The 261,977-nt window shown below is 40.4% G+C and overlaps 2 protein-coding genes and 2 pseudogenes across 5 annotated transcripts; 1 reads left to right on the forward strand and 3 right to left on the reverse strand.

Moving 5' to 3' along the window:
* Positions 1 to 4,305: 4,305 nt before the first annotated feature.
* On the forward strand, positions 4,306 to 10,123 carry RPL31 (ribosomal protein L31). Of its 2 annotated transcripts, none has more exons than XM_037057266.1 (5): positions 4,306 to 4,393; positions 4,815 to 4,921; positions 8,439 to 8,564; positions 9,853 to 9,965; positions 10,059 to 10,123. In XM_037057266.1, exons 2-5 carry the CDS (start codon positions 4,815 to 4,817, stop codon positions 10,088 to 10,090), a joined length of 378 nt encoding a protein of 125 aa, XP_036913161.1. In that variant the 5' UTR covers positions 4,306 to 4,393; the 3' UTR covers positions 10,091 to 10,123. The 2 variants fall into 2 exon arrangements, with proteins under 2 accessions (XP_036913161.1, XP_036913160.1); XM_037057265.1 differs by having other exon boundaries at positions 4,326 to 4,406.
* Positions 10,124 to 11,567: 1,444 nt separating this feature from the next.
* Positions 11,568 to 199,352, reverse strand: TBC1D8 (TBC1 domain family member 8). 3 transcript variants are annotated; one of them, XM_037057269.1, is made up of 19 exons: positions 199,077 to 199,352; positions 109,396 to 109,506; positions 78,127 to 78,245; positions 75,109 to 75,337; positions 72,019 to 72,259; positions 62,738 to 62,945; positions 61,517 to 61,711; positions 59,548 to 59,724; positions 58,519 to 58,669; positions 55,548 to 55,762; positions 54,172 to 54,575; positions 53,347 to 53,476; positions 53,105 to 53,203; positions 52,467 to 52,535; positions 46,710 to 46,950; positions 45,911 to 45,976; positions 15,120 to 15,209; positions 14,650 to 14,747; positions 11,568 to 12,554 (listed from the first exon to the last, which is right to left on the reverse strand). In XM_037057269.1, the coding sequence occupies exons 1-19, from the start codon at positions 199,201 to 199,203 to the stop codon at positions 12,048 to 12,050; spliced, it is 3,477 nt and encodes a 1,158-aa protein (XP_036913164.1). In that variant the 5' UTR covers positions 199,204 to 199,352; the 3' UTR covers positions 11,568 to 12,047. The 3 variants fall into 3 exon arrangements, with proteins under 3 accessions (XP_036913164.1, XP_036913166.1, XP_036913165.1); XM_037057271.1 differs by lacking the exon at positions 109,396 to 109,506; XM_037057270.1 differs by lacking the exon at positions 15,120 to 15,209.
* On the reverse strand, positions 68,597 to 70,715 carry LOC118994630 (vacuolar protein sorting-associated protein 26A-like; annotated as a pseudogene).
* A 35,375-nt stretch (positions 199,353 to 234,727) lies between the features above and the next one.
* Positions 234,728 to 235,298, reverse strand: LOC118994635 (60S ribosomal protein L12-like; annotated as a pseudogene).
* Between the last annotated feature and the right edge of the window lie 26,679 nt (positions 235,299 to 261,977).

Genomic DNA, 261,977 nt, shown 5'->3' on the forward strand with positions numbered 1-261,977 from the left:
AACCCAGAAACCTCTTAGTGTGTAATATTTCTGTGTACCCACATGATATTAGGGGAATCTTAATTCCTAAGCTTTTCTCTTTTTCTTCCCTACTTTCCTTTTAATCCCTAAGCTTTTTATTGTTTTAGTTTTTTTCATTAAAAGGTTGGTTTGCAACCCTGTCCTGTTTCCAGAAACTCATGAGAAGTGATTGAAATGAGAACTCTGGAATATACCACTTTTTTTTGATATCTTAAACTAACAAGTGAAATGTACTATCTTCTGTCAATAATTGCAACCAGAATTCACTTACTTGAAATTTTTGTTTATACAGAAAACATGGTGAGCTGGTCAACTATTAGATCATTTATGGCATGACATTTTACACTCTTTCCTAAATTGTCTGGTAAAATTTGAGTGTTTGGTTCAAAATTGCTTCAATTTCTCTTTACTTTATGTGAGGCCTGAAAGTTTTAGAATTAGCCTTGATAACCTAGAGAAATAACTGATTAGGTTCCTCCAGAACCTAATATAACTGTGTGGCTTATGGACAGACACAAACTATGCACTATACACATGTGCAATACAAACAGTAGCAGACTTCTGTACGCAGAACAGTCTGACTACAAAGCTGAAATACCTAGCCTTCTGGTATCTGTGAAAGAACTTTATTTTTCTGAAAGAAAAAATGCTCATTAGGAACAAAGAAAATCTCCTTTAGGATTTTTTCCTAACCAGCCAATGTCCAGCTATGGAGGAAACATGATAACCCTTTAGTACATTCAATAAATTAACACATGCCTTAAAATGGATATTCCAATGTTCAGTTACTGCTTGTAAGAATTGAATTGAAATCTCAAGTCATATAAAAGATCCCTTAAAAGTTTTAAATTATCTTAAAAGCAAAAAGGACTCACTTAATATAATTACAAAATTAAATATATTTATACCAAACTGGTCAAGTATGTGAATACCATGGATTGAATTTTTTGTATTTTAATCCATACTCATTCTTACACTTTTTCAGTGTTCCAATTTTTTATATACCATTATAGGATTTCAGTAACTCACCAAATAAAAATTTTACACCACCCTAGGATTAAGGATCTTACCATACCTGTAAAAAGAAAAAAAAAGATGGTCATTTCTGACCAGCAGAGCCTGAAAGTCCAGAGTCAGTAACTTGAGAGTTTGGCCTAGGGACCAGGGACTTGGTTATTCACTCTGTCAATTCAACCAGATCTGCTGGCATCAGATTCCTCCCTTTCTACTTCAATATCACACATCTTTCGTCAGGAGGCTTTCATTGTTCTTAAGCAGATTTTTATTTTTGAAGCTTTTTGAAGATTTCTTTACATTTTCTCAGGCTGGATGTATCTAACTTACTGTATGGCATATTGAGTCTGGTATGCTGGCCTATTTGGAAACTCATGTATGTCTTAATTACAGCATTTCACTATAATTAACACGGTTGTGGCATGTAGCCATCAGGGGGAAAAAAACTGCTGGACCCCTTTCTGCCTTCACAGTGCAGTGCTCACTTTTCCCGGGAGCATCTGGCTCCCTTGCAAGTGTCACCTCACTTCCCTCAGATAGAAGCTTATATATCTGTCTGTACTACATTAACAGATACAGTTTTACAAAGAAATGAAATACCTACACATACCAATACCTTCCTACTTATTAAAAATATTATGTATATCTATTATATTGGCTTACTCAACTACCTTTTTTAATATTTCATGGTTTACTGTAAGCACAAAATCATTGACTCGTGGCTTTTTTATAAACTCAGCTTTTCTAATTAACCTTTGTTGTTATTATTATTTTATTTCATGCTCAGACCAGTGCAACTTAGGTAACTCCCTTCATTGGTCTCTTTATCTTTTTAACACTACCTATCAGAAATCAGATTCTGGATTTCTTTCAGGAAACATGTAGATCAAGGTCCAGCCTTATTTTTTTTTTTTTCAGCTACAAAGCATGAAATCAATCCCAAGGAGACCTGATTCCTTTTACTTAAAAACAAAAAAGTATTAGAGATTAAAAATCTAGGTGACTAGAGTGAGAATGAGAGTTAGTGTTGGATAAAAATGCTGCTTCTCTTGCTACTATTGAGCCATTTTGTGGTGATAGAGGTAAACATATTTTTTAAGGTTGTGAAATCACATTGACCTCTTCAGTATATTTATATGGTATTTTACTATACCTTTCTAATGTGATTTCATCAACCACTAAGATTCTCACCAAAATTGATGTTTCATATAAAATCAGTTATAAGCTGTCAATTTTAATTTCAAAATACTTCATGTGCCAGTCCTCTCCTCTGTCCCCATTACTCACCCCCTAACCCAGGCCCTCATTTCAGCAGGATTACAGCCCCTTCATTGACACCCCTGCCATGCCTTGCAAGCTCCAGTTCATATGCACACTAAAAATAGAGTTCCGAAGCACACAAAGTTCATCCTTGGCTTTGGTCTCTGGAAGCCATCACTGACTGACCTGACTACTGAGATTTTGGAGGGAAGGACATGGTGGAAGAGCCTGTAGGCTAATGATTTTCAGTGCTTGAGACCAGTTTTTATTATGTCTGTTCAGCGTTTACTTATAGCAGCCGAGGTGACATCTGAGAGGGCCATATTGTATTTCCACTGGAGGGGTCTATTTGCTTTGACAAGAAGTAGGATCTATTCATTCTATCGGTTATCTGAAAACTTGAGGCAGCTGGCACCAATTTCTTAATAACTTGACACTTCAATGCCCTGATGGATGGTGTACTTGAGCACCTCTAGGTGTTTAGTTCTCCTCCAGATGCTGAGCGCTAGTTAGAAAGGGGAGGATCATATCTGCAGGTTGGGGTATAAGGAGTCAGGGTCATACAAGTGATCCCAAAGGGTCATTATGATATGAAAGGCCTCAGGCACACCCTGGCTGGTGTAGCTCAGTGGATTGGGTGCCAACCTGCAAACTGAAAGGCCGCTGGTTTGATTCCCAGTCAGGGCACATGCATGGGTTGCAGGCCAGGTCTCCTGCTGGGTGTGCATGAGAGGCAACTGATGGATGCATTTCTTGCACATTGATGTTTCCTCCTTTCTCCCTCCCTGCCCCTCTCTCTAAAAACAAATAAAATCTTTTTTTAAAAAAAGAAAGGCCTCAGGCAGGTTTCCGGTGCATTATCCTGAGGAAGAGAAAAATCGGCAAGATGAGGGGAGGAGAGGAGAGGAGAGCAATGGAGAATGCCTTCAAAGTGCTGGGGAGAAATTATTTTCAACCTGGAATTCCATAAAAGCCAAAACATTAATAAATTGGGGGGGGTTAAATAAATACCTTCAGATCTGTGAGGGCACAACACCTGTAGCTCCCATCTTTCCTATTTTAAGAAGCCACTAAATGGCATGCTTCTGCAAGATAAGAGAGTTCAGGCCCTGGCCACGTGGTTCAGTTACAATCGAGAAAGTATAAGGAAGGTTACATGAAAGCTATTGGTTAAGGAGACGGGAAAAAGCAAAGCGAGTTAAAGGTCTAGGGTTGGATTAAAAAGGAATTACGGAGAAACACGTACTTCTACATTGGTGAGTGCAGGACCGTTAACATCCGACATGGGAATGGAGATGGTATGTTGGCAACATGAAAGCAATGAGGGGGCTTTCCATGTTAACAGACTGTTTCCAGTGAATCTGCTTCCAAGTGATGTGGTAAAGAAAACTACTTTGACATTTCAAAAGTATGTTATCCTGAATGCATAAGAACGAGGGGCAGGGCGGGCTCAGGAAGCAATGACCTGACCAGGTGTGCTCTATAGTTACTTGACCTCCCTAGGCTTGCCAGACAAGCCACGGGGCCCCTGAGGCGGTCGGGTGTACACACTCATACATCGAGCTGGATACAATCTCCAACGAATCCACAGTCCAGACCAACAACGACGACCGTCACTCGTGAGTCCTTCATCTCACTGTCCGCACCTGCAGGGCAGAGCTGTCTGTCATCTCTAGGACTGCCAGCCGGCAACCTGCCGCACAGGTTCCATAAACGTGATCCCAATTAATGAGTGAACGAGAAAAACAAAACAGCGTCTTGTCTCCCAAGCCCTGTTCCCAGCCAACCTGAAGCCTAAGTTTTGATTTTGTTTTAAGACTCAGACGAGAAGCGAGAAAGCGTGGTTCCCTTCCTGGGCTCATTATCGAGGAGACAGAAACTCACCTACAGAAAGCTGGACTCGCAAGGCGCAACCAGCTACGCAACTATACTAGGTAGCGTCGGGCTAGATAGCTTTACCCCGGGCGCGCACCGCTGACGTCAGAGCTCCACCTCCTGTTCCACCCACCGCCAGGCGACCCGGAAGTTGTACTTGCATCCCAGCTTCCCTTGTCCCACAATTCCTCGCGCTCTTTCTTTTCAACCTGGGTCCATCATAGTGAGTACAGGCTGTGAGTGTCGGACTTAGGGATCTGGGTCCATCCTTGCCCGCGGTTGCGTCGACCCGGACAGTGGGATCGTGGACCCGGTTAACGGGATTTCTCCTGAGCTGGGCCGGGACTCCGCGTTCCAGAGAACGGGAATCCGCCTTGGGCTTAAGGGCTATTGTAGCCTGGGAGGGTGAACGGTTTAGGGGTACCGAGCCGCAGGGGTTTCCGGGACGGGGACACTGGAAGGGCGTGGATGCTTGTGCTGTGGAATGGCTGGCTTGACTCCCGAAAACTAAGGTTTCGGGCATCAGCCGGGCTTCTGCACACGGAAGCGTCGAGAGGGCGGCTGCGTGAGCCTGGGTCCGGGAGGGAGGAATTGGCTTGTACGGGTCCTACCCTATTCAGAGGCCCCTTGTCGCCTGAGTTTAGATGGCTCCCGCAAAGAAGGGTGGCGAGAAGAAGAAGGGCCGTTCTGCCATCAACGAGGTAGTAACCAGAGAGTACACCATCAACATCCACAAGCGCATCCATGGAGTGTGAGTACCCTACCCTCGCCCAGCCACGCTGGTCTGAGCCTTCCGAACTCAGCCCGTCTGGGTGTGTCTCTTGTGTCTGCCCAGAATTAAATGCTAGGTGATCTAGAAATTAGCATTTCTTTAAAAACTCGTATCCGTATTGTGGGGACCCTATTTTCGGTCAATAGGGTTTAAAGGTAGGGTTTTGATGACTACAACCTGAGATTGAATGATCAGGTTTTTGGGAGAGCCAATTGGGAAAACACGTGATAAAATCATTCCACTCAGTGCTTGTAATTGAATTAAATAGACCTGGGCAGGCGAAATGAACAATGTGTATGCTGGGGGAAGCAAACATTTTAATGTCTCTATTTAGACTCTAGGAAAGTAAACAGTCAACTTAGAAAAAAAAACCTATCCATTCCAGAGTGTGAGAACTTAAATGGGATTATTTTACTTCTCTGATACCTATAGATACGTACTCATTAATATTAATGGAGTTATGATCAGAGGAGAAACCGCTAGAGACAGGAAAAGAATTGTTCTATATTTTTTCCTGGGGTTTGGTTTTTCTTAAGATTAGTATTTTTCCCATTTTCTGCATATTGTGCTTACTGCTGATAATGGAGACCAAATCTTGAATACACAAATATTAAGGGGCAAAATTATCTATTCAGGCACCAATCTCTGGAGCAAAATCTCTCACACTTGAGTTGGCAGTCTCCAGGACAACTAATTTTTCAAGGGATTGAAATGTGCAGTGTTGTCCCCATTGAGCCTAACTGGCTGTTTCCAGCCAAGGGTTGGTCATGTGGAGGCATCAGTGTTCCTTTTGTCTTATTTGGGGTCTCTGAGGTGGCTGCTGGGTCCAAAAGCCAGTGCCATTTTGGTGCATTAGTTTTGCTTCTGAGTAACGACATTCTCTTCCCACCACCCATTTGAACCAAAAGTCCTACCTTCCTATTTGATTTATGGGAAGTTAGACAACTATTTAGATATAAAATGGTAAGTTGTGCCAAGTAAAAAGGGGTATTGTTTTAAAGATCACACTAACAAATAGGACACTTGAAAAGTGTGGGTGTGGGCTGTTGCAGGTGGGCGTTTTTCAGGCACTTAGTGCTTTGATACAGAAGCCCAAAGTGAATACCTGCCTAGTACTAAACCTTTTGGTCATTTCCCAGTCCTTTGATTGGCAGCAAGTAACAGTTTCTTGTTTCTTCTGTGGAAATGCTTTATTTATTTACTTTCAAAGATTTCAGTCTTATATTTTTTTCCTCCTCTCTACCTGCTCCTTATCCTTCTACTTTGTTGGTTTCTCTTATAACCCATCCTCTTAATGTTGAGTCCCAGGACTCGATTCCTCTTTTCTACTTATACTTGGATGTTTAAGTAGACACCTCAAACTTTACATGGCCCCAAACCAAATCCTAGTATCCATCTCCAACCCTAACCTTCCCATTCCTCTTCCCTAGTTCAATTACTGGCAAGTAAGCATGTCCTGTTGGCTCTGCCTTTCACCATTTGACCCATTGCACTGGTCCCTCCACCATTCTGTGTCACCTCAAAGGTTATAATTTGTAGCTCCCTGATCCTGGTTCTCCCTCGCTCCCCAAAAATCTAGTGTATCCTCAAACCCTCCATTGGCTCCCCATTTACTCAGATTGGAATCCAGAGTTCTTGCTGATTCTGTATGAATTGGCCACTTATTTTCTTAATTGTATCAGACATGTATCTGATTCAGGGAGGCTGTTTGGTTTTACTTTTACTCTCCCCCACCCCCTTTGCTCTTTCTCACACATGAGGATGCCATCATGCTTCAGCTCTTGACTCCAATATTTCTTTGGCCATCTTACTCAAACCTGTAATCCCCTTCCCTAGTACTCCCCACCTCTTTTCCCTGGTTTATTTTCCTCTGTCAGACCTAACACCATTTGATATACTCCAGAAGTATCATAATCTGAAGGGTTTAGGATTTTGCTATGATACTGATAGTATTCCTAGTGCCTTTTATTTCTAGGTGATTAAGTATTTAAATGAATGGCATGAGCTTGCTTACTTGCTAGAAATAACAAGGAGGCTGGTGAGAGTAGAGTAGGAGAGACCTGGTAAAGTGGATGTAGGGGTGGGTAGAGAGTCGGGTCTTTTGTGGGTCATGGGACATTATTGAAGGTTTCAGAACAGAATTAAGTCACTCTTCCATGCTCCATTTGTTATTTTTATTGGGTTCCATAAAGTTTGCTTAATCTAACAAGTATGCGGCACTATTACATGCCAGGAGCTGTTCCTTGGGTTAGAATTGAATCATTGGCAGGGCCCAAGTGAAGGCATGAAATCAAGTGGATTTGTGTCCTTGTTTAAACAGCACATTAATAGTACCTATCCTGGAGCTGGAACTGACAGGATCTGATGACAGTGCCTGGCACATGCCAAGAGCTTCATAGACTTAACTCTTGTCTTCATCATATTTTGTGAGAGGAATCTGTACATTTCAGGTCTCTGTTCTTTGAGCACAGACCAGGGAAATGAACATTTAAATTAGTATTGAATGGTCTCCAAAAACATGGTGTGTCTTAAGATATGAGAGCTGTAATTATGAGTGGGGACCCGCCCCCCCAAAAAAGAATTAGCTTTTGGAGAGCAGGGCCCTTGTAGTATAGGCTCTCCCTGCTAAGTATTCTAGGAACCCACCTGACTAAGTACACCAGTTGACATTGTGAGAGGCTGTTTGGCTTAAGTGTGGGTTTTTTTGATGATGGGGGGGGCACATTTGCCCATTACATGATGGGGGATTTACAAGTGCTCCTCCCTGCACTGAGTATTCCAGCAGTTTTTGACCCAAAATGCCATGCCACCATGCCCTACCCAGTCCCCACCCAGGCAACTTTTTCTGTTGTTTCCTTGGATGAAAAAAAGTCATCAAAAGGAAAGATTTTGCTGATGTGCAAGAGGTGAAACAAAACAACAGAAGCACTAAAAGGTATCAAAATTGACAAGTTCAAAAATTGTTTTGAGCAGTGGGGGGGGGGGAATGTCTCGATAGTTGTATTGCATCAAATGGAGAGTACTTTGAAGGTGACTGAAGTATAAATAAGAAATAAACAAATTTTTATCAATTCCCAGGGTTTTTTGCTTCCCCCCTCATTTTGATCTGGGAATGCTTACCAATGCTTACCGTTCAGTGTTGTATGTTTTATGTTCAAGTATATTCTAAAGTCATCCTTTGATTACATTCTCCTTGGTAAGTGGTATTATTAGAGTTTGGGGTTGATTTTCATCGGGAAAGGGTTGCCCAATATGTATATTAACAATACTTAAGGGCCGTATGTAGAGCCCTTATTCTAGTACTAAAAGTGGGTTGTACCATCTTTTGTGTTCTAAATATGTTAGTTGCTGGGCATTAATTTAACACTGCCTGGAAAAAGGATTGTCCTGTCTTGTTCAAGTTTGGTGTAGGTTTCTTTTATGAAAGTGGAACATATGTATTTCATTTAATACTGTACTCCTTTAATTCATTTATTTACTTATGTTTGGATCTAAGGGGCTTCAAGAAGCGTGCCCCTCGAGCACTTAAAGAGATCCGGAAATTTGCCATGAAGGAGATGGGGACTCCAGATGTGCGCATTGACACCAGGCTCAACAAAGCTGTCTGGGCCAAAGGAATAAGGTGCTGAAGTGTTATCTGTGTTATAAAATGAACCTTTAAAATCACACCAGCTCACTTTGCACATTCTATATAAGTTCAGTAATTAGCTAATGCTTATAAAAGTATAAAATAATATGCCAGTAAATCAAAGGGTCGGGTAGCACTTGCAGAGAAGCCCTTTAACATGGTATTTTTAATGAGACAAATAACAAAGGAGCCAGCAATGTGAAGGTCAGGTGGGAGTGGTGCACAGAGAGAACAAATCAGGTGAAGTCAAATAAGTGACTTGAAGATGACGTGAATGACTTGGAGATAAGTGATATGAACAAGGATGGAAAGTTAGGTGGGAGGGAGATCATAAGGGATCTTATAAGTCATGGCGAAGAGTCTATTTCTCTCTAGAAACGATTGGAGCAGTTTTTAACCATAAGCAATTTTACATATCCTCCCCCAGGCACAGTTTTGGTTGTCAGTATAGGCCACAGATTCTGATAAACATCCTAGAATTCATAACAGCCCTCCACACAAAGAATTATCTAGCCCAAATGTCAATAGGGCCAAGGTTGAGAACCCTTAACTTATTAAGGAGGGGGGTGGTTTTTGCTGTTAAGGACAGTGTAAGATGCCAGCGTGGAAATAAGGATAGTGGCACTACAGTGGCCTAGGTGATTTTATAAGACTAGGGCAGAGTGTAGCATCTGGGTAGTATTTCAGTGTTAGGATTGGATGGGATGACATTCAGCCCTGCAATGGACTAGCATTTAGAGTGCTGGTAGAAACGTGAGATAAAGGAGCTGTAATTTTAACATAAAATTCTATGTGGGTACTCAGCCATTGAAGTATACAGTTGTAGCATGGGGTTGAAGCCCCATGATACAGTGAAACCTCAATAAGTGAACCACAATATAGCGAGGGATGACTGTAGTCCCAACTATCGGGACACTTCATCACAGACCAGTAAAAGGCAGGCAGTACAATCCACTGTGATGCAGAGAGTAAACAACATTTAATACTTTGTGTTCAATGTAGCCTGCAAAGTTATTTTAGTGTTTATCCAAATTTAACTTTTAGACAAAGACCATAAACACAATTTCTATATGTTGAATGTCGGTGGTGGCTGCATACTAAGACAAGTATATACCCTGAAACAACAGTTTTCTGTAGTAGCTGGTTGGTCAGGTTAGAACAAAGGATGATGCAATTAGAAACATGTTACAGGAGTGGGGATAAGATGTGTGAATATACCTGGTGGCTTCTTTGTTGTGATGGGAGGAATTAGCTTTACCAGCACACCTGTATTTGTTATTAGGAATGTCCCATACCGTATCCGAGTGCGGTTGTCCAGAAAACGTAATGAGGATGAAGATTCACCAAACAAGCTCTATACGTTGGTTACCTATGTACCTGTCACCACTTTCAAAAGTAAGTTTTACTTTATTCCACAAAGCTGTTTAGATTAGAAAAATGATACAATGTATGGGTATGGAAGGTGACTAGCTGTCTTTTCTTTTGCAGATCTACAAACAGTTAATGTGGATGAGAACTAACTGCTGATTGTTGAATAAAGTTATGAAACTGCCTTTGTGGTTTGGTTTCCTGTTTCTGGTAGCAATGGAATGTATTTGTATATCTTATAGTAGTTCCCAATCAGAATTATTTGGAAAGCTTTTCCTTAGTACTGTACCTGTGTCCCTTCTTTCCAGCCCCTGACTTTCTCAATATTTGGACTGGTCCTAAGCAAGTTTTTAAAGGTAATTTTGAGGTGTAGGCTAGCTTTAGAATGATGGTTTAGGTAGTTGGGGCATTGGAGGTAATGTTAGGATTCCATATATGTAAAAGCACTAAGATAAACTTTTTCCAGAAACTGGCATGTAGAACTCAATTGCTGTTGGCCACTTCATTTTACCAAACTGAAATGATAATTGATAGTATCTTAGATTTATTTATCCTTGATAGTATGTAAGCTTCTGCCTTTATCTGTATTGAATGTAATTGTTAAGAAGTACTGAATTGTCTTCTGAAATAATTGCTATTTTGATGGGGTAACCAAATTAATGTTTAATTTGTATGCACAGTTAATATTTTAGCTCACCATAATGGCCTCGAGGTATTTTTAGTCTGGGTTTACATGGAGCTCAGGGGTAAAATTTACATAATCCACAATCTTCAGCCTGAAAACACAGTGTTGCAGGGGTTATATTTACACCCCTATAAAGAGGTCATCTCGGAAGCCTTGTTGGTGATGGTAGTGCACAGCCAAGTTAGGGTTATAAATCCAAGCAGGAGTGTCCAATCTTTTGGCATCTCCAGGCCACACTTGAAGAAGAGTTGTCTTGAGCCACACATTAAATATGTTGCAACATATAATCACAAAAGAAATCTCGTGGGGGGTTTTTCTTTGTTTTTTAAATATTTATTTTCAGAGAGAGGAGAAGGGAAGGAGAGAGGGAGAGAAATATCGATGTGTGGTTGCCTCTTGTGTGTCCCCCACTGGGAACTGGCCTGCAACCCAGGCATGTGCCCTGACTGGGAATCAAACTGCAATAATTTGTTTCACAGGCCTGTGCTCAATCCAATGAGCTACACCAGCCAGGGCAAAACCTCATGTTTTGAGTAAATCGATGATTTTGTGCTGGGCTGAAGGTTGGACACCCCTGTGCCTGTNTCAGAGAGAGGAGAAGGGAAGGAGAGAGGGAGAGAAATATCGATGTGTGGTTGCCTCTTGTGTGTCCCCCACTGGGAACTGGCCTGCAACCCAGGCACGTGCCCTGACTGGGAATCAAACTGCAATTCTTTGTTTCACAGGCCTGTGCTCAATCCAATGAGCTACACCAGCCAGGGCAAAACCTCATGTTTTGAGTAAATCGATGATTTTGTGCTGGGCTGAAGGTTGGACACCCCTGTGCCTGTTGCACCATTTACCAGGAACACAAGATTTGAGGGGGAGGGACATCTCCAGCTTATCTGTTCACTGGCACAACCCAGACTATAGACTCTAATAAGTATAAGGCATAAACAAGGACCAAAGTCAATACAAAAATTTATTTAAAAATCTGGAGGCCAGCATTGAAAATATATATACAACATTTTTTTGCAAGGACAGGTGAATACAACCAAATATATTGAAATGGTTACAATTACCAACATTGAAACAATTTGTGCAAAAAAGCCAAATGCAATTGCACAGATAGTGGCTCTTAGATTTGGAAGTGAACTTGATTCTGGACCTCCCATTATCCAAGTGAAAAATAGAAGCTTGGGCGTTTGTCTCTGGGTTAGTACGATACATTGGACTTTGGTTCTGAGAACAGGATCACAGCAGAAATGTCCATTTAAGCAAATCTCAAAACTGGTAATTCTCTTAAGAATAAATAGAAATACATGTTTGAAGGTTACATAAGTTATCCTGGCCACAGCTGGGGCTGTCAGGTTGATTACCTGGTTATACCCAGCTTGTGGGATATACCCTGAGCCTGAAACCTGGATTTACGGGCTGACCACCCACTAAACTTGCTTTGTGATCCTTGCTTTGTTATGGCAGACTTGTCTCAGCAAACTGCTGTCTTGCTTGATTTCACGATGTGATGGACTGCTCATTTCAAAAGTTTTGAGACTGTACTGATTGATCTTGGCATTTCCAAGTTTGGATTTAATGTCCAGTGGCTTTTCAAAAAAATTTACTAATGATTGTTCAGTCAAAAGTGAAGCTAAGATATGCTCAAGGGAGACTGTCCAGTCTCCTACCTCTTCAGGAAATGCCTGGGCATCCTGGGAAGCTGTCCCAGGGTCAGTGTCTGCAAATACAGAGTCCTGCTCCAGAGAAGGAACTGAAGCCTGTGGCTCCTCCCCACTGTCCTGAGAGCAGCTTCCAGAGTTGCTACCTCGGTGCCCCACCTCCCCTATCTGCAGCAGCAGAGTGGTTACTGTGGCAATGGCTTGATACAAATTGTTTTCTTCTGGATCTTCCCGGAACATACTGTACAAAGTTTTACAGAACTGGATAAATTCTCTCTGGGGGAAAAAAAGGTATATGGTATATAGCAGCATAACCAGGACAGAATTATGCTTTCAAAAAAAAAAAAAAAACTTTAGTACTTAGAGAAAAGTACATGGTACTTTTGGAAGCAGAATATGAGACAAGGTATCTGCCGTTAGACTACAGAGAATTTCAGCACACTTAGAAATATGCTATATTTCTAAGGAGTATGGATGCTTTGAATAGTATTTGTCTATACAAATAGCATACTTCTAAGTGTGCTATTGTATTGAGTTGCCCCAAAAGTCTGTTTAGTTTTTTCTGTAAGGACACATTTTTCATTTTCACCAATAACTACTGATATGGATATTTCAAGTATCTCAGCAATTGCCCGTGCGGTATAATGTTGATTGTTAATTTGATCACTGTCCACTTCAGTTGCTCTACCCAGCTGTGGAGCATTGTCCAACAAGAAATCTCCAGCACTAAACTTAAAACCATTTGACAAATTCAGTCACAGCACCTCCATACACTGAACAAATGTTGCATTTCAGTTACATTTTTACCTTTCTTGAATAAAGCTAACATGCTGAAAATGTGTAGTTTCTTCCATCTGTAACATTAAAATGGCTATACAAGAATTCACCAATTCTGATGTTTTTTTTCTAATGTATGCTGGTATGACAGCTGTCACAATGCAATCTACCAAAATTGTTTCAAATGAAATTAAAGACCACCAAGTTCTACTAAAGCCATCTTACGGAAAAAAACTTGCCCATCCCAATGTGAAAATGTGTATACATCCTTTAACCCAGCAAGTCAACTTCAGGCAAGCAGTGCATCCAAAAGCTATGCAGAACTTTTGTTTAAAGGTATGTTTAAACTAAGGGTTATTACAGGAAAAAGTTGAAAGCAACTTAAATATGACTAATGGCTTGTTCCTCTGGTGGGACTACCATGCAGCAACTAAAAGGTGGTAAAAATGAAGGACAGTGATGACTTACGCTTCTGAAATTACACACTCCTGCCCAAACTGAAACTGTGTAATGTGATGAGAGATGCTTCATGTGAGATTTAGCTACACAATTCTAGGAATAAGAAAATGGTTGAGAACTGCTAATTTAATAGGTATTTAATGCTTTGAAAGAAATATCCATGATTGTTTTTGAAGTAAATGATTTCAAGTATTGATGCAGCCCATTTTTGTTTGTAGTAAAAAGTTGATACACTATCGAAATGGTAATGCTATGGCTCTAGCTGATGAGATTTAACTATTTTTTTTTAAAATCAAGGTACGACTGACATGCAGTATTGAGATGTAACTAATTTTATGGAGAAAGAAAATGAAAGGAACACCCCAGAGTAGAGCAACACTCGTCAAATATGTCACAACCTAGGAACCCCAAAAGATACTTGAGGTCAAAACCAGACTTGAGAAACTGCATGCTAAATGTACCCTCTGGAAGGCTCATGGCACATTAGCACCAAAAAGACTTAGTACCTGTAATAAAGGACTGTGAAATAACCTACCACCATCACATGGTGCTTGAAAGTGGCACAGAAACCTGTTCTGAAGATTGCAGAAAGGCTTTAGGAGATAAGTACTGTCATGTAATCAATGCTTTTAAGCCAATTTTTTAAAACTTTTTAAAGATTTTATTTATCTTTAGATGGGAAGGAGAGAGGGAGAGAAATACCAATGTATGGTTGCCTCTCATGCGTCCCCTGCTTGGGGGCTGGCTTGCAACTCAGGCATGTGCCCTGACTGGGAATCGAACCGAGATCCTTTGGTTTGCAGGCCCACGCTCAATTCACTGAGCTACCACACCAGCTAGGGCTGATCACTGACCAATTTTAGGGGAAGAAAACTATGATATATCCACAGTACCACCAAATGCTATCACTCTATGGAATAAATGTTCATCACACTTTGGTTATTGAATTTGATAGGAAAATTCTTCAAAGACAGCCTGTTTTGAAGAGCTCTGAATAAATCATTTTTAAACATTTCCCCCCAAAAGTTTTAAGATCCTTTGATAATGGCTTTGTAGGTACCTGAATTACCAAACTAACTTCTAAACAAATCATTTGGCAAAATAGTTAATTGTTTACACAGAGTAAAGTCCATACCTGGCTCATTTGGGGCAATTCAGTCTCAGTTTCATTTTTTCCTTTGGCTAAATCCTTAATCATCTGCTTTAGCTGTTTCTGATAATCAGCTGCATTACCTGAGACAAAGGAAACAATGTGTTAGTGTAAATACAATAAAAGCACAAAAAAAAACATAAAAGGGGGTAAGTGCAGGGTGAAGGAATTCCAAACTGAGGAACATAGATGACGTAAGAGGAACAAGGTTTTACAACTAATCACAAATGGAGAATGGCAGCTGGGTGACATCTCTTGCTACAAGAGGAATAAACGTGGTAGGGGCAGTCAATAGTACACTACAACTCAAGGTTTCTGGCCTTTGAAAGCAGCAGGCTCAGTGTTCCTTCTCAGGAGGGAGGGCAGAGGTGAGTCTAAGAAGAGCTGCAAAGTCTTGCTCCTGGAAACAGCAGTGGTATGCCATATGGAAGGTATCAATGAAGAGAGGTACGTGCCATTTGATGTCCCAAAAACCAGAGGTCTTGACGTCGAGAACAGAGGATTCTTTAATGGTGACTGGCTGTCTCGATCATTTTCAGTGAGTGCTTAAAAAAATTAAGTTGAACAAATAATGTTATCTTGACTAAAACCAAAGCTTTTTAAGTAAGAAAACTAAAGGTTAAGTAAGCCAGCAGCCCCCAACCTGTGGGAACCACAGCAGCCTTTGCAGGATCTGTGAACCCAGGTATACAGAAAGCACTGTCTAGATACACAGAGTAAAGAAAATATCTCACATACCAGAGTAGTCCTCTTTTCTGGATGTATGTATATATACTGTTGTAATTAATGATATACCAATTCACAAGACCTGGCCTAGAAAAACGTGTGATATGTATGTGTATACTATACCCATAAATTTTACAAATAAACACCATATCTTTGGGTGGAATAATAGGTAATTTGTTCTAAGTTTTTCATGTTGTTTTTCTATAATAGGCACATTGTGCTATATTACATACTTTCTAACAAAAATTGGAAAGAGCTGTACTGATTTCAAAGCACTTTATTACAAGTTTTGAAATGCACAAAAATACAATTATATCACAACCCTAATACACTGCTGATGGAAATATAAAATGTTACAGCCATTTTGGAAAACAGCCTGGCAGTTCCTCAAAAAAGTTAAATTACTATTCAACCCAGAAACTCCACTAGGTGTATACTAAAAGAAAAGGAGAACATGGGATGAGGACAAGATGGCGACAGAGTAGCACAGAGAGAACCCAGCTCCCCTACACCTGGTAGAAAATCCAGGCGGATCTACTGAGGAACAGCATAATCAACCAACAATTCCCCAGCATTTCTGAAAATAAGAGACCAGAGAGTGTGACAGAGGGACCAGACAGCTGAAGGTCAGTGAGGACTGCGGGAAGTCAGTGACGACAAAAGCAACTGCGCCCTCGTCCTGGAAACGGAGGCCTTGGTCTGGGACCAGCGCTGGGGTGCCTGCTGCAGAGGGAACTCCAGAAGCCCGACACCCAGCGGGTCTACAACACACACTGGGGGAGCTGTGGGCCTGCTACAGGGTCCATGGGAGAGAACTGCCTCCCTCCCCGTCTAATCAAGGCTGGGCAATACCAGGCAGAGACCTGTCTGCTTAAGTTTACCCTGCATAAAGGGTAACAAGGGCAGAGGGCTGTGTTCAACTGCAGACTCTGTGGTCACTTGCCCACCAGCCCACCAGCCCGGGGGAATGGAGAAGGACACTGTCATTGCCAGTCTTTTGGGGACTGGGCTGGGCTGAGAGGCAGGCTTTGGGGAGAAGTCTTAATTGGAAAGTGAACTGAGGTGTTCAGCTACAGCAACTTGCCTCACCACCCAACCAGCCCAGCAGCCATCCATGGGAGGGGCAGGAGCACTTGGGTCCCGCCACAGGACTGGGAAGGACAGTGCCAGACCCCACCGGACCCAGGCAGACTGCTGGGGGCAGAGGCGCCCACATCCCAATCCCGAAGCCTGGCTGGCGCAGGTGCGATCATGCACGCCTGCATCTCAGCCAACAGAGAGGTCCTGCTGCAAACCAGAAAAACCGGTTTGGACAGTTGGAAACCTACAAAGATTTTCTTTTTAGCAACTTCTTTTCTAAGTAATCTTATATTTTTAAATTGTATTATTGCTATATATTTGATATCAGGGATCACGATACCTGATATCGAACTGTATTACAAGGCCACTGTAATCAAAACAGCCTGGTACTGGCATAAAAACAGGCACATAGACCAATGGAATAGAACAGAGAGCCCAGAAATAAACTCAAATCTCTACAGTCAATTAATATTCGACAAGGGGGCAATAACATAAAATGGAGTAAAGATAGCCTCTTCAACAAATGGTGTTGGGAGAACTGGACAGCTACATGCAAAAAAAAAAAATGAAACTCGAGCACCAACTTACACCATTCACCAAAATAAATTCAAGGTTCATAAAAGACTTAAATATAAGCCATGAAACCATTAAAGTCCTAGAGGACAGCATTGGCAGGAAAATCTCAGACATATCACGCAGCAATATTTTCACTGATACGTCCCTAGAGCAAGAGACATAAAGGAAAGAATAAACAAATGGGATCTCATCAAAATTAAAAGCTTCTGCATGGCTAAGGAAAGCAGTATCAAGATAAAAAGAGAAGCAACTGTTTGGGAAAACATATTTGCCAATGATACCTCAGACAAAGGTTTAATCTCCAAAATATACAAAGAACTCACTCGACTCCAGTCAAAGAAGACAAGCAACCCAATTAAAAAATGGGCAAAGGACTTGAACAGACACTTCTCCCAGGAGGACAAAGAGGATCCAGAGACACATGAAAAGATGTTCAATATCGATAGGTATCAAAGAGATGCAAATTAAAACCACAATGAGATACCACTTTACACCACTCAGAATAGCCATCATAAACAAAGCAACAAACAACGAATGCTGGAGAGGTTGTGGGGAAAAGGGGACCCTAGTTCACTGTTGGTGGGATTCCAGACTGGTACAACCACTATGGGAAACAGAATGCCTTTTGACCAGCAATTTCACTGCTGGGATTATATCCTAAGAACTCTGAAACACCAATCCAATAGAACCTATGCACCCCGATGTTCATAGCAGCACAATTTACGATAGCCAAGAGTTGGAAGCAACCTGGATGCCCATTGGTAAATGACTGGATCAAAAAACTATGGCACGTTTACACAATGGAATTCTATGCCGCAGAAAGAAAGAAGGAGCTCCTACCCTTTGCAACATCATGGATGAAACTAGAAAGCATTATGCTGAGTGAAATAAGCCAGGCAGTGAAAGACAAATACCATATGATCTCACGTTTAACAGGAACCTAAACAACAAAACAAACAAGCAAGCAAAATATGACCAAAGACACTGAAATACAGAACAGGCTGACAAGGACCAGAGGGGAGAGGGGAGAGAATCACAGGGCAAAAGGGGAAGGATTCACAGGAACAAGTATAAAGGACACATGGACAATAACTGAGGTGGGGGGAGGAAATGGGAGGGAGGTGGGGAGAACTGGGTGGGGCAGGGCTGGGAATATAAGACAGAAAACTGTACTTGAAGAAGAATTAAATAAATTTTTATTTATTTTTAAAATATATTTTATTGATTACACCATTACAGTTGTTCTATTCCCCCCTTCATTCCCCTCCACCCTGCACATGCCCTCCCCCACCACTCTCCCCCCTTTAGTTTATGGCCACGTGTCTCAAGTTCTTTAGATTCTATATCTCCCCTACTATTCTTGCCCTCCCCCCTATCCATTTTCTACCTACTGTCTCTGCTATTTTCTGTACCTTCTCCCCCTCTCTCCTCCTCCCACTCCCCTGTTGCTAACCCTCCATGTGATCTTCATTTCTATGGTTCCACTCCTGATCTAGCTGTCCTCTTGGTTTGCTTTTGTTTTAGGTGTGGTTGTTAATAACTGTGAGTTTGCTGTCCTTTCACTGTTCATATTTTTCATCTTCTTTTTCTTAGATAAGTCCCTTTAGCATTTCATATAATAAGGGCTTGGTGATGATGAACTCCTTGAACCTGCCTTATCTGATAAGCACTTTATCTGTCCTTCCATTCTAAATGAAAGCTTTGCTGGATAAAGCAATCTTGGCTGTAGGTGTTTGGATTTCATGACTTGGAATACTTCTTTCCAGCCCCTTCTTGCCTGTAAGGTCTCTTTTGAGAAATCTGCTGACAGTCTGATGGGAACTCCTTTGTAGGTGACTGTCCCCTTATCTATTGCTGCTTCTAGAATTCTCTCCTTCATTTTAATCTTGGCTAATGTAATTATGATGTGCCTTGGTGTGTTCCTTCTTGGGTCCAACTTCTTTGGGACTCTCTGAGCTTCCTGGATTTCCTGGAAGTCTATTTCCTTTGCCAGACTGGGGAAGTTCTCCTTTATTATTTGTTCAAATAAGTTTTCCACTCCTGGCTGTTTCTTTTCCCGTTCTGGTACCCCTATAATTCGAATGTTGTAACGTTTAAAGATGTCCTGGAGGTTCCTAAGCCTCTCCTCATTTTTCTGAATTCTTATTTCTTCATTCTTTGCTGGTTGGATGTTTCGTTGTTCCTTCTGGGCCACTCCATTCATTTGAGTCCCAGTTTCCTTTCCATCACTATTGGTTTCCTGTGCATTTCCCTTCATTTCAAGTAGTTTAGCCTTCATATGTTCCTCTAATTTGTGACTATAATCAACCAGTTCTGTGAGCATCCTGATCACCCGTGTTTTGAACTGCGCATCTGAGAGGTTCACTGTTTCTTGGTCACTTAGAGTTATTGGCTCTGGGGCTTTGAGTTCTTCTTGAGCCATATTTTGGACTGTTTGTGCCTGTTACGTATCAGGAGCAGAGCCCTAGGTGTTTACCAGGGTGGGGCAACTAAGTCGCTGGGTTGTGACACTGTATATGGGGGCAGGGTCAAAGGGAAGCAATGGCGGTCCCCTCTGCCGCCTCCCACCATGGGGGCCGTGGGGTCCGGCGGGAATGTGAGACCACGGTCAGCCCGCCACCTTGCGCACTCACTGGGTTCACCTGCTGTGGCCTTCACGGTCCGTCTCACTGCTCACTCCTCTGCTGGTTTATCTGTGCGAGAATGTGACCATGGTCAGCCTGCCCTGCACCCTCACTGGGTCCTCACTGCTACCCTGGCTGCCTGTGCACCTGGGTCGGGGGATCTTTCCTGCCCGACCTTGCTCCGCTGCTGGCTCTGCCCCTCTTACCGGTCCCTGTTGAACGGTTCGTTGTTGTTGGACTTCCGTATAGTTCAATTTTCTGTTCTTTGGCTGCATCTTTGTTTACTAAACCTTTGTTGCGTTCAAACTTGGTTGTGAGAGAAGGCACAGTGTTTCCACCTACGCCTCCATCTTGGCAGAAGTCAGAATTAAATAAATAAATAAAAAGAAAATGAGAACGTGTATAAAAACTTATACACAAATGCATGTAGCAGCATTGTTCCACGAGCCAAGAAGCTGGAAACAAACCCAACTGTTCATTAGTTGGTGAGCAGATAAATTATGGCATGCCCACCAATTGGTGTATCAGATTCAGCCATAAATAGGAATGCAACACTGATACATGCTACAGCATGGATGAACTGTGAAGGCAGCAAAAAACCAGCACATATATTGCATGATTCCCTTTATACAAAATATCCAGACAAGGTAAATCTATAGAACAGAAACCAGAGAGAAGTGGGTAGGAGGGCAGGGGGGCAATGCTAACAGGTTTGGGCTTTTTTAAGAGGGTAATGAAAAGGTTCTAAAATCATGATGGTTGCTTAGCTGAATATACTAGAAGCTCTGGATTATATACTTTAAGTGAATTAATTGTGTAGTATGTGAATTATAGATCAATAACACTTAGAAATATAGCCCTGATCAGTGGGTTGGGCACCATTGAAAAGTCACTGGTTTGATTCCAGGTCAGAGCACATATGTGGGGTGCAGGCCAGATCCCCAGTTGGGGACATGCGAGAGGCAACTGATCAATGTTTCTCTCCCACATTGATATTTCCCTCTCTTTTTCCCTCCCTTCCCCCTTTCTAAAAATAAATAAAGCTCACAAAAATAATTATAAAGGGGATTACAGACAAAGGATCCTCATTTTGAAAAGGCTGATGCTTACTAGTAAGCCATTCACGGAGAATAAGTCAAAGGCAAAATTAAGTTGTGATTGATTAAATACCCATAAGACGGCACCAAAGGGCCTTGGTAAGCTACCCTCTTTTCTTAGAAGATAGGTTTCAGTTATTTTCCAATCTTTTTTTTCTGCAATAAAGATACTGAGTCATTCTTTTCCCCAGCTTTGCAGAAAACAAATTCTACAAAGTGGCAAGTGTGAGAAGCCACTCAAGAAACTAAGTAAGTAGAAAATTACAAACACTGGATGGTACTTGGGGCGGTCATGATGGAAGTGGATTTTCTAGATAAGAGCCACTGAGATGTCAATAGGACACTGGATCCCTGTCCTCAGCAAGTTTGGTGCATCAAACAGAAAAAGCACACCCACAAGTCACTCTAATAGAACGAACATGCACACGTCATGGAAGCATAGAGTGGAACAATTAATTCAAGCAGTGGGTGAGTGTCCAGAAAGGAGGCACATAAAGTATCAACATTGAGAAGGAACTGGAAAGGCCAACCAACCACAAAGCAATGCTTTCCAGCCTCTTTCCAGTCCTGGCACACAGAAAACACCATGACAGGGCTGGACATCAGGGTTTACTGAATAAAACATCTATCTATGATCAGAAACAGGATACAATGCATTTGGGAAAATAGTAAAGACTGAGTTTACATACATTCTTCGAATGCACTTTTAGCCTTTGTAAATGGGTTATCTGAACTAAATGTAATCTTAGTTTTATGTTGTTATATATATAATATCATAATTCAAGACTATAAGTGAATTAAGAAACTATTAAAGCTTTCATTGTGTCCCATTTCAAGGACTGCACAAATTAAAATCTGATGAATAATTTATATTTGGTATCTGAAATTCCCTCATCTCTTAAACATACTGCTTTCAGCACAATTTAGCCTTCTCATTCAATTAAGATACTACAATCATCAAAATAATACCATCCTCCATCATATTTTCTTCTTTCATAAGCAATACCGTGTCCTTCTCCTACCCCTCCACAGTGGTTGGAAAAAGCAGTCAAATTATAGGACTTGCATTTGGATTAGGAATTACAATATAACTCAATCATTGATATGAAATCAACTAAAGTACCCAACTTGTGTGTTAGCTATCTACTGTAAAAAAAATCTCTTGAGATATAGTGAGTAGTGGATGCTGAGATCATAATCCAATTTCTTAGTGGCTTCCTGACAACTTGGATAACATTAGAGATCTTCAGCACCTCAGTTTTCTTTTAAAAAGTTCAATGCAATCCTTAAGTTCACAAAAGGTTTTTAAGGAGCTTTGTATTCTGCAGTTTCCACTTCAAGTGGCATTTTCAAGTCTTGGTCCCAACTCGAAGAACAGATCTCTTATCTAGCCTAAGCTGCTCATCACCAAATCAGTGTGCCTGGTATCACTTCTGACCTGGCTGGTATCAGTACAGCCTAAATTGTTAGACCAGAAAGGTAACTGTCATTTTTGTATCCTATGATTTGAACTTGGCAAGTTTCCTCAGTAGGTCATCTGTTTTCAAAATGGTTATTTCCTTCAGCTGAATATTCTTTCTGTTTCCATTTCTCTGAAGGAAGTTCTTATGGATGGAGTCATCATTTAGCTCACCTGTTTCTACCTCACTTGGTGCGCTTTCTTCATGTAATGTCTCTTAGGTCATTCTCAACAACTTGGTCCTTACAGCAATGTAATAATTTTTTAGTTTTATTGGCTGCCAGTGGATATTTTGACATATTGGCACATTCGCAAAAGCAGAAGATTATAATTATCTCCAGTATTGTTTCTCAGTATAACCATAACAGGCCAACCAAAGAGAACCAATATAGTGGGTATAACCTGAGTGCCAAACTACTCTTAGGCAAATATTAGTCATCACATGCTCCATATCTTTTGTCCTGTTGATGTTAATTCCAAACACATAATATCACATTCTGCAGTCCTGCTGAGGTTTTCATCCACAATGAACATTCCATGAAATCTATGATTTTGTGTGTGTGTGTGTGTGTCTGTTGGTACTCTTGACAAAGCAATGTCAAGGAAAGATCTTGTGTATTTCGAATTGTACTGCATAAGTTTAGAAAGTGGATCCATTCTAAGTAAATGAACTTAAACTTCCAAAGTACATTCTTTTATTTTGAGCAATGGAACAAACTAGACTTTGTCAAGTAACAAAATGGAATGAATGGTATTGAAATCTTAGCATACTCAGAATTTTTAATATTATTTTTCATACTAATAATATTGAAATAGCTACATACAATTCCTGATTAGGACTTTGAAATAATGACTTCTTCAAAACAGATGTCACTATCACAAGAAGGTGGAGGCAAATGGCATTTTTCTCTACTTGATGGAAACTGCTTTCTTGTCACCACCAAGAATTTGAATGGTTTAAATATTTTTTACTTCAAGTATGTGGTTGGTCATTCTACATATCAAACAGTTTCTTTCTTCCTGACAAATGGAATGTTGAAAATTTGTGGCTACTGTAACTATATTTTTAATCCAATCAATATTTTTTCATATCAAATATTTCAAAACAAAGCTTTTCTTTATTAAAATACAGATATTGCAGTATTAGCCTATAATTATGTTTCAGGATCCAAATAATAACACTGACCAACACTAATGAAGTACAACCTTGTTCTTTTCTGAGTTGACTTTTTGCTTTGAATCCATACTGTATCACTACATGTTAATGTTTTCATGCATTCTTTTAGTTTTCTCAATTAAGTTCATTCAGGTTTTCAATATTTTAAGTAGTTTTAAAGTAACTATCTTCAACCAAATTAAAAGTTGAAATTACTTGTAAGATTTTTCCTTTTAACTCAACTTCTTGACTAAACCCTTCCTCTGGACAGCAAATGGACTTTGATACTCAGGAAGAAATTTGTACTTCTTCACATGAATCTGAACATGAAGATGAGCCGCTCAAATTTTATTAGATTCAACATGTGAAGATCCATTTGACGTAGATCCAGACCAGCAGAGAAATATTTTGGAAAGCTAATCTGCCAGGAAGAACTTGTGATATCAGCTCTGCCCTTAGTACACCATCTTACGGAAAGCCTCCAACACCTCACTACTTTGTGTTTCTTTACTATTGCCAACATATCATTCTTAGTAGCTTGCTTTGATGCTTCTTGATGATGAAGCTAATGTTCTTCCAGGAAACTGTCTTCTGGAAGTCCAATTAGTGTAATTAAGCAAAATGATCAATACCTGTACATTTATCAATCTGCTATGAAAACTCCTGATTTAATAATCTTCAGAAATACTATTCATCCCTATGTCACCTGGTATGGTATCAAATCATCTGGAGTATTTCTCTTCTATTTCCTGTGCTAAATAGTGTTGCAGTCATCATGGAGCCAACAAAGTGAGCACTTCCAGAACTGTGAGGCCCAGCCCTAGGCCTAGCACTTCCTCACTTCCTGTGCTGCATCAGATAACTTAAGCAAGCCCACAAAAGTCCTTTGCATCCTTTAGAACCCTCTCCAAATTTCAACCAGTCCGCACAGAGGCCAGGTGCTGATGTGCCCTGTCTGGTACCCTGCCTCCCATTAGGCAAATAAAGCATTCCTCTTTGGGCACATGTTGGGAACAAGAAAAATAGTCTCAGCCCCAAAGAGCCTGCAGCCCTAGCAGACACCCTGTGAGTTGATTGCCATCTGTTTAGTCTCAAAATTTTCCTTTCAGTTGAGTCAGACCCCACCCTGTTCCCTCGCGTGGGCTCTGTAAGCCAATAGCTAATCGCCACATCTGCTTCTGTGCAACGCTGGCTTGCTTGCCTCTATATAAGGACTTAGCTGTAAGCGCTGGGCGCGACTCCCATTTGCAGCCCCTGCAGGCACCCTGTCTCCGGACACTTTGAGAGTTCGCCCCTGCGCAGGTTAAACTTGGCCAATAAAGTAACATCTTTGAAACCCTGAAACACTCCAACATTTGTTCTTGCGGTTGGTGGACGCAACATTTGGAGGCCTGAGCGAGATCTCCCTCGGCGGAGTTTTGATTTGGAGACCAGATGGGCAGCTCGAGCTGAGTAAGTATTTGGTGAGGATCCTCTTTAGTGTTTGTACTCCGGAGTAAGAAACCCTGTAGTAGTAGGTGGGACACTGCCTGTGACCTACCCAGGGACTGTCAGAGGCAGGACGCCACCCACTGAAATTTGGTATTGATGATTTAGATTGGGACCAGTCCCGTTAGGTTTCTATTCCTTTGTGCTGCGCCACGCTGCGAGTGTGCCTGGTATGTCTGCAAGTGTGTATGTCTAGAGACTCGGATAATTTGTGTGTTCGTTCCATCCTGTTGGTTGCCGGGTCTTTGTTTGTCTTGTTTGGTGTATTAGTTTGGACTCTGAGATCCCTAAGGTCTTTCAGATGGGTCACCAAGAATCTGTGCCAGATGGGTCACCGAGAATCTGTGCCCAGTTCTCCGCTTGATTGCCCGTTGAAAAATTTTTCTGATTTTTGGAGGCGAGCCCAAAGATATGGTGGCCCGCCACCGGACCCTGAATTCCTTCGAACCTTGAGTCAACTAGAATGGCCCACCTTCAATGTAGGACGACCCAGAGAGGGCACTTTTGACCTCCCAACCCTATTTGCTGCCTGGGCTAAACATTTATAGAGTTCCCCACCCTGACCAATACCTGTACATAGATATCTGGGTGGATATTGCTACTGAGCGGCCTGGATATGTTAGGAAATGTTTAAAGGGAATCAGCGAGGCAGATTCACACACCCGGGGGTGGGGGGCACTCTACGGGGAGGGGGTATTACCGTTGGTGGGAAACTCCACCATCTTGCCTCCGGCAGAAGGACCCGCTGCTTTGTCTTTGGCCAGAAGCTCCGCCATTTTGCCCCTCCGAGAGGCGCCACCCACATCAGATGCTCCACTGTGGGCACCTCCTCGCCTTATTTATGTGCCTTTTTCCACCAGTGATTTATATAATGGGAAACATCAGAATCCCCCGTTCTCTGAGAAATCCCAAGGGCTAATCTCCCTCCTCGAAACCATATTTAGAACCCATCAACCCACCTGGGATGATTGCCAGCAGATTCTGCAGACCCTTTTCACTTCGGAGGAGAGAGATAGGATTATTAGGGAGGCTGCAAAGGTAGTCCTAGGGGAGGAAGGGGATACCGTGGTGGGAAGGAGGGAAATAGAGGGTATCCTCCCGTCCCAGCCCCCATCTTGGGACCCCAACACTACGGGGGTAAGGGACACGCTCCTCCAGTATCACCGGGCTCTACTCAGAGGGCTGAAGGCAGCAGCTAGAAAACCGAATAATTTTAGTAAAGTCGGTGAAGTCATCCAGGGGCGAGAGGAATCCCCAGCAGCCTTCTTAGAAAGACTCATGGAGGCCTACAGGGTATATACCCCTCTAGATCCAGAGGCGGAGGAGAACAGAAGGCTAGTGAATATAGCTTTTGTGACTCAGGCAGCATCAGATATCAGAAAAAAGCTTCAGAAAATAGAAGGATTTGAGGGAGAGAATAGGAGCAAGCTACTAGAAATAGCACAGAAAGTGTATGTTAATAGGGATGATCCGGAGGTTGGCAGAGCAAAGGAAGTTGCCAAGATTTTGATTGCCACTCAGAAGCCTCCTCCCAAAGGAAAAGGGGGACAATGGAAGGGCCAGGGACAGCGAACAGACATAGACAAGGACCAATGTGCCTTTTGCAAGAAGGGACACTGGAAGCGAGACTGCCCAAAGCTGAAGGCTATGAAGGCAGACAGGGACAAAAACAAGGCCCTGAAGTCTTGCTCCAAACCTTAGACTGACGGGGCCAGGGCTCCATTCCCGTTGGCTCCCAGGAGCCCATGGTCACTTTAACAGTCGAAGGTAAGCCAACAGACTTCCTGGTTGACACGGGAGCCACTTTTTCAGTCCTGAAACAACCTCAGGGGCAAATTCAGAAGGCAACCACCAAAATAGTCAGGGTGACTGGCAAAGCAGAAGCCTATCCATGGACTACCGCTAGAAGTACTAACTTGGGCTGAGGCACCATCACCCACTCCTTCCCAGTTATCCCAGACTGCCCGTACCCACTGCTTGGGAGAGATTTGTTGCAGAAGCTTCAGGCCACCATTACCTTCAGACGTGAGGAGAGCCCTTCAAGGAACAAGGGCAAGGAGGCAGAGGTCAGCTTGGAGATAACTGTCCCACTGTCTGAAGAATACCTGCTTGCCATTACACAAGGAGGTAAGGAGGAAGGAGCATCAGGGGTAGGGCATCAGGGGTCCCTGTTGCCCTACTCACCAAGACACCTGGAGTATGGGCAGAGACCAATCCACCAGGGTTGGCCACCCACCAGACGCCTGCCCTGGTGCAGCTGCTGAGCACCACCAGCCCAGTTAGAATTAGGCAATACCCAGTCCCAGCCCGAGCCAAACAGGGTATTGCACGGCACTTGCAACGCCTGCTGGAGGCAGGCATACTCCGAGGGTGTCAATCAGCATGGAATACCCCGCTACTCCCTGTCCAGAAACCAGGGACTCAGGACTACTGCCCGGTGCAGGACTTGCAGGAGGTGAATGCACGGGTAGAGACTTCATCCTACAGTACCCAACCCGTACACCTTGCTGAGCTCATTGCCCCTGACCCATACCCATTATTCAGTTCTAGACTTGAAGGATGCCTTCTTTTGTATTCCCCTGGCACCCCAGAGCCAAGGGATCTTTGCCTTCGAATGGAACGACCCAGAAAATGGACTGGTGGGACAGTTCACTTGGACTAGGCTACGACAAGGGTTTAAGAACTCCCCCACCATTTTCAATGAGGCCCTCAGCAAAGATCTGCAGGATTTTCGCTCCTCCCACCTGTCGATCATACTGCTCCAGTATGTAGATGACATTCTCATAGCAGCCAAAGATGACATTCTCATAGCAGCCAAAGATAAAGGAGAATGTGAAGAGGCCACCATAGATCTGCTACAGTATCACAAGTGGATGGGGTATCGAGTCTCCGTCAAGAAGGCCCAGATTGTGACTCAGACTGTAAGTTATTTGGGGTATAACTTGCAGGGGGAACAAAGGACCCTGTCCAGCCAACAGATCCAAGCAGTTCTGCAGATTCCTGAGCCCTTCACCAAAAGGCAAGTACGAGAATTCTTGGTCACAGTAGGATACTGCCGGTTGTGGATACTAGGCTTTGCAGAACTAGACCCCTGCATGAACTAACCAGAGGAAAAGAAGAGCAGTTCACATGGAGAGATAAGGAGAGGCAAGCGTTCCAAGCATTTAAGGAGGCCCTAGTGACCGCCCCAGCCTTAGCCCTGCCAGACCTGGCTAAGCCCTTTCAGCTCTTCGAAGCAGAAAAGGGAGGGGTAGCCCTAGGGGTGCTGAGCCAGGAGCTCGGGCCGTGGAAGAGGCCCGTCGCCTATTTGTCTAAAAAGCTTGACCCTGTGGCTTCAGGATGGCCAACGTATCTGAGGGCACTTGCTGCCACCTCAACCCTGGTCAAGGAGGCCAGTAAGTTGACTCTGGGACAGGACATACAGGTGATTGGGGAGCATTACGTAGAGCAAGTGCTACGAGCGCCCCCAGATAGGTGGCTATCTAACACACGGCTAACACAGTATCAGGCCCAGCTATTAAGCCCTCCATCTGTTCAGTTCCTTAAAACAGCTGCCTGAACCCGGAGACCCTGCTGCCAGTACCGGATTCTACTTTAGTCCATCATTGCAAGCAAATCCTTGACACAGTGACTGGCTCCCGCCCAGACTTAAGAGATCAGGCATATGAAAAGGCAGAACTGACCCTTTACTGATGGGAGCAGTTTTATCAAGGATGGACAGCGGTACACGGGGGCAGCAGTGACCACAGGAGATAAGGTCCTGTGGCAAAGGGCACTGCCTGCGGGGACCTCTGCACAGAGGGCAGAGCTGATAGGGCTGACCGAGGCCTTACGGATAGCTGAAGGAAAAGTGGCCAACATCTACACTGACAGCCGTTATACATTTGCCACAGCCCACATCCACGGGGCCATATACAAGGAGAGAGGCCTCCTAACAGCAGGAGGAAAGGACATTAAGAACCGCAGTGAAATTCTTGCCCTCCTAGATGCCATTTGGTTACCCACCAAAGTTGCCACCATTCATTGCAAAGGACATCAAAAGGGGAATTCCCCTGTTATAAAAGGTAATTGCCTGGCAGACTCAGCTACGAAAGAAGCGGCTACTGGACAACAAGAAAACCTCCTCCCCCTACTGCCTCAGCCAATGCTACCTCCAGATTCTAAGTATTCCCCAGAAGAAGAGCAAGAAGGGATGCAACTAAAGGGGCAGAAAAATCAGCAGGGGTGCGTAGAACTTCCTGACTCCAGACTCTACCTGCCTCAAGGAGTAATAAGAGAGATAGTAAAGGATATTCATACTAGTACCCAGCTAGAGCAAAATAAGTTAGAACAGCTTGTCAAGAAATACTATTTAGGGCCCAACATTAGGGATATTATTCACTCCATTGTCTCTAGATGTAGCGTCTGTGCTAGGGTAAATGCGCAGAATAAGAAATTGCCTCCCCTTGTAAGGTATCAGGGAAAAGCTCCTGGAGAGTTATGGGAAATAGATTTCACAGAGATGACTCCTGGGAAATCAGGTTATAAGTATCTATTAGTATTAGTAGACACCTTCTCAGGATGGGTAGAAGCATTCCCCAAATGAGGAGAGACTGCCTCCACCGTTTGCAAAGTTTTATTGAGGGAAATCATACCCAGATATGACATTCCCATAGCCCTAGGATCAGACAATGGACCTGCATTTGTCTCAAAGATATCTCAAGAATTAGCTACAAAGTTAAATATCAACTGGAAATTGCATTACATCTATAGGCCCCAAAGTTCAGGACAAATAGAAAGGATGAACAGGACTTTAAAAGAAACTATAATGAAATTAAGGGAAGAGACCAGCGAAAACTGGGTTGAGATACTCCCTTCCGCCCTTTTTAGAACAAGGTGTACTCCTTACCTTAAGAAATGGGCCCCTTATGAAATCTTATTTGGGCAACCAATACCTCTTGTGCCTCGGTTAACTAGAGAAGAGCTAGAAGTTTCTAACCACAACTTCCTCAAGTCCTTACAGGCACTACAGCACACCCAGAGCGAGGTGCGAGGCCTTCAGAAGACAGCTCCATTGGACGCTGATCGTGGCACCCGAATACCTGAACCACCAGAACCTAGACAGTGGGTGTGGATCCTCAATCACAGGTGGGGTAACCTGGAACCGAGATGGAATGGACCATTCCAGGTACTCTTAAGCACGCCAATGGCTATTTAAGTGGCAGAGAAACCCTACTGGATCCATCTCTCCCACGTGAAACCAGCCAACCCCCCTGACGAGGATCCTCGGAGATGGCAAGTCAAAAGAAAACCGGGGGAACCCTTGAAGTTGACTTTTTCTGCCAACTAAGACTACTAATTCTTTGTTCCCTGTTTGGTCGAAATATGGGGTTAAAAGAAGGAGAATGGGTACTAATTCGAACAGCAGATGGAAGTGCTATTGCTAAAAATTTTACTTGGGATGCGGGCCCAATAACCCTACAAGCTGATTTTTCTAACTTTTTTGGAAACACTCTTAAAGATTCCTCAGTTTCAGATAGGTTAGGGACTTCAAACCTTTATGTATCCACTGGGATAGTTGGAGGAGGGGATCCCCCAAAACCCATACCAGTGGATGAAGAAGAATTTTTAAATAAACAATTAAATAGAACGGGAGTCTACGGGTGCCCACAACCGGAGAGAAAGAGAGCCCGTGGCTGTGGATGGGAAGGAGATTTTTACTGCAAAAGTTGGGGTTGCGAGACTTTAGTCAGCAAGGGAGGATGGGTCCCAGGAGGAGGAAAAGATCCCCATATTAACTTAGATAGGGAAAGTAAATGGGGGAAACCTCAAGACTGCGGGAAAAATAAGTGTAACCCAACAGTCATTACTATTAAGAACCCAGAAGACTCTGAATGGATTAAAGGGAGAACTTGGGGTTTAAGATTATATGTTACTGGACAGGATCCAGAAACCCTTTTCACTATAAAGAAGCTCCCTATCAAAACTGAGTCACTCCTCAAGGGGGCAGGAGGTGGTCTCCCACCAAAGCCACAACAGCCCACCACGAGGAGGCCACCGCGACCCACCACGAGTTCTCCCAGTCAGAGCGGGTCACCTGAAACCCCTGTTGAAAAGTCAGAAGAATTAGAAGACCAGAGCCATAAGCTACCATTCTACACTCCTAATCCGCCGTTTGAGAGACCACATCACCAAGAAATCTATGCCTTAGATTTATTAGATAAAGTTTTCCCATTCTTCAACAATACCCAGCCAGAAATTACAGAGTCCTGCTGGCTATGTTAAAGTCCCCAGCCGCCTTTTTATGTAGGATTAGGAGCCAACACCTCCAGAGGAGGAGAATTAGCTCCCAAGACAGTCACTCTTACAAATGACATAGAACGAGATCAAGACCAGATGGAGAACTGTGTTACTGAAGGGTCCCTCACCCCTGCGGAGTTCCATAGGAAAGGAACCTGTTACCTCCAAGCAAATTCCACTCTAGACAAAAATCCAAACTATAGTGACTACTGTCTTAACCAAGAGACCCTGCAAACAACCTCAGGGAACCCCTTCATAACCAAAGCTTCTGAGGGGTTATGGTTTGTCTGTACCCAAGGCATTTTTAAATGCATTGTTCCCACTCACCCCGAGCTCTGTGTTAGTGCTTATATTATATGGAGGAAATCCTGAGTTTCTAGTTGCCTCCCCTAAGCGCACCAAAGGAGCCCCGCTGCTTATCCCAACTATAGCCACTATAGGGATTGTAGGTTCCGCTGCTGTAGGGGCGGGGGCTTTCATACAAGGGGAGCTCAACCTCAGGCAATTATCCCAAACTTTCTCAAAGGACATATCCCTCCTACAAGATCAAGTAATATATCTAGAGCACCAAGTAGACTCCCTTGCTGAAGTAGCCTTACAGAATAGGAGAGGACTAGACCTGCTCCTCCTCCAGCAAGGTGGGTTATGTGCTGCATTAGGAGAAGAGTGTTGTCTTTATGCTAACCACTCTGGAGTAATTAGAGAAAATATCAAAACACTCACCAAAAGATTAAAAGATAGAAATAGAGAAGAAGAAAGTTCTAATTGGTATGAATCTATGTCCAAAACGTCCCCTTTGCTAACCACCCTTATATCTGCCATTGCTGGACCACTCCTAGTGCTCTTATTAGTGGTCACAATAGGACCTATTACCTTAAATAAAGTACTTGCTTTCATCAAGGAGAGAATAGAAGTGGTTAAGCTAATGGTACCCTCCCAACCCTACACCATCCTCCCGAGTGATGAAGAATCAAAGGTTTGACATACCCCCAAAAGAAAACAGGGGAATGTTGGGAACAAGAAAAATAGTCTCAGCCCCAAAGAGCCTGCAGCCCTAGCAGACACCCTGTAAGTTGATTGCCATCTGTTTAGTTTCAAAATTTTCCTTTCAGTTGAGTCAGACCCCACCCTGTTCCCTCGCGTGGGCTCTGTAAGCCAATAGCTAACCGCCACATCTGCTTCTGTGCAACGCTGGCTTGCTTGCCTCTATATAAGAACTTAGCTGTAAGCGCTGGGCGAGACTCCCATTTGCAGCCCCTGCAGGCACCCTGTCTCCGGACACTTTGAGAGTTCGCCCCTGCACAGGTTAAACTTGGCCAATAAAGTAACATCTTTGAAACCCTGAAAGACTCCGACATTTGTTCTCGCGGTTGGTGGATGCAACACACACAAGTTGAAACTTGTAATTCTCAGCATACTTCCTAATTAGTGAGTAAAAACTTTTTTTCAAACTAGCATGTCTATCCCACCTTTAATCAAAAAGTTGTTCGTTATTGGTACAAAGAACATATTTGTTAAAATTAAATGTATTTAATGAAAATACCTAAATATATTGTAGATCTTCACAGCCTTGGCAAATTGATGTGTTTAAATACAGGTTTTAAGGTCTATATTAATACTTTTTAGGAGATAGGTCAAGATGGTGACGGAGTAGGACAGAGCGAATTCCATCTCCTTGTACACATGGGAGAGGATCCTGGCCCATCAGCAGAGGGGCACCTAAGGCAGCGGCAGTTCCCCAGCATATATGAAAATAAGGGACCAGAAATCGTGAAGGTCACGGAGGATTCAGACGGTAGGGAGACCACAGCGGTACAGTGGAGTCTCAGGGTCCAGAGGAAAGACAGGAGCAGCAGGGACTTCATCAGTGTACAGCTCAGGGCCCAGTGCCCGGGGTCCAGCGCCTGGTGCGACTCAGTTGGCAGCGCCCAGTGATAGGGATCGGCGCCCAGTGATAGGGACCAGCGCCCAGCGCTCTGGTCCAGCTCCAGGTGCATCTCCCTCTGGGAGCCCTGGACCTGCCAGAGGGTCCTTGTGAGAGAGCTAGGTTATCAGCTCCCTCCCTCCCCGACCGAGCAAGGTTGGGCACTGGGAGAGACGTGTTTGCTGCAGTTTAAAGACAGGGTGCTGAGGACAAAGGGCTGAGATCAACCGAGGACTCTATGGTCGCCAGCCCCGGAGAACTGAGAGGCACAATGTGGGGCTGTGACTCCAACAGTCACAGCCAACCGGTCTGCTCCCCACCCAGCCTAGCAGCAAACCCAAGGTTGGGCGGAGGGCCTGGAGTTCCCCACAGAACTGAGAATGGTCGGTGCTAGAACCCGCCGGAACCAGACAGCCTGGACTGCGTGCACCCCCGAACCCCACAAACCAGCCAACGGTGGTAATCCCTGGGAAAAGAGTGCTGGGAGGGAAGTCCTAGATCCCCTTCATAGGGCTTTGGGGAGGCCAGTTTGGCTCTTGGAAGCTTGCTCTTAGAAAGACTCTTCAGCCTGCTGCAGCCAGAAAAACAGGTTTGGCAAGTTTGAAAGGAACAAGAGATGTGTGTGTGTTTTTTTTCAAGTAATCTTTTATTTTTTAATTTTATTATTGTTTTATCTTTCAACACTTTTTTCCTCTTTTCTATTTTATTCCTTCTTCTGTTCTTTCCAAACTTATCATTTTGTCCTCCCTTCTGCCTTTTTTCTTCTTTTTTCTCTTTTACCCACAAGCGACACAAACAACTTGAAACTGCAAAAAGACCAGAGCTGGACCCAAACAAGAGGCTTCCCAACAGTAGAGTCAGAGACAAATTTCACTTTGTTATAGCAGAGAAGCCACAAGTTGCTGCATATTTGTATAATTATCATTCTTTTTCATTATTCTCACTTGTTTTATATTTTAACAGTATATTTTATTCCTCCTCTTTCTGTATAGACTTCCTTGACTTGCTGGTTATATTGTATCATTTGACAGGTTTCCCCTGTTCTCTCTTACACAGTGTATTGCCAATTTTCTATAATTCATGTCACTTGTGTTCCTTTAGCACACTACTCAAAGTTCTATACCCCCTATTTAGACAGATTACTTAGAGTCTGTCATATGATTGTTGCTTTAATATTATTGTAAATAATACCTGTTCTATACAATTGTAAATACTTCACAACACATCTCCCAGATCTTAGTCCACTTCACAGTTTCCTGAATTCTATCACTGGAGTAATTAACTCTATTTGCTCACACGTTACAACTATTTACTCTCACCTTACCTCAGAATCTGACCACTCACAACCTCACTGCTTTCTAGATCCAACTCACTAGCCTTCCCTCTAGAAAAAGAGACTTAACTAGTGTCCATTCTCTCTTAAAAGTGGCAAGTTGGGTTGAAGATTAAGGTTAACACTATATAAACCCTAAAGATCTTCTATCTCTTCTCTACCAGCTATGACTGTAAATATCATAAAAAACTCTCTCGCTGTCATAAACCATTTTGCCTCCCCCTCCAACTGATCACAAAAAAAAAAAGGAGTAGGTGGAAGTCGAGAATGCCAGGACAACCGAAGGAGACTGCACCACTGAATTTCACAGGTATTCTACCACAGAAGTTCACACCATAAACCCAGGGAGTCAGAACAGGTCAATTTAAGAAGCTGAGGATAATAAGAAGAGTCTCACAAACAATGGGAAGACAAAGAAACAATCCCCAAATGAAAGGAAAGGAGGAAGCCTCACAAAGAATGTTAGATGAAATAGAGGCAAGTCAACTATCACATGTTGAATTCAAAGCACTGGATATCAGGAAGTTCAAAGAGCTTAAAACGAGCTACCACAAACTACAGGGGAGATACAATGATCTCATTGCAAACTATATCAACATGAAAAAGGAAAAAGAAACTTTCAGCAAAGACTAAGAGGAAATGAACAATACAATTTCTGAATTGAAGAACACAGTTGAGGGAATCAAAAACAGAATCTATGAGGCAGAAGACCAGATCAGTGAGTTGGAGGAAAAAGTAAAAAGAAACTCCCAGAAAGAAAGAACAAGAAAAGGAAAAGAGGCTCAGAAAGAATGAGGAGAGATTAAGAGAAATGCAAGACAATATGAAATGTAATAATATCCAAATAATAAGAATACCAGAAGGAGCAGAGGAAGAACAAGGGATAGAAAACCTATTTGAAAAAGTAATGAGGGAAAACTTCCCTAGTTTGATGACAGAAAAAGTCACACGAATCCAGGAATCACAGAGTTCCAAACAAGAGGAACCCAAAGAGGCCCACTTCAAGATATATCAACATTAAAATGGCAAAATTCCAAGATAAAGAGAGAATCTTCAAGGCAGCAAGGGAGAAAAATGAAGTAACATATAAGGGAACCCCAATAAGGTTAGCTACTGACTTCTCATTGAAAATGCTCCAAGCAAGAAGAGAATGGCAAGAAATATACCAAGTAAAGAGAACCAGAGGCCTCCAACCAAGGCCACTTTACCCAAACAGGCTCTCAATCAAGATAGAAGGCCAAATAAAGAGCTTCCAAGACAAAAGAAGTCTAAAAGAATACATCTCCAACAAACCAGCTCTGCAAAAGATGCTAATAGGACAGCTTTACGGAAAGGAAAAGAGAGAGAAACAGAGGAAAACAGGTACATAAATGGCAATGAATAAGTACCTAGCAATAATAACATTAATCATAAAGGGATTAAGTGTTCCAATCAAAAGATATAGAATAGCTGAATGGATAAGAAAGCATGACCCACATTTATGCTGCCTACAAGAGACCCACCTCAGGACAAAAGACCTACACAGACTGAACGTGAAGGGCTGAAAACAAAGTTTGCAAGCAAATAGACAAGGAAAAAAAAAGCCAGGGTAGCAATACTCCTATCAGACAAAATAGACTTCAAAAAAAGGCCATAAAGAGAGACCCGGAAGATCACTTCATAACACTCAAGGGAAGAATCCAACAAGAAGACATTAACATCATAAATATATATGGACACAACACAGGAGCACCCAAATATATAAAGAAAATCTTAGAGGACTTCAAGAGAGACATGGACAGCAACACAATTAAGGTAGGGGATATTAATACCCCACTGTCAGAAATGGACAGATCTTCCAACAAAGTATCAACAAAGATATCATGGCATTAAACAATGCCCTAGATAAAATTAATTTAACAGATATAGACAGAGCCCTTCATCCCAAAGAAGCTAAATACACATTCTTTTCTAATGCACATACAACATTTTCAAAGATAGATCATATGATAGGACACAAAATGAGCCTCAACAAATTCAAGAAAATTGAAATCATACCAAGCATTTTCTCCAACCACAAGCAACTGAAACTGGAAACCAACCCCAAAAGAAAAAACCCAAAACACTGAAAATCATGGAGACTGAATGTCATGCTATTAAATGGCATGCTATTGAATGGGTCAACAATGAAATTAGGGAAGAAATCAAAAAGTTTCTGAAAACACATGAAAATGAACTCAAAACAACTCAAAAATTATGGAACACAGCGAAGACACGCCGGAGAGGTAGGTTCACAGCAATATAGGCTTAAAAAAGACAAGCATTTCAAAAAAACAACCTAACCCTATGCCTGCAAAAACTTGAGGAAGAACAACAAACACAGTATAGAGCAAGTAGAAGGAAGGAAATAACCAAGATCCGAACAGAATTAAATGACATAGAGACTAAAAGCACAATTCTAAGGATCAGTGAATCCAGAAGCTGGTTTTTTGAAAAGATAAACAAAATAGACAAGCCTTTAAGTAGGCTCATTAAGAAAAGAAGACAAACAGCCCTGGCTGGCGTAGCTCAGTGGATTGAGCGCAGGCCTGCGAACCACGGGGTCGTGGTTCGATTCCCAGTCAGGCCACATGCCTGGGTTGCGGGCCAGTTCCCACCAGGGGATTCACGAGAGGCAACTGTACATTGATATTTCTCTCCTTCTCTCCTTCCCTTCCTCTCTAAATATAAATAAATAAAATCTTTAAAAAATAAAATAAATAAATAAATAAATAAATAAAAAGAAAAGAAGACAGAGGACACAAATAAACACAATCAGAAATGAAAGAGGAGAGATTACAACTGATACTACAGAAATAGAAAGGATTTTATGAAATTACTATGAAGAATTGTATGCCAAGAAATTTGAAAACCTAGGTGAAATAGACAAATTTTTAGAAAAATCTAATCTTCCAAAACTCAATAAAAAGGAAGCAGAAAACCTTAACAGACCAAAAACAGCAGATGAAATTGAAGTAGTAATCAAAAAACTCCCGTCACACAAAAGCCCCAGACCAAATGGTTTCACAGGAGAATTCTACAAAGCTTTTAAGGAAGAGCTAACCCCTATTCTTCACAGACTATTCCAAAAAATCCAAAATGATGGGAAACTCCCAAACTCTTTTTATGAAGCCAGCATCATCCTAATTCAAAAACCAGATGGACACACAACAAAGAAAGAAAACTTCAGGCCAATATCACTGATGAATATAGATGCTAAAATCCTCAACAAAATACTGGCAAATCGCATCCAGCAATACATTAAAAACATCATACACCACGACCAAGTGGGATTCATCCCGGGGATGCAAGGATGGTTCAATATTTGCAAATCAGTAAATGTAATACATCACATTAAACAAAAGCAAAGACAAAAACCACATGATCATATCGATAGATGCAGAAAAAGCTTTTGATAAGGTACAACACCCATTTATGATAAAGGCACTCAGAAAAGTGGGAATAGAGGGAGCATTCCTCAATACAATAAAGGTCATATATGAGAGACCTTAACCCAACATCATACTCAATGGGCAAAAACTAAAATGTTTTCCACTAAGATCAGGAACAAGACAAGGTTGTCCACTTTCACCACTTCTATTCAACATAGTATTGGAAGTTTTAGCCACAGCGATCAGGCAAGAAAAGGAAATAAAAGGCATTCAAATTGGAAAGGAGGAAACAAAACTGTCATTGTTTGCAGATGACATGATAGTGTACATGGAAACTCCTATAGATTTTACCCAAAAACTGCTCGAACTAATACATGAAATTGGCAAAACAGAGGGTTACAAAGTCAATATCCAGAAATCAAAGGCATTTTTGTATACCAACAATGAAGCAGCAGAAACAGCAATCAAGGAAAAAATCCCATTCAACATAGCAAAAACAAAAATAAAATATCTGGGAATAAACCTAACCAAGGAAGTAAAAGACCTATATGCAGAAAACTACACAACACTGAAGAAAGAAATCTAGGAAGTCACAAATAGAAACATATACCATGTTCATGGATCAGAAGAATTAACATCATCAAAACGTCCATACTACCCAAAGGAATTTACAGATTCAATGCAATACCTATTAAAGTACCAATGGTATATTTCACATACATGGAACAAACACTTCAAAAATTTATATGGAACCAAAAATGACCCCGAATAACAGCTGCAATTTTGACAAAGAAGAACAAAGTAGGAGGGATCCAATACCTGATATCAAACTGTATTACAAGGCCACTGTAATCAAAACAGCCTGGTACTGGCATAAAAACAGGCACATAGACCAATGGAATAGAACAGAGAGCCCAGAAATAAACCCAACTCTCTACAGTCAATTAATATTCGACAAAGGGGGCAATAACATAAAATGGAGTAAAGACAGCCTCTTCAACAAATGGTGTTGGGAGAACTAGACAGCTACATGCAAAAAAAAAGAAACTCGAGCACCAGCTTACACTATTCACCAAAATAAATTCAAGGTTCATAAAAGACTTAAATATAAGCCGGGAAACCATTACAGTCCTAGAGGACAGCATTGGCAGGAAAATCTCAGACATATCATGCAGCAATATTTTCACTGATACGTCCCTAGAGCAAGAGACATAAAGGAAAGAATAAACAAATGGGATCTCATCAAAATTAAAAGTTTCTGTGTGGCTAAAGAAAACAGTATTAAGATAAAAAGACAACCAACTGTATGGGAAAAGATATTTGCCAATGATACCTCAGACAAAGGTTTAATCCCCAAAATATACAAAGAACTCCTAGGACTTTACTCTAAGAAGACAACTAACCAAATTAAAAAATGGGCAAAAGACTTGAAATGACACTTCTCCAAGGACATACAGAGGATCCAGAGACACATGGAAAGATGCTCAATATCGCTAGCTATCAGAGAGATGCACATTAAAACCAAAATCGGATATCACTTTACACCGGTGAGAATGGCTATCATAAACAAAGCAACAAATAACAAATGTTGGAGAGGTTGTGGGGAAAAGGGGACCCTAGTTCACTGTTGGTGGGATTGCAGACTGGTACAATCATTATGGAAAACAGAATAGAATTTTCTCAGAAAACTAAAAATGGACCTGCCTTTTTTAAAAAGATTTTATCTATTTATCTTTAGAGGGGAAGGGAAGGAGAGAAATATCAATGTATGTTTGCCTCTTGTGAGTCCCCTGCTAGGAACTGGCCTGCAACCGAAGCATGTGCCCTGAGTAGGAATCGAACCAGGATCGTGTGGTTCGCAAAGTGTAGCTCTGAGGCCCACACTCAATCCTCAGAGCTACACCAGCCAGGCTGGACCTGCCTTTTGAACCAGGAATTCCACTGCTGGAATTATATCCTAAGAACCCTAAAACACCAATCCAAATGAACCTATGCACCCCAATGTTCATAGCAACACAATTTACAATACCTAAGAGCTGGAAGCAACCTAGGTGCCCATCAGTAAATGAATGGATCAAAAAATTATGGTACATATACACAATGCAATTCTATGCAGCAGAAAGAAAGAAGGAGCTCCTACCCTTTGCAACAGCATGGATGGAACTGGAAAGCATTATGCTGAGTGAAATAAGCCAGGTGTTGAAAGACAAATACTACATGAGCTCACCTTTAACAGGAAGCTAAACAACAAAACAAACAAGCAAGCAAAATAGAAACAAGGACACTGAAATAGAGAACAGGGGGAAAGTGACCAGAGGGGAGAGGGGAGGGAATTTCAGGGGAAAGGGGGGAAGCATTTACAGGAACTAGTATAAAGGACACATGGACAACAGCTAAGGGGGGTGGAAATGGGAAGGAGGTGGGGAGCAAGGGGGGTGGGCTGGGATGGGAGTAAAAGACAGAAAAACTGTATTTGAAAAATAATTAAATAATAAATAAATAAATAAGAAACTTATAGCCAAAATCATACTCAATGGGCAAAAACTAAAAGTTTTTCCACTACGATTAGGAAAATGTCTGCTTTCACCACTTCTTTTTAATATAGTATTGTAAGTTCTAGCCACAGTGATCAGACAAGAAATAAAAGGCATCCAACTTGGAAAGGAGGAAGCAAAATTGTCTTTGTTTGCAGATGACATGATAGTGTACACAGAAAACCCTATAGACTCACCAAAAAACTACTCAAGCTAATAGGTGAATATGGAAAAAGAGCAGGATACAAAGTCAATATTTAGAAATTGAAGGCATTTTTGTACACCAAAAATAAAATGTCAGAAACAGAAATTAGGGGTAAATTCCATTTGCTATAGCAACAAGAAAAATAGAATATCTAGGAATAAACCTAGCCAAGGAGAGAAAAGACCTGTACTGAGACAACTACACAACACTGAAGAAAGAAATTAAGAAAGACATAGATAAATGGAAGAATATACCATGTTCATGGATTGGAAGAATTATCATCATCAAAATGTCCATAATACCCAAAGCAATTTGTAGATTCAATGCAACCCCTATTAAAATACCAATGATGTATTTCACAGATATAAACAAACATTTCAAAAATTTATAAGGGATGATAAATGACTGAATGGCCTCAGCAGTTTTGAGAAAGAAAACCAAAGTAGGAAGGATCACAATATACCATATAACCACACAAAAATAAACTCAAGATGGATAGAAGACTTAAATGTAAGTCACGACACCACAAAAGTCCTAGAGGAGAATATCAGTAGGAAAATTTCAGATATTCCACACAGCAATATTTTTACCAATATGTCCCCTAAAAAGGGATGTCAAGGAAAGTATAAACAAATGGGATTTCATCAAATTAAAAAGCTTCTGCATGGATAAAGAAAATATCATCAAAATGAAAACGGAACCAAGTATATGAGAAAATATATTTGCCAATCATACCTTGGACAAGGGTTTGATCTCCAAAATATATAAAGAACTCAGATGACTCCACACCAGGAAGACAAACAATCCAATAAAAAATGGGCAAAAAACTTGAACAGACACTTCTCCAAGGAGGACATACAGAGGGTCCATCGACACATGAAAGGATGCTCAGCATCACTGGCCATCAGAGAGATGCAAATCAAAACCACAGTGAGATACCACTTCACATGGGTAGAATGGCCATCATAAACAAATCAATAAACAAGTACTGGGGAGGTTGTGGAGAAAAGGAAACCCTAGTATACTGCTGATGGGAATGCATACTGGTGCAGCCATGATGGAAAACAGTATGGAATTTCCTCAAAAAACTAAAAATGGAATTGCCTCTTGAAATTCCTCTGCTGGGATTATACCCTAAGAATCCTGAAACACCAATTGAAAAGAACCTATGCACCCTAATCAATGTTCACAGAAGTGTTATTTACAATAGTCAAGTGCTGGAAACAGCCTAAGTATCCTAAGTATTATGAGTGGATCAAAAAACTGTGGTCCATTTACACAATGGAATACTATGCAGCAAAAAGAAAGAAGGAACTCCTACCCTTCATGACAGTATGCATGGAACTGGAAAGTACTATGCTAAGTGAAATAAGCCAGGTGGTAAAAGACAGATACCATACGATCTCACCTATAAGTGGAACCTAATCAACAAAACAAACCAGTGAGCAAAACAGAACCAAAGCCATGGAAATAAAGAACAAACTGACAGTGACCAGAGGGGAAGGGAGGGGGGGATAACAGGAGAAAGAGAAGAGAAAGGGTCAAGTCAAGGGACATGTATAAAGAACCATGGACAAAGAAAACATTGGGGAGCACTGGATGTGAGAGGTGGGTAGATAGATAGGTCAGGGGAGAGTAATGGGGAAAAATGGGGGCAACTGTAATTGAACAACAATAAAAGATTGTTTTAAAAATGTAAAAAAAAGACTTAAAAAACGCATAAAAATTCAAATGTTAAATATATGTAAACAAAATAATATATCAAGTTTTAACTTCCACTTAACAATTTAAATTCAGTCATACACTATAAATATTACAATCATATATGTTCATAAAGTTCTTGAAAAATTGATTTCTGAAGCCATAAAAGTGTATGAATGCCTTTAATGAATTAATATAATTAAAATATTTTTAAGAAATAAACTTGTAATTTAGAACCAAATAATTCAATATGAAATTATATTAATCAAATACCAATTTCAAATGATAATATAAAAAAACAGTAATAAATTTAAAGATATATCAAGAATGACAACTATTTATACAATCTTTGTAACTTGACTATGAATCTAAAATTATCCCCAAATAAAGTTACTTAAAACTCAAGATAAAATAATTGAAAAAAATAAAATCGATCATGTTCTATTTAGCAATATGCTAGAAATAATAGGTAATGATTATGAAAAGGTGATAATGACAATAAAGGAATAATTATGCATGTCTTCTATGTTAGTAGGAAAAATAAGGGCAAATTACAATATATTGGCATAAAAGGCAAAGAACTTCACTGATGCTAAACAATTTGCACTACAGTAATAATGAGTCCTTGGAACAGTAGAGGGGCAGCTGTGTGTGACTGCTACACAATGCTCCCTGGAGATAACGTTCATTCATTACACCAACTCAGTAATGAATCATTCAGAAACTGTACCCAGAAAGCCCACCAATAACAGTCATTTTCATTTTCAACTTTTTGTACAGGTTTTCATTGTAAAAGCCACCAGGCTCTCATGGTCCTGGAAACCAGGCCCAACAGCTTCCCCAGGCACCCTCAGTGGGAACTTCTATCAGAAGCTGCCCTATTCAGCACCAGAACCACAGCACTGAGGTCCAGAGACCCTCTGGAATTCCTAGTCCACCTCTATCAATTTCAAAGATACACTCAATAAAGTAAAGTATTCCCATAGGTTTCAAAATTGCTTCCTTTGTTCTCAGTTACCACTGATTCAATTTGAAGGAGCGAGGTCTTACATGTTGGAAAAATGACATGGTCCTTCAAAACCAGTAGAGTAAAACAGTCATCTGTTAAGGCCACCAGGTCTGGTTTCCCATGCATTCTACAGGTCAATGGTTCATAAGGTGTGGTCCTCAGATCTAGTGAGTTGAGAAACTAGGGCGGGCCCAGTAACCTGTGTTAACAAGTTCTCCAGATGATTATACTTCACCCTCAAGTTTGGCAACCACTGCCATAGGCCATGCAATAAAGTGCTTAAAATGTCATCAGAAACCCTAAACCAGAAATATCTGGTTTTAAGTCTGAAATTTGAAAGGAACTTCAGGACTTCCAGCAAAGATGGGGACACAGGTGGATACACTGTGCCTCCTTGCACACCAAAAGAAGGACAACAACAAATTTAAAAACAAAAAACAATCAGAACTGACAGAAAATCAAACTCTAAGGAAGTCTCACAACCAAGCAGTTAAAGAAGAAACATTCATCCAGAACAGTAGGAGAGGCAGAAAGCTGGCAGCAGCTGGCCAACTGGGCAAGACAATAGCTGGCAGAGTGGGTGGTCCCATATTTGCGCGCAGATAAACCAGGAGGGACAACTGGGGAGCAAGACAGACCATGCTAGCCTGAATTCCAGTGCAGGGAAATAGAGCCTTAAACAAAGACCATGACTGAAAAAACCTGTGGTGGTTGAAGAGGCAGGAGAACCACCTAGCCTCACAGGAGAGTTCACTGGAGATACCCATAAGGTCCTAGAACATACAGAAAACCACTCACCAGGGAGTCATCACCAAGAGGGTCCAATTTGATTGTGGGTAGCAGTGGAAGTGACTGAGAGCTGGCAGAGAGCTGAACAAGAGGCATTGTTCCCTCTCAGCCCCTTCTCTCACATGCAGCATCGCAATGCAGCACTGTGGGTTGCCCTACCCTGGCGAATACCTAAGGCTCTACCCCTTACTACATAACAAGTGAGCTGAGACAAAAAAATGGCCCACAGAAAGAACAGATCAAAGCTCTAGAAAAAATACAACTAAGCAATGAAGAGATAGCCAACCTATCAAATGCAGAGTTCAAAACATGGTAATGAGGATGCTCAGAGAATTGGTTGAGTATGGTCGCAAAATAGAGAAAAGGGTGAATGCTATGAAAAGTGAAATAAATCGAACCAATGGAGAAGGGAAGGAAACCAGAACTCAAATCAACAGTTTGGAGAAGGAAGAAATAAACATTCAACCAGAACAAAATGAAAAAACAAGAATCGAAAAAAACAAGGACAGGCTCAGGAACCTCCAGGAAAACTTTAAATTTTCCAACATCCTGATCATAGGGGTGCCAGAGGAAGAGGAAGAGTAAGAAATTGAAATCTTATTAGAGAAGGACAACCTTCCTAATCTGGCAAAGGAAATAGGCTTCCAGGAAGTCCAGGAAGCTCAGAGTCCCAAAGAAGTTGGACCCAAGGAAGCACACACCAAGGCACATCATAATTAAGTCACCCAAGATTAAAGATCAGGAGAGAACCTTAAAAGCAGCAAGAGGAAAGGAGACAGTTAACCTACAAAGGACTTCCCAAAAGACTCTCAGCTGATTTCTCAAAAGAAACCTTACAGGCAAGAAGGGGCTGGAAAGAAGTTTTCAAAGTTGTGAAAAACAAGGACCTACATCCAAGATAACTCTATTCAGAAAAGCTATCATTTAGAATGGAAGGGCAGATAAAGTGCTTCTCAGATGAGGTAAAGCTAAAGGAGTTCATCATCACCAAGTCCTTATTGTATGAAATGTTAAAGGGACTTATCTAAGAAAAAGAAGAAGATCAAAAACATGAACAGTAAAATGACAACAAACTCACAACTATCAACAACAGAATCTAAAAAAACAAAAAATAAAAAACAATTAAGCAAACAACTAGAACAGGAACAGAATCACAGAAATGGAGATCACATGGAGGGTTATTAGCAGGGAAGGGGAGGAGGAATGGGGGAAAAGGTAAAGGGAATAAGTAGCATAAATGGTAGGTAGAAAATAGACAGGAGGAGGTTAAGAATAGTGTAGGAAATGGAGAAGCCAAGGAACTTATATGTACGACCCACGGACATGAACTAAGGGCGGGGTGCGGGTGGGAGGGGATATGCAGGGCAGAGGGGAATAAAGGGGAAAATGAGACAACTGTAATAGTATAATCAATAAAATACATTTAAAAAGTTTGTATGCTATGAAAGAAAGAAAAAAAAGACAAGCTTATGGATACTGAGAGCATTTTCATGGTCACCAAATGCAAGGGGTGTGTAGTGGAATGGGTGAGGTGGTGAGGGGATTAAGAAGTACAGATAGGTAGTTACAGAATAGCCATGGGTATATAAGTACAGTATAGGAAATGGGGAATCCAAAGAACTTATATGCATGACCCATGGACATGAACAATGGTGTGGAGATGCCGGAGGGAGTGAGGGAGGGAGTGGGGCACAGGAGAGAAAATTCAGACACTATAATTTGGTAATCAATAAAATATAATAAAAAAGAAAAAAAACAAAGTAAAAAATAAAATAAATAAATAAAAAGAACTTCAGTATTGTACACAAAGCAGTCAAGGCAGAATACAGCCTAATTTTATACTCATTATTTCTTACCTGGAGGAATATGAAGTCTATATAACAGTTTGATTTTCTCATTCATTTCTCCATTATACATAGTATCTGCAAAAAGAAGTGAGATTGAATAGATGCAAATAGTTAAAGTACATGTGTCATGACACAAACTCACTGAGGAGAGAAAAAGGTCAACACTTGTGGACACAGCACTTCCTCTTCCCTTACCCCAGACACACACACTATGTTTGCAATGAAAATGTGAAAAAAGCTGGTGATTGGTGACTGCTGAGCTACAAGATAACCTCATAAATTTTTTCTGGCCTCATATCTTTGGACAGATTTTAATTCTATGCGTAAGCTTTAGGAATGTGGCTTCTAACACCATCACACCCTGGGAAGCAAAGAGAAAAAGGTCAATGAGCTTGTGTATTAAGAGCCTGAGTCCCTTTCTCCTTAAGAAATTATAAAACCAGTCATGAGAGGAGCCTGCAGAATGATTTTTTAAAAAAATTCTCACCAGAGGATATGTTCATTGATTTTAGAAAGAGGTAGAGAAGGGAAGAGTAAGGGAGAGAGAGAGAGAAACATCCATTAGTTGCTTCCTGTACATGCCCTGACCGGGATGGAACCCACAACCTTTTGGTGTATGGAACAATGCTCCAACTAACAGAGCCACCTGGCCAGGGCTGCAGACTGATTTTTAAAATCACAAACTCATATGAAACTAATCACAAAAACATTTCATTGTTTGTATCTGCCTGCTACACAATCCACCTTGTATTATGTTCACAGATTCACATCCCAAATCAACTTGCTGCAGTTAAGTACAGAGTCATACCAAGACAGCTCACAAATGCTCTGAATTCAATAAGATGGTCCATGTTGTCATCCAGAAGCCTGAAAGTCCTTTCAGCAAGGATCTCCGTGTGGGTCCCACATGTCCATGGTGAGACAAGCTGAAACAGCTGGGCAAACTGCCGGGTGTCTATGCGGTACTGCTCCACATAGGGCCTGCTGGGGTCATGGCGAGAGGCCATGGGCCTGGACTGCTCCCAGTAACAGCTCATCATATATTCTCTCTTAAAACAAGAGGAAAAGAGGGACCTGTGAGAGATGGAAGCACACTTGAAAGCCAAGGCTAACATGACCTCTCATGGCTTACTTTGCCTTCTAAAATTATCTATTGTATTGCATAAGCAACACTGTAACACACACACAAAATAAATTACTATTTCACCACTCTAACCAGACATGTAATTGTTCATTGTTACCATATGAATATGCATTTTTGATGTTTTTTATTAAAATTTTTCATTGTAGCAAATACATAACAAAATTTACCATTCTAATCATTTTTAAATATGCAATTCAGCTGCCATAGTTTTAAAAATAGACAACATACAATTTTTAATCTACTTTCTCATAAAGTCATATTTGAAAATCAAAAAGTACTAGCTGAAGCTATAGGATACAAAAGAAACTAGGAACGCTGGTTACCTGTCAGTAGAAAAAATGGGGGTAGGGACTCAAATGTGGAAGCAAGTTTTTTTACTGCATATTTCTTTATATGTTCTGAACCTTGAACCATGTGAATACATTAACAATTTGAAAAATTAAAAGTAAAAAACAAAGGCAATTTGAAAAGTCTTGGGAATAGACTAAAAACTAAAGCAAACAAAACTGGCCCTGTCACTGAGGATCAGCTGAACCTCTTTAGAATACATCCTGTACACCTGTACTAAGTAACCTCTTGGGATATCTCAGCTCACGGAAATGAATCCCAATGACTACAGATTCTTCACAATTCCCATGCCCTCCTCCAATACCCTAATACGCAAGGGCACATATCATTCTGGATAGAAACCAAAATGCCATTTATGATTTTACTGTCATATTCATTACAGTCATGTCCTTTAAATAGCATTTTAAGAATTGTGAAAAGTACCACAAAGATCTAATAAATTTCTGTTCCTGAAAACCTAAGACACATTATGAATTTCCATGTATATTTCTGCATCCTGTGATACTAAAGGCCCACAGAATCCTGCCCAGAAGAGAACAGTTATATAGGCCAAGGACTAACCCAACCAGTTTGCATAGAATCCTACAAAAAATAATAAAATAAAATAAAGCAAGGGATGAGAATAGGTGACAGAAAAAAGCATACAATTAGCCACTAAAATTCTCATATGGTACTCAACCTCACTCATGAGTAAACAAATTTAATTTTAATATAATTTTCTAATGAGTAGAAAAAATTTTAAAGATCCATACTAAATGTTAAAATCTAATATTGACATTTTATTAAATGTTAATAAATCTTTAATATTAACTTTAATATCTTAAAATATTAACATTTAATATTAAATGTTATAAATATTGGATCTTTAATATTAAATATTAAATATTAAATATTAAGTGTTAAATATGAAATGTTAAAGATCCGATATTAAATGCTGGGTGGGTGTGGAGTGTAGGAAATGAGCACTCTTAGATACCATCAATGAAACTGAAATTTGAAAATCAAAAACACTTGAACAGTACTGACTAAAACCAGACTTGTGCACCCCTAAGAAACCCCTCCTACAAAAACAGCAGGATGGACATCTTGATGAGGCACAAGGACATTCACTCAGCACAGCACTGTTTATATAGCAGCAAAACACTGGGAACAACATCAATGCCCATTGATAGGTAATTATCACGGTTTAAACATTTAAACCATAAATTATGGTTCTGCCCAATAATAAAATTGTGCAGCCATTAAAAAAGAATGAGGGAAGAGCTGTAGCTATTGGTCTAGAAAAAACTACAGGCCATTATGTATAGCACGATCTTGCTTTTGTGTGGAAAAAGTATGTGTGAGTGTGAGTGTGAGTGTGTGTGTGTGTGTGTGTGTGTGTGGCTACAGAGAAAAAATCAGAAAAGAGATGTGTCATTTGTGAACAGTAATTACCTGTACAAGATAGGATTGTAGATGCCATAGGATAAGACCCTTTCATTTTTGCTTAAAAATTTTATTTTTTAATGGTAAAGTATAATTTCATTTCCTTTGTTTTCCATTTTTAATTAAATTTTGAAAATTAAAAGTCTTAATTAGAATATGACGGTAAGCAAAATGATATTAAAAAGAACAAATACTCTCTAGGGCCTAATAATCCAGCAGCAGTGAATGAATGTAACCGAAGAAGACCAGGTTGTTGGAATCCATAGAGCTCAGTTCAGGTCCCAGTGTTTCTAGGAATAGCCTATGGTTCCGACCATGTGTCAGACTGTTCACATCTTACTTGGAGAGATAAGATTAATGAAGCTGTTCTCAATTTGAGAGAATGGGAAATAGATGTCACAAATCTGAATGTATGTAATTTAAACAATTGTTTTACAACATGGATGGACCTAGAGGGTATTATGCTAAGTGAAATTAGATAGAGAAAGATAATAATCTCACTTATATTTGGAATCTAAAAAACAAAACAAACCACAAATTCACAGAAAAAGAGGTCACATTTGTGGGTACCAGAGCAGGGTCAGTGGGAGAACTGGGTAAAGGTGATGAAACAGTACAAACTTTCAATTATGAGATAAGTGAATACTGGGGATGTGGTATACAACACGATGACTTTCTCAACACTGCTGCATGGTATATTTAAAAGTAGGTAAGAGAAGAGGTCCAAAAGTTCTCATCACAAGGAAAGCAACATTTTTTGTCTTTTTTCTTTCTGCATCTGTATGAGAAGATGGATGTTAACTAAACTTAACCTTAGTGATCATTTCACAATAAAATGTAAGTCAAGTCATTATGCTGTACACCTTAAACTTATACAGTGTTATATATCAATGAATTATATCTTGATAAAACGAAATAAAAGAAAGGCATTAAAGCATTAAAAACAACTGCTTTAAATTAACAATAAAAATAGATTAAGTACCAACCACATTATTCATCTTTAATAGAAAAGAGTATGTAAAGATAATGATCTGTAAAGATAACTGACTACTTCTTGTTAACAGGGTAAAGGGTCACATCTGTACACTCCAGGCTTAGGGAAGGATCCAATAAAAGGAATGGACTCCTTATTAAGAACCTATCATATATTTATAAAACAAAGTATGTCTTCATGGCCCTTTCCCTTGACAAAATGATATTTTGATTCAAAAGACAAGAGGTGCATGTAAAATCCAACTAGAGGACATTATACCCAATAGTACTTAAGTATTAAAATATGAGAAATCCAACAATGAAAGCCAAGGAAATTCAGAGAAGGTCAGGAGAATGGGGAGAAAGGAAAGTCTGAGAGAGCCTGTCATGGAGGACATGATGATGACATGAGCCTGGAAGGAAGATGCTGGAGAAGGTTCATAAAGGAGGCACTTAGGTTGTACACCAGAATAAGACACCGCAATGATGACACTATTTTACTGGAATTTCCTTTGGAGGTAAATTTTGAAAGTTATCCTGTATTTATAGTTTTTAAGCTTATATTTGTATTTAGGCCCACAAAAATGAAAGACTTATGAGGTTAACTACAAATATGAAAATACATTTCATTAAGTAACAACCACATCACCCTCAAGAACAAAAGAAATAGGAAACAAGAAACAGCCCTATCTTATCTTAAAACCTCTTTGTATTATTTCCTGGCTGGTGTGGCTCAGTGGATTGAACACCAGCCTTGAACCTAAAGGTCAGTGATTCAATTCCCAGTCAGAGCAAATATCTGGGTTGCAGGCCAGGTACCCCACTGGGGGCATTCCTTTTCTCCCATATTGATGTTTCTCCCCTCCTTTCACCCTCCCTTTACCTCTCTCTAAAAATAAATAAATAATTTTTTAAAAAATCTCTTTATCTTAAAGATGACATAGTTAGTACCTAATGAAATTTATTTTATATTATAAATTTAAAGCAATCTTTTAAATGACATAAATTCAAATTTGTGATGAGTCTTATTCTCTCAAATTGAGAACAGTTAACCCCAAATAAATGAAAGACTTTATATGTTAAACAACACATTTATTTACCTGTTTTTATGTTTCTAGTATTCTGTATTTTTCCTTCTAGAAAGTCAGAAGCGTTGGGACACCAAGTAACCTTTCACTTTGTATTTTTTCTTCACACAATGGAGGAAACCATAAAACTTGAAAACAGGTGACATCCACAGGAGAAGGGATGTGGGGAGTTTTCACAACACATCATGCATATTATGAATGAGAAGTGCCAGGAATCTAAACACCAACAACCCATTTCAGCGACTGCAGAGAATGTGCACAACCAGTGCACCAGAGTTCAGACAACCCCAAGACTCTGCTTAAAAGTCCCTGAAGTGCTGCTTATCACTATATCAATTATTTTGGCAATTTAGATTCAGATGTGACAGAGGTTCAGAGTTCCCACCAGGAAGAGCTCTGGGGCCAAACTCCAAAGCTGGACTTGTTTTCTACCATGGCCACCTCCCTCCACTGCTGGGCTGTCAGCAGAAAATCAACGTGTCTGTTTCTCTTCCCCATTCTTATTTGCTGTTTCCAGCATGAAAATTTCTTGTATGGCACTTGAAAATACACTTTGTAGCATGAGTTAAGTGGCAAGATGTGGGAATCTACATAAATACCTAAATAATAAGCCAGTTGTTGAAACACAAATACCATATGACCTCACTTAATAAGAGGAATCTAATGAACAAAAGAAATTAATGAGCAAGAGAGAACCAGAATCATGGAACAGACTGACAGCTGTAAGTGGGGAGGAAGGAGGTGAAGACTATATGAACGGAAGAAAATAATTAGTCAAAGAACATAAATGCCTGACCCATGGATATGGACAACAATGTGGAGATAGACTATGGAGGTTGGGGACAGGCCAGACAAAGGGCAACGGAAGAAAATTGGGACAGCTGAAATAGCATAAATAACAAAATATTTTTAAATCCAAATATTAGAAATATGGTTTAGTATATTATTACCAGTAAGACAGAATATAAAGTTATTTAAAATAAAACTATGTGGCAATAGAGAAAAATGTTAAAAATAGCATCAAGGGAAAATACAATATGAAATAGCATGCATATCAGCCATATAAATATAAAAATATGTGTATGTGTTGCCCTGGGTGGTGTGGCTCAGTGGATTGAGTGCTGGCCTGAGAACTAAAGGATTGTTGGTTCAACTCCCAGTCAGGGCACATGCCTGGACTGCAGGCCAGATCCACAGTAGAGGGCACTTGAGGGGCAACTATACATTGATGTTTCTCTCCCTCTCTTTCTCCCTCCCTTCCTCTCTTTCTAAAAATAAATAAATAAAAAATTTAAAAAATATACATGTATGTGTATTGTGGGTTGAATTATAAGTAATTAAAAATATATGAAATGATAGTTTCAATAGGGTCACTGTTCCATCTAACATAGACTGGGAACTTAGTGCAGAATGGCAGTAGCACTGGTATGTGGGCTTGGAGCAGTCAAGGCTGGCAGATGGGGAGCTCCATCCTCTGCAGCCTCAGAGAAGCACACAGCAAAACCCTCTGGCCTCCACACATCACCAGGGGCAGGCAAAAAACAATGGCTTGGGCCTGACACTCCCTCATCTTCCCCAACTTTCATACCTTGAATAAGTCATAGAGTTCCTCAAGGTCTTCCAGGAGAAATGAAACTTCTGGGTTGACAACACGGAGCTTGAGGAAAGAACAAACAACAATGGAGTGAGATCTTGTCTGCATCTGGAGAGTCAGAGACAGGAGGGGCTCTTCCTACAAGTATGGGACACAAAGTACTAACACCAACTTCCATCTCTGAAGGATCAGTGTCTGCTTCTTTCTGACACAAAGATCACCTTATGGGAACTTTCACAGGAGTTTATCCTTACCTTTCTGATTCACACACTGGGGCCTCCAGAAACACTTGTAAGTTCTAATGGAAGTTCAACACTAGCAAAGACAGTTTGAGCAAGAACTTCTTCCTGAAAAACAACTAACACTGTAGGCCATGTGTGCTGGGCATTTTCTATATCCTACCTCCTTTAATCCCACACTGTGGGTATTATTATCGTCATTTTACAACTGGGGAACCTGAGGCTCACAGTGTGTCTGACTCTGAAACTCATGCTCTTGCTATACCATGTCACCTCTATTAAGTTTTTAATTCAACATACCAAAACCCCTGGCATTCTTATATTAGAGACCAACAGGGACACCACAGGTCAGCACCTGTCATGAGCCACCATGTTAAGGAGGCCTCTACTCACCACGTTCTGCTTTGTGGTGTCTTCATGGCCTTGGAGAACCCTAATCCTGTGCCTATAACGCATGCGCTCAATCTGTTCCACAGACTGGTCTCCAAATTTCTGCAGGGAAACAAGGAAGCATGCATTCACAGAATCCCTTCTGTATACCCAGCACACAAGAAGCAGCCTTGGAAACCTCCCTCAAGCCCATCTCCCCAGCAAGCTTCCACTAGGTGGGTGGAGATGGGACAGGGACCAGTTACCTCATAGGAGTCCCGAATCAGGTCAGCAATGTTAGTCACGAGATAGGGTTCCTGGTCGTCAGAGAAAAATGTGTGGTGGCTGCCAACTGGGAATCCAGGGCTGTCCTCATTCTTAATGTGATCCAAAAACCTGAACATACCACTCAGCATTAAAGCACAGGCTTACCCTTATCTGGTCACAGGGGCTATGACACATGTCACACATAGCTCATTTGTCATTGCACTTTCAAATATAGCTCATTTGTCTCCAAACAATGGGAAGACATTCATAAAGCCAGACTTATCAATCTGGGCTCCACCAGTGCTTTCCAGGGATCTGTGACTCTCCAGTGAAGTAAATCACAATATTCTAAAAGTGAACCTTTGTCAGGTAAGTTACCCTCAGCTGTAAGAGGCCTGGGTTCCAGTCCTCAGCCTAGTGAGACACAACAGGCCCAACACACAAAATGCCTAAAACCTTCAGTTGGCTTTCTGAGGCCAACAATTTCCAGTGCCTGCCTCCCCCCATTCAAGACTGCTACAAGTTCATCTACACTCAAGACATTTCAGAGAAAACCATTGATAGCACTCTCTCTTCCTGGACTCCCTTACTTGGTAGAGGGGATGAGGGAAAATGGCATTCTTCAAGCACACACAGTTGACAGTGCCACCTGAGGGACAGGCTTTGGAAAGACCACAGGGTGACAAACAGCAGGGTGGAAGGAAACCTTCCAGTTACAGCCCTCTTGGGCACCTGCTGCTGCCCTCTCCTGTAGTCCACCTCACAGAGTTGCAGCTGGTGTCCACTCCATTCCCCAGTCAGCCAAAGACAACACCAGAGCCCACCTGCTGAGGACCATCAAGGCTTGACCATCATCCCTGCTGCTGCAGAGGTCTTTGGCACAGGCATCTAACACAGCTAGCCCCAGCTGGAAGATGGCTTTGATCCCATCATAGAAGAAGCAATCTACAATGTTCACTGCACTCTCCAGAGGCATAATGCTGAGGAACAAAGTCAAGAACCACGAGAGTGAGATAGATGCCAGGGCTGAGGGGTCGTTCAGGTGCTCCACCAGCTCAGGCAGGTGCTCTTTAACAAGCTCCTCAAACACAGACTGGTCCACTTGTGCCCCAATGACTCGGTGATTGAAGTAGTCAGGAAGCATCCGCTCACACACAGCAACCAGCAACCAGAAGGCTTCCTCCTCCTTGGCATACAGCAGCAAGACAGAGGTCAGGATGTTCATGGACTGCTCAGGGTTCACAGAGGAGGAACAGTTACTGACTAGACCACACAGGAGCACAGAGATGTTAAAACACAAAGAAGTCCAAATGACCTACAAAAGTCAAGATGAGGGTACCTCAACCACACTGACCTTCATGCAGTGGAATTTACCATGTGTCCTATCAACCTGGTCCTTACAAGACACAGATACCAGGCTGAGCAGTCAACCACCACTCCATCACTGCCCCCACCTAGCAATGCTGGATTGAGATGTGATGCAGATCTCAGGCTCAAATTAAATCCATCCATTTTCTGTGTTCATGTTCCAACAGATACACACATACTCACATGTCATTCATCCACTGATTTTGCTTATTCAAAGTATAAAATCTTATATATTTAAATGTCAGAATCTTCTCTAATCCAGTCTTAGGCTGGGGGATTTTTGTTGTTTGTTGCTGATGTTTATTTTGTGCTTGGTTACCACATCACTGAGTAAACTAAATAAACTTCCTGAGTCCTCAGGAACTGGTCAGAGGACATCTTACCTCCACCCCTCATGTTTCCTGAAGGAAGTGACCTGCCCCAAACACCTTTTTCCTCCCCAAATAGCACTGCCATTTTAAAAACAATCCCTATTAAGTCCTAGAGGTCTGGAAAGACAGAGTTCCATGGCAGCTTTATCCTTGCCACCCACCAGTGGAGGCCTGCGGGTACATGAAGACAGCACCTCCTCCACTGTGGACTGAGCACATGTGATGCTCTTCTTAGGCCTGGGAAAGCTTTCTAATCTCAAATGATCAGGCTGTCTGACACTATGAAGGTAACTTCCTTTGGCCTCATTCGATGCATTATTTAGGGAAAGGGACCAAGCCCATACGTAAGCCTTCAGACAACTGTCCTTGGTACCAGATGGCCAGAAACCACAGAGCCTGAGGCCTAGGTGATCAACACAGGATGCGGACTAAAGGATTCTTCTCCTCAGCACACACCTCACCTGGCAGTACCCAATTTTGGGGTTCCGGTGGGCATAAGCCGTCAGAACTCTCCTCAAAGCAGCAATTCCAGTTTCGTTTTGGAAGGCAGGGTGCTCTGGTAAGGAACGATGCAGGTCCCGTTCTATCTCCTCTGTCACCAGGCAACATTTTCCCATGGACTCCTCTACCAGATTACCATAGTAACCAGGATGTGAGGTAAGATCAGTTACAGCATCTAATGATTTAAAAGTAATTTTTCAAGAGAGTTGATTACCAGGATAGTGCAAACATGGGAAGGGTGCCTGCCCTGTCGGAGAACCTCAGTAGGATCTCATTTCTTGAAGAACATGAAATATTTTGAGACTACATACAACAAAAAGGACTTCATTTCTGTCAAAAAAAAACAAAAAAGAACATGGCTTTTCTAAGAATAACCCTATATGAAGAGGGAGAAAAACACCTACTAGAAATACTTTTATTATTATGGTCTTCATAAGTTGTATTCCCTAGCAACAGGAAGTGCCTGATGTGTTTATGTGTATACATATATACTTACAAGTATATACAAATACACAATTTCCATGCATTAACTCAACAAGAAATTACTGAGCACCGATGTGTAAAGCTCATAAAAAGATGCCATTATGATTAAGTAATGCTAACAATTATTAAGGAGCCAACAGCTGCCAGCAGGAAACCGCAGGCAGTGTTCATGACGTGCAAGATGAACAAGCACAGCTCACCAAGCTACTGCCCAGGCCTCTGACAACAGGGACATCAGGGGATAAGTGAACCAACACCTTCTGAGGGTTTTCATCACTCATTGGCCAGTATCAGGGCATCTGTGGTTTTCGTCAGTGTTCCCTCAGTGGGACTGGTGGTAGGTGGCTCCCAGTACTGCTGCCAGCCCATCGCAGACAAGTTCCCAGAGGGCAGGGGAAGCAGAAAGGGTCCAATTATGCCTTTAGCCACTAGTTAATGTTTTTAATTCTTATTGGATTTAGGATCATACCCTTCTCCAATTGTCCCTTACATTAACAGTTGTCACTTACTTAGCACAGCTTAAACACTACAGCAACCCTTCTGCCACCAAAGAAAACATTCTATCATTGGAATGAAAAGATAGCCGTATATGAACTGACTCCACACTTATTTTCTTAATAAAAAGCATATGTGTAAATAGTCATTCCCCAGTATTCATGGTTCCAGGACTCCCATGGATACCAAAATCCGTGGATGTTCAAGTCCCTTCAAAGAAATGGTATAGTATTTGCATAGAACCTGTATCTGCATATAGGCTACAGCACTGTGTTCCTACACATCAGTTCTTTCACATGGATTTAGCATAGTGTTTGGCATGTGGCAAGTTCAAGTGCTGCTTTTTCAAACTTTCTGGGTTTTTTTTGCCTGAATATTTTTGATGTGTTAGTTGAATCCACAGATGTGAAATCTATCAGTATGGAGAGCTAACAATATACATATATAAAATATGTTCATTAAAGACACCTAGAAGACCATAAACCATTCTAGGTGGCTAGATTATTGAGTAATGTTAATTTCTTTGCTTGCTCCTCCATATTTTCTTTTCAAATATGAACACAGAATTGTTTTTATTACAGATGAAAATACAGAAGACACTTTTAATTTTTTTTAAAAAAATTGTCTCGATGGTGTGTCTTAGGTAGGCAGCTGCAGAAACAAGCCTGAGGGGGAGACTCAGCCTGTGATTGGGTGAACAGTGGCTGGAGAGGTATCTGTGACACTGACTATGGAAATGCACCCAGTGTACCTGAAAGCCCAAAGTCTGCATGTGGGCACCTCTGACTAGAGAGAGAAGAGGCTGGGATACTTTGGGGGAGAAACCAGGAAGGAGGAGCAAGATGATTGGGGGTGAGAAGCTACCATGATGGAGGAACAGGATAACTGAGCAGTGAGAAGATAGGCACCCACACATGCCCAGCCTTGCTGCTGATGTGTACAGAGCACAAGTTACCTGGAGAAAGTGAGCCTCCGCACCATGCCTCCCTCAGCACTCTGTGGGGAGTGGCAGTCACACCATAGAACAAGGACCTACCCTTCCTGCTCGCAGCCCAGTTCCTCTGCCAAGTGGGACAAAATGGTTCATGATCAATGTGGAGACAGGCGAATGCCTGCTCCGGAGTCTCTGCAGAAGTTTGGTTCTAGTCTTGGCCCACCCATCAGCACTAAACAACAGCAGAGGGAGGGAGCAGGCCTGGAGCCTGACACCAAAAAGCCAGCATTGAATAGGTCAAGTAATTCAGGAGGAGAAAACATAGAGGAGAAATCTCTGCAATTCTGTCTCTTGGGGACATATGTGTCTTCAGGAAAGAGGGGCCAATAGAAAGTGTGCTCTGAGAAATTTATTTCAACACCATGGCAATTGAACACCTTATAGAGACTGTTTGGTTTAGTATATTTCAGAGTGCATGCTTTTAAAAGACACTTCCCTTCCAGAGGGTTGGTGTTTAACAGAATTCTCAGGATTACATATAGACTCAAACTCATTTTTTTAAACTTGATTCTAAAGTGAGGGGAAGAGAGAAAGAAAGCGAGGGAAAGAACCACAGACATGAGAGAGAAACACTGATTGGTTGCCTCTCATACATGCCCCAACTGGAACTGAACCCATAACCCAGGCATGTACCCTCATGGGGAATTGAACCCATGACCTTTTGGCCTACAGGATGATGCCCAACCAGCTGAACCACACCAGCCAAGGCTCAAAGTCCTTTTTAAAGGAGCAGAGATCACATCAGCCAGACTTTGCACTGATGAGGAGGACGCTGATGCCCAGAGGACCCAGGTACCCTGACCAAGGCCCCACAGCTGTCACAGTAAGGTTCTGAAGTCTGGGCTGGGAACATCACAGGAAGGATCTAAGATACATACACACACTGCTCAGACCTCAATCTGTGTTTCTGAGTCTGCTGCAGAAATCATGTTTGGCCTAGAGGCACCAGAACCACTTACCTGAAAAAAGCAGCCAGAGTCTACCACGTAAAGACTCAGGGATCCCCATGGCCACAAGCTTCCGGATCTTCTCTGTGCGAAACATACATACAGTTCTGCCATATTCCATAAAGTGCTCATTCCACAGGTTTAATTTTATCTGTTCTTTGGACTGAAAATAGAAACATCCTTAATATACAAGGAAGACCACCTGCACCTTCCATTGCAGCCCATCTACAATCCAAAATACAGGAACATCACTTATGTTAACAGTGACAGGCAACTCCTTCAGCAAATAGTACTTCTGAACCTCTACTGGGCACTGAGGATATAAAGGGGAACAATACAGAGCACCAAACCTTCAGAAGTTGAGAGCTCAATGGGAACACTTAGGCAATAAAATGCCATTTCCTTGACAAAGGAGATAGGAAGAAAATATTTGTCCTAAGACAAATGTAACCCAAAGCAGATGGGAGGGTGAGGTTGGAATGGGAGGCATGAGAGGAAGGAAGCTCATCAGGATGCTGACACGAAACACAGGTCAGCTCAGAGGACAAATGGGAATAAGGGGGAATCAAAACTTGCCATGAACTTCCTGACAGCCAGAAGAAAAACTGAAACCTGAAAAAATCACTTTGCTCTCACCATCAGAAACAAGATACTACTCTTCTAGGCAATTAAAAATCCTTTAAAATAATTGCTAGATGGCAGAAAATTTTAGTTTCTTTTAATAAGATGTTTATTTAATTATCTTTACAAAAAGGAAATACTGTAAAAAGAGGCATACTGGGATCCTACGGGATATAAAGAGAGACTTGCTGGGAACACAGACTACACTGTGTGACTACATCCCCAACACATGCATGGGTGACCAGTCAGTGAGCATCAGCGGACTCCTTCCACTTTGGGCCAAGGAGGCAAAGAGGGGGAAGTTTGCTGTTCCAGCCACACCTGCCCTCCTAGATGCTGAGTTCCACAGTGAGTCTGATGGCTGGGAAGCCATATCCATTCAAACTCTGTGAGGTCTGGACAGGTAGAGTATGCACCCACCATTTGCACATCAGGGCTCTGGCTGCCCGACTGCTCCAAAACAACTTTCAGGGCCTGGGGGTGCTGCTGCAGGCTCTGTTCTTCTTCACCTTCTTCACTATTTTGAGAAGACATCATTTCAAGATCCCTAAACTTGTGGCCACTGCACATGCTTGTTGAATGAAACACATGTGACAGCTGCATGGAGGGGGAACGAGAGAGAGAAGAAAGTCATCGCTTTATTTTTTTATTCACCTGTTTGTTTTTACTTTTTAATAAGGCTGTTGGAAAAATTTAAATTGCATATGTGGCTCACTTTATATTTATATTTATATTGAACAGAGCTGTTTTTTTAAATTTATTTAATTCTTGTTCAAGTACAGTTTTCTGTCTTATATTCCCAGCCCTGCCCCCACCCCAGTCCTCCCCACCTCCCTCCCATTTCCACCCCCCACCTTATTTACTGTCCATGTGTCCTTTATACTTGTTCCTGTGAATCCTTCCCCTTTTCCCCTGTGATTCTCTTCACTCTCCCCTCTGGTCCCTGTTAGCCTGTTCTATATTTCAGTGTCTTTGGTCATATTTTGCTTGCTTGTTTGTTTTGTTGTTTAGGTTCCTGTTAAAGGTGAGATCATATGGCATTTGTCTTTCACCACCTGGCTTATTTCACTCAGCATAATGCTTTCCAGTTCCATCCATGCTGTTACAAAGAGTAGGAGCTCCTTCTTTCTTTCTGCAGCATAGAATTCCATTGTGTAAATGTACCATAGTTTTTTGATCCAGTTATTTACCGATGGGCATCTAGGTTGCTTCCAACTCTTGGCTATTGTAAATTGTGCTGCTATGAACATCGGGATGCATAGGTTCTTTTGGTGTTTCAGGGTTCTTAGGATATACTACTAACAGTGGAATTGCTGGGTCAAAAGGCATGTTCATTTTTAGTTTTCTTAGAAAATTCCATACTGTTTCCCATAGTGGTTGTACCAGTCTGCAATCCCACCAACAGTGAACTAGGGTCCCCTTTTCCCCACAACCTCTCCAGCACTTGTTGTTTGTTGCTTTGTTTATGATGGTCATTCTGACTGGTGTAAAGTGGTATCTCATTGTGGTTTTAATTTGCATCTCTCTGATAGCTAGCAATATTGAGCATCTTTCCATGTGTCTCTGGATCCTCTGTATGTCTTCCTTAGAGAAGTGTCTGTTCAAGTCCTAAGAAAGTCATTGCTTTAATTATAGGACAATCTTCATCTTGCCTTTGAAGGAATGAGCATAACAAACTCAAGCATGTCTATTTATGAATCAAAGGAAAAAGAGACTAACATGAAACCCAGTGGATTTGATCCTCAGGAAGGAGTACAGTCCACACTACAGTGTGCCCATGAGATTGCTCATGGCACCCTGGGCATATGTCTAATGGGGACTAGGAAATCACCTTTCCTCATGTGCAGTATCATCTTCCCTTAGCTTCCAGACTGAAAATGGACCATCTTTAGAAAACAACTCTAGGGTACTGAAAATTATCTCTGATCCTCCTTGTCCAGGATGGGTGTATAAGTACGGGAGACTAGGTTCTAGCAAACCGGATCCATTTTTGTAGCTGTCCACCCTCAAGCACAATGAAGCTTCTCTTTCAGCAAACTACTCCTGCCCCCAAATAACATTACCCCTTCCAACCTGGGGTGGTGGAACATCCTTGTAACCTGTGAGTAGAGTGCCCCTTTGGCCCCTCTAACCTGTGAGGTGCACACCTATCAACCCCTTTAATCTGCTTGGAGCCCCCTCTAACCTGTGGAACACCTACTTATGACACCCAATGCATCAGAAACAGTGCCAGACTGATACAAAGGCTGCATCATGTCTGACATATGTTTCTTGTACCTATATGCATTATGGTTATGTGCACTCCCCTTTGCAGGCCACTACCATAGAACTGGTAAAAAAAAAGAAAGGGTTTCAGAGTGTGGAATCCTACTCTTTTGAAAGATCGTACCATGTCATCATCCTGTGAGGTGCTGTAATGCACAGGGTGGTCAGCATGCACCTGCTTCAGCCGGATGAGCAGACTTTCCACTAGGTCATCTCTGTCCTTGAGTTCAATGAACTGGAAGGCCCTCTTGCTGCGGATGCTAATGATGATGGGGTTGGGCAGCAGATTTGTGTCCTCCATCTTCTCAATGCTTACAACCTGTGACAAGAAATTACACACAAAAAGGTACAGCAAATAATGTATGATTACACTTACATGAGGTACCCAGAAAAGTCGAATTCATAGAAACAGAAAGTAGAATGGTGGTTGCCAAGGACTGGAGGTGGAGGGGAGGGGGATGCGGAGTTGTTGTTTAATGGGTACAGGGCTTCAGTTGGGGAAGGTAAAAATGTTCTGGAGATGGCTGCACAACAAAATGAATTACTTAATGCATTGATTAACATTTAAATATGCTAAAATGGTAAATGCTGTTATGTATATATTATCATAATTTTAAAAAATAAATACATAAGACAAGTGGATTTCTTGCTCCACTTTTACGTGAGAATATTTGTGAAATGAAGACATCTGCTGCCAAAATAGGACATGGAGGTATGAAATCACAAGAATGAAGAAATTTTGAGTTTTTCTGAAGAAGAGTGCTTGTCAGGATGTCACAACAGCAAGACAAGGGTTCTGATTATAATGGAGTTGTGGGTACAGCCAGAGCAGGGATGCCCTGAGACCACAAGATGAGCTGTCAGAACCAGAAGTAGACTCAGGGTGCCCTCAATTTCAAGAAAATTGTGGATTTGTATGGTAGGAAGGGGACTGATCCATGTGAATGGAAACACTGTTAAATTTTCAACTAAGATTTCAGGAGTGTATAAAGCCAAGCAATTTGACCTTTATTTTCAGAAGGGATGCTTTTTGTAGATCACCTTTTTTTCTCTTCCTTTTTTGTGGGTGAAAGGGGAGTACGCACACCTAAAAGCTGTCATAAAGCTTTAATTGCTAGGCAGTACTTTTAAATAACAGCTTTATTGATAATGTGGAGGTTAATATGTCCTGTTCTTCCCAATCACTTTTATAAAAAATTTCAGGTTGCTATAGCAGTAACAGAAAAATCAACAGCTAAGGAGGCAATGGTCAAAGGCCATGCTTCCCTCTAGCTGTCCACCCTTAGCCAGCAGTGAGCATCTCCACCTGCTGCTATCTCCCAGGGAGGTGGGGTCCCCTCCTTACCTCTCTGAGTGGAAGGATGACGTTGCAGCAGCCATCTTCTTTGCTGGCAAAGCAGATGTAACTGTCTGAGGTGAACATCCGTCCAACAGTATGACAGCGACTGAAGGGTGTCCACAGAGCACAGTCCATGACCGTGTGCAGCTTCTCTGGCCTCGGCAACCTGAAGAATGCCCGGAAGAATTCATTCTGTGCTCTAGCTTCCAGATGCCTGGTGAAGGAGGGAGACAGAATACAGAGGCAGAAACAGTGAACACACTCCATTACAAAAGAAATCACTTTTAAACCCACTGGCACAATCTATTACTTAAATGAATACAAAAAGGTGCTGTACCATACAGCCCCTGCATGAGTCAGCAGCACATGCTCCACTTCACTGCTGACTTTTGGAACAAGGACACAAAGCTGAATGGGCTGTCTCTGCACAGAAGTAATATGAAAAACCCAGAGACCAAAATATATAATCTTTTCAAGTTTAAGTAACACTGGGAATTACCATAAATGTACAATTGTATTTTTATACAACTGTATAAAAATCCAGTATCAAAAAGTCAGATAATAACAAGTGTTGGTGAGGATGTGGAGAAACTGGAACTTGCATATACTGCTGGTAGAAATGTAAAATGGTGTGGCCACTTTGAAAAACAGCCTGGCTATTCTTCAAAAGGTTAAGTGTGGAATCATCAAATGCCCTAGCAATTCCACTTGTAGATATATACCCAAGAGAAGTGAATACATATGTCCACTCAAAAATGTATGCATCTTCATAGCAGCATTTTTCATTACAGCTTCAAACTGGAAACAACTGAAATGTCCATCAATTGATGAATGGATAAGCAAAATATGATATACCCATACAATGGAATATTACTCAGCCATGAAAAGGAATGAAATTCTGATACATGCTACAACATGAATGAACCTTGAAAACATTAATATAAATTAAAGGACCCAGATATAAAAGACTACCTATTGCCTGATTCCATTTATATGAAATTTCCAGAATAAGCAAATCTATAAAGACAAAACAAATTTGTGACTGCTTAGGGCTGGGGAAGGGGGAGGAATAAGGAGTGACTGCTCCAGAGTATGAGGTTTCTTCTTGGGTTGATGACAACTCTCTAACATTGATCACAGTGATGACTGTCCAATGCAGTGAACATACTAAAATCCAGTGAAGAATGGTATACTTCAAAAGGGTGAATTGTATGGTACATGAATTATCTCTCAAAATACCTGAGCTCAGGCCTGAAATCCATAGCAGATATTCACCTCTCAGGATGAAAACCTGCCCAACAACCCAACAATATTCACTATTAGCTACTGTTCACACTTCTGGCATGCAAAGGCCACAGCCACAGCTAGAGAATAAGAGAAAGGTGCCACAAGTCATCCTATCTTTTCTTTTATCCTCACCCAAGGACATGTTTCCACTGATTTTTATATGGCAGAGGGAAGGCAGGAAGAGGGAGAGAGAGAGAAAAATTGATGTGAGACAGAAACATCAATTGGTTGCTTCCCATACGTGCCCCAATCAGGGATCAAATCTGCAACCCAGGCATGTGTCCTGACCAAGAATCAAACAGGCACCCTCTTGGTACATGGAACAATAATCCAACTGAGCCACATGGCCAGGGTCAAGTCATCTCAACTGTTGACATTTTATGAACCGTAACCAGGCTGAGAACAAATGTGGGATGATCAGAACCTGGAGCAATAACTACCAAGTTTGTTATTGGGCTGAACTTAATATGTACAATCACACATGTCAACTCTACAGAAAATTCTAGACCTGAGACCCAAGAAACCAAGGGGTAAGTACTTCTCTTTTTTCTCCACAAACCCAGAATTAGAGTTCTCCCTCTTAGATTAGGTAAATATATATCAAAAACAAATCCCCCCGCCTCTTACCCCATAACCTTTTAGAATGCTTTTGGGAAGAACTGTGTCAGGTCTCATGCACTGGCTCTCACTCCCTCATGTTCTTCATTACACATACCTCCTAGGGGTCAGAGGCTTAAAACTGATTTAGGGCCAAATGCTTCCCCATACATGGGCTGTGTGACAAGCTGGGGCAGGGGGCCTTTCCATTAGCTCAGAATGTGAGAACTTCCCATCTGTGCTGAACAGAAAGCCTGAAGGCACCACTCCTGCCCTTCTGGAATAACCCAGTGTTCTACAGCCAGTTTGCCACACAAAGAAACGCACAAAGATTTCTACAGGCTCTTGTGAGGTGCCCACCCACAGACCCAGGTTGGATGCATTTAAAAGTTTGGTAAATATCAAGAATTAGCAAGCTAGAAACAAGGCAGAAAGGTGAGCTATGCTTTTTCTGAAAACCCGAGTCTGCACAGAAAACACTGCATTTCTCAAATGTGTGTTTGCTCTGCAATATCCCAAGAGCTCTGTGGAAATGGAAGGACAAAGTGGGATGTGGTACCTTACACAAAGCACACCACAGCTGAGGACTACTGAGACAGTGGGAGTGTGAAGTAACCCACCTTCCCACAGCAGACAACCCAACAGAACCTCAACAACACTGGGCATCAGAAAGCTTTTTCACTCTCCAGAAAAGGCTCCTGCCTTCCTCCTTTGCTCTCCATCCTGTCCTAGAGAATATCTGATGACTACAGAGCACCTAGGATGCTGCAGGTGGGAGACAGGGCCTTTCCTGCTACAGGGACTATTCAGCACTGCATGATCTCCATCAATGTCTCCAGGGGTCCACGAGGACTCTACTAGGATCAGAAGGGCAGAGTCAAACAGATATGTCATGCAGCTTGGGCACTGCTGGTGGGGGTAGGGGGAGAATAGCAGGAAAGGGATAAACTGGGCAGCAAGGCTCAGGAAGGTCTGATAAGCTGCCAGGAGTTAAGCACAAGCCAGCTAACTGAAAGTGAGGAATTACTACTGGGGGCATGGATTATTACCGAGGACATCAGCCTCTTGGGAGACACTGTCTACCTACTCGAAGGAAGAGCTTACTTACATCATGAGAATCATTTCTATTGACTATACTGCATTAATTGTGCTTTTGTCCAGCATTTTCAGCCCATCCAAAGAGACTTTAATGAAGATATTAATTTCCATTTTGTGAAGCCCATCACTTCTCCAATATGCACCCCCCCAAAAAATTAGCTGGTTATACTTTTCTCACCCCACCATTCAAAACTTTAGGATTGATATTTCCTGTATAAAAATTTGAGGACTAATCATTTATTCCCTCTCTCCTTCCATTCTCTCTCTGGAGGCCCCTGCCCAACCCTAGACACCCTGCCCCCCTGGATTCTCAGTGACTGCATACTGGAAAGCTCTGGGCCAGGAGCTCTGCTGTGAAGCCTGCAGGCTGGGCCAGTGACCTCATGTTCTGCCAGGTCTGAATTGTCTGACAAGTTAAATCCTGTCTGATTCTGGGGTAACAATGTGCCATCTCATCCTCGCTGCTCCCACCAATATGAGCCTTCCTCTGCTGTGTCATAAGATCCTCAGCAGTGAGCACAGCAGCATTCATGACCAACCCATAGTCACCAGGCTCATGACACCAAAGGCACCTTTCTAAAGCCATTATCTGGGAAGGGAAGTGAATATATTTAAACAAAACAGAGCCTGACAACAATTCCAACATTTCTGACCATGTCCTTAGTATGAAGAGACTGTTTTTCCTAAACTTTAACCCTGGGTTCTCTTGGCAAGATGCCAAGTTAACTGAGTCATTACCTATTTATATCCATGTGTCCACAAAAAGATAGAAATGGGCACTGGTAAAGACTTGGTGGGCAGCAACACGCCTTTCACTTTTGGAGGGAGTCAGAATGCAATTACCAAAAAAGCACGCCTCAACCAGAACACTGCTGTTCCTTCTCCTCTCTCATCCTTCTTTCTCTCCTCCATTTTCTTTTTTACTGCTTCAAATTTTTTAAAAATTTTTCCTCACCTGATGATATATTTATAGATCTTTAGAGAGAGAGGAAGGATGGGAGACAGGGAGGGAAGGAGAAGAGAGAGGAAGAGAGAGAGAGACATCAACTAGCTGCCTCCTATAGGCACCCCAACTGGGGATCAAACCCATAAACTATGCACGTGCCTTGACAGGGAATCAAACCTCCAACCTTTTGGTATGTGGGATGATGCTCCAGTCAACTCAACCACTTGGCTAGGACTTTCAAATTCATTATTATACATCATGGTCACACAATTTGAGGCTAGTTAAATACAAGAGTTTTTCACATTTTCTTCAAATATTCTAGATTACTACATGCAAGTGACTATAAAAATATTTGGAATGTATAAACTTTGAAACTGTGAACAGGCACTTACATGAAAAAACATTAGCATTCACAGATATCTACATTTAAAATAAATTTTCCAGCACTTGGTACATGGGGTCTTTTACCAGTAAACAAGTTGGTTACTGACCCTTTTATCAAAGTGCCATACTAATAAAAAAAGTTTAAAGAATAAAATTTGGATTACTTATTTTACTCATAAAGTAAGGTTAACTGGTAAGACTTGCACTGAAGTGTATGAAAAATACTGGTACCAATGAACCATAAATGAAAACAGTTTCACACAACAGGCTTTGTCATTTGCGTCTCTATACTCCACATTAAGTATATTCAATATCAGACCTTATGCATTTGAACAGAGGACTGCAGCCTTCTGTTATAGACTTTGAACAAATGACTTAAATTTAGTGTTAGAAAAAAATTAAACAGAGTGGGTGAAATTTAAAATTGAGTTTGAACAAGCCAAAGTTCCAATTTAACAAACATGAAATTGTTCAAATCTGGAAAACTACATGCTCATTAACAGGTCCACTTGAATTCTCCATCCTCAAATATTCCCCTGAAAAGGGAAGAGAATATTTGTGAAGTCAAGAAAATTATATTTGTGTGTATATGATAAAAAGATTCCTTAAATTTAACAAGAATCAAAGTATTAATGAAAAAATTACATAGTTTTATCAAATTCTAAATTGCCAACATAGAGTCAATTCCACATTGCAGAAAACATACAGTGTACCTGCTGGATAGGAGTAGCAAAATGGTTACTTACCATGACAAAAAAAATAAAAAAGGCGGCAATGACATGCAACATAATACCTTGGGGAAAAAAAGAAATATTCTTACCAGAGACTTTAAAAAGAAATATTCTTACCTGAGAAGACTTTCTGAGAATAAAATTCAGAAAGCCACTGAATGGTAGACTCAGAGGCGGGGAGCAGGGGGCGGGGGGCGGGCAGGGTTTGGAATATAAGACAGAAAGCTGTACTTGAACAAGAATTAAATTTAAAAAATTATAAAAAAAAGAAAGACCTACAGTGAAATATTCCATATGCATTTCTCAAATATGCATGTGCAAACAAAATGCATCCCTGGCCAGGTGGCTCAACTGGTTGGGGCATCATCCCATACACCAAAAGGTTGTGGGTTTGATCCTTGATTGGGTGTGTACTAGGGGCAACCAATTCTCTCTCTCTCTCTCCCTCCCTCACTCTCCTGCCCTCTAAAATCAATAAACATATTCTCAGGTGAGGATAAAAGAAGCCATAAATGTATTACTCAAAAATACTGAGATTCCATGTTTTCAATCTCTGCAGGACATAAGGACTACTCCAGTTTTCTAATTTTATTTAAACATAAAATAATTAATTTTGCAAGTAGATAATAAGAGGCAATCATTAGCATTAAAAAAGGATGGATTATAATCAACACTGTACAGAAAGCAAAATTACAAATGCCAGCCTACTCATATAAAAATCTTTAATGTTTATACTGATGCATATGAATGCTTACCATCAAATCAAAGTGTTCATTACAAAAAACAGGCAGCTTAAGAAAAGTTTCAATGTTTCAAAAATTGCTTTTTTTAATGTATGTACATGAAGAATATTTTGTTACATAATATCACTTATTTAAGTACATCACTGTAAATAAAAGGAAGACTATTATAAATGGACTGTGGCCTTTTTCCCCCTACACGTTGCAACCATCTTTAACGTGCTTAACTTCATCTCAACGGTTATGAGGTTTTTGTTTCTCTTTCTTTCTCCTATTCAGTTCACATTTCAGGCTATTCAGCAGTTGCCTGTGATTCTGGTGATTCAAATCACTGGTGAAAGCTTGTTTGTTCTGTTTCCTCAGTTTTTCAGGAGGTTTTCTCCATAAAATGATCTCCTGCTGTTTAAAATACTTTCTGTCTTTTATCATCAAAAAGGACTAGATTCAAAAAGTACCTTACTGAAAATTTTTTTACATCTCTAAGTGTTGCAGTTGGCTCATATTCAGATAAAAATAATGTTATGGGCCCTGGCTGGCACAGCTCAGTGGATTGAGCACGGGCCTGCAAACCAAAGGATCATGGTTCGATACCCAGTAGGGCACATGCCTGGGTTGCAGGCCAGTTCCTAGCAGGGGATGCATGAGAAGCAACTATACATTGATATTTCTCTCACTCTCTCCTTCCCTTCCCCTCTAAGATAAATAAACAAAATCTTTAAAAAAATAATGTTATGGGAATTGATTCACCTTTTACTGGTGCACCATCCATTATTTCATACTTAGCAAATATTTCTGTTTCTGTTGTGGCTCTAGATTCAATTCGTGTGATCTCTTTTTTAATCAGTTGTTAGCTTCCTATGTTGGATTTTCATTTTTACTAATAAGAGGTAAATTTTTCCAGTCATCACATCATTTACATAATACTTTGATTTATTATATTCAAATTATATGTGCAGGCAATTTTTAATGCCTACACATATGCTAAAGAGTTGTGAACATCAAGGGTAGGTAGCAAGCCAGTGAATAATAAAGTCATTCTTTTACCACGTCTGTCAGCCTTCTTGCTATTGTCACTTTAAGAAAATACTTCAAGCAGATATTAAAACCAATGGCTTTTTAACTTGCATAAATTCAAAATCATAACTTTCTTCTGGGTCAGTTCTCCAGGCAAGGTTAGTTCTTTCACTCATCTATAATTCATGAGTATTATTCTTGTCACTGAAGAGTTCAATTTGACCTACAAATTCAATGTTAATTCCTTGGTGCTCTAGCCTTTTGCCAGGTTCTTATAAGCTAGGCTTACCTTTCCTGAAAAAGACTTCCAACACAGAAAAGACAGTGTGAATTCTGCCACCTTCAGTTTTCACTCCTGCCATCTTTCTGATTTGCCCATCATGAAGGACAACATCCATCTCACAAATGAGACCAAAAAGCCACCAAGAAAAATCAGCACCATGCCACGTGCCCCTCAACTTCACTCCTCTTCCCTCAGGAGCTCTCACCCACTTTTCAATAGTTCCCAGGGTAGAAGGGAGGGTAGCCTTGTAGAATTCCCCTGATTCTGCCAACTGCCAACATTAATGAATTTTCTCCAAAATGGATGATTTTACCAAAATAGTCTCAAGAGCCACAGGCCTTTGATTTTCCTCCTCTTTCCTCATGAAAATTCTAAACATACTACTGTTCTGAGATCACTAATTAGAAAAACATTTCCCCCCAAATGTCCAGAGAAGACAATACATGTGTTTAAGGAATAATAGAAATGTCAAAATTAATGATAAAAAATTTTAATGACTAGTGGTTCCTAAAAAATTAAACACAGAATCACATTCAATCCACTTCTGGCTATACATCAAAAGAATTGAAGCAGGGTCTTTTTTTTTTAATCCTCACCTGAGGACATGTTTATTGAGTTTAGAGAGAGGGGAAGGGAAGGAGAGAAACACTGATATAAGAAACATGGATCAGCTGCTTCTTGCACAGGATCCAACTGGGACCAAATATGCAATCTAGGCATGTGCCCTGAGACTGGAAATCAAACCTGTGACCTTTAGGTGAGGTGTATGAAGCGATACTCCAACCAACTGAGCCACACTGACCAAGGTCAAAAAGCAGGGTCTTAAAGACATAGATGCACAGTTATATTCACAGCAGGCATTATTCACAATAGCCAGAAGGTGGAAGCAACTTACAACAGCCATGGATGGATGAACGGGTAAGCAAAATATAATATATACACGCAAAAATAAAAGGAATTCTGACACACACTACAAGGATGAACCTTTGAGGACATCATGCTAAGTGAAATAAGCCAGAAATAAACAAAAGACAAACACTGCATGATTCCACTTATATGAGGGATCCAGAATCATCAAATTCATAGGAATAGAAAGTAGAATGAGTGCTTTCCAGGAAAGAGGGAAGGAGAGAATGGGGAGTTGTTTAAAAGGCACAGAGTTTCAGTTTTGCAAGATGAAAAGAGTACTGGAGATAGATGATCATGGTGGTCATACAACAACAGGAATGTACTTAATACCACGGAACTGTACATTTAAAAATGGTTAACATGGTAATTTTATATGTATTTTACCACAATAAAATAAAATTTTTAATGACTACTAACATTCAAATAGCAGTGGTGACTTTGTAACTACATCAAAAATATCCAGCCAGGACCTGGCCAGATGGCTCAGTTGGTTAGAGCATTGTCCCATATACCAAAAGGTTGCAGATACAGTCCCTGGTCAGGGCACGTGCCTAGGATGTGGGTTCAATTCTAGATCAGGGCATACCTAAGTTGTGGGTTCGATCCCTGGTCACAGAACATATGGGATTGATGTTTCTCTCTCACCTTGGTGTTTCCCTCTCCCCCAGCCTCTCTCTCCATCCCTTTCTGTAAGGTCAAAAATACCTCTGTAATAGTCCACCTTTGTAGCAGCTCTGTAGTTACCCAATATGAATCACAAAGCCAGAAATCACAGTCAACCACAGTTTGAATTTTAGATAATAAAGGTGAACTTCTTTAATGTGATAAATAATTCAAGCAACTACCTCACAAGTCCCCAGGACTAGTATCAGTTTGGGGCAAACAAATAATAAAGAATGTTAACTGATTTCTAATGATAAATTGGTACCAAAATAAATGCAGCTGTTCTGAAAACATTTTCTACATTGTAGTTTAATATGAAAACATAAATTTTCTTAATGTTCACTAATAAAACCAAATGCTGAATAGAATTCTATCATGAGGCTACCATATTACATTTTCTAGAAGTATTTTTATGAAAATCATTCTAAAAAAAAGGAATAGGATCCAAAAATCAAAGTGTATGGCATAAAGGAAACAAAAAGTAATCATTGCTAATTATTTTATCTGCCATGATTAACTACAGAGGAAAATCTGGATTCTGCCACAAGGGAAATTTAAATCTAGTATAACACATGCTAACAAAGCACAGGTAAATGAAGGTGGTATGAGGTATACCTGGCACCAGAAGCTCTTACCTCTTAGTAATCTGGCTTGGCTCCTGTAGATCTGGGTCCAGGTCAAAGCCCTCATTATCCAGCAGCCTTCGAAGCGTCACGTCTGCCAGTTGCTCCATGATCTTAAACACTTCTTCAAGGTTCAGGAACATGGAGAAGTCCCTCTCCTTACTATGTGTGGTAATTCGAATAGTAGCCGTCAGAAAGATGTTGGATGTTTTTTCTAATTTCTGGATATCAACCCAAGGGACTACAAGTTTAACTAGTAGGAAAAAAAGCAAAACATTTTATCCTAAAATTTGCCCCAAACTTGTGTACATCAACAACAATCCAAGGCTTTCCTTACACTAAGATGCAAATATCTTTGAAACCAGAGCAGGAAAGATCAGGCAAAGAATTGCTTGACAGCTGTATGTTAGAAACCAATTTATGTCCTAATGATTGTTTCAAAGGTATAAGTAGAACTTTTCAAATTGTTGGCTACTGCACATATACAAGAGACATCATTCTAAAATACCATGAAAATTTTCTCAAGAATATTTAAGCCGCCCTGGCCGGTGTAGCTCAGTGGATTGAGCACAGGCCTGAGAACCAGAGGATCGCGGTTCGATTCCCAGTCAGGGCACATGCCTGGGTTGCAGGCTGGTTCCCTGCAGGCCAACTCCCAGCAGGGGAAGCACAAAAGGCAACCATACATTGATGTTTCTCTCCCTCTCTCCTTCCCATCTAAAGATAAATAAAATAAATGAAATCTTAAAAAAAAGAATTCCATTAAAAAAAAGAATATTTAAGCTTTGGCCAGTACGGTTCAGTTACCTGGTGCTGACCTGCAATCCAAAAGGTTGTGGGTTCAATTCCCCATCAGGGCACATGCCTAGATTTGGTCCCCAGTCTAACCATGTACAAGAGGCAACTGATCCATGCTTCTCACTCATATTGATGTCTCTCTCTCTCCCCTCCTCCCTTCCCCTCTCTCTAACATCAATGAGCATGTCAAAAAAAGAAAGAATATTTAAACTTAAATATATGCAATCCACATAAATGCCAATTTCAAAAGCAGCATCCATTGTGTAAACTATAAAATAAAATGCAAAAGAAGATTATTCACGATCTCATTTAAAGAAATGGGCTTAACAGTCAGACTGTGTCAAATGACAGTTGTAGTCTTAGAAGACAGGGTACAAGTAGCTTTTATGGAATTATTTTTAAAGTAATGCAGTACAAACAGTTCATTTTATAAACAAGTGTTCTAGTCTCAGAAAAGTCTCCAGCACACTGGTAGGTAGGCTAGGGTGCTAATACAGAAAAAATGGGGAAGACACACATACCACAACTTAAAATAATAAAAATTACCAACTATTGAGAATCATTTAGTTTTTTCAAATTTAATACCCTAACAAAATTAGGGTTGGTGACAATGATTGGTTAAGTGTTAGAAAATAACTCATTTCACTTTTCAAATAAAGAAGGGGATGACTGTATTTTTCTTTCTACCATTTCTTTTCATTTATTTTGCAATAAGGTCTTAAGGAGTTAATAATTTTAAAAGGCCAACTTTTACATTAGGCTATAGCAGCAAATTTCAACCTTTTTCATCTCGTAGTATACAAATTATTTACTAAAATTCTGCAGCACACCAAAGAAATATATTTTTGACTGATCTAACAAAAACAGGTATAATTTTGACTCATTCACACAAGACAGCTATTGTTGTATTGGCTGTTGTCATTTTTTATTTGAAAATCTAAGAGAAAAGAGCTCAGTGCCCCTGACTAAGTAGTCAGGCATTGTATGCTTTAAAAATTCTTGCACATACTGGTTGAAAATCACTGGGCTAAAGAATAAGCTTCTTCAGCTATTTCTAGTTGCTTTCACATAAAGTCCTTTATACACACACATACACTATCAACTTTCATTCATTAAGCATGCAGTTTGTGAAGAACCCTGCCCTTAAGTAGTTTGTTTAAATAGGGAAAAGAGACATGTAAATAAATAAGCAACCAGTGACTTGACAGGACCCAAAATGGTATCAATTTTGACATGGACAAACATGGTACCAATCATGAGTGGGCCAGGGAAGGTCCAAGGGGGTAATAAAATCTGTATTGAATTTTGAAGGATGAAAGGAGTTTCCAAATAGACATTGAATGGGAAAGTAGAGGAGCAAGAAAGGCCAAGGTTAGGTCAGAACACATTCCAGGTGGGGTGGGGAGGGGCTGTGCAAACAAGGTGTAAGGACTAGAGCATCAGGACTGAGGCTGGTGGCCTGGGAAAAGAAGGGAAAAGCATGTGCAGGAAGGTGGTTAGAGCAGAATTCAAAAGGAGACCCCCTTGCCTTGGGCTGAAGTTGAAACATAAATTGAAATGCAGAAAGAAAAAGAAGTATGTGTGTGTGTAAGTATGTATAAACACAACATCCATACCACCCTGAGTGGGCATTTGAAACAATATTTGTTTCCAAAAGAAGTTTCAATGAGAATAACTTTTTAAAAATTTCATTATACAGTTGACACTTGCAACTTTGCTCTTTCAAACCTTGGAATTCCATTGCCTACTATGGTGACTGTGAGTAGATAAATGTGTGAAAAGTAAATCATTCCCTGAATCTCAAAAGGACCCAGGTAAAGAATATGCCTTCCAGAAACAAGTGCCCAACCAGCTTCTCTTCCAGAAGCAGTCATGACGTTCAGGGCTGGAAATGTTTTAAATGATCCCTGTGTTAAGAAGCAGCAATATGTTCTACTCCTTTAGAACTACTGGGCCATCAGTCCTAACACTGGGTTTTCAAAGCAATGTAGAGTAGTAAAAACCCTTCAAGGCTATATGAACAGAGCTGCACAGAAACGATTCTTAAGGCAGTAGGAAAAATGAAGTCTCACCAAATCAAATACCCTTAGTGGTAGTAGGATATATAATTAAATATAGTTTTCTGCATAAGTTATTTGGAAATTAATCAAGCAACACCTGTTATTATCTCAACTTCCTTAACTTTTTTGTGGTCTGACTCTTCTTGCTAAGAACTTATGTCGGGACCAGTGCTAAGCACCCCAAGGGCCAAGATCATCAGTGAAGAGCTAAACCCACCCCAAAGCCAGTGCCAGCCTCACTTACGTTCTTTGCCCAGGAAGAAGGAGTAGAAGCAGAGGTGGTTGATGCTGAGGTACAGCCAGCCCTGGCGGGGAACCCTGCCCTTCCAGCAGCAGCATGAGTAATAGGTAATCAGCTTCTCTGCCTCCGGGAAGTTGAACCTGGCCTCGAACTTGACCAAAGCCTCGCGGAACTTCTCAGGCTCCTCTTCCTGCTCGGCCAGCCGACTACTTGTCTCTTCTGCAATCAGAGCCTGACACACAGAAAGATAACAGTCCCTCATTCAGGGAGAAGAACAAGGTGGGGGAGGAGAAACAAAAGCGGGAAGGAGTCTTCACTGCTCAATAAGACACACAGGATAAATAAGAACAGCTCACCAAGCCATGGCTGGTGTCGTTCAGTGGATTGAACACAGGCCTACAAACCATAGGGTCGCTGGTTCAATTTCCAGTCAAGATACATGCCTGGGTTGTGGGCCAGTAGGGGGTATGCGAGAACAATTCACCAGTCTGTCTGTCCACCACCCAGGAACACAACCATATACAGCGGGGGGGGGGGGGGGGGGGGGGGAAAGCTGGGGGAGGAAACCTAAGGACAGATCTCTTGTTGGCCACTTACCAGCTATAAGGCTTGGGGCAAATCACTGACTGCTATGCCCAAGTTCTCAAACAAATTACTACTTTATCATACCTGTCTACTCTTCCATGCAGGGATATGAGGATCAAATGGTTAACATATGAACTCAAAGCATCAATCCTGAAGAACTACCCAAGTTGGAGTTAAAAGTTAGTCTTTATTTTTGAAAAAAACACCCTACTAAATCATCTTCCTGCCCTGGCTGGTGTAGCTCAGTGGATTGAGCACAGACCTGCAAACCACACGATCACGGTTCGATTCCCAGTCAGGGCACATGCTTGGGTTGCAGGCCAGTTCCCAGCAGGGGACTCACAAGAGGCAACCATACATTGATGTTTCTCTCCTTCTCTCCTTCCCTTCCCCTCTAAAGATAAATAAATAAAATAAAATAAAATTCTTTAAAAAATCATCTTCCTAATGAGGTTAAAAAATTTTGGTATAAAGCCCTGGCTGGTGTAGCTCAGTGGATTGAGCACAGGCCTGCGAACCAGAGGATCATGGTTCAATTCTCAGTCAAGGCACATACCTGGGTTGCAGGCCAGTTCCCTGCAGGCCAACTCCCAGCAGGAGACGCACAAAAGGCAACCATACATTGGTGCTTCTCTCCCTCTCTCCTTCCCCTCTAAAGATAAATAAATAAATAAAATCTTTAAAAAAAATCTTGGTATAAAACTAACAACTGATAACTGCCAGACAGTGTGATATCTGATACATTTAACTTTCACTATATATATCTACAGTCTTCCAAAGTAGAAAAGGAGCATATTGGTTGAGGTTCCTGAGGTCCTAAATAACACCAAAGCTGTTGGAGACAACTCTGAACTCTTACCAGCCCAGAGACAGCATTCAGAGTAATCTACATAACAAACTAGACTAAAATAGCCCTTATTTTCTATTAGTTCCACCCCATATATTTACCTTCCCACAGCCTGCCACCCCTAGAAGCCTAAATTCCTTTTCCTGTTTTGTTACTTCTCTACAAATATATCATTCTTTGTCAAGATGCTATAAAAGCCCCAAGTTCTAACCACTCCTTTGAGCTACTCATCACTGAGTTTCTCCCATGTGTATGTGTGACACACATATTAATAAACAGTTTTCCTCTTGTTAATCTGACTTTTGTCAGTTTAATTTCCAGGGCCACAGCCACAACCTAGAAGGATAGCGAAAATTTTTTGCTCCTCTACAGAAGCTTTCTTAAAGCCCCAGTACCAAAAATTAATTTCCTTCCTCTGAATTAAGAAAAGAAACACTTAAATCAAAAAACCACCACATCCATGTTAGACCAAGAATTGGCATGCAGTAGGGGGTGGGAGTGTGAAAAATAACTATGAAACAGGCATTTCCATAGCTAAGCCCCATTGTGATCTGACCCAGGGAACCAAGGCACAGGCATTCAAATCAGGTTGAGGTATAACCCAGAAGCTGAACACATCCCCATCACAGTCACTCACTTGCTAACCCAATGGGCCAGAGGTGATACCAAGAGGATACCAGTCAACACAGCCACATCCTGGCTGGCTTCAGGAGACCTCTGTTATCTACTTGGTCCCATAAGTATTCTCAGCCCCCAAAGGAAAACACTGCTTCTATATTGTCCATTTAAAAATGAGAATTCATTTCGACACCCTTTACTAAAAACCTCAATCACTTGGACTGGAATTTTACCCTAAAGGAGGAAAACTGTATTACAGAGGTTGCTGTGTGAAAGTGTTTAATGAGAGGGTTAAATTTAGAATAAAAAACAGTATTTCCCTGCCTGATAGGGTTTTTTAAACAATAGCTACCAAACTACTTGTTTTACAGTGAGACCAGTTATATAAGATGTAATTCATAGGAGATATCAACAGAGAGTCCCCAAAATAGTCTTCTCTGACATCTCAAAACTTAATTGACTATAATTACACTCAAGTAATAACATATTTTAAGAATAAATATCCACTTTTAGGAGGAGGAAAGTGCTAGTTCCACTAAAATAAAGAGTTACAAGATGTTGCAACTGCAAAAAGTTGGGAAAAACTAATTTTAAAAGTCAAATAACATTATTATTCTGCAAAAACATAAATGTTAATATTATATTTTTCCTGAGACAAAAAAGGACTTTAATAAACATAGAGAATAACAAAAATTTAGGCCTGAGAATGAGGTCTTTTTGAATTTTAGGTGTATTTTGCTGAACTGACACTGCAAAGTTGAAAGGGTAACAAGTGGAACTCATCTGACTTTGTGTTCAGTTACAGTGAAGAAAGAATAGCATTAAAAGTGCTTCAATAGCCCTGACTGGTGTAGCTCAGTGGATTGAGTGCGGGCCTGCGAACCAAAAATGCTTCAATGTTCAAAATGTTATAAGGAAGTTATTTTAAAAATGAGAAAATGAGGAGAAATGTTACAATAAAAAATACCTACCTTTACCTTCCCTTTGACGAAACTAGCAATATCTTCTTTGTTATCAAAGACAGACAAGGTATGGAGGAGGTTCTGTTCCAGCCAATCCCAGTGCTGGGTTATCTCCTCTAACGTTGCACCTGGGTTATAACAGAAAAAGATACAGAAATTAAAAGACAAAACAGTTCCCAGAACATGAATTTGTTTTCCAAATGGCATGAGTCCTGTGTTTACAGTATTAAAATATCCTAGTTTCTCTTAACCTGTACCACAGTTTGCCAGCTGCCAATAAAGGCACCCTCCACTGAAGGCACAGTAGTTCTCCACCACTGCACTTGGATTTGTAAACATCTGTCCCAAAACCACATAGATGGACCAGCCAACCAATCAGTTACCCTTGGGACTGGTCTGTAGATGTCCTGCCTCCTTAACACATGGAATTCCTACAAACTCCAAATGACAAAAATATTCATAATTATACAATAAGGGATACAAGCTCCAAGCAGTACAGTGATTCTCAACTGTCTCACTCAACCATTTCACATGAGAGGCCCCAAGAGGAACTTCAGCCCAGATTCACAGAGGAAGACCCTCTTGAGAAAGTTCTGTTGGTTGCCTGAGGGCATTGTTACTTGTAATAGGCCTCGTTGAACACAGTTTCCAGGTTTACAATTTTATTTGCACTCCATATTTCTTACAACATTATCCCTTAAAAACTTATGTAAAAAGAGGTTTCATAGTACATGTTAAAACAAAAACACTGAAGTGCATACAAGTAAGTTAATTTCTTTCAAAGGCATCAACAACAAAAAATCATCCTATTTTTGAAGCATTGAGCAACACTGTTACCAAAAAGCTTAGTTGTGTTACTTGTCTAGGTTCTTTCTCAAAGGGCCTCCTTGTCCTCTCCCTGGACAATGAGCACCTGGGATTGGAACTGTGCCAGCTCCTTTTGAGGACCTGGCACATAGCAGGTGCTCAGTAAAGTCCATAGACTTGAAGCAAGCATAGCACCGAACAAGAAAATGTGCATGTGCATCAAATGTGTCTAATATAAAAAGAGATACACAATTAGAACCAGATTTCCAAAATGGGAAGCAAGAGATATACTCAGAGAAATGATGGGCTAGCATATAAACCACAGTGCAGAAGCATTTCACCAATGTGAGAGGCATGACAGCCAACAGAGCCACATTCCACTAACACAAAAAGGTTCTTAACACTGAACTTTCCCTGGGTTAATGGCAACCTTCCTCTACCTAGAATAAAAATGTATGTGTAAATCTTATAAATACCCTAGCATAAAAAGGCCACAGAACTCACTCTGGACTTGTAGATTTGGGATCAGGGAGTAGCAAGAATACCTGTATTAGAACTGTCCTGAATGGACAATTTGGGAAAGAATAAACAGAAGAATCTAAGAACATAAGGAAAAATGAGAGTTTAAAACAATGGTATTTATTTTCTTGTATTCTCACAAGTTTTAGGGATGGTATTGCCAAAGCAATGTCCTTCAGTCATCACTAAAGCATGTCTTCTCATCCATCCTGGACAGCCAGCTCCATGACTCTCTCCTACAATATCTCTGTTTACAGGTTTAAGAATCCCAGCCCTGTATCAGAAGCACCTCATCAGTATCCTAGTCAGCTTGGGCTGCTAAAACAAAATACCACAGACTTAGTGTCTTAAACAACAGATATTCACAGTTCTGAAGGCTAGGAGTCCAAGATATTAGTAGATTAGGTTCCTGGTAAGGACCCCTTGCTAGCTTGTATACAGCTGCTTTCTCACTGTGTCCACTCATGGAAGAGAGAAAGAAAGATCTGTGGTCTCTCTTCCTAGTCTTTTTGGACACCAAACCCATCATGGGGCTGCACCGTCATGACCTCATCTAATACCTCCCAAAATTCCCACCTCCAAACACCATCAAATCAGGGATTAGGGTTTCTATGTATAAATTTTATGAGAGTCACGATCCAGTCCTAACAATCAGTGACCCTACTCAACTATCCATCAATCCAACCTCCCTTGTCTTGCTCTTTAAGAATCAATAACTGCAGGAAGCAGCCCACTTAGGGTTTGGGAGAGCTAGCTCAAATGTGATTGGTTATGATCCTCTTACTCTCTACCTCCATCTCACCTAAGGAGGACCTCAGTGGTACCCAGAAACCACTGGCCCTTCAGACTCCCCATTCCTCTTATGAAAGGGAGAGATCATTTTAAAACAAAATGAAAACAAAGAATTCCAACCTCCATTGCATAATTCTCTTGAAGTTTCCCTACACTGTCTACCTGAACTTGGGACCCACATTGCCTGCTTGGTTCCTCATATTCGGTCCATCTGGTTTACTTGCCTCTTGCTTAAATCTCCTTGCTTGTGCAGTGTGCTTGGATGACAACTATTATAGGTGTCAATTTAAAAACAAAAACTAAATGTAGTGGGTCAGCAATGCTGTCTTTGCAGCACACAATGCACATTATACAATCACAAGAGAATGTGTATAGGTCCTCACTGAAGCCAATAACCCACAGGTACCTTGAGTTTGCCTGGGTCTCTGCTCCCCTCTGGCACTTTCAGGTTCCCTTTCTACATCTTTATCCTTTATTATCCATCATAATAAAACCAATTGGTCAGGAAAATGTTTTAAGAGCAAGGAATAAATGGAAAAAGGAATATCTTGATTGGCCTTCAGTCTTTTGCTGCATGTTTTCATGTACTTCCTATTTATAAAAAGAAAAGACTTGAAGAAAAAAAGAAGAACAAGAGAGTGGTGAGAACTCAACTCTGTGACCTATCTTTTCTGGGCACTGTCTCATTGGCCTGTAATGGAGAGTGAATGAGGAAATGGAAGCTCCAATACTTCTCCAGGGTGACATGTATCATATAGAAGGCACACCAAGCTAACTCATTCTCTACAACCTTGAAGTATCTTGTAGTATTCCCACAACAAGCTGTATTTCAATTTTTAAATAACATTTACATAATCCTTAGGTCCAGTATACTTCCTATGGCTTGACACATAAAAAAAAGCTACTTTGTGCTTGCAGGTAGAGTGGGTTCTTTTCCCTAGTAACCCCATTTTCCTAGATGACATGAAGCAGGTTTTCATTCATCCTGCTATTAAGCTCCTAGGGCGAACGCAGTCAACTGTTAACAGATACACAGGTGTGTCTTCCTCAAGCGATAACCACAGAATTACACCATGAATAAATTCTAATCAAGTCCCAAAACAGTGTATCCTATGAATTAAGACTTGAGATTATCATCAAAAAATTAAACTATTACTATTTTTAAAATTCTTCCACCTACCAAGGAGGAGCTTGCAATTGGGAAAAATAATACTAAAACATAAACTAAGCCCAAACCTTGACAGAGATAATCAATACACATGATATCCATGTCCCTGAGCCACAGTTACATTACAATCTGTCACATTACCTTGTATATAAGACATACTTTTATGACCCTCTCAGCAAAGACAATCAGTATGATGAAACTTTTCCACCCTACCATCTTCTATTTCCTACAAGAGCTGCCAAATGACAAGGACTTTCTCCAAACCATAACTTCCTCTGCCGGGAAGTCTTATGATGGGCTTCAAAAATATGGTAAATCAACGCAGGCCAACTGCATCTCTGTAACCTCCAAGGACCAAAAAGGAAAGTCTTCCCACATACATGACACATCAAAGCTCTGTAGTAATGTTTCTCAAATTACATTAAGTAGCCTGTCAGAAAATAGCTTTTAAAAAAATGAAACAGAATAGAAAATAGAATGCATACCACTTTATAAGGGCAACTACTGAATTGTGATCACAGTTACACACACACACACAAATATATTTCTGTCTGTGATACTGGTCAAAATAAAGTTACAGACATATCAGTGGCAGGAAATATAAAAAAGAGAAGCTAAAATGTGAATTTTCATCCATTAAAGGGACAAAATGATAAAAAGGCTACAAATTAACTCAACACCACAGCAGTATCCCCACTGCTTCTGCTATGGGCCTTTCAAGAAAAAGGACAGCAATTGTTATGGCCTGAATCTGTTCACCCAAATTCATATGATGAAGTCCTAACATCCAACGTGTCCATATTTGAAAATAGGACCTTTAAGGAGGTAATTAAGATTTATTAAGGTCTAATGAGTGTAGCCCTGATCCAATAGGCCTGGTGTACTTATCAATAAGAAGTGAAATACACATCAGGATGTGCCAAGAAAGGGCACAGCTCCCTAAAACCAAAATCCATAGGAGTACTGTGGATCATAATAACATAAGTCCAAATAGCAGAATTATATCTTATTTTATTAAGGCCCTAATTTTGAAGAAATAGCCTTCCCTATCTTCTTAGAAAATTAAAGTTCACTGGATCTTAAATACCACCCACACAAGAAGTCAAAAATCAGATTTATAAATTCATATGCAAAACTGAAACACAGTATGAGAAGACTCATTTAAGACCAGAAAACTAACAATGCTGATAATTTATAAATCAATGACTTATAAAACTTTGTGTTGTAAGAAAGAACATCCAGACATGGCAGACGCGAGACATTTTCTGAAGACCAGCACGAGCCAGGCATGTTGTTGGATATGTCATGCAGGTATATTGCTTATCTTTATAAGAACAGCACAAGATAGGTACTGTTATTTCCATTTTCTAGATGAAAAAACTAAAGTGCAGAAAAGAGCCAACCTGGAGGTTTTCCTGGTTCTACTTGTAATACACTCTGAGACAAGAGCTGGCACTGGGGGAGCTGAGTCACTTAGAAACTCATATACAATATTTATTTCCTTATGTGTTCCCCAAAGGTATTTTAAAGAAAGAAAACAAGCACCTTATTGACTATACCTACAGAAACACAGCAATAAATAATGTGATCCAAGCTTCAGTTTTAAAAAGCAACTGTCTATGCATAGTAAATATCCAATTTTGAATTAAATATCTTTTCTAGCCACTCTGATCAATTTACAATAAAATGGGCATTGTAAAAGTGTACCTCAGGTCTGTTCCTCTGCAATAGTAAAATATTTCTCTACTGCCCCACACTAAACAGTCCACTGTGTAAATGCCTGGACGGAAAACCACACAGACACAAAGGGGTGAATTAAAAGTATAACTCTCAAGACAGTGTCACGTCTAAATTCCACTTAACATTCATCACACAAAGAACTTCTCAGAGGCAAAATTACACATGATGGGGGAAAGGGTTGGACTGAAGCCTTTAGTTTCCAGAAACCTTACATTCTTTTAAAGTAATGAAGGAGCATCTTTACATTAACATGTTAAGGTTCAATATCAGTATCACATCTTCATAATTTACAAAATTTTTACCTGTATTTCTCACTGTGTGGATTAGGAAAATGTTTTAAACCTTTCTTTTAACATAATTTCCTCACATTTTTGCCTTCAAATTAAAATGAATACAAAGTGTATGTACAATTAGTGAAAAACATAAATACAACCTCCTAAATACAGAAAATAGAACATATTTTTAACTTATAACTGAAATAGTAACTTTTTAAAAGATTTTATTTATTTATCTTTAGAAGGGAAGGGAAGGAGAGAAGGAGAGAAACATCAATGTATGGTTGCCTCTTGTGAGTCCCCTGCTGGGAACTGGCCTGCAACCCAAGCATGTGCCCTGATTGGGAATCGAACCGTGATCGTGTGGTTTGCAGGTCTGTGCTCAATCCACTGAGCTACACCAGCCAGGGGCTGAAATAGTAACTTAAATGTCCTTGTATTAGTGCCATTAGCAACACTTCTCAGAAGCAGGGACAGTGGCAAAGATGCAGGAAAATTTTACCTATAACCAAAAGAAAAACCAATCAATACAAATAGCAACAGAAATAACACAGATAAAAGAACCACTAGACACTCACATAAAACAGCTATTACAAATATACTCCATATGTTCAAAAAGCAGAGGTCAGCATGAGGATGGTAAGAAGCTACATAGAAAATATACAGAAGGATACAAATCAAACTTTTAGGGGCAAAAAACACAGTGTCTGAAATCAGAAATATACTGGATGGCATTAAAAGTAAATTGGACATTGCAAGAAAAAAAGAGTAGAGAATTTGAAGAAATAGTGATACAAATTACCTAAACTGAAAAACAGAGGAAAGAAGATTAACAAGGGAAAAGAACTGGGATTCAATGAGCTGTCAAACAGCCTAAAAGTGTGTAGTTGGAGTCCCAGGAAAAACAAGGGAGAAGAAGGATCAGAAAACAGAAAAAAATCATATATATCATATATATATATATATATGTATATATATATATAAAAATCATATATATCATATATATATATAGTGTTTAAAGAATAAGAGCTGAAATTTTTTTCAAGTTTGATAAACACTAGAAACATACATATCCAAGAATCTCAAATCCCAAGCACAGAAAGCATAAAGAAAATCAGACAAATGCACATCATAAACTGATAAAAAACAGTAATAAAGAAGAAAAAGAGACAAAATTTATGGACAAAGAATGATACATAGCAGATTTCTTATCAGAAGCAATACAAGCTGGAAGACATAGAACAAGAGCTCTAAAAAGTACTAAAAGAAAAATGAATTTACCAATATTTGAAATAAACATACGTGAACTCCTATATAATTGGTAAGGAGAAAATCTTCCTAACCATGAATCAAAATCAGAAAGTATAAAATATGAATTTTACATCCTACTATATCTACTCTTAAAAAGAAAACAGAAACAAAAAACTTGCCCTGGCCAGGTGGCTCAGTTGATTGGAGCACCATCCTATACACCAGAAGATCGCAGGTTCAATTCCTAGCCAGGGCACATACCCAGGTTGTGGGTTCAGTCCCCAGTTGGGGAGCATATGGAAGGCAACCAATTGGTGCTTCTCTCTTATATCAATGTTTCTCTGTCTCTCTCTCCCTTCTTCTCTCTCTAAAATCAATAAGTATATCCTTAGGTAAGGATTTAAGGATTTAAATAAATACATAAATTAATCATCGATTGACTAGATTGATTTTAAAAAAAAACTTTGCATGGTAAAATACACCAAAAGCAAAGCCACTAAAAGATGTGACAAATTGGGATAACATTTTTTAAATTCCGTACCTCAGATAAAAATAATATTCCTAGTACATACCCAATATCTAAAAATTGAGGAAGGAAAAATTACAACCACCCAATAAAACACTAGGCAGAGGATAAGAACAAGGAGGTTCTGAACACAGCCCTTAAGCATAATAAAAGAAGTAAAAATTAAAACTATGCAGAAACACCTATGAGGTTGCCAAAAATCCAGAAGTTTGACAATTGATCTGATGACAAGTCAGGGAAAGCAGGCACTTTCATCCACTGCTGATAAAAAAAGTTTTTTACCAAAGGGTCGCAGGTTCGATTCCCAGTCAGGGCACATGCCTGGGTTGCCGGCCAGGTCCTCAGTATGTGCCACATGAGAAACAACCACACATTGATGTTTCTCTCTCTCTCTTTCTCCCTCCCTTCCTCTCTCTAAAAATAAATAAATAAAATATTTTTTAAAAAGTTTTTTAAATGGTTCAAGTCCAGTGGAGGGAGGGGCATTTACTGATATTTAACAAAGTTTCATAGTCATTTACTCTTTAATTCAGCAATCCCACTTCTAATACTCTATCCCAATGATTCAACAGCAAAAGTACAAAATTATTTATCAATGAGATTATTCACTGGGGCATAATTTGTGCTGGCAAAGGTGGAAGACAATACAACTGACCACAGATCACCGTAACAAATGAGTGGGGGACCCTCTCCAGAAAACAATTATGTTCTGGAGGACCCTTGCAGTACACTTTCCTCCACTAGGTGAGTGTCCTAGGAACCCATCTGTATCAGTGTACGAGCTGGCATTGTTGTGAGAGGCTGTGTTTGGCTTCAGTGAATTTTTTTGCAGACTCTTTCAATGCATTTGCCCCCTTCATGTTAGCTGATTTACAAATGCACCTGCCCACACTGAACAGAGTGTTCAGCAGTTTTTGGCCAAAAAACCCACATGACCCTCATGCCCCATCTTCGCCCAATCTTGCTCTGAGCAACTTTTGTTTTTCCCGGATGAAAAGAGTCCTCACAGGGAAACATTCTGTTGACATAGAAAACATGAAACAAAAAATGGCAGAAGCACTTTTTAGCATCATAATCGACGAGTTCAAAAACTGTTCTGAACATAAAAAAGTCTCAACAAGTGTATCACATCAAATAGAGAGTACTTTGAAGATGACTGAAGTTTAAACATATAAGAATAAACACACAATTTTTATAAATAAATTCCATATTTTTCAGTCCCATCCTATATAACAACAATGAAAAGGTTTGAAATATTGCAAGATTTACCAAAATATAACACAGAGACACAAAATTAAGCAAATGCTGTTGGAAAAATGGTGCTGAAAGACTTGCTCAATGTGGGATTGCCACAAACCTTCAATTAAAAAAAGAAGCAAAATAAAACAAACACAGTGTCTACGAACTACAATAAAGCAATACACAATGAAACAAAATATGCCTGTAATTACACAGAGAAAATACTATTTTAAACAGTATTTTGACTGTATATCCATAGCTAAATATATTCTAAGGCCAAATAAAGCTGCAAAAACTTAAATTTCATCCAGTACTGTCTTATTGTTAATAGTAATGTTGGTATTATCTAGAACCAATATGTTTGGGGGTGTGGATGTGTGTATGAGAAATAATAATTATGTAAATCTTGTTAGAAACCAAGATTTTCAATGAATAAAAAAGGAAAACAGACTTCCGCCAAGATGGAGGCATAGGTGGAAACACTGTGCCTTCTCCCACAACCAAGTTTGAATACAACAAAGGGTTAGTAAACAAAGACACAGCCAAAGAACAGAAAATTGAACTCTATGGAAGTCCCACTACAACGAACCGTTCAACTGGTAATAGGGGCGGAGCCAGCAGTGGAGCAGGGTCGGGCAGGAAAGATCCCCCGACCCAGGCACACAGGCAGCCAGGACCCAGTCAGGGTGCAGGGCAGACTGACAATGGTCGCACCTTCGCACACAGAGAGATGGAACGCACAGGCCCCAGCGGGTGAACCCAGTGGTGGAGGGCTGACCACAGTTGCACATTCGTGCGCAGTGGGACGGAACGCATGGGCCCCGGTGATGGTGGCAGCTGTGGTAGCAGCAGCGGGAGGTGACAGAGGGGACCACCATTGCTCCTCTTTGACCCCGCCCACACGTACAGCGTCACAACCCAGCAACTGAATTTCCCTGCTCTGGTGAACACCTAGGGCTCCGATCCTGCTATGTAACAGGCATGAACAGTCCAAAATGTGGCTCGAGAAGAACTCAAAGCCCCAGAGCTGATAACTCTAAGCAACCAAGAAATAGCCAGCCTCTCAGATGCACAGTTCAAAATACTGGTAATCAGGATGCTCACAGAACTGGTTGATTATAGTCACAAATTAGAGGAACATATGAAGGCTAAACTAATTGAAATGAAGGGAGATGCACAGGAAACCAATAGTGATAGAAAGGAAACTGGGACTCAAATCAATGGAATGGACCAGAAGGAAGAACAAAACATCCAACCAGAAAGGAATGAAGAAATGAGAATTCAAAAAAATGAGGAGAGGCTTAGGAACCTCCAAGACATCTTTAAACGTTCCACCATCCGGATTATAGGGGTACAGAAGGGGGAAAGAAACAGCCACAAGTGGAAAACTTATTTGAACAAATTATAAAGGAGAACTTTCCCAGTCTGGCAAAGAAAATAGACTTCCAGGAAATCCAGGAAGCTCAGAGAGTCCCAAAGAAGTTGGACCCAAGAAGGAACACACCAAGGCCCATCATAATTACATTAGCCAAGACTAAAATGAAGCAGAGAATTCTAGAAGCAGCAATAGATAAGGGGACAGTCACCTACAAAGGAGTTCCCATCAGACTGTCAGCAGATTTCTCAAAAGAGACCTTCCAGGCAAGAAGGGGCTGGAAAGAAGTATTCCAAGTCATGAAATCCAGAGACCTCCATCCAAGATTGCTTTATCCAGCAAAGCTTTCATTTAGAATGGAAGGACAGATAAAGTGCTTCTCAGGTAAGGTCAAGTTCAAGGAGTTCATCATCACCAAGCCCTTATTATATGAAATGCTAAAGGGACTTATATAAGAAAAAGAAGATGAAAAATATGAACAGTGAAAGGACAGCAAACTCACAGTTATTAACAACCACATCTAAAACAAAAGCAAACCAAGAGGACAGCTAGATCAGGAGTGGAGCCATAGAAATGAGAATACATGGAGGGTTAGCAACAGGGGAGTGGAAGGAGGAGGAGGGGAGAAGGTACAGAAAATAGCATAGACAGTAGGTAGAAAATAGATAGTGGGGAGGGCAAGAATAATAGAATCTAAAGAACTTGAGACACATGGTTATAAACTAAGGGGGGAATTGTGGGGGAGGTGGTGTGCCGGGTGGAGGGAAATGAAGGGGGGGAATAGAAGAACTGTAATGGTATAATCAATAAAATATAAAAAAAGAAAAAAACAAATATAAAATCAAAGTTAACTTATAACTATGTACCTTTACAGCAGAAGTGAAAAGTATGAATTCATGACTTACCATTCTTTTTCATAACAAATACTTCTTAGCTCATACTTAACAGAGAAGCTTTGGAAGCAATGACAGCCATCCTTATAATAATGAGCAACCAAGCCTACACCCTAGACTGTGGACCCTAAATATCATTCCCCAGTAATAGGAACCAGGAATACTTGGATAAATGGCCAATTCCAGACAAGAGGCAGGAGATGCACAGGACATGCATTTAACATAGTTCTGGCCAGAGAGCACAGAAACACTCAAAGATGAATGGGAGTGAGATAATTAATGATGAATGGGAGTGAGATAAAGTCGCGGAAGCCACAGGAAAGGACTCCAGTGGGCAAACGATGGTACAATCCAAATATCAAAATGAATTGTAATTAACAAAAACCACTGAATATATGGCTTACAGTGTTCACTGTACAATCCTTTCAACTTTTTTTGCATGTTTGGAACCTTCATAAATAAGATGTTGGGAATGGGAACACTGACTTTAAAATGATAGGAAAAAGGGAGCGTGAAGAAGGAAGGAAAGAGGAAAAGAAAGAAAGCTAAAACAAATAAGAATTCACGTGTTACCACTGGACATAAGCAGGGCACCAACCAATTCCTTACACTAAAAGCAGGCACTGAAAAGGCAAAAGTGAGAGCTCTTTTTCTACCTGTTCTGAAGCTACCGTGCCTCAGGGTGACCAAAGAGCCCTAGTGTAATAAGCTGACAGTTATAAAAAGGACTGATAATATTTAAAAACCACCATTTTGTACCCTGGCTAGGTGGCTCTGTTGGTTGGAGCACTGTCCCATACATCAAAAGGTTATAGGTTCAGTTCCAGTCAGGGCACATACCTAGGCTGCAGATTTGATTACTGGCCTCACTTCTCATATTCATTCATTCATTCATTCTCTCTCTCTCTCTCTCTCTCTCCCCCCAACCCCTCTGAAATCAATAACTATATACTCAAGTAAAGATTTTTTTAAATAACCATTTTGTGATACATAAAAAGAAATTAATTCAAGTAATGATCATAATGGGTAGAATCACTAGATGAAAGGTTAATAAAAACTGCAATGGAGACCATCACCTGAATTCATTAACTATCCTAAGCATCACTAAGAGTAAGACCCCACATGACAGGTAACTCCTGAGAGGATGCAGTATAAAAGATGTGAAACCTCATATTATGTATTTATGTTTTTAAAAAGTTGAGCCTGAATTTAACTAAATCGTTTTAAACACCTTCTGGTTTTCAGGAAATATGAAAGACTGAGAAGTGAGTTCAGTGATACCTTGAGAAAGGAAAGAAAGGAGCATAACATTTCAACATTCTACATAAAAACTGACCCAAATTTCTTCACCATGTCAATGATTTGGGGAAATTGAGGTGGGAAGAAAGTAGGAAGAGGGTTGACTAAAAGAGACATAATAACCAAATGAGTGTGTGGTTCTTGTTAAATACAGATTAGAACAATTCAAAGTCATGAAAGGAAAGACATACATCCAAGATTACTCCATCCAGCAAAGCTTTCTTTCATTTAGAATGGAAGGGGAGATAAAGTGACTTCCAAGATGAAGTAAAGTTAAAGGAGTTCATCATCAAACCCTTATTACATGAAATGTTAAAGGGACTTATCTAAGAAAAAGATCACCAAAAATATAAACAATGAAAGAACAACAAACTCAACTATCAACAACTGAACCTACAAAAACGAAAACAAAAACAAAACAAATGAAGCAAACAAGTAGAACAGAAATAGAATCACAGAAATGGAGATCACATGGAGCGTCATCATTGGGGAAGGGAAGGGGAAAGAATGAGGGGGAAAAGTACCGGGAATAAGAAGCATAGATGGTAGGCACAAAATAGACAGGGGGAGGTTAAGAAGAGTATAGGAAATGGGAAAGCCAAAGAACTTGTATGTATAGCTCATGGACATGAACTAAGGGGGACAGACAGAATGCTAGTAGGAGGGAGGGTGTAAGGCAGAGGGAAATAAAGAGGAAAAATGGGACAACTGTAACAGCATAATCAATAAAATACATTTTAAAAAAAGAATTTAAAACCCCTCCTTAAAAAAAGAAAGGCATCAACTTGAATCCTGATTTCCACCTAGATGGAATACTCTGTAAAATATGAAGTGAAAACAGAGCAAGAAAAAAGGCCAAGAATTTCACACTCCCTGAATTTCCTTATTTTTTAAATCAGGATGACTCCCAGCCCCAGGCAATGTGGACATATAAGGTTCTAGGCTCATGTGAGAGAAGCCAGAGAAACAGCAAGCTTGAAGAAAGCCCTCTCAAATGTCTGGAAGATAGCTGGCGCACTCAGACCAGCGAAACCTGCAGGAAAGGCACACTCCAGACAAAACAGCGTGTCAGAATGCTTCTCTCATACTCAACTTTCTTTTTTGATCATTATTAAGGAATCATCTAATAAAAAGTCATTTATGAAAGTCATCTTATTTTGACACCCATATGCCTTAGTCTATTACTTCTCATCTAATAAAATAAAAGGAATCAAACTGTTTGCTCAGATTCCCTCCAGATGGTTTCTTTGTCAAATACGCCATGTCCATGCAGAAGTTAGAGAAGTTTGATTCCAGCTAAATATACTAGATGTACTAGAGAAGTTTGATTCCAGCTAAAAAAGCTTTTAAAAGATTTTGTATAGGTCGTAGTTATTCTGAAGTATGTCAAATAAAAGAAAAACAAATCCTGTTTTAAGTAAGGAGAGATTTATACAAAAGAATTATTGCCAGAAAGAAAAAAATGGACTATTCCAATAGAGAGAGGGGGACTTTTGCAACAGGAAAAACTCCCACAGGCTACAGGGTGTGCAAATATCTCCCTGGTTTTAAAGCAGTTTTTTAAAATATAATTTTTGGCCTCCAAATTTACTAAAATTATACTCAAAATTCATCTGCTTTTAAAATAACTGTAAGTAATCCCCAATGGAAGAACATCTTCAAATAGGTTTAATTATTTGAGCATAAACAAAATTATGTAATTAAAAAGTAAGAGCCTGGTAACAGAACTCCCAGACAGAAAAGATACATTAGCCATGGCACACCTCAGCCATTTCCAAGTGCATATCCCACATAGAAAATGCCAGCCAGTGTTGTTCTAAGGAAATCTCAAGTAACCAAAAACAAATATGATGCCTCATAGTGAGTGACCTCAGAATGTGCACTCACTTTCCTTGAAATGCACAGTGAGTTATATTCTTGAAAAAGATCTGGCTGTCACTTCCTTTGTTGCCCTGGCCAAAGTTTACCAAGACATTAATCTGTTCCACACTGGAACATTTCTTCCCATAATAAAACTTACTCTCCAAAAACAAAGCAAACAGTGATGTGGAATACAAGAAACTAAAGCTCCCGCCATAGTCAAGGGAAGAGATAAGAGATGACAGCACATCAGAAAGAACACTCTGAGAGAATGTTCTGTAAGAATTTTCACCTAGGCCACCAGGGAGGTAGGTACCCCCGACACAGGATATGACCCTAGCAAGTTACTAAAGCAAGTCCTGCACATTCCTTCTTCCCTCTCCAAAGTATACCTCCAAATTATACCTGCTAACACGTTGTTGAGAGGATCAAATGAAGAGGATATATAAAAGTATTTATTTTTTTAAATATTTCACTTATTTTTATTTATCTTTAGAGGGGAAGGGAAGGAGAGAGGGAGAGAAATATCAATGTATGGTTGCCTCTCGTGCATTCCCTGCAGGGAACCGGGAACAGGCTTGCAACTCAGGTATGTGCCCTAGCTGGGAATCGAACCGCGATCATGTGGTTCGCAGGCCCGCGCTCAATCCACTGAGCTACACCAGCCAGGGCTTATTTTTTTATTATTGTTCAAGTACAGTTATCTGCCTTTCCCCCCAACCCCTTCCCACCACCCTAGCTTTCCCCGTGACCCCAAACCTCCCCACCTCCTTCCCCTTTTCCTCATCCCCTTGTTATTATCCATGTCCTTTATAATTGTTTCTGTAAACTCTTCACCCTTTCCCCCTCATTATCCTCTCCCCACTCCCCTCTGGTCACTGTCAGCCTGATCTCAATTTCAATGTCTCTGGTTATATTTTGCTTGCTTGTATATTTCATTGATTAGGTTCCAGTTAAAGGTGAGATCATATGGCATTTGTTCCTCACCACCTGGCTTATTTTACTCATAATAAGCATAATGCTTTCCAGTTCCATCCATGCTGTTGCAAAGAATAGGAGCTTCTTCTTTCTTTCTGCTGCATAGAACTCCATTGTGTAGATATACCATAGTTTTTTTTTGATCCATTCATTTACTGATGGACACTTAGGTTGCTTCCAGCACTTGGCTATTGTAAATTGTGGTGCTTTGAACATTGAGGTGCATGGATTGTTTCAGATTGGTGTTTCAGGGTCCTTCGAATATAATAATCCTAGCGGTGGAATTGCTGGGTCAAAAGGCAGTTCCATTTTTAGTTTTCTGAGGAAATTCCATACTGTTTTCCACAGTGGCTATACCAGTCTGCATTCCCACCAACAGTGCACTAGGGTTCTATTTTCTCCTCAACTTCTCCAACACTTGTTTGTTGCTTTGTTTATGATGGCCATTTTCAACAGTGTGAAGTGGTATCTCATTGTGGTTTTAATTTGAATCTCTCTGATGGCTAGTGATCTTTTCATATGTCTCTGGATCCTCTGTATGTCCTCCTTGGAGAAGCGTCTGTTCAAGTCCTTTGCCCATTTTTTAATTGGGTTGCTTGTCTTTCTGCAGTGGTGTCATGTGAGTTCTTTATATATTTTGGAGATTAAACCTTTGTCTAAGGTATCATTTGCAAATATGTTTTCCCACATGATGGGTTCTCTTTCATTTTAATACTGTTTTCTTTAGAGGTGCAGAATCTTTTTATTTTGATGAGATCCTACTTGTTTATTGTTTATGTCCTTTGCTCCAGGGGACAGAAATGTCAATGAAATACTGCTGCATGGAATACCTGAGATTTTCCTGCCAATGTTCTCCTTTAAGACGCTTATGGTATCACAACTTATATTTAAGTCTTTTATCCACCTTAAATTTATTTTTGTGTATGTTGTAAGTTGGTGCTCAAGTTTCATTTTTTTGCATGTAGCTGTCCAGATCTCCCAACACCATTTGTTGAAGAGGCTATTTTTCCTCCATTTAATGCTGCTGCCTCCTTTGTCAGATATTAGTTGACCGTAGAGATTTGGGTTTATTTCTGGGCTCTCTGTTCTGTTCCACTGGTCTATGTGCCTATTTTTATGCCAGTAGCAGGCTGTTCTAATTACAGTGGCCTTGTAATACAGTTTGATATCAGGTATTGTGATCCCTCCTACTTTGTTCTTCTTTCTCAAAATTTCAGCTCCTATTCAGGGTCATTTATGGTTCCATATAAATTTCTGAAATGTTTGTTCTGTATCTGTGATATATGCCATTGATACTTTAAAAGGTATTGCATTGAATCTGCAAATTGCTTTGGGTAGTATGGACATTTTGGTGATGTTAATTCTTCCAATCCATGAACATGGTATATGTTTCCAGTTGTTTGTGTCTTTCTTGATTTCTTTCTTCAATGTTGTGTAGTTTTCTGCAAACAGGTCTTTTACCCTTGGTTAGGTTTATTCCTAGGTGCTTTATTTTTCTTCTTGCTACATCAAATGTTTTTTTTTCCTGATTTCTGCTTCTTCTATTTCATTGTTGGTATACAAAAATGCCTTTGATTTCTCAATATTGACTTTGTGTCCTAATGTTCTGCCAAATTCATTTATTAGGTCAAGTAGTTTTTTGGTGGAGTCTATAGGATTTTGTATGTACACTATCATGTCATCTGCAAACAATGATGGTTTTGTTTCTTCCTTTCCAATTCGGATGCCTTTTATTTCCTTTTCTTCTCTGAGTGCTATGGCTAAGACTTCCAACACTATGTTGAATAGAAGTGGTAAAAGTGGACAACCTTGTCTTGTTCCTGATCTTAGTGGGAAAGTTTTTAGTTTTTAAACTAGAAAGCACAACTAGTGACTCTCAATTTCTTAAAACATGTGCCACATTTGGATTAGCAATAATATCAGAGCTTCTTTTAAAAATCCTTGAAATTTCAAAATTATGTTTTTCCATTTTCTAAATCTGAAATATTAACTAAGTTTTGCCCTAACTGGTGTGGCTCAGTTGGTTAGAGTGTTGTCTTGGAGTGGGTTTGATTCCTGATCAGGACACCTACCTGGGTTGCAGGTTTGGTCCTCAGTTGAAGCCCATGTGAAAAGCAACTGATCCATGTGTCTTTCTCTTTCTGTGTCTCTCTCCTCCCTCCCTCCCCTTCCTTACCTCCTTCTGCCCCTCTCTTTAAATCAATAGGCATGTCCTCAGATGAAGATAAACAAATAAAAATAAAATACTACATTTTTTTTTCAAATTACATACATATCCTCGCCAAGATACAGATCTGCCTCTGGTCATGTGGGTCTCTCCCCCTGGTATGCTTGAAACTCTCTGCCCCTGCTGATGGAATCTCAGTGGTGTCACTCAACCTGCTACCATGTGGCTGCGTCTTTTTCTGTTTTCCCTCTCTCCCTCATTTCACTCAAGACCATAGATCAGGCCTTGCTAGAAACAGGACTACTTTGACTTATGCTGCCATAAAGAGAATCACAAAACTACTCAGTGCTCTGGAATCCAAACTCATACCTCTAAAGACATGAGTGCTATTCAAAGGTAATCTGCACAAGGGTTTGATGAGTTTTTCATAAAGCCTCTGTAATTTTGGCCCTGTTCTTGTTAGGATACCATTTTGGTTGCCTCTAAGCATGGCAATCAAGTCCTCTTTTAGTAAACAAAAAAGATAAGTCACCCCACATATCAACATTAAAGGGACAAATTATTACATAATCAATTTAATTCCTGCAATGACCTAGGCAGATAATCCAGAGTCCTGCCTGGGCTTTTCTCCTTTCTAAAAATCAGGCGAAGACAATAACTAACTAATGTTCAGGACCATGGTAAAGAATAAAATGTGTGTGTCAATAACAAAACAATAACACTGAGAATTATCTACCAATAAGAACAGGGCATAATAAATATCTCACAGCCTGGACTTCTGAACAGCAGGACAAAGCACAGACTGAGACCATGTGACCCAGAGACAAGACAACAAAGTCTCCTTGTTCTTTGAGGGACCCAAGGAATTCTTCACAGCTTAGGCATCAATTCAGTCCAAAGCCGAAAGCCAACCCGTCCACAAGCTGAAGCCCTGGCCTTTTAACGTCTGCCTCGTTCCTCCCTCCTCTCCTGGCCCATGCTGAAACTGGCTCCTGGGACTCACCATCCTAGTTCCATACACCATGTCCTTGCTTTCTCAATCAATATAAATCTGTTTCAAAAACAAAGCCAACATGCAATGGAATATTATTCAGCCTTAAAAAGGAAAGAAATTCTGACACAGGCTATACAACTTTAGGATACTATGTTAAGTGAAATAAGCAAGTCACAAAAAGATAAATACTACAGGGTTCCACTTACATGAGTTCCTAAAGTAGTCAAATTCATAAATAGGGGAAGTAGAATGGTGATTTCCAGGAACTAGAGGGAGGGAGGAATGGAGAGTTAGCATTTGACGAGCACAGAGTTTCAGCCTGGGAAGATAAAAATGTTCTGTGGATGGAAGGTGGTGATGGTTGCACCACAATGTGAATGTGTTTGACGCCACTGAGCTGTAAACTTAAAAATGGTTAAAATGTTAAGTTTTATGTTATGCATATTTTACCACAATAAAAATATTTGAAAAGAAAAAAAGAAAGCAACATCCTGTTTTGTGAATTTTTCTACTGCTCAATGGTCCTGATGGCTCATTACAAAGCACCAGACCAAGGCCCTCACCCAGCTCTGGAATGTCCCTGCCCTGACTTTTCAGAAAGGACCCAACAAGACTTCATTGTGATTCCACATGCCACCTCCTCTCATTATATTCAGGAAGGAGACCTGGTGGCCCTGGCTGGGTAGCTCAGTTGGTTAGAGCATTGTCCCCACACACCAAGGTTTCAGGTTCAATCCCCAGTCAGGGCACATACAAAAATCAACCAACAAATCTCTCTCTTTCTCTTTCTCCTTCTCTCTCCTCCTCTCTCTCTCTCCCCCCTCCCTTCCCCTTCTCTAAAATCAATAAATTTTTAAAGGAATTTTGACCACCAAGCCTCTTAACTTTTTTTTCTATACCTCACTACTCACCCATTCTTCTACTCTTTACAAAATGCCATGCTCTGTCCTCAGCACTAAAGCATCAGTGACAAACATGACTGACAAAATTTTTATTTTCAGTAGGGAAACAAGCAAAAAAAAGGAAATGATAGTAGTGATACATACTGGAGAGACTTGAGTGCTAGAACAGAGGAAGCAGTTGGCAGGGTGTCAGGGAAATCTCTCTGAGGGGGACATCTAGGCTCTGACCAGAATGACAGGGCATGCTATTCTGTCCACATCCTTCCCAGTAACTCACAGCCACTCTCACAATATGTGTAAGCACTCAAGCTAGCAATGCTTATAAAGCCGGGAGTCTTTAGTCCACATGAGTTAAAACATAATCGTAACAGTAACTTATCTCTTATCTACTTCTAACCACAGTCATCCGCAGATCTCTGTTGCCAAATAGTAATATTGTTCACCCATAAAATTATCTACCTACCTCCTCTACTTCTTCTTAAAAAGAAACAGAAAAGAAAAAAACAAAGTTCTCCTCAAGGCTCTCCTGTGTCTCCCCCAATAGCCATGCACATAGCCAACATCTAATGAAAACATAAATCATTCTCACAGGCCAGTCTTCCTGTTGCCACCCACATCCTGAGCCACCCAGGCCCTTCCTACCATTCTCATTTTGCTTTATCTGAGACTTGAAACCCTGGGCTGGGATCCTTTCTCAGTGCTAAAGTTAAAGACAATAAGATATTAAGTATAGTGAGTCAATAACACAATGCCAGAAGCCCGAGTAACTCCCAAAACAGACCCAAGTCCCTAAATCAATACCACATACCCTGGACACAAATACCCTCACCAATCTCTCTTCCTTACCCCAGAAAAAGCTGCACTGACAAGAATAATCGCTTACTCAGGAGATCTTACATGGGACAGATGACAGAAGAAAGTACAGCTTCTTTCTACAGACCTGCAATGGGGAGTAGTATAAATTGCTGCAACCTTTAGGGCAGGTAATTTGGAGATATATATATTTCTAAATATATTCCATATGATGAAGCAAATTCTTTATTATGTGCTTTTTAAGGTTCCTGCCATGGCTTGTTTTCCTAATCCTTATTCCATCTGTACATGCCAATTTCCAGGCTGCTATCTGTATTCCCCACAACCCTAGAAAGCCAGAGGGAAGGAGAATCCACCTCACATTAACCAAAGTTAATTAATCCACCTCACATTAATCCACCTCACATAATCCTGACACCAAACACATGTGTGCTACGGGGCAGGCATCAAACATTTCAAGTATACAGACATTGGGGACTACAAGTGTCCTGGAATATTTAAGTGTTTGGATGCTCATTTAAGGTTTTGAAATACTTTAAATATAAGAAATGTTGTGGACCACTCTGCCTGGTTCTATGAAATGTATCTCTACCCCTTGTGGCTAAGGGTAAGGGACAACGACCTTTGGGATGCAACCTGCAGGAGACAAAGCCTGTCTCTGGTAGCAAATGCTGCCTCAGTTTCCTCTCCCTGCCCCCAAAGCTTGGTTGGAAGTCAATGACGGGTAAGACCCCTCACAGTGGGGGACAACCTAAGCCAGACTCGATCACTCGGGAGGCCTTCATGGAAGGACTCAGTGGGGGGGTGGAGCTGCAACAAAGGGCAATGGATGCTTGCCCTCCCTGCTGGCTTTGACAAAGCCTGAGTCCCCATGTTCTCCTGGAGAAGCACTTCCTGGCTCTAATCCTCTTAAACCTGAATACCTGATGGGGAGGGGTGCAGCTCCTTGCCTTGCTAGAGGGTGTCCTGGGGAAAAATCTGGCATCACAAAGACTTCTTGATAAACCTGTGAAATCTGCTCTGCTAAGAGTGCTTTCATTCATATGTTAAGGGTTGGAGCAGGAAACCCTAAAACCCCCTTCCTGACAGACTCTGACTCAGACTAAGCCCTCAGATTTCTTTGAAATGTTATCTACTCTTTGATCCTTGCTGCCCTGTATTCCTGTGTATTACAACCCAATAAAAAACCCTGGAGCAGGGGGCTCAACGCCTTTTTCCCCTGAGAAACTGGCCACTGCTCACAGCCTTTTTCCTCTAGGAAAATGGCCACCTCTCCTCCCCAAGCAGATCACATCATGTCTCTGTCATGTTTACTCTCATCCATGGCAGCTGGGGAGACTTGCAAGGAAAGTTGCCCCCACAAATAAACAATTAAGTAGCTAATAAAGGACTCGTTGAGTAAATTAGGCTATAGATATAAGGGTGGATACTATGTAGTCATTGATAACTACATTGTATCACTGTGGTTTTAAGGTGCTCCAGGAGCCCAGAGTGGGTACTGTCCATGTCCTAGGCTACAACAACTCAGGAACTAAGAAGAGTCTCCACATTGCAGACTCACCAGAAGCCAAACAAGTGAGGAGACAAAAATCCAAGTATCCCCAATAAAAGCCTCAAGTTCAGAGCAAGACCAACTCTTTTGCCTGGGCAGAGTGAGAGGGGAGAAATGGGGAGAAATGGGAAAAAGAAACAGGGTCTTGCCCCATCAATATCCCATGTCCAGCCCAACAATACACCAGTCCTCTTTTATGTCCCCCCCAAAAAGTTAAAAAGTCACACTCACTATGTTAGTGCAAATAACATAGGGTTGGTTCTGGGGTAACAATATTCAAACATGACCAGCATGAGGAGAAACACACAGTGCTCCAAGGAAAACACTGAACAGCAACAGAAGAACAAGTGAGAACAAGGTATTCAAGAGATTCTGTCCTAGAAGAAAAAGGAACACTCAAGCAAGCACAAGAAATTCTCACAAATGCTTCATGTCCTCAAACAATATAAGAACATGAATAAAATGAGCTAAGAGGTGAGATGGTGAAATAACAGAGATGAGAAGGGAGATTAAAGACCTAAGGAAATGAATCAATGATCGAGACAACATGACAACAAAATTAATAATAAGTTTAAAGCAGCAAAGTGTGGAACACACATCTAAAAACTGAATTATTGAGTCAGGGGAAAGAGTTATGAACAGCATGGAGAGTGCAACTGAAAAAGACAGATAAAGAAAATCAGCAAGAAATGAAAAGCATCCCAAATCTATCCAACATAAAGTATTTTTAAAGATTTTAGAGAGAGGAAAATGGCGGTGTAGTAGGACAGAGCGACTCCAGTTCTCGTAGCCCTGGGAGAAAATCCTGGCAGATTTACTGAAGAACAGGGCAATCAATTCCCCAACCAACAATTCCCCAGCATTTATGAAAATAAGAGACCAGAGATAGTGACGAACCAGAAAGCTACAGGTCGTTGGGGTCTCAGGGACGCGAGTAAGGACGGAGGTGGCCAGGCCGGCGGCAGCCATTGGCCAGGTGCGCAAAGACCTCGGAGCCGGGGCTGCCGCAGCAGTCGGGGCCCAGAGGCTTCCGCCTGCACCCAGTGACAGGGGCGTCTGCCACAGAGGACTCATCGGGGCTCTGGCACCTGTGAATAAAGACAAAAGCAGCAGCGGCAGGGCCGGCTGCCCTCGGGAGCCAGGCACCCCAGAGTAAAGTCAAAAGCAGCAGCGGCAAGACCAGCAGCCATTGGCCGGCATGTAAAGACCTCGAAGTTGCTGCTGCTGCAGCTTCCAGGGCCCAGAGGCTTCTGTCTACAGCCAGCATCAGGGTGTCTGTCACAGGGGACTCATCTGGAGCCCAGCACCTGTGAGTAAAGACAAAAGTGGCAGTGGCAGGACTGGCTGCCCTTGGCCAGCCCAAAACACCTCGGAGCCGCTGCTGCCGCTGCGTTAGGGGTGTAGAGGCTTCTGTCTGTGGCCAGTGCCACGGAGGACTCATAGGGAGCCCAGCACCCAGTGGAGCATTGGGCCAGCTGCGGGGTCCTTGGAAGAGCTGGCTCCCTCCCTCACCATCTAGACGGGGCTGGGTGGCAGAGACCTGTCTGCCTAGGTGTGCAGGGAGGGTGGCAAGGACAGGGGGCCATGTTCAGTTGTGATCTCTGTGGTCACCAGCCCACCAGCCTGCCAGCCCAAGAAATTTGAGAGGAACATTGTCCTAACCAGTCAGTTTAGGGATTGGGCTGGGCTGAGAGGCACGCTTTCTGGAGAAGTTTTTACTGGAAAGTGGACTGAGGTGTTCTCCTGTGAAGGCAGCTTGACTTGCTTCTCACCCAGCCACAGGACTGGGAAGGATCAATACCAGATCTGTGTGGGACCCAGGCAACCTGTCAGGTGGGCGGATGCCCACACCCCAGTCTGGTAGCCTGGCTTTTGAGCGGCTGTGTGCCTGGGCCTACAACCCAGCCCAAAGAGGGGTCCTGCTGAAACCGGAAAAATCGGATTGGACAGTTTGAAACCAACAAGGAAGGAGGATTTTTTTTTGTTTTTGTTGTTGTTGTTGTTTTAACTTTTTTTAAAAAACTTTTTTCAGTAATCGTATTTTTTTAATTTTATTGTTGTTGTATCTTACAGTACTCTGTTCCTCTTCTTTCTTTTTTCCTGTTTTAGTCCTTCTTCCTTTCATCCCAAACTTATTGCTTTTTCCTCACTTCTCTTGCCCATTTTTTGTGTGTTTGTTTGTTGCTTTCTATACCACTGTAAATACTTCACAACACATCTCTCGGGTCTTAGCCCACTTTACAGGTTCCTGAATTCTATTACTGTAGTGATCAACTCTACTTGCTCACATGCTACGTCTATTTACTATTCCTTACCCTCACCTTACCTCAAAATCTGACCACCCGCAACCTCATTGCTTTCCATATACAACTCACAAGCCTTCCCTCCGCAACAAGAGACTTATCTTTGGTCTATCGTTTCTTAAAAGTGGCAAATTGGGTTGAAGATTACAGCTAACACTATATATGCCCTAAAGATCTTCTATCTCTTCTATACTGGCTGTGACTGCAAATATTATAAAGTACTCTCCTGCTGCCATAAACCATTGTGCATCCACCTCCAACTGATCACACACACACAAAGAAAGGAGTAGGTGGAAGCAGAGAACATCAAGATACCTGCAGGAGACTGCACCACTGAATTTCACTGTTATTCTACCACAGAAGTTCACACCATAAACCTAGGGAGTCAGAACAGATCAATTTAAGAAGCTGAAGCTAACAAAAAGACTCTCATAAGTAATGGAAAGACAAAGAAACAATGCCCAAATGAAAGAAAAGGTGGAAGTCTCAGAAATAATGTCAGATGAAAGAGAGGCAAGTCCGCTATCAGATATTGGATTCAAACCACTAGTTATCAGGAAATTCAAAGAGCTCACAATGAGCTACCAGAAACTAGAGGGGAGCTACAAGAAACTAGAGGGGAGCTACAATGAGCTCTCCGCAAACTTTATCAACATGAAACAGGAAATAGAAACTATCAGCAAAGGCCAAGAGGAAATGCAGAATACAATTTCGGAACTGAAGAACTCAGTAGAAGAAATGAAAAGCAGGATCGATGAGGCAAATGGGATCAGCGAGTTGGAGACCACAGTAGAAAGAATCTCCCACAAAGAGCAAGGAAGGGAAAAGAGGCTCAAAAAGAATGAAGAGGGACTAAGAGAAATGCAAGACATTATGGAACGTAATAATACCCGAATAATAAGAATACCAGAAGGAGAAGAAGAAGAACAAGGGATAGAAAACCTATTAGAAAGAGTAATGATGGAAAATTTTCCTAATTTGATGAGAGAAAAAGTTACACGAATCCGGGAATCACAGAGAGCCCCATTCAAGAGGAACCCAAAGAGGACGACTTCAAGACACATCGTCATTAAAATGGAAAAATTACAAGACAAAGGGAGAATCGTAAAGGCAGCAAGGGAGAAAAAGGAAGTAACATACAAGGAAGCCCCAATAAGGTTAGCTACTGACTTCTCAATGGAAACACTCCAAGCAAGAAGAGAATGGCAAGAAATATATCAAGTAATGAGAACCAGAGGCCTGCAACCAAGGGTACTTTACCCAGCAAGGCTCTCAATCAACATAGAAGGCCAAATAAAGAGCTTCCAAGACAAAAGAAGTCTAAAAGAATATGGCTCCAACAAACCAGCTCCATAAGAAATACTAAAAGGACTGCTTTAAGGAAAGGAAGGAAAAGAGAGAGACAGAGAGGAACTCTGGTACAAAAATGGCAATGAATAAGTACCTATCAATAATAACCTTAAATGTAAATGGATTAAATGCTCCAATCAAAAGACATAGAATAGCTGAATGGATAAGAAAGCATGACCCACATTTATGCTGCCTACAGGAGATCCACCTCAGGACAAAAGACCATCACAGAACAAAAGTGAAAGGCGGGAAACAAAATTTCCAAGCAAACGAAAAAGAAAAAAAAGCCGGGGTAGCAATTCTAATATCATAAAAAAATAGACTTCAAAAAAAGGGCCATAAAGAGAGACCCAGAAGGTCACATCATAAAACTCAAGGGAAGAATCCACCAAGAAGACATTAACATCGTAAATATATATGCACCCAACATAGGAGCACCCAAATATATAAGAAAAATCCTAGAAGACTTCAAGAAAGATATTGAAAGCAACACAATTATGGTAGGGGATTTTAACACCCCACTGTCAAAAATGGACAGATCTTCCAAACAAACTATCAACAAAGATATAGCTGCACTAAACAACACGCTAGATGAAATGGACTTGACTGATATATATAGAGCCCTTCATCCCAAAGAAGCTAAATACACATTCTTTTCAAATGCACATGGAACATTTTCAAAGATAGATCACATAATAGAGCACAAAACGAGCCTCAACAAATTCAAGAAAATTGAAATCATGCCAAGCATTTTGTCTGACCACAGGGACAGAAATTAGAAATCAACCCCAGAGGAAAAAAACCTAAAACACCCAAAATCATGGAGACTGAATGGTATGCTATTAAACAACAAATGGGTCAAGAAAGAAATTAGGGAAGAAATCAAAAAGTTTCTGGAAACAAATGAAAAGGAACTCACAACAACCGAAAACTTAAGGGACGTGGCCAAGGCAGTCCTGAGAGGGACGTTCATAGCAATACAGGCTTACCTTAAAAAGACAGAAACATTTCAAACAAACAACCTAACCCGACGCTTGCAAGAACTCGAAGAACAACAACAAAGACAGCCCAGAGCAAGTACAAGGAAGGAAATAACCAAGATCAGAGCAGAATTAAATGGCATAGAGACTAAAAGCACAATTCTAAGGATCAATGAATTCGAGAGTTGGATTTTTGAAAAGATAAACAAAATAGACAAGCCTTTAAGTAGGCTCATTAAGAAAAGAAGAGAGAGGACCCAAATAAACACAATCAGAAATGAAAGAGAAGAGATTACAACTGATATCACAGAAATAGAAGGGATTGTAAGGAATTACTATGAAGAACTGTATGCAAATAAATTCGAAAACCTAGGTGAAATGGACAAATTTTGAGAAAAATATAATCTTCCAAAACTCAATGAAGAAGATGTAGAAAGCCTGAACAGACCAATAATAGCAAATGAAATTGAAGCAGCAATCAAAAAACTCCCATCACACAAAAGCCCCAGACCAGATGGTTTCACAGGAGAATTCTACAAAGCTTTTAAGGAAGAGCTAACCCCTATTCTTCACAGACTATTCCAAAAAATCCAAAATGATGGAAAACTCCCAAACTCTTTTTATGAAGCCAGCATCATCCTAATTCCAAAACCAGATAGAGACACAACAAAGAAAGAAAACTTCGGGCCAATATCGCTGATGAACATAGATGCTAAAATCCTCAACAAAATATTGGCAAATCGCATCCAACAATACATCAAAAAGATCATACACCACAACCAAGTGGGATTCATCCCAGGGATGCAAGGATGGTTCAATATGTGCAAATCAGTAAAGGTAATACACCACATAAACAAAAGCAAAGACAAAAACCACATAGTCATATCAATATCAATAGATGTGGAAAAAGCTTTTGATAAGGTACAACACCCATTTATGATAAAGGTACTCAGCAAAGTGGGAATAGAGGGAGCATTCCTCAATATAATAAAGGCCATATATGAAAGACCTACAGCCAACATCATACTCAATGGGCAAAAACTAAAAGCTTTTCCACTAAGATCAGGAACAAGACAAGGTTGTCCACTTTCACCACTTCTATTTAATATAGCATTGGAAGTTTTAGCCTCAGCGATTAGGCAAGAAAAGGAAATAAAAGGCATCCAAATTGGAAAGGAGGAAACAAAATTGTCATTGTTTGCAGATGACATGACAGTGTACGTGGAAAATCCTATAGACTCTACCAAAAAACTGCTGGAACTAATAAATGAATTTGGCAAAACAGCGGGATACAAAGTCAATATCCAGAAATCAAAGGCATTTTTGTATACCAACAATGAAGCAGCAGAAGCAGAAATCAAGAAAAAAATCCCATTTGATATAGCAAAAAAATAAAATAAAATATCTGGGAATAAATCTAACCAAGGAGGTAAAAGACCTGTATGCAGAAAACTACACAACATTGAAGAAAGAAATCAAGGAAGACACAAACAAATGGAAACATATACTGTGTTCATGGATTGGAAGAATTAACATCATCAAAATGTCCATACTACCCAAAGCAATTTACAGATTTAATGCAATACCTATTAAATTGCCAATGGCATATTTCACAGACATAGAACAAACACTTCAAAAATTTATATGGATCCATAAAGGACCCTGAATAGGAGCTGAAATTTTGAGAAAGAAGAACAAAGTAGGAGGGATCACAATACCTGATATCAAACTGTATTACAAGGCCGCTGTTATCAAAACAGCATGGTACTGGCATAAAAACAGGCACATAGACCAATGGAATAGAATAGAGAACCCAGAAAGAAACCCAGCTCTCTACAGTCAAGTAATATTTGACAAAGGGGGTAGTAACATAAAATGGGGTAATGATAGCCTCTTCAACAAATGGTGTTGGGAGAGAACTGGACAGCTACATGGAAAACAATGAAACTTGAGCACCAACTTACACCATACACCAAAATAAACTCAAGGTGGATAAAAGAATTAAATATAAGACGTGACACCATTAAAGTCCTAGAGGAGAACATAGGCAGGAAAATCTCAGATATTTCACGCAGCAACATTTTTACTGATATGTTCCCTAGAGCAAGGAATATAAAGGAAAGAATAAACAAATGGGATCTCCTCAAAATAAAAAGCTTCTTCGCAGCTAAAGAAAACAGCATTAAAATAAAAAGACAACCAACTGTATGGGAAAACATATTTGCCAATGATACCTCAGACAAAGGTTTAATCTCCAAAATATATAAAGAACTCACAAGACTTCACTCTAAGAAAACAACTAACCTAATTAAAAATTGCGGAAAGGACTTGAACAGACACTTCTTCAAGGAGGACATTAGAGGATCCAGAGACACAGGAAGAGATGCTCAACATCGCTAGCTATCAGAGAGATGCAAATTAAAACCACAATGAGATACCACTTTACACCCGTGGGAATGGCTATAATAAACAAAGCAATAAACAACAAATGTTGAAGAGGGTATGGGGAAAAGGGGACTTTGTTCCACTGTTGGTGGGATTGCAGACTGGTACAACCATTATGGAAAACAGTATGGAATTTTCTCAGAAAACTAAAATTGGACTTGTCTTTTGACCCAGCAATTCCACTGCTAGGATTGTATCCTAAGAACCCTAAAACACCAATCCCAAAGAACCTATGCACCCCAATGTTCATAGCAGCACAATTTACAATAGCCAAGAGTTGGAGTCAACCTAGGTGCCTGTCAGTAAATGAATGGATCAAAAAACTATGGTACATATACACAATGGAATTGTATTCTGCAGAAAGAAAGAAGGAGCTCCTACCTTTTGCAACATCATGGATGGAACTGGAAAGCATTATGCTGAGTGAAATAAGCCAGGTGTTGAAGGACAAATACCATATGATCGCACCTTTAAGAGGAAGCTAAACAACAAAACAAACAAGCAAGCAAAATATAACCAAAGACACGGAAATAGAGAACAGGCTGACAGTAACCAGAGGGGAGACGGGAGGGAATTTCAGGGGAAATAGGGGAGGGATTTAGAGGAACATATATAAAGGATACATGGACAACAACTGAGAAGGGTGGAAATGGGAGGGAGGTCTGAAGCACGGGGGTGGGATGGGATGAGAGTAATAGATAGAAACTGTACTTGAAAAATAATTAAATTAAAAAATTGGGGAAAAAAGATTTTATTTATTTAACTTTTTTATTGTTGTTCATGTATAGTTGTCTCCATTTTCCCCCTACCACTCCCCCCGACCCCAGCCATCTCCCTGCCCATCCCTGATCCTACCCCCCGCTTTGGTTTTGTTCATGTGTCCTTTATACATGTTCCTGAAAACTCTTCCCCCTTTTCTTCCCATTATCCCCTCTCAAATCCCCTTTGGTTACTGTCAGTTTGTTCTTAATTTCAGTGTCTCTGGTTATATTTTGCTTCCTTGTTTGTTTTGTTGATTAGGTTCTACTCATAGGTGAGATCACAGCATACAGTACTCTTGATGTGGAGAATCCAATAAACAGAATATGCACTTAAAATATAATACATATACAGAATCATATAAGAAAAATTCCTGAAATAAATAAATAAATATGCACATTGAAGAAGCACATCGAGTTCCAGAAAAATTTAACACAATGTGCTCAAGGAAGTAACAAATTGTAATCATGTTACTAAACTTCAATAATAAGCACATAACCCAAAAGGGGGGAATAAAATCAGATCAACCTGAGGTTTTTCTACTGCCATATTAAACACTGAAAGACAGCAGAGCCACAGCCAACAAGCTCTTATACATGGCCAGAGACCATCACAGCTAGCCAAGGTGTCATCCAAGTTCAAAATCAAAGGACAAATATTTGCAAATATGAATTATTATTATTGGAGGAAGACAACATGAATCTAGCCAATGAAGAGATGAGCCTATATAAAACATACCTGAGTGAAAGCATTAATCTAATTTAAATAGAAAACTGAGTCAAACAATGATGGAAAGTCTGGTTCAGAACAGAATGAAATTACAACACAAAATTAACAATGGAACTTTTCAAAATAAGAAATCAGAGAAGCAGGGGGAAGAAGAAGCCTGGCTTTCTTGTCCTTTGGAATAGGGAGTCAGCGAACGCTGCCAACACTAAACATTCTTCTAAAAAGCCACAATTCTAACCTTGTAATGCTTTCAAAAACCTCCCCTTAAATGAACTGTTTAGAAAATAAATTATCTCGTGTTAAACCTTTATCTGAAGTTAATATTTCTTTAGCTTCACCTGCTTTTATTGAAATCAAGTAAAACCTTAATACTTTTATGAGAAAATAGCACTCTCAGACAAGCTGCATTTTTATAAAGGCACTTCTATCCTTCTCCATAGCTATCCTTGTACTGTCTAAATGCATTATAAAACTGTCGGAAAGGATGTGAGCCCAGTGTGACCGGAGGTCACCTGGAATAGCTAGGAACCAGGGATCATTTCTGCTTTGTGCCTTTCAATGTTAATTGTTGTCTTTATAGTGAACATGCACCATTTTTATCATTTTATGCAAATATAAACTGGTTTGTCTTGATTTAAAAAACAAAACAAAAAGAACTCAAAAAGAAACATGCTGAGATGTTAACAGCAGTTAGTACTAGATGGTGTATGTAGATGATAATATTCCTCTTTTCACTTTTCTATGTTTCTCCCTGAAAAAAGAATCCAACATTATAAAAGAATGTGAGGTGATAATGCAAGTCTACAGTAGCTAGCAGTACGTTAAAAGAAAAAGCAAAACCAAAGAAACTGTTTATATGCAGAGATATATACAGAAGAGTGATTCGCAATGGATAAAGGGTTATAGATGATTTGTTTTTCCTTTTATCTGACCTATTTTTTAATTTCTGGAAAGTGAACACTTACTATTTGTGTAATTAAAAGGATATTTCTTTATTTTGGTTTTTAATAAAAGGGGCTTCTCTGATGAGGATTCCTGGCTTCTGAGGCATTTGAGTGGTGAGGGGGAGAACTGGTGGATGCCTACAGGAGTGAGTGACGCCAGATGGATAGGATGAGAAGGTGATACCTAAATTACCATAGTGCCCAGCAGCCAATAATTCAGTACACATGTGGAACAAGGGAGTGTAGGCTGCCCATGTCAGACACAGATATTTCCCCCATCACAATAGATGTATGCACCTAGGATCACATTTATGTTACACACAAGATTAAGAAGCAAATGGCTCAATTCATAGTCAACAATATACAGCAGCCTGGAACAACATATCACTCAAAAGCCTGGCATGCCCCAGGTAAATTGTCCAAGCTTTATGCATTTATGTACTTTTGATGGTTTTTCTTTAAAAAAAGAGTTCAAAAGAGCAGATGAGGCTCTAGAAGGAGTTACCTTCAAGCTCCACTAGCATGCATGCTCAGATCTTAAGGTTTGAAGATTCCAACTGGAACAAAACTCACCCATGGCTATGGCCTAGTACACATCTGATCCACTCAGGAACTCACCACATGCTATAGGAGAATAAACCTGGGACCCAGGAACTTGAAGCAGAATTCGAAATGGAGCCACCCGTGCACTGGAATCCAGCACTGCGTCCAGAGCACCTATCAGGCGACCTTCAAAAGAAAGAAAAGAAAGGGCACCTCTAAGTACAGGGACTAACTCTGCCAAGCAGCTAACCTGCTCAGATTTCATATTAAAGTAGTAGCCCCTTTATCCAGCAGATGGCTTTTAAAACCCCTCAATCATCTATAATTCAGAAGCAAACCAGTAAAAAGGCAAAAACTAAGCAGCCTAAGGTATAATTGTTACACAAACCCATGCACCCTTTCCTCCTTTTAAAGTCATTAAAAGGGACAGATCAAGATTTTTGTAGGGCATGAGGTGTATGGGCAGTTGGAGCCTAAATAACATAAGGAAGGCACCCGCCAGCGAGGGAACAGTGGTAGCAACAGAAGGATTAATCAGATAAGTGAATATGTTAAGAATAACAGCAGTCAGGTTTCTTGTTGAAAAAAGAAGTGAGTTGCAAATATGGAAAGAAACTAGAAGGAACATCGTGGCATTAAGATAGCAGTTGGACATACTGGACCCAACTGGAGGTTAACTCATTTTTATACAGTAGATTTGTATAAAAAGAAAAACAGACAACATGTCAATGAATATGTCTGTGTATAAATATGTAAGCACATGTATGCATACATATATACATAATAGACATAGAGTCCCTAGCTCTGTCACTGAGAGATTCTCCAAGCAAGCATCCTTTTAGCAGTGAGCACAACTTGCTCCCAGATTTTGGCTTTTAAATACCATTCCTCATGTCCTGACTGGTGTGGCTCAGTGGTTTGGGCTTCATGCTGGAAACCGAAAGGTTACAGGTTCGATTCCAGTCAGGGCACATGCCTAGGTTATGGCCCAGATTACCTATTAGAAGAGTGCAAGAAGCAACCGATCAATTTTTCTCTCACACATCGATATGTTTCTCCCTCTCTTCCTCCTTCTCTTCCCCCTCTCTAAAAATAAATAAATAAAATTTAAAAATAAATAAGTACCATGCCTTACTAGAGGAACCAGTGCTCCTCAGAAAAATGGTCAAGGTCTGGAGCAGGAAAAGTACAAGATGAACTTGGATTACTTTATTGTACCAGAAAATATAAAGAATAAAGGAGGCATGTCCAAAGGACACAGAAGGCAACTTGAAGGAGCTTCCACTGGCCAAATATGAGACAATTTGAGCATCGAGTATGTTCTCATGGAGTTAAGCTGGAAATCAATAGCAGAAAGGTCACTGGAAAATCCCCAAATATATAGAGATTGATCACACTTCCAAATAACACCTGGGTCAAAGAAGTCTCAAGAAGAGCTTTCAAATATCTGAATTTAATAAAAATGAAAATGCAACTTAGAAAAATATATGTGACTGAACAAAAGCAGTGCTTAGAGGGAAATTCTATAGCAACAGATGAATAAAGAAGGAACTAAAAATCAGTAATATAAGTTTCTTCTATAGGAAATTATACAAAAAAGGGTAATTTAATCCTAAAGAAAGAAAGAAAGAAAATCATACAAATTGAAAAGAATCAACAAAATTGAAAACAAAAGTATAAAGAAAAATTAATAAAAATATAATGAAAAATTAATCAAAAGTTGTTTCTTTGAAAAGATCAATTAAATTGATAAACCTCTAATTACACTAATGTAAAAAATTGGAGAGGAGCACCAAATGCTAATATCAGAAATTAAGGAAGGGGGTCATCACTACTGATAGTAAGACAATAATAAAGAAATACTATGAATGGCCCAGGCTGAGTAGCTCAGTTGGTTTAAGCATTGTCCCCATAAAGCCGAGGCTGTGTAGGTTTGATCCCCAGTCAAAGCACATAAAAGAACCAATGAATACATAAACAAGTGGAACAATAAATTGATGTTTCTTTTCCTCCAAAATCAGCAAGTTAGAAAAAAGAGAAATACTATCAACAACTCTATGCCACAAATTTAATAACTTACATGAAATGGACCAAATCCTTGAAAGACACAAATTACCAAAACTCATACAAGGAGAAATAAACCTTTTGAATAAGCCTATACCTATTTTAAAAATTGAACCAATTAATTACTTGCCAAAAAATAAAAAAGAGAAAACACCAGGTATAGAGGGTTTCAATAGTGAGTTCTACCAAATGTTAAGGAACACTTGAAAATAATCTCCACAATCTCTTCCAAAAATCAAACAAAGAAAAGCAGACAGAACACTTCCTACCTCATTTTATAAGACCAGCATTATCCTAATACCAAACCAGATAAAGATATTATAATCAAGGAAAACTACAAACTAATATCTCCTGTGTAAAAATCCTCAACAGCTCTGGCTGGGTGGCTTAGCTGGTTGAAGCATCATCCTGTACATCAAAACGGTGCAGGTTCAGTTATTGGTCAAGGGTACATACAAAAGTTGCAGGTTCAACCCCTGGTTGGGACGTGTACAGGAGGCAACTAATCGATGTTTCCCTCTTACATCACTGTCTCTCTCTCTCTCTCCACCCCCTCCCCCTTACCTCACCCCCCTCACTCCCTCCCTCTTTCTCCTCCTCTCTCAAAGATTGATGAACATGGCATCAGGTGAAAATTCCAAAAAAAAAATCCTCAATAAAATATTAGCAAATTTAATCCAATAATATACAAAGAGAATTATATACCATGAACCAATGGGACTAACTCTAGGTATGCAAGGCTGGTTCAACATTTCAAAATCAATCAAGGTGTATTACATATACCACATCAATAAGCTAAAGAAGAAAAGCACATAATCATATCAATTCATGCAGAAAAAGCATTTGATAAAATCTAACACCCATACATAATTTTAAAAAACTTTACCCGGACTAGGAATGAAGAACTTCTTTAGCTTCAAAAGGCATATCTACAAAAACTCTACAGATAAGATGATATTTAATGATGACAAACTGGACACTTTCATGCTAAGATGAGGAACAGAGATAAGTATTCAACATCATATGGAAGTGGTAGCTAATGCAATAAGGCAAGAGGAGGAGCCCTACCCTGTGTGGCTCAGTTGGTTGGGCATCATCCTACAAAGTGAAAGGTCACCAGTTTAATTCTAAGTCATGACTCACACCTAGATTTTGGGTTCAGTCCCAGGGCCCATTTCAGATGCAACCAATTGACGTTTCTCTCTCCCACTCTTTCTCCTTTCCTTTCCTTTCCTTTCCTTCCCCTCTCTCTAAAAATAAATTTAAAAATTATTTAAAAAGAGGAGGAAATAAAAGGTACACCAAAGGAAAGAAAGAAAAAAAACTGGGTTGGTTCACAGATGACATGCTTGTTTTCGTGGAAAAATCCAAAAGACTCACCACCAACAAGAAAAATTTACAGAACTAATAATAAGTATAAAAAGGTTGGAGTACACAAGATTAACCCAACAATTACTTTCATACATACCAGCAATGAGTAATTGGGACTTGAAAAAAAATTGACACCACTGATAATAAGAAATAAGATTTTAATAGGTGGAATTCAAAAAACAAGATGTGTAGGATCTAGACACAAAAAACTTCTATCAATTTCTTGATAAAGGAAATCAAAGATCCCTCCTTGCCAGAAGGGATGCTGCCTGATTCTTTCAAGGGATGCAAGCCTAATGAATTGCTTCATAAGCCAATTACATCTTCAAATTTACTCACCTGAACTTTTTTTGACAGTTGTTATTGTGATCATTAAGCATGAGTAGGTGGGAGATGTGAACACCAGTATACCGCTGGTAGAACAAACCCACCAACAAAGGAACCACCAACAGATAATAATGAAAGAAGGTGAAGGAGGGAGTGGAAGCCACACTAACAGCAACCCAGCACTGACCTGCAAATACAATTAAATGGTGGAGAAATTACCCAGATAAAACAACTGAATAAGAGCAAGACACAAGACTCAAAACCTCGTACACACAGAAGAATCAGCTTCAACACAACATGTCCACACCTGCACAAAAGCATACAAGACATGGTGGATGTAATGACCCTCAGTTAACTCCCCTAACAAGGTGGAGGGAAGGACCCACCAAAGACAGACCCAACAACAATCAAATCCCAAAGACATACAGAGAGCCAACATAAACAACAGCCCAAGACCAGCTCAGGAGATAAAGGAGACTGCACCACTGAATCTCACAAGTCATCTACCACAGAAGTTCACACTAGAAACAAAGGGAATCTGAACAGATCAATTTAAGAAACACAAGCTAACAAGAAGAGTCTCACAAATAATGTGAAGGCAAAGAAACAATCCCCAAATGAAAGGAAAGTAGGAAGCCTCAGAAAGAATTCTAAATGAAATAGAGGCAACTCAACTATCAGATATCGAATTCAAAGCACTGGTTATCAGGAAGTTCAAAGAGCTCACAATGAGCTACCAGAAACTAAAGGGGAACTACAATGAACTCAATGCAAACTATATCAACATGAAAAAGAAAATAGAAACTATCAACAAGAACCAAGAGGAAATGAAGAATACAATTTCTGAACTGAAGAACACAGTGAAAAGAATCAAAAGCAGGATCGATGAGGCAGAAGATTGGATCAGTGAGTTGAAGGACAAGGTAGAGAAAAACACCCTGATAGAGCAAGAAAAGAAAAAGAGGCTCAGAAAATACAACGAGGGGTTAAGGGACATGCAGGACAACATGAAAGGTAATAATATACGTATAACAGGGATATGAGCAGGAAAAGAACAGCAAGGGATAGAAAACCTACTTGAAAAAGTAATGATGGAAAACTCCCCTAAACTGATGAGCGAAAAAGTCACACAAATCCAGGAAACCAGAGTGTCCAAATCAAGAGGAATCCAAACAGGCCCATTTCAAGACACATCATCATTAAAATGGCAGAAGTCCAAGACAGAGAGAGAATCTTAAAGGAAGCAAGGCAGAAACAGGAAGTAACGTACAAGGGAGCCCTGAAAAGTTTAGCAGCTGACTTCTCAATGGAAAGAAATATTACAAGTAAGGAGAAGCAGAGGCCGGCAACCAAGAATACTTTACCCAGTAAGGCTCTCAATTAAGACAGAAGGCCAAATAAGGAGTTTCCCAGACAAAAGAAGTCTAAAAGAATACACCTCCGCCGAACCAGCTCTGCAAGAGATGCTAAAGGGAATGCTTTAAGGAAAAGAAGGAAAAGAGAGAGGAACACAGACACAAAAATGTCAATGAATAAGTACCTATCAATAATGACCTTAAATGCAAATGGATCAAATGCTCCAATCAAAAGATATAGAATAGCTGCATGGATAAGAAAGCATGACCCACATTTATGCTGCCTACAAGAGACCCACCTCAGGACAAAAGGCCTACATAGACTGAAAGTGAAGGGCTGAAAACAAATTTTCCAAGCAAATGGACAAGAAAAAAAAGCCAGGGTAGCAATACTCATATCAGACAAAATAGACTTCAAAAAAAGGCCATAAAGAGAGACCCAGAACATCACTTCACAATATTCAAGGGAAGAATCCACCAAGAAGACATTAACATTGTAAATATATATGCAGCCAACATAGGAGCACCCAAATATATAAAGAAAATCTTAGAGGACTTCAAGAAAGATATTGACAGCAACACAATGATAGTAGGGGATTTTAGTAACCCACTGTCAAAAATGAACAGATCTTTCAAACAAAATATCAACAAAGGTATTGTGGCATTGAACAATGCCCTAGATGAAATGCACTTAATGGATATATATAGAGCCCTTCATCCCAAAGAAGCTAAATACACATTCTTTTCAAATGCCATGGAACATTTTCAAAAATAGACTAAATGATAGGACACAAAATGAGCCTCAACCAATTCAAGAAAGTTGAAATCATACCAAGCATTTTCTCTGACCACAAGGGACTGAAACTGGAAACCAACCCCAAAGGAAAAACCCCAAACACTCAAAATCCTGCATATTGAATAGCATGCTATTAAACAATGAATGGGTCAACAATGAGATTAGGGAAGACACCAAAAGTTTCTGGAAACAAATGAAAGTGAACTCACAACAATACAAAACTTATGGGACACAGCAAAGGCAGTCCTGAGACAGAAGTTTATAGCGATACAAGCCTACCTAAAAAAGACAGAAACATTTCAAATAAACAACCTGACCCTATGCCTCTAAGAACTGAAGGAACAACAAAGACAGGCCAGGGCAAGTAGAAGGAAGGAAATAACCAAGATCAGAGCAGAATTAAATGACATAGAGATAAAAGCACAATTCTAAGGATCAATAAACCCGGAGATGATTCTTTGAAAGATAAACAAAATCAACATGCCTTGAAGCAGACTCATCAAGAAAAAAGAGAGAGAAGACCCAATTAAACAGTCAGAAGTGAAAGAAGAAAGATTACAACTGAGTTCACAGAAATACAAAGGATTGTAAGAAATTACTACAAAGAACTATAAGCCAAGAAATTTGAAAACCTAGGTGAAATAGACAAATCTAGAAAAATCTAATCTTCCAAAACTCAATGAAGAAGTAGAAGGCCTGAACAGACCAATACACCTGATGAAATTGAAGCAAGAATAAAAAAACTCCCGACATAGAAACCCTGGATCAGATGGTTTAATAGGAGAATTCTACAAAGCATTTAAGGAAGAGCTAACCACAATCCTTCACAGACTATTCCTAAAAACCCAAGAAGTTGGAAGACTTTCAAACTCTTTTTATGAAGCCAGCATTATCCTAATCACAAAACCAGATAAATATGCAAGAAAGAAAAAAAAACTTCAGGCCAACATTGCTGATGAACATAGACACTAAAATCCTCAACAAAATACTGGCAAACTGCATCCAGCAATATGTTAAAAAGATCATGCACCATGACCAGTGGGATTCATCCCAGGGATGCAAGGATGGAAAAATATTTGCAAATCAATAAACATCATACATCACATAAAGAAAACAAAATATCCTACTTGCAGCCAAGGTGGAGGTACAGGTAGACACAACTTTGCCTCCTCGCACAACCAAAAGGACAACAACAATATAAAAGCAAAAAACAACCAGAACTGAGAGAATACTGAACTCTATGGAAGTCTGACAACCAAGGAGTTAAAGTAAGACATATTCATCCAGACCGGTAGGAGGGGCGGAGACAGGTGCACAGGGAGGGTTGTAGCAAAGTGAGAAGGGGCTGGAAAGTATTCGAAATCATGAAAGACAAGGACCTACATCCAAGATTGCTCTATCCAGCAAACTTTTCACATAGAATGGAAGGGCAGATAAAGTCCTTAGATGAGGTCAAGTTAAAGGAGTGCATCATCACCAAGCCCTTATTATATGAAATGTTAAAGGGATTTATCTAAGAAAAAGATAAAAAACATGTACAGTAAAATGACAGCAAATTCACAATTATTAACAACCACACCTAAAGCAAAAATGAAAGAAAACTAAGCAAGCAACTAGAATGGGAACAGAACCACAGAAATGGAGATCACATGGAGGGTTACCAACAGGGGAGTGGAAGGGAGAAGGAGAGGGAAAAGATACAGGGAATAAGTAGCACAGGCGGTAGGTAGAAAATAGACAGGGGGGGTAAGAACAGTATACGAAATGTAGAAGCCAAAGAACTTATATGTACGACTCATGGACATGAACTAAAGGCAGGGAATGTGGCTGGGAAGGGGTGTGCAGGATGGAGGGTAGTGAACCGGGGAAAATGGGATAACTGTAGTAGCATAATCAGTAAAATATATTTAAAAATGTTTTAAAGACAAAAATCACGTGATCATATAATAATGCGGCAAAAGCATTTGATAAGATACAGCACCCACTTATGATAAAACACTCAACAAAGTAGGAATAGAAGAGCATTCCTCAACAAAATAAAGGCCATAAACGAGAGACCTACAGCCAACACCATACTCAATGGGCAAAATCTTTTCCGACTAAGATCAGGAACAAGACAAGGTTGTCCACTTTCACCACTTCTATTCAACATAGTACTGGAAGTCCTAGGCACAGCAATCAGACAAGTAAAAGAAATAAAAGGCATCCAAATTGGAAAAGAGGAAGCAAAACTGTAACTCATTGTTTGCAGATCACATGATAGTGTACACAGAAAATCCTATACACTCTGCAAAAAAAACTGCTCGAACTAATAAATGAATTTGGCAAAACAGTGGATACAAATTCAATATTCAGAAATCAAAGGCACTTTTCTATACCAACAACAAAATATCAGAAACAGAAATCAGGGGGAAAATCCCATTTGATATAGCAACAAGAAAAATAAAATACCTGGGAATAAACCTAACTAAGGAGGTAAAAGACCTGTACTCAGAAAACTATACAGCACTGAAGAAAGAAATCAAGGAAGACACAAACAACTGGAAACATATATCGTGTTCATCGATTGGAAGCATTAACATCATCAAAATGTCATACTACCCAGAGCAATTTACAGACTCAAGGCAATACCTTTTAAAGTATCAATGGCATATATCACAGATTCAGAACAAACATTTCAGAAATTTATATGGAACCATAAATGACCCTGAATAGCTGCTGCAATTTTGAGAAAGAAGAACAAAATAGGAGAGATCACAATACCTGACACCAAACTGCATTACAAGGCTACTGTAATAAAAACAGCCTGGTACTGGCATAAAAACAGGCACATGGACCAACGGAACAGAACAGAGAACCCAGATATAAACCCAAGTCTCTATGGTCAATTAATATCTGACAAAGGGGGCAGCAGCATAAAATGGAGAAAAAATAGCCTCTTCAACAAATGGTGTTGGGAGATCTGGACAGCTACATGCAAAAAAAAAAAAAAAATGAAACTAGATCACCAACTTACGCCACACACAAAAATAAATTCAAGGTGCACAAAAGACTTAAATATAAGTCATGACACCATAAGTGTCCTAAAGGAAAACATTAGCAGGAAAATCTCACACATTCTATACAGCAACATCCTCACTGTTTTGTTTCCTAAAGCAAGGGACATAAAAGAAAGAGTAAACAAATGGGACCTCATCAAATTAAAAAGCTTCTGCATGGCTGAAGAAAACAGCATTAAAATGAAAAGAGAATCAACTATATGGGAAAACATATATGCCAGTGATACCTCAGACAAAGGTGTGGTCTCCAAAATATATAAAGAGCTCACATGACTCTACTCCAGGAAGACAAAAAACCCAATTAAAAAATGGGCAAAGGACTTGAACAGACACTTCTCCCAAGAGGACATACAGAGGCCTCAGAGACATGTGACAAGATGCTCAGCATCACTACCCATCAAAGACATGCAAATTAAAACCACAATGAGATACCACATCATACTGGTCAGAATGGTCATCAGAACCAAATCAACAAACAAGTGTTGTAGAGGATTTGGAGAAAAGGGAACCCTAGTGTACTGTTGGTGGGTTCCCACAGTGGCTACACCAGTCTGCCCACACAGTGGCTATACCAGTGGGCAGACTGATGTAGCCACTGTGGAAAACAGTATGGAATTTCCTCAGAAAACTAAAAATGGAACTACCTTTTGACCCAGCAATTCCAGTGCTGGGATTATATTCTAAGAGCCCTGAAACACCAATCCAAAAGTGAACCCCAATGTTCATAGCAACACAATTTACAATAGCCTAGTGCTAGAAACAACCTAAGTACCCATCAGTAAATGAATGGATCAAAAACTATGGTACGTTTATACAATGGAATACCATGCAGCATAATGAAAGAAGGAGCTCCTACCCTTTGCCACAGCATGGATGGAACTGGAGAGCATTTTGCTATGTGAAATAAGCCAGGTGGTGAGGGACAAATACCACATGATCTCACCTCTATCTGAAACATAATCACAAAAGAAAAAAGCAAGTAAAATATAACCAGAGACATTGAGTTTAAGAACTATCTAACAATAGCCAGTGGGGAGGAGAGTGGGAACAATGGGGGTAAGGGTTTTCAGGAACTACTATAAAGGACACATGGACAAAACTAAGGGTGAGGGTAAAAGCAAGAGAGGGAGGTGGTTTTGGCTGGAGTGAGGGGGGGTGGTGGGGAGAAAATGCAGACAACTGTAATTGAACAACAATAAAATAGCTTTTTAAAAAAATCCAAAATGTAACTAAAGAGATATTCCATATTTATGAATTGGAAGATTCAAGAATGGAAAATGACAATTTATCCCATCTTGATTAATTTGCAGATTCAATGCAATTCCAATAAAAAACCAAGTAAGCTATTTTATAGATATTGACAAATTAATTCTAAGGTTTATATAAAAAGGTAATTACCTAGAATACCCAAAACAATACTGAAGAACAAAGTCGGGAACTCATACATTTTAAAGACTTACTAGAGAGCTACAGGAATCAAGACGGTATAGTATTAGGAGGAGAGCAAAGGAAAAGACAACATTGACATCTGCAACAGTGTCAATGATAAAAATAAAGAGAAAGAATTCCTGCCAAGATGTAGGTATAGGTAGACATGCTTTGCCTCCTTATATAACCATAAGAAGGATCACAACTAATGCAAAATAAATACAACCAAAACTGCCAGAAAACAAACTGTATGGAAGCCCAACAGCTTTGTTGAAGGAGTTAAAGAAATATTCATCCCAATGGTAAAAGGGGTGGAGACAGGGAGCCCAGGCAGAGAGGACATGATGTGGCAGCAGCAGGGGCCAGTGGAATGGGTAGTCCCACATTCACCTGCAGTAAACAAAAACTGGGAAAGACATCTAAGGAGCGAGCTATCCCATTTTCAGACCAAACCACACAGCCCAGGGTTCCCGCACTGGGAAAATAAAGCCTTATAAACACTAGTGTGGGTTGGGACAGCATCAGAATCAGCCAGTCTCCCAGGAGAGTCCATTTAAAGAACTCACAGAGCCCTAGAACATATGCAAACCCACCCACTCTGGGATTCAGCACTACAGCAGTAGCTGGAAGGGCACTAATTACATATGGAAATGGGGGAAGTGACTGGAAATTGGGTGAGAGCCAAGCAAGAGGTATTGTACCCTCTCCAATCCCTCCCCCACATACAGTACCACAAAAAGGCAAAACAAGTTGCCCCACCCGGACTAATACCTAAGTCTCCACCCCTTACAATGTAACAAGTGCAGCAAGACAGAGTCAAAGCAGCTCTACCCAATACACAAAAACAAACAAAAGGAGGCTGCCAAATTAAGGAGACAAACAAATATGTTCCTAAATGAAAGAACAAATCAAAACCCTATAAAAAGAACTAACCAAAACGGAGATAGTGAACCTATCAGATGCAGAGTTCAAAACACTGGCGATAAGGAAGCTCAGAGATTTCATTGAGTACAGCAAATGCATAGGGGAAGAAATGAAGGCTACACTAAGTGAAATAAAGAAAAATCCACAGGGAACCAACAGTGAAATGAAGGAAGCCAGAGTTAAAACCAACCATTTGGAACATAAGGAACAGAATGAAGAATTCCAAAAAATGAGAGAATATGAAGACTGGGATATCTCCAAACAAGTCAACATCCAAATCACAGGGATGCCAGAAGAAGAGAAAGAGCAAGAAAATGAAACCTTATTTGAAAAAATAATGAAATAAAACTTCCCCAATTTGGTGAAGGAAATAGGCATATAAGTCCAAGAAACACAGAGAGTCTCAAACAAGTTGGACCCATAGAAGGCCACACCAAGACACATCATAACTAAAACGCCAAAAGGTTAAAGATAAAGAGAGAAATTGCTTCTCAAAAATGTTTCTGGAATGAATAAAGTTCGAGAACCGAGGTTCCACTATACATTCAACTGATCTTTGACAATCAAAGATAATTCGGTGGAGAAAGACAAGACTTTTCAATAAATGGTTGTATAATAATTTGGCATCAATATACAAAAAAAGTAAAGAAAACTAAGACACAGATCATAATGGACCACAGACCTAATCGTATAGTACAAAACCATAAAATTATGGAAGAAAATGTATCATGGAAGAAAATATAAGAGATAATCTAGATGACTCTGGGTTTGGTGATGAATTTTTTTTTAATTACCAAAGCATGACCCATGAAGAAATATTGGTAAGTTATATTTAATTAAAATGAAAACCATTTGATCTGCAAAAGATACTTGATAGAATCAAAACACAAGCCACTGGCTAGGAAAAACTCTTTGCAAACACATATCTAGCCACACCTTGCTGGTGTGGCTCAGTTAGCTGGAGCATTTCTCTCTCACACTGATGCTTCTCTCTCTCTATCTCCCTCCCTCCCCTCTCTATAAAAATTTTTTAAAATGTCCATTGGTTAGGATTAAAAAATAAATATCTGATAAAAAGTGGTACCCAAAATATACAAAGAATTCCTAAAAATCTGTAATAAGAAAAACAATCCCATTAAAATAGGCAAAAGATATGAACAGACATCTGGAAAGAAAATACACAGATAACAAGCACATAAAAAGCTGCTTAACATCATTTTTCATTAGGAAATTGAAAACTGAAACAAGATACTATTGGATACCCATTAGAATGGGAAAAAACACATACCTGACAACACCAGTTGCTAGGGAGAATATGAGCAACAGAAACTCATTCATTGCTGTTGGGAATGCAGAGTGGTATGACCACATTGTTAGGCAGTTTGTTAAGTTTCTTGCTAAGCTAAAAGTCTTTTCATACCATCTGGGTATTCACCAAACACATATGAAAACTTCTGTCCACATAAAAACCTACACACAAATGTTTACAGAAGCTTTATTTGTAATTGCCTCAAATTGGAACCAAGTAAGATGTCCTTTAATAGGTGAATGGAGTAGGATTCAGTGATAAAAAGAAGTAATCTCTCAAGCCATGAAAAGACACCGAGGAACCTTAAGTGCAATTGCTAAGTAAAAGAAGCCCTCCTGAAAAAGGCTACATTCTGTATGATGCCAATTAATCTGAAAAAGGCTACATTCTGTACGATGCCAATTAATCTGAAAAGGGGAAAGGTAGAGTTACAGCAAGGAAAGAAAAATTGGTGGCTGCTGGGAGAAAGGGGTAATTATTTAAACATGAGTAAATTTTGCATGGTGAAACTATTCTGTATGATACTGTAATTGTAGATAGACAATATAACACTATGTATTTGTCAAAATCCAAAGAAGTTTTCAGCACAAAGGAGGAATCTTAATATTTGCAAATTTTTAAAAAATCATTTATCGCCCTGGCTGGGGTAGCTCAGTGGATTGAGCGCGGGCCTGCGAACCACACGATCTCGGTTTGATTCCCAGTCAGGGCACATGCCTGGGTTGCAGGCCAGTTCCCAACAGGGGCTCACGAGGGGCAACCATACATTGATATTTCTCTCCTTCTCTCCTTCCCTTCCTCTCTAAAAATAAATAAGTAAAATATTTTTTTAAAAAATCATTTATCAGGTATCCTTTGACCTGATAAAAATCAGGTCGAAAGATAACCAACTGAATGTAGAATGTTACCAAGAAAATCTAAGTGTATTACAAATGTATGGAACAGAGAAGTGAAGATGTTAGAGGGGAAAAAGTGTTGACCTAGGTAATTTTGGAAAGGAGTGGAGTCTATAGGAAGAAAGGCCAAATAAGTGTACATGAGTACTGTACTCCACCAGGTATGGCTTAACAACTCTGACTATGCTACACATGTATACAGAAGTGAATAACTAAGAGAAAGGATGGTAGAGGGTGAGAGCCAAGTTTATAGCTGGAGTGAGAATTTACAAATAAGAGAAAGAAGCAAAAATGGTTTATACATTAATGAATTAGAATCAAAGATAAGGGTATGAACTCATGTTCAGTTTACTATAGACACAAATGGATACATGTGGAAATACTTGTAGATATTTGTATATACAAGGATTAGCATACATGCATGTACTTCCTTGCTCTGTCAGCTGAGAGAGCCGAGAAGCAATGAGTACAGCCAGCACCCAGATCCCAGCTTCTACCTTTCTCCAATAAAAGGATCCAGGGCTTTTTGGAAAAATGGCTGATTCTAGAACTGGATCAGGAAATATGCAAGATGAGGCAGGCGGAAGATAGCAACGAGTAGGACAGAGCGATTCCAGTTCCCGTACCCCCTGGGAGAAAATCCTGGCAGATCTACCGAGGAACCGAGCAATCAACCAACAGTTCCCCAGCATTTATGAAAATAAGAGACCAGAGATTGTGACAGAGGGACCAGACAGCTACAGCCCAGCAGCCATCCAGAGGAGGGGTGGAAGCACTTGAGTCCCACCACAGGACTGGGAAGGACTATGCCAGATCCTGCAGGACCCAGGCAGCCTGCTAGGTGTTAGGGCGCCCGCATCCCAGTCTGGTAGCCTGGCTGGAGCTTGTGCACGCATGTGCACACCTCAGAGAGGTCCTGCTGCAAACAGAAAAATTGGTTTGGACAGTTTGAAACCAACAAGAAAAGGTTTTTCTTTTCTTTTTTTAGCAACTTTTTAAAGTAATCATATGTTTTTTAAGTTTTATTATTGCTTTATCTTTCAATACTTTGTTCCTCTCCTTTCTTTTTTCCCGTTTTAGTCCTTCTTCCTTTCTTTCCAGACTTATCACTTATTCCTCCATTCTCCTGCCTTTTTTATGTGTTTGTTTGTTTGTTGCTTTGTTATCTTTTACCCACAAGAGTCACAAACAACTGGGAACTGCGAAAGGACCAGAGTGGGAACCAAAGATGGGGCATCTCAACAATAGAGACAGAGAAACAAATTTCACTTTGCTATAGCAGAGAAGTGTCAAGTTGCAGCATAGCTGTATTATTTTTTCATCATTCTCACTTCTTTTATATTATAATAGTATCTTTGTATTCCTCCTCTTTCTATATAGGCTTCTTAGCCTTGGCTGATTATATTGTACTATTTGACAGGTTTTCCCTATTCTTTCCTCCACAGTGTATTGCTAATTTTCTATGCTTCACACCACTTGCTTTCCAGTAGCACACTACCCAAAGTTCTATACCCCCTATTCATGTTATCCAGATCACATACAGTCTGTCATATGATTGTTCCTGCAATATTATTGTAAATAATAGCTGTTCTATAAAACTGTAAATACTTCACAACACATCTCTCGGGTCTTAGCCCATTTTACAGGTTCCTGAATTCTATTACTATACTGATTAACTCTATTTGCTCACACGCTACAACTAGTTACTATTCTTTACTCTCACCTTACCTCAAAATTTGACCGCCTGCAACCTCACTGCTTTCTAGATAAAACTCACAAGTCTTCCCTTCCCAACAAGAGACTTATCTCTTGCCCATCCTTTCTTAAAAGTGGCAAATTTCATTGAAGATTATGGTCAACACTATACATAGCCTAAAGATTTTCTATCTCTTCTCTACTGGCTATGACTGTAAATATCAAAAAGTACTCTCCAACTGTCATAAACCATTTTGCCTCCCCATCCAATTGATCACACACACACACACAAAGAAAGGAGTAGGTGGAAGCAGAGAACGTCAAGATACCTGCAGGAGACTGCACCACTGAATTTCACAGGTATTCTATGACAGAAGCTCACACCATAAACCCAGTGAGTCAGAACAGATCAATTTAAGAAGCTGAGGCTAACAAGAAGAGTCTCACAAACAATGGGAAGACAAAGAAACAATGCCCAAATGAAAGAAAAGGTGGAACTCTTAGAAAGAATGTTAGATGAAATAGAGGCAAGTCAAACATCAGATATTCAATTCAAAGCACTGGTTATAAGGAAATTCAAAGAGCTCACAGTGAGCTACCAGAAACTACAAGGGAGCTACAATGAACTCACTGCAAACTATATCAACAAGAAAAAAGAAATAGAAACTATCAGCAAAGGACAAGACGAAATGAAGAATACAATTTTGGAACTGAAGAACACAGTACAAGGAATGAAAAGCAGGATCGCTGAGGCAGAAGATTGAATTAGTGAGTTGGAGGACAATGTAGAAAGAAACTCCCAGAAAGAGCAAGAAAATGAAAAGAGGCTCAGAAAGAATGAAGAGGGATTAAGAGAAATGCAAGACAATATGGAACGTAATAATATCCAAAAAAATTGGAATACCAGAAGGAGACAAAGAAAAATAGGGGATAAAAAACCTATTTAAAAGAGTAATGACGGAAAATTTCCCTAATTTGATGAGAGAGAAAGTCACACGAATCCAGGAATCACAGAGAGTCCCTATCAGAAAAACCCAAAGAGGCCCACTTCAAGACACATCATCATTAAAATGGCAAAATTACAAAACAAAGTGAGAATCTTAAAGGCAGCAAGGGAGACAAAGGAAGTAACATAAAAGGAAGCCCAAATAAGGTTAGCTACTGATTTCTCAATGGAAACACTCCAAGCAAGAAGAGAATGGCGAGAAATATAGGAAGTAATAAGAACCAGAGGCCTACAAACAAGGCTGCTTTACCCAGCAAGGCTCTCAATCAACATAGAAGGCCAAATAAAGAGCTTCCAAGACAAAAGAAGTCTAAAAGAATATGCCTCCAACAAACCAGCTCTACAGGAAATGCTAAAAGGACTGCTTTAAGGAAAGGAAGGAAAAGAGAGAGACAGAGAGGAACTCTGGTACAAAAATGGCAATGAATAAGTACCTATCAATAATAACCTTAAATGTAAATGGATTAAACGCTCCAATCAAAAGACATAGAATAGCTGAATGGATAAGAAACATGACCCACACATATGCTGCCTACAAGAAACCCACCTCAGGACAAAACACCATCAAAGATTAAAAGTGAAAGGCTGTAAACAAAATTTCCAAGCAAACGTAAAAGAAAAAAAGCTGGGATAGAAATTCTCATATCAGACAAAATAGACTTCAAAAGAAGGGCCATAAAGAGAGACCCAGAAGGTCACATCATAAAACCCAAGGGAAGAATCCACCAAGAAGACATTAACATCGTAAATATATATGCACCCAACATAGGAGCACCAAAATATATAAAGAAAATCTTAGAAGACCTCAAGAAAGATATTGACAGCAACACAATTATGGTATGGGATTTTAACACCCCACTGTCAAAAATGAACTGCTCTTCCAAACAAAATATCAACAAAGATATTGCAGCATTAAACAACACCCTAGATGAAATGGACTTAACTGATATATATAGAGCCCTTCATCCCAAAGAAGCTAAATACACATTCTTTTCAAATGCACATGGAATATTTTCAAAGATAGATCACATAATAGGGCACAAAACGAGCCTCAAGAAATTCAAGAAAATTGAAATCATACCAAGCATTTTGTCTGACCACAAGGGACTGAAATTGGAAACCAACCCCATAGGAAAAAAACCAAAACACCCAAAATCATGGAGACTGAATAGTATGCTATTAAACAACAAATGGGTCAAGAAAGAAATTAGGGAAGAAATCAAAAAGTTTCTGGAAACAAATGAAAAGGAACTCACAACAACCCAAAACTTATGGGGCACGGCCAAAGCAGTCCAGAGAGGGACGTTCATAGCAATACAGGCTTACCTAAAAAAGACAGAAAAATTTCAAACAAACAACCTAACCCTACACCTGCAAGAACTCAAGGAAAAACAACAAAGACAGCCCAGAGTAAGTACAAGGAAGGAAATAACCAAGATCAGAGCAGAATTAAATGGCATAGAGACTAAAAGCACAATTCTAAGGATCAATGAATCCAGGAGTTGGGTTTTTTTGAAAGAGAAAATAGACAAACCTTTAAGTAGGCTCATCAAGAAAGGAAGACAGAGGACACAAATAAACACAATCAGAAATGAAACAGAAGAGATTACAACTGATACCACAGAAATAGAAGGGATTGTAAGAAACTACTATGAAGAACTGTATGCCAAGAAATTTGAAAACCTAGGTGAAACGGACACATTTCTAGAAAAATAAAATCTTCCAAAACTGAATGAAGAAGCAGAAAACATGAACAAATCAATAACAGCAGATGAAATTGAAGCAGTAATCAAAAAACTCCAATCACACAAAAGCCCAGGACCAGATGGTTTCACAGAAGACTTCTACAAAGCATTTAAGGAAGAACTAACCCCTATTCTTCACAGACTATTCCAAAAAATCCAAAATGATGGAAAACTCCCAAACTCTTTTTATGAAGCCAGCATCATCCTAATTCCTAAACCAGATAAAGATACAACAAAGAAAGAAAACTTCAGGCCAATATCACTGATGAACATAGATGCTAAAATCCTCAACAAAATATTGGCAAATCGCATCCAACAATACATCAAAAAGATCATACACCATGACCAAGTGGCATTCATCCCAGGGATGCAACAATGGTTCAATATTCACAAATCAGTAAATGTAATACACCACATAAACAAAAGCAAAGACAAAAATCACATGATCATATAAGTATATCTGGAAAAGGCTTTTCATAAGGTACAACACCCATTTATGATAAAAACACTCAGCAAAGTGGGAATAGAGGGAGCATTCCTCAATATAATAAAGGCCATATATGAGAGACCTACAGCCAACATCATACTCAATGGGCAAAAACTAAAATATTTTCCACTAAGATAGGAAAAAGACAAGGTTGTCCACTTTCACCACCTCTATTCAGTATAGTATTTGAAGTTTTAGCCACAGCGATCAGGCAAGAAAAGGAAATAAAAGGCATCCAAATTAGAAAGGAGGAACCAAAACTATCATTGTTTGCAGATGAAATGAAAGTGTACATGGAAAATCCTATAGATTCTACCCCAAAACGGCTCGAACTAATACATGAATTTGGCAAAACAGCGGGTTACAAAGTCAATATCCAGAAATCAAAGGCATTTTTGTATACTAACAATTAATCAGCAGAAGCCACAATCAAGAAAAAAATCCCATTCGATATAGCAAAAACAAAAATAAAATATCGGGGAATAAACCTAACCAAGGAGGTAAAAGACCTGTGTGCAGAAAACTACACAACATTGAAGAAAGAAATCAAGGAAGACACAAATGGAAACATATACCGTGTTCATGGATGAGAAGAATTAACATCATCAAAATGTCCATACTACCCAAAGCAATTTGCAGATTCAATGCAATACCTATTAAAGTACCAATGGCATATTTCACAGACATGGAACAAAGACTTCAGAAATTTATATGGAACCATAAATGACCCCGAATAGCAGAAACAATTTTGACAAAGTAGGAGGGATCACAGTACCTGATATCAAACTATATTACAAGGCTACTGTAATCAAAACAGCCTCGTACTGGCACAAAAACAGGCACATAGACCAATGGAATAGAACAGAGAGCCCAGAAATAAGCCCAAATCTCTACAGTCAATTAATATTTGACAAATCGGGCAGTAACATAAAATGGGGTAAAGATAGCCTCTTCAACAAACGGTGTTGGGAGAACTGGACAGCTATATGCAAAAAAATCAAACTCAAGCACCAACTTACACCATACACCAAAATAAATTCAAGGTGGATAAAAGACTTAAATATAAGCTGGGAAACCATTAAAGCCCTAGAGGAGAGCACTGGCAGGAAAATCTCAGATATTCCACACAGCAAGATTTTCACTGATACATCCCCTAGAGCAAGGGACATAAAGGAAAGAATAAACAAATGGGATCTCAGCAAACTTAAAAGCTTCTGCATGGCTAAGGAAAACAGTATCAAAATAAAAAGACAACCAACTGTATGGGAAAACATATTTCCAATGATACCTCAGACAAAGGTTTAATCTCCAAAACATACAAAGAACTTACAGGACTCCACTCTAAGAAGACAAGCAACCCAATTAAAAAATGGGCAAAGGACTTGAACAGACACTTCTCCAAGGAGGACATACAGAGGATCCAGAGACACATAAAAAGATGCTCAATATTGCTAGCTATCAGAGAGATGCAAATTAAAACCACAATGAGATACCACTCTACACTGGTCAGAATGGCCATCATAAAAAAAGCAACAAACAACAAATGTTGGAGAGGTTGTGAGGAAAAGGGGACCCTAGTTCACTGTTGGTGGGGTTACAGACTGGTACAACCACTATGGAAAACAGTATGGAATTTTCTAAGAAAACTGAAAATGAACATGCCTTTTGACCCAGCAATCCACTGTTAGTAGTATATCCTAAGAACCCTGAAATACCAGTCCAAAAGAACCTATGCACCCCAATGTTCATTGCAGCACAATTTACAATCGCCAAAAGTTGGAATCAACCTAGATGCCCATCAGTAAATGACTGGATCAAAAAACTATGGTACATTTACACAATGGAATTCTATGCAGCAGAAAGAAAGGAGCTCCTACCCTTTGCAACATCATGGATGGAACTGTAAAGCATTATGCTGAGCAAAATAAGCCAGGTGGTGGAAGACAAATACCATATGATCTCACCTTTAACAGGAACCTAAACAACACAACAAACAAGCAAGCAAAATATGACCAAAGACACCGAAATAGAGAACAGGCTGACAAGAACCAGAGGGGAGAGGGGAGAGGGGAGAGAATCACAGGGCAAAAGGGGAAGGATTCACAGGAACAAGTATAAAAGACACTTGGACAATAATTAAGGTGGGGGGTGAAAATGGGAGGGAGGTGGGGAGCACTGTGGGGGGTGGGCAGGGCTAGGAATATAAGACAGAAAACTGTACTTGAACAATAATTAAATAAAAAAGTCATAAAAAAGAAAAATTTGCTCCACTTACCCCTTATAGTCATGAAGGTAAAACAAATAATAAAGAGAAACTGAGGAGAATAAAAAAAAAACGAAATATATAAGATGAGCATGGAGCAGCAGAAAGTAAAGAGAGCTGGAAGAAACCAACAAATACCATAGTATGGCAGAGGGAGGTGGGGGTTAGTTAACTTTACAGTAAATAAAACTGACAAACCAGGTGATGAAGATCAATATCAAAATTCAAAAAATCACATTAATAGGATGTACTCTTCATATGATGCTGTAAGAATAGCATTTTACCTCTGTTCTTCCTCTCAAAAACAATAATCCCAGAGTAATCATGAGAGAAACATCAGACCAATTCCAACTAAGGAACATTCAACAAAATACCTGACCAACTCTCCTCAAAACTCTCAACGTCATTAACAACAAGCAGTCAGAAACTGTTACAGTAAAGATGAAAACAAAATGTAGCAGGAAAAAGACACAGAAATCTGAACAAAATAGGAGTTTAGTTAATAATCATTTTATTTCTAACTGCTTCTGTATTAAAGTTACTTTAAAAATAGCAGCTTAAAACAAATGTATGTTACAGTTCTGTGGCAGTTTGATACACATCTTGCTGAGTTAAAAATCAAGATAGACAACAGGTAGGTACATCCCTTTCCAGAAACTCCAGGCAGGAATGCGTTTGCTCATCTTCTCCAGCTGTGAGAGGATAGCCACCTCACTGGGCTCAAGGCCCCTTCCTCCTTCTTCAAAGCCAGCAGCACCAGAACAAGTTCATCCATACAGCCATCTCTGTTTCTCTGCAGATTCCCTATTCCACTTTACAAATGCCTGTGATTGCACTGAACCCACCTGAATAATTCAGAATAATCTCCCTATTGAAGGTCAGCTGATTACAATTTTATCTCCACCTGCACCCTAAATTCCTCTTCACCACATAATCTATATTCACCAGTTCGAGTCCTTTTCTACCTACCATAATAATGTACCAATCATTTAATTAATTGTAGAAATATATCATACTAATATGTTTTTTATTTTATTTTTATTTATATATATAATTTCATTGATTATACCATTACAGTTGTTCTATTCCCCCCTTCATTCCCCTCCACCCGGCACACCCCCTCCCCCACCATTCCCCCCTTAGTTTATGACCACGTGTCTCAAGTTCTTTAGATTCTATATTTCCCCCACTATTCTTGCCCTCCCCACTACCTATTTTCTACCTACTCTCTATGCTATTGTCTGTACCTTCTCCCCCTTTCTCCCCCTCCCACTCCCCTGTTCCTAACCCTCCATGTGTTCTTCATTTCTATGGTTCCACTCCTGATCTAGCTGTCCTCTTGGTTTGCTTTTGTTTTAGGTGTGGTTGTTAATAACTGTGAGTTTGCTGTGCTTTCACTGTTCATATTTTTTCATCTTCTTTTTCTTAGATAAGTCCCTTTAACATTTCATATAATAAGGGCTTGGTGATGATGAACTCCTTGAACTTGACCTTACCTGAGAAGCACTTTATCTGTCCTTCCATTCTAAATGAAAGCTTTGCTGGATAAAGCAATCTTGGATGGAGGTCTCTGGATTTCATGACTTGGAATACTTCTTTCCAGCCCCTTCTTGCCTGCAAGGTCTCTTTTGAGAAATCTGCTGACAGTCTGATGGGTACTCCTTTGTAGGTGACTGTCCCCTTATCTCTTGCTGCTTCTAGGATTCTCTCCTTCATTTTAGTCTTGGCTAATGTAATTATGATGTGCCTTGGTGTGTTCCTTCTTGGGTCCAACTTCTTTGGGACTCTCTGAGCTTCCTGGATTTCCTGGAAGTCTATTTCCTTTGCCAGACTGGGGAAGTTCTCCTTTATTATTTGTTCAAATAAGTTTTCCACTTGTGGCTGTTTCTTTCCCCCTTCTGGTACCCCTATAATCCGGATGGTGGAACGTTTAAAGATGTCTTGGAGGTTCCTAAGCCTCTCCTCATTTTTTTGAATTCTCATTTCTTCATTCCTTTCTGGTTGGATGTTTTGTTCTTCCTTCTGGTCCATTCCATTGATTTGAGTCCCAGTTTCCTTTCTATCACTATTGGTTTCCTGTGCATCTCCCTTCATTTCAATTAGTTTAGCCTTCATATGTTCCTCTAATTTGTGACTATAATCAACCAGTTCTGTGAGCATCCTGATTACCAGTATTTTGAACTGTGCATCTGAGAGGCTGGCTATTTCTTGGTTGCTTAGAGTTATCAGCTCTGGGGCTTTGAGTTCTTCTCGAGCCACATTTTGGACTGTTCATGCCTGTTACATAGCAGGATCGGAGCCCTAGGTGTTCACTAGAGCAGGGAAATTCAGTTGCTGGGTTGTGACGCTGTACGTGTGGGCGGGGTCAAAGAGGAGCAATGGTGGTCCCCTCTGTCACCTCCCGCTGCTGCTACCACAGCTGCCACCATCACCGGGGCCCATGCGTTCCGTCCCACTGCGCACGAATGTGCAACTGTGGTCAGCCCTCCACCACTGGGTTCACCCGCTGGGGCCTGTGCGTTCCATCTCTCTGTGTGCGAAGGTGCGACCATTGTCAGTCTGCCCCGCACCCTGACTGGGTCCTGGCTGCCTGTGTGCCTGGGTCGGGGGATCTTTCCTGCCCGACCCTGCTCCACTGCTGGCTCCGCCCCTATTACCAGTTGAACGGTTCGTTGTAGTGGGACTTCCATAGAGTTCAATTTTCTGTTCTTTGGCTGTGTCTTTGTTTACTAACCCTTTGACTTGGTTGTGGGAGAAGGCACAGTGTTTCCACCTATGCCTCCATCTTGGCGGAAGTCTATCATACTAATATGTTAATAATAGGAGAACCAGACTGTGAGGGGATATGTAAGAACACTCTATACTACTGTCATAATTTTTCTGTAAATCTAAAATTGTTCAAAAAAATCAAGTTTCAGTGTGTGTGTGTGTGTGTGAGAGAGAGAGAGAGAGAGAGAGGGAGAGAGAGAGTGTGTGTCAGCCCAGTCAGTGTCTACCTGCAGACAAGGGTGGTGGGTGACCCATGGTGGTGGGTGACCTCCATGTCCATGCGAATGCAAACTGCCCCCACAGGAACCCAAGGAGTGGTAGGGCACTTAATCATGGGCTAACTGGGAGCACTCAGGCTAGAACAAACCAGAGCACAAAGACTTCTGAAACAGAAGATGAGAGGAGCCAAACTGCACAGAAGATTCCAAACCAGGAGGCAGAGCAGACAAAGTTTTCAGCAGGAAAACCCAAAATGAGAAATGAAAATTCAGGAAGAAAAATGTGTTCTTTAATTTCTGTTGAATGGGCGAATGAATGAAAAAGGCTACCATGGCAAAGCAATCCTTCAAAGTTATTAGGAAATAGGCTAAGTTGGCTGCAAATTTCCAATGGGCCAAAGACAAAAATATATACATACAAGTATACACATAAATAAAGCAAATATGGGGCAAAATGTTAATTCATGGCTTCTATCAACAGGGTCCATAACCCAACTTACTTTGTTCTTTCATAAGGAAGCTGAAAATAAGTGTTTTTAGACAATATTTACTAGCCAGGCTCAGAGTCATGAAAAAATAAATACTGAAGTTATACACATTGTGCCTGTTTTCTTATTAATTTCACAACTACCTCTAGAGGGAGGGAGGAAGCAGCTAAGGTTTTGAGAAGGCAAGCTGACACTGGAGGGAGGAAGCAGCTAAGGTTTTGAGAAGGCAAGCTGACACTGGACACCCAGCTCTGGCTCCAAGCCCATATCTTCATCTGCTCAGGGACTATTTAAAAATAGTCCCTGAAAAGAACTGTGGTCCTAAAAAGAACAGGGCCACATTCTTTTCAGAAACATGCCAGCACCCACCAACTTACACCTCTGTCTGCATTCAGACTGACTCTTCCCTAACAAGGCTAAACTGGCACCATCTTCACCAGGATGCAGGGCAGCCCGTGTGCAGTGCTCTAGTTTTCCCACAGCAGCCCCTGTTGCCGTTTTTTAAAATGGATTTTACCTGACCACGCAGTTCAGTTGGTTAGAGCATCATCCCAATACACCAAGGTTATGGGTTTGATCCCCGATCAGGGTACATAAAAGAAGCAACTCATGAATGCACAAATAAGTGGAACAACAAATCCATGTTTCCCTTTCTCTGTCTCTCTCCCCTCTTCCTCTCTCTCTCTCTCTCCCAAAATCAATTTAAAAAAAATTTTTAAAAACCAACATCCATCCTCCTTGAAAAAGATTTTAATGAAAGTCAGAAAACCTAGTCTTTCTTCTACTACATTAAAAAAAAACAGGTCCTCCTAATGGCTTTAGGCTTAAATAATATACCTAAGCATTACAGGATGGGGCAAAAATAGGTTTACAGTTGTTTGAAGAAAATAATACAATTGTTAATAAATAATAATCCAGGAATAAACTTTTTTCATGCACTTGCAACTGTAAATCTACTTTTGTCCTATGCTCCATATACAATAACAAAAAATTCTATTACACCAGTAAAGAGCTTCTCATCCATATACAGTATCTACAACTCAGTGCCATAACTGATTCTTGGGAAGCCAATTTGGTCTAGAGCTCTGTTGTCATGTGAGGGCTGTTGGGATTGGCTGTTATCACTGTTTTGGAGGCTTGGAGGAAAAAGCAAATAAAGAATCAGAATAAAAGGAAAAACTTTTCTTCCCCAAAATTAACAACCAAAAAGAGATCACACTAAGTCTTTTCCATTATCAAAAAAGGAAGGTAAATGTTGGAAACTCAAAGTAAAATTTGTAATCCGAACTACTAAACTTTGATTTTCTTTTTTTTAGAAAGCATTTTCTACAATTCAATATAGCTTTTGGTGTTACTTGCTTACAATTCCCACAGATCTCCACTAAACCAAGAAACATTGGTGCTGTTTTCAGAGAGTATCAGCAGATCAGTGGGCAAAGCAGCCGGAAACCAAATCACTTGGCGCTCAGGTCTGAAACTGCGTGGGAAACACAGACACCCATGTGCCCATCACAGCAACAGTACGAACCTGCCAAATCCACAATACCAGACCATGAGCAAGTGAAGGTGCAGAAAGGAGAGCTTCAAGGGCATCATTGCGTGGGAGGAATTCCAGCCCTGGTTCTCAAGAACAGGAGAGGCAGCCACCAGGTCCTCATGGGCACACCACATCCCAGATACATGGGAACAAGGACAAGTACACAGTGATGCTCTGCATTCTCAGGAAACCAGGATAGAAAAGCAGTGCAGCTGCCAGGTTTGATCATCCAGGAGGAGTTACCATGCCAGACTGACTGTCCTGTTCACACTGAAATTAAAGGAGAGATTTCTTTTTTGTCTGTATTCAGAAACTAAAAATTCTTTTTATAATTATTTTTTATTTTAATTGCTGTTCAAGTGCAGTTTTCTAAAAATTCTTCATTAGGTACAGTTTGTTTTCCAAGATGAAAAGAGTTCTAGGGATGGATAATGGTGATGGTTGCAAAAAAGGTGAATGTATTAAATAGCACTCAACTAACTCCACACTTAAGAGCAGTTAAGATAGTAACATCCATGTAATGTGTATTTTACCACACATTTTTTAGCTGTGAAAATTCTAAAAGTCAGAAATTTCTGCAGTTGGTTTCCAAGTAACCCCCCATTCTCCAAGTGACAAATCATAAATGCACCTGAATATAAATGTGCCTTGAGTCCAGACCCTGATACATTCTTCTAGTCATTCCATAAATAACCCTTGGATGGGGACCAAGCTATCTGCTTTGGCTCAGACCAAAAACACTGATCCTGTCATATTTAACACAAAACAGGGTGAGGGTGATGTGATACTTAAACACAAGACAGCAAGAATTGTGCACTAAAACATCATCATGATAGCTAGTCCCAAAACTGTAAGGGACTGCCCACTTTACAGAAACGTGTTGCCGTGGATATCACTGAATGGGACCCAAGTTTTGCAACACTAGAGCTGCCTTTGGGGATACTGACTGTAAGATGGCTATTAAGAAACAAAAGGCTCGTCCTGGCTGGCGTAGCTCAGTGGATTGAGCGCGGGCCTGGGAACCAGACGATCGCAGTTCGATTCCCAGTCAGGGCACATGCCTGGGTTGCAGGCTGGTTCCTTGCAGGCTAACTACCAGCAGGGGATGCACAAAAGGCAACCATACATTGATGTTTCTCTCCCTCTCTCCTTCCCCTCTAAAGATAAATATAAATAAATTTAAAAAAAAAAAGAAACAAAAGGCTCAGAAAGAATGTTTGACCCTCCTCCTTTCCTAAGAGGTACAGACAGAAAAACTTGCTCCAGGAAGGAATTCTTTTTTTTTTAATATTTTTTTATTTAATTCTTGTTCAAGTACAGCTTTCTGTCTTATATTCCCAACCCTGCACACCCCCACCCCATGCTCCCCGCCTCCCTCCCATTTCTGCCCCCCACCCTTAGTTATTGTCCATGTGTCCTTTATACTTGTTCATGTGAGTCCATCCCCTTTTCCCCTATGATTCTCTCCCCTCTCCCCTCTGGACCCTGTCAGCCTGTTCTGTAATTGAGTGTCATTGGTCATATTTTGCTTGCTTGTTTATTTTGTTTAGATTCCTGTTAACGGTGAGATCATATGGTATTTGTCCTTCACCGCCTGGCTTATTTCGCTCAGTATAATGCTTTCCAGTTCCATCTATGATGTTGCAAAGGGTAGTAGTTCCTTCTTCCTTTCTGCATATACCGTGTTCATGGATTGGAAGAATTAACATCACCAAAATGTCCATACTACCTAAAGCAATTTACAGATTCAGTGCAATACCTATTAAAGTACCAATGGCATATTTCACAGACATAGAACAAACACTTCAGAAATTTATATGGAACCATAAAAGACCCCAAATAGCAGCTGCAATTTTGAGAAAGAAGAACAAAGGAGGAGGGATCACAATACCTGATATCAAACTGTATTACAAGGCTACTGTAATCAAAACAGCCTCGTACTGGCACAAAAACAGGCACATAGACCAATGGAATAGAACAGAGAGCCCAGAAAGAAACCCAACTCTCTACAGTCAATTAATATTCGACAAAGGGGGCAATAACATAAAATGGAGTAAAGACAGCCTTTTCAACAAATGGTGTTGGGAGAACTGGACAGCTACATGCAAAAAAATCAAACTCAAGCACCAACTTACACCATACACCAAAATAAATTCAAGGTGGATAAAAGACTTAAATATAATCCAGGAAGGAAATCTTAACACATTCACCTTAGCTCAATTTAAATTAAGTATGGTAGATAGGAAGGCACCAAGCAGGATTGGTACCTTTGGATCACCCTGTGTTCCACTGAAGCAAAAATATGCCTTCCCTGTGTGTTCTGCTCTTCCCATTTCCCACTTTTCCCATTTCCACTTTTGAAATCTAGGATCCCCTATCCCCCAACTTCTTCTCCTTTGTCCAAAATGACATTAATACTCAATTTTGCCTCGCTATATTTGGAATTTTCATGTTTACGTGAATTCCCCATGAGCACATAATAAAATTTAATTGTCTCACATTAATCTGTCTCTATTAATTTGATTATTAGCCCAGCTAGAACTTAATGTATGAAACTTGATGAGTTTGAAAGTAAGTATACACCCATGAAATCGTCACCATAATATATGCTATAAATACATCCACAGCATTATTTATAACATACATGCCACATATTTCTAACATATGACAACATATACGACACATATGTGCCATGTGTATCACAACATGTGTGTGTGCTGTGACAAGAACATTAACATGAGATCTATCTTCTCAGCAAATGTTTCAGTATACAATACAATGCTGTTATCTACAGGCACTGGGCTGTATTGTAGATCTCCAGGAAGAATTTATCTTCTACAACTGAAACTTTGTGCCCTTTGACTAATAATGCCTTCCTGTTTTCCCCTCCCCCCAGCCCCTGACAACCACCATTCCACTCTCTGCTTCTGTGAGTTTGACTATTTTAAGTTCATTATATAAGTGGTGTTGCATAGTACTTGTCCTTCTGTGGCTGGCTTATTTCACTTAACATAGCATCCTTAAGGTTTATCCATGTTGTCACAAATGGCAGGATCTCCTTTTTTAAGGTTGTAAAAAAAGATGGAAACTGTCATCCATTTTAACTCAAACCCTCCTCCCTTAGGTTCCAGCAACACCTAATCCACAAAAAAAACAAAAAAACAGAACAATCCCTAATTCATGAACCCTAAAAAAAATCATAAAATTATATCATACTGACCTTGTTGCAATCAGTTTGTTTTCTTTTTAAGAGAAATATCAGTGTATGGTTGCCTCTTGTGCGTTCCCTGCTGGGAAATGGCCAGCAACCCAGGCATGTGCACCAACTAGGAATCGAACCGCGCTCCCTTGGTTCGCAGGCCCACACTCAGTCCACTGAGCTACACCAACCAGGGCTGCAATCAGTTTTAATAGCAGAGGCTGAATCCCCTTGCCAGTTTCTGCCACTTCAAAAGAACCAAGATTCTTTGGCAAACATTTCTGATTTCTCAATTCTGTTGGGAAGAACTATCTGTCTTGAGTCAAGTATTCTCATAGCCCAGTGCACTCTGGTGCCTGTGGACAGTAACTGTAGACTTCCCATTGAAGATGGAATAATTTATCATCTTTGACAGCCCATTTTTAACAAGCCCAACAGGTATTACCATACTCCAGAATCACATTAAGAAAACCAGTTACAAAAAATATCTTTTCCAAAAAAAAAATTTCCTAAGAAAATAAGGTCTAGTCTCAAATCGTCCTTCTAAATTAATCCAAAGTTTTTCTTGATCACAAAATGAACACATTTTTGTTGTAGAAACTTGGGGAAACACATAAAAACACAAGAAATCAAACTTACCACTTAATAATAATTTATGGCCTCTTTTCTAACTAGTTATAGATTTATACTACTGCATTCCCACATTGAGGATACTGAGCATTGCAAGCAAAAACAAGGCTGAACATGAAATTCAATGACTTCTCCTCTCATGCAGAAAAGCTGTTAAACTTGTTCAACAACTCACACATATTGGGCAAACCAGTTTAATGGCCAAATGTAAACACAAATGCAGCCTTCTGCCTGATAGCATCTTAGGCTGTTACAGCCACAGTTCTCCTTTCACCTTGCAAACCACACTTTTGTTTAATGGCCCTGTACATAATTGGAAGCATTCAAGGGTCACAGAAAAATAAATAAATAATATAAAGCAACAGTGTCTCCTTTGCAGAATGAAAATCAATAGGAGAGTCTAAAGGATCAGTGAAGCAAGACTTTTCCATAGGCTCGAGTCCAAAGTGAAAAACAGTCCTCTAGTGGGTTCTAGCTCCTTACTCGAATTAGAAACAGTTCCCCAAGATCCTGTAAGATTGCAAATAGCAAGTCTTAAGATGGGATGAATCTGCCTGTTTCATCAGGCTTACCAGGCTAAATGCATTCAATACAATGGCTCATATGCAATTTTTAAAAAATACTTTTCCTGAACACCTACTACATGCCAGGCACAATTTAGTGAGATGAATACTTCCCCAAAGGAAAGATTATCATCCTTTATAAACTGCAGCCAGTGAGGCCAAGTGGATTTCACTCATCTTGAGAGGTGCAGGTACTCCAAAAGAGGTCAAACGTATTAGCACATCAGGGTCTGGCACAGCTGTTTACAATACCCTTCACTACCTTTACAATAAACCCCTTCTGACTTTCATTTCAACACTTCTGCCCTTGATACCAACAGTCTTTTCTGGCATCAAATTTTATCTACTTTGTTACAACTAAATGTTAGCAGCTAAATGTTTATAGGCTATAAGAGCTTTCTTGATGTAAGTGCACAGATAAGGGAATAAAATATTAAGGACAGGAAAGCTTTATCAGTTCCCTACACCTGGTATGCCCTTAATAAATACTTGTTTAATGAATCTTCTGCATAAAATAAAATCAAAGAACTTGGTTCTTTAAGCTCCCTCGAAGGACACTTTCTTCATATGCTATAAGTAACTAGAGTTTTAGTCACAGAAGACTCTGATCTTGAAATCTGATTACCCAAAGTGTGCCAACTTTTCACTCCTTTTCACTCCGTTCACTCCTTTTCAGGGAGCTACCACACACCAACATGAGCCTGGCTCTGTCACAAAACTCTACTTATCTCATCTCAGACTGGCCAGAAAGCAAGTGTTTCAGTATCTAAACTTACCTCAGGAACTAATTAGATTTTCTTGGGGTTTTTTGTTTGTTTGTTTGATTAGTTGGTTGTGGAGTTTTTTTTTTGTTTGTTTGTTTGTTTTAAGCATACAGCCCAGAAGTCTTGACCTGTACTTAATGTATATTCTGAGAACCTGAGCCTTTTCTTCTGGGCAGTAATACTGATGGAAATTTAACTAGAAAAAAATAAGGGAGAGCAGGGTAAGCTGGAGGGTGAGGAGAAGCCCAGAAGAGGTGCCCCACCCCATGGAAATAGGAAGTGAGTTTACTCCCTTTGCCCATGGTCTGCATTCCCAGTCAGGGAACATTACTGTAGTCCTGGTCTGTAACAAGTTGCCGGTCCACATGTTTCAACAGAACCTGTTGTCATCATCTAGTCCCAAGAAAGTCTTGGACCAGGGCTTGGCTGTGTGCAAGTCACAACAGGGGCCAAGGCAGAAACCAGGGAAGAAAAGGAGAGGATAAAATGACAGCTTGCCCCTGTCTCTAAGGCCATCACCCAACATGGGGAGAGTGGTCACCCAACCCTTTGTTAGAAAATCTTCCCTTCTGAGCCTGAGATGCATATCTACCAACATCCATGGGCAGAGAACTTGTAGGAAAAAGCAAGCTAGGAACTGGTAATTAGGAAAGAAAACATCAAATCAAGTGAAAATTTAATATGATGGAATGGAGGAGCCTACCAGCAGCAATTTCATCTGCAGACTCATAGATATCTCTTTATTACACAGCATTTTCTACTCAGAATTCGGATCTTGCAATCTGATTGCTCAAAGACTTCCATTTAGGAAAAGTTGTTATAGTCTTCAAGACTCTGGATCCCCAAGACAAGCCTGTGCACAACACTTGTCAGCAAAATGCTAATGTTTATTCTACAGACATGTACCCAGTGGTAATAAAGGAACCGGACAATTTTCTGACCTGGCTCTTCCATTCAGACCCTTTGGTGCTTCATGGGCCAGTCAGAAGTAGAAACCGCATAAGTACTCATCACATGACGCAGACAATAAAAGGATCCCAAGAAACAAGCAACTTTCAGCAGGGTATTGGTTAACCAAACTCTAAAAAGCTTCTGTTTATACCATTTAAGAGAATTTTAAGTTGTGAGAGCAATAAGAATGGAAATAAAAATAAATATTAAATGCCCACTCGATCCCACCACCTCACCAAATCAAACTAACTTCATATTTCCATGTTTTCTACTGATAAAAGGATGGTATTTATTTCATCAAGAAAGGTAAAGATGACAGGAATGTAGTCTCTTAATACTTGACGGATTTCCTAGATCTGGGAAATGGCCCAACTACACTGAGAAGGCCCAAAAGATTTATGGACCCCATTCTACAGGAAGCCCCAAAGACCCCTCAGTAGGTCTATATGAGGAGAGTTAGTCATATATTGTTGTAGGGTCACAAAGTTCTGGGTTCAAATCCTAATTCTGTCCTTAATAATTAGTTATGTAACTTACATAAGCACCCTCACCTACACCAATCTCACCCGCCTCATCTGTCCAACGATGTCTGCATGGATGTTAAACAGAAACATGCAAACCATCTGGCCCACATACCTGTTACAGGTTGAATTTCATCCCATCCCCCAAAAATGATGTTGAAGTCCTGAGCCTAGGTACTTCAGAATGTGACCTTACTTGGAAATAGAATCCTTAAAGCTATAACTAGTTAAGATAAGGTCATACAATAGTAAGATAGGCCCCTTTATCTAATGTAACTGGTGTGCTCATGAGAAGACAGCTACATAAGAAAGAGTGCCACACGACAATAAATTCAGAGGCTGGAGCTACACAGCTGCAAGGAAACGCAAAGGTTTCCAGCCAACATCCAAAGCAAGGAAGAGGCAAGGGAGGACTCCAGTACAGGTTTCAGAGGGAGCGCAAGCTGCTGACTTCTTGATTTTGGATTTCTAGATCCCAGAACTATTATTCTACTGCTTTTTTTTGTTTTAACAACCCTAGAAAACTGATATGCTACCCAACTCAGGAGACTTCTTGGTGATCCCTGCACACACACACAGCAAGTGAGAGCTCCACCATCCATGGAGAGGGCTCTGCACAACCTTCCACAATACAATGACTGTCCCACCCAACAACCCTTTTGGCCCAAAGTGGATTTCATAACCACTCTCTGTTTACTGGTTGTTAACAACATTTGTTTTACCTATTGCCTCAGCTTGTTGATAATTTAAATACAGGAAAAGATGGATTTGGGAGAAAGCATCTATACATTTCAAGTCTGTGTCACTAATTTAAAGGAAAAACATTTATTAGCCTTTAAAAGAGTGGATTCCTTAGAATTTTCAGTATGGAAAGGGGTGGGGGCCATCTCCCATATGGAAATTGAACAGTCTGCTCTTAATAGCTTCTTCATGATCAGTGTGAACACACTTCTTATTTACCAAATTTTCTGAAACAGCCAAAGTTACTTTCATAGTGGTCATCATCAGTCACAGTCACACAGCAGTGAGAACTGGTGACTGACCAGTTCTCACTGGACCTCAACGTGGGGTTCTCAACACTTCTGAAACGTGGTCCCAGGCCCCAGACCCCACCCAGACACGTGGTGCTACTGGGCCAGGCCTGAGCCTCCCTTCAGCTCTCAAAAATCCTAATCCAGAGATGCAAGTGGTCTGTGGTATGGCCTGGAATAGAGGCTACTGAAATTGAACCAGTGGTTTGAGATTTAGGACCTCAAGCCACTGGTTCTAGCCTAATATTTCCACAACTAAGCAGGTGTCTTTGCTATCTGATAGAGCTGCCCATAAAAATATGTCTAAGAGAACATAAAATGTACATAAAAATAAACCAACCCACAATTGCGAAGATATGGAAACAACCTAAGAATACATCAACAGATGAATGGATAAAGATGTGGTATGTATAAACAATGGAGTATTACTCAGCCATGAGCAAGAAAGATATCCTACCACTGGCAACAACATAGATGGAACTTGAAGACATTATGCTAATAGAGGTAAGTCAGACAAAGAGAGGTGAATACTCTATGATCTCACATATCTGGAATCTAAAATAAGCTGAACTTATAAAAACAGACCCTAGTATAATGATGCTTACCATACACTGTTTAAGGATATAAATTTGCAACTAAAAGATAAATAAGTTCTGGCAATCTAATGCACTGCACACTGGTTAGTCAACAATACTATAGTATAAACTTCAAAGTTGTTAAGAGACTAGATCTTTATTGTTCTCACCACAAAAAAATGATAGTTATGTGACATATAGAGGTAGCAGCTAACATTACAGAAGTAATCAGACTGCAATATATACTGATAAATATATCAAATCAATACATTATACACCTTAAACTTGCACAATGTTATATGTCAATTATATCTGAATAAAAATAATAAACCAACACACATTAAGAAGGAAACTATCTATCAGTCTCCTTAACAAAATAACTAAATGCAAAACATAAAAGGCCCATGCAAGAACACCAATCTCAGGTTCAACCTGGCAACAGAAATGTTGGAAGAAAAAGCCCCAGGAAAGGTCCAGACATACCCAAGGACATAATAGGCAGCTGATTCATGGGTGACCCTATCAAGAGTTTGCTCACAGCGACCTGCCAGGGAACTGGCTAAGGGCATACAGTCTTTGGAAAGAAGTCATTCATTCAGAGGGCATGTGCACACACACACACACACACACCTCTAAGAACTTCTGAACAGAGCAGATACACCTAAAGCTTAGAAGTTGATCCTTATTATAGTTAAATATAGCAATCTACTGAGGTTTTTAAGAATTTTTCTAACTTCTTATCCCCTTTGAAATTCAGCAGCCCCAAAACACTGAACTCACAAGCTACACAGCTACATTGAATAGCCTAACCTAAGAGACCCTATGATACAGCAAACCTCCATTTGTCCTGACAATATAGCAGAGCATCTCAAATCTACATTGAATAGCCTAACCTAAGAGCTAAGAGATCCTATGATACAGCAAACCTCCATTTGTCCTGACAATATAGCAGAGCATCTCAAATCACTGAGTTCTTTTGAAAGTACAGAAAAAAAAAGAGAGAAAAACAATTCCAAAGAGCCTTCTTGAAGAAATATACTATAATGCCATATTCTATCCCTCAAAACAATGTTATCAGCCATGCCCATGTGAACACAAGCCGTTGCAGTCCCTGCTGCCATGCTATGGACACTGGTACTACTGTCATCAGCTATACACATCACATGCAAAGCATGTGTCAAGGACTGCAACAAGCTCTTCCCACTCACTACCTCTGTCTAAGCCTCACTACTCTAGAGGTGGGCACAGTTTTGTCCCCAAGGCTCAGGGGTTACAGAGCTGGTGCAAGGCTGTTGTGGACCACTCTGCCTGGTTTCAGGAATTATAATTCTCTACTCTCTGTGGCTAAGGATGAGTGAGCGATGACCTCTGGAATGTGAGCTGCTGGAAACAAAGCTTGTCTCTGGTAGCAAATGCTGCCTCAGTTTCCTCCCTGTCCCCAAAGCATGGTCAGACGGGTAAGACCCCTCAGAGGAGGGGCAACCTAAGCCAGACATGATCACTTGGGAGGCCATCATGGGAGGACTCGGGGCTGCAACAAAGAGCAATGGACTCTCACCCCCCAGCTTTGACAAAGCCCAAGTCCCCATGTCCCCTGGGAGAAGTGCTTTCTGGCTCTAATCCCCATAAGCCTGAATACCTGTTGGGGAAGGGTGTAGCTCCTTGCCTTGCTAGAGAGTGTCCTGGGGAAAAATCTGGCATCACAAAGACTTCCTGATAAGCCTGTGAAATCTGCTCTTCTAAGAGTGCTTTCATTCATGTTAAGGGTTCAAGCAGGAAACCCTAAAACTCTGTTCTTGACAGACTCTGACTCAAACTATCTACTGTTTGATCCTTGCCGCCCTGTATGCCTGTGTATTACAACCCAATAAAAGCCCCTGGAGGAGGAAGCTCAACGCCTTTTTCCCCTGAGAAACTGGCCATTGCTCACAGCCTTTTTCTTCTGGGAAAATGGCCACCTCTCCTCCCCAAGCAGATCACATCATGTCTCTGTCATGTTTACTTTCATCCTTGGCACACCGGAGGACTTTCGAGGAAAGTCGCCCCCACATAAGGTGAAGAAGGAACTGAGATTCACATCCAGGGAAGCTGTCCCCAAATTAGCCACTGTGCTTAGACTGGCAGCCTATGCTTCTAAGTGGACCAACTCGTGTTCCCAGCAGAGACCAGAGCAGCAACACGGGGCCCTCACCTGAGCAGGCTACTTGCTGAATGAGGCATCCTTGACAGGAGTCCTTGCAGGAGTGGGGTTGGCCCCACAGAGTCTGCCCTGGCACAGTGCTGGATATTGGCTTCACACAGTGGGAAAGAAAAAAAACATCTCAGAGATTTCCCCAATCAATGGGAGAGCACCTAGGAAGACATCCCCTACGCTCCCCAGTCTTCAGGAGCAAAAGAATCTGAGAAAAGCCCACCCTTGGCACCTACCACCAACAGGTCCACTGTGCTGCTCTGATTCTAACCACTACTCCTAAGAGAGAACATTTTCCCCTTCATCTGTGGTATTAAATTGTCTCTGCTGCAGATCCACTTTGCAAAAGAGAGCAGGATTCACTCATTTAATGGACAGCTGATTGTTTAGATTCAGCAAGGTGCTCATGGAGTAAGAACTGAGTCCTCAGCCTTCCACAGGCCAGAGAAACCCTTCCTCCCACAGCCTCTGGTGACTCTCCATCTAGTGCCTCATAAACATGGTCAGAGGCTGCCAGAAAGAGCAGGAGAGAAGAGGTAGAGAATTTACTCTAATCTTTAACAACATAAGAATAATTCAAACTTTTTTCCTTCCTTTACAGTTTACACATTAAGGAAGTATTTTCATCATTTAAATATAGAAAATTTAAGTGCAGTGTGTCTAACAAAAGTCCATGTGAGATTTCAAGGCTCTGAGAAATGCTTTCAAATTTCATAAAAATTGTTGAGTTTATAAGACTGTTTGCCATCTAACCATGGTAACAGCAACTGTATTTCTATTCTCCAAATCCAAAAATACACTAAAAAGCTACTCTCCAAATTTAAGGGAAGGCTTCGTTAATTCGACATGCAGTTGACCCTTGAACAACATTGGTTTGAACTGCATGAGTCCACACGCGTGCATATTTTTTTCAATGAATACATTGGAAAATTTTTTGGAGATTTGCGACAATTTGAAAAATCCCATGGACAAACCTTATGATTTTCTTAATAATATTTTCTTTTCTCTAGCTTACTTTATTGTAAGAATACAGTACATAGTGCATACAATATACAAAATGTGTTAATTGACTATGTTATCGGTAAGGCTTCCAGTCAACAATTGGTGATTAATGGTTAAGTTTTGGGAGAGTCAAAAATCGTGTGGGAATTTTCAACTACCCAGGGTGTCAGTACCCTTAACCCCCATGTTGTTCAAGGGTCAAATATACATTAAGTTAGCCAAAGTGAGTGAACGGACTTGGCAAGGGTTTATATAAATAATCAGTTAAAAGACGATGCATTGGGGTTATTTCCCAAGAGCAGAGAACATCATCACCATAGTGTAACAGGGTGCAGCCAAGAGGGGGGCCCCCAAAAGAATTTGGAATGGGGTTCAGAGCTCAGGGTGTCCAGAAAATATTAAGATGTCCTCACCCCCCTCCAGGTGTCAGTTGGGGGAAGGGACAAATGGACCAGGGCCATTGAGAATTGTTTTGCACACCAACAGTTTCACAGCTAACCTCTGGAATGGTCATTCAACGTATTCATAACCTTTAACTGGCTTCAAAGATATGTTAAATAGCTGTGGCCATGCTTTGAGCCAGGGAGAAGGGAGTGGCTTCTACCCAGGATGTAACTGGGGGCTGGTCCCCGGAGTTACAGCGCCTGCGTGAGAGCTTGGAGAAGATTGGCTCTAGGACATGGGCCATACCTGCCAAGACTAATGATGGCAGCCCAGTAAACTTGTAATAATACAGAAATACTGGCAGGTGTAACTGACCATGGGAGGAGTTGGAAATAGGGGTACAGAGGAAGATTGGCACAGGGATTTAAACCCAGACAAGGCAGCCATTGGAGGGAGAGCCATGTGGTTTGGGGCAGAGTTAGGACCCCCACTTTCCCAGGTGAAAGGAAAAACCATGCAGCTTTGTCAGAATGGAGATCCCTGCAGCCAGGTGAAGAAGAAAGACACGCGCTTTTGGTGGAGTGCAGACCCCTACAGCTTTGGTAGAAGAGGCCCACACGGCCTTGGGGTGCTCCCTTTGGCTGCATGGCCTGGGAAGCAGGAGAGACTTTGCCTGGAAAAATGGGTACAAAGAACTCTTGCCAGTGGACTGTGAGAAGGTGCCACATGACTTTGGATTAACTGGAGATCCTGCCTGGATGGTGACACAGCTGACAGTGCCAGGGACCTGAAACACAGACGTGTGCTTCTTTTCCTGAGATACAGTACCCCGAATTAGGGCAGGGGGAGAAGGAAGCGCTGTGGGTGTCTGTGGTTATCCAAGTACTTTGATATTTTTATGGGGACATTGGCTCACTACTTTAAGTCTGTACGGCTTTAAATAAAACTTTCCTTTCCTTTTCACAAATCTCTGGCATTGAGAGATGTCTTTCCAGTTGGCGGTGGACAGACAAGCCCAGTAGGTATTAGTATACCGTCCTTGGGAGGGGACCCTGTTGTTCTGTAGCAGTTTTTGGCATTCCTAGGTGGGCCAAATATTGCCCCGCCTTGGACCCCTGTGTTCGGTAACAATAGCACCACCAAAGGCAAGACTGAATTTGAAGGCCAAACCTAATATAACCTGTTTTTCCAACCTTCTCTAAGATGTGGTCCTATTTTTGGTACTCAGCTCAGATTTACCAGCTTCCAGGTATACTCACTGATTATTACTTAGAAAGTTGTGGGAAAAAATTCCTATGACCAAAGTGTCATGAAGGGCCAAGCAGACAACAAACCTCTTTGAAGCCTTGAGAAATGGCAAGGCTTCCCCACACAGCAGGACAGGATAGGTATCTCCCAAACAGGCTTGTTGACAGAGACTCATTTTCTCCAGTGCCTTACGGCCAAGCTCTTCAATATGCAAACTATCTCACAGATAAACAATACTGATTACTAGAATGAAATCTTACCATTTGCAACAATGTGTATGGACCTAAAGGTTATTATGCTAACTGAAATAAGTCAGATGAGAAAAACAAATACCACACGCTTTCACTTATATGTGGAATCTAAAAACAAAATAAGTGAAACAAAAATAAACTCATAGATACACAGAACAAACAGAGTTGCCAGACAGGAGGTGGACTGGGTGAAAAAGGGGAAGGAATTAAGAACTACAAACTGGTAGATAAAGAACAGGGAAATAGTCAATAATATTGTAATAACTATGTATGGAGCCAGGTGGGTACCAGACCTATCAGGAGACAGGGGAACACTTCAAAAGCTATATAAATGTCTAACCACTAGGCTGCACATCCAAAATGAATATAATATTCAATGTCAACTGTAATTAAAAATTTTTAATTAACAATACAGATTACCAAAGAATAGGTTCATGACATTTGTGTGTGAATTAATTTCCTCTGAGCAAATGATAGTTTTATGCCTTTTTAAAAAACAAGCAGCCTCCCATGACAGATGCATTCATCATCTAAACAATCAATCAGCCTTCCATCCACTCCCCTGCCCAAAACCTGTCCCAGCTCAATCCTCGATATAGTACCTCGGAAGCCCACAGGGCACCCAGGGTCAGAATTCAGTTTCTGCAGAGTCCCACATTCCTGAACCCGCTACTCACAACCACTCCCTTCTAGAAGTAAACAAGATGGACTATTAAAGGAAAATTACAGAAAAAATCCCATTTGTACATCTTGTTCATCCTAAATACCACCATGAAGTCACGAACTTGAGGAAATATACATAGACATGGAAGAAAAAAATCTTTCCTTCCAGAAGTTTGATTTCCACAAAGCATGGTCGATCTAATCTATTGGAATCTCATTTACTTTTAAAATCCTTATTTCTGATTCAAAGAGAGTACTGCCTTTACTTTCAGTGATCCTATGCAAAAGGCAAGCAAAACCATAAATCCTCAAAATCAAAATCAAGATCATGTTAGGCAGTGTTTCCAGTCTTTACACACCTAACAATAGTGTAAAACAGCTCACAGAAATAAGGTATAGCAGCTTTTATGGTGCAAGTATGATATAGAGCCCAGAGTCTTAGGGGCATCTAAATACATTATTTGTCACCTTTCCCTAAGTCCGCAGTCAGGCAGGGTAATTGCACTCAAGTGTAATACCTGCACCTAAATTCAGAGACATCCCCAAATCACATTTGAATTCACAAATTCACAGCTCTTCCATCATCCATTAAACATTTTAATTACTAATATTAATTACATTAATTAATTAACTACAGGTAACAACCTTGAACTCCATTGTCTTCCCCTTAAGACCCTATGGTATTATAATGCCTTGAGGGAATGCAGTACAGGGAATTCTCTACCACAAGCATCTCTGCTATGCACTTACGGACTTTCCATAAATACTGTTAGAACAGACTAAGTGCCAAGGTTCTGCTACCAACAGCTGGGCAAGACAGATAACCACACTAACCTCAGTTTGCAAAACAGAGATACCAAGTAGCCCACACAAATACTTATGTGCAGATTAAATAAGGTGACATGGATGAAATCAGTATAAAGGGCATAATAGAATATGCCAAAATACTGTATTATTACTGCAGAGCTAATAAGCAATTAATGTTTTGCGGGTTTGTTTCTTCCTTTGTTGATCTTAGAGAGAGAGAGAAACTGAGAGAGCGAGCCAAAGAAAAAACATCAACTTAATGTTCCACTTATTATGCATTTATTGGTTGATTCCTATAGGTTCCCTAACCAGGGATCAAACCTGTAACCTTGGCTTATCAGAGACCACACTCTAACCAACTAAGCTACCTAACCAGGGCTTTGTGGGGGTTTTTTTTTGGGGGGGGGATGTTTGGTTTTTTGTTTTTTAACAGGAAGATTGGAAGGAAAAGGCATTACAAGCTGAAAATTCTTTCTTAGAGAAAATGAAGACTGATAACTGCAAGTAATAAAGACATACAAAGTGAGTTACAGGTAATGGCCAAGTCTTGAGGTGGGCAGAGTCAGAGAGCTTCCCTACCCAGTTCATTAAAGACAGTTTTGTGGGGTAGGAAGATGGCAGCAATACAGATGGGAGCTGAGTCCACTTGCTTGTGCACAACACTGGGACACCTAACCAATCTTCTGAAGAACAGAGTGAACGGCCAACAGAATCCCAGCTGATATAAAATTTGGAAGGCAAAGTGTTCAGAGAATACTTCAAAATGGGTGGTAAGGAGACTTAGGATGACAGGAAGATCCCCAGGCCTTGCACCAGAGACCAGGGATGCCAGAGACCAAGTAGCATTGGAGGAGAGCTAGGTCAGTAATAGCAGTCTATCGGCTCCCTCCCCTCCCAGAGCAGGGAAGTCCCAGACACATGCCAGGAACAAAATGGATGCACAGTCAGTGGGGAAATAAAAAGGCAGTAAGTGACATACAACCGGCAGTGTACCCTGGATGGGGTGGTGGTCGATGGCTGGAACACTACCAGAGAAATCGGGAGCCGGGTGACACCTGGAGCTGGGAGAAGAGATGGACCGCAACTGACCATGACTCAGATAAACTCTGGACTGGTCAGAGAATTGGACGGTGTGGAAAGCCAGGTACAGGTTAGGAAAGGCTGCACCCAAGGGGACTTTTTTCGAAAGGGAAACTGAGCTGCTATGCAGGGACCTCAGGAGTACAGCAGCCAGACCAACAAAGAGAGAGCCGGGTGGGCGGGATTTGCTCCCACTCAGTGTACTTCACAGACTGATCCAAGGGTGGCAAAACAAGGTGGACTATCGGCACTGGCCTAGCACAGGTGTGCAGGGTGGACACTGCAGGCTGTACAGTGCTTTGAGGGCATGGGCTAGAAACTGGGCACATGGGACTAATGTAGCCCAGACTGAGGCCTCATCCTTGTGGAACCACAGGAAAGGAAAAAAGAGCCCAGCCCTCCTCTGCCCACAGGGCCCTGGAAGACCTCCAATCAGCTAGGAAGGTTTAAAATCAGAAGTATTTATTTATCTACTTATTTATTTATTTACTCATAAGATGTAAGACAATAAGACTTGGAGCTCTGAGAAAACCAGAGATGGCTCCAGAAAAAAGTCAGAAGGCAAACACGAACACCTGAGACAAATTTCACTTTGCTTTCCTTCGAATTTGCATGTTTAATTTATCTTCTTTCCATTTATATAGTTTTTTGTTTTGTTTTTATTATTTGATTTGCCTTTTTATTATTGATTTCTTATTACATTCTAATTTTTTTTCTTTTTACTTCACTTGTATTCCAATAACATGCTACTCTTGGTCTTTCACATTTTATTCTTTTTATTCAGATTATACATTTCTTTTATTTTTTAATATATTTTATTGATTATGCCATTACAGTTGTCTCATTCCCCCCTCACTCCCCTCCATCCTGTACACCCTTCCTCCACCATTCCCTACCTTTCATTCATGTTCATGTGTCACAAGTTCTTTAGATTCTGTATTTCCCATAGTATTCCTGCCTTCCCCTCTGTCTATTTTCTACCTACCGTCTATGCTACTTATTTTTGTACCTTCTCCCCCCTTCTCCTCTTCCCACTCCCCTGTTGCTAACCCTCCATGTGATCTCCATTTCTATGGTTCTGCTCCTGATCTAGCTGTCCTCTTAGTTTGCTTTTGTTTTAGGTGTGGTTAATAACGGTGAGTTTGCTGTGCTTTCACTGTTCATATTTTTTCATCTTCTTTTTCTTAGATAAGTCCCTTTAGCATTTCATATAATAAGGGCTTGGTGATGATGAACTCCTTGAACTTGACCTTATCTAAGAAGCACTTTATCTCTCCTTCCATTCTAAATGAAAGCTTTGCTGGATAAAGCAATCTTGGATGGAGGTCTCTGGATTTCATGACTTGGAATACTTCTTTCCAGCCCCTTCTTGCCTGTAAAGTCTCTTTTGAGAAATCTGCTGACAGTCTGATGGGAACTCCTTTGTAGGTGACTGTCCCCTTATCTATTGCTGCTTCTAGAATTCTCTCCTTCATTTTAATCTTGGCTAATGTAATTATGATGTGTTAATTATAACACATCTTGGTGTGTTCCTTCTCGGGTCCAACTTCTTTGGGACTCTCTGAGCTTCCTGGATTTCCTGGAAGTCTATTTCCTTTGCCAGACTGGGGAAGTTCTCCTTTATTATTTGTTCAAATAAGTTTTCCACTCGTGGCTGTTCCTCTTCCCCTTCTGGCACCCCTATAATTCGGATGTTGGAACATTTAAAGATGTCCTGGAGGTGCCTAAGCCTCTCCTCACTTTTTTGAATTCTTGTTTCTTCATTCTTTGCTGGTTGGTTCTTTCTTCCTTCTGGGCCACTCCATTGATTTGAGTCCCAGTTTCCTTTCCATCACTATTGGTTTCCTGTGCTTTTCCCTTTGTTTCAGTCAGTTTAGCACTCATATGTTCCTCTAATTTGTGGCTAAAATCAACCAATTCTGTGAGCACCCTGATCACCAGTATTTTGAACTGTGCATCTGAAAGGTTGGCTATTTCTTGGTCACTTAGAATTATAGGCTCTGGGGCTTTGAGCTGTCGAGTCATAATGTTTGGTCTGTTCCCACCTGTTATGTATGAGGGGCAGAGCCTTAGGTGTTCACCGGGGCAGAGCGACCCAGTCGCTGGGTTGTGATGCTGTATGTGGGGGCGGGGTCAGAGAGGGAAAAAATGGCACTTTGTTCCGCTCCGCTCTCTCTCAGATTTCTGTCCTCTCTGCGGCTTCCCAGAAGCAAATTGGGCCCCTCTGGTGCTGGTTCCCGGGTGTGTGGGCCCATGTACTCTCCAGGACCCTTTGGGTTTCTCCAACAAACTCTCTGTGGGCCTGGGAACCTCTCCTGGCCCCTTGACCCTGAGAAAGTCTTTCCAGTTGGTGCTTTCAGGCTCTAATTCACGTGGCTGGGGCCCTAGCCTGAGCGGTCTGTCTCACTGTTCCCTCCTTCGCTTGGTTTATCTGCACGCAAATGTGTGACCACAGTCAGCCAGCTGCCCTGCGCCCTCACTGGGTCTGCCCATCGCCACCCCACACCTGGGATCCACCAACTGCCTCTGCCTCCACTCATGAGTAGGTCCGAAGTGTCTTTCCAGCCCGACCCTACTCCACCGCTGACTCCACCCCTCTTACAGGTCTGACTGAGTGGTTTGTTGTTGTCAGACTTCTGTATAGTTCAATTTTCACTGTTTTGGCTGCGTTTTTGTTTCTAAAACTTAGCTGTCTGTAAATTTAGTTGTGGGAGGGGGCACAGTGTTTCCATCTACGCCTCCATCCTGGCCAGAAGTCTAGATTATACATTTCTTATCATACTGTTATTATCCCAAATTCAACATAGCACTCTTCCCTGGTCTTAATCCATTTCACAATCTTCCTGAGCTTTATTACTGTTGTGGTTTACTTTATTTTCTCTCACACTATGCCAAGTTTCTATGCCTTATTCTCATCTCACTATTTCACCTCCATCTAACCTCACATAAGCGCTCTTCTTTCTTAAGTCAGCTCACATTCTTTTTCCCCTCAAATATAAGTCTTACGTCTTTTTCACTCTTCATAAACAGTGGCTAGTTGGGAGAAATACCACAATTATTGCTGTACTTCTCTAAAGGATCTCCTATTCATTCCCTACTTGTTTGTATTTTAAATCCCATAGAATACTCTCCTGCTGTCTTACTCCATGTTGCCTTCGCCCTACAGCTGATCAGTTGAATGAAGAATTTTATTTCATTGTGTACCCTCTCCATTTTTTTCTTTTTCCCCCCTCTCTCAACGTGGTCTTTACTTCTCTTATTAGTTTGCTTCCCCTATCCACTCAAAATCATTTTTCTTTACTTGTAGACATCTCATATTCACTTTTTTCTTTTGTACAATATTCTTACTCCCGTTTCACCTTTATTAAACTTAGCTGTCCTTGATATCAACCCTGCTGTGGTTTTTCTGCAATTTTGCTCCCTTTGGTCCAGTATCTTTCCAATTTTACTTCCAACCGAATTACATACTCTTACCTCTTCTTATGCCATTGTTTCCATCACCCTTTCCTGTTCTACTTGTGTTGAAAATTTTGTTCTCCCCCATTTTTTGCCTCAGTTCTATCCCAACTCTTATAGATTCCTCTCCTTCTTACCACACTACAATATTTTCCCCTCTTTTAGTCATCTCATATTCCCTTTGTCATATAATAATATCGGCAACTCTCTTCAACTTTATTAATCTTAGTTCAATCCCAGTTCAGACTGCTGATGTGGTAGGGGGGTTCTTTTAGCTGGTGTAGGTTTGGTTGTCTGGTAATACTGCTTTGTTAACCAACACCTATACAACAGCACACAAGACAAGATGGGAGTTGTGAATATGAGCAAACCTGCTGGAGGAGAGAACCCACCAACAAAGGAGCCACCAAGAGATACAGCCCAAGTACAACAAGAGAGCCCACACAAACAGAAGAAATGGCAACCCTGGAGCATCCAGACAAGGAGATCAAACAGACTGCATCACTAGTCCCACAGACTCCCTGCCACAGAAGTTCACCCTACAAAGATAGCTGGCAAAGCAAAACACCTGGAATCAAAGAAACAAACAAAGAGAGTCACCTAAAATGGGGAGACAAAGAACCTGCGATCAGGACCGAAGATGGTGGCGAGGTAGGAAGGAGCAGATTCTACTTCTCCCTACACACCAGAGAAAAACCTGGCCGATCTACAAAGGAACAGAGCAAACAACCAACAGTACCCCAGCATATATGAAGATAGAAGACCAAAAATTGTAGAGGATATTGAAAAACCAGAAGGTAAGGAGAGTGCTTCATGACAATAGGGTCCTTGGGAACAGCACAGAGATCAAGGCGGCTGCAGGCCCAGGCCTGGCGCCCACTGGATCTGCCACAGTGTTCTTGGGAAAAAGCCAGGTCAAGGGCTCCCTCCCCTTCCAAACAAAGTTTGAGCAGCATAGGGAGAGACCTGGTTGCTTGAAGTCGAAGAGAGGGGAATACGGGCTAAGTGGCAAACACACAGGGGCTGTGAGCACCCACGGAGTCTGTGGACACCAGCTGGGAAGAGTTGAGAATTGGACTGTGATGGGGCATAACCCAGATAGTCCCTGGTCTGGTTGGAGAATTGCACTGTGTGGAATTCTCCTGTGAAAAGCTCAAGAGGCAGTCTCCAGCAGGAGGAATTTCTCAAAAAGAAAAAGTAAAAAAATAGATACTCAGCAGCTGTTTGGAAAATTCTCCTGAAGCAGCCACACCAGCCTCCTCCCGACCCAGCCACGCTTCACTCCCAAAGTGGTGTGCAAGGCCCTGCACACACTCCCATAGCCCTGGGAAGAGTGTGCACCCTAACCTGAGGACCAGAGGCCACCACGCCAAGTGCACATGCCTGCAACCCTGGGGGAGCACAATCTGAGGAAGGCCTGGGGGCCACACTCAAAGCCCCAAGGAGAAGCACCCAAAGCTCAAACTTCTAGCCCTGGGGAGAGTGCGCGTCAGAACCTGTGGGAAGAGAGGCTACTGGAGAACTGGGCTGGAGTCTGACTAAGTGTGCCTCAGGAAGGAAGAAAAACAGCTCCTCAACCTGCTGCAGCCAGGAAAACCATCAAAACTAGTTTGGCCAGTTTGAAGCCAGCAAGAGGCTTTTTTTTAAGCACTTTTTATTTCACTTTTCTTTTTTTTTCTCTCAACTCCTTTTTCCTCTCTTTCATTCTTTCTTCTTTTATTCCATCTTCCTTTCTTTCTCATTTTATCTCTCCTTCCTTCCTTCCTCCCTCCCTTCCTTCCTTCCTTCCTTCCTTTCTCCTCCTTCTTTTTTTTTAATTCCAACAAGTGAGACAAAAAACCTGGAACTGTGAAAGACCACAGATAGACACAAAGAGGGGTCATCCCAACAGCTAAAACAGTGAGACAACTTTCACTTTGGAATTACAGAGAACCTGCAAGTTATAGCATATTGGTATTATTATTTTTCATTATTCTTAATTCTTTTATTTTATTAGTATTTTTGTATTCCTCCTTTCTGTTTAGTCTTCTTTGATTGGCTGGTTAAATTGTATTGTTTGACTGTTTCCCCTGTTCTCTCTTTCATAGTGTATTGCTAATTTACTGTCTTTCATTTCACCTGTGTTCCATCAGTACACTACTCAAGGTCCGATACTTCCTATTCTTGTTATTCAGATCACATAGATTCTGTCATATGACTATTGCTCCATTATTATGATAATTAATTGCTGTTCCATACAATTGTAAATACTACACAGCACCCCTGCCAGATGTTAGCCCACTTCACAGTTTCCTGAACTCTATTTAACTTTGTACACTCACACACTACACCTATTTTCTATCTTTTACTCTCACCTTACCTCAGAATCTGAACTCACACAAGCTCGCTGCTTTCTAGATCCAACTCACAATCCTTCCCTCCCCCCAAAAAGTCTTATCTTATTCCCACCCTTTCTAAAAAGTTGCTAGCTGAGTGGAATATCACGGTTAACACTATACATAGCCAAAGGATCTCTTATCTCTTGTCTACAGGCTGATACTGTAAATATCATAGAATACATTCTTGCTGTCTTAAGCCATTTTGCCTCCCCCCTCCAATGGATCACAAAAACATGTAGGTGGAAGCTGTGAACCCTAGAATACCTGCTGGAAGAGGAAACTCACCAACAAAGGAACCACCAACAGATAAAAACAAAAGAAGGTGAAGGAGGGAGTGGAAGCCACACTAACCTCAATCCAGGACCCATCTGGAAATGCAACTAAACAGTGAAGAAATTACCCACAACAAACAACTGAACAAGAGCAAGACAGAATCCTCAAAACCTTAATACAAATGGAAAAAACAGCCTCAATAAAACCTGTCCATACCAGCAAAAAAAATACAAGAGGAAGTGGACAGAGTGACCCTCAGTTAACCAGCTTGAGGGAAGGACCCACCAAAGACAGACCCAACAACAATCAAAACCCAAAGATAAACACAGAGCCGACATAAATGACAGCTCAAGACCAGTGAGCTTGGGAGATCAAGGAGACTACACCACTGAATCTCACAAGTCTTCTACCATAGAAGTTCACACCATAAAGCCAGGTGGTCAGAATAGATCAATTTAAGAAGTTGAGGCTAACAAGAAGAGTCTCACAAGCAAAAGGAAAAAAAAAAACAATCCCCAAATGAAAGGAAAGGAGGAAGCCTCAGGAAGATTGCTAGATGACTTAGAGGCAACTCAACTATCAGACATTGAGTTCAAAGCAATGGTAATCAGGAAGCTCAGTGAGCTCACAGAGAATTACTAGAAGTTACATGGAAACTACAATGAACTCACTGCAAAATATATCAACATGAAATAGAAATTATGAAAAAGGGCCAAGAGGAAATGAAGAATAAAATTTCTGAGCTGAAGAACACAGTAGAAGGTATGAAAACCAAGCTAGATGAAGCTTAAAATTGGATCAGTAAGCTGGATGACAAGGTAGAAAAAAACACCCAGAAAGACCAAGAAAAGACAAAGAGGCTCAAAAAGAATGAGGAGGGATTAAGAGAAATGCAAGATAATATGAAACATAATAATATCCATATAATAGGAATACCAGAAAGAGAAGAAGAATAACAAGGGATAGAAAACTTGTACAAAAAATAATGATGGAAAACTCCCCTAATGTGATGAGAGAAAAAGTCATACAAATCCAGGAAAGCAGAGTCCCAAATAAGAGAAACCACAAGGGGCCAACTTCAAGACACATCATAATTAAAATGGCAAAATTTCAAGACAAAGAGAGAATCTTGAAGGCAGCAAATGAGAAAAAGAAAGTAACATACAAGGGAGCTCCAATAAGACTAGCAGCTGCATTCTCAAAGGAAACGCTCCAAGCCAGAAGAGAATGGCAAGAAATGAGAACCAGAGGCCTACAACTGAGGCCACTTTACCCAGCAAGGCTCTCAATTAAGATAGAAGGCCAAATAAAGAGCTTCCCAAACAAAAGAAGCCTAAAAAAATACACGTCCACCAAACCAGCTCTGCAAGAGATGCTAAAGGGAATGCTTTAAGGAAAGGAAGGAAAAGAGAGAGAGAGGAACACAGGTATGAAAATTGCAATGAATAAGTACCTATCAATAATAACCTTAAACATAACTGGATTAAATGCTCCAATCAAGACATAGAATAGCTGAATGGATAAGAAAGCATGACCCACATATATGCTGCCTACAAAAGACCCACCTCAGAACAAAAGACCTACAGAGACTGAAAGTGAAGAGATAGAAACAAAATTTCCAAACAAAGAAGAAAAAAGCCGCAGTAGCAATACTCATTGCATACAAAACAGACTTCAAACAAGGGCCATAAAGAGAGACCCAGAAGGTCACTTCATCATACTCAAGGGAAGAATCCACCAAGAAGACATAAACATTGTAAAATATATATGCACCCAACATAGGAGCACCCAAATACATAAAGAAAAACTTGGAGGACTTCAGCAAAAATATTGATAGCAACAGTATTACAGTAGGGGATTTTAACACCCCACTGTCAAAAATTGACAGATCTTCCAAACAAAATAACAAAGATATTGTGGCATTGAAAAATGCCCTAGATGAAATGGACTTCATTGATATATAGAGAGAGCCTTTCATCTTAAAGAAGCTAAATACACCTTCTTTCAAATGCAAAAGGAACATTTTCCAAGATAGAGCACATGAGAGGACACAAAACAAGCCTCAACAAACTCAAGAAAATTGAAATCATACCAACCACTTTTTCCAACTACAAGGGACTAAAACTACAAACCAACCCCAAGGGGAAAAAAATCAAAACACTAAAAATCATGGAGATTGAATAGCATGCTATTAAACAATGAATGAGTCAAGAATGAAATTAAGGAAGACATAAAAAAGTTTCTCAAAAAAAGCCAAAAATGAACTTACAACAACCCGAAATTTATGACTAGTGAAGGCAGTCCTGAGACAGAAGTTCATAGTGATACAGGCCTACCTAAAAAATACAGAAACATTTCAAATTAACAAACTAATCCTACGCCTACAAGAACTCAAGGAACAACAACAAAGACAGCCCAGAGAAAGTAGAAGGAAGGAAATAACCAAGATCAGAGCAGAATTAAATAACATAGAGACAAATGCACAATTCTAAGGATCAATAAATCTGGAGATGATTCTTAGAAAGATAAACAAAATCAACATGCCTTGAAGCAGACTCATCAAGAAAAAAAAGAGAGAGGACCCAAATAAACACAGTCAGAAATGAAAGAGGAGAGATTACAACTGATTTCACAGAAATACAAAGGATTGTAAGAAGTTACTACAAAGAAGTATATGCCAAGAAATTTGAAAACCTAGGTAAAATGGACAAATTTCTAGGAAAATATAATCTTCCAAAACTGAATGAAGAAAAAACAGAAAGCCTGAACAGACGAGTAACAGTATACGTGTGGGGGCGACTTTTCTCCCGAGTCCCTCCGTGTGCCACGGATGAAAGTGAATAATGACCGAGACATGATGGATCTGCTTGAGGAGAAGGGAGCTGTGGCCAGTTTCTCAGGGGAGAAAAAGGCCAGCAGCGGCCAGTTTCTCCAAGGAGAAAAAGGCCCTGAGCCCCCTGCTCCATAGCCTTTTATTGGGTTGTAATACACAGGAATACAGGGCGGCAAGGATCAAACAGTAGATAACATTTCAAAGAAATCTGAGGGCTTCAGTGTCTGTCAGGAAGAGAGTTGCAGTAACTTTGGAAGACATACTTATTTCCTCTCAGACCCTTATCATGTGAATGGAAGCACTCTTTGCAGAGCAGATTTCACAGGTTTATCAACAAGTCTTTGTGATGCCAGATTTCTCCCCAGAACATGCTTTAGCAAGTCAAGGAGCTGCACTTCTCCCCAACAGGTATTCAGGCTTAAGGGGATCAGAGCCAGGAAGTGCTTCTCACAGAGAACATTGGAACTCGGGCTTTGACAAAGCTGGGGGGGGTGGTAAGAGTCCATTGCTCTTTGTTGCAGCCCCCCAAGTCCTTCTATAAAGGCCTCCCAAGTGGTCGAGTCTGGCTTAGGTTGCCCCCCACTGTGAGGGGTCTTACCCATCATTGACTTCTAACCAAGCTTTGGGGGCAGGGAGAGGAAACTGAAGCAGCATTTGCTACCAGAGATAAGCTTTTTCCCCTCCGGCATGCATTCCAAAGGTCGTCCCTAGCCCTTAGCCACAAGGGGTTGAGATACAATTTCTAAAACCAGGCAGAGCAGTCTACAACACAGATGATATTGAAGGACTAATAAAAAAATTCCTGACACACAAAAGCCCTGGACCAGATGGTTTCACAGGAGACTTCAACAAAGCATTTAAGAGCTAACCTCTATACTTCACACACAATTCCAAAAAATAGAAAATGATGGAAGATTCCCACACTCTTTTTATGAAGCCAGCATCATCCTAATCACAAAACCAGATAAAAACACAACAAAGAAAGAAAACTTTAGGCCAATATCAATGATGAACATAGAAGCTAAAATCCTCAAACAAATTACTGGCAGACCTCATCCAACAATACATTAAAAAGATCATACTCCATGACCAAGTGGGATTCATCCGAGGGATGCACGGATGGTACAATATTCGCAAATCAATGAATGTAATATATCACATAAGCAAAGGCAAAGACAAAAATCACATGATCATATCAGTAGATGAGAAAAAAGCATATGATAAGGTAGAGAACCCATTTATGGTGAAAACATTGAGCAAAGTGGTAATAGAGGAAGTATTCCTCAACATACTAAAGGCCACATACTAGAGTCCTACAGCCAACATCGTACTCAATAAATGAGAACTAAAAACCTTCCCACTAAGATCAGAAACAAGACAAGGTTGTCCACTTTCACCACTTCTATTCAACATAGTATTGGAAGTTTTAGCCACAGCAATCAGGCAAGAAAAGAAAATAAACGGCATCCAAATTGGAAAGGAGGGAACAAAACTGTCATCATTTGCAGATGACATGATAGTGTACATTGAAAATCCTATAGACTCCACCAAAAACTGCTCAACCTAATAAATAAATTTGTCAAAACAGTGGGATACAAAGTCAATATCCAGAAATCAAAGCCATTTTTGTATACTAACAATGAAACATCAGAAGCAGAAATCAGGGAAAAAATCCCATTTGATGTAGCAAAAAGAAAAATAAAATACCTAGGAAGAAACCTAACCAAGGAGGTAACAAGCCTATACTCAGAAAACTATAAAACACTGAAGAAAGAAATCAAGGAAGACAAAAACAAATGGAAACATATACCATGTTCATGGGCCAAAAGAATTAACATCATCAAAATGTCGATACTACCCAAAGCAATTTATACATTCAATGCAATCCCTATTAAAGTACCAATGGCATATTTCACAGACACAGAACAAACACTTCAAAAATTTATATGACACTGAACGACACTGAATAGCTGCTGCAATTTTGAGAAATAAGAGCAAAGTAGGAGGGATCACAATGCCTGATCAAACTGTAGTACAAGTCCACTGTAATCAAAACAGCCTGGTACTGGCATAAAAACAGACAAACCAATGGAACAGAACAGAGAACCCAGAAATAAACCCAAGTCTGTATGGTCATAATATTCAACAAAGAGGTCAGTAACAGAAAATAAAGTAAAAAAAGCCTCTTCAACAAATGGTGTTGGCTGATCTGGACAGCTACATGCAAAAAAATAAAACTCAAGCACCAATTTATAATATACACAAATATAAATTTGAGGTGGATAAAAGATTTAAATATAAGTCATGACAGTATTAAAGTCCTAGACGAGAACACAAGCAGGAAAATCCCAGATATTTCACGCAATATTTTCACTGATATGTTCCCTAGAGCAAGGAACATAAAGGAAAGAATAAACAAATGGGATCTCATTGAAATAAAAAGCTTCTGCATGGCTAAAGAAAACAGTATTAAAATAAAAAGAGAACCAACTGTATAGGAAAACATATTTGCCAATGATATCTCAGACAAGGGTTTAATCTCCAAAATATATAAAGAGCTCACATGACTCCATTCCAGAAGACAAAAACAAACAAACAAACAGTTAAAAATGGGCAAAGGACTTGAACAGACACTCCTCCAGGAAGGACATACAGAGGATCCAGAAACACATGAAAAGATGGTCAGTATCACTAGCTATCAGAGAGATGCAAGTTAAAACCAGGAGACAACACTTCACGCCGCTGAGAATGGCCATTATGAATAAAGCAACAAACAACAAACATTGGAGAGGCTATGGAGAAAAGGGGACCCTAGTTCACCATTGGTGGGATCGCAGAATGGTATGACCACTGTGAAACGAAGTATGGAATTTTATCAGAAAACTAAAAATGGATCTTTCTTTTGACCCAGCAATTCCACTGCTGAGATTATATCCTAAGAACCCTAAAACATCAATCCAAAAGAACCTATGCACACCAATGTTCATAGCAGCACAATTTACAATAGCCAAGAGTTGGAAGCAACCTAGGGGCCCATCAGTAAATGAATAGATCAAAAAATTATGGTACATTTACACAATGGAATTCTATGCAGCAGAAAGGAAGAAGGAGCTCCTACCCTTTGCCCCAGCCTGGACAGAACTGGAAAGCATTATGCTAAGTAGAATAAGCCAGGCAGTAAAAGACAAATACCATATAACCTCACCTTTAACAGAAACTTAATCAACAAAACAAACAAACAAACAAAATATATCCAAAGGCACTGAAACTTAGAACAGGCTGACAGTGACCAGAGGGGAGAAGGGAGGGAATTTCAGGAGAAGAGGGAAAGGGTTTGCAGGAACTAGTATAAAGGACACATGGACAATAACAAGGCCGGGGAGGAAAAGGAAGGGAGGAGCAAAGGGCTTGGCAGTTGGGCTGGGATGGGGGTAAAAGGCAGAAAACTGTACTTGAACAACAATTAAATTTTTTTTTAAAAACTGCAATCAGAAGGAATGGAAGATTCTCCAGTAAAACAGCTAAATGAGATGGAGGTAAGCAAACTATCAGATATACAACTCAAAACAATGGTGATACGGATACTCAAGGAACTCACAAACAAATACAAGGAACTGAGTAGGAACTACAACAGCATGAAAGAAGAAATAGTAATTACAAACAAGAACCAGGGAAACAAAAAGAATACAATTTCTGTACTAAAAAATACAGGAAGCACAGATGGTCCCAATCAAGATGAATCCAGAGAGGTTTACTCCACAACACATCATAATTAAAATGCCAAGACTTAAAGACAAAAAGAGAATCTTAAAAAAAGGAAAGGGAAAAACAAGAAGTAACATACAAAGGAGCTCCAGTAAGACTAGTAGCTGATTTCTCAAGAGACATGCTCAAATGCAGGACAGAATGGCAAGCAATGTTTCAAGTAATGAAAAGCAAAGGCCTGCAAACAAGACCACACCACATAGCGAGGCTCTCATTCAAAATGGAAGGTGAAATAAGGGGTTTCCAAGACAAAAGAAGGCTAAAGGAATACACTTGCACCAAACCAGCACTGCAAGATATGCTAAAGGGACTGCTTTAGAAGAAGAAAAAAAAAAGCAGTGAGAGAGAGAAAGAGAAAGAGAGAAACACAGGTACAGAGGGGGGAGGGGAATAAGTAGGTTTCAATAATAACCTTAAATATAAATAGATTAAATACTCCAATCAATAGAAACAAGGTAGCTGAGTGGATAAGAAAACATGACCCACACATACACTGCCTACAAGAGACCCACCTCAGAAAAAAAAAGACCTAGACAGACTGAAAGTAAAGGGATGGAAAAAATATTCCAAGAAAAAGGATGGGGGAAAAAACTGGAGTATCAATACATGTATCATAAAAATAAATTTCAAGCAAAGGCCATAAAAAGAGACACACAAGGATACTTTATAACACTCAAGGAAGAATCCATCAAGAAGACATAAACATTGTAAACATATATGCACCCAACATAGGAGCACCCAAATATGTAAGAAATATTGGAGGACATCAAAATATAGACAGCAACAACCCCACAGTAAACAATTGCTAGGTCTTCCAAACAAAAAATTAAAAAAGATTGTGCAGCATTAAACAATGCCCTAGATCAAAATGGAATTAACTAATATATATAGAAACTATCATCCCAAAGAAGCAAAATACACATTCTTTTCAAATGCTCATGGAACATTCTCAAAGATAGACCACATGATAGGCCACAAAACAAGCCTCAACAAATTCAAGAAAACTGAAAGTATATCAAGAATTTTGTCAGACCATAAAGGCCTAAAACTAGAAACCAACTTCAAAGAAAAAACTCTAAAACACTCATATTTGTGGAAATTAAACCGCACGCTATTAAACAATGAATGGGTTAAAATGAGATGAAAGAAGAAATAAAAAATTTTATAGAAACGAATGAAAATCAACACACAACAATCCAAAGCACATCAGACACAGCAAAGGCAGTCCTGAGAGGGAAGTGTATAGCAATACAAGTCTACCTAAAAAAGATAGAAACATTTCAAATAAACAACCTAACCCTAAGCCTACAAGAACTAGAGGAACAGCAACAAACAAAGCCTAGAGCCAGTAGAAGGAAGGAAATAACCAAGATCAGAGAAGAATTAAGCAACATAGAGACTAAAAGCACAATTCTAAGGATCCATAAATCCAGGAGCTAGTTCTTTAAAAAGATAAACAAAATAGATAAACCTTTAAGTAGGCTCATCAAGAAAAGAAGAGAGAGGACCCAAATAAATAAAATCAGAAATGAAAAGAGGAGAGATTACAACTGATACCACAGAAAAACAAAGGATTGTAAGAAATTATTACGAATACCTACATACCAAGAAAACCTGGGCGAAATGGACAAATTTCTAGAAAAATATAATCTTCCAAAACTCAATAAAGAAGCAGAAAGTCTGAATAGACTAATGACAGCTGCCAAAATTGAAACAGTAATCAAAACACTCCTGACACACAAAAACTCTGAACCAGATGGTTTCACAGGAGAATTCTACAAAGTATGTAAGGATGGGCTAACCCCTATTCTTCATAGACTATTACAAAAAATTCAAAAAGATGGAAGACTCCCAAACTCTTTTTATGAAGCCAGCATCATCCTAATCCCAAAACCAAATAAAGACACAACAAAGAAAGAAAACTACAGGCCAATATCAATGATGAACATAGACACTAAAATCCTCAACTAAATATTGGTAAACCACATCCAGCAATACATTAAAAAAATCATACACCATGACCAAGTGGGATTCATCCCAGGGATGCAAGGATGGTACAATATTCATGAATCAATAAACATAATTATCACATAAACAAAATGAACACAAAAATCACATGATCATATCAATAGATGCAGAAAAAGCATTTTCATAAGTGTTTCAGAAAAACACTTCTAAGCAAAACGTTTTCATCATACATGGGTGCTTCGTCTTATGACTAGGGGGAGCAAACCATGCTCCCTCTACTCCGTCAACACAATAAAGGCTATATAGAAGAAACCTACAGCCAACATTATACTCAATGGGCAAAACCGAAAAGCTTTCCCCCTAACACAACACACAAGACAAGGGTGTCCTCTTTCACCAGTTCTAATTCAACATAGTATTGGAAGTCCTAGCCAGAGCAATCAGAGGAAAAAAAGAAATAAAGGCATCCAAATTGGAAAGGAGGAAGTAAAACTGTCATTGTTTGCAGGTGACATGACAGTGTACAGAGAAAACCCTACAGACTCCACCAAAAAACTACTGAACCTAATAAGTGAATTTGGCAAAACTAAGTGAAACAAATTCAATATTCAGAAATTGAAAGCATTTTTGTACACCAACAACAAAATATCAGAAAAAAATTTGCTGTAGCAACAAGAAAAATAAGGTACTTGGGAATAAACCTAACCAAGGACGTAAAAAACCTGTACTCATAAAATTACACAGCGCTGAAGAAAGAAGTTAAGGAAGACACAAGTAAATGGAAGCATATACTGTGTTCATGGATTAGAAACATTAACATCATCAAAATGTTCATATTACCCAAAGCAATTTATATATTCAACACAATCCCTATTAAAGTACCAATGACATATTTCACAGACATAGAACAAATATTCCAAAAATTTATATGGAACCATAAATGACCCCAAACAGCTGCAGCAATTTTGAGAAAGAAGAGAATAGTAGGAGGGATCACAATACCTGATCAAACGGTATTACAAGGCTACTGTAATCAAAACAGCCTGATACTGGCATAAGAACAGACACATATACCAATGGAAATAAACCCAAACCCTTGTTCCAGGTTTCACTCTCAAATGAAACAGCCCAGAAATAAACCCAAGTCTCTATGGTCAATTAATATTTGAGAATGGGAGAAGAAGTATAAAAGGGAGTAAAAATAGCCTCTTCAATAAATGGTGTTGGGAGATCTGGACAGCTACATGCAAAATATGAAACTCAATCACCAACTTACATCATCCACAAAAATAAACTCAAGATGGATAAAAGACTTAAATAATTTAAGTTGCAACACCATAAAAGTCCTACAAAAGAACACAGGCAGTAAAATCTCAGATATTCCACACAGCAATATTTTCACTGATATGTCACCTGGAGTAAGGGACATAAAGGAAAGAATAAACAAATGGGATCTCATCAAAATTAAAAGCTTCTGCACAGCTAAAGAAAACATCAGCAAAATGAAATGGGAACTAACCATATGAGAAAATATATTTGCCAATGAAACCTGGAACAACAGTTTGATCTCAAAAATATATAAAGAGCTCACATGACTCCACCCCAGGAATACAAACGATCAAACTGAAACATGGGCAAAGAACTTGAACAGACACTTCTTCAAGAAGGATATACAGAGGGCCCAGAGATATATGAAAGTATCTTACCATCACCAGCCATCAGAGAGATGCAAATTAAAACCACAATGAGATACCACTTCTCAAAAGTCAGAATGGCTATTATAAACAAATCAACAGGAGGAGGGTTAAGATGGCGACAGAGTAGCACCTAGGGAACCCAGCTCTCGTGCATCTGGTGGAAAATCCGGGCAGATCTACCGAAGAATAGCATAATCAACCAACAGTTCCCCAACATTTATGAAAATAGGAGACCAGAGAGTGTAACGGAGGAAACAAACAGTGGCAGGTCAGCAAGGAATCCAGAAGGCCAGTGAAGACAAAAGCGGCTGAGCACCCGGGGAGGCCACAGGCTGCGCCCAGGCCAGGGCGCTCCCAGGGCAGGCGAACTCTGGTGGAGCGTGAGTACCAACGAGAATTGGCGCGCAAAGGGGGCTGGCACCATCAGGGGGAAACAGGAGCCCCGTCTGAATCCAGGGCGGGGCGTGGGTGACGGGGTGAACGCTGGAGGGCTGGCGTCCGGTGGACCGGCAGCACACTCCTCGGGAGAGAGCCGACTCTCCCCTCCCCGTCTAGGCAGGCGGATTATTGCCGGGCAGAGACCCGAGGGCTTGGGTTGGCCTAAAGGGAGGCAGCTGCGGACACTGCGGTCGCCGGCCAGCCAGCCTGCCTGAGGGATTTAAGAGGGACACTGTCATTGCTGGTCTTTTGGGATTGGGCTGGGCTGAGAGACAGGCTTTGTGGAGAAGTCTCTGTTGGGAAAGCCTGGGTCCCGAGGAGAAGGACCGTGCCGGATACTGCGGGACACAGGCAGCTTCTCAGGGCTGTGCGCGACCACAGACCAATCAGCAGCCTGCTAGCGCGCGCCTGCAAACCTGCCCTCAGAGACGAAGCAACCAGAAAAACCGGTTTGGACGGTTTGAAACCAACAAAGGAAGGGTGCTTCCTTTTTTTTTTTTTGCCTCCTTCTCTAGTGTGTGTGTGTGTGTGTGTGTGTGTGTGTGTGTGTGTTTTCCATTCCCCCCTTTTCTCTTTCTTTTTTTTTATTTTTATTTTTATTTTTTTTATTTTTTTTATTTTATTTTTTCTTTTTCTCTCGCAACCTCTTTGTAATTAATCTTATATATTGTAAACTGTATTGTTGCTCTATCTTTCAATACTCTGTCCCTCATTTCTTCTCCTTTTTCTCCGGTTTTAGTCCTTCTGTTCCTCCCAAATTTTCCGCTTATTCCCCTTTTCTCCTGACTTTTGCATGTGTGTGTGTGTCACATTGTTTGTTTGTGCATTGCGTAGTTGTCTTTTGAGGTGTATTATTATTATTTTTGTATTATTCTTACTCCTTTTTTCATTTCAAGAATATCTTTGTATCCCACCTCTATCTGTACAGGTTTTTTAATCCTGGCTGGGTATACTGTACTACCTGACAGGTTCACACTGCTCCTTCCTCCACAGTATTTTGCTGATTTTCTATACTTCACGTGCTTTCCTTTGCTATATTACCCAAGCTCTATAACTCCCATTTAGACAGATCACATAAAATTTATCACTTGAGTGTTCCTCTAATATTAGGGTAAATAAGGGCTGTTCTGTACAACAGTAATACTTCATAACACATCTCTCGGACCTTAGACCACCTTACAGGTGCCTCACTTCTATTACTCTATTTACTGACGTGCTACACTCAGTTACTAACCTGTACTGTCACCTTACCTCAAATCTGACCACCAGCAACCACACTGCTTTCTAGATACAACTCACAAGCCCCCTCTTCTTAACAAGAGACTTAACTTATGCCCGCCCATTCCTAAAAGCTGGGTTGAAGAGCACGGTTAACTCTATAAATAGCCAAGAAATTGTCTATTTCTTCCCTGCCCACTGTGTCTGTAAATAACATAAAATAACCCTCTGCTATCATAAACCATTTTGCCTCCCCCACAACTGATCACACACGCACAATAAAGAAAGGAGTTGGTGGAAGCAGAGAACAAAAAGATACCTGCAGAAGACTGCACCGGTGACTTTCACAGGTATCCTACCACAGAAGTTCACACCATAAACCCAGTGAACCAGAACAGATCAATTTAAGAAGTGGAGGACAACATGAAGAGTATCACAAACAATGGGAAGACAAAGAAATAATCCCCAAACAAAAGAAAAGGAGGAAATCTTAGAAGGAATATTAGATGAAATAGAGGCAAGTCAACTATCAGATGTGGAATTCAAAGCACTGGTTATCAGGAAATTCAAAGAGCTAACAAGGAGCTACCAGAAACTACAGGGGAGCTACAATGAACTCTCTGCAAACTATACCAACATGAAAAGGGAAATGGAAACCATCAATAAATGCCAAGAGAAAATGAAGAATACAATTTCTGAATTGAAGAACACAGTAGAAGGTATGAAGAATAGAACCGATATGGCGGAAGATCGCATAAGTGAGATTGAAGACAGGTTAGAAAAAATCTCCCAGATGGAACAAGTAAGGGAAAAGAGAATCAGAAAAAATGAAGAGAATTTAAGAGAAATGCAAGACAACATGAAACGTAATAATATCCGAATAATAGGAATTCCAGAAGGAGAGGAAGAGGAACAAGGGATAGAAAACCTACTTGAAAGAGTAATAACGGAAAATTTTCCTAAGTTGAGGAGAGATAAAGTCGCACGGATCCAGGAATCACAGAGAGTCCCCAGCAGGTGGAACCCAAAGAGGCCTACTGCAAGACACATCATCATTAAAATGGCAAANATGGGAGGGGGGTGGGGAGCACTGGGGGGTGCAGGGCTGGGAATACAAGAAAGAAAACTGTACTTGAACAAAAGTTAAATAAAAAAAAATAAAAATTAAAAAAAAAACAAATCAACAAACAACAAGTGTTGGTGAGGTTGTGGAGAAAAGAGAACCCTAGTACCATGTTGGTGGGAATGTAGATTGGTACAGCCACTGTGAAAAACAGTATGGAATTTCCTCAGAAAACTGAAAATTGAACTGCCTTTTGACCCGGCAATTCTTCTGCTGGGCTTATACCTTAAGAACCCTGAAACACTAATTCAAAAGAACCTGTGCACCCCAATGTTCATAGCAACACAATTTACAATAGCCAAGTGCTGGAAGCAACCTAAGTGCCCATTTGTAAATCAGTGGATAAAAAAACTGGTACATTTACACAATGGAATTCTATGCAGCAGAAGAAAGAGGGATCTCCTACCCCTCAGGACAGCATGGATGGAACTGAAGTCTACTATGCAAAGTGAAATAAGCCAAGGGGTGAAAGACAAGTATCATATGATCTTACCTATGGGGGCGAATTTCCTCACAAGTTCCCCCGTGTGCCACGGATGAAGAATAATCATGACCGAGATACGATAATCTGTTTAGGGAGGAGAAGTGAACAGTGCCCAGTTTCACAGGGGAAAAAGGCTAACAGCAGCCAGTTTCTCTGAGGAGAAAAAGGCCCCGAGTCCCCTCCTTCAGGGCTTTTATTGGGTTCTAATACACAGGAATACAAGGTGGTAAGGATCAAATAGTAGACAACATTTTAAAGATATCTGAGGGCTTACTATGAGTCAGAGTCTGTCAGGAACAGTTTTAGGGTTTCTTGCTCGAACCCTTAATATATGAAAGCACTCTTAGCAGAGCAGATTTCACAAGTTTATCAGCAAGTCTTTGTGATGCCAGATTTTTCCCCAGGACACACTCTAGCAAGTCAAGGAGCTGCACCTCTCCCCAACAGGTATTCAGGCATTAGGGGATTAGAGCCAGGAAGCACTTCTCCCAAAGAACATGGGGACTCCAGCTATGTCAAAGCTGGGGGTCGAGAGTCCATTGCTCTTTGTTGCAGCTTCCTTGAGTTCTTCCATGATGGCCTCCCAAGTGATTGAGTCTGGCTTAGGTTGCCCCCCGCTGTGAGGGGTCTTACCGTCATTGACTTCTGACCAACCTTTGGGGGCAGGGAGAGGAAACTGAGGCAGCATTTGCTACCAGAGACAAGCTTTGTTTCCTGTGGCTCTAGCTCGCATTCCAGAGGTCGTCCCTCATCCTTAGCCACAAGGGGTAGAGATACAATTCCTAAAACCAGGCAGAGTGGTCTGCAACACTCACCTATAAGAGGAACCTAATCAATAAAACAAATAAACAAGCAAAATATAACCAGAAACATTGAAATAGAGAACAAACTGACAGTAACCCGTGGGAAGGAGATAACAGAGGAAAGAAAGGGAAGTTTCATCAAGGAACATGTATAAAGGACCTATTATGAAAGCCGAAGGGTGGGTAGGATTGAGGGTGGGAGGTGGGGATGGGGGTGGTAGAAGAGAGTGGTTAGGGAAATGGGGACAACTATAGTTGAACAACAACAAAAATAATAAAGACAGCTTCACTCTATTTCTAAACAAGGAAAAATTATGTCCACAGCCCTTTCCACCTTCTCCTCCTCTCCTTTTCTCCTCTCTCAGGTTAGAAAGACTCTCTCCATTCCCTTGCTAGGTGTGGCCAGCTCCAGGGACACAGGGCCTTGAGGGTTTATTCCTCATAGGTATTTGGAACTCTTGGCTGGAGCCCGAGACTCAGCACCCAAGATAGTACCAGGAAATACTGACTTGAGCTGGCCCCAAAGAAGCAGATCCCGAAATGCCAGAAATTCTCCACTCAATTCACACACTACTGAGTAGATGTGTCTGTCACATGTAGAAAGTAAACTTGAACTTGTAGAAAAGAAACTCTATAGTCAGAAGACCACTAGCCAGGGAGTCAAGTGCCCAATGGGATCAAAAAGTACAAACTTCCAATTCGAAAATAAAAAAGTCCTCAGGAGTTAATATACATCATGGCTAATGGTTAATAATACTACATTGTATTGGAGTATTATTGGAAGTTGCTATGAAAATAATCTTGAAAGTTCTCATCACAAGAAAAAAAGCTGTAACTACGTACGGTGATCGTCATTAAGTAGATTTACTGTGGTGACAAAAAATGCTCCCTGTCACTCCAACCTAAATGAGTTTCCCAGGCATTCCCTTGCACACACCTCTGCTCTTACCACCGTTTACAATTCTGTATTTTCTGGTTTAATATCACACACCTCAACCACTAGCACTTCCACTGCTCCGGACTGTAAGGTTGCCTGGCACAACTAACTGAAATGTTACCTTGCCTTTTTCTTCTTCTTTAAATACAAATAATTAAATAAAATTTGTCAGTATAGTACATGGAAAACATTACGGCTTAAAGTATGAATTCTTCCATAGAGTAAAAATGTTTTTGTTATTATTATAGTTATTACTGCTTTTCAGGTTAAGAAACTGCGACCCTAGAAGGAATGGGTTACAGTCACAGTCTCACATCTCCAACTCTAGGAGAGAGACAAAAGTCTTAAACTTACAACTCTAAACTGATTGCCTCCCTAAAGAAAAAAATGTCCAGAATAGGTATCTTTAATTTCACATCAAAGTGCCTGACTAGATTAGATGCATTTCTGAAAGTAGACGGACTCTAGAAACTGACACAGCCCACATATGCTAGACATTTTGAAGGCTAAATAGATTACTGAAAGGACAAATATGTGAAAGGCAGCTGGTCCAGGAGGCAATAATGCAACATTGTTTCAATGCCTCTCCTGATTCCCTCACCCATACAGAGCTGGTAACCAGATAAAAACGCCAAGCACTCCCACATTTCAGATGCCATGTATTTCTTATCAAAGTTACATTTGCATATAAAGAAGCATATAAGACTCATGAGCCTTATATGGGCCCTACCAGGCTCATGAGAAACCCAACAGGCCCTTCACCCCTCCCTACTCCTACTTTCCAGCTCCCCAAGGGCAACCACATCCAATTCTTAATTAAGTGATTCTGTACTTCATATCTCCAAAGAACATGTTTGTATTATTACTTTTGAATTTTCAGTATAGGCATTAGCTATGAACTTCAGAACTAGAAGATTTATCTCTCTCTCATTCACCAAAAACACCACCTACCACTTACACCTCACTTAAGCAACAATTTTAGTTAGATCGCTAGTCAGTATTTACATTAGTATAAGTATGTAAATATTGAGAGTTGAACTTTGCAATACTATGAAACCTTTCCTAATGTACACCACTTTTTCTTTTCCCTGGAATTAACAACTGTCCTGGGATTTGGGGCTTATTAAACTTTCTGTATATCAATAACTTATCCACAAACTCCCCCCAGTATGCAGATTTTCTTTTCATCTGTGCAAGAACATTAGGTGTTTGATCAATTTCTCTTCTCCTAGGAGATGTCCAACGTGGTCTGAGGGTTCCCTCAGCTGCCAGGTGAAGATTTCCCTTCACCATCATCCTGGAGACTCCCTTCTATGATTTCTTCTTAAACAAGAAACAAAAAAGCACAAACTAGTCAGGAAAAAATTAGTACATTTGACTGCATGAAAATTGAGACTGTTAGTTCTTAAAAATAAAAAGCCAAGTCACAGAGAGAATTTTTAATATATATAATTGAAAAAGAACATATAGACACATGTGCATGCACACACAGCTCCTAAAACTAGAAAAAGACAACTCAAAGGGGAAAAATGGGTAAAAGACTACATTTCTCAAAAGGCAAAACAAATACTTCTGAAATACATAAAAAGATTCTCATCCCTATGAGACATAAAGGAAAATAATATCTCGGTGGTTCTGAGATACTAACAATACCAAGTATTGGTGAGGATGTACCACTGTGGGAATTTTTACACACTGCTGCCAGGCTGAAAATTGGCACAATTACTCTGAAAAGCAGTTTGGAATGATGTAGATAAGCTAAAAATACACATTCCTATGACCCAGTAGTGAGACTCCTCACAGATGTCCCAGTTCTCTTCTCCTTCCAGGCATATAGTAAAATGCCATGACCCAGGTCTTTGAGGTTCCACAGAGCCATGTGACTTCCTTTGGTTAATGTAACATGAATAGATAGAACAGGTTTCACTTCCAGGTGAAAGCTCCAAGAGCCAGCATGAGATTCACCAAGTTGCTTTCCCCTAGCCATGGTGATCATGGACACATTAGGAATGATGCCACCTGTGTTGGAATGCTGACAATGGGAAGAGACCCCTGCAGACCCATACTGGATATATAGCATGAGGGAGAAACAAACTGTGGGTCCACTAAAATGTTGGGGGTGATTGTTACTACAGCATAACCTAGCCCATCTTGGCTAATACACTCAACAAGCTCACTCATAGGAATATCCTGTAGAGAACCTTTTACTCATGTTAACATTAACAAGAATGTTCACAGCAGCATTATTTGTAACAGCAAAAGTAACTAGAAATTCAAATATCCACTAACAGGAGAATGGATATACAACATGTCCTCAGGTAACACTGTTACAGTCAATGTCATTTTATTATAACATTGATGAGAGGAAAAAAATCAATTCCCAGCTGAGGTCACAGGTGGCGTGAAATAAGTACCTTCTTCCCATGGTTGTATGGGTTTTCTCGAGAAACTCCAGGTTCTTTCCACATACTAAAGACGTGCACCATGAAGTGAACTTGACCTGTCTACATGGTCCCAGTCTGAGTGAGTGTGGCTGGGAGTAGCCCTGAGATGAAAGGGTGTTTTGCATAGGGTATGTCCTACCTAGAGTCCTAAGAATTGTCAGGAGAGGTTCAAGCCACTGAACTGAAATCAGTGGCTTGAAAAAGAATGATCCTTTTTGTTTTTATTAATCTTTCTTAAATGTATGTAGAGATCACATTGATTTCGTTTAATACTAGTATATAAGAGGATTCCAAGATGGCTCTAGAATAGGTGGAAGCTGCACCCAATTGCTCCTGGCTCCAAACCAGGAGACTGTAACAGCTGAATTACAGAGCCATCAACCTGAAAAAAACCAACTGAAGGATAGCTGAACTAAAATATTATAACCAAGGATTGCAGAATAAGCCACATAGAGACTGGTAAGAAGGAGAGAGACACTAAAAGCATACCTCCTCACCCATTCAGGTTCACCATGGTTGAGAAGCCAAGGGATATGGAGGCTGTGGAACTCCCTCTCCCTAGGAGGGTTGGCTTATAACCCCACACAGGGATCCCCAATCCAGAGCAAGAGAGATGGGAAGTGGGGACCGCATAGCATCTGACAGCAAAAATTAGTGAATATTCAGCCTGTCTGGGAGACTCAGACCAACCCTCCCTGAGTTGAGCACTCCCTGTGTTACAGCACCAACTGGGGGAGTTCAAGGTCTGCGCTCCAAACTGCTGGCTGGCAAAGTGTTGTCGAGCTCATCCTGAAAAGGGTTCTGCAGACTACACCTAGTTATGACATTAAAGGGCCCTCATTTTTCTGGAAAAGCTTTTGGCAGAGACCCAGAGAGTGACTAAACTGCATGGCTAGGGAACTGTATGAGTGGAGAAAGAAAGCCAGTCTTCCCCACATCGTGTGCACAGCCAGTGACCTCTCTTCACAACTGTCCAAATGCATGGCTTGCCCCACCTACTGGGTTCAGTGGCAGCAAGGGAGACACAAATGCTGGGACTTTCAACCCCATCCTGCTGAGTCCAGTCGTGTAGAGAGATCCGAGTGCCATGGGGAGTGCCAGAGGGACCAAGGGGCCATGCAGATCTGGGATTTACAGACTTTCTCCCAGGCAGGCTTCTCTCCAGGGGACAGATGACTGCTGGGCTGTGTGGCTACATTGCTGGGAGACAAATCTAATATCCCCTGCTTGTTTAGCCCTAGCTAACCCAGGGAAAGGAGAAATGCCAGCCCCTCTCCTACAGGCTTAGAAGCACCTCCCACATCGAGAGGTTGTATGAATCAGCAGAACTGTGGGGGGGAGGGATGCGGCTCAGATTGGGGACATTGAAAGTGTGAGACCTTGAAAGACTATTGTCTGGGACGGGGGGGGGGGGGGGGGGGGNGGGGGGGGGGGGGGAGTGCTTAACCACCTCCTGTGGGCTGGGCCAGCATCACCTCCTAATGGGAGACTCTTTTGACCAACCAGCTCCCCCATTCCACCCCTCACCCCTCACCACCCCCTCCTATGTCTGGGGCAAGCTATAGCTTGCCCCCACAGAGGGGACACTGGATCCACCCAAAATGAACCTGCAGCAAGCTCTGCTAAAAGGAACTAGAATGAGAAACTCTGGCAGAGAATTTCAAGTGCCCTTGAAGCCACGGATATTTTGCCCTTGAGCACAAGTCCCGGCAGACTGGCCCGCCCAAGCCCAGTTGTCCCACCCCACCAAGCTCTCAACCAGAGAAAGGGGCTGTGGATTGCAGATAGTTTGGGTTCATCCTACAGTTTTTCATTAGAAAGTTCTCAAGGAAGACCCTGCAACCTCAGAGGGATGCAGAATAGCCGACAGGTGGCAGTGGACCTCAGGTAGCCTCAGTCATATTACAGACCTACCCAGAGCTCTAAGTTGGAAGAAGTCAACCCTTTCACACAGACTGGACTCTCCCACACACTCCCAGGTCCAGCAGATTCACCCACAAACAGTGAACACCTTGGTAGCTCCAGACAGGTAGCCAAAGGCCCGATACACACAATGTCTGACAGCAACCTGTACCTGAACTCTGCCCAAGTGGACCCAGAACCAACAAAACCAGTGGTGAGCTTCATTCTGATGTGGAATTCAAGAGATGGAAAATTTTAGTTTAAGCTAGCAGTTAATAAGCCTAGTAGTTAATGTATGTAAAAAGCTATTGTTTCAAGAACAGAAGGTTCCACCCACCCTAACTCCAGGAGACCACAGTTATTGACCTTTGTGCTCCAGAAGAGACTATAAGCAATCAAGTGGGTATCCAAGACATTGTATTTTATCGAGAGTCAGTCTACCACTGAGGACACAGATAAAGAAAATCGTCAGTGGATAAAAGGATGTTAGGGAAATTGCCATACTGCAGCTCTTATCTGATTAACCTCTTTCCTGAATTCCAAACCCCTCACTTACACTTTTTTCCCTTGAATTCCAAATCTCTTACCTACACTTTTTCCCCCTAATAAAAACGTCTGGCTTGTAAGGAAATGTAATATGGTCTGTTGGGATACATACCCACCATCTTCTCAGATTGCCAGCCATCTGAATAAAGAGCCCATAAACATTCAATCCCTGTCTCTGCTTACTGGTTTTGGCAGTGACAGGCAGCATGTATGCCAACTGTTCTGGTTTCGACACCACAAAAAAACTCAATCCAACTAGCCACTCAAGTGCCACACACAAAGCGGGGTTCTGGCAGGAACCAGATTCTGCTAGAAACAACTGCGCCTCAGGGGGCAGCCCCAGGGCAGTGTCCTATACATAGTGATAGAAGTTTACTCTTGTAGTCACCTAGTTTGAAGAATTAACTGCACCTAAAAAAGGGACAATAGCATTCAAGACTCAACTACAACAGATGTACAAAACATTCCTGAAGCACAAATAAACATTCCTGAAACACAAAGCTCAGGAATCTGGTGATCTGGCAGATTGTACCACTGAGCCCATCAAGACACCTGCATCATAAAGCCATCATAACTACTTAGGTAGTTTAGACATAGGGACACCTACCTAAGACATGGGGACAAAATGGGGAAACAAAGAAAAGTGTTCCAAATGAAGTAACAAGGGAAACTCTAAAAATCAGTTAAGTGAAATGGAAGAAACTGAAGCAACCAGACTACCAGATGCAAAGTTTAAAACAATAGTTATAAGAATGCTCAAGGACCTTAGGGGAAGAATGGATGATCTCAGTAACAACTTAAAGAGACAGTAAATATTAAAAAGGACATAGAAACCACATTGTGTCACATTGCGAATGTGACTCGGTTGGTTGAAGCATCACCCCATAAACCAAAAGTTCACAGGCTGGTTTCCTGGCCAGACCACATGCCTAGGTTTTCTCTCTCACACTGATGTTTCTCTCCCTCTCTTCTCCTCCCTCTTAAAGTCAATAAGCAGGTCCTAGGGTGAGTATTAAAATAAGGGGACAAAGAAACAAAAAAAGTTAGAAATTAAAAAATGCAGTATCTAAAATGAGGACTATATAGCACTAGAAAGAATCAGCAGCAGGTTACATGAAGCAGAGGATTAAATCAGCATTTCAGAGGACAAGATAACAGCAAGCAGCCAAGCAGAGCATCTAAAAAAGAGAGAGAATTAAAAACAATGAGTACAGTCAAAAGGACCTCTGGGAAATGCAACAAATCCATATCATAGGAGTACCAGAAAGACAAAAGAGTGAGCAAAAGGATAGAGAACATGTTTGAAGAAATAATGGCTGAAATTTTCCTTGACCTAGTGAAAAAAAAAACACAAGTTCTTTTTGAGTTACAAGGGGCTGGCATTTCTCCTTTCCCTGGGTTAGCTAGGGCTAAACAAGCAGGAGATATTAGATTTGTCTCCCAGCATTGTAGCCACACAGCCCAGCAGTCATCTGTTCCCTGGAGAGAAGCCTGCCCAGGAGAAAGTCTGTAAATCCCAGCTCTGCATGGCCCCTTGGTCCCTCTGGCACTCCCCACAGAAAAATCCCAACCAAGATGAACTCAAAGAGACCCACATAAAGATACATCATAATTACAATGCCAAAGATTAAGACAAAGAGAGAATCTTAAAGGCAGCAAGGAAGAGACAAGAAGTTCCTACAAGACAGTTTCCACAAGGTTGTCAGCTGACTGACCATCAGAAAACACTTCAGGACAAAAGGGACTATTATGAGGTATTCAAAATCATGAAAAGCAAGGACCTGCAAGCAAGACTACTCTATCCAGCAAAGCTATCATTTAAAATTGAAAGCAAAACAAAAAGCTTCCCAGACAAAAAAAACAATAAAGGAGTTAATTACCACCAAACCAGTTTTGCAAAAAAATCAGAGACTGCTTTTCAGAGAAAGAGAGAAAGGAAGAGAGGTATTCAAAAATGACAATAAAAAAGTACCTAGCAATAATAACTATAAATGAAAATGGATTAAATGATCCAAACAAAACAAACAATTAGATAAGTAAACATTACCCATACTTATGCTAAAAACCCATCTCAGAGGGAATCATACACACAGGCTGAAAATGAAGGGATGGAAAAAATATTCATGCAAATGGAAACAAAAAAACTGGGTAGAAATACTTGTATCAGGCAAAATAGACTTCAAAACAAAGGCCATAACACAAGACAAATATGCTCACCACATAATGCCATAGGGATCACTCTAATAAGAGGATATAACTTATAAACATATCTGCACCCCTTATAGGAGCAATTAAATACATAAGGAAAATCTTAGAGGACTTTAAGGAAGAGATTGACAGCAATATAGACAGGTAGGGAATTCTGTCTTCCAGACAAAAAAAATCAACAAGGAAAGAGCGATTTGAAATGACATACCGAATCAGATAGATATAATTGATATGTACAAAATATTTCATCCCAAAGCAACAGAATATATAGTCTTCTTATGTGCACATTGAACATTATTAAAGATAGTCCACATATTAGGACACAAAATAAATCTTAACAATTCAAGATGCCTGAAATAATATCAAGCATCTTCTCAGATCACCTAGCAAAAATAGAAAGCAACTACAATTAAAAAACTCAAAAATGTCCAAACACATGGAGGCTAAATAACATATTATTAAACAATGAATAGGTTAACAATGAGATCAAGGAACAAATCACGATACCTTGAAACAAATAAAAATGAGAACACAACAATCTAAAATCTATGGGACACATTCAAAGCAATCCTGAGAGGGAAGTTCATAGCATTACAGGCCTACCTCAAGAGGCAAGAAGAATCTCAAACACACATTCCAACCCTACACCTAAAAGCATTCTAAAAAAGAAAAACAAAGAGTAAGTAGAAGGAAGGAAATAATAACGATCACATTGGATATAAATGAAATACAGACTAAAAAAGCAACACAAAGATCAAGGAACTCAAGAGCTGGCCTTTCAAGGGACAAACAAGATTGACAAACTTTGAACCATACTCATCAAAAAAAGAGGAAGAGAGAGAGAAAGGACCCAAATAAATAAATTCGGAAACAGAAAAGAAGTAACACAGAAATAAAAAGATATCACAGAAATAAAAAGAATTTTACAGAAATAAAAAGAATTGTAAGAAAATACTGTGAACATCTGCACCCCAACAACTGAACAACCTGGAAGAAATGAATACATTCTTAAAAACATACAATCTTCCCAAACTGAATCAGGAAGAATCATAAAACCTGAATAGATACATTATAACTAATGAAACTGAAGCAGTAATTCTAAAAAACTTTCAGGGGACATGTGGTCTTCTCGGTGGTCTGGCCAGGGGTTAAGACAATTTGGAAGCGGAGCTTTGCAGAAAGAGCTATGCTGGGAGAAACAGCAATGCTAAAGACAAAGCAAAGGTTGTCTGACCAAAGGGCAATTTTGGAAAGTGTGAAATTAAGCACTTTTGAACATACTTTCCAAACTGAATAAAGCTTCCACAGGACATCATGAGAGAATAGGAATAGCTTTGTGGCCAGCACATGAGAAATATCATGAGACAGAAAATGGCAGCGAAGCAGGTGGGAACTGAGGCCAGTTCTCCCTGTGCCCAGCTGGAACACCTAACTGATCTTTTGAGGAACAGAGTGAACAGCCAAAGGAATCCCAGCTTACATTAAGTTTGAACATCAAAAATTTGTAAGGAACTCTCCAGCAGCAGCTGGGGCGCCCCAAGGGTGACTTCATCTGCTGCCCAGAGACAGAGCAACCTAGTGTGGAACTGCACCCCTACCCCCCTACTGCCCTCCCCAACCCCGTATCTTGTCTCACACTGTGAGCAGCTAAGGAGCTGATTTGAGCCTGGCAGTTCACAGAGGTCCTGGGCCAGAGGCCAGGAAACTGTGAGTATTGTGGCCCAGACCTAGCCCCCAACCTCTCAAAACCATAGGAAGGGGGAAAAGCAAAGCCCAGCTCCCCTCTTCCTATGGCATCAGGAAGACCAGTAGAACTCACTGAACATGTTAAAAGTCAGCAGGAGGCTTATTATATAATTTTTTCTTTTTGGTTCCTCTCTTTTTTTTCCTTTTTTTTCTTCCCCGAAGTAAAACAATAAGATGTGGAGTTATGAAGGGTCCAGAGACATCAAAATGGGGAGCAAAGGCTAATTCCCAAAACCAAGAAACTGAGACAAATGTCACTTTGCTATCCCATAGAGCTCACATTTTATGGCTTATGTGTATTATCATTTTTTATTATTTTGCCACCTTTATTTTATTAGTATTTTTTAAATTTCTCTTCCTTATGTTTAGTTTTCCTTGTTTTATTTCTCTGTTTAATTGCATTGTTTGACTGGTTTTCCTTATTCTCTCCTTACTATATTTTAATTTTCCTTCTTTCACTTCACTGTGTTCCAATAACACACAAATCTTGATCGGGTACTTTATATTCTGGTTATCCAAATCATATACTTATTGTCATATTATTGTTGTCCCAGTACTATTACAAATAATTCTTGTTCCATACAATTGTACATACTACTCAGCAACCCTCCATGATCTTAGCTCACTTCACCTTAATCCTCACCATTATTATTATTGTGGTTAATTCTACTCTCACTCACACTATGCCTACTTTCTATCCTTTAATCTCACCACCTAAACTGGCACAAGCACTCTGTTTTCTAGATACAGCTCACAATCCTTCCCCTCTCTAACAAGAGTCTTACCTCTCTTTCACCTTTTATAAAAACAGGCTAGTTGCACAAAATACCAGAGTTAACGCTATACTTATTCAAAGAATCTCCTATCTCTTCTCTGCTTGCTGGTACTTTAAATCCCATAAAATACTCTCCTGCTGTCTCAATCCATCTTGCCTACCTCGTGCCACCGATCACATACAAGAATAGGTAGGAGCTGCAAACATCAGTACAACTGCTGGAGGAGAAAAACCACCAACAGAGAAACCACCAAAAGGGAAAAACCCAAGTAAAACAAGAGAGCCCACACAAACAGAAGGGCAAACCTAGAGGATCCAGATAATGAGATCAAAGAGACCAAATCATTGAACCTCACAGAATTCCTACCAAACAAGTTCATCCTACAAAGTCAGCTAACAAAGCGAAACATCAGGAAGGCCAGAAACAAACAAAAAGAGTCACCTAAAATGGGAAGAAAAAGAAGAACATGCCATCAAAAGGAAAGGAAGACTCCCCACTAAAAGAGCTAAATGAAATGGAGGTAACCAAACTATCAAATATAGAATTCATAATAATGGTTACAAAGATGCTTGAGGAACTCATATTCAACTACAAGGAACTGAGTGAAAACTACATCAGAATGAAAAAGGAAATAGAAACTATAAACAAAAACAAGAAGAAATGAACAATACAATCTTGGAAATGAAAAACGAATTAGAAGGAATTGCAAGCAGACTCGATGAAGCAGAGGATCAAATCAGCGCATTGCAGGACCAAGTAGAAAAAAACACCCAGATACAGCAAGAAAAGGAAAAGAGACACAATAAGAATGAACAGGCAGTAAGGAAGCTACAGGACAACATGAAACATAACAATACCCATGTAAGAGGGATACCAGAAGGAGGAGAAGAGCAAAGGGATAGAAAACCTGTTTGAAAAAGTAATGATGGAAAACTTCCCTATTTGATGAAAGAAAAAGTCACACACATCCAGGAAACCAGAGAATTCCAATCAAGAGGAACCCCAAGAGGCAAACTTTAAGACTCATCATAATTAAAATGGCAAAATTCCAAGACAAAAAGAGAATCTTAAAGGCAGCAAGAGAGAAATAGGAAGTAACACACTACAGAGCCCCAATAAGTCTAGTGTTGACTTCTCAATAAAAAAGTTCCAAGCCAAAAGAGGCCTTAATGAAAAGCCTGTAATGAAAACCAGAGGCCTTAAATGAAGACTACTCTACCCAGCAAGGATCTCAATTAAAATGGAAGGCCAGCTTTCGGCCAAGATGGAGGCATACTGTACTTCCTCCCACAACCAAATTTAATGACAAGAAAGATTTAGAAACAAAAACACAACCAAAACAGACAGAAAATTGAACTTTACCGAAGTCCAACAACAACAAACCATTCATCCAGACAAGGAAGAAGGGCGAAGTTGGAGGCTGGTGGACAGAGGTCCCAGGAAGAAGAGGCGGTGGCCGGCAGAACTGGGTCTGCGGACAAATCAGGCAAACCCAGTGAGGCGCACAAGGTAGCTGACTGACTGCAGAAACACAGTTGCCTGCAGATAAACCAGGCAAGTTTAAAAATGGTCAGTGAGACAGACTGTGCAACCCTGAGCCACAGCGACAGGAAATAAAGCCTAAAAGCACCAACTGGAAAAACTTTCAGGGGTTGAAGTGCCGGAAGAGGCACCCAGCCTCACAGGAGGGTTTCTGGGGAGACCCACAGGGTCCTAGAACGTACACAAGCACACATACCCAGGAACCAGCACCAGAAGGGCCCAATTTGCTTGTAGGAAGCAGAAGAGGGGATCGAAGTCCGAGAGAGAGCAGAATAAACGCCACAGCTACCTCTCTGACCCCACCCCCACATAGAGCTTCACAACCCAGTGACTGGGTTGACCTGCCCTGGTGAACACCTAAGCCTTTGCCCCTCATACATAACAGGAACAAACAGACCAAAACATTATGGCTCAAGCAGAAAACAACTCAAAGCCCCAGAGCCAATACTTCTAAGTGACAAAGAGATAGCCAACCTATCATATGCACAGTTCAAAACACTGGTGATCAAGATGCCCACAGAACTGGTTGATTTTAGTTGCAAATTAGATGAAAGAATGAAGGCTACACTAAGTGAAATGAAGCACAATGCAAAATAGTGATGGAAACCAATAGTGATGGAAAGACCACTGGGACTCAAATCAATGGAGTGGAGGAGAAGGAAGGAAGAAACAACCAAACAGAAAAGAATGAAGAAACAAGAATTTTAAAAAATGAGGAGAGGCTTAGGAACTTCCAGGATAGCTTTAAATATTTAAACATCTGAATTACAGGGGTACTAGAAGGGGAAGAGGAACAGCCATGAGTGGAAAACTTATTTGAACAAATAATAAAGGAGAACTTCCTCATTCTGGCAAAGGAAATAGACTTCCAGGAAGTCCAGGAAGCTCAGAGAGTCCCCAAAAAGGTGGATCCAAGGAGAAACACACCAAGACATATCATAATTACATTAGCCAAGATTAAAATGAAGGAGAGAATCCTAGAAGCAGCAAGAGATAAGGGCATAGTCACCTACAAAGGAGTGCCCATCAGACTGTCAGCTGATTTCTCAAAAGAGACCTTACAGGCAAGAAGGGGCTGGAAAGAAGTATTCCAACTCATGAAATCCAAAGACCTACATCCAAGATTGCTCTAGCCAGCAAAGCTTTCATTTAGAATGAAAGGACAGATAAAGTGCTTCTCAGATAAGGTCAAATTCAAGGAATTCAACATAACCGACCCCTTATTATATGAAATGTTAAAGGGACTTTTCCAAGAAAAAGATTTAAAAAATTAACAGTGAAAGGACAGCAAACTCACAGTTATTAATAACCACACCTAAAACAAAAGGAAACTAAGAGGACAGCTAGATCAGGAGCAGAACCACAGAAATGGAGATTACATGGAGGGTTAGCAACAGGGGGGTGGAAATGGGGAAAGGGGAAAAAGGTACAGAGAATAAGTAGCATAGACAGTAGGTAGAAAATAGACAGGGGGAGGGTAAGAATAGTATGGGAAATGTAGAAGCTAAAGAACTTGTGACACACAGACATGAACTAAAGGGGAGAATGTGGATGGGAGGGGTGTGCAGGGGAATGAAAGGGGGAAATGGGGCAACTGTAATGGCATAATCCATAAAACATATTTTAAATAAATAAATAAATAATAAAATGGAAGGCCAAATAAGGAGCTTCTGACACAAAAGAAGTCTGAAAGAATACACCTCCAACATACCAGCTCTGCAAGAGATGCTATAGAGACTACTTTAAGAAAAGGAAGGAAAACAGTGAGAGAGAGAGGAATATGGGTACAAAAAATGGCAATGAATAAGTGCCTATTAATAATAACTTTAAACATAAATGGATTAAATATGCCAATCAAAAGATATTAAATACCTGAATGGATAAGAAAGCATGACCCACAAATATGCTGCCTACAAGAGACCGACATCAGAACAAAAGACCTACATAGACTTAAAGTAAAAGGCTGGAAACAAATATTCCAAAAAAAGAAAATGGAAAAAAAGCTGAGGTAGAAATACTCATATATTACACAAAATAGACCTCAAAAAAAGGACCATAAAAAAAGACCCAGAAGGTCACTTCATAATACTCAAAACAACAAATCCACTAAGAAGACATAAGCATTATAAATATATATGCATCCAACATAGGGGCACCCAAATACATAAAGAAAATCTTGAAGGACTTCAAGAAAGATACTGACAGCGATACAATTATAGTAGGGGATTTCAACACCCCACTGTCAAAAATGAGTAGATCTTCCAAACAAGTATCAACAAAGATATTGTGGCATTGAACAATGTCCTAGATCAAATGAACTTAACTGATGTATATAGAGCCTTTCATCCAAAAGAAGCAAAATATACATTCTTTTCAAATACGGATCTAACATTTTCAAAGACAGACCACATGATAGGACACAAAAGAAGCCTCAACAAATGCAAAAACATTGAAATCATATCAATCATTTTCTCTGACCACAAGGAACTAAAACTGGAAAACAACCTCAAGGAAAAAACTCAAAAACACTCAAACTCATGGAAATTGAATAGCATGTCATTAAACAATGAATGGGTCAAGAAAGAGATCAAGGAAGAAATCAAAAAGTTTCTGGAAACAAATGAAAATGAACTCACAACAACCGAAAACTTATGGGATACAGAAAAGGCAGTCCTGAGAGGAAAGTTTATAGTGATACAGTCCTACCTAAAAAAGATAGAAACATTTCAAATAAACGACCTAACCCCAGACCTACAAGAACCTGAAGAACAACAAAGACAGCCCAGAGCAAGTACAAGGAGGGAAACAACCAAGATCAGAGCAGAATTAAATGACATAGAGACTAAAAGCACAATTTTAAGGATCAATGAATCCAGGAGCTGGTTTTTTGAAAAGATAAACAAAATCAACAAGCCTTTAAGTAGGCTCATCGAGAAAAGGAGAGAGGACCCAAATAAACACAATAAAAAATGAAAGAGGAGAGATTACAACTGACACCACAGAAATACACAGGATTGTAAGAAACTACTATGAACATCTATATGCCAAAATTTGAAAACCTGGGTGAAGTGAGCAGTATCTATAAAAATATAATCTTCCAAAACTCAATGAAGAAGAAGCAGAAAGCCTGAAGAGACCAATAACAGCTGACGAAATTGAAGCAGGAATAAAAAAATTCCCAGCACACAGAACCCTGGACCAGATGGTTTCACAGGAGACCTCTACAAAGCATTTAAGGAAGAGCTAACCACTCTCCTTCATAGCCTACTCCAAAAAAAATCCAAAAACATGGAAGACTCCCAATTTTTTTTATGACACCAGCATCATCATAATCACAAAACCAGATAAAGACACAAGAAAGAAAACTTCGGGCCAATATTGCTGATAACTTAGACACTAAAATCCTCAACAAAATACTGGCAAATCAAATCCAACAATACATTAAAAACATCATACACCATAATCAAGTGGCATTCAGCCCAGGGATTGTACCATTATAATGATTGTACCATTATAATGGTACAATGGTACCATTGTAAGAATGGTATCAATGGTATCATGCAAGAATGGTACAATATTCACAAATCAATATATGTAATACATCACACAAAATAAACAAAAGTCAAAACCCACATAATTTTATCAATAGATAGGGGAAAAGCATTTGATAATGCACAACACCCATAAAAACACTCAGGAAAGTAGGAGTAGAGGGAGCATACCTTAACATAATAAAGGCCATATACGAGAGACCTAGAGCCAACATCATACACAGTGAGCAAAAACTTAGAGCTTTCCCATTAAGATCAGGAACAAGAAGACAAGGTTGTTTACTTTCATCACTTCCATTCAACATAGTATTCAAAGTCCTAGCCACAGCAATCAGACAAGAAAAAGAAATAAAAGGCATCCAAATTGGAAAAGAGAAAACAAAACTGTCATTGTTTGCAGATGACATGATAGTATACATTGAAAATCCTATAGACTCCGCCAAAAAAACTGTTTGACCTAATAAATGAATTTGGCAAAACAGCGAGATACAAAGTAAAGATTCAGAAATCAAAGGTATTTTTGTACACCAACAGCGAAATATCTGATACAGAAATGAAGAAAAAATCCCACATGATTTACCAACAAGAAAAATAATATACCTAAGAATAAACCTAACCAAGGAGGTGAAGACCTGTACTCAGAAAACTACACAACACTGAAGAAAGAAATTAAAGAAGACACAAACAAATAAAAACATATACCATGTTCATGCATTGGAAGAATTAACATCATCAAAATGTCCCACTACCCAAAGCAATTTACAGATTCAATGCAATACCTATTAAAGTACCAATGACAAATTTCACAGACATAGAACAAACATTTCCAAACATTTATATAGAACCATAATTGACCCCAATTAGCTGCAGCAATTTGGAGAAAGAGGAACAAAGTAGGAGGGATCACGATACCTGATATCAAAATGTATTACAAGGCCACTGTAATCAAAATAGACTGGTACTGCATAAGAACAGACACATGGACCAGTGATACAGAAAGAGAACAGAGAAATAAATCCAAGTCTCTACGGTCAATTAGTATCTGACAAAGGAGACAGCAGCATGAAATGGTGGAAAAAAATAGCCTCTTCAACAAATGGTGTTGGGAGATCTGGACAGCTACATGCAAAAAATAATGATTGATCACCAAGTTACATCATACACAAAAATAAATTCAAAGTGGGTAAAAGATTTAAATATAAGTTGTGACACCATTAAAGTCCTAGAGGAGAACATAGGCAGGAAAATCTCAGCTATTCCACACAGTAATATTTTCACTGATATGTCCCCTAGAGCAAGGGACATAAAGGAAAGAATAAACAAATAGGATCTCATCAAAATAAAAAGCTTCTGCACCCCTAAAGAAAACAGCATTAAAATGAAAAGGGACCCAACCATATTGGAAAACATAGTTGCCAATGATACCTCAGACAAGGGATTGATTTTCAAAACATATAAGGAACTCACATAACTCCACTCTAAGAAGACAAGCAACCCAATTAAAAAATGGGCAAAGGACTACAACAGACACTTCTCCAAGGAGGACATACAGAGGGTCCAGAGACACATGAAAGGATGCTCAGCATCACTAGCTATCAGAGAGATGCAAATTAAAACCACAATGAGATACCACTTCACACTGTTGACAACGACCATCATAAACAAAGCAACAAACAAGTATTGGAGATGTTGTGGAGAAAAGGGAATCCTAGTGCACTGTTTGTAGGAATGCAGACTGTGGAAAACAGTATGGAATTTCCTCAGAAAACTAAAAATGGATCTCTCTTTTTACCTGGCAATTCCACTGCTAGGATTATATCCTAAGAACCATGAAACACCAATTCAAAAGAACCTATGCACCCCAATGTTCATAGCACCACGATTTACAATAGTCAAGTGCTGGAAGCAACCTAAGTGCCCATCAGTAAATTAATGGATAAAAAAACTACTATGGTACATTTACACAGCAGAATTCTACACAGCAGAAAGAAAGAAGGAACTTCTACCCTTTGCCACAGCATGGATGGAACTGAAGAGCATTACGCTAAGTAATAAGCCAGGTGGTGAAACAAATACTATGTGATCTCACCTTTAACTGGAACCTAATCAACAAAACCAACAAGCAAGCAAAATACAACCAAAGACACTAAAATAGAGAACAGGCTGACAGTGACCAGAGGGGAGAGGGGGAATTGCCAGGTGGGAGAGGGGGATAATGGGGGAAAAGGGTGAAGGGTTTACATAAAGATAGTAACAAGGGTGGTGGAAACAGGGGAAGGAGGTGGGGAGAGCTGGGATGGTAGGGAAGTGGGGGAGGCAGAAAACTATAATGAACAACAATAAAAAACTAAATAAAATAAATTTTAAAAACCTAAAAAAACACTATCAGGAAACAAAAGTCCTACACTAGATGGTTTCACCGGCAATTTTTACCAAACGGTCAATGAAGAACTAATACTGATCCTACGCAAACTATTCCAAACAATTCAAGAGAACGGAAGGTTTCCAAACTGTTTTCACAAGGCCAGTATTATCCTAATCCCAAAACCAGATGAAGACAGTATAAACAAAAAAATTATAAGCCAATGTCTCTGATGAACATAGACACTAAAATACTCAACAAAATATTAGCAAGCTGAATATAGCAATACATTAAAAATATCATATGTCAAAATCAAGTGCAATTTATTATGGGAATGCAAGGTTGGTACAACATTCACAAACCTGATTCATCATATAAACAAAATGACAGATAAAAATCACATGATCATATCAATAGATACAGATTAACCCTTTGATAAAATCCAGCAACCATTTATGAAAAAACCTCTCAGCAAAGTGGGAATAGAAGGATCATAACTCAACATAATAAAGGCCATATATGAAAAACCTACTGCCAACATTATACTCAACGGGCGAAAACTAAAAGCGCTTACCTTAAGATCAAGAACAAGACAGGGATGTCCACTTTCACCACTTTTATTCAAGACTGTATTGGAAGTCCTAGCCACAGCGAGCATACAGGAAGAAATAAAAGGCATCCAAACTGGAAAGGCGGAAGTAAAACTGCCATTATTTGCAGATGACATGATATTGTACATAAAAAACCCTAAAGAATTCACCAAAAAAACCCCTCCACACTACTAGATCTAATAAATGAATTTGGCAAAGTAGCAATACACAAAATTAATATTCAGAAATCAGAGGCATTCTTATACATCAATAATGAACTATCAGAAAAAGAAATTAAGAAAACAATCCTATTTATTATTGCACAAAAAACAGTAAGATATACCTGGGAATAAATTTAATCAAGTACATAAAAGACCTGTACTCAGAAACTATAGGACACTGAAGAAACTGAGGAAGGTACAAATAAGTGGAAGTATATGCCCTGTTCTTGGATTGGAAGAATTGACATCATTAAAATGTACATACTACCCATAGATTGCATAGGAAAATCAATCCACAGATTCAATGCAATCCCTATCAAAATACCAATGGCATATTTTGCAGATCTAAAACAAATATTTCAAAAATTTATTTGAAACCAAAAGGACCCCAAATACCCTCAACAATCTGGAGAAAAAAGAACTAATTGGGAGGTATCACAATACCAGATATCAAACTATACTACAAGGCCATTGCAATCAAAACAGCCTGGCATATAGATCAGTGGAACAGAACAGAGAGCCCAGAAATAAACCCATGTCTTTACAGTCAATTAACATTTGACAAAGGAGGCAAGAGAATACAATGGAGTAAAGACAGTCTCTTCAATAAATAGTGTTTGGAAAAATTGGACAGCTATATGGGAAATAATGAAACTAGACCACCAACCTACACCATACACAAGAATAAATGCAAAATGGATAAAAGGCTTAAATGTAAGTCATGAATCCAGAAAAATCCTACAAGAAAATATAGGCAATAAAATCTCAGACATCTCATATAGCCATATTTTTGCCAATATACCTCCTCAGGCAAGGGAAACAAAGGAGAAAGTAAACAAATGGGACTACATCAAACTAAAAAGCTTTTGCAGAGCAAAAGAAACAAAACATCCACAAAATGAAAAGGGAGTCTACCCTTTGGGAGAATATATTTTCCACTGAGACATATGATAACGGGTTTATTTCCCAAATATATAAAGAACTTATACTGTTCGACACCAGGAAGACAAAGAATCCAATTAAAAAATAGGCAAAGGACTCTAATAGACACTTCTTAGATCTGTATGATGGCCAATAGACATATGAAAAAATGGTCAACATCACTATCATCAGAGAGATGCAAATTAAAACCATGTCAAGATATCTCATACCTGATAAAATTATTATCATCAATGAATCCACAAACAACAAGTGCTAATGAAGATGTGGAGAAAAGGGAACCCTAGTGCACTGTTGATGGGAAAGAAGGCTGGTACAGCCATTGTGGAAAACAGTATGATGTTTCCTCAAAAAATTAAAAATGGAACTGCTTTTTGACACAGCAATCCCACTTCTGGGAATATATCCTAAGAATCTCGAAACACGAATTTGAAAAAATTTATAGCAGTGTTATTTACAATAGCCAGGATCTGGAAATAGCCCTAGTGACCATCAGTAGATGAGTGAATAAAAAAGGTATGGTACATAAAGGAACTTTTTATTGCTAGGCAGCAATAAAAAAGAAGGAACCCTTACCTTTTGTGACAACATGAATGGACCTAGAGATTATTATGCTAAGTGAAATAAGCCAGTTATATGATCTCACTTATATGTGGAATCTAATAAACAAAATAAACTGATAAAATAGACACTGTAGCATGGATATATGAAACAGACTAACAGCTGTCAGATGGGTTGGGGGTTTGGGGGACTGAAAGAAAGAAGGTGAAGGGATTAGAAAAGAACATATATGCATTAGAAATAGACATGGACAATAGTATGGTGATGGCCAGAAGAAAAGGGGTGGAGGGGAGCAGGGGCTTGGTGTAGAGGGGTAAAGCAGGGGGGCAGGGAGGGCAAATGGGGGCATTTGTAGTAGGGTCAACAATAAAAATAAAGTTAAAAAAGAGAAGTATATAGGAGAATGTGACTACGTTGTATGCAAATACTACATTAGTTTATATAAAGGACTTGAGCATCTGTGAATTTTGGTATTCACAGAAGATGAATACCCCATAGATACCAAAGCACAACTGTATATAAATACACATATATATATGTAAAATATAAAAGGGGTAGTGGAAAAATAAGCTTCAGAAAAATACAAAGTACAACTCATGTTGTATAAAGTTATAAAGGCATACAAAACTAAACAATGGAGGAGTTCCCACCAAGATGGAGATATAGGTAGAAATGCTTCACTTCCTTGCAAAAACAAAAGGATAACAACCAATTTAAAAACAATAAAACATCAGACTGCCAGAAAATCAAACTGCATGGAACTCTGACAACCAAGGAGTTAAAGAAACATTCATCCACACTGGTAGGAGGGGCCGAGACCAGCATCCAGGCAGAGAGGACCTGCAGCAAGGTGGCAAACCACAAGGGTGAGGGGGGGCTGGGCTGACTGGGAAATGAGGACTCAAAACCTCTAGCTATGGAATCCTGTGGGGATTTTGAAAGCGGGGGGGGGGGGGGGGGGGGGCGGNGGGTGGGGGGGCGGACGGACAACTCCCAGTCTCACAGGCGAGTTTGTTGCAAAGTGGGGCTGGAGCAGAGCAAGCCAGCAGCATTTTTCCCTCTCAGACCCCTCCCCCACAGACAGCACTACAACACAGCAAAGAGGGTTGTCCCATCCCAGTGAATACCTAAGGCTCTGCCCCTTACAACATAAGGTGCACAGAAACAAAGAAATATGGCCCAAATGAAAGAACAGATCAAAACTCCAGAAAGAGAGCTAAGCAATGAGGACAGCGACAATCTATATGCTGCAGAGTTCAAAACACTGGCAATCAAGATGACTACAGAATTGAGCTCAGTCACAAAATGAAGGAAAAAAATTAAAGCTACCCAAAGTGAAATAAAGCAAAATATATAGGGAACCAACAACAAAGGGAAGAAAATCAGGACTCGAATCAACAATTTGGAACAAAAGTTAGAAATAAACACCCGCCTGGAACAGAATGAAGAAAAAAAGAATTCAAAAAAATGAGGACAAGCTTAGGAACCCCTGGGACAACTTTAAGAGCTCCAATATCTGAATCATAGCGATGCCATAAGAGGAAAAGCAAGCCCTGGCTGGCGTAGCTCAGTGGATTGAGCACAGGCCTGTGAACCACACGATAGAGGTACGATTCCCAGTCAGGGCACATGCCTGGACTGCAGGCCAGTTCCCAGCAGGGGACACACGAGAGGCAACCATACATTGATATTTCTCTCCCTCTCTCCTTTCCTTCCCCTCTAAAGATAAATAAAATATTTTTTAAAAAGCAGCAAGAGAAAAGGAGACAGTTACCTACAAAGAACTTCCCATAAGACTATCAGCTGATTTCTCAAAAGAAACCTTACAGGCAAGAAAGGGCTGGAAAGAACTTTTCAAAGTCATGAAAGGCAAGGACCTATCCAGCAAAGCTATCATTTAGAATGGAAGGGCAGATAAAGTGATTCCCAGATAAGGGAAATATTAAAGGGACTTATCTAAGAAAAAGAAGATAAACACTATGAACAGTAAAATGGCAACAAACTCACAACTATCAACAACTGAACCTAAAAAACGAAAACTAAGCAAACAATTAGAAAAGGAACAGAATCACAGAAATGGAGATCACATGCAGGGTTATCAATGGCGGGGGGAGAAGGGGGGAAAAGGTACAGGGAATAAGAAGCATAATTGGTAGGCATAAAATAGGCAGAAGAAGGTTAAAAATAGTATAGGAAATATAAAAGCCAAAGAAATTATATGTACAACCAACGGACATGAACAAAGAGGGGGAGGGGAGGTGCTGGTGGGATGGGGTACAGGGTGGAAGGGGGATAAAGCAGAAAAAAAAATTGGGACAACTGTAATAGCACAATCAATAAAATATACTTTAAAAAAAGTAAACAATGTATTTTAGGGGTACATATGATAATTATGTTAAAACTACAAATAAAAGCAAGGGAATAATAATACCTGAATAATAATTCAGGATAGTAGTGCCCACAAGGGATGGAGGGGACTGTAATCAGGAAAACACAAACACACAAGAGTTGTCTCAGGCATTCGAAATATTCTAGTTTTTGTAACATGTGGTGGATATATGATGTTCATTTTATTACTTATTGTTCACATTTACGTGATATACCCCTTTGCACATAAAATATTTCACATTTAAAACTTTCAGGAAAACTATTATCCTATATATTATATTTCAATGTCCATTACCTATTAGTAACTATTCAGAATAAAACCAATCACCAAATACAGTACCTTTCCCTGAGATCTTTGTAGGGGCCATTTATTTTGTTTTTTATTTTTCTTTCCTTTTTTTTTTTTTTGTTTAGTAAAAAAAGGAAAGCAAACAATAATATTTGGTGGAAAAACAGACCCATCAAATGTTCAAGAATATTAATGACTCAGATTCACAGAGCTGTGTTAGCCTCCTGGTGATGTAGTAGGGAAATCCTTCAAGATTGTATAGGTCATTTACATAAAGGTTACCAAAGGGGTGGCTCTAACAGCTGGGCTTGTACAGCTGACAAACTACCATCAGTGCTTACAAGCACACAGGGCAGGCGTGAGAAACAGAAATGCTCTGTATTATTTGTTCCTGTTTTCTGCATAATTTCCATTTCCAAGACAATGCAAAATATTTCTCAACCTCAAAGGCTCGCATCTATCAATTCTACTTAGACATCCATGTAGAGTGCTCATGTAAATGAGCACTCATTTATCAAGAGTGCTCCAGTAACAGAAACTGTTCCAGCACTGGAGGCACAATGGTAAACACTGACCTGGGACCTTCCTTCTGGAGCTCATGTGCTGGTTTGCTCAAAAGCCACAAAGTGACAAAAAATGATGAGTGCTATAGAGAAAAAGTGGAGAGCAGCAGAGAGGCTTAGGGGTAGGTGAGGACACCCCAGGGAGAGGGGACAGCTGGTAAAGGTCCTAGGAGAGAAAAGCACCTGACACACTGGACAGTCTGTGCTAAAGAGCAGGGATAAAGGAGAAGCAACCTGAGAAATGGTGAGGGATAGCTCACACAACACACAAGAAGCTATTCAAATATGAGCAGGGATGATTTTCATATTGTTAATTCAAATTTTAAAAATAGATGGAAAATATTATCAAATTACCAAACTAAAAATATTATCAGACTTACCATTTACATTTTAAATGAATTCCTCCTTTATCCAATGCTGCCAGAATGTGGAGTGAAGATCATAAAATCCTATCCCTTCACAGATAGTAAATGAATTCTTTAAAAGCTTCAAGCTTCTCAGTCATTTGCAGCTCTTCCTAAAGAGTCCCCCAGTAAGGCTGAAATGGCTAGCCTTCACTACCCACATCTGGGGGGTGATAGTCTTTGAAGTTTATGCTGCTCATTTTGAGAGCTTCAGAGAACACTTGGGGAGAGGGCACTAATGTCATGCATCCCTCTTTGTTCTCCCAGACATGACTAAACTGTTATAAGAAATATTCCCATGGGTTGCAGACATATCCAAGTGAACTTCCAGAGCAGCAAAATCACTTCTGTCAAGGGAGTTTTGGAAACATCTGATAATACTGTATTCAGCCACACCATACTCTAACTGGAGGAAAAGGTGGCTGCCTCCCACCACTGCCTCTGAGCCCAAGATCTTCTTTCTTCAAACAGGTCCCAGAGGGTAGTAACAAGGGCTACCTGATAAATTGGTGCCATGATCCTTCCTGCACAAAGGAAGAAGCTACAGGAAAAGAGGAGGGGGTCTCTGTTTCCCATCCACTCCCTCCAGCTTCCCACACAGTCAGACTGCCAGGTAAACAGGAAACTGAGAAAAAGAGAGGGGATTTTCCTGTTCTATGTAGTTTGCTCAGCCTCACACAGAAAAGCTGGGCCTCCACTCCCACCCAACATTTTTTTTAAAAGTGAGATCTGTCATTCATGTATGTATTCATCTACCAAATGTCTACTGAGAATATACTATATGTTAGGCATTGTCATTGGTAAAATTAATTGGGAGAAACAATGAACAAAATAAATATACTGTACACAAAAAACGTGAGAAAGTTATAAAGAAAAAAACTAGAGATGTGTATAGGAAATGAGTGTGTGTGTTTAAGTACGAAGACCAATTATAATCCTCAATGAAACAAAACCTTCTATTTCTGAGGAAGGACAATTTTTAAACTTGTTAGAACACTTTAAATGCTAATGATCTCATATGTTTAAATTCCTTCTACCTAATTACAAATTCAGCATTGCAATAAAAGAAAGGTGATACTTCTTCATTACTGCTCCCTTACATTTTATTTCCAACCCCTCTTAATCATCTCTACTTGCTTCTCTCCAAAGAAAAACCTAGAACTGGTCGGAACACGCATCATGTTAGTGTCCAGTACTTTCATAGATAAACTCAGTCTAAGTTTTAAGCCTTTAAAATAAATTGCTGAAAATCTGCCAAATTAGAATTCTAAAATTTCTGAAAACCACCACCTACATGGAGCTGCTCCCTGTGCCACATCAGTTTTGATTTCACAACATTGGTAAGTGGCCCCATTAGGATCAGGGGATGTGGTAACTCAGAGGCACAATCTGCACAGCCATGTTACTTGCTTCCGGGCTAAATGCCCAGAGGTAGTACCCAGCTGCCCAGGAGCTGTCATCCTTTTACAGTTAACAGGAGGTTCTAATAAAGCAAAGTACCGGTGACAACATGAGACCTGATTGATTTTGGAATGTACTATGAGGGGGACCATCTCATTTTGAGTTCCTCACAGTTAGACTCTGCACAACAAAGCAAACTCTTCTGATGAAAAGCTGGCCTGAATCTCAATCAGGCATCTGATCTGAGGCTCTGCCCTTCCTGCCTGGATCTCTCTCCTGCTAGATGAATAATCTGAAGTCCTTTATTCCAAAGCAGCTGTGCGAGCATCCCACAGTCAGTGTATGGTGAACTAAGTGGATGAAAGTACTTAATGGACAAACATTCCTTCTGTCTTCCCATTTTACAAATCTTCAAGCCCTGTCCTCACCCTCTATGAAAGGACACCATTTATAGGCCAGGTACTGTGATTAATGCACCAAAAATTAAGATATACTATTGTGGGGTAGGGGGGACAAACCCCTCCTCTGGCCCCTTTGCCTCTGATGGGCCTCACAAGGTGTCACCAACTTCCATTTTCTAAGAGCTCAAGGCATTAAGTGCTAATGTGCTGTTCAGGGGCCCAACAAGGCCCCTATGGCCTCCTGCCTCTAACTGCCTCTCTCAGAGCCTAAAACAGCTCCCAGAACACACCCACCTGCTGCCCAAATTATCCATCCCCACTCCAGACCACAAGAACAGATCACCCTACTACAGCTTTCATCCAATTACCTCAACTACGCCACCACTCTCCCATCCAGAATTGGATCAACTCCCACCCACTGCTGGATATTCATGACATCTGCCCTGCTCAAGGAATCCTTCTGCCTGCTTTCCCTTCTCTGAGTCTGAAGTACAAAAGGGTAACTTGCACCTGGTCCTGCAGGTTCAGAGCCAAATGACTAATCTGATCGCATTTCCCTGAACTTTATTTGCCCTGAAAAAGAGGGCAAAAGAATCACCAACAATGAGCCCAAGGAACCACCCTTGGTCCCTTGAACTCAATCTCTAGCACTGGTGTCCTCCTCTGTATAAGAAAGGCTATGATGGCAAGAAAATCCTCCATTGGCTTCTTTCTTTCTTTCTTTCTTTCTTTCTTTCTTTCTTTCTTTCTTTCTTTCTTTCTTCGTTCACTTATTTTTAGAGAAAGAGGAAAGGGAGGAAGAGAAGCAGAGAAATATCAATGTGAAAGAGAAACATCAATCCATCAGTCTTACCCACCTGGACTTTGGGTTCAGCACTCCGGACTGAACCCAAAACCCAAGCATGGGCCTTGACTGGGAATGAACCCATTTGCAAGGCCCAACTAACTGAGCCACACGGTTCAGAACTCCACTGGGCCGTTTAAACAGGTGTTCAGCTAATGCACGCTGGCCTCAATTTCCCCAAATATATATGACACAGACAACAGTATGGTAATTACCAGAGGGAAAGAGCACAAGGCAGGCAGAAGAGAGCATAAGGGGAACAAATGGTGACTGAAAGAGACTTGTGATGAACACACAATATAATATACAGGTGATGTATTACAGAATTGTATGCTTGAAACCTATACAATTTTTTTAAACAATGTCACCCCAATAAATTAAATTTAAAAAGTTAAAAACATTTTCCCAAATGCTTGATTTTCAATGAGAGTGGTTAACCTTTAGGGGGGAAATACTTTGTTTTTCACAAATTTTACAGACTTGAGTTTTGTCCTATCACTCCTTGGAAGAAACTGAAGACATGTTCAATTATGCAAAGACCATGAGCTTGGGATTTGCACAGCCTCGGCTACCCCTGCTGCCCCACCCCTCGGGAGTGGAGACCGTCCCCACCCCACCTGTTCCGGTCCTACCCATAGTCCCGGAATGCCAGGGCCTTTCAAGCTGCGCCCATCCATGGGTTATAGGCATAACCCCAACAACGGCACCACCTGCAGCCTCGGGTGCGTCCAGGTGGCGGAGCCAGTGCAGGACAAGGGTGCATCCCACAGCTCCTCCCGGACCGCCCTCGCTGCCTCCGGTCACGTTCCAGCCAGCGTTTCTCTCCGGATTCCTGAGCCAAGTCTGACCTCCTAGAGGTCACTGGTCCAGGCACGGAGGGCTCGAACCTCGCCTGGAAAATGGCACGAATCCACAAGTCCTTTCGACACAACCTCAACGGGGGCTTGCACGAGAAATGCAAAAAAAAAAAAAAAAAGGAAAACAAGCCCGAGCAGGCCGCCCCGACCCAGGCTCTCCTGTGAAATCGCCACCTGCGATTCTGTCCCGCGAGGACCGAGGTCTAGGGCCCAGCCTCGGCGCCCGTCCCCTGCCCCCGAGCGCTGCTTACCGGTGAGGCGGCCGCCACCCGCGCCGTGCCCCCGGCGCCGCTGCAGGATAAAGTAGCAGCTGCTCTTCTGAGTCACCCACAGCTTCAGGGCGTTTTTCAGCAGCACCTCCTCGGGCTTGAGCCACATGGCAGCTCCTTGGGCCCCAGCTTACATTGCCTGGGCCGCTGGCCGCGCAAGGCCGAGCCTGCTCGGGAAGAGGTAGCGGCGATCGCTGCGTGCCTAGCGTCCGGGGAGCACCGCTGGAGGAGCTAGCCCTGCGCAGCTCTCCCTGCTAAGCCCGCCCCACACAGCCCCACCCAGACACCGCCCACAGGCCTTCTGGAGCCCCATCCTGGTCTGCCTTTGGCCGCTTCCACCCGGCATGGGCTCCCGTGGGCCTCCCTGGTGTCGGAGTCCTGGCCTCTTCGGAGCACAGTTCTGGATCAAGGGAGGGAATCCAATCCCTGCTGCCAGGTCCTCCTCCCCTCCCCACAGGCAGCAAAGGGCTCTGGGGCTCTGGTTCCTCCTCCGCCCTTGCTAGGAGGCCTCTTGGGATGGCACAACATCCTGAGCCCAGGAGGAGAGGGGAGAAAGACCACTGGTACTCCACAGCTGCAGGATGGCGGACCTGAGGCATTTATCTTTGGCAGGACAGAATGCACGCTAGAAAAACGAGGTATGTTTGTAATAACAGAACACTTAAAATAACAAGAAATTTTTTTACATAACCCAAAAGAAGCATTAAAAATTAAAAACAATTCTTGTCCAATTTTTTTAATGTTTAGCACACGTTGATGATCTGTTAAGGGATCCGAGGGAGCTGCTGAAGAGGCAGTGCCGTTTGTAGGACCCTGAGGCAACTATCAGACTGAACTCAACAATGAGCTCCCCTTGAGGGCACAAAAATATGGATGGGTATGAGGTGACTGCTGCAGGTCCCTTACCAGGAATGAAACTAATCGGGTTTGTTCTGAGAATTGAAAACCTGGGGAACATGGTAGGTGATGGTATGGAAAATCTGTAAGAAATGTGGAGGTAGAGTTTTAAAAGTGAGTGTTTCCTCAGAGCTGGTATAGAAATAGACACAGGGTAGCTGTCCTTGAACAGGCTGGAGGGCCTCCAAGCCATCTCTTCAGGAAGGCAGTTAACTACAACACCCAAGCAAAAGAGTGAGGAAGGCTAGTAAGCCCATACAGGTGTCCTAGAGAAACTGAGACAGGTAGTTAAACAGTTAAATGGCCAAGCAGTTTATAGCCATCTAGTGAATCCCAAAATTCTATCTTCCCTAGTGGAAGATACTTAAGAGTAAATGGTTTACATCTCTCCAAGGGTTAATAGCTTAAATTGCCCTACTCAGAAAGGTAGATAAAAATCCAACTAGTGCCATTTGTGCCAGCCACACCCAAGGACAGATGAAGTGGGGTGGGGGGAGAATAAAATTTGTTTTAGCACATCGGCATAGAATTATTGAGATCCTCCCCCTAAGACCTATCCTAAACTCCCAGCCTTTCAAACCCTGAAGACAGAGGACTCAGCGAACTCTCCCTCTGAGAAGTGATGCCCTATGCCTTTCCCTTCTCCCTATTCTTATCCCCAAATAGCATTCCCTTTCCCTTTCCTTCTCCTAGCTCCATAGCCCTTCTATGGCTTCTATAACTTATTTCCTGAATCTATGGAGCCCCTCTAGCTCACTTCTACTACCTATGTATCTCTGTAAATAAACCTCTTACAATTTGTGTTCTTGTCTCTCAATTCTTTCTTTGCCAAACCCAAGAATGGAGGTCCAATTTTCACCAACATTGCCAGTAACAAGAGGAAAAAAAAACACCAAAATGTCCTTCTGGTTTTAACAAAGGGATCCCTGACACATTGCGACTGTTAATTAGGACAAAACTGAAAAGTAGAAGTCAAGTAAATTCCCCACGGGGTGCCTGGGAATTGAGTGAAACCTCTTCACCGTGAGCCAAGGAGGATCAGAGGGATTGATACAGAGGGGTCTGATCAGATCTTTGGAGAGGAGTAGGGAGGAGCCACAGGAGAAGGTTGCCTAAGTCTAGGACAGAATTGGCTGAAAAGCTGAATTCCTCCAGAGCTCATGGTATTATAGGCCAGAAGGATACCTGGAAGAGGTATCCTTGATACCTCTTTGGGTGTTGCAGCTGCCTATATCACCCAATAAATGGTATTTTGGATGGGAAGGAACTCCCTAACACAGCCTAGGATAGGGCTGGCCTGGTAGAAGGTAGTCCAGTTATTCTTCTTTGGGTGTTTTAGAGGGAACAAGCTCTGAGGCAGAAGCTTGCCATTCCAAAGTTGCATAGCTTTTGTATGTTTTGTTGTTTTAGTTTGTAAACTAACCCTGTAGAAATAAGATCATTAAAAACTAACAGGAGAATGATAGGAGAACTCAGGTGTGAAAGAGTTTAGCCTTAATTGGTGGTCTAAGTGATTAGAGCTGTAATTAAAGAGCTAAAGAATTCATAGGCTCAAGTGATTAATACATGTGGAAAGGTGTTATCCCAAAATTGTGTAGCATTTAAATAAAGACTCTTTTCCTTTACCACCAAACCTTTACCTCCAGAATTTTGCCTAGAGTGTGGCAGAAGGCAGCAGGACACCACTTGCTGGATGGTAACAGGATCAGCTCAGAAACTTGGCCTGGCCTGGAATACGAGGCCACTGTGAGCCCTGTGATAGGACCAAAGGACCTCCACCCAAGGGTCAGGAGTGTCTGTGGTCCAGAACTGGAAGGTCACTGACCCATATCTTCTGAGTAAAACTGAGGAAGGAAGTCAGATATAATAAGGAAGATTTGTGTGCATCACAGCAGACAGAGCCCTCACAGATGGCAAGAAAATATTCCTTTCAGAAACATTCACTGGAACCTGCCCCTGTCAGACACACTGGCAGGCGCTGGAATTGCAGATATAAATGGGAGATGGCCTTGCCCTGAAAAACTCACAGGTAGAGAAAACAGGCACAAAGTGCAGTGGGGGGTCATGGTGAGTACAGTGAGGATACACAGAATGAAGGATCAGTTCCTCAAGGAAGGTATTGAGAAAGACCCACAGAACAGCTGTTGCTCAATGGGGCTTGGACAATATTTGCCACAAGGTCAAGGAGAGAGGGTACATCTGGTGAATGAATCAGCAGGTATGACATTGTGGTTTAGGCACACTTCTGGAATCAGTCCTACACTAAATCTTGTTCTTGCTGCTAGTTTACTATGCAACATTGACCTTGGGCAAGATAAAAATCTCAGTAAGTCTCAGTCTATTCATCTATAAAATTGAGATAATCATAGCACCTTTTTAAATATGTACTATCCAGTGTTTATTTAAGTACATTGCTTGGAACACACATAAGCACTCATTAAATGTCAGCTATTATTACTAAACATACAGAAGTTCCTAGAAGTGAAATAATCCACATATACATTCACTCATGTTTTAAACATGAAGAATCTCTAGGTCTTGGCCCATGCACATACTTTCAGACTGAGAAGACTGAAGGGCCTGTCCTAGCAGCCTCCCAAGCACATGTGGTTATGCAAGAGCAGAGGCCACTGGACTAATTTATCTCCTTCACATCCAGAAAAGAAAGATATCAAGTCACATATGGTGACATACCCATACTGAGCATCTACTGAAAATTCCTTTTGGTAAATGCCAGTTGCCACCACTGGTTTGAAATATGTAAAGGGCTGTAAGTTCCTCACCTCCCTACACACTCAAGAAAGACAATTTCTTACAATGGAAACAAGTCACAGACCAAATGTTGCTGCACATTTAAACATGTATTAAACATTTATTAGAAACATTTATTTATTAAACATTTATTAGAGCCCAGTGCAGTCCTACATCCTGTTCTATAAGCTGCTGAAGACTCAGGTCTCTAACTGCACCTAGCATTAAATGTTTACTTAAGATAAAAACACTCAGTGGACTGAGCTCGGGCCTACGAACCAAAGGATCGCAGTTCAATTCCCAGTCAGGGCACATGCCTGGGTTGCAGGCCAGTTCCCAGCAGGGGATGTATGAGAGGCAACCATACATTGATATTTCTCTCTCTTTCTCCTTCCCTTCTCCTCTAAAGATAAATAAATAAAATCTTTTTTAAAAAAGATAAAAACACAACCATATGCTAAAGTAATTTTGTGGTTGGCATTAGGCAACCAGATTCCTCTGAGTCAGAAGTTGGACATAGGACCTTTTAGTTCAAGCCTTAGATACCATTGCAAAGGGTGAGAAGTGAAGAGTTCACTAAATTTTAGCCAACCCACCTTCTCATACAAAACAAATTTCACCAAAAAAATGGAGATTACTCTTTTAATCTCCATTGGGCTAATTAACAAATTCTCTGTTCTTTGGAGAAGAAGACAGCTGGAGTGTGGGTGTTTGATTACATGCTACTTAACCAACCCCTGGAGGGTATATACATGATTAGAATTAGGGTGTCTGTTGCTATCTCCTAGGGTGCAAGTTAAAACCAACTAGTGTACACATATATATCACATTATAACTCTGTTATGCTGTTTTAAAGTAAATTACCACCAACATCACACCACTGTCTTCCTTTCAGAAGTCATAGGTCTCTCAGATTTGTGATTTAGTTAGAACATAGTCATTAAAGCACCTCCTTCAGCCCTGGCTGATGTGGCTCAGAGGATTGAGTGCTGGCCTGCAAACCAAAGGATTTCTGGTTTGATTCCCAATTAGGGCATATGCCTGGGTTGTGGGTCAGGTCCCCAGTAGGGGGTTTCCAGAGAGGCAACCACACATTAATGTTTCTCTTCCTCTCTTTTTCCTTCCCTTCCTCCTCTCTAAAAATAAATAAATAAAATCTTTAAAAAGGAAAAAATTTTTTCAACAAAATCACCTTCTCCAGGGATTGTTATAGCAGGAAGTCCTGGCCATTCCCTTTTATAAGGGAAGCACACTACTCACTCTGTAATCTACAGCAGTTCCTCTATCCTCTGCTTACATTTTTTCCTGTGTCTATAATTATATAAAGAATGTTAACAAGTTTGAAAAGAGTCCAACAAAATGCAACTAGTGTCCACCTCCTTAGAAATGCCCTTTCCAGAGACTGTACAGCCCCAAATACATCAGGCTCCTCTCCCTTGAGAAGTAACAAGAAGGAGGCCAAAGGATGGGAAAACTAGGGAGAAAAAAGTTAGTCTTGTGTTTTCCTCTTAGTTCTTTCTGTGTCTCAGAAGAGTAATTTGAGAAATTGTATCAAATGGCAATGATGATTAGTCTCTACACTTGCCAAGGAAAATTACACAGTTAGGAAATGTATAAACGAGGCATGTCCTATTTCAAATTTTTCCCTGTTTTACAACCAGTCTGTTTCATTGCTTTATAAGACAGAGAATCTATACTAATAATTTCCACAAAATATGTGATTTGTACCATAATAGTATTAAATCAATGAATAAAACCTTGAAACACTCTAACTACTCTGAAAGATTGCTGATATACAGCTGACAGAATCCATATTCTGTTTCAATAAGAACCTTAACTAGAAGGAAAACTATTTTGACCAATTGAAAGGAACTTCATAAACTATAATTTTCCAAAGATACAAGTTACACAATTCTTTCTCAGAGCCTGGAATTTGACCTAAAAATGTTTTCTTTGCACATTCAGCCACAACTGGACCAATAAGAGTAGGGTACCTCCTCTTATTTTGGTATAATTTCTGATGTTACTAGAATATGTCAAGAACCTCCCTCTTCCACTTCTTCATACCTATTGATGTTAACAAAGGACCACTTTATTTTCTGGCAGAAGTAGTACCTTTGAGTGTGGTTGGTAGCATATGTGAATGTCTCACGTGAAATGAACAGCAATTTGAACATTTCATCCAAAACATCATATGGTATGCTTGAGTGTGATATTGTTGTGTACAGAATCACATGCTTTTGATTTTGTAATAAAAGATTTGATATAGATTACCAGCTCATAAAAAGGTGGCATTATTTGTGCTGAACCCTTTGTGTATGTGTGTGTATGTGTGTGTATTTATTTACTGGCTTTAGAGAGAGCAATGGAGAGGAAGAGAGAGGGAAAGAGACAGAGAGAGACAGCGAGAAACATGGATTGGTTGCCAGTCATATGTGCCCTGACCAAGAATCAAACCTGCAACCTTTTAACATATAGGACATTGCTCCAACCAACGTAACCACTTGGCCAGGGCAACAAAAGCCCACTTTAAATGAGGACCCAATTTGAAGAGTTTAGCATGACAAACGAAAGACCAATGCTGAGGCACAGCATTATGCTATTTCACAACATCCAGGATAAAAAGAAGATCCTGACACCTTCCAAAGAGAAGAAACAGATCAGAAACAAAACAATAGAAATTAAAGCAATATTCTCAACAGTAATGCTGGAAGCCAGAAGATAGTGGAACAAAACCTTCAAACATTTGAGAGAGAATGATTTTAGACTAGGAATTCTATACACAGCCAGTCTATTAATCAAGTGTGATTTGTTAATCACCTGAAGACATGTTCAGATATTTTAATACATTTTATTGATTATGCTATTACAGTTGCCCCATTCCCCCCACCTTATTCTGCTCTACCCTGCGCACCCCCTCCCACCCACAGTCCCTCCTCCTCCCAATTAGTTCACGTCCATGGGTCCTACATATGTCCATGGGTCCTTGGCTTCTACTTTCCTATACTATTCTTAACCTCCCCCCATCTATTTTCTACCTACCAATTATGTTTTTTATTCCCTGTACCTTTTCCCCCATTCTCTTCCCTCATATTCCCCACTGATAACCCTCCATGTGATCTTCATTTCTGTGGTTCTGTTCCTGTTCTAGTTGTTGGGTAGATTTGTTTTGGTTTTGTTTTTTTTAGGTTTGGTTGTTGATAATTGTGAGTTTGTTGTCATTTTACTGCTTGGTGATGATGAACTCCTTTAACTTGACCTTGTCTGGGAAGCACTTTATCTGCCTTCCCATTCTAAATGATAGCTTTGCTGGATAGAGTCACTTTGGATGTAGATCCTTGCCTTTCATGACTTTGAAAAGTTCTTTCCAGCCCCTTCTTGCCTGTAAGGTCTCTTTTGAGAAATCAGCTGAGAGTCTTATGGGAAGTCCTTTGTAGATAACTGTCTCCTTTTCTCTTGCTACTTTTAAGGTTCTCTCCTGATCTTTAATTTGGGTAACTTAATCATGATGTGCCTTGGTGTGTGCTTCCTTGGGTCCAACATCTTTGGGACTCTCTGAGCTTCCTGAACTTCCCGGAAGTTTATTTCCTTTGCCAGATTGGGGGAATTCTCCTTCATTATTTTTTTCAAGTAAGTTTTCAATTTCTTGCTCTTCCTCTTCTCCTTCTGGTATACCTAGGATTCAGATATTGAAACATTTAAAGTTGTCCCAGAGGTTCCTAAGCCTCTACTCATTTTTTTGAATTCTTGTTTCTTCATTCTGTTCTGGTTGAATATTTATTTCTTCCTTCTCGTCCAAACCATTGATTTGAGTCCTGGTTTCATTTCCTTCACCATTCATTCCCTTTCTTTCACTTTTCATAGCCTTCACTTTTTTTCTATTTTTTTTACCATACTCAACCAATTCTGTAATTATCCTGATTCCCAATGTTTTGAAGTGTGCATATGATGGGTTGGTTATCTCTTTGTCATTTAGTTTTATTTTTTCTGGAGCTTTGATCTGTTCTTTCATTTGGGCCATTTTTTATTAAATACTTTTAATTTTTATTGTTGTTCCATTTTTTTGTATCTGCACACCTGTTTCATGTGAGGGGGAGAGCCTTAGGTATTCACCAGGGTGGGGCAACCCATGTTGTTGTCCTGTGGCACTGTATGTGAGGGAGTGGTCCAAGAGGGAACGATGCCACCTGCTCAGCTCTCTGCCAGCTTCCAGTCCCATCTGCCACTACCCACAAGCAAATTGGGCCCTTCTGGTGCTGGTTCCCAGGTGGGTGGCCTTGTGTTCTAGGACCCTGTGGATCTCTCCAATGAGCTCTCCTGTGAGGCTGGGAGTCTCCCCCATCACCTCAACCCCCACAGGTCTCTTCAGTCTAAGGCTTTGAAACTCTATTTCCCTTCACTGGGACCATGGGACCATGCAGTCCATCTTGCTCCCCAATTTTTCCTCCCCATCTATCCAAATGGCAAATGTGGGACTATCTGGTCTGCCAGCTGCCATCTCTCCCAGTCCTCCAGCCACCACCTTGCCACAAATCCTCTCTGCCCAGCTGCCTGTCTCTTCCCTTCCTACTGGTCTGGATGAATATTTCTTCTCTAACTTCTTGGTTGTCAGACTTCAATACAGTTCAATTTTTTGTCAGTTCTGGTTGTTTTTTGTTTTTAAATTTGTTGTTGTCCTTCTTTTGGCTGTGTGAGGAGGCACAGTGTATTCACCTATGCCTCCATGTTGGCCAAAAGTCTCAATTTTCAAATATTTTGAAAAATTTAATTGCCAAATATACTTTCTCAGGAAATACTGAAGAATGTGTAAGGAAAGAGTAAATCAAAGAAGAGGGGGAGGAAATAGGAACTAGGAAGTAGAGGAGTCAACACATGCAACTCACAGGGAACTCTCCCAATAAGGGTCAAGGTGAATCCAGCACCACAGCTCTGCATGGTGCGGGCAGTCTGAGGGCAACATGAGAGTTATGAACCTGAGAGCTCGACTGATTGAGAGGAACTGGGCTGAAAGGAACTTGATAGCTCTGGACAAGACTTTGAGAAAATTTGCATCAAATATGTACAAAACTAAGCAATTTTTAAAAAATTAGGTAATGTTTAAATCAATGGGGACTAAGTTTTACAAGGAGAAAAGTGTAAAAATATGGCTTATCTGTGAACATATTAATCAAAATAACTATCACTGAATGTTGGCTTTAACTAAATATCACATTATGATTGCAGTGGGAGATGGGAGCAGCATATGGTTTGGGGGAAAGAAAAGAGAACACCTAAATTCTCATGTTTCACAACAAGAATTTAATTGATAATATCTTAAAATCAAGAATTAGTAGTATGAGCATATATTTAGAAATAGAGAAGTAGAGAGGGAAAGTGGTGGTGAGATAGGAGGGAGTAGAGTCCACTTCCCCCTGCACACGGGTGGAACACCTAGCCAATCTTCTGAGAGCCAACAGCCAACAGTACCCCAGCATATATGAAGTTTGTAAAGCAAAAACTGTAGAGGACATTAATAAATCAGACGGTAAGGAGAGTGCTTCAGGACAATAAGGTCCCTGGGTCCAGCCCAGGGACCAGGGTGGCTGCAACCCGAGGTTCAGCGCCTGTGGGGTCTGCCACAGGGTTATTGGGTCAATGGCTCCTTCCCCTGCCAAAGGAGGTTTGAGCAGCACTGGGAGAGACCTGGTTCCTCGAAGTCTTGAAGTCCCAGGGAGGGGAATAAAGAGAAGTGGCAAACACATGGGGGTTATGTGCACCCACAGAGACTGTGGACACCGGTTGAGGAGTGTTGGGCTGTGATGGGCCCTGACCCAGATAGTGTCCAGACTGGTTGAAGACTGGGGCTGTCTGAGAAGCCAGGCCCTTGTATGGAGTGGTAGGCTTGAGCAGGAGGAATTTATCAAAAAGAAAAAGTGAAAAAGATCTCGGGGGCTGTTTGGGGAATTCTCCTCCAGCCACCACCCCGGCCCCTGTGTCCCTAACCTTGCCCAGCCTCGGTGGTAGGGAAGGCCCTACACTCACACCTGAAGACCCAGGGAGAGTGTGCACCTGAACCTGCAGGACCAGTGGATGCCCATCCCACCACACCTTCAGGCCTGGACAGAGCATACCTGATCCCACCCCCCAGGGGAACTGCAGGCATACAACCCCTGCACCCCTGGGGAAGCAGCAGAGGAGGTATGCACCTGCATCCGCAACAGGGGCAGGCCAACTGGCTCTCTAAGAGGAAGGGTGAGACACCCCTGCAGAGGAGAACTGCAAGGCTCAGGGAGTCAGAAATCCCCAGAAAGACTTAACTCAGTGGGGAGGTTGAACTAGCCTGAAGGGACAATGAGAGTCCCTAGCATATAGGACAGCAGAGTTAGAAGGTGGTGTGTATATTGCCCCTAATTGGTGCACCTCAAGGACAGTATAACTGGTGGAACAAAGGCATAGGCTGAAGCAGAAGGGCACTGGGAGCCCAGCAGTGAAGTGAGGAACTGGGCTGGAGGCTGGGCCAGTGCCACTCAGAAAGGGAGAAAAGCAAAACCAATTCCCCCTCAGACTGCTGCAGCCAGGAAGATGAGAAGAACTGGCTTGGCCAGAATGAAGCCAGGAGGAGGCTTTCTTTCTTTTTTTTTTAAGTATATTTTTTTCTTTTAACTCTTTTGTCCTTTCTTTTGCCTTTTTATCTCTTCTTCCTTCCTTCTTTCCCACCCCCCACAAGTGAGATAATAAAACCTGGAACTGTGAAAAGACCACAGTTGGACCAAAAGAGGGGTCATCCCAAATGCTGAGACAGTAAGACAAATTTCACTTTGCTACTCCAGAGAACTTGCAACTTATTGTATATTTCTATTATTGTTTTTTCATTATTCTTACATCTTTTATTTTATTAGTATTTTTGTATTTCTCTTCTTTCTGTTTAGTCTTCTTCACTAGTCTGGTTAAATTGCATTGTTGGACCAGTATCCCTTGTTCCCTCTTTCATAGTGTATTGTTAATTTACCATTTTTCACTTAACTTGTGCTTCATTAGCACACTACTCTAGGTCCTATACTTCCTATTTTTGTTTTCCAGATCACATAGATTCTGTCATATGATTGTTGCTCCATTGTTATTATAAATAATTACTGTTCCATAAAATTGTAAATACTACACAGCACCCCTGCCAGATGTTAGCCCACTTCACTGTCTCCTGAACTTTATTACTGTAGTGGTTAACTCTATTCTCTCACACATTACACCTATTTTCTATCCTTTACTCTCACTATATCTCATAATCTGACCTCCCACAAGCTCACTGCTTTCTAGATCCAACTCATAATCTTCCCCCCAGGAACAAGAGTCTTATCTTCTTCCTCCACTTTCTAAAAAGTGGATAGTTGGGTGAAATATCACAGATAGCACTATACACATCCAAAGGATTTCCTATCTCTTCTCTACAGGTTGGTACTTTAAATATAATAGAATACACTCCTGCTGTCTTAAACCATTTTGCCTTTCCCCTCCAATGGATCACATAAAACAGTAGGGGGGAGCTGAGAACACCAGGATACTTGCTTGAAGAGGAAACCCACCAAAGGAACCACCAACAGATAACAATGGGAGAAGGTGAAGGAGGAAGTAGAAGCCACAGTAACTGCAATCCAGCACCAACCTGCAAATACAATTAAATGGTGGAGAAATTACTTAGAACAAACAGGTGAACAAGAGAAAGAGAGAATCCTCAAAACCTTGTACACAGGGAAGAACCTGCTTCAACACAACCTGCCCACACCAGCACAACAGAATACAAGAGATGGAGGACAGAGTGACCCTCACTTAACCAGCGGGAGGGAAGGACCCACCAAAGAAAGACCCAACAACAATAAAAACAAAGACATATAGAGAGCCAACATAAATGCCAGTCCAATACCAGCAAGTTTGGGAGATCAAGGAGACTACACCACTGAATCTCACAGGTCTTCTACCATAGAAGTTCACACCATAAACCCAGGGAGTCAGAACAGATTAATTTAAGAATCAGAAGCTAACAATAAGAGTCTCATAAACAATGGGAAGACAAAGAAACAATTCCCAAATGAAAGGAAAGGAGGAAGCCTCAGGAAGAATGCTAAATGCAATAGAGGCAACTCAACTATCAGATATTGAGTTCAAAGCAATGGTTATCAGGGAGCTCCATGAGCTCACAGAGAATTACCAAAAACTACAGGGAAACTACAATGAACTCACTACAAACTATATCAATATGAAAAGGGAAATAGAAACTATCAACAAGGGCTAAGAGGAAATGAAGAATACAATTTCTGAACTGAAGAACACAGTAGAAGGAATCAAAACCAAGCTAGATGAAACATAAGATTGGATCAGTGAGCTGAATGACAAGGTAGAAAAAAACACCAAGATACAGCAAGAAAAGGAAAAGAGGCTCAGAAAATACAAAGAGAGGTTAAGGGAAATGCAGGACAACATGAAATGAAATAATACCCATATAATAGGGATACCAGAAGGAGAAGAAGAGTAAGGGATAGAAAACCTGTTTGAAAAAGTAATGATGGAAAATTTCTCTAATTTGATGAGAGAAATAGTCACACAAATCCAGGAAACCAGAGAATCCCAATCAAGAGGAACAATAAGGGGCCCACTTCAAGATACTTTATATTTGAAATGCCAAAACTTCAAGATAAAGAGAGAATCCTAAAAGCAGCAAGGGAAAAAACAGAAAGTAACATACAAGGGAGCCCCAATAAGACTAGCAGGTACTTCTCAATGGAAATGCTCCAAGCCAGAAGGGAATGGCAAGAAATATTCCAAATAATGAGAACCAGAGAGCGGCAACCAAGACTGCTTTATTCAGAAAAGCTCATAATTAAAATGGAGGGCCAAAATAAGGAGCTTCTGGGACAAAAGAACCTCAAAGAATACACTTCCTCCAAACCAGCTCTTCAAGAGATGCTAAAAGTTCTGCTTTAAGAACAGAAGAAAAACAGTGAAAGAGAGAGGAACACTGGCATGAAAAATGGCAATAAATAAGTACCTATCAATAATAACCTTAAAAGTAACTCGAATAAGTGCCCCAATCAAAAGACACAGAATAGAGGAATGTGAAGAAAACATGACCTGCATATATGCTGCCTACAAGAGACCCACCTCAGAACAAAAGACCCACACAGACTGAAAGTGAAGGGCTGGAAACAAATATTCCCAGCAAATGGACAGGAAAAACCATCAGGGTAGTAATACTCATATCAGACAAAATAGACTTCAAAAAAATAGCCATAAAAACCTGGCTGGTGTAGCTCAGTGGATTGAACACAGGCCTGCGAACCAGAGGATCGCGGTTCGATTCCCAGTCAGGGCACATGCTTGGGTTGCAGGCCACTTCCCTAGGTGAAATGGACACATTTATGGAAAAATATAATCTTCCAAAACCTAATGAAGAAGAAGCAGAAAACCTGAATAGACCAATAACAGCTAATAAAATCGAAGCAGTAATCAGAAAACTCCCAACACACAAAAGCCCTGGACCAGACTGTTTCACAGGAGAATTTTACGAAGCATTTAAGGGACAGCTAACCCCCATCCTTCACAGGTCAGCCAAAAATTTTGAGAAGATGGAAGACTCCCAAACTCTTTTTTTTATGAAGCCAGCATCATCATAATCACAAAACCAGATAAAGATATAACAAAGAAAGAAAACTTCAGGCCAATATTGCTGATGAACATAGATGCTAAAATCCTCAACAAAATATTGGCAAACCACAGTCAGCAATATATTAAAAAGATCATACACCATGATCAAGTGACATTCAGCCCAGGGATGCAAGGATGGTATAATATTCACAAATCAACAAACATAATACAACACATAAACAAAAGACAAAAATCACACAATCATATCAATAGATGCAGAAAAAGCATTTGATAAGGTAGAGCACTCATTTATGATTAAAAAACCACTCAGGAAAGTGGGAATAGAGGGAGCATTCCTCAACATAATAAAGGCCATATATCAGAGACCTACAGCCAACACCATATTCAATGGGCAAAAACTTAGAGCTTTGCTACTAAGATCAGGAACAAGACAAGGATGCCCACTTTCACCACTGCTATTCAACATAGTCCTGGAAGTCCTGGCCATAGCACTCAGACAAGCAAAGGAAATAAAAGGCATCCAAATTGGAAAGGAGGAAGTAAAACTGTCATTGTTTGCAGATGACATGATAGTGTACATTGAAAAGCCTATACACCCCACCAAAAAACTGCTCAACCTTATTAGGTCAGCTTATTCATTAATAAATTTGGCAAAACAACATGATACAAAGTCAATAATCAGAAATCAAGGGCATTTTTGTATACCAACAATAAAATATCAGAAACAGAAATTAAGGAAAAAATCCTATTTGATATATCAACAAGAAAAATAAACTACCTAAGAATAAACTTAACCAAGGAGGTAAAAGACTTGTACACAGAAAACTACACAACATTGAAGAAAAAGATCAAGGAAGACACAAACAAATGGAAACATATACTGTGTTCATGGATTGGAAGAATTAATATCATCAGAATGTCCCACTACCCAAAGCAATTTATAAATTCAATGCAATCCCTATTAAAGTACCAATGACATATTTCACAGATATAGAACAAACATTTCAGAAATTTATATGGAACCATTAATGACCTTGAATAGTTGCAGCAATTTTGAGAAAGAAGAGCAAAGTAGGAGAAATCACAATACCTGATATCAAATTGTATTACAAGGCCACTGTAATCAAAACAGCCTGGTCCTGGTATAAAAACAGGCACATAGACCAATGGAACAGAACAGAGAGCCCAGAAATAAACCCAAGTCTCTATGGTCAAGTAATACTTGACAAAGGAGGCAGCAGCATAAAATCGAGGAAAAATAGCCTCTTCAATAAATGGTGTTGGGAGATCTGGACAGCTACATGCAAAAAAAACGGAACTAGATCACTAACTTATGCCATACAAAAAAATAAATTCAAAGTAGATGAAAGACTTAAATATAAGTTGTGACACCATAGCGTCTTAGAGGAAAACATTGGCAGGAAAATCTCAGACATTCCACGGAGCAACATCCTCACTGATTTGTTTCGTAAAGCCAGGGACATAAAAGAAAGAATAAACAAATGGGACCTCATCAAATTAAAAAGCTTCTGCTTGGTTAAAGAAAACAGCATTAAAATAAAAAGAGAACCAATTATATGGGAAAACATATATGCCAATGATACCTGGGACAAGGGTTTAATCTACAAAATATATAAAGAACTCACATGACTCCACTCCAGGAAGACAAAAAAAAAAAACAATGAAAAAATGGGCAAAAGACTTGAACAGACAATTCTCTAAGGGGGAACATACAGAGGATCCAGAGACACATGAAAAGATGCTCAATATTGCTAGCTATCAGGAGAGGCAAATTAAAACCACAATGAGATACCACCTCACACTAGTCAGAATGGCCATCATAAACAAATCAACAAACAGTGTTGGAGAGGCTGAGGAGAAAAGGTAACCCTAGTGCGCTGTTGGTGGGAATGCTGACTGGTGCAGCCACTATGGAGAACAGTATGAAATTTCCTGAGAAAACTAAAAATGGAACTGCCTTCTGACTTAGCAATTACACTGCTGGGATTATACCCTAACAGCCTTGAAAAACCAATCCAAAAGAACGTATGCAACCCAATGTTCATAGCAGCACAATTTACAATAGCCAAGTGTTGGAAGCAACCTAAGTGCCCATCAGCAAATGAGTGAATCAAAAAAACTATAGCACATTTACACAATGAATTCTGTGCACAGAGAGGAAGAAAGAGCTTCTACCATTTTTGACAGCATGGATCGAACTGGAGAGCATTATTCTAAGTGAAATAAGCCAGATGGTGATGGACAAATACCTTATGATCTCACATTTAATTGGAATATAATCAACAAGTGAAAAAAGCAAACAAAATATAACCAGCAACATTGAAATTAAGAGCAATCTAACAATAGCCAGAGAGGAGGTGGTAGGGGATACTGGGGAGAAGGATTTTCAGGAACTACTACAAAGGACACATGGAGAAAACCAAGGGGAAGGATGGAAGCTAGGGAGGGAGGTGGGTTTGGCTGGAGTTTGGGGAGTGGTGGGGAGAAAATGCAGACGACTATAATTGAACAACAATAAAGTAATTTAAAAAAGGAAATAGCGAAGTAAATAGTAGAAGGAAGGATGAAAGGTGTTAAAAGACATCCTTTGTAAGGAGCAGGTACGAAGGGTGAAGGGGAGATGGAGCAGGGAACTGTTATTGTAAGTTTAGAAACAATATGTCCTTCCATAGAGCACAATGAAACAGCTTGGTACTCCAAAGTAAATGAATAAAAAAATAAATCATATAAATAATGTGTCATAAAATTATGACTCTGATAGTATAATTTTTTTAATTTTAAAGACTGAACAGGAATTAGAGAAATGAATAAAATGAATTTAGAGCAATCATGTTTAGAGATGGAAATGATTAATTTAATTCCAAATGGCTGAGGCCTATAATTTCCTCATGCTACCCATAAGAATACACATAGCCAACCTTAAATTATCTATTCTAGGGCTATGGGAAGATGAGTAATCAAAATCCACCGATTTCCTCCCCTACATCCAAGGTTGCTCTATCCAGCAAAGCTCTCATTTGAAATGGAAGGGCAGATCAAGCGCTTCTCAGATAAGGTCAAATTCAAGGAGTTCATCTTCACCAAGCCCTTATTATATGAAATGTTAAAGGGACTTATCTAAGAAAAAGAAGATAAAAATATGAACAGTAAAAGGACAGCAAATTCACAGTTATTAACAACCACATCTAAAACCAAAGCAAACTAAGAGGACAGCTAGATCAGGAACAGGACCATAGAAATGGAGATCACATGGAGGGTTAGCAACAGGGAGTGGGAGAAGGAGAAGGGGAGAGAAGGTACAGAGAATAAGCAGCATGGACAGTGAGGAGAAAATAGATGGGGGAGGGCAAGAGTAGTGTAGGAACTAAAGAACTTATAATACATGGACATGAACTAAAGGGGGAGAACGTGGGTGGGAAGGGATTGTGCAGGGTGAAGGGTAATAAAGGGGGGAAATGGGACAACTATAATGGCATAATCACTAAAATATATATTTTAAAAAGGAAATTAAGGAAACAATTTCATTCATGATTGCTTCCAAAAGAATGAAATACCTAGGAATAAACCTAACCAAGGATGTAAAAGACCTGTACTGAGAAAATTATAAGACTGGAAAAGGAAAGTGAAGAAAATACAAGTAAGTGGAAGCACATATCATGTTCATGGATAGGACAAATTAACATCATTAAAATGTCCATGTTACCAAAAGCAATCTATGGAGTCAACACAATTCCTACCAAGATTCCAATGGCATATTTCAGGGAACTAGGACAAAAATTTCAAAAACTTATAAGGAACCACAAAAGGCCCGACATAACAACAGCAATTCTGAGAAAAAAGAACAAAGTTGGAGGAATCACTCCACCTAATATGAAACTCAACTACAAGGCCATAGTAATCAAAACAGTCTGGTACTGGCATAAAAAGAGACACATGGATCAATGGAACAGAATAGAGAGCCCAGAAATAAACCCACACCTTTATAGGCAATTAATATTTGACAGAGAAAGTATGCACACACAATGGGTTAAAGATAGTTTATTCAATAAATGGTGTAGGGAAAATTGGACAGATACATGCATAAAAATAAAACTAGAATACCTTCTTACACCACGCACAAGAATAAGTTCAAAATGGATTAAAGACTTAATGTTAGACCCAAAACCATAAAAATTCAAGAAGAAAACATAGGCAGCACAATCTCAGATATTACTCATAGAAATTTTATATCAGATCTTCCCAGGCAAGGGAAACTAAAGAAAAAAAACAAACAAATGGGACTTCATCAAACTAAAAAGTTTTTGCACAACAAATGAAACCATCAACAAAATAAAAAGACAAACCATAGAATGGGAGAACACATTTGCCAATGCATCTGGTAAGTGTTAATATCCAAAATTATAAAGTACTTACAAAACTCAATACAACAAAACAAAACAACCCAATTAAAAAATGGGCAAAGGACCTGAATAGACACTTCTCCAAAGAGGACATACAGATGGCCAATAGACACAGGAAAAGATGTTCAATGTCAGTAATCATCAGACAGCTGCAAATAAAAGCCACAGTGAGCTACCATCCACACCTGTCATAATGGCTATCATTAATAGGTCAACAAACAACAAGTGCTGGTGAGGACGTGGAGAAAGGAGAACTCTTTTGCACTGTTGGGGGGAATGCAGATTGATGCAGCCAGTGTAGAAAGCAGTATAGAGATACCTCAGAAAATTAAAAATGGATCTGTCTTTTGATCCAGCAATCCTACTTCTGGGATATATCTGAAGGTACCCAAAACACAAATTTGAAAGACCATAAGCACCTCTATGTTCATTGCAGCACTATTTAAAATTGCCAAGGTATGGCCTAGCTGGTGTAGCTCGGTGGATCGAGCACGGGCCTGCGAACCAAAAGATCGCGGTTCGATTCCCAGTCAGGGCACATGCCTGGTTGCAGGCCAGTTCCCAGCAGAGGCCAGTTCCCAGCAGGGGATGCACCAAAAAGCAACCATACATTGATATTTCTCTCCTTCCCTTCCCTTCTAAAGATAAATAAATAAAAATTAAAAAAATAAAATAAAATTGCCAAGGTATGGGAGCAGCCTAAGTGTCTCTAAAACAACTATAGAACATGTACACAATGGAATTCTACTCGGCCATAAAAAAGAAAATTTTACCCTTTGTAACAGTATGGATGGACCTTGAGAACATTATGCTATGTGAAATAAACCAGTTAGAGAAAGACAAATACCATATACTTTCCCTCATATGTGGAATCTAATGAACAAACTAAACTAACAAGCAAAACAGAGACACACCCATAGATGGAGAGCAGATGACATGTAGCAGGGGGTTTGGTTAGGAGATAGAAGGAATGAGCAAAAAGGAAAAAGAACTATTGGAAATTGACAACAGTGTGGTGATTGCTGGGAAGAGGGGGTTATAAGGAGACTAAGATGTAGTGGGAAAAGTATAATATAGATTATATATTAAAAATAAAAATAAAAAATGTTAAATTTTTTTTAAAAACCTGTTTTTCTGGCATTACTTGTTGGATCATTCACCAGGATGTCACATGGACAGACCCCTGTTTGCTCGGTGACAAAAGTTTGTGGGAAATAGAGGTACAGTTCTAAAAGAAAAAAATAGTTTCCTTATAGTGGTGATTATTAAAACTTTCCCACAAAATCTCCCCATTCCCTTTTCATCACTTTGTCCTCTTTTTCTTTCCCTTTCTGCTTACTTTATTGCCTGAATATGCTCACTTAGACATGTATGAACAAGGTCTCACCAGCTTGTCTAAGGTGAACAAAAGGAAAGGGAAATAAAATATAGAAACCAACTGTTTCCATTCTCTTAACAGCTGGCAATGGAGGCCTTTTTCCTTCAGTATATGTGCACAAACTGTACCACCTATGATGTTATATCTCATGCCTCCTCACTGAAAAAGATATGAAAGAAATTTGCATTAATGCTGGGTTGTCCTGATGATTATTAATTATGGCCAAGGCTCACTGTGGTATTCATGTAGCCAATTTTCGTGGACTTAAGAAACTCCCAGATCAGTAATTTATACCATTTCCCTGATAGAGCTGGTTATATACCCACATCAACTTTTGGAATTAGAGATTAATTTCTTTGGCTTAAGGCATTAGGGCTGAAAAGCAGTTACCTCTGGGATTAGTTATTTAGTAAGCCTGAGAAGTGCTTCATGCCTGAGAGTATTTTTTCCGTAGATCATGTCTCCAGAGCATTATTTTATAGAGAAAAGGGCAGAACAGATCCTATAGGAGCATGGCACATGATGTGACACCACAGAGCAAACTCACTTGTCTAAAACACCTGGTCTAATCCTGATGTTGGCTCACTTGTCAGATCTGTGTAATTACTTGAATAAAATCATTAGATCCAGTTTCCTCATCTTCCTATTTCCCTGTTGACAAACAACACTTTAAGCCAGAACTGAGTGTACATAACCTCACTTTTCCTAGTCCATCCACCCTTGTGTATATTAATTACAAAGAAACCATGAGAATGGGCTAACAAAAAGGAAGAGAAACAAAGTTAGAAAATCCACAACCTGAGCCAGCTATCTGTTAATATGTGAGGGCTGACTACTTTTAAAAACTCAAGACTGTGGATTTATTACAGTATTATAATGGTACCCAGGTGTACTATAGATGGAGCTCCTTCTTATATTCTAAACAAAAAGGTCACAAGTCCTCTAAATAATGTGCAATTTGGAAATACTATCTAGATGTAACCCCATGCTTGTCCAAAGATGTCATTCTTCTGCTATGCCCACCAAAATTTCAACACTCAGAATTTATCTTCAATCACTAAGATAACTTCAGGAAAAGGTCAAAGGTAAGGGAAAACAGAAACCTCCTAAAAATGTTTTAGGCCTGAATCTTGAAGATTTTTTTCCAGCATTACCTCAGATGAGATTATGAGATGGTTTTCCCCACTGGAGTTGTCTGAGGCTATGTCCTAGATATACTGATAATTCTTTTGCAAATATGTCTGTAGTTTTCATTATTACATGGCTAGGCTTTACTTTCTTTGACAATCCTAAAAATAACATTTTAGTATAGCTGATGGGAAAAATATTTTCAAAGCTATTTTTAGTGTACTTTGTTTAACTGAACATCTAGCACAATTGATTCCAGTATCATCACAGAAGAAACAATAGGCTAAAGGAACAGAGCCTCAAAAATTTATGCCTGATTCAAAGAAATAAACTTTAAATGTGGCCCTAGGCCTCCTGATTCACTGCTCTAGCATTCCTGGAAGATAAGGGACAGGCAGTCCTCAGAGTGTAAGGCTGGCCCTCTGGAGAGGCTGGAGGGTTCTCAGGGTCCTGAACATGTGGGAGGTGAGCTGAATGCTGGGACCTAGTTTTTTCTTTAGATATCCCCTGTGTTGACTAAAGCCATCACTAGCTACCAGAGCAGAGACTGCTGTCTGACCATCAAAGTCTAGCTCTCTCTTCTTTCTGAACTCAAAGCCAGAGTACATTCCTCAGCCCCTCTTCCAGCCTGGAGTCGCCATGAGACTAAGCCCTTGCCAGCTGAAGTGAGAAGAAGTTGAGAGGGCCATTTCCAGGCCTGCTCTGTGAGGCCTCCATGAACACTTCTTCATGTGCTTTGCTCCTTCCTCTCACTGAATAGCAACAGTTGAGGCCTCTTTGGAAGCTGGGAGTGGGAAATGGTAGGACAACCATCAGCCTTGATGACTGTGTGGAGCAGAGCCCCTTTTGACCCCTCTGAGGAATTAACTGTTAGAGAGAATGTCTCACTGCCTGAGCCATTGCCTCTTAGTCATAGGAGTTTAGCCTTTTACTATTTGGCACTAACTTTTATTGTTTTCCCTACTTAGTATTTCTTCTCCCCTCCCCACCCCTCCCCTCCCCTCCCCTCCCCTCCCCTTCCTTCGTTTTTCCTTCCCTTCCCTTCCCTTTCCTTCTCTTTTCTTTTCTTTTTGAGTTTATTAGAGCCAAAACTGGTGACATATTCCAAGCAGCAAGATCTCAAATGCTCCCCTATTTCTTAACTTCCTCCACTCTCTACCTCCAGTGTCACTGCCACATGAGGCCCCCATTCTATCTTATCTAGACTATCACTACAGCATCCTAACTGAAAGGTAAAGGCTGTGTTTATGCCACAGTGAGGTGCGGAGTCCTAAACACCTGTGCCTGGCCCTCTCTGGCTCATCGCCCTCATAGTTTCTTCAGTCAGAAGTGCTCACATCTCTTACAGTCCATCTCCTCTACATTTTGAAAACTTTTGCTTATGCTCAGTATTCAGAACATCTTCCATGATACCCTAGAACTCTCACCTGTGGCTCTTGGAGGCAGGTGTGTGTTCTAGTCAGTTCTCTCCCCACTGCCTCACCCAGCAGCTATCCAGTGCAGGTGTGTGATAAATCAATTAATTGGTGACAGTTTCTGAGCTCCCTAAGAGAACATTTGATGCTACCTTCTGAAACATCGGGGCTTTCTCCCCCAAAAGGCTATCCCTCTGGTTTTGGCCCCTCCCCTCTATTTTTGCTCCAATATCAGAAGTGTCTTTCTCACTAAGCACACAAACAAGAAACTTGTTTCCTATATGGAGCTGTCAAGCCACTGCAGTCTCCTCACCCAGGGTCATCATCACTTCCCCCTCTGGTTTCAGTTCCTTTGTTCCCCACTTGCTCTCAGAAATAGAAAGGAAAAGGCAGTCTGGCTTCACAGGTTAAAGCGTGGGGTTTTCGACTTGGGGTAGTTTCCAATTAGAGGTGCTTGTCTTCCTCAGTAGGAAGCTATCAACCTTCAGGGTTTCCCTCCTATGTACTGCCCCTTTGCTGAGCAGGGCATGGGGTTGTGGATTAAGTGGGTCCTTATCTCTGCCCCTACCTGCCACACAGCCTAATAGCAGTGCCAATGCCAGTGAAGGTGAACTGGTAGTTGGTCTGTTGTGAGCACAGTAGAACTGAGGCCTCCTGTCCCCTGCCGTGTCCTCACCACAGGTGTCCTTGCCACAGAACAGGCAACCCTGTCACTCTACAACAGAGGAGGCCATGATGGCAGGGTGCACTGGGCTTGAGGAAGGGCAAGAATAACCTTACTGTAAGAACATCCCCCATATTGCACTAAGAAAGTTCTGACTCCGGAGTCTCTCCTTTCAGGGGAGAGCGATTATAGCTAGCTCATCTGGGAGATGTGCTCATGATCCAAACTGCTCATGGCTATGATCCACACATTACAAAACACCCCTCCAGTGTCTAAAAGAACCCTCTCCTTCGTTGAGTTCATAGGCACTTTTGTTTGTTCAAATAGCAAGAAGTTTTTATGATGTGAAACTGCCCATAAGCTGTTTTTCCCAGATTCTGTGGTTATGCTGCTTACTTGTGGGTCTTTGACAACCAGAAAGAAGTAGTTCAACAAACAAAACTCACTGAAAATGAACTCATCTCTAATGGGAAAGAAATGAAGTACAATTTGCCCTGGCTGGTGTAGCTCAGTGGACTGAGCGCAGGCCGTGAACTAAAGGGATGCAATTCGATTCCCAGTCAGGGCATATGCCTGGGTTGTGGGCCAGGTCCCCAGTGGGGGCCATGTGAGAGGCAACCACACATTGATGTTTCTCTCCCTCTCTTTCTCCTTCCCTTCCCCTCTCTCTAAAAAAATAAATAAAAAAGACATAAAATATTTTTAAAAAGAAATACAGTAGAATTTAAGGACTAGCTTTCTAAATTATTAGTGTTAGCTAGTCATTGGCGAACATTACTCAGAATGTAGAAATTATTTACAGTTTTTCCAGGTGAGTGAACCTGTGGCTACATAGTGGGTGGTCAGGGCAGAGTTCAGGACTGGGAGTCAGGAAACACAGGCCCAGCTCAGCTCTGCTCTGATTCTGATTACAAAGAGTGGGTAACTCTTTGTCAGTGGGGTTTACTTCTCTGTTAATCTAGGGCCCTGTGGGTCCTCCCCTTGCAGGAGATGAGGGACCCCAGACCAGATGAGGGCTGGATACCGAAGGATGTCTCAACACTCTGCATTGTTGTGCAGTGTCTTCAAATGACTGCCAAAGTGCAAACAGTAAGATGGCTAAATTCTTTGGGGGAATATTAATGCTAAAACTTGGCCTTTGAGCTCTCTGATTTATTATGAAAGCATTCCTTGACCTCCTTTCCCCAGCTCCTGACCTTTAAATTTTCAGTGGTCCCTCAGCTCTCTTTTCCTCCCAAATCTCTCTTAAATGTTGAATTTCATAGTCAGTCAAAGATTATGTGCAGGATTATCTTACTGCCTTTCTTTAGCTAGTGCTTAACTCTTTTAGAGGAAGTTAACTACCATCCCTTCCCTCTCTTACCACACACAACACAGCAGACAAAAAGACACTTGCAGATTCATCAATTTTTAATGATTCTGCTGAAATTGACCTCCTTGGAAGTGGCTAATGGAGAATGTGTGGCTGCTGTGAGATTCCCAAGATCCCCAAGGCTACTTGGGTTCTTACCTGGCCCCTTTATCAAATCTTGCCATTGGATATCATCAGATAGATTTCACCTGGGCCCTTTGGAAACAGAAGCAATCGGAATGAGTTGACTGAAGGTTTAAGATGAGCTGAGAGGGGTGTGGCTCAGTGGATTGAGCTCTGGCTGTGAACCAAAGGGTCACTGGTTCGATTCCTAGTCAGGACACACACCTGGGTTGCAGGTCCCCTGTGGGGGCCATGTGAGAGGCAACCACACATTGATGTTTCTCTCCCTCTCTCTAAAAATAAATAAAATATTTTTTAAAAAAGATGAGCTGAGAGGGACAGCCACAGTGGGCCCCAAAGCCTGCTTGTGTTTTAAGTTCCCTTGAAAATGTTTGAGTTCTAGAAAGGAATGCCAGGGGCTCCAAAGTATGAAGAGAAAATGGCAAAATCAAGTAACTATATATTTCTAACAGCAAATGTAAAACATTTAACACTTATTATAGCAACATACATTTAATGTGGAATATCAGCTACTTGGATATGTCTGACATGATGCAGCAAGACACCCAGATCTACTTTCAGCCCTTGGAGGGAGACCAGCCAGGTTGGACTAGGGTGTGGCAGACGAGGCACCCAGGACATGTACACTTGATCTAGGTCTTTCTTTTGGGTGTGTTCAACACTCAGAGCAATTCCAGTCCTGCAAACTCCATCTATATCTTTTTTAAAAATATATTTTATTGATTATGCCATTATAGTTGTCCCATTTCCCCCCTTCATTCCCCTCCACCCAGCATACTCCCTCCATTCCCCCTCTTTACTTCATGTCCATGCGTCACAAGTTCTTTAGCTTCTACATTTCCCATATTATTCTTGCCCTCCCCCCCTGTCTATTTTCTATCTACCGTCTATGCTATTTATTCTCTGTACCTTCTCCCTCTTCTCCTCCTCCCACTCCCCTGTTGTTAGCCCTCTATGTGATCTCCATTTCTGTGGCCCCGCTCCTGATCTAGCTGTCCTCTTAGTTTGCTTTTGTTTTAGGTGTGGTTGATAATAACTGTGAGTTTGCTGTCCTTTCACTGTTCATTTTTTTAATCTTCTTTTTCATAGAAAAGTCCCTTTAACATTTCATATAATAAGGGCTTGGTGATGATGACTCCTTGAACTTGACCTTATCTGAGAAGTGCTTTACCTGCTCTTCTATTCTAAATGAAAGCTTTGCTGAATAGAGCAATCTTGGATGTATGTCCTTGCATTTCATGACTTGGAATACTTCTTTCCAGCCCCTTCTTGCCTGTAAAGTCTCCTTTGAGAAATCAGCTGACAGTCTGATGGGAACTCCTTTGTAGGTGATTGTCTTCTTATCTCTCGCTGCTTCTAGATTTCTCTCCTTCATTTTAGTCTTGGCTAATGTAATTATGATGTGTCTTGGTGTGTTCCTCCTTGGGTCCACCTTCTTTGGGACTCTCTGAGCTTCCTGAACTTCCTGGAAGTCTATTTCCTTTGCCAGATTGGGGAAGTTCTCCTTTATTATTTGTTCAAATAAGTTTTCCACTTGTTGCTCTTCCTCTTCCCCTTCTGGTACCCCTATAATTCAGATGTTGGAACGTTTAAAGATGTCCTGGAGGTGCCTAAGCCTCTCCTCACTTTTTTGAATTCTTGTAACTAAAATCAAGCAATTCAGTGAGCACCCTGATCACCAGTATTTTGAACTATGTATCTGATAGGTTGGCTATCTCTTTGTCACTTAGAAGTATTGGCTCTGAGGCTTTGAGCTATTCTTCTGCTTGAGCCATAATATTTTGGTCTGTTTGTGCCTGTTATGTATGAGGGGGAAAAAGCTTAAGTGTTCACTGGGTGGGTCAGCCCAGTTGCTGGGTTGTGACTGACTGGGGGCAGGGTCAGAGAGGCAGCTATGGTGTTCGTTCTGCTCTCTCTCAGATTTCAGTCCCCTCTGCTGCTTCCCAGAAGCAAATTGGGCCCTTCTGGTGCTGGTTCCCGGTTGTGTGGGCCTGTGTGAACTCTCCTGTGAGGCTTGGAGCCTCTCTCGCACCTCAACCCCTGAAAGGTTTTCCAATTGGTGCTTTTAGGCTTTATTTTCTGTCACTGGTGCTCTGGTTTGCGCGGTCTGTCTCGCTGACCATCTTTAAACTTACCTGGTTTATCTGCACACAAATGTGTGTCTGCAGTCAGCCAGCCACCTTGCGAGCCTTATTGGGTTTTTATCCAGTGCCCTCCAGGGTAGCCAATCATCACCTCCTCCTGCCTCTCCCCGCCACCACTGACTCTGGCCCTCTTACCGGTCTGGATGAGTGGTTTGTTGTCAGACTTTGGCACAGTTTACTTTTCTGTCTGTTTTGGTTGTGTTTTTGTTTCTAAATCTTTGGTGTCCTTAAATTTGGTTGTGCGAGGAGGTACAGTATTTCCACCTACGCCTCCATCTTGGCTGGCTCCATCTATATCTTTTAGACTGTATTTTTACCTTATGTTTTTTATGTTTACATCTGTTTAGATACCATTGTGTTACAATTACCTACAGAATTCAGTGAAGTAACATACTATATAGGCATGTAATCTAAAAGCAAAAGGCTATACCACATGGCGTAGGTGGGTAGGTTTGTGTTTGCATAATTACAAAATTGCCTAACAATGTCTATCTCAGAATGCAGCCCTGTCACTACTGGTATATGGCTATATTAGAAATAACCCTGTTAGGTCACTGTTAGTTAATTTTTTTACATTATTTCCAAAGTGATTGATGAGCAAAACCTGGATTTAGAATAGGCTTCACAGGTTGTTGATTTGGTCCCTTCATTTTACAGAGGGAGATAAATGGGCTGAAAAAAAGAGAAATGGCTTGCCGAAGTTTTACAACCAGTAGGTGACAGCCCAGGACTAGATCTTGGGTATTGCAGCTCAGCTATCTTTCTGCTGCAGCAGACAACCTCCCTTTCTTAGTATTTGCGGGTAAGACATAGAGTAAGAACTGCTTATTCCTCTGCTACCTGACAACACTGACATGCCTTTGCAGGGACACAGTGACCAGAAGGTGATAGGGTCAGCGCTCCTCTCCAAACACTAGCAAAACAGATATCACAGAACCAAGGACTGTGGCAATCAGTCTTCTTTCTACTCTGATTATTAGAACAGGTGTTGTTAGACTAGCCTAAAGCTGTACCCTGTATCTATGAAGTGGAGCATCTCGGCAATTTCTAAGATGAATCATATATTTTTCTAAGCCATGATTTTCTACTTTCAACTTGGGCTTCTTAGATGGAGTAATCAACCTTCAAATTGCTTTGTGCCAAAGATAAAAATTGGGTCCTCTTTTGGCAGGTAAAAAACATGGACATGAATGTTGAATAGTGCAGCTTTTCATATTCTAGAAACCCCTATGAGTCACGATGAAGAGAATAAAAACAAACTGGGGAAATGCTGATGATGGTCCAGCTCATGAAGCTGCCCAGAAAATCACAGGGGAGAATCTGGGATGAATGTATGAGGACAACTCTGTGACATGCCTCATTAATAAACCAAAGAACCCCTTGGGAAAGTTCAGTGTGCTGCTGAACTGTGACATGTCAGAATAGTTGCTATTTATTTGCCATCCATAATTTATAATGGCTCTAAGCACAGACACACACACACACACTCATATATAATGGCTCTAGGCCATTATATATTTCTGCCATATATATATATATATATAATGGTCTGAAATAAAAAGAAGTTAGAAATAAGTTATAGCAATAACAAAAAATCTGATAATATGGTGGGAAACTTGTTCTGTACATGTTTTTTCCTTCTTAATCTAAAAAAAAACTGGGAAAAGCTAGGTGCTTGACATTTGGAGAACTCTAGGAGTGGAGAAACACTAGGCCTAGACACTGAAATGTGGATAATTACTCTAAAAATGTAGAACTAGTGAACTTGGAGAGGTTTTGCTTTAAGACACAGAACCTCCCTTGATTTTTCACCATAAAGGGGTGAACTTTCCTTCAAAAAAGTCTGCTTCACAGTCCTTGTTATCTGAGATAGCTGGTCAAGAGAAACTCCAGTCGTGGGTACCCTCAGCTGGCAAACAATTTTGTGCCTTTTAAACTGACATTCTTTAAACATTTTTTCAACATTTTCTTAGTTGGGGGACAGAAAGAACAGATTGTCTAGTGACAAACACTGTATTCTTTCTTTATGTTTGAAAAAAGATTTATTATATTGTCTTTCACAAAAATTTACTGGATCATAAGAAGATAATTTTATTCAGGCTATTGAAAGAGAGAGAATGCTCATTAATGAAAAATGCCTCAGTGTAAAGGCAGGGCCTGGGTTTGATAGAAGCAGGAAGTCCAGGGAACCATCCAGGCCCACAGTGTCAAGAGAAAGTGGACACTGAGTGTTATCTAAGTCAAATGGAAAAGGGTGGTTCTTTGTGATTAGGGTTAGCTATTTCTCTAAGAACAAAAGGGCAAGATATGGTGCCATTTATTAATTGTTACTATTTTGCAAGAGCACAAAGCTCAGGTCAACATCATCATGCCCTAAAGGGCAACATTTGAATTTTTAAAGAATTGTCTTTCATGTCATCATTTTTTCCTGTAACTTATTACTGGATAGCAGTCTTCACACTCACTAAATTCTGCTCTAATGATCTTTTTCACATGTTCTTTTGCCTCATCTGTGGCCAACACATCCTTACTTTTCAGTAGTTCTTGTTCTCCAGTTTTAATTTTCTATTTTCTAAATTGGACAACCAAGGCAAAATATTAAAGTGTTTACAATGTAGATGATAAAATAAATTATTCATCTTCAGTTCTCAGCACTAATACAGGCATTGTTTCGTCTAGCATTACCTTGGCTGAGTAACTGTCAGCTGGTTGGTCTCAGGTTCAGGGTTGTGTTTGTGTTTCCACAGAACAGACTTCAAGACACAGAGTGCAAAAGTACACTATAGAATTATGTCGGTGCTGCTGGTAAATGGTGCACTGGTTAATTTTTGTTGTGTATTTTTTCCTTCTTAATGACATTTTACATGTTGCCAGTTACTTGGAGAGTCCTGTGCAGCAGCTGGCATTAATAGGCACCCTACTTCCTACTTATTTCAATAATTTTTCTTATTTTTTAAATTGAATTTATTGGGGTGACATTGGTTCACAAAATTATATAGGTTTCAAGTGTATAATTTAACAAAACATCATCTGTACACTGCATCATTCTCCCATCATTGCAAGCAACGTCTCTTTCTGATTCCATTTTCACACCCATTGCTCCCCTTCATCTAGGCCCTACCCACTGTTCCCTCTGGTTGTCACCGCAATGTTCTCTGTGTCTCTGTGTTATGTATATGTATGTTTTTGGTACACCCTTCACCTTCTTTCATCCAGTTCTTCAATCTCCCTCTCCCTTGAGAGCTGTCAGTCTGTTCCTTGTATGCATGCCTCTGTTTCCACTTTGTTCATTAGTTATTTTGTTAATTAGATTCCATATAAGTGAGATCATATTGTATTTGTCTGACTCTGACTGGTTTATTTCATTTAACATAATACTCTCCAGATCCATTCATGCTGTCAGAAAAGGTAAGATTTCTTTCTTTTTATGGCTGCATATTCCATTGTGCAAATGTACCACAGTGTTTTATCCACTCAACTGCTTATGAGCACTTGCACTGTTTCCAGATCTTGGCTATTGTAAATATGGAGGCAATGAATGCAGCAGGGCATATATTCTTTTGAATTGGTGTTTTGGGCTCCCTAGGATATGTTCCCAGCAGTGGGATTGGTGCGTCAAAAAGCAATTCCATTTTTAATTTTTTGAAGAAACTCCATACTGTTTTCCACAGTAGTTGCAGCAATCTAAATTCCTAACAACAATGTACTAGAGTTCCCTTTGTTCATATCCTTGTCAGCACTTGTTGTTTGTTGATTTATTGATGATAATCATTCTAGCAGGTGTAAAGTATAATATCTCATTGTGGTTTTAATTTGCATCTCTCTGATGATTAGTGATGCTGAGCATCTTTTCATATGTCTATTGACCATCTGTATGTCCTCTTTGGAGAAATGTCTATTCAGGTCCTTTGCCTATTTTTTTAAAGATTTTATTTATTTACCTTTAGAGGGGAAGGGAAGGAGAAAGGGAGAGAAGTATCAATGTATGGTTGCCTCTTGTGTATCCCCTGCTGGAAACTGGCCTGCAACCCAGGTATGTGCCCTGACTGGGAATCGAACTGCGATCTTGTGGTTCACAGGCCCATGTTCAATCCACTGAGCTACATCAGCCAGGGCCCTTTGCCTATTTTTATTTATTTATTTATTTTAAAATAATTTATTTAATTGTTGTTCAAGTACAATTTTCTTTTTTTACTCCCATCCCAGCCCACCCCCCTCCAGTGTTCCCCACCTCCCTCCCATTTCCACCCCCCTCAAGTTGTTGTCTGTGTGTCCTTTATACTAGTTCCTGTAAATCCTTCCCCTTTTCCCCTGAAATTCACTCTCGTCTCCCCTCTAGTCACTATTTGCCTATTCTCTATTTCAGTGTCTTGGTTATATTTTTCTTGCTTGTTTGTTTTGTCGTTTAGCTTCCTGTTAAAGGTGAGATCATATGGTATTTGTCTTTCACTGCCTGGCTTATTTCACTCAGCATAATGCTTTCCAGCTCCATCCATGCTGTTGCAAAGGGTAGTAGCTTGTCTTTCTTTCTGCTGCATAGAATTCTGTTGTGTAAATGTACCATAGTTTTTGGATCCATTCATTTGCTGATGGGCACCTAGGTTGCTTCCAACTCTTGGCTATTGTAAATTGTGCTGCTATGAACATTGGGGTGCATAGGTTTTTAATGTGATTGTTTGTCTTTCTGGTATTGAGTTGTATAAGTTCTTTATATATTTGGGAAATTAACTCATTATTAGATGTATCAGCAGAAAATATGATCTCCCATACAGTAAGTTCCCTTTTCTTTTGCTGTGCAAAGCTTTTTAGTTTGATGTAGTCCCATTTGTTTACTTTTTCTTTTGTTTCCCTTACCCAAGAGAATATATCAGCAAAAAATATGGCTACATAAGATGTCTGAGATTTTATGCCTATATTTTCATATAGAACTTTCATGGATTCATTGCCTCTATTTAAGCATTTTGTCTAGTTTGAGTTTATTCTTGTGTATGGTGTAAGTTGGTGGTCTAATTCCATTATTTTGCATATACCTGTCCAATTTTTCCCAACACCATTTATTGAAGAGACTATCTTTACTCCATTGTATTCTCTTGCCTCCTCTGTCAAATGGTAATTGACCATATAGGCATGGGTTTATGTCTGGGCTTTCTGTTCTGTTCCATTGATCTATATGACTGTTCTTATGCCAGTACCAGGCTATTTTGATTAAAATGGCCTTTTACTATGCTTTGATATCAGTTATGTAATACCTCTGACTTTGTTCTTTTCTCTCAAGATTGTTGAAGCTATTCAGGGTCTGCTTTGGTTACATACAAGTGTTTTGGGATAATTGTGAAATATGCCATTGGTATTTTGATAGGAATTGCATTGAATCTATAGATTCCTTTGGGTAGTGTGGATATTTCAATAACGCTAATTTTTCCAGTCCACGAACATGGTATGTGCTTACACTTATTTCTTTCTTCCTCAATTTCTTTCTTCAATGTCCTATATTTTTTTAGTACAGATCTTTTATCTACTTGTTTCAAATTATTCCTGGGTACCTTATTCTTTTTTTATTTAAATAGTAAGTGGGATTGTTATCTAAGCTTTTCTTTTTGATAGTTCATTTGTACTTTCTGATAGTATAAGAATGCCTCTGATTTCTGAATATTAACTTTGTATTCTGCTACCTTTCCAAGTTTATTTATTAGATCTAGTAGTTTTTTGGTAAATTCTTTAGGGTTTTCTATATCTAATATCATGTTATCTGAAAATAATGGCAGTTTTTCTTCTTTCTTTCTAATTGGATGCCTTTTATTTTTTCTTTTTGTCTGATTGCTGCAGCTAGAACTTCCAATACTATGTTGAGCAAGAGTGGTGAAAGTAGACATCCCTGTATTGTTCCTGATCATAAAGGAAATGCTTCTAGTTTTTGCCCATCGAGTACAGTGTTTGGCCTTTATTATGTTGGGGTATGATTCTTCTATTTTCACTTTGCTGAGAGTTTTTTTAATCATAAAAGCATGCTGGATTTTATCAAAGGCTTTATCTGCATCTATTGATATGATCATGTGATTTTTATTCTTTATTTTGTTTATGTGCTATTGTTACAGAAAACAACTCAGCCACTTTCGGGTGTACGAAGTGAAACTTTATTTTACGCGGGCGGACACAGAGGAGTCAGTCTTCAAATTCTGGGCACTGGGCAGCGGGGGAGCAGTTATTTTATAGAACAAGGGAGGGCCCGTCCTTCGAACCCTCACTTCTGGCGTGAAATAAGGAGGCAGCTTACAGAAGCAGAAAGCAGAGCGTTATCTCTGGTATGTAGATGATAAACAGTCCAGGCTTTTGGCCTCTTTGGGCCAAAACAAGCCACGGGGCTGCAAAAATAACTGGGCTGCAAAAACAAATCACTCTCTAGTCACTATGCTGTGTCTTAAAATGGCTGTCAATTTTCCCCAACACTATATCATGTTTATTGATTTCTGAATATTGTACCAACCTTTCATTCCCAAAATAAACCCCACTCGATTATGGGGTATGATCTTTTTATTTTATTTTATTTTTAAGTATATTTATTGATTATGCTAGTACAGTTGTCCCAATTTTTCTCCTTGCCCCCTTCCACCCAGTATCCCCTTCCCTTCAGCAATCCCCTTCCTTTACTTCATGTCCATGGGTTGTGTATATAAGTTCCTTGATTTCTCCATTTCCTATGTGTGTTGCAGCCTGTGAAGGCCTGGTGCAGGTCTACTCTAGATTTGGGCAAATGGAAGAAAATGTATGGAGCCATGGGGATGCTTGACATGCCTTTATTCAAGGGCAGACGAGTCAAACAGCTGCAAACTGGTTGCCTTCCTGCATGTTTCTGCACGGCGCAATGCAGGGCACCTGTCTCCTTGCATGGCACCTGTCATGGCATCCAGTGTGGAGTCCCTACCCCCAATACTAGAGGTAAACAAAGCTGACAGGGTGCCAACAGATCATATGCAACAGAGTTTCATACCACACATACGAGCCCACTCAAGGCTATGGGAACAGTTTATTGCACCCATTCTCAAGGCTATGGGAACACTGCTTCCTTTAGTTACCCAGACACGTGGGTGAAGAAGTCAGACTGCCTTCACTTACCCTACATTCATTCTGTTATGGTTGAATGTTTATTTCTTCCTTCTGTTCCAAATTGTTGATTTGAGTTCCAATTTCCTTCCCTTCACTGTGGTTCCCCATATTTTTATTTCCCTTTGTACAGCCTTCACTTTAATTTGTGGCTGTACTCAATCATTTCTGTGAGGATCCTGATTACCAGCGTTTTCAAGTCTGCATGTGATAGGTTGGCTATCTCCTCATCACTTAGTTCTTTTTCTGGAGTTTTGATTTGTTCTTTCATTTGGGCCATATTTCTTTATCTTGGCACACCTGTTACATTGTAATGGGTGGAGACTTAGGTATTCACCAGGGCCGGGCAACCCACTTCACTGCTGCATTGAGGTGCTGTATGTGGGGGAGGGGTCAGAGAGGGAATAATGCCGCTTGTTTGCCTCTCCTCTGGCTTTCAGTCAATTCCCCCACTACCCACAAGTGAGTTATGCCTTTCTGGTGCTGATTCCTGGGTTTGTGGGCTTGTATATGTTCAGGACTCCCTGGGCATCTTCAAAGGACTCTCTTGTGAGACTGCCAGTTTCTCCCACCACTGAAATCCCCATTCCCACAGAGGTTTGGAAGCTTTCTTTCCTAGCACTGGAACCCTGGATTGTGAGATCTGTCTCACTCCCCAGCTGTTCCTCCTAGTGCACTGGAACGTGGGACCACCCGGTCCACCAGCTGCTGCCTTGCTACATGTCCTCTCCACCCCAGCTGTCCATCTCCACCTCTCCTACCAGTCTGGATGAATGTTTCTTCTTTAACTCATTGGCTGTCAGACTTCCATACAGATTTTTCTGGCAGTTCTAACTTTTTAAAATTGGTTGTTATCCTTCTTTGTGCGAGGTTGTGCGAGGAAGTAAAATGTATCTACCTACATCTCCATCTTGGTTGGAATACCCATAGTATTTTCTCACAATTCTTTGTATTTCTGTGATGTCAGTTGTTACTTCTCTGTCATTTCTGATTTTATTTATTTAGGTCCTCTCTCTTTTTTTTCATAATGAGTCTGGTTAAAGGTTAGTTGTTGTTTATCTTTTCAAAGAACCACCTCTTGGTTTCCTTGATGTTTTGTATTGCTTTTTTAGTCTCTGTGTCATGTACAATGGAACCTCAGTTCTCGAGGTTGATTCATTTTAGGAAGCTATTCGAGAAGCAATTTGGAATCTGAATCATAGTCATGGATTTTCTTTTTTTCTTGCCTAATAGATATGTGGCTGACTATACAGGTATCACCATGAAAGAATAGTCAGGCCAAGAACCGAAGTTTTGTTCAACAACTGAGACCTTTTTTTCATAAACAACTTGGTCAAGAACCAAATTGCTTGAGATGGGAGATGATTGAGAGCTGAAGTTTGACTGTATTTTCACTCTATAATTACTTCTACTTACTGTGGGCTTTGTTTGTTATTCTTTTTCTACTTCTTTTAGATGTAGTGTTAGATTGTGTATTTGAGATTTTTCTTGCTTCTTGAGGTAGGCCTGTAATGCTATGAACTTTCCTCTCAGGACTGTTTTCACTGTGTCCCACAGGTTTTGGTTTGTGTACTCTCATCTTCCTTTATTTCAAAGTATCATTTGATTTCATTGATCTCATTGTTAACCCATGCATTGTCTAATACAATGCTATTTAGCCTCCATATGTTGAATATTTTTGAGTTTTTCTATTGTAGTTGATTTCTGGTTTCATACCATTGTGGTCAGAGAAGGTACTGGATACAATTTTAATTTTCTTAAAAATTTTAAGACATTTTATATCCCAACATGTGGTCTGTCTTTAAGACTATTTCTTGTGTACTTGAGGATAATATATATTCTGCTGCTTTGGGATGAAATATTCTATATATATCAATTAAATTTATCCAATCCAGTGTGTCATTTAAGGTCACTGTATCTTTGCTGACTTTTTGTCCTGAAGATCTATCTACCCACTGATGACATTGGATTGTTAAAATCCCCTGTTAGCACTGTATTGCTGTTGATCTCTTCTTTAATGTCCACCAAGATTTTTTTCATATATTTAATTGCTTCTATATTGGGTGTATATGTGTTTACAAGGGTTATATCCTCTCATAGAACTGGTCCCTTTAGTGTTATTAGTGACAGATTTTCTCTTTTGTCATTGCCTTTGTTTAGTAGTTTATTTTGTCAGATATAAGAATTGCTACCCCAGCTTTTTTGTTTGTTTGTTTCCAGTTTATGAAATATTTTTCTATTCCTTCACTTCAGTCTGCATGTGTCTTTTGTTCTAAGGTGGGTCTCCTGTAGACAACATATATATGGGTCATGTTTTCTTATCCATTCAGCCTCCCTATGTCTTCTGATTACAGTATTTAATCCATTTATATTTAAGGTTATTATTTATAGATACGTATTTATTGCTATATTTTCCCTTATAACTATGTTCCTCTCTCTCCCTCCCTCCTTCTCTCTTTATTTTTCTTTCTTTTTCTTAAAGCAGGCCCTTTAACATTTCTTGCAATATTGGTTTGGTGCTAATGAACTTCTTTAGTTTTTTCTTATCTGGGAAACTCTTTATTTTGCCTTTGATTTTTTATTATTATTGTCTTTTGGGCTTGTCAAATGACTTCTAATTGAAATATTTTTCTTTGTAATTCACAACTAGCCAGGCATTCCACTGTACCACTGTTGATGTCATCTACGATGTCACGAGGCTGGTGGCCATTGACATTGCAGCCTGCAAACTGGGCAATGCCCAGGATCTCTCTAATGGTTCCAGAGAGTTCTTTAGTTAAAGATTTGTGCCACATCTGTAAGGTAATATTGACAATCTCATCAAAAGTGATCTTTCCATTGTGCTTAATGTTTATTTTTATTTTATTTTATTTTTTGGTTCTTTCTATCTTGTGATGGTTCTTTGAAGTCTTTGATGATCATGGCAGAGGCAGAAGGCCCTACCTGAATCTGAGCCTGTTTCTTCTGAAAGGTCAGTTTCACTGTAATCCTCAGACCCTTCCAGTCACTGGTTGCTTTGGTGATGTCATCACCAACCTTTCTTGGATACAGGCCCAGGGGTCCTATCTTTGGGGCCAGGGCAGATGTGGGACCAACTTCCCTGCTGGTGCATCTCAAGTAAACAACTTTGATCTCCTTGGGGATGAACTTCAGAAGCATGGTGGAGGTGGCTGGTGATGGATGAACCTAGAGTTGGGATGACCAAAGAAAGTTGCACCTCCACCTCCTCTGAGCTGAAAGCCAAAAAGCTGCCTTCAATTTTAAATGATAGCCTCACTGGACAGAGTAATCTTGGTTTTAAGTCTTTGATTTTTATCACTTTGAATACTTCATGTCAATCCTTTCTGACCTGACCTGAAGTATTTCTATTGAGAAAGCAGCTGACAGCTTTATGGGAGCTTTTTGTACACAACTAATTGCTTTTCTCTTTCTGCTTTTAAGAATCTCTTTGCCTTTAATCTTTGGCATATTAATTCCAATGTGTCTTAGTATGCACCTGTTTGAGTTCCTTTTTACTGGGACTCTGTGTGCTTCCTGAACTTGTGTGACTTTTCCTTCACCGTTGTTTCTTCAGTTTTTCTATCCCTTGCTCACTCTCTTCTCCTTCAAAAGAACCTGTTCAATGTGAGTGTTGTTACACTTGATGTCGTCCCCAAGGTCCCTTGGACTTTCCTTGTTTTAAAAAAATTCTCCTTTCTTTTTGGTGGTTCTGCTTGGGTGCCTACTGTTATCTTGTCCTTTAAATCACTGATATGATCCTATGCTTTATCTAACCTGCTTTTGATTCTTTCTAGTGTATTCTTCATTTTAGATATTGTATTCTCTGTTCCTTACTGGTTCCTTTTATGGGCTTCCCCCTCCTTTTTGCTCATTATCTCTTAATTTAAGTTCTCACTGAGGTCATCCACTCTTCCAATGAGGTCCTTGAGCATTTTTATACATTGTTTTAAACTCTATTTCTGGTGTTTGGTTGCTTCCATTTCATTTCATTCTTTTTCAGGGGGTTTCTCTTGTTCTTTCATTTGGGGCATATTTCTTTGTCTCCCCATTTTGTCTCTGTGTATTAGGTAAATTTGCTATGACTCCCAAACTTGTTGTGATTATTTTATAATGAAGGTGTCTTGTTGGGCTCTGTGGCACAATCTTCTAGATCACCTGAACTCCACACTGCAAAAATATTTCTTGAGAGTTATGTGCACCCCCTGTTGTACTTGAGTCTTGAATGCTGTTGTCCCTTTTGTAGGTGGAATTAACCCTTAAGACTGTGTGCTTATAAAGGTAAACCTAGATCATCATTTGAGACACTGTGCTGGGGCTGTCCCCTGAGGCAGTGTTGTTCCCAGCAGGCTCTGGTGCCTGCCAGAATCCCTTTTGGATGTGCTGCTCTAGTCACAAGCTGGGTCGAGTTCTTTTGTGATTTGAAGCCCACAACTGGTTGTATTGGTTTTGGGTCCATTTGGGCAGTGTTCAGGTACAGGTCACTGTCAGACATTGAGTGTAACTGGCCTTGGACTACCTTGTGTGGAGCTACTGTACTGTTCAGTATTTCCAGCTGCATTTACTTCACCTGGGTATATGTGGGAGGTTCCAATCTGTGTATAAGTGTTGGCTTCCTCCAGCTTAGAACTAGCAGCAGATCTTTAAGATGACTGAGGCTCCATGGGGTCTGCCTCCACCTGTCATTTTCTCTGCCTTCACCTGAGGTTGCTAGGCTCTTCCTCCAGAGCCTTCTGAAGAAAGACTTTAGAGTGGGTGTAGGCTGGCTGCAGCCCACAGACCCTTCCACAGTTTGGGAGCTCAGTAGGGTAGGACAACCAAGGTAAGGAGGTCAGGGATAGTGAGTCCCCTACTTGGGAGTTACATGGTCAGGCATTCAATTAGGGAAATGTGGCCTCTATTCTGGAGCCAAACCACTCATTGTCTTTCAAAATCTTCAACTCTAGTTCTTTTAGGAGGAGCACACTGTGAGGAGGGATCAGGTTGGGTGCAGACAGTATCCCCTCTGCAGAAGCAATTTCAGCCACCCAGACTCAGAGGTATGGATCAAAAGAGTCTCCCACGGGGGATGATACTGGCTCTGCCCAAAGGAAACTATTACAAACAAGAAACTAGTTTTTTAACTAGTATATATTTGAATGGTCAAGATAGGATTGGATATCTTAGGGAAATCTTAGTGTTTTAACCCAATGACAGTCTATTAACATGCATGTTAGAGTGTAGCTGTGAGAGTCTGGTGCCCTCCTTCTTCCTATAGCCATACCATCTGGTACATGTGGCCTCCAAAATAGCCAGGGAAGAAAGAAAGAGAGAATGGGGGAGCATGGTGACAGATTTGTATGAGCTGGACCTTAGCTAGTAAGGTCTCATCTATTAGATACAACATGATCTTGTGTGTGAGCGACTTTTCCTGCAAGGCCCCTGTCCACCACAGATGAAAGTAAACAAGACAAGATGTGATCTGCTTGAGGAGGAGAGGTGGCCAGTTTCCCAAGGGAAACAAAGGCCAGGAGCGGCCAGTTTCTCTGAGGGAAAAAGGCCTTGGGTCCCCTCCTCCAGGGGCTTTTACTGGGTTGTAATACATAGGAATACAGAGTGGCAAGGATCAAACAGTAGATAACATTTCAAAGAAATCTGAGGGCTTAGTCTGAGACAGTGTCTATCAGGAAAAAAAGTTGCAGAACTTTGAGGAGACATACTCATTTCCTGCTCAGACCCTTAACATATGAATGAAAGCACTCTTAGCAGAGCAGATTTCACAGGTTTATCAGGAATTTTTTGTGATGCCAGATTCCCCCATGTCTGCACCCCCCCCCCCACGCTCTATCAGGGCCAAGAGCTGCATCCCTCCCCATCAGGTATTCAAGCTTAAGGGGATTAGAGCCAGGAAGCGCTTCTCCCAGAGGACATGGGGACTCGAGCTATGTCACTTAGCCAGGGGGCACGAGTCCATTGCTCACTCTTTGTTGCAGTCCCCCAAGTCCTTCCATGAAGGCCTCCCAAGTGGTTGAGTCTGGCTTAGGTTGCTCCCCGCTATGAGGAGACTCACCTGTCATGGACTTCCAACCATGCTTTGGGAGCAGGGAGGAAACTGAGGCAACATTTGCTGCCAGAGACAAGCCTTGTCTCCTGCAGCTTGCATTCCAGAGGTTATTCACTCATCCTTAGCCACTGGGGTTGGGGGGTGGGTTAGGGTTACAATTTCTGAAACCAGGCAGAGTGGTCCACAACAGTCTTGTGGTGTAATTAGAAGGAAAATGTTTGGTGACCCATTGTGTCATACTGGATGCATGCTTTTGGAATCACTGCTGTGGAGGTTTAATGCCTTCATGACAGGTATCATTTTGACTGACAGCATGTAAGGAAGCCCTGAAGAATACTGTGGCCTTTGCTCTCAGACCTGCTCACAAGGGTAAGGCTCCATCTGGCCTTGGAGCCTGGCTTTCTTCATGGAGCCAGGGAGAGGCTGCACTTACACTATAATCAATCATGTGTACCTCTACTAAAAATAGAAATATTGGGAAGATGACATGCCAAAAACACTTTTACATTTTTTTTATTTCATCACAGACAAAATCAAAAGGAGCAATTGAGTCTACAACTTCAGATTTCTCCACTAGAAATCAGTTAAGTGGGTAGGAATGGGAGAATATGACTCTGTATATGAAGAGACCAGATGGAATCCTTAAAAACTGACATGGCCAATGTCAGTTTTTGCATTAACATGGCCAACCTATGACTAGTATTATTTAGAGTCTGGACACATAATGAAGAAAGAAAACCAAAGATGACATTAATGGTAAATTCTTTCTCTTTTCCCAAAAAGAAAACAAGTTTGGCATGGTTGGTGCATCAAGACACAAATAGCCTAAAAGACACACTAATATTTTACATAGTACAATCAATAACTCTCCACTGAGAACACTATTATGTTTCCTTAAAGTGTACTTAAAGCTTTTTTTACATTGAGTGGGGTTGCAGGGGAGAATGAGAGCTGCTGGGCATGTGGCAAATTAGCAGGAAGTGAGGGATGGGTGATAAAAACTTAGAAAAGGTGCTGTGTATATCTAGAATGTGAGGTGCTTGGGAGGCTCTCCTGGGTTCAGAGCATGCCTGGTGTAGCCAGTCTGAGATGGGTCCTGGGCTGTTGCCAACACTAGTCTAGGTCCTGTCCAACAGAGGTGGCTGCAGAGGGAGAAGATCCAGGCAGGGCTAGCTCTAACCACTCAGATTGGAGGCAAAGCTTGTTTTAGATGTGGTAACAGGCAAAGAGCACCCACTTTGAAGCCGAAACCTGTCTCTGCTACTGTGTGACCCTGTACAAGTCACCCTCCACCTCAGCAAGTCCTGCTTCTTCCACCGTGGCCAGGATTAGAGTAAGGCCTGGACACTATGGCCTTGCGGCACAGTGGGTTGGAGCTGTCCCTGGTACTAGCATTTGTTTTTCTTTCTGAGCACTTTCACCTCTTTCTTTAAATTTATTTTTTATTTTTAAATATAAAATTGATTATGCTAATATAGTTGTCCCAATTTCTCTCCCTTTGCCCCTTTCTACTCAGTACCCCAATTCCCTCCAGCAAGCCCCCTCCTTAGTTCATGTACATGGGTTATGCATATAAGTTCTTTGGCTACCCCATTTCCTATACACCATCCTTAATATTGCACTGGTTATTTCGCACCTACCAATTTGTGCTCATTAATCCCTGTACCTTTCTCCCTGTTCTTTCTTTTCCTTCCCCTTCCCAACTGATAAACCTTCAAATGATCTCCATATCTCTGATTCTGTTCCTGTTTTGCTTAGTTTTTCTTTTAATCTAAGGTAAAAAAAAAAAAGTAAAGGAGTTCATCATCATGAATCTATTATCATATAAAATGCTAAAAGGAATTATATAAGAAAAAGAAGATGATTATAATGTTGAACATTAAAATGGCAATAAATTCACAGCACTTCCACCTTTTCCAGCCAGTCTTTGTTGCCCAGCTCCAGACTTTCTTCCCTGAGGTCAAATGCTGTTTGTTTCCCATCTCTAAGGCTCAGCCTGCTCAACTGAAAGTGAGAAATTGTTCATTATTAATCCACCTCAGCAGGTGTGAAGATTAAACATGGTAATGCATGTGAAGTATGAACACATTATAGCACTGAAGGTACTCACAAAATACTAATGATTTTTACCTTGTTACATATGTAACCAGAATCCCAAAGCTAACAGAAGAGGGAGTTTCAAATAGCACGGTCATAGTTGTTGAGTGTGTTCAGTATGAGAAAGGACAGAAAAACTATCACTGAGAAACAAACACATACTTTCTCTCCAGTAGGGTGAGCTGTGAGGAGAAAAGAAGCAAAGTCAAAAGTGTCCTTCCAAAGGACACTTGTGGATCTTCCAGACACTTGTCTTTTTTCTTCCAAAATTATCCCCTCATTCATTGCAGATGATTATGTTTCTCTACCTATGGCTAAGCAGTCTTTTCTAAAATGTCTGCTCAGCAACCTGCTATCTACCTGTAACTGAACCAGTAGGATTCACTGGGGATTAAAAGTAATGTGGTAACTCACCCATTTTTTCTATCACACTTCTGTGTTTTTAATTTTATTTTCTCCCTTTCTTTATCTCAGTTCTATTCCTACTCATTAATTCTCCTCCCTTTTCCCACTCAAAAATATTTCCCCTCTTTTAGTCATCTCATATTCCCATTGTCTGATATTATAATATTCTTAATCTCTCTTCATCTTTATTAATCTTTGCTCAATTGTGGTTGATACTGCTGATGTTGTAGGGAGATTCTTTTTGCTGGCATAGGTTTGATATTCTGGTAATACTTTGTTAACCAACCCTGTACAGCAGCACACAAGACAAGGTGAGAGTTGTGACTACTAGTAAGCTCACTGGAGGGGAGAATGCACCAGCAAAGAAGCCACCAACAAGTAAAGCACAAGTATAACAAGAAAGACCTCAAAATGGAAGAAAGGGCAACCCTAGAGCATCCAGACAAGGAGGTCAAAGAGATTGCACCACTGAGTCCCACAGAACTTCTACTACACAGTCTACTCCAGGAAGACAGGCAGGCAAAGAAGAACACCTTGAGATGCAGAAACAAACAAAAAGAGTCAGCCAAAATTGGGAGACAAAAAAAGAACCCTGAATTGAAAGAAATAGAAGAATCTCCAGTAAAAGAGCTGAATTAAATTGAGGCAAGCAATCTATTGGACATAGAATTTTTAAAAAATGGTTATAAGGATGTTCAAGGAACTCAGTGGCAACTACAAAACATGAAAAAAGAAAGAAACTATAAATAAGAACCAGAAAGAAGTGAGGAATACAATATCTGAACAAAAAATACACTAAAAGGAATGATAGGCAGGCCAGAGAAAGAAAAAACCTAAATCAGTGAGCTGAAAGACAAGGTAGAAATACCCAGGTAGAGCAACAAAATGAAAAAAAGACTAAAAAACTGTGAAGACAGTTTAGGGAACTTCAGGTATCCCAGAAGGGGAAGAAAAAGACCAAGGGATAGAAAACATGATTGCAAAAATAATGACAGAAAACTTCCTGAACTTGGAGAGGGGAAAAGCCATGCAAGTTCAGGAAGCACAGAGAATCCTGATCAAGATGAGCCCAAAGATTCCTACTCCCAGACAACCCTGATTAAAACGTCAAATTTTAGTATTCACAGCTGCTGTTGCTCTCTAATGACAGCACCTCCTTCAGCTCGCCAAGCTCCAGCTGAAGGAGAAGGGGGAGGGGTAAGTAAAGAGGTCACTGTACCATGGCTCATACAAAGCAAACTGTCCGCAAATGGACCATTGATAAAGCACTGAAGAAGTAACTGGCTATCAAAGCTATTCGTAAGAGTGTGCCCTTTACTGGAGGGATGAAGAAACTTCATCGTTACAGGCCTGGACTGTGGTACTTCCTGCAATTAGCTGTTACTAGAAGTCCACTCAACTTCTGCTTCACAAACTTCCCTTCCAACGTCTAGTGCAAGAAATTGATCAGAACTTCAAAATAGATCTGCGCTTCCAGAATACAGCTATTGAGGCTTTGCAGGAGGTAAGTGAAGCATATCTGGTTGGCCTTTTTGAAGAAACCAACTTGTGTATTATCCATGCAAATGTGGTATGCAATTATGCCAAAGGACGTCCAGCTAGCACCCTGCATACATGGAGAATGTGCTTTAAAAATCCACTATGATGGGAAACATTTCATTTTAAAAAAATATATATTCTCTTGTTCCTGTTATTGGTAGTTCTGAACATTAGATGATTTTTTCCCATGGGGCCAAAAAGGTACCTAAGTATATGATTGCAAATGGAAAATTGGGAACAGAAATAAGGTATTGGCCATTTTTCCATTTTCATTTGTGTGCGAATTTTTTAAATATAAATGCAGGGACATAAAGTTTTAATGCAAGTCAAGGGGTTTCAGTGAACAAGTTTTAGCAGTTCAACTTTATAACATTATAAATAAATCTGTTAAAATTTTCTGGACAATTCCAGCATTTGGATTTTTTTAAAAAGTAAATTTCTGATTTATGGCAACTAAATGGTGTTCGTAGCATTTTTATCATACAGTAGATTACATCCATTCACTATACTTTTCTAACTGAATTGTCCTACATACAAATATGTTTTTAGTTTTGTTTGTCTTCTGTGCTGTTCCTGTAAGTTTTTTGTTAAAATACATTAAAATAGAAAAAATAAATAAAATGCTAAAATTTAAAGACAAAGAAAATCTTAAAAGTATCAAGAGAGAAACAGATAGTAACATACAAGGGAGCTCTAAGGTTGGCACCTGATTTCTCAGCAGAAACACTACAAGCCAGAAGAGAATGCCAAGTAATATTCCAATTAATAAAAAGCAAAGGCCTGCAACCAATACTACTCTATCCAGCAAGTCTCTCAATTATAATGGAAGGTGAAATAAGGAGTTTTCCAGACAAAAGAAGGCTAAAGAATACACCTCCACCAAACCAGCATTGCGAGACATACCAAGGGACTGCTTTAAGAAGATGAAGGAGGACTTTCAGCCAAGATGGAGGTGTAGGTGGAAACACGTTGCCTCCTTGCACAACCAAGTTTAAAGACAACAAAGTTTTAGTAACAAAAATGCCACCAAAACACAGAAAATTGAACTGTACTGAAGTCCGACAACAACAAACCATTCAGCCAGACTGGTAAGAGGGGCGGAGTCAGTGGCTGGCAGAGTGGGGTGGCACAGGAAAAGGTGGCTGGCCAACCCATGCATGCAGGCAGAGGTTGGCAAATCCCAGGTGTAGTGTGGCAACAGGCAGACCCAGTGAGGGTGCAGGGTGGCTGGCTGACTGTGGTCATACATTTGTGAGCAGACAAACCAATCAGAGGAGCGAGCAGTGAGACAGACTACATGAACCAGAGCCCTAGAGATGGGAATTAAAGCCTAAAAGCACCAATTGGAAAAACTTTGGGGGTTGAGGTGCCAGGAGAAGCTCCCAGGCTCACAGAGAGTTCATTGGAGAGACCCACAGGGTCCTGGAGGGTACAGAAGCCCACACACCCAGGAACCAGCACCAGAAGGGCCAGATTTGCTTGTGGGAAGCAGCAGAGGGGACCAAAATCCAAGAGATAGCAGAACATATGCCATTGCCCCTCTCTGATCCTGCCCCCACGTACAGTATCACAACCCAGTGACTGGGTTGCCCCACCCTGGCGAACACCTAAGGCTTTGCCCCTCATACATAACAGGCACAAACAAACCAAAACATGTTTTTGGTTCTGCTCAAGCAGAAAAACAGCTCAAAGCCCCAGAGCCAATACTTCTAAGCAACCAAGAGATAGCCAACCTATCAGATGCACAGTTCAAAATACTGGTGATCAGGGTGCTCACAGAACTGGTCGATTTTTGCCACAAATTAGAGGAACCAATTAGTTTAATTTCAATTAAACTAATTGAAATCAAGAGAAATGCACAGGAAACCAATAGTGATGGAAAAGAAACTGGGACTCAAATCAATGGACCAGAAGGAAGAACAAAACATCCAACCAGAAAGGAATGAAGAAATGAGAATTCAAAAAAATGAGGAGAGGCTTAGGAACCTCCAGGACATCTTTAAATGTTCCAACATCTGAATTATAGGAGTACCAGAATGGGAAGAGGAACAGCCACTAGTGGAAAACTTATTTGAACAGATAATAAAAGAGAACTTCCTTAATCTGGCAATAGAAATAGACTTCCAGGAAATCCAGGAAGCTCAGAGAGTCCCAAAGAAGGTGGATCCAAGAAGGAACACACCAAGGCACATCATAATTATTATATTACCCAAGATGAAAATGAAGGAGAGAATCTTAGAAGCAGCAATAGATAAGGGGACAGTCACCTACAAAGGAGTTCTCATCAGACTCTCAGCTGATTTCTCAAAAGAGACCTTACAGGCAAGAAGGGGCTGGAAAGAAGTATTCCAAGTCATGAAATGCAAGGACATACATCTAAGATTGCTCTATTCAGCAAAGCTTTCATTTAGAATAGAAGGGCAGGTAAAGTGCTTCTCAGATAAGGTCAAGTTCAAGGAGTTCATCATCACCAAGCTCTTATTATATAAAATGTTAAAGGGACTTATCTAAGAAAAATAAGATAAGAAATGAACAGTGAAAGGACAGCAAACTCACAATTATTAACAACCACACCTAAAACAAAAGCAAACTAAAAGGACAGCTAGATCAGGAGCAGGACCATAGAAATGGAGATCACATGGAGGAGTGATCTCCATGTGAGATCACCCCTTAGCAATAGGGGAGTGAGAGGAGGAGAAGGGGGGAGAAGTTACAGAGAATAAGTAGCATAGATGGTAGGTAGAAAATAGACAGAGGGGAGGGCAAGAATAATATGGGAAATATAGAAGCTAGATAACTTGTGACACATGGACATGAAGTAAAGAGGGGGAATGGGGGGAGTGTGCTGGGTGGAGGGGAATGAAAGGGGGGAAATGGGACAACTATAATGGCATAATCAATAAAATATATATATATATTTTTAAAAGAAGATGAAGGAAAAGAGTGAGAGAGGAGCTCAGCTACAAAGAGAAAAAATGACAATGAATAGGTACTTAGCAATAGTAACCTTAAATGTAAATAGATTAAATGCTCCAATCAGAAGACATAGGGTAGCTGCACGAATAAGAAAACAAGACCTGCATATGTTATCTACAAAAGCCCCATATCAGAAAAAGACCTAAATAGACTGAAAGTGAAGGGTTGGAAGAAATATTCCAAGCAAATGGACAGGGAAAGAAAGAACAGGGTAGCATAACTTCTATCAGACAAAATAGATTTAAAAACAAAGGTCATAATAAGAGGCAAAGAAGGTTGCTTTATAATTCTAAAAGGAAGAATCCATCAGGAATTGCTATAACAATGTAAACATATATGCACCCAACATAGGAGCACCCACATATATAAGGAAAATCTTAAAGGACTTCAAGAAAGGTATAGACAGCAACACACTTATACTAGGGGATTTTAACATCCCATTGTCAACAATGGACAGAAGTTTCAAACAAAGAATCAACAAGGACATATTCCCACTGAATGACATGCTAAATCAAATGGACTTAATAAATATATACATAACATTTTACTCCACAGAAGTAAAATACACATTTTAAAATGTATATGGAACATTTTCAAAGATAGAACACATGATAGACACAAAACAAGCCTCAACAAATTCAAGAACATTGAAATCACATCAAGCATTTTCTTGGATTACAAAGGCTTGAAACTAGAAACTAACCTCAAGGAATAAACTCTAAGAAAATCAAATCAATGGAGACCGAATAATATATTATTAACCATGAATGGGTAAACAATGAGATCAAGGGAGAAATAAAAAAGTTTCTGTAAACAAATGAAAATGAACTCACAACAACCCCAAATCTATGGGACACAGTGAAGGCAGTCCTGATAGGGAAGTTCATAGCAATACAGGCCTACCTAAAAAAAGATAGAAACATTTCTTTTTTTTAACTCTTATTCAAGTACATTTTTCTGTTTTATATTCCCTGCCAAAAGATAGAAACATTTCAAATAAACAATGTAACCCTACATCTACAAGAACTAAAGGAACAACAACAAACAGAGCACAGAGTGAGTAGAATGAAGGAAATAATCAAGATCACAGCAGAATTAAATGACGTAGAGACTAAAAGAATGTTTCAAAAGATCAATAATTACAAGAATTGGTTCTTTGAAAAAATAAACAAAATCAACAAGCCTTTAACTAAACTCATCAACAAAAAAGAGAGAGGACCCAAATAAATATATCAGAAGTGAAAGAGGCAAAATTACAACAGTTAACACAGCAATACAAAGTCGTAAGAAATTATTATGAACAACTATATGCCAAAAAATTTGAAAACCTGGGTAAATGGACAATTTTCTAAAAACATAATCTTCCAAAACTGAGTCAAGAAGAAGCAGAAAGACTGAAGATACCAAAAACAGCTGGTGAAATTGAAGCAGTAATCAAAAAACTCCCAGCAAACAAAGCCCTAGGACGAATGGCTTAACAGGAGAATTTTACCAAACATTTAGGGAAGAGCTAACCCTGATTCTTTTCAAACTATTTGTTACAAGGCCAGTGGAATTAAAACAGCCTGGTACTGGCATAACAACAGACACAGATCAATGGAACAGAATAAAGAGCCCAGAAATAAACCCATGTCAATCTGGTCAATTAATATTTGACAAAGGGGGCAGAACTGTAAAATGGAGTAAAAATAGCCTTTTCAACAAATAATGTTGGGAGATCTGGAGAGGTACATGCAAAAAAAAATAAAATAAAACTTGACTACCAACTTACACCATACACAAAAATAAACTCACTGTGGGTAAAAGACGTAAACATAAGTTGCAATACCATAAAAGCCCTAGATGGGAACATAGGTAAGAAAATCTCAGCTATTCCATGCAGCAATATTTTCACTGATATGTCCCCAAGAACAAGGGACATAATGGAAAGAATAAACAAATGGTACTTCAGCAAAATTAAAAGCTTCTGCACTGCTAAAGAAAACATTAGCAAAATGAAAAGGGAACCAACTGTATAGGAAAATATATTCTCCAGTGATATCTTGGGCTAGGGTTTGAATTCTAAAATATATAAAGAACTCACACAACTCCACTCCAGGAAAATGAACAATCCAATTAAAAAATGGGCAAAGGACCTGAACAGACATTCCTCTAAGGAGGAGAAATGTCTAGCCATATAGAGAGTCTAGAGACATAAGAAAGGATGCTCAGCATCACTAGCCATCAGACAGATGCAAATTAAAACAAAAAATGAGATACCACTTCACACCAGTCAGAATGGCCATCATAAACAAATCAACAAAAAATAAGTGCTGCCCTGGCTGGTGTAGCTCAGTGGATTGAGCGCTGGCCTGTGAACCACAGGGTTTCTGGTTTGATTACTGGTCTGGACACATTCCTGGGTTGCAGGCTGGTTTGTGTGCAAGAGGCAACCACACATTGATGTTTCTCTTCCTCTCTCCCTCTCTGCCCCTCTGTCTGAAAATAAAATAAATAACATCTTTTTACAAACGTCTTGGCAAGGTTGTGGATAAAAGGGAATCTTTGTGCACTGTTGGTGGAAATGCAGACTGGTATAGTCACTGTGGAAAATAGTGTAGAATTTATTCAGAAAACTAAAGATGGAACTGCCTTTCTATCCAGCAGTCTCACTGGTGGGACTATACCCTAAGAATTCTGAATCTTCAATTCAAAAGAACCTATGTACCCAAATGTTCATAGCAGTGGTATTTTCAATAGCCAAATGCTGGAAACAGCCTAAGTGCCCATCAGTAAATGAGTGGATCAAAAGTATATGCTACATTTATACAATGGAATACTATGCAGCAGAAAGAAAGATGGAACTCCTACCCTTCACAATAGCATGGATGGATCTGGAGAACATTGTGCTAAGTAAAATAAGCCAGATTGTAAAAGACAAATACCACATGATCTCCCCTATAATTGGAACCTAATAAAAAAAACAAATTAGCAAAATAAAACCAAAGACATGGAAATAAAGAACAAACTGACAGTGACCAGAGGGAAGGGTAGAGAGAAATAATAAGGGAAAGAAGGGGGAAAAGGACAAGTTAAGGAACCATGGTAGAGGATTCATGGGCACAGATAATGAGGGGGTGACTGACTGTGGGAGTTGTGGGTCATGAGGTAGGGCAGCACAACAAGGAAGAAGGCAGGACAACTGTAACTGAACAAGAGTCAAAAATATGATAAAAAAAGTAATATGGTAACTCAAATCTGACTGGGCCCCCCTGGCTGGCTCTACTGTCACCCATGCCCTAAGGCCTGAGCTGTCTAGCCATATATTTTTTAAAACACTAAAACTACTGACAAAAAATCCTCAAATAATGTGGGTAAATTTTATGAAGAAAAAGAAAGTTTCTACCAATGTCACACCATAAAACATCAGAAAAATCTGCTATAACATCTTATTAAATCCTCTTTAAAAATTTTTTAGTTACATTTGACAAACAATATTATATTAGTTTCAGGTATACAGCATAGTGATTAGACATTTACGTAACTTTTGAGTGATCACTCCAATAAGTCTTGTACCCATTTGCCACCATAGAAACTAGTATATTATTAGAGACCATATTTCCTATATTGTACTTTACATCCTGTAACTGTTTCTCTTTAATTTTTTTTATTTAATGATTTTAGAGAGAGAGGAAGAGAGAGAGAGAAAATTGATTGTTGTTCCACTTATTAATTCATTCATTAGTTGATTCTTCTATGTGTCCTGATTGGGGATTGAACCTGCAACCTCGGCATATTGAGATGATGCTCTAACCAACTGAGCTACCTGGTCAGGGCCCCATTACTCTTTTTATAATTGGCACTTTTTATTTTTTAATCCTTTCGCCTTTTACACCCAGCTGTTGAAACTTCCTTCCATCTGACAACCATCAAAATGTTCTATCTATGAGTTTGTTTCTATTTCATTTGTTCATTTATTTTGTTTTTTAGATTCCACATATAAGTGAGATCATATTTGTTCTCATATGACTTATTTCAGACAAGTCGGATGGTACCCTCTACGTCCATCCATGTTGTCACAAATGGCAAAATTCATTATTTTTATGTCTGATTAATATTCCATTGTATATGTGTGCTACCTCTTTTTTCCCCAATGGGCATCCAGTTGACCCCACATTATTTTTTAAAAGATTTTACTTATTTGCTTTTGGAGAGGAGAATGGACAGAGAGAAACATTAATGTGTGGTTAATGTTTCTACATGCACCTTCTACTGAGCACAGGGCTGACAACCCAGGCATGCACCCTGACTGGGAATTGAACCAGAAACCTTGTGCTTCGCAGGCTGGTGCTCAGTCCAATGAGCCATACCAACCAGGACAGTATGTGTATACTACATCTTCTTTATCCGATCATTTATTGATGGGCACTTAGGTTGCTTTCATATTGTAAATAATGCTGCAGTGAACATAGGGATGCATATGTCTTTTTGAATTAGTGTTTTTGTTTTCTTTGGGTAAATACCCAGAAGGGCAATTGCTGTATTATATAGCAGTTCTATTTTTAATTTTTTGAGGAACCCTCCATACTTTTTTCCATAGTGGCTGCACCAATTTACAGTCCCATCAACTGTCAAATGTCCTCTTGTCCAGACCTCCCTGCCACTCTTCTCCTACCCTCTTCCTTTCTGCATATTCCTTGCTTCCCCTCCAGGTGTTCTTGACTTCTCTGGTCATTTGGATCCCCATCCACAACCCTACTCAGGAAAACCAAGGTTTTGCCTCAGGCTGCATAATAGAAAGAAAAGGAGAAATCAGCCAAGTGATATTATTTTTTGTCACAAGGTAAATTATAATTTATGTGAAATAGTATTGATATTAAGCACATTTGCTAAGATTTAGTTTTTATCTTTCTAGTAATAAACTAGCAAGAAAGAAAAATCTCCTATCTGCTTAGGGAAATGTAATTTACTCACTCCTCCTCTCCCATACAGTCTCAGCCTAGAGAGAATACTCAGAATGTTTAAAGTGAAATTTAGTTTTGACTTTGCTTTGAGGCTGAGTAGCCTAGTAAGGAAATACAGAGGAGCTGAATTTTATGTAAGATACATTTTCTTAAGGACTCTGCAAATTTTAAATGCATATAATAAGCCCTGACCAGGTAGCTCAGTTGGTTGGAGTATTGTCTCATTCCACCCTGCAGAATCAATAAAAAATAAAGTTATAGTGCATATAATTCAGAACTGACCTTCCTCTTCCTTGCCTCAGGGGCTTTCCACTGCTCCTGGGTGGTGGCAGCTGGCCCATCTGCCCACATCACCCCACCTCCCCCTTGCCACTGCCATGTCCCTCATAGATGCAACCTCATATCAGACATGGGAACCTGCTGAATTTAAGCATATTAGCAGCTCAAGTATGTTGAGAAAAGTCTCCCAGGATCTTATAGAGGAAGGCCCTGACCGCCTTTGTTTGGGGTGTCCTTTTAAGGATCTGAGTACAATGAGCAGCCTGGGGGAAAGTGTAGGTTCCTCTCTGTAACAAAGTTCAGACATGCTTGCTGTGCATTATAAAAGATGTGGGTTCCACAAACTCTGGGTCCTTCTCCTGAAGTGTAAACCACTGTTTGTGGTCTCTGTTGCCCTGGAAGCCAGGGCTCTGGAAACTGAAACAGTGCTAGCTCCTTCTTTACCAGAAACTGTGAAACTGTGGCAGGCTAAACTGTGAGGTAAAATCACCATTCTTGACCAGGTGACACTGTTCCAAGGAAACTTGAGTAAACACAGTATACTGTTCTTTAGGTTCACCAGCTTGGAAATGATGTGTGCAAGGTCCCCTCACACCTGAAATCAGGAGCAGGTTCTGCACTAGACACAAAGTCAATGATGAGCTGAGCCAATGATGGACTGCAGTGGCTGCACTCTGAGTTGTTGTATGGAACCTGAATTGAATTTAACACTTGTTCTATTTAGTTTAGTATACTTTGGAGGCCAGTGGACTGGTCTTTATTAAAAGGAGTTCTGTAACTTAGAAGTTTACCTACTGGAGAGCTGTAACCCTCATCACTCTTTGCAGTGGAGTCAGCATGGGGACGAATTTCATCTTCAGGGTGACAGGAAAAAAGGAGAGCAGAAGAGACACACTGGAGAAAGCTCAGACACCCCCAGGCATACTCTCTAGGAAGTAAAGAGACACTCTGTTCCTCTTGGCACTTTCCAGATAGAAAGATTAAAAGTAGATAAAGGCTGGGGGGAGATAAGACATCAAGGAAATTTTTGAAAAAAAATCAAAATAATACTGGGTTGGGAGCTCAACCCCCAGCTGGGGCACGTATAGGAGACAACTGATCAATGCTTCTCTCTCATATCAATGTTTCTCTTTCTCTCTCTCCCTAAAAATATCAATAAACATATCCTTGGGTTAAGAATATGAAAAAAATTAAAATAGTAGGTCACTTAGGAAACTTTCAAATGATACAGAAGCTTATTAAATACACTAAGTTCTTCTTAACACCCCATAGTTTGCTGCATGTTCCATCAGGTCTTTTTCTTTGTCCATTTGGGAATGGCAAAAAAATGTGTATATAAGGAGGGATATGAATTACTCAAAAGGAAAGCCATCAAAACAGGTGTGAGCTTCATGCATGACCAATTCAGAAAGAGTCAAAAAACATTTCTGAAGAAGACAAAGCACATTAAAGAAAGCAGATCCTCAAAGAGTTCCATTGTAAGCATTGACTTGTATACTGAAATGGGTGAATTGTATGGCATGTAAATTATCTCTCAATAAAGTTGTAATAATAAAAAAGGATTCCAGTCCTGGCTGAAGTGGCTCAGTGGATTGAGTGCTGCCCTATGAACTTAAGGGTCTCTGGTTTGATTCCCAGCCAGGGCACATGCCTGGGTTGTGGGCCAGGCCCCCAGGAGGGGTGCTCAAAAGGCAACCACACACTGATGTTTCTCTCCCTTTCTCCCTCCTTTCTCCTCTCTGTAAAAATAAATAAATAAAAATCTTAAAAAAAAGGATTTCAAACCAAGTTAGGTTGGTAAAAACAGAAGTTTCTTTTCTTCTTTTATTAAGATTTTATTTTTTTATGTTTAGAAAGAGGGGAAGGGAGGGAGAAAAGAGAGAGGGAAACATCAATCAGTTGCCTCTTGGGGACCAAACCCACAACCCAGGCATGTGCTCTGACCTGGAGTCAAATTGATGACCTTTTCACATTGTGGGAATGATGCCCAATTGTGAGCCACACTGATCAAGGTGAAGATAGATTGTTTTAAAACTGAGATATAGGCTCACATTTTGGGGTATACCTCCATGATGTCTAGAGAGGGATTCTGTGAATCTATGAGCATACACATAGATTTAAGCTTTTTAGAGTAGGAAAGATGGGACAGGGAGACAGGAAACATATCCAGTGTATTACAATTGTATTTGTATTTTTCATGTGTTAGCCTAGGTGACAAGCATATAGATGCTTATTGTGGTAATGTCTATAATTTTTTGTATACTTAAAGTGTTTTATTTCTTTAAGAAAAAGTGATTACAGTTAGCCAAAATTCATTCAGAAAAATAATTTCACCTACTCTAGATTTACATTTGTTTCATCAGGTTAGGGTTGTTGTTAATATTGGAAGTAATTACATAACTGTTAATTACATTTGATATTCTATTTTTGCTTAATTTTAGAATAAAAGGAAGTGAAATAACGGACTCGTTATTAGCTAAGAGCCTGGGCCTTTGTTGGTTACATAAAAAGAATTTCTGGGGACTTTCCGCCAAGATGGAGGTGTAGGTAGACACATTGTGCCTCCTCACACAACCAAAATAAGGACAAAAAAATTTAGAAACAAATAAAAAAAACAATCAGTACTGACAGAAAACTGAACTATATGGAAGTCCAACAACCAAGGAGTTAAAGTAGACACATTCATCCAGATCTGATGCATGCATTGTCCAGCAGGGCCCATGTAGTTATGGATGATTAAGACAAATTCACATGGACTACTAAGTCCTGTGGAGGAAAGGGGCAGGACACTCTCTCTAGGGGAGATTGTCCTGTACCTTTTGCCTGGACAAGCTTTCATTGTTTTTTTTGTGTGTGTGTGCAGGCATTCAGGTACAAGCTTATTAATCATGTTGATAGACAGTAAACAGCAGATAGTATACAAAAAACCATCAGGACTTGTCCTTAAATCAAGGTTTATCAACTAAAAGGCTATGAGAAAATAAAAACATTTAACTAAAGGCATTCTTAGAAGAGAAGATCTCACAGGTTTGTTAAGAATTCTTTATCTTGCCAAATTATCCAGGCCCTGCACTAGCTGGTGAAAGGTTGCACCATTTTTCCATCACAGGTATTCAAGCTTAAGTGGATTAGAGCCAGGAAGTGCTTCTCCCAGAGGACGTGGGAACTGGGCTATGTTATAGTAGCCGGGGGGTGGGGGAGAGAGGTGGTCAGGGCCTATTACTCCTTGCTTGTAAAAGCCCCCCGAGTCCTGCCATGATGGCCTCCCAAGTGATCGAGTCTGGCTTAGGTTGCCCCCCTGAGGGGGGTCTTACCCGTCACTGACTTCTGATCATGCTTTGGGGGCAGGGGCATGAAGCAGGGGCAGCATCTGCTGCCAGAGACAAGCCTTGTCTCCTCAGTGGCTCACATTCTGGAGGTCTCACAGCCTTAGACATGGGAGGCAGTTTACAATTCCTGAAACCAGGCAGAGCAGTTCCCAACACAGAACGGTATGAGGGACAGAGTCGGGCAGCCAGGCAGAGAGGGGTCACAGTGAAAAAAGTCGTGGCTGGTGGATCCCGGGTGTGCAAGGTGGCAGCAGGTGGACCCAGTGAGGTGGAGGATTGTTGAGGGGTGCCAGTGTTCAAGGTGGCTGGTGGACTGGGGGGTCCCACATTTTCACACAGATAAACCAGGTGAAACTGGGGATTGAGACAGACCGCGCAACCCAGGATCCCAGCATGGGGAAATAAAGCCTCAAAACACCAATTGAAAACACCTGTGGGGGTTGAGGTGCCAGGAGAGACTCTCAGCCTCAAAGGAGAGTTTGTTGGAGAGACCCACAGGGTCCTAGAATGTACACAAACACACCCAATGGAAATCGGCACCAGAAGGGCCCAGTTTGTCTGTGGGTAGTGGGGGAAGTGACTGATGGACGGCTGAGAGCACAGCAAGCATCATTGTTTCCTCTTGAACCCCTGCCCCACATACAGCATCACAACCCAGCAACATGGGTTGACCACCTGGGCAAACACCTAAGGCTCCGCCCCTCACTCCATAACAGGTATGTCAAGACAAAAAAATATGGCCCAAATAAAGGAACAGATCAAAGCTCCAGAAAGATACAACTAAGCGATGAAGAGATAGCCAACCTCTCAGATGCACAGTTCAAAGCACTGGTGATCAGGATGCTCACAGAACTGGTTGAATTTGGTCACAAATTAGATGAAGAAATGAAGGCTATGCTAAGTAAAATGAAGGAAAATGCACAGAGAACTAACAGTGATGGAAAAAAACCTGGGACTCAAATCAATGAAGTAGACCAAAAAGAAGAAAGAAACAGTCAAACAGAAAAGAATGAAGAAACAAGAATTCAAAAAAATGAGAAGAGGCTTAGGCACCTCCAGGACATCTTTAAATGTTTCCACATCCAAATTATAGGGGTACCAGAAGAGGAAGAGGAAAAGCAACAAGTGGAAAAGTTATTTGAACAAATAATTTTTAAAAACTTCCCCATTCTGGCACAGCAAATAGACTTCCAGGAAGTCCAGGAAGCTCAGAGAATCCCAAAGAAGGTGGACCCAAGAAGGAACATACCAAGGCACATCATAATTATATTACCCAAGATTAAAATTAAGGAAAGAATCCTGGAAGCAGCAAGAGAAAAGGAGACAGTCACCTACAAAAGAGTTCTCATCAGACTCTCAGCTGATTGCTCAAAAGAGACCTTACAGGCAAGAAGGGGCTGGAAAGAAGTATTCCAAGTCATGAAATGCAAGGACATACATCCAAGGTTGCTCTATCCAGCAAAGCTTTCATTTAGAATAGAAGGGCAGGTAAAGTGCTTCTCAGATAAGGTCAAGTTCAAGGAGTTCATCATCTCCAGGCTCTTAGTATATGAAATGTTAAAGAGACTTATCTAAGAAAAAGAAGATTAAAAACATGTACAGTAATATGACAGCAAACTCACAATTATTAACTGTACCTAAAACAAAAACAAAAACAAACTAAGCAAACAACTTGAACAGGAACAGAACTACAGAAATGGAGATCACATGGAGGATTAGCAACAGGGAAGTGAGAGGAGGAGAGAGGGGGGAAAAGGTACAGAGAATAAGTAGTGTAGATAGTAGGTAGAAAATAGACAGGGGAAGGGTAAGAATAGTATGGGAAAAGTAGAAGCTAAAGAACTTATAAGTATGACACATGGACATGAACTAAAGGGGGTAATGTGGGTGGGAGAGGGTGTGCAGGGTATAGGGGAGTGAAGGGGGAAATGGGACAACTGTAATAGCATAATCAATAAAATATATTTAAAAAATTTATAATGCCATGTACCAGTAATGTCATGTACAATCTTTGAGAGCAGTTTCAGATTCAGCCTTGGAAAAACCAGGAGCTTAATAACAACAACAAAATACTGACTACCGTGCTCCACCCCCAGAGATTCTGACTGAATTTGGTATGGTCTAGGCATCAGGAGTCTTTAAAAAGCTCCCAAGTGGTTCTAATGCAAAGCCAAGTTTGAGAACCACTGTCCTAAAATGAATGAGAGAAACATTTTTAAGCTGCTTCTAAAATGACAAATCATTTAGTTTTTCTTCATTCACTCAGCTAATATTTATTGTGCACATATTATATGCTAAGCGCCTCTCCTAGGTCTTACTTAGCAAAGTAATTAGACACTCGGGATCCATACATCCCTAAGGGATGTATATTCTATTAAAAGAAGAAAGACATGAATCAATAAATAAAAAGTCAAGAACCCTATCAGGCAATGATGAGTACTTTGCAGATAATTAAAAAAGGGTAATGGTATGGAGACTAGTAGGGTGGCTACTTTCTCAAAGCCAGAGAAATCTCTGGGGAGAAACTAAGGATGAAAAGACAGGAAGAAGGAGGCTCTTCTGATGGAGGAAACAGCACCCACAAAGACCCTGTGATTGGAATGAATTTGCCCTAAGAAGAGAAGAAAGACCAAGATGAAGACAAGTGACACAACACGGGGTCAGAGAGTTTGACTTCATAAACTAGGGAAAGAAGTTAAGATTTTATTCCAGCTGCACCAAGAGGCCACTGGGCTTTTAAGCAATGTAGTAAATGATCTAAAATACTAGGAATATACTTTCACATTTCTTAAAATTGAGTTTTTTTCCCATCAGATTTCTTTCCAGGGTACCACATTCAAGATTGTTTCTATAAATAGCAGTTAGATACATGTTAATTGCTTATTAAAATCAAGTATTTTGTCTTTGCTAAATTTCATCTTAAAAGACGTGTTGTAGTTCAGAGGTCTCCAACACCACTCTAGGGTTCAATGATTTACTAGGACTCATAGAACTTAGAAAGTTTGTTATACTCAGTCATGGTTTATTACATGGTACCCAGGAGACAGCAGGTGCAAGCTCTCAGCTTCTCTCCCACTGGGTCATGCGGATCACTCACTCCTCTCAGGCACAGTGTGTGTCAATATGCACAGAGTATTGCCAACCAGACACCTCTTATTTATTAAGAAAAGTAATACATCAAAAAGTTCAATGTAAACATGGTATCTAGATAAGAGATCACAAGATACTACTAGAAGAAATAGCTAAAGGAGTTGAAAGTGGTTGTCTCTGGGAAGAACAATGTATGGGGAAGAGTAGGCTAGGAGACTGTTGTTTCTTCATTGTCAGTCTCATAACTATTTGCTCTCTTGTGTAAATATCAACTTGGCAAAAAATAAATTAATTAATAAAAAATTAATTAGCCCTGGTCAGTGTGGCTCAGTTGGTTGGAGTGTTGTCCCATGACCAAAAAGTTGTGGGTTTGATTCCTGGTCATGGCACATACCTAGGTTGCAGGTTTTTATGGTAGGAAACCAATTGATACTTCTCTCACTCATTGATGCTTCTCTCTCTCTCCCCTCCTCTCTGTCTAAAAGCAATGAAAAAAATAATATCCTCAGGTGAGGATTAAAAAAATGAATGTGTTAAGAAATTTAAAAGAGTGGTAAAAGAAAACTTATTAATGTTTTTAAAAATTCTAAAAGGATGGTAAAAATTAAATTTTTAATGTTTTAACCTTTTTAAGAAGGAATAGAAGACACAAGATATCCAGAAAATGTTCTAAGGAGAAAAAATTGACAATGAAAAACTGTAAGGGTTTTCCTAGGTTCATTTTCAACATCAGTTCCTTCATTTTTTTGCAGAAGGCAGTGGATTTTAACTTGTTTTTCTCAGAGTCTGTGAGATTGTGGAGGCACCTCTAGGCCATTTGGACAGTTAATCCAGGAGAGGAGGCAAAGTGAGTGGGGTTCTGGGTGCCCTCACTTCAACCAGAATAACATTTCTTTAGTCTGGTTTACATAGCAGTGTGCTCCATAGCATTTCTTATGAGAGGGGGACCTCTGTTGATGAAAGAAAGTCTAACAACCACTTGCAGAATCCTAAGTTCTGATCTTGTGTTTGAGGAGGGATTCTACACTTAAACCCAGAAATATCTCTGTTCACATATCTAGGCACTGAGCTCTTTCTTTGGACACTTGCACTAGGTTTCAAGAAGGGGATGAGGGTCTGCTCTGCTCAGCACTTGGGCAGCAGCAGCCACAGCAGGTCAGGTGTTAGAAGCGTGGGTGCTGGTGGCCTCCTGTGTTGACAGGGTTGAATGATCAAGTTACTGGTGAATGAATGAGTGAGTGAATGAGTGCTTCCTGGCTTTACAGTCTACTCATCACAACATCAGGGCTCCCATGCATTCTTTGTCAGCAAACTTTTATTGAATTGAACCCTACAGTGGCCCAAGCACTGGATAGGAGCTGTAGCTCCAGCACTGAAGAAGGGCATGATCTGACCTGACACTGGATAGTCTAGTTGGCAACTCAGGCTGATCTAGCAGCAATTACAGGACATTTTCGGGCCACATAACTTCTATCTGTGTCCCCATCCCCCAGAACAGAGGCACTCTCTACATTTCTATATCCTGTGCTCTACCACATGAAGCTGAGGATTACCTCCTGTGGACCATGTGGACAAGTTTCATAGGCCTTTGGCTTCCTGTGGGATTTTGACATTGGGTTTCTCCAGCAAAACTGAGGGAACAAGAGCATAGAGCATGGAAGGTATTTATTTTTGTAGCTAATATGAAGGTCACAAATCTTATATGACCCTTTTCTTCCAGACTCTGACAATCCTTCCCTCCATTTGCCTTTTTTGGGCCTAAAGGTGGTAACTGCTCTATGGCTCCCTGCCTTAGATTATTGTGTCATTCCTTGTGTTGCCCCACACCCACACAAAGTCTCCTAGAGTTATATAAGTTGAACATGACATCAGTTTTCTTGGGACCTTGACCAAACCAATTCTTACAAGTGCAATGTTAGGGGTGAATATTATCTGCCTTGTTATAAGGCTGTGGAGAAGATGTTGTATGAGACAGGAATGTTGGGGTAAATTTTGTTGTGCCCTGATTTGATTGGCTAACATTACATTAATTGTCATCTTGTGATTTAAAAACCCGTGAACAGTTTGGGTTGTCTTAAGCAGGAGTCAGTGAATTACTGCTGGGCGAAATCTGCTTGTTTTTATGAATGATGTTTGATTGGAATGCAGCCATACCCTTTTATTTACAAATTGTCTGTGGCCACTTTTGCATTATAAGGGCAGAATTGAGTAGTCACGACAGAGATTATATGACCTACAAAGTCTAAAATGTTTACTACCTGTCCTTTTACAGGTTGCTGATCCCTGGTCTAATGCAGCAGTTCTGGAAGAGTGGTCCAACGTTCTTATTATTTTCATACTGTTTTCTTCAGCTGTGCAGAAACTTTTTATTTTGATGAGATCCCATTTGTTTATTCTGTCCTTCATGTCCTTTGATCCAGGGGACATACCAGTGAAAATGTTGCTGCATGAAATATCTGATATTTTCCTGCCTATGTTCTCCTCTAGGACTTTAATGGTGTCACGGCTTATATTTAAGTCTTTAATCCACCTTGAATTTATTTTGGTGTATGGTGTAAGTTGGTACTTGAGTTTCATTTTTTTTGCATGTAGCTATCCAGCTCTTCCAATACCATTTGTTGAGGAGGCTATTTTTACTCTATTTTATGTTGCTGCCCCTTTTGTCAAGTATTACTTGACCATAGAGACTTGGGTTTATTTCTGGGCTCTCTGTTCTGTTCCATTGGTCTATGTGCCTGTTTTTATGCCAGTACCAGACTGTTTTGATTACAGTGGCCTTGTAATACAGTTTGATATCAGGTATTGTGATCCCTCCTACTTCGCTCCTCTTTCTCAAAATTGCAGCAGCTATTTGGGATCATTTATGGTTCCATATAAATTTTTGAAGTGTTTGTTCTATGTCTGTGAAATACACCATTGGTACTTTAATAGGGATTGCACTGAATCTGTAAATTGCTTTAAGTAGTATGGACATTTTGACGATGTTAATGCTTCCAATCCATGAACACAGTATATGTTTCCATTTGTTTGTGTCTTCCTTGATTTCTTTCTTCAGTGTTGTACAGTTTTCTGCATACAGGTCTTTTACCTCCTTAGTTAGGTTTCTTCCTAGGTATTTTATTTTTCTTTTTGCTATATCAAATGGGATTTTTATTCTTGATTGCTGCTTCTGCTGATTCATTGTTAATATACAAAAATGCCTTCGATTTCTGGATATTGACTTTGTATCCCACTGTTTTGCCAAATTCATTTATTAGGTCACGCAGTTTTTGGTGGAGTCTATAGAATTTTAAATGTACACTATCATGTCATCTGCAAACAATGACAGTTTTGTTTCCTCCTTTCTGATTTGGAGCTACTTATTTTCTTTTCTTGTCTGATTGCTGTGGCTAAAACTTCCAATACTATGTTGAATAGAACTTGTGAAAGTGGACAACCTTGTATTTTTTCTGGTCTTAGTGAAAACCAACTGTATGGGAAAACATACTTGCCAAAGGTACCTCACACAAGGGTTTAATCTCCAAAATATATAAAAACCTCACACGACTCCACTCTAAGGAGACAAGCAACCCTATTACAAAATGGGCAGAGGACTTCAACAGACAATTTTCCAAGGAGGACATACAGTGGATCCAGAGACACATGAAAAGATGCTCAGCATCGCTATCTATCAGAGAGTACAAATTAAAACCACAATGAGATACCACTTCAGAAGGGTCAGAATGGCTATAATAAACAATGCAACAAACAACAAGTGTTGGAGAGGTTGTGGAGAAAAGGGAACCCTAGTGCACTGTTGGTGGGATTGGAGACTGGTACAACCACTGTGGAATGCAGTATGGAGTTTTCTCAGAAAACTAAAAATGGATCTGCCTTTTGACCCAGCAATTCCACTGCTAGGATTATAACCTAAGAACCCTAAAACATCAATCCAAAAGAATCTATGTACCTCAATGTTCATAGCAACAAAGTTTACAATAGCCAACTGCTGGAAGCAACCTAGGTACCCTCAGTAAATGAATGGATCAAAAACTATGGTACATTTACACAATGGAATTCTTTTTTTAAATTAAATTTTGTTTTTGGAAACAAAAGTTGATAATTATGCTTGTGCATTTTTTAAAAACACATTTTATTGATTATGCCATTACAGTTGTTCCATTCCCCACCCTTCATTCCCCTCCACCCTGCATATCCCTTCCCACCCACATTCACCCCCTTTAATTTATGTGCACGTGTCATAAGTTCTTTAGCTTCTACATCCCCACACTACTCTTGCCCTCCCCTTATTTTCTCCCCACCATCTATACTTCTTATTCTCTGTACCTTCTCCCCCACACCTACTCCCACTCCCATGTTGCTAACCCTCCCTGTGATCTCCATTTCTGTGATTCTGCTCCTGTTTTAAGTGTCTGCTTAGATTGCTTTTGTTTTAGGTGTGTTTGTTAATAACTGTGAGTTTGCTGTCCTTTCACTGTTCATATTTTTCATCTTCTTTTTCTTAGATAAGTCCCTTTAGCATTTCATATAATAAGGGCTTGTTGATGATGAACTCCTTGAACTTGACCTTATCTGAGAAGCTCTTTATCTGTTCTTCCATTCTAAATGAAAGTTTTGCTGGATAAAGCAATCTTGGTTGTAGGTCTTTGGATTTCATGACTTGGAATACTTCTTTCCAGACCCTTCTTGCCTGTAAGGTCTCTTTTGAGAAATCTGCTGACAGTCTGATGGGTACTCCTTTGTAGGTGACTGTCCCCTTATCTCTTGCTGCTTCTAGGATTCTCTCCTTCATTTTAGTCTTGGCTAATGTTATTATGATGTGCCTTGGTGTGTTCCTTCTTGGGTCCAACTTCTTTGGGACTCTCTGAGCTTCCTGAATTTCCTGGAAGTCTATTTCCTTTGCCAGACTGGGGAAGTTCTCCTTTATTATCTGTTCAAATAAGTTTTCCACTTGTGGCTGTTTCTTTCCCCCTTCTGGTACCCCTATAATCCGGATGTTGGAACGTTTAAAGATGTCCTGGAGGTTCCTAAGCCTCTCCTCATTTTTTTGAATTCTCATTTCTTCATTCCTTTCTGGTTGGATGTTTTGTTCTTCCTTCTGGTCCCTTCCATTGATTTGAGTCCCAGTTTCCTTTCCATCACTATTGGTTTCCTG

The sequence above is a fragment of the Sturnira hondurensis genome, unplaced genomic scaffold (assembly GCF_014824575.4).
Source record: "Sturnira hondurensis isolate 20B ecotype Veracruz unplaced genomic scaffold, ASM1482457v3 Scaffold0009664, whole genome shotgun sequence".
In the NCBI taxonomy this organism is placed as follows: domain Eukaryota; kingdom Metazoa; phylum Chordata; class Mammalia; order Chiroptera; family Phyllostomidae; genus Sturnira; species Sturnira hondurensis.

Bases quoted from the DNA above. Each gene is read 5' to 3' on its own strand.
- RPL31 (XM_037057266.1), top strand. From the start codon at position 4,815: ATGGCTCCCGCAAAGAAGGGTGGCGAGAAGAAGAAGGGCCGTTCTGCC. The intron at 4,922-8,438 runs GTGAGTACCCTA...TTTGGATCTAAG, and splicing joins CACAAGCGCATCCATGGAGT to GGGCTTCAAGAAGCGTGCCC. The intron at 8,565-9,852 runs GTGCTGAAGTGT...ATTTGTTATTAG, and splicing joins GTCTGGGCCAAAGGAATAAG to GAATGTCCCATACCGTATCC.
- TBC1D8 (XM_037057269.1), bottom strand. From the start codon at position 199,203: ATGTGGCTCAAGCCCGAGGAGGTGCTGCTGAAAAACGCCCTGAAGCTG. The intron at 109,507-199,076 runs GTAAGCAGCGCT...TTTCTTTTGAAG, and splicing joins GGGTGGCGGCCGCCTCACCG to GTCGCCTGATAGGTGCTCTG. The intron at 12,555-14,649 runs GTATGGACTTTA...TTTTTCCCCCAG, and splicing joins AATTGCCCCAAATGAGCCAG to AGAGAATTTATCCAGTTCTG.